Source organism: Excalfactoria chinensis, chromosome 7 (assembly GCF_039878825.1).
Source record: "Excalfactoria chinensis isolate bCotChi1 chromosome 7, bCotChi1.hap2, whole genome shotgun sequence".
NCBI classification, from domain to species: Eukaryota; Metazoa; Chordata; class Aves; order Galliformes; family Phasianidae; genus Excalfactoria; species Excalfactoria chinensis.
In genome coordinates, this window is record NC_092831.1 from 13,645,415 (window position 1) to 13,910,086 (window position 264,672).

Genomic DNA, 264,672 nt, shown 5'->3' on the forward strand with positions numbered 1-264,672 from the left:
CCGTGCTGCTGGGAGCTGCCTGGGGCAAGGACAGGGACAGGAGTGAGGCACTGCAGACTTGCAGCCATCCGTCCTGCTGGCACCCCACTGCAGTGGCAGGGAGGGCACCCATCCAACCTGCTGAATCACACCACTGGTATCTCCCGGCTGATAGCTTCCCTGCTCCTCCCACAGCTTCACGCCCCTTGAGGCTATGCAAAATAATAAATGAAGGGGAAAGAAATAGAAAAGAAATCAAGGGGGAAAATACCAGGCTGGGAGGAAGCATGTGCCCCGGGTGCAGCAGGGAGGAGCCCTGTGTCCTTGTTTCATAACGCTGCTGTGGGCACCCTGAGCCCTGCTGCTGGCTGGGCATGAAGCGTGTCATGGGACTAGATGTGTTTAAAGATGCAGAGAGGGATTGCAGTTGTGGACCACTCTCCCAAGGACATAACTCGTATCCCAGCTCAGGGTGCAGGTAGCTCCAAGGCATGGGCTGACTTATCACAGAAGCTCCTTTGCTTGTGAGGCTATCTGGCTCTCAGTGCAATACCAACACTTGTCTGCTTTGCACCTTCCCTTGCTGTGCATCTGGGACCCACAGGCAAGATGCCAGAGAGCCTGTGGTTGCAAAGAGTGTCCCTATGTTTCACTAATTGGTAAACCAGCTGCCAAGCACCCATCCTTCCAACCACACAAGAAGCCTGCAGGACACCTCCTCTCCCATGATAACTATTGAGCTCCCAAAGCCATTTTCCAGGCAGGGCTGGGCTTCTTGGGGACTGTGAATCTCAAACCCCACCTCTTTCAGTTTGAGTGCAGCCTTCCTCCTTCTCCAGGACAGAAATGCAATGCTCCCTTGACTTGGGGAACTCAATGTGGTTGACTTGTCACTGGGGGCTCTTTCCATGTCCCTCTGTCCCATTTGCTTCACTCTTGGCTGGCAGATAGGATTGGTCCCAGTCCCCCCAAAGGGTCTAATTTCCTCACACTTGCATGGAGGGACTGTTCCCAGACAACCATATGAACAGGTGGAACTTACACCAGTGCTGTCTGTATTATGGAGATTCCCACATCCGCAGGGGTCACTGCTGCAGAGGGACCATCAGCTGGGTGGCTTTGGTGGAGTCATGCCGGTGGCTTTCTCAAAGTCTGAACTCCCCGCTTCCAGGAGCAGGAAAGCCTTCCAGCTCCTTTAAACCAACTGAAGTAAATCTCACTTGTCCATGCAACTGCGGAGAGCAATGGGAAACCTGACCTTAGCGTGACCACCAAAAAGGCAATCAAGAGACCTGAGCTGATCACTCTGCACTTCTGCCAGGACTGGTGCTGGATGTGTGGCTGCCCAGTTGTGGGTACCCCATGCTGATGCTATCTCAGAGGTCGGCTTTGTGCCCATTGCCAAACACAGCACGGAAGAGTCATGGGGGCAGCACGGCAGGTTGAGCTGATGCTTTCCTCTATCCCCAAACCCCAGCATGTCTCCTGATTCTGGAAAGCTCCAACAAGGGTGGGGAAGGTCTCTGGGGGTGGCAGGAGGGAATGGGGGGGCTGGGACTTTCCCCAGGAGATCACAGGAGGAACTTTGGCTGGAGGGTGGGGGGAACCAGTGAGGAGTTGCTACATCATGCCCCAGTGAGTCGTGAGTAACTGCTCTGGTATTTATTCCCTGCACAGAACAGTCATCACAGCCAGATCCTGCCTAGGGGAATCACTACACGGGAACACCCAGCCCCATCCAAATTCCATTCCTGCTCCCAGCAGAGCCTACATGGAGCAGAGCCATGATGGAATGGCTCCCTGGAGCCCCTGCACCATCCCATCCCCTCACTGAGGTGGCACAAGCGTGGACACCAACACCTGCCGCTGGCAGGCGGAGTATGGTGAGCTGCCAGCCCTCACCAGATCTATGGAAGCAACCAAAGAATAAATCCTGGCTGCTGGACTGCTGTTCTGAGTGGAACAGCCTCTTTGTTGCCTTGCTCTGGACAGCTTGCCCCCAGCAAGCTCTCTGGGTGGGAGGCAGGTGGCCACGGTCTGAGAACACTCCTGAGAGCCTGGCTGGCACCCTGCTGCAACTTGAGCTGCAGAGAAGTGCTCCGAGGCTTTCCTGGAGTTCAGCCCCAACATGTTGTGCTTGGCACCAGCACCCGTGCAACCCCCCCTCAAAAAAATAAAAAAAAATAAAAAAAAAAAAAAAAAATTGGCCCTAGCTGACCTGTTTGGCAAGGCAAAGTACCTACAGCAAGGCAGCTGCTGGCTCAGGAGAGGAACTCAGGAGCCCTGTGTCTGGTCCAGGTCCAGTCACCTCCTTGCATGGTGTCCTGGTGACACTGCCTACAAGGTGAGGGCAGGTGGCATGCCCAGCACAAAGACTCTGGTTGAGTGACCAGAGAAGCAGGCAGCTGGACTCTACTGCCCCTACTGCCCGGGAAGATTTCAGCCACACTCAGACCTCATGGCATATGATTGTGAGAGTGGCCTGTGACGTAGGACTGTGACACAACACAGGCAGTCAGTGGACTCAGAGGCAATGTTCGATGCATTGCACCACCTTGTTATGTGCTCCCAGTGCCACGATTATGTGGAGATCTGGACCAAAATGCCTTCAGTCTTGCACATCCCGTCATCCAACACCAGAAGAACACAATGGTCTCTAGCAGAGACCTGTGAGCCTCAAGAACAGGACACCTTCTTCTTTTTCTTGTCTGTTGACCAGAGATTTGCCTTGGTTGGGCAACACTGACTTTTCTTGGTCCCCCATCCAGAGCTGAAGAAGAGGAAGGCAGGTGCCAGGGGCAATGAGGGATGTCAGGGTCCCTCAGAATCCCCAGTGCCCTTCTTCCATGTGGCAGATGGAGGGGGCAAAGGAATGTGACAATGTGGGGCACACATGGAAAGGGGGTAGCCCTGCAAGGACTGATGGGAGCAAGGAGAAAAGCTCTTCTGAAGTGGATGGGGAACACCAGGGGACTTCACTTGTGCCACTGCCATCCTTCCCACCATGGGGATAGAGAGGGAGACCACATGGGGCAGAACTGGCACAGGAGTAGGCAACCAGTGCTGGGGAGGTGGGAGCAGGTGGCTGCAGCCAGGGGATGAAAGTGCAGGGTCCTGGGGGGAGGATGCAGAAGAGGTGCAGAGGTAGCCAGCACAGCCAGGTGCACAGGGAAGGGGTGGGGGGAAAGCAGGGAAAAGAAGCCAAGTGCAAAGAGAGCAAAGGGGGTGGAGGAAAAGAGAGCATGGCCAGAGAGGCAGACATGAAAGGGGGAGTGAGGCAGGGGAGAGATGAAAGGGCGACGGCACGAGTGCTCCTGCCTCCTCCCTGGGGCTCCCTGGGCTCTGTAATCCCCGGGGAGCTGCCTCCTCTCATGTGGTGGCCTGCAGCTGTGTGCGGTCGGCTCAGCCCCACTGCTCCGCACAGAGGGACTTTCCAGGAGGGGGAGAAACCAACACAAAACACATGACTTAACCATCGCCTGCAAAGTTCAGCGCATGCGAGGTCTGGGGACACCCCAGTGTGCATCCCACTGGGTTTGGGGCCAGCCGCAGGCGTGTTGTCTTCTGCCCTAGGGAGCATCCTGACGGGCAGTGCTCCAAGGTGGTTACACACGTGGCAAGCAGGTGGGATGTGCCTGGATCAAGCATCACTCATGGTCTCATGGAGGCCCCACAGATGCATCCCAGGGCATAGGTGTGGGTGCGGGATCCACATGTGCTCTGTCCCTCTCTCTTCATCGTGTGCTGGATTGCACCTCCAGGCCACCAGGCTTGGCACTAGGTACCAAGTTGCAGCAGAACTTAGCAGACAAAGCTAGCTTTGGGGCTAGCTAGCTCCCATCCCACTGGGTCATTTATTTTGTGGAAGCAGCCCTCCCAGTAAATTCATGACCTGGGATATCTCCATTGTTTGTGCCCAGTTCAGGCCACTGGAATGGGGTGCTTATTTGTATGAAGGGATAGTGCCAATGGACAGCCTCCTGTTGAATGCTGCAGGCAGTGAGGATGTACGAGTCTCCTTAGAGACTGCGAGCTCTCCAGTTTGGGGCATGCAGGGCAACAGAGTTCATTCCCATGGCAGTCCGCTCCCTTTGTCCAAGGTTTGCTGTGCCAACCCTCTTTGTGTGCCTGTGTGACTTGAGTGGGTTCATCTAAAGGGGACCTTGAGCATGGGCAGCACCAGAACCCACCTCGGCCCTCCTACCTCTGCACTCTTTCCTTCTTCAAGACAAAAGCAGATGGTGCCTGGTAGCTCAACTCCCCTGAGTCCCTTGAGAGAATTACTCTCTTCCAAAGCCCCTCACAGAGCTGTGTCATCTCAGCTCCATGGGCATCACCTCTCCATGGAGATACCAACAACTCTCATCTATTTGGGTACCTCTGGAAGTGCACCAGCTTTCTCCAGAATCGCCATCCTCCAGCAAAAAAAGGAATATGTTGTGGGGCACCGAGGTCCTGCCTGGCCGACATACACCATCCCCACATGCTCTGCACCTGCTATGGATTCTCACACAACCATTGGCCCCATGCAAATAGCAGTGCTGGGTAACTTGCCTCTGCTTACTGCTTACACAGCGGACAGCATGCTAGTCACAAGCATGGGGACACATCCACGTGATGCACACCCATGCCACCTGCATTCCTGCTCACTGTTGCTGCACGATCCTGCTGGATGTGACAGTCTGCAGCCCTCTGCCACTGTCCATTCACACCATTTGCACCACACCATGAGCATATTGTCCCAAGAGGCCCCAGACTCTCTGCTCACTTGCAGCTTCAGTCCAGGAATATATCCCTTGGGGCATCCTAAAGTCATGCTACCAGCAATGAGAATGATGGAGTGCATTCAGCCAGCAACCAGGGAGCTTGCAGTACTGGTGGAGTTTGAGTCAATGGAGATGACAGCTTTTGAGGAGATCAGACCCAGCCCTTCCAGTTACTCTGTCCCAGCATTGCTTTCCTCCTAGTGCCTGACTCCAGCTGCATCCTCCTGACATACCCTTGCCCACGCTGGGTACCCATGATGGGGTGCCACTGGTCAGCAGCAGGAACTCCTCAGGATTTTGTGACTCAGCTCCTGCCCGTCCCTCTGTGGTGATGCCATTTCCTTGCGGCACCCCTCTTTGCAGCCACAGCCACTGTGAAGCCCCAGGCTGGCTTGTTGTCACTGACCATGGACCGCAACATCCCTCAGCCAAGCAGCACGCTGTGTGAGCGAGCCCAACTCCAGCTGCTGGCTCAGTGGGCTCCCTCACCAGCTGCCCGCGTCAGGCTGCAAACAAACAAACCACCACCCAAGCACCGAGCCGCAGCAACTCATCCCCTCCTCACGGCGATAATTACAGTGAGGCAGCTGGTTAGCCATGCCGTGTAAACACAGCGCTCTCCTCCACCACTGGGGCAGAAACAACCTCCTTCAGGGGAGCAGTAATTTCACGAGGGGGTCCGCATTGTTGTAGTGAGGGCTGTGGCCAGAGGCTTTCATCTCGGCCTTTTGATGCAGGGCAGGGTAGAGATGGCAGCCGGCAGCAACACACCTCTCAATTTTCCAACCCCTGAGTGGGGAGTGGAGCCTCTCTGCCCTTCCCAGCCCCGGGGCCAGCTGCTGGTTCCCTCTCCCTTGCTGAGATGGGTGAAGGTGCGGCAAAGGATGGTGAAGGATGGAGCTGCAGGGGTGACCTTGCACCATCCCTTCCAGTGCTGTAGCTGCTCTAGAGCTAATGGACCAGGAGCAAGAGCACACATACCTCCGTGATGGGCAACCTTTGGAACCAACTAGAAAGGCCTGGCTGACCATGTAAGGTGACCAGAATGTCCTCACTGATGTCACCTCTTGCATAATCAGCCCAGACCATCACATTCAGGATATTTCACCCCTCCCACAGGCATGATACCACGTCTCCCATCCTGTCCCTTGGGATCCAGTGGAGGGGTAAGCCGTTCCCTCTGGGGAAGGAGGTGACATGAGTCCTGCCTGGCTAGGAGTATGGTAGATTCTCCTGTGATGCCAGCAGACTGAAGGATGAGACAGCCACAGCCACCCCATGGCACTGCTCTCATGCATTCATGGGTGTTAAATCCACAGCTCTGAACCACATCCAGCTTGGGCACGTGCACCTGTCAGAATCCCTTCCTTGCTATTCATCATCTAGGGGGAGAAGGGAAACTGGTGCCCCCCAGCGATGCCCACCCATGCCCACCCTAGCACCCAGGGAAGGTGCTGGCTGTATCTGGGTGCCACTGCCAGGTGCTGCAGGTAGGATCTGCCCGGCACCCCACTGACGTCAGTGCTGGGAGCTGCCAGCAGGGAATTGGCCTGCAGCACTGGGAGCACTTGGGAGCTGCACAGAGAGCAGGTAATTGTTAAATGCAGGCTGAGATAGGCTGAGTGCAGAGGGCAGGAGGCCAGGAAGGTGGCAGACACCTCACCAGGGCTGGTGTGGTTTACACAATCTGGGCTTTGTTCATTATCTCCCCAGGCTTTCGTGGCAATGAGTTAACAACTCATGCTGCCTTGATTACAGGGTGCTGTGCAGAGCCTTGCAAAACCTTCCCCAGCACTCTCACCTCAGCCGGACACAGTGACAGGGGAGGGGGCACAGCTGGACTGCAGCTGCCTGTCACAGCCTGGTGTGTCCTGGGCTGCTTGGGGCAGCAGCACCAGGCTGGGATATGTCACCTTAGTTACAGCCCTGCCTGCAGCACGAACATCACCTAGGGCAGAAGTTTTGGTCCACACTGGCTCCCCGCACAGTGCTCCTGAAGGCTCAGAGCATCCCCACCACTGCTGGACAAACAAATAAGGTCCTTCACACCAGATCTCAGCCAGCAGATACCCAGGCTATATACAGATGCGCAGCTGACCCCAGGGGAAGCCCTCATCTTCCCAGCAGCACTGTCCATGTGCAGACCCACAGCACTGTGCTGATTCCTGGGCACCAAGAGCCCCACGCCATGAAGCAGAACCTCCTGTCCCGCAGGTAGAACCTGCCCTTGTCCTCACCCCCAGCACAGCTACACACACGCCATGCTTGTCTGCTCACTGTTTCTCACTGCCAGCAGCTGCCAGCCTGCATGTCACTTACTCGACAGGGCTGTCACCTTCCCACATGCAAGCTCACATGTGTTCCTGGGACACACCAGCAAGGGCCTCATGTCCTGCCTTGCTGAACTCCCGCTGCAAGCTTCAGGCAGATCCCCAGTGCACCCCCTGCCATGAACCAGACACAATGCTCTGTGCTAAAACCCTGCAAAAAAAGGAAAACAGGGCCAGGAAGGGGCCAGCTCACACAGTTACCCCTGCCAAGCCAGGCTGGGACGCAGTTCTCACCATGGGACATTCCCACCAGTACAGTCCCCATCTGGTTCTCAGCTGTGTCTGTGCAGGAGAGGTCCTGGTGCAGGGGAGCTGCCATGGCCTCTGTGCACAGTGTTGGTATGAGCCTGGATCCTTGTATGGCTGCAGAGCAGCACTGAAGCTCCTCTGAGTCCCCGTGATGCATGGCATTGCTGGCTCACATGGTATAGAGAAGCAGAAAGGGGTGACCCATGATATGCAATGTCCTCTCAAGTTGCAAGAGGCTGCATAGCTTCTCATAGCATCTGGATACCTTGCACCCTGGGCTCTGTGACCTACTCTGCTCCTGTGGTGCAGCCCCTTGTACTCATCCACTGCATTTTCTTTCTGATTTGAGACAACCTCCCCATCTCCAACACAGCGAAGATCCCACGGGGGAGGGGAGGAACCCAAAACACTTGTGAGAATGGAAACACCTTGCATTTTCTGAGGCCCAGCGGCATCTGCAGGAGCAGAGCCTGGCTGTGGCCAGCTCCCTGCAGCTGCCTCTCCGATCCCACCAGCCCTGGGGCACGCGGGCAGTGACAGGTGAGTTGGCAGCAGCCCCAGCTCCGGCTTCTTCTATCGTGAAGAGCTGGCAGACATCAAGGAGAAGCAATTTGCTGGGATTCTTCTGGCCAGGCATGCCCCACCACCCACACTCTGCTCTCACCTGTGCGGACAGGAGGCACGTGCTCTGATGTTTCCCGACACCCGGCACTGCTGCTGGTTGTGGTCTCTGGGCAGGGGCTGGCTTTGTTCCTCCCCGCACACCAGCTGGGAGCTGCGTCCACCTGCAGGACTGTTGGAAGGGTTTGCCCTTCGCAAGGTGAGACACCAAACGCATGGGGCTTTCACAAAGAGCACTGAGGCAGCTTTGATTCATACAGGACCAAACCGGCTCCAGGAGAGCAGTGATGCTCTGCCCTTCCCTGTCCCACAGCTCCCTAACATCCTTTGGCTGTAGGCAATCCCGTTGCATAGCCAAGCTTCCCTTCCACACTGGTGCTCTGAATCACTGAGTGTCACGCTGTCACATCTCACATCCCATGCAGGGCAAGCACCCCATCTCCTCACAGCTCCAATCTCCCAAGCCCAGCTGTGGGGTGGGGGGGGTGGGGGGCTGCCCCATCATCCCTTACCTAAAAAAATCAATCTTGGAGGCTCATGCCTATTGCCAAAGAGACACCACCACTGTGCAGCCACGGCAGGCGTGCACAGCCAGCATCTGGCATGGCTCTGTTGCACACTGCCTGCCATCGCCTGGGCTTAGTGACAGCCCAAAGTGCTGAGTCAGCTGAACTGGGAAAGGGTGGCTCCTGCCCTCACAGCCAGCAGGGAGGTTGTAAGGGATGGGATGGCACAGGCAGCATCCCTGGCCCAAGAAGGGGGGCTGGGAACACCCTCCCTGTGGCTTCCCTCTCAGTAAGGAGGGAATGACGCTATGCACACAAGCTGTTCCTAAGGGAGGAATGTCCTTTCTTCCTGTGCCATGTTGAGGCTGAATAAGTATAGCCCTTGGTCTCGGTGGCCTCTGCATTGCAAAGCGTGCCTGGCACATCTGGGTTGGATGCTCCACAGCTGCCAGGGCTGCTCCCTGTCTCTCTCCACTACATCTGGGCCAGGATCCTGGGGCTGGTGGGGGAGAGGTTGAGTGCAGGGCTGGGGGTCACAAGGCACTGAGCACCCTCATGCAGGCAGCATCCAAAGCACCAGGTGCCTGCAGGCCTGGCAGTGTGTGCAAGGTGATCACGGCCCTGAAGAACTGTCCCCAAGGAGGACAAGGTACCCAAAGACAGCCAGCTCTCTGACAGCAAGGGGACTCTCCGTTCCTTCTCTCCCATTTCCTTGTTCCTCCCTGGCCATGATAGAGATGGGGTCCCACCCCAATCTCCTTGCTGTGGCTGCAGAACAGCGTGTCACGGTTCTGGTGGCATGGCATAAAATGTGGCTGCACGTATGACATATATGAATGTCCCTTGTCCTTGCGTGCACATGTAGGTGCAGGTGTGCACAAGTGTTCGAGGATGTGCACACATGTATGTGCATGTGTATGTGCATTCACTGCCCTCTGCTGAGTTTGCCCGAGCAGTCCAGCCCCCACTGGTGCTCTGCCTCCCTCTGGGCCAGGCTCCACCAGGGCTGCCTTCCACTGTGCCATCAGTCCCATATGGGGGTACTGATTCACCTCAGCTGTCTTCTGTCCCCACATCCCTGCAGCCAGGCATGGCCCCACGTGCTGGGAGCAGGGTGCTGCAGGGACAGGCACAGGGTAGCAGTGCGCCCCTGCAGTTGGGTCCAGCCTCTCTGCAGCACCCCTGTCCATCCAGAGATGCAAGCAAGTCCTCTGCTCCCCGTGGGCTCTCCACAGGGTCTGAGATACATCCAGATGTGCTGGGGAGGAGCTCCCCATCCCCACGCTTTTTATTCTACTCTCTCATGGCCAGCCTGTAAATGGGCTGCTTAATTCAGAGCCTCTGGAAGAAAGGAGGAGGGAATCTCTGGTTACATTTGCACTTATAAAGCAAACAGTCCCAGGGCATTCCCAGGCACGGCAGCATGACTGTCCGCGTGGGGATTGTTAGCACTGCCGTTGTGTCATTTTGGCGTGGGCAAGATTTTGCTCGTGGTTTGGGAGCTAGCCCGAGTCAGGGACATTGCCAGCAGAGCTTAGCACACGGGCCGCCCATTTGCAGAATGTGTCTAACAGCCTGGAGGGGGTCTGCACTGCAGACACAGCCCCGCTGCTCTGGGGGCTGCATTTGCACAAAGGGCAGAGCGCAGAGGTGTGTGCATGCGTGCATGCATGCACGCAGCCATGCCGGCACCCTTGGCGCGCTGCACACCTGTGTTTGCGTTGTGCTTGCCATGTGCATGGAAGGGCACGTGTGCGAGCTGGCAGCCCGGTGCAGTGCGTGTGCTCCGCGTGGGCTGGGCGTTTTGCTCAACACATGCCTTCATCTGCAGCTGCGGTTTTGATTCAGAGAAAGGCTGTGCTTTTGATGCTGGCGTGCACGCGGGTGCATGCTGGGCTCTGCAGGTATTTCACGCATGCTGCATCTGTGTGTGTGTGTGTGTGTGTGTGTGTGTGTGTGTGTGCACATGCATGTGTGCACGTGTGAGCACGGTGAGATCAGTGTCTCAGCTGGAATCTCTGCCTCCCAGGCCGTGTTATAGATGAATACACTTGAAAGCATTTTTTTCCCCTTAGCCACCAGATTTCACTCAGAGAAGAAAAAGGAACTGGGCACTTTATCTTCATTAGCAGCTGGGAGCCTCTTGGGGCGGCTTTTGTCTGGGCGAAGCTTCCTCCGCCCCTGCTCTTATCCCCTGTCCTCACTCATTAGCTCTTTGGAGAGGGGAAGGGAAGGGACTGGCTGGTGGGGTCCTGTACCTCTGCCATGTCCCCAGGCCCACTGCCTCTGTGTCCCCAGCCCCGTGGATGGGAGAGGACAGGATGAGTACTTCATCCCTTCTGGGAGACCTCAGAGTCATTTTAAGGCCCTGAGAAGCCCGCTGAGCTGTAAGTTGACGGCACAACTGGGTTCAGAGCAGGCTTTGGCTGTGGGGAGGGGGATGAAGGCAGCCCCATGGCCGAGCCCCCTGGGGGGGGGGGGGGGGGGCAGCCCTTCCCTTCTGGGGCTGCTCATCACCGCAGAGCATTCATGCCTGTATCCCTTAATACCCAGTAACCATGACAACTGGAGCAGAGCTGTCATCCTGTCCCCAGGCCAGCCACCACAGGGGTTCTGGTGGAAGGGCCTCGGGGCAGCATCTCTCTTTGAATCACTGTTGTACACCCCATAATGCTGCTGCCGGGCCATAGGGTGGGGGCAGTGCCACTCCCCAAAGGGTAGAAGGGCATCCTGGGGCAGGGATGGGGCAGGATGCTGTAGGAGGTCTCCACGAGAAGATGGGGACAGATTGTCTCTTCCCACTAGCTCAGATGCTGGGGGTTCAGTGAGACGGTGAGGCGGGGGTGTCAGGGGGCGGACTGCCTTAGGTAACATTCCTTCCCACTTAAAAGGAGTCATAAATCACTCACTCTTTATTAAAAGCCCTGCTCGACCGGGAGAGAAATGTCAGGAGCATAAATCACCTCCACCTCTCTCACAAGGATCCCGGCTCACCAGGGGGTGCAAGGCAGGGACCGGTCTTCCCTGGGGAGGGCACGGCGTGGCCTCACATCTATCCATGACATGAATGCATTACCGTCCCAATGTGTGGTAACAGAAGCTCCCAAAAATCAAACCTCCCTCTGCAAACCCCTTCTCCCAGGGTGTAGCGTGGAATCAGAGAAGAAGGAGGGTATTTTAGCCCGATCTTTCCCTCCTGCCAGGCCAGGGCACCCCGAAGTGCTGGGCACCCCGAATGCTGGGATGCTGTGGGTACAGAGCACCCTCTCCTGGGGGAAGAGAGCCCCTTCTCCTTCCTGTGCCCATCCCTTACTCAGAGCCCAGCTGAAGCCAAATCCCCGCCCAAGGACTGTGACATCTTGTTGCCAGGCAGGAGTTCGCCCTGAAGGATGGGGACGGTCCCCATTTTGCATGAGGCAGAGCAGAGCAGAGCACGGAAAGGACTGCTCATGCAGCACTACAGCAGCATGCACGGAGGTAGCCATGCTCGCCTCGTTGTCTCCTGTTTTTCCAGTTGAATGTATGGCTTAATATAGCAGCACTTATGTTGTAAAACATCGCTCATAAAACACACAGGATGTGCTGTGTGGGAGTGCTCACAAGCCAATCCCCAGCTGCTTTTTGATGTCAGCTTGGAAATCGCAGCATCCTGGCAACGGCTGCGTCCTGGGGTGTGTGTGCAATGGGGCCAGACCTTCCCCAGGTGCTGCGGGAAACACAGGGGGAGCTTTTAGGATTTCCACCCATCTCAGGAACCCCGCCTGGAGTAGAGGGGCAGAAGGGCTGGGGACAGTCACCAGCTGCTATTGGTGCTGCCAGCACGGGATGCACAATCCGATGCTCAGCTCTGTTGAGTACCACAGGGCTGGAAGAGAGGCAGCCAAGGATGGCTGATGTTCCCATCTCAGCCTCAGCTGGAGGAGAGTGGGCTGGTGCGGGGAAGAAAGGAGGTGAGGGGGAAGGAGCTGGGATCTTCTTGCTTGGGAAAGTGCCGGGACCTTTCCATCAAAGGGAAGGAAGCCCTAGGAAAAGGGCTGCAGGCTTTCATGAGCCGCTTGCTGCAAACCCCGGCCCCTGTGGGTCTGTTTATCCTGGCGCAGGAGAGCCCATAAACTGCAGCCCTGAGCCGGCCTGCAGAGTGAGGCTTTTCTGCACCGCAGCCCCAGCAGCGTGGCTGGAACAGCCTGCAGGGAGGGGAGTGGGGCTCCCAGGCCTGGCCACAGCCAGCAGGGAAGATGTCCCCATCCTCACATCTGCAGGTGCTTCTCACAGCCCCACTTGGAACTTATACAGCGTGCCTAGAGTGGAGGAGGACAGTTTGGCACTGGGGTCTCAGCCACTTCAGGCCTCATGGTAGGTCCCAGCCCAAGGACAAGGAGCGGTGCTGGGAGCTGTCACCACAGCTGGCATCCCTGATGTGTCTCTGACCCAAGGCGCCCCGCAGTTTCCCACGTTCCCTCCCTCCCGCCACCCGTCATATTTTGCATTTCTCCCTCTATCTTATCTCCCTGCTGGCTCACCCCCTTGCAGCTGGTCTCTTGTTTTCTCCCTGCCCACTGCCTCGCTTCCCAGCCCCACCTGCTGCAGCCCCAGTATGACTCCCATGCTGAAGGACCCCAAAGATCCCTGATAAGGGTCAGACCAAACAAGAACCTTTTGTGCCATACTGTGCTCATTTGGAGGAGCCGGGCAAAAGCCTGACCAGGGCAGAGCAGGATCTCAGTGTCTCCAAGGCACATACTGCGCTTGTGCCATGTGCTGCCTCAGTTTCCCCACTGCTCCCACAACCCTCCCCTGCCGCATCCCCACTCCTCCCTCATCCCAGTGCTGAGGCTGAGCCACGCATCCTGCTGAGAGCTGCTGTCAGCGCACACTGTGGGGTTGGCAGGCAGCAAGCACAGGGAATAAAATTCTTCCCCCTCCCAGCTTGCTGCCGGGTTAATATTCCCTCTAACGACAGACGGTTCCTTTTATCCCCTCGCACGCTCCCGCCAGTGATTTAATCTTGAACAAGCCGTGATTATTTCCTGTACAGCTGCCTCTCTCGCACTAAAGGCCCGGCCTGACAGCATCACACCAGGCAGGGAGCAGATCTGCAGGCTGGCTGGGACCAAGGGAACTTCAGCGGATCCTGTCTGTCTGATGCCCCTGCCCGTCACGATGGAACCCCTGACTGAGGATGGCAGATATCAGGGAAAAACTGGGGAAGGCATTGGGTAGCAAGCAGGGGGTTTTCCAAGACCCAGCTTCATGGGATTCTGCCAAACCCTGGAGGCTACATTGCCAGTATAGGACCCACCAACCGCTACTTCTTCTTCCTCCAGGCTCTGACCCGACACAGATGTGATGCAGGCTTGGGGAAGCAGCATGGTAGCAGAGGGATATGGGGTAGCAGGGAGCCCCAGGCACTGGGAAAATGAAAGGCCAGAAGAGCACCGAGGCCATTTTCTTGTTGCTCACTCCCCGTGTCCATGTTGTTGGGGAGAAGGTTCCCAAAATACTGAGCCACTGGGAGCTGACAACTTCACTGTGCTCCTCAGTCTTGCGGAGATAGTGAGGTCTGCACTGGGGGCTTGTTTCCAGAACACCCATACAGGACATCCATGTCCTTCATCCACGCACTACCCAGAGGGCCGGGGAAGGCCAGGACCCCCCTCTCCCAGCGGAGGGAAAAACAACAGGAGAGCAGAGCTGGCCCGGAGCCACCCCAGCAGCAGCAAAACGCGGGGTGCAGCTCCACCTGGTGGGCAGCGATCCTCCCCGCGAGTGTCGTCGGATCCCCATGGCCAACAGCACCGGGACCCAAGAACTGACACCTACGGCTCTGCCTTCCTCGTCACTGGGGAACTGGGGCCAGTGGCCGGCGGCCTCACTCCAGGGCTCCAATTGTTCTAGCGTTTGGGAATGCCTGGAGCACCGTCAGCCTGCGGGTGAGCAGCCCTTCTCCGGGGTTCTCCTCGAGCACAGCGCCCGGCAGCAGCTCTTCCCCCGCCGGCACCCCGCGATCTGCCCCTCCGCACGGTGACCGCCAGAGGGCAGCACCGGCACAGGGTGCAAGCTCGGGGGCCGAGCCCATGGAGCCCCACCCTTCCTAATTGCCCGCAGGAGGAGATAATTAGCCCAATCATTAAGCTCTCCCGAGTTTTAAGCTGCTGAAGGAGTACCCGGATATCCTAACAAAAGAACGACCCATGGCTGTGCTTGGGCTGTCCCACACACAGCCCTTCCCGGTGATGGCTTTAGCAGCAGCCCTGAAGAGGACAGGTGCTATAGTCATCCCCATTCTCTCTCTGAATCTGCAAAGTGGGAGCCTGGGGGCTGCTTTGTGTTACTATGTGCTGCTCCAGGACCCCTCACTCTGCTCAGTAATCTGGGTGCTCTGATGTGTTTCCCTGTCAGTTCTCTCTACTGTGATTTCCACCTGGAAGAGCTGTCTTTCTCAGGGTCCCTGAACTGTTTTCTACCGCTGCTACTTGGCAAACAGCAGGACGGAAATAGCTGTTCCCTGGGGGCTGTGCTCGGCTTTGTGATTCCAGGACTGACCTCGGATCAGGGGCTGCACAAGGCCCTCCAGGTACCTGCTGCTGTCCCCGCCCTGAGCCGTGCTATGCTGTCTTTGCCAGCGCAGACAGACCATGGCACAGCAAGTGAGCCATTAGAGACCAGCTCCAGCCAGCAAGTCGCTCATTCATCATTGTGCAGCAGGCAGGGGGACGTGCCAGCTGCCTTCTGCTGGGATGCATTGGGAAGCTCTTGCCTGGTAGCTCTGCAGCCTGGAGCAGAGGACTAGCATCACAGTAGGGCTGCCTGTATGCTTCGGTTCCCCTTCCAGACCACCCTGAGTTTGGAATAGGGATACATCTACCACAGTCAAAATTAGGGGCCTGGACAAGCAAGCATCCTTTTGTTGGCACAGGCACATAGCTGATGTATGTGTTGTCCTAACTAGGGTGACCCTTAGGAGCAGGGGGTCTGTGAATGCCCTCTGCTTCTGCTCTCTGCCATCCCCACTGCCTGAAGCTGCTGAGAGGTGACCAGCCATGGTGCTGTGTGTGTGGTTTGTGCTGTATCATTGCCTGCCAGTCTCAGGCCTAGAGCTCGAAGAATAAAACTGGAGAGGGGGGAAAGGATCCTCCTCTTTCACGTGGAAGAACAGCTGCCTCCCAAGTAAGCTGCAAAGCCGCTTCTTTACCTGCATAAGAAACGTCCCTCTGTTCGTGCAGGGTAATTCCCTGGTGTTTGCGTGACACCCGGGATGGGGAAGGACAAGATCTCACCAGCTGCTTCCATCCCAGAGCTGGTCCTATGGGAGCCAGTTCCCCAGCATGATGCTGTAGGCAGGGGGAACAGCTGGCCCTAGGCCGGGGTTTGTACAGGTTTCAGCCCCATTTCCCTCCTGGGAAGCACTGCTGCTTGGGGCCGATGACTTAAGACGTAGCTGAGGGAGGTAAGGAAGCCTCTGCCTGCTGCTCTGTGGGAAGGCTGCAGAGCCTGGCTCATGGCTGCGAATACAAATAGTCCTGCTTAATGAGTTCGGGGATGCCAATTTGGGAGAGCGCATGGAGGGCGGGGGCGGCTTCATGTATTTCAGACTAAGCAATCTGGGAGCAATTTTGCTCCGGGAGGAGAGAGCAGCATGCAGCAAGGGCTCTGCTTCTTCACCTGCAAAATTCAGCTGTGGTTTCTGATGAGTTTGTGCAATTGGAAAATCAGTCCATTCTCAAGCATGGAAAGAGGACAAGGACTGACTGCTTCCCTAGGGGTGGAGCCCTTCCATCTTTGCTAGGCTGAAGCTGGAGAATCTCACTTAATCTTCTTCAGGAACCTCGTCCTGGCTTTGTTCCTTTCCATTTGTATCCCATATTCCTCTTTTGACACCAAATTCTCCCTTTTTGTTTATTTGTTTGTTTGTTTTCAGCAGGCTTTGGGTAGGCAATGCTGGCCCAGATCCGTTTGGGTTCTGGCTGCTCACGAAGCAGATCTGTGTGTCTGTGTACACGTGCGTGTTTCTGCATAGACCACCAAGGCACGTGGCTTGCCACAGCAGGAGACATGTAGGAATAGGACTTTACCCCTCTTTCTGCTCTGGCAGAGGGTCCCAGATGAGGCACAATAGCCCCAGGCATGGGGAGGCCCCGCAGGGAGGATGAAGCCAGCTCTGAGCCTGCGCTTCCATTTCAAACACCTCCAGCATCAGCACTGCAGGAGGAAGGGGGAGCTGCTTTAGCTCCTCCTGGTTGATAATTCATTACCGCCTGTTAGCCTGGATCTATCCGGCAACGGCTACATCCTGGCACTGACGTGTTAATTTCACGGGTAAGATGCTATATTGAAATGCATCATCAATACATCCTCTCTGAACCGTTTCCCAGCCGTCTCTCTCAGCTCTCGGGCACTTTACATGCAGGAGCGGTCCAGGCAATCGGGGCGTTTTGTTCCTAATGGATGCCTGGCACCAGCTGGAGCCATCAGAGCCGCAGGATCTGTCCTCCAGCTCCTGAGGAACACAGCAGGATCCTCCTGCGAGGGGCAGGGAGGCAGAGAGGGTGCAGGATCCATCCGTGCTGCACTCAGATCTGGAAGGGGGGGAGCAGGCTGTGTGCACACGGCTGGTTGATCGCACACCATTTTGCAGTGATGCAGAAGTGCAGCATCCTCCCCCTCCTTCCTCTGTCTCTGAGCACCCTGACTTTTGTCTGATGCTGGTGGTGGTCAGAGCGGTTGGAAATCTCCCCTCTGTGGCTGAAAAGGCAGGATAGGGATAGGATAGGCAGACAGAGGATGTGCCATGCTGTTACACAGCAGGTGCTGGGTGGCTCTCGCCAGCCCGGAACAGGCAATGGGGAGCAGCACCCTGCAGAGACATACCCAGAGGCAGGCTGGCTCTCACGGGGCCTGGGGCTCTCCCACCGAGGCCCCCAACCCCTGCATGGTGGCTCCACGTGGGCAGCCTTTCCACAGCCCCAAATCTTCTCTAGCTGCCCTCAAGCACACACACTGCGTGCATCCCCCATCTCCTCCCCTTGGCATCACGTAGGGCTCTTCCCCACTCCTGTGGCCACCTGCATCTTCCCCCAGCACCACTTCTGGGTGCTCAGCTGAGATGGGCTGCTCCATCCAAGGAGCAGGACCTGGGTGGGGGCGGCCACGTCCTGAGGGGCTCCCAGCACCTTCTCGTTCCCCCATCCCTGCATCCCCGCCACCTCCCCACCTCCTCTGAACACAGACTGGAAGCCGCGGGACCAGTCGAGGCGTCGGTGAAGGTCACGGCGGGACGGCCGCCGCCCAGAGGAACCGCGCCGGTCCAACCCCCCCCCCCCGCCACCGCCCGCCGGCGAGGAGGCGGGCCTCACCGGAGCCCCGTGCGGAGCCGATTGGCTGTCGGAGGGGAGGCGGGGAGCGGCGGGGCGGCGGCTGGGCTGCAGCGAAGGGCGCGGAGCCCAGAGCGGGCGCGGCGGAGCATCCTTCGGGCACCGCGGCCCCGGTGCGGGCCGCTTCCCCCGCAGCACCTCGGCCTCCTATGGGCGGTGCCGGCGTCCCGGCCCCCACACGCCCGTCCCGCTCGGCGTTAGCATGGGCACGGTGCTCTCCCTGTCCCCCGCCGCCTCCTCGGGCAAGGGCGGCGGCGGCGGCGGGGGGCTGCTGGCCGACAAGGCTCCGGGCAGGCTGCCGGGAAAGGGCGAGAGCCGGCTGAAGAGGCCCGGGGTGCTCATCTCGGCGCTCACCTGGAAGCGGCTGGTAGCCGCCTCGGCCAAGAAGAAGAAAAGCACCAAGAAGGTGACTCCGAAGCCCGGTGGAGTGCCCCCCCCCGGGGCCCAGCCCGACCCGCTGGTGGTGCAGCGTAACCGCGAGAACTTGCGCAAATCGCTGGGAGGGCCGTCCGACGGAGCCAAGCAGGGCCCGCTGGCCGTGCCGGTGCCCACCGTGCCCTCGGCGCCCCAGGAGCTGCACCCCGGCTCCGGTGGGGGAAAACCGCCGCCGCCCCCCGGTAGCCGCGCCCCGGGCTCGCCGCGCCGCGTGGTCGTGCAGGCGTCCACCGGAGAGCTGCTGCGCTGCCTGGGGGACTTCGTGTGCCGCCGCTGCTACCGTCTGAAGGAGCTGAGCCCCGGCGAGCTCATCTCCTGGTTCCGCAGTGTGGACCGCTCGCTGCTGCTGCAGGGCTGGCAGGACCAGGGCTTCATCACCCCGGCCAACCTGGTGTTCGTGTACCTGCTGTGCCGGGAGGCTCTGCGGGGAGAAGACATCGGGAGCCAGGCCGAGCTGCAGGCCGCCTTCCTCACCTGCCTCTATCTCGCCTACTCCTACATGGGCAACGAGATCTCCTACCCGCTGAAGCCCTTCCTGGTGGAGGGCGACAAAGGCCGCTTCTGGGAGCGCTGCCTGGGCATCATCCAGCGCCTGAGCGCCAAGATGCTGCGAATCAACGCGGACCCGCACTACTTCACGCAACTCTTCCAGGACCTCAAGAGCGAGGGCGAGGGCGGAGACGGGTCCAAGCACTGGACGATCAGCCTGGACCGCTAGGGAGGTACCGGGCCCCAGGGGACGGAAGGGGCCGCGCACCGAGGGGCGGGGGAGGCGAAGGACTGCTGGATCCATCCCCACCCCGATCTTCCTCGCCTTCCCCCCTTCGCGGAGACGCTGCCTGGACCCTCCCCGCTCCGGATCCGGCCGCTTCCCCACCCTCTCCCCTTCTGCCCTCCGGGACACCGAGACGGAGGCGAAGATCGGGGGGAGGGGGTTGGCCTTCCGCCTGCACGACGGGGAGGGGGAGGGCTGCCGAGGAGCGGAGGCTCTTGGATATGTTTTCTTTAGGGGAAAACGGAGAGAGGAAAACAAAACAAAACAAAAACAACAACAACGCGGTCCGGGGGGGGAGGAGGGCGTGGGGGCTGCGGAGCCGGTGCGTGTCCCCGCGTTGCCCCTCAGCCGCGGGCAGCGCACGGCCCCACGCTGCTGGAGCTGTCCGTGGTGCTGAATCCGCCGCCGCCGCGGCAGAGACGAGCAGACAAAGGGCGGCGGGGAAGGGGGGGGAGCGGGCTGGGGGTGGGGGGGAGGGGGGCGCGGACCTTTGTGTCACCGGCGATGTTCGCTGCCCGGTTATGGGGGTGGGGGGGTCCTCCAAGGGAGTGGGAGTCCCCCGGGTGTGGTGGGCCCTTCAGCTGGGTGGCCACCTGCTCATCCCTTTGTTTGAGTGGCTGAGGGGGGGCTTCCTGCTCCCTTCCACCCAACTCCCCAAGGTGTAGCCCCCTCAGAAGGGCACCTGTGGGGTGAGCAGCGTTCCCCTTTACCCTTCTTATCCCCCTCTCCACCTCGGCTTGCTGTGGGGAATGGTGTATGTGCCAGAGGAGGCCTAGGGGACTGGGGTGGGGGCTCTGGGTTTGGGGAGGGGGGGGGGGGGGGGGCGTCCTCTCCTCTTGCTTTGCTTCACTGGAGAATAAAGAGGTGGCCTGGATGGGCCTGGTGCTGGCTCCCTGGACTTGCTGGGCTGTGGGGTGCAAAGGGGAGCCGGGGGGTCTCCGCTCTCCTCCCCATGGGGATGTGGGAGGTTGTTTCTCAGAGGGAGCCTTCTTTCCCATAGTGATCTGGTGGATCAGAATTTCACCACTGTTTGCTGCATCCACCCTCTGCTCCCTGTGAGCAATCCTGGCCTCCTCCATTGCAGATGGAACGCCTGCTGTCTGCTGCAATGAATGTAACCAGGAGCCCACAGCTCACGTCACCTCCTTTTTTCTTTCTTTTTTTTTTCCCTAAAGATACCCCACCCTCCCTCCTTCCTGCCTGTACTCTGCAGGGCCTGGCTTCTTTCTCCGGCAGCATCAGGCTGTAGGAGCTGTGTTGCTAGTCCGATTGCCAGCCTTGTGCTTCTGCAGACCCCAGGGAGCAGGGTGGAGTATCTCAGAGCTGGTTGCTATGCCTCCAGCTGCTCAGTTTTCTGGGGCTCCTCAGGCAGGATCCCTTGCATGTGGTCTCCTATCAGGGTCTGCATCTAGCACTTCCCAGCCCCTCTGAGGCAGACCCTTGGGTTCTCCTCAGCTAGGAAGGGCTGTGCTGGCTCTGCAGGTCATGGAGGGTAAGCTGGATTCCCTACCTTTGTGTGCATCAGCAGAGCTGCTAATTAGGCCCAATCTGGCTCATTCAGGCAAAGCTGTGCAGCCAGGAAGACAGCACAGATGTCCCTGTGACGGGGTCTGAGCTGGCAGGGTGCTGTGCAAAGCTTTTCTGTGCTGCGTGCACCCATTGAGACCTCTGCTGCTCCCATCCTCCCTGTCCCTACTATGTGCTCTGATCCCTTCTTTATACTGACATTTGTGTGACCTTGTGCAGGGCTGTCTGGGCCAAAATGTACTCACAACCTCATCTAACCCCAGATTTGGCTATAGCCCTTCTTTATTTTGGGGAAGGGGACTGCTCTGACCTGCTCTGTCTCAAACTGAGCTGGAATCAGACCCATTAGAGCTCCCATGGGGCTGCTGAGGGAATTCCAATGCTTCTCTACCAGTATTTTACAGAGAGGGAAACTGAGGTACAGTGCAATGAAGCAGCATGTGATGAAGCCTAGCAAGAGCTTCAGAGCTGCACAAGGTGCCAGTGCTCACCAAGGTTTCCCACCCCACAGATTCTCCTTAGGGCTATTAACAGTCTTCTTTCAGCCTCAAGTCCTGGCATGAAAAATGCTTCCAGCTGCAGAGGCTGTGTCCTTCCCCTCCTCCCTTGTGTTTCATTGATTAAGAGTGCTGGGCCTCATTGGGGGATTTAGGAAGAGCTAATTGCAGACTGGTAATTGAAGACAGCTTGGAGTCTCTGGAAATGTCAAGGAATGGAAGACAAGCTCAGATGCTCCCATGCATTTAAATACGCATCACCAGCTCAGCCTCAGCCTTGCTGATGGGAGATGTCTGGTATTCCCTCCCTCCCCCCCCCCGAGCAACCTGTGCGGCTGCTGGGAGAACAGGGAACAAAAATCCCACCTTGCTTCCCCTGAGGCAGAGGTGATGCCAGCACAGGGTGTTACTGGGGGAGTGGGCAGTCTACTGGGTGCAGCCCCTCCTGAGGCTGCAGCATATTTCTGTTGCTCCCCACTAGTGTGCAACATGTCCCCTCCAAGCTGTGTAGTCACCAACAAAAGGGTTTTTTTTCTGCCTAGTGCTCACAAAGCAACAACCCTCTGTGCTCCCCCAGCCCTGCTGCTCTGCCTGTGCTGCATGCTCTGTGTGTTCGATGTGCTCATGGCAGTGGCACAGAGTACAGAGGAGGGGTGATGTGGCAGCAGCCATCCTGGTGAGCTATGCCTCCTGATGGACAGACAGCAGGGAAAATGTGCTCTGGCTATTAAGAGCTGGCAGCACTCCTCAGAGCTGCTCAGAAACTGCCTTCAGCCTGTGTGGCTGGGTAGGGACCAGTGCTCTGCAACACTCACTGCCTTGCATCCTTGAGCTGCAGTGATGAATGGTGGATAATGTGTTCCTCAAGGTAGATGGAAGTGGGATGTCTCTCTCCTGCCTCTGTGGGGAGCCATCTGGACGCTGGATCCACTGTGGCTCTGAATTGGTGCTGCTCCACTGAGCTGGGGAGGATTTGCGGGTTAGGGTGAGGTTTGGTCACAGCTGTAGGGAGGTACCTAGGGGATCTGCTGGTTGCTGCCTGCCTCCCTGTCCATGTCACCCCAGCTGCTCGCTGCACAGCCAGGGGTACTCAGCAGTGTCCCAGGGCAGGACCCTGGGTTGTGGGGGAGCGCAGGGCTGGACTCTCTCGTCAGAAGTCCTGTATTACAGCTTAATCTGGCATTAGCGCATTAATCCAGCCCTCCCCACAGCCCAGCCTGTGCCCTCTGCAGCATCCGGCCAAGGTCTCAGTACTCAGCTGGGCAAGAGATGCTCTCCTTGCCTGGACACCTGGGGGCTGGCTGGCTCCTTCCCTTCCTCTGGGTGCATGCAGAACAGGTGCATGTGCTCGGCCAGACTCTGCAAAAGGTGTCCTTGGCATGAAGGATGGCTCTGGGAGCAGGGCACAGCCCTAGATCTGCTGCCAGGGCTTGAGCCCCCTGGCTGGGAGCAGTGCAACCGGTGCAGTAAGCAAGGCTGAGGGAAGGATGTGTCTGGAGAGAGGATGTGAGTCAGCAGCTCAGCAGAGGGGTGCTGGAAGAGCAGCTGGAGTGTGGAGAAGGGAAAAGAGGTGGGAAGAGGGGGAGCTAGAGGGGGCAAAGAGGTGGGCAGGTAGGTAGTTGTCACCTGGCTATGCTGCAAAGGCTCTTCCCAGCATGAGAAATGAGACACGTGGTGATGGGGATAAAATGGGAGAGGGGTTCTTCTTCCCTTACTGAGGGGCTGAGAGGATGTGGGGGAACTGGGGGGGGAAGGGGGAGTGGATCCACATCCTATCCTGCCAAGGGCAGGGCTCAGTTCTCCCCTCTTGTTGCTTAAGCAGCAGTAAGAAAAAACAGACTATATATATATATATATGATAAAACCCTCCTCCTGCCTTTAATGATGAGGCAGCACCAACAGCTCTGAGACCATGGGCTCTGCAGGGGCCTTTGGAACCCTGTTCCCCACCTCATTCCTCACAGGGCACCCAGGGTTGGGGCTGTTTGGTGAGCAGCAAAGCAGGGGTTGCAAGCTGTATGTCCCCTCAGCTCCTCTCCATCCTCATGGACGCTTGCAGGCAGCACCTATTCTTCTGCTGTGCATGAATGAAAGGAGCAGCGTGACAGCCGAGGCAGCAGGTAAGTCTGGAGCCTGCAGCATACAGAGCCCATACACCCCACTGCTGGGGATGGTGCTTTCACGTCACTCCCCTGGGCTGAGCACCCTGGTCAGGGCTGGGGACGGTCCGTGCCACGTGTTGGGCTCAGCCCTGCTCAGCCATTGGTAGGATTTTGCTGCAGTCTGCTCTGAACCAGTGGTTTTGGAGACAGAATAGAGTAATGCTGTTGCTGGGCTGGGGCAGGGGGATGCAGGGTGAGGGACAGCTGTGTTGCATGGGGGGCAATACTCTGGACCCCTCCGCTGAGTATCACATGGAGGGAACTTCTCCCAGCAGGGTCTGGGGATGGGAGCATTCCAGGTTGCCATGGTGACAGCACTGTATCCTCCGTCTATGGAGAGTCCTACATGGGTACCCCACCTTCCTCCTGTCTGCCCACCTCAGTGCATGATTCCTGCTTCTAGGGGGAATTCGAGCAAGGGAATCCTGCTGGGTGAGCTCAGAGTGGAGCCAAGCACGCCCTCAGCCTGTCACATAGGGTGGGTGGTGGTTTCTTCCCTTCTCAGCACACCTAGGGCTCTGGTCCAGCAGGAAGCTGCCCTTGTAGGGCTGGGAATGAGCGAGGAGCTGGGTTCACCTGGGCTTCCCTGCTACAGGCGCTGGCAGAGGGACAGGAGTAGGACTTTGGCGAGGAGCTACTAGTGACCCACATCCCTTAATCTCTGTCCTGCTCCTGCGTCATACCTCTTCCTAAGCCTTGACGCCCGCTCTGCTGATGAGGACACATACCCCTGCCCTGGCTATGATGAAACCAGCTACGCTCAGCTGCCCCTCCCTACCATTTACCTTTGTGAAGCCAAAATTGGTGTGGAGGGGGGTGTCTCCAGCATGACTGCTTGTTGCTTCTGGCATGGTGGGAGCTTCTATTCTTCCCCCTATTCACCTCCTTGGACCAGCCTGTGCAGGGCAGCAGAGGAAGGTCCCCCCTTGACCGCTCTGTTCTAGGCATGGGCTTTCTGCATCATGACCCCAAGCCCCCCCACTCTCTGCAGCCTGAGGTCTCCCTGGGAGACACGCTGCTGTCAGATCCCCTCTCTTAAGCTGATTAGAGCAGAGAGGACGTAGCTGAACAGATGCCATCAGGACCAGGAGGGTGACTGGACACGGGAAGAATGCAGAGAGGGCAACACAGAGCCATCCCTCATGTGTCTACTGTGACCCAGGGGGACATGGGGAAGGGCTGGGGGCTGGCCACTCCCCCATGCGCTCTCGCGGTACCAATCTGGCCTCAGCCCTGGCTCTGTGAACATTGCAGCCTGTCCAGAGACCCCTTATGGCACCGAGGACCCCCAGGCTTGGCTCCCCTCACCTGCATCTGCCCCAGAGGTTTATCCCAAGAAACCAGTTATTCCCTCTATCTCTTGGGGGTAAGAGCCAGACGTGGTGCTTGAGGAAAGGAAGGAGCGCAGGATGAAGCAGGGCGGCTGTGTTCCAGCCCCACGGTACTCTGGCTTCACATGGGTAGAAGTCTGCTGGCTAGTGCCCCCTGCTGCAGCCCCCTGCACACACAAGCAGACACAGCTCACAGCACCTCTCCATTTTATTGAAGACAAATCCCTCCCCGACTGGCAGAACCCAGCACCTCTCCATCCACTGAGCCAAAGTCCTGCTCTGGAGGGTGGGGGCACTTCCTTGGACACTAAGCCTCCCCCTTGGTGCCCTGGGTTCCCAGCAATGTTGTTGCTCCTGCTTTACCGAGCCTTGTTCCCTGGAGGTAAGGATGAAGGCAGGAAGCAAGGAGCTGGATGAAGGATCCCTCACCCTTAGGCAAGGCTTTCTGGGGTCTACAACTCCTGACCCCTCTCCGTGGGGAGGTGGGAGGGCTGGAGGCTGAGCTGATCATGAGGGGGGTTTGTGGGCTGGGGCATGGTTTCTTCTCCCATTCACCTCCGCTTTAGTCGTACCTGTGCGTTCACTCCTGGAAGATCCCTCCTCAACCTAAAGGTAGATAAGACGCCTTCTGCCCCCCAACCACCCATGCCAGGGAATCATTGCTCTCCAAACCTCACCAGGGGCAGCTGGAGCAGGGCAGCATCCCACCCCCCACCCCTCCCCACCAAGCTCCCCAACCCCACACCACCGGGATGCATCTGCCAAGCCTTAATGGTAGTGGTTGTTCATGTTGTTGAGGTGGGAGGCTGCCATGGCACTGAACGGGGCCGAAGGCTGGAGGCTGTGCCCAGGGTAGAGAGACGGGCTGGAGCCGGGCCAGTAGGAGAAACCAGCCGGCGTCACCCCAGAGGTCATGAGGTTGAGTTTGGAGATGCCCGAGAAGGGCAGCGGGGCCAAATTGCCCTGGAATTTGTAGAGGGTGTGATCGGGGGCAGCAGGTTGGCAGACCTGCGCCAGACCGTGGAAGTCGAACTTGTAGGCGTAGCGCTTGCCGTGCACCTTGGTCATGATGTTCTTATCGTAGTAGTAGCGCAGCGCCCGGCTCAGCTTGTCGTAATTCATGTTGGGTTTGCTCTTCCGCTCGCCCCAGCGCCGCGCCACCTCATCAGGGTCGATCAGCTTGAATTCGCCATTGGTGCCCTCCCAGGCGATGCAGTTGAGGTTGGCCCGGTCTGAGAGCAGCTCCAGCAGGAACTGCCACAGCTGGATCTGCCCACTGCCTGCCCCAGAGAGGTCAGAGCTCCCGTCAGAGCAGGGGGAGCAGGAAATGTCCCAACCACCTTCACCATTGCCTTGCTGTACCTTCCCACTTCCCAATGGGCACCCGCTTGCTTGGATACTCAGCTCCAGTGCTTTTGTCCAGTACCCAGACCCATCCCAGCACCATATTTCTCACTTGCACTCTGTCCCAAAATGGGGCCGGTGCCATAGCACAGCTCTGCCCATCTCCAGGGACAGAGATCCCTACAGGGAGAGTATGCAACAGTTATGGTGCAACAGTGCTCTGAGCTGAACCCTGGCAGATGAAAGAAGAGACCAGAGCACCGAGCACGGTGGGTTTGTGAGTTTGTCAGGTACAAACATTCCTTGTTTCCAGCTGAAAACTCTCTTCTCTGAGGACACTGCACCTCCAGGCTGAGCTAAGGATGCCCAAGATGCCCCTGTGCCCGGCTGGATGCTGATGCCCCAAAGATCCTTATACACCTTGGGTGTGCCCATGGTGAGGTATGCGAGCAGCTGCACAGAGGGCAGGACAGGAAGGGTCCCAGAGCCTTAGGGTGATGAGTACGGACAGCTACCCTGCAGTCTCACACTCCATTTCCCCCACACTCACATCTGTGCAGTTCCCCCTTCATATTCCTGCTCCCATCCCCAGATGCAGGGAGCAGCCATTCCTCTTCCATCAGACCCCACTCAGACATCCTGACCCAAGCAAGTGAGTCCAGCTTTTTCCAAGGCTGTGCCTTTGGCACAAGCTATCCCACACCTCTGCTCTCTGCACTCCTTTGTGTTCCTCCTTCCCCTGCAGCCTGGCACTCACACCTCACACAATGTACACATTGACCCTGGCTCAGCCCTGCAGACAGCCAAAGCTCAGTGTGGGGGCTGTGATGTCCCAGTCACCTTTGCTATCACCAGCAGAATTAACAGGGGATTTCTCATCCCTGTGCCGCATTCACAGTCCACACCCCATCCCCACAGCCCTCTCTGCAGACTTTTGTGCAAGGCTGATGTGTGAACCCTTTGGCGTGCCCCACCCCACACAAGCAGCCAGGTGGGGTGGCAGGATTTCATCCTTCCTCTGCGCCTTCCCAAGGAAACTTCCAGTGACCCCCAAAGGTCTCTTCTCTCACAGTGCGTTGTGCAGAGCACAGCTGCTCTAAGTCCACAATGCAGAGGCAAAAGAGCACCCTCAGCCCCTGCTTTACTGATCTCCCACCCCTCCAAACCGTGACATCCATCCCCTTGTCAGGCAGGTGAAAAACATCCCAAACACTTGTCACCCACCCCACATCAGCCCTATGTCCAGTGTGCTCTGGGGCTGCTCCCTTGCATCCCTGGATGGCTTTTCCCAAAGGATGGGTGGACCCCATCGGATCCACCCTCTCCTAGGCATCCCATGCCCTGGCTGCAGCAGCTCCCTCCCTGGCGGTTCCCTCATTTCCCCACTCCCAGAATGGGCTCAGCACACCCAGAGCACTGTGTAGACCCGAGCTGCCACCCCACGCCTGTGCACTGGGATGGCTGTTGGGAGCTCAGCTCCCAGTGAAGTAGCCCCAGCCCAAGGCAGCAGCCACCAGGGCATCGTGTCCGATATGGGAAGTCCCAGTGGATGGGACATGCAGAGGGGAAAGTGCCCCAGGGGTTCCTGCTGCATGAGGGTCCCAGGGAGAGGGGTAGGTTGTTGGGACATGGAGCGGGGAAAGGGTTGGGTGTTCTTACCTTTCTGCACACCCGGGTTGAGGGATCCCCACGTCTGGCTCTTGCCGTCTTTGAACAAAGTTTCCCCCACTGGATCTGTGGGAAAAAAAGGGTGCGGGTGTGGGGAGGGATGGGGCCAGGCAGGACTGTGACCCCCCGGCCGCTCCCCCTCGCCCACCTCACCGCTGTGGTGAAGCCAGGAAACGCGTCCAGGAAAAAGGAAATCCGATTTCTGACAGAGCCAGAGAAGCTTTTATATAGGAATAGAAAATCCCACAGGCTGAGAGGGAGATGGGAGGGAGAGAGGGGAGAGTGAAAGAGGTGGACGGGGTGGAAGGATGGGTGGGTGGATGGAATAGCGGAGAGACGGATGGATGAGAGTGAAGGGAAGGTGTCAGGGAGTGGGAAAGGGAAAGAAAGAGATGGATAAAAAGGGTGGTGGGTGGGTGAATGAGTGGATGGGTGGTTGGATGAATAGGTGGATGGATGGATGGGTGGATGGATGGATGGATGGATGGATGGGTGGGTGGATGGAAGGAGGAAGGGAAGGGAAGATGAGAGGCAGATGTGGAGGGGCAGCTCTAGTGGGTAAGAGTGGGAAAATGGGCTGATGGAAGAAGGGATGGTGGGTAGACAGAGCGGACAGAAAGAAGGACGGGTGGGTGGGGTGGGTGGATGAATGGAAGGATGGGTTGGAAGGATGAGCTGGAAGGATAGAAGGGTGGCTGACTGGATGGAAGGGCAGCAGAATGGCAGGTGGTGAAGGATGGAAGAAAGGGAGGAAGGAAGGAAGGAAGAAAGGGAGGAAGGAAGGAAGGAGAGTGTGCGGGTGTGAAAGGCTGCAAGAGCAGAAGGGACGGTGCGTGGGGAAGGCAGGGTGGGTGCCGCTGGTGCCGGGGCAGGGCGGGGGCCGGGGTGCGCTGTGTTGCGGGGGGGTCCGCCCGTACCTGGCAGGTACATGTTGAGCAGCAGTGGCACCGCTCCGGCGCCGTGTCTCATGGCAGCTGTGGGGGCGGCCCGCGGGCTGCATGTTTTAATATTCCTGCCCCTATTATTATTATTATTATTCCACTTTATCAGGGAGCAGCTGATGGCGAATAAATGGCAGCGGGACGGGCAGGGGACGGGCAGGGGCCGAGGGAGGCGGGGAGGAGGGGGAGTTTCCAGGCAACTCGCAGGGGCTCGGGGCCCCGGCTCCAGCAATTTCCTCCGCTGTAATTAAAGCGGGCGCTGTCCCCCCACCCCCACCGCTCCCCCCCAACCCAGCCCGCTATCGGGCCCGCATCAGACTTTAATCACGGCCGCGGGTTTCTATGGAGAGAGGCTCGGGCCGTTTCCTGCCTCTTCCGCCTCCTTAACTCTTCGCAAACACGGCGCTGCCATCCCGGCTGCGAGCAGAGCTCGGACACTGCCTGGAGACCGCCGGGCCACGGCCCCTCCCCACCCCCCCGGGCTCCCCTCGCTGCACACTGCCGTGCCCCTACATCACCCTGCTCGGCATGGCTCACTGCCCCGTGCCCCGGCACTGCCCTCCCCAGCACCCCGTGCCCTCGCGGTGTGGGTAAGCGGGGTCCCACCGTGTCCCCTGTGCAACTGGGGGGATCCCAGAGCTCTGGGGAGGATGAGCTCAGTGCCAGGCACTCACGGCACCGGGATGTGGCTCGGCTCTGGCACTCCCCTGGTGTCCCGTTATGCAGTCCCTGCTGCACAGATCAGTTCTCATCATCATTAGCGTCTGTGCAACTGGGGGGCTCTGTGCAGCCACCCACACCTGCACGGCTGTATCTCCATCAGCCTGTGGGAGGCTCTGCCGGCTACTGAATCCCAGAGCTGGTGCTGCCCAGTTTGGCACTGGGAGAGAAGCGTTCCAGGTACCTTCATTCTCTGCAAGCATTGTGAAGACAGGAGGGCGGTTCAGAGCAAGGAAAGAAAGGGCAGAAAGATGGGAAGGAGCTGGGGCAACCTCAGTCCCAAAGGACTCCTCTGGGCAGACCGGCCCCACCACCCACAGCCACAGGTGCTGCATCCAGGTGCCACCTCTGTCCCCACGGCTGAGAATGGACCTTCCTTCCCAAGATCCAGAGGTGCTGCCATCCATCCTGCCCCAACACTGCACAGACACTGAGCGAGCTGCTCATCTGCCACAACCTCTCCTCTGCTGTTCCACTGATATCCATTAAAGCTCTCACTCCGGACTCAGCGGCATTTCTTCATCATGAGGTGTGAATCCAATGGAAACTAGGATATGTTGGTGCCAAACCTGTGGTTCTTATTCATACTGCAGCCCAAATGTGCCATTTAGGAGGAGACACCACAGCCCAGCCATGCAGCCCATGGGGGAGGGTGGGCATAGGCTGGGACATCAGCTGGTAGTCAGCTCCTCCTGGCTGGGGGTGCCCAAAGCACAGGCCGAAATAGGGGTTCTGTGGGTTCTCAGCCAGCCCCCACCCTCTGCCCTCATTGCTCACCTCCATCAGTGACAAGAGCATAGCTCACCACACAACCCACCAAACTCCTCCAGCCCAAGGAAGCCACTAGGATGCAACAGCTCTTAAAAAGCACCTCCATCCCCAAACACCTTTGTTTGTTCCCCCAGCCCACCACAGCCCCTCTGCCTGCCCTGCAGCCTCTCCACAGCCTCCCAGACTTGCTTTCGCTGCCTGAGTCACTACAACACACCGCAGGCAACGGAAAACAAGCCCGGGACACAGCAGGGTTGGGGAAGAACCATGAGCCCCTCTCTCCTGGCAGCCGCACAGGTGGTGAAGATCCTGCAGCCATGAGCCTGCATCACACAGGGCATGTGGCAGGCAGAGTTAGGGCTGTGGGAGCTGGAGGTGTGGGGGAAGGCAGGAGGGATGGGGGAAAATAGCAAGTGTGTGATGGAACTGGAGAAATCTGAGAGGTGAAGAGGGACAGGGGGAGTGGGGTGCCCGGGTTTGGGGAGCTCTGTGCCCACAGGGAAGCCAAGGGATGGCAGGCTTTGGGGACCCAAGGGGCATTGTCCCAAGGAGCAGGAACAAAGGAGAGCTGGGACAGACCCGTGGGATGAGGAGGAATTCAGGAAATGGGGCCCAAGTTCATGGGGCAATCAGGGGACGGGGGATCGAGTCTGGAGGAGATAAGGGCTCAGGTCCATAGGGTATTTGGTGAGGCATCCAGAACCCCTGGAGCACCCCACTGGCAATAGCAGATGGCTCACCCCCCACCCCCAATCCAGCAATCTCACCCCTTCAGGTTAGGGCAGAGCAGCCCCCACATCTTCTGTGACCCCGCAGTTCCCCCTTATACAGCCCTGTGGGTTGGTGCCCAGGAGGTCTTCACCTGCAGGCGGGTGGCGTGGAGCAGAGTGGTGAGCTGACGTGGCCTTGGGCTCCCTGCAGCCCGGCCGCTGTGCAGGAATGTGTTTGTGCAGGGGGTGAGGCTGGGCGGCCGTGGGGCCGTGGTGGGGTGGGGACAAAAGGGGGCTGGGAGAGGCTCAGTGGGGACGCCCTGCAGCATGACACTGGGAGGCTGCATGGGTGCAAGGGGGTATTTGCGTGGGTCACACTGCTGTGAAACGAGAGGAGCGTGGGATTCTAAGGTTTGTATGTGCACGCTTAGGTGCAAGCTTTTGTTCAGTGCACATGTGCACACACACACAGAGCTCAGGGCTGGGGTTTTTAGGCGCAGGGTTTGCACACAGACAGGTGTGGCCCCATTCCAGAACCCCTCACCAGCCCCCCAACCCCAAGGCCAGCTGCACTGGAGAGCCAGCACCCAGTGCTCCACCATCTGAGGCTTTGCAGTGGACATTCCACAGGTAGGGAGCACCTCAGCCTTCCCCCCAAGCAGGGAGCACCTCGGCATGCCCCCAGGAGAGCTGGGGGTGCCGGCGCAGGATGCAGGAGGATGGGGAGGCTGGGAAAGGGTGCAGGAAGGCAGGGTGGGGCTCGCGGTGTGCCCAGGCGGAGCCGGAGCCGGATGCTTGCACGGATGTGCTGGCGTGGCCAAACTTCGGGGGGAGGGAGGAGGAATGGGAAACCCCAGCCAGGACTTAGGGCTGGGTGATGCTGGGAAACAGTGGGGCTGTGGCAGGTGCCTTGCCCCGTGGCAGAGCGGAGAGGGGAGCACTCATTTTTTGACAAATGCCTTTATTTGCTACCAGGTACAGGTCTATGGCACGGCAGCCCGCAGGCTACGAGGGCACGCGCTTTGCCCCCGTTCAGTGCTGGATGCGGCGGATGGATTGGATCTGGTTGGTGTGGGCCTGGCTGCTGTATTCGCTGTACTTCTTGAACTCGCCGTTCTGTCTGTCCCGCTCCAGCACGTACTGGTAGCCCCGGTATCCTGGGTACTGGTATGCCACCCACCTGCAGGGACACCTCTGGCTCAGAGCCCAAACCCCTGCTTCCCATCCTCTCCTCCTGTTGGCCCCATGGTGAACACGGCGCAGATCTCCAAGGGAAGGACTCCTCTACATTTTGGGGTTCCCTATCCTCTGGGCAGGAAGAGTCCCACAACACCCATTTTGTGCCACTGCCACCCCCAGGTAGTGGGACTCACGCTCCAGCGTTCACTTTGATGGATGCCACCTCCTTGTTGCCCCAGCCCATGGCCTGCAGCGAGGGGTAGTCGTCGCTCAGCTCGAACTTGTGCCCCTGGAAGTTCTCCGCCTCGTACAGGATGACCTTGCTGTCATTGTGGTTCTGCGGGATGAGTGGACTGGGGTCAGCAGCCAGCATGGGAAGGGAATGTGGCATTGGGGGGGCATGCCCTACTTTTGTGCAGGGCTGTGAGCCATGAAGTATCCTTCAGCCTCACCGGAGCTGATCAGAGGATGCTGCTCTCATGTCCCTGTGGTTCCCATCAACATCCTCACCCTCCCTAAGGCTGCAGGGCAAGGTGGGCTGCTGGAAGTGCCCCTCCATCTCTGTGGGGCTCAGTTGGGTGCTGGGCACCAAGGGGTTAATATCTGGGACACAGCGATGCGGCACTGTCCCCCCCCCCTCCATGCCCAGCCCCCCATGCACATCCATCTGCACCGTGGAGCGGTCCTGCCAGCGAGGAGCGATCTTATCGCGTCCTCTTTATTAAAGCCCAAGCATATCTGCCTGGTGATTATTAAAAGTTGGGGGGGGGCACATGGAGGCACAGACGTGCCGGCACTGCGAGCACCCGCAGCCCTGTGATGGAGTGATAGTGGCTGCGGCTGCTCTGGGGCTGGGTACTGGCAGGGAGGGGATGAACCTTATTCCTGAGCATCTCCCTGAGTCTGCTCCCCTACCCCAGGCTAATGGGACAAGTTCTGGGGTCCCCCAGCTGGGGGTGGCTCTGCAATGTACAGAGCAGGAGCTGGGGCAGTGTTTGGGGCTAAATGTGAGCCCAGATGCACATCCCAGGATGCCTGCAGGGAGGTGAGAGCCACCCCTCCATCCTACATCCCCCCAGAACCCATCCACCCATCCATCCTACGTCCACCTTCCATCCCTGCTGTCCCTTGCTGGCCCAAACATCCATCCCCACAACTCACCGCACACTTGACGGGTCGGAAGGAGAGAAGATGCTCGGTGCGGTACCCACTGTTCCCACTCCAGGCCTCCCACCGTGGATAGTCGCCCTTCTCCAGGATGAACTGCTGCCCCTGGTACTCGGGGTACTCAAAACCCACCCAGCTGTGGGAGAGGAGGGGGTACTCAGGGTCCAAGTCCTTGCCAGGATCAAACATCCCTTCTGCAGGCAGAGCCTCTCCCCACCAACACCTCGGCTTTGCAGGGCTTCTCTCCCCACTTTGCGGACGGGGAAACTGAGACACCATGCAAGGGAGGAGGGGATGGACCTGCGTGTCGCATCTCTCAGGCAGCCCCTGGGAAGGGGGTGTTGGGGAGGGCTCTGGGGGGCACTTACGGGCCGGACTCCACCTTGATGGAGCGGATCTTGCGGAAGCCGCGCTCCATGATGCTGGGGCACTCCATGAGGAACTCACAGCGCTTGCCCTGGAAGCTCTCCTCCTCCCACACTGTGATCTTGTACTGCCCCAGAGTGTCCATGGCTTCGCTGGTCATGCAGGAGCTCAGCTGTGGGCAGAGCCCCGGTGTCACCTGGGTGTCACCCCATCCCGTGTCACCAGCCCCTTCCAGGCTGGTCAGGGGACACCTCCCATCCCTTTCCCTTACAGCTGTGGGGTCTCTGGGGACCTCAAGACCCCTCCAGTTGTAATGCCCTCTCTCTCCATGTGATATGCCCATCTTGTGGGGCTGCTCCCAAGCCCCTTGCCCAGCTTGCTGAGGGATCTGGGTGCCTGTTGGACCCGTGTAGGGTGGCACGTCTCTAGCAAGGATGATCCCCACAACCTCCTGTGGTCTATACATGGGGGCTTCATGCGAGGGGCAAAGGCAGCAGTGGTGCATCAGGGTTTGGGGGCTCACAGCCTGGTACTTACTTGGTCGCAGGGCACAGAGGCGAAGGTGGTGGTGCCGGTGCTGGCTTTCCCCAGTCCTATATAGGCGGGCAGCGAAGCAGGGCTGTACCGGGGTCCCTATGCGCTGTGTCAGCGGGGGGGCCGGGGAGCCCACCGGGCAGGCTGCCGCTGTCCATTCCACTCAGGCAGTGTGGCGAGAGCAGCCCCCCCCGCACCCCCTGCTGCCGACAAAGAAAATGCTGGGCTGTGTTTGCACAGGGGCTCAGGGCACAATGGGCAAAGGGCCTGACGCGTCGCTTTGCTTTCTGCCCCTGGACAATGTCCCTGCTTGGCCTGGGGATTAGGGGCACTGCCTTTCCCAGGGCACTCGCATCCTGTGCCAGGGATGGTGGCGGCGGGCAGAAGCAGCGTTGGCAGGGCCGTGGCTCAGCCGTCTGGGGAGAAGGGCAGCACCCCCAGCTGATGTCCGCACAGTGCTCCATGCTGTTTGATTGCAATGGCCCCAACCTGGCAAAGGGCCTTCCGTACTGGGAGCGGCTGGATGAGGACAACAAGGGGGCTCGCAGTGGCCCTGTTCTTGCAGCATCCCTGCCTCTCTGGGCAAGGACTGGGATCTGAGGGGTGGCAGCACCCAGCATGCCTTTCCTGTCCCCCCTCCGAGTCTCTCTCCGTCCATCGGCCGGCAGCTCCGTTCTGCAGTGCGGAGCATCCGCGGATCCCCTGCGGCCGCCTCGTGGAGCGTGGACAGCGTTGTCCCCACCGTGCCGTGCCGATGCCTCCAGGTCCCAGCAGAGGGTGCAGCCTGGCAGCGCTTGAATCCGGCTCCTGCTCAGCGTCAGCGCTATACAGTCCTTTGGGCGCACAAAGCACCGCTGACTATGCAAGGCACAGTGGGGTGACACCGCCCCGCTTGCTCAGGGTGGCCTGGGGACATTCCTCGAAGAGCATGTGTTTGGGCAGCCCCATCACTGTGCATCAGGATGCAGAGCAGAGGTGTGGAGCACTGATTGTTTGGGATGGGGTGGGATGAGATGGGATTGTAGAACAGCCTGGGGCTACGGAGTGATGTGGGGTTTATGATGGAGTCCCTGCCCCTGTGTTGGAGTGTATGGAATGCAGGCTGAACATCCCATATGGAATGGGGTGTGTGGGGTAATGGCTATTGTGCTATAGGATCTGTTGAGCCCTGATGTTACGTTCCAGGCATGCAGCCCTAAGAGGAAGCCTGGTGCAACCTCTCTGACAAAAGCACCCAGGGGGAGGAGAAGGGAACCAGGGAGAAACTGACCCCCAGGTAGGGGCTGTACCACATCCCTGCTTCTCTGCCCCATCCCACACCCTGGCACACTGGAGAAGCCATATGGGAGCTCCAAATGGGAAAAGCAGATTGAGAGGGTCCCCATGGTCAGAGCCCTTCCCCATTGCACCCCAGGGTGCTGACGCCGCCTATCCCCCTCTAGGCAACTCCAGTGGCCCTAGGAGGTCCCTGCCACCACCATCCCCACATGTCATTTGGTCACCTGCAGCATCTACTGGGATGGGAACACGGGCAGGGGGAAGCAGGCGGGGGCAGGCAGTGAGCCTGCTCAAGGGCAGCTGCTAATATTGGTTCTGCGAGCTGCTGAACATTCGCCCAGGGCCTGCTGCATAGGCTAATTTAATAAGGGCCCCGTGTCCCTCCCGGCTCATCCTGTTCCCTACAGGAGCAAAACAGATCGGGTTTCTCTAGACCAGCCCCAGCACGGGGTCGCTCCCCCGCTGTGCTCCCCATCCGTGTGGGCACAGCCTGTGCCCTGTGCTGGCTTCCTACCGAGGGAGGGAGGGGACATGGCTCTGCCTGCGTATCTGCCACATCTGGCACGCATCTGGGGCTCATGGCAGCACGCTGCCTTTCCCACCTTTATTTTAAGCACTCAGGCTGGTGGACCAGCATAACCCCCCAGGCTCCCCTTGCCCCAGCACTGCTGGAGGCTGTGCTGTTACCCCTGGGGCCGGAGGTCCAGGACTGGGGCTGGGAGGGAGCAGATGGAGCTGGTGCCAGCCCCTGTTTGCCTTTCTCCCAGTTGCCTGGCGCTCTGTTTGTTCTGGAGATGGCTTCCTGCTGCCAGGGCTGAAACAGGTGGCTTTTATTTGCAGGGGATGGCTGATGAGATCAGGGGCAACATATCATCTGCCTACCCAGCCTCCCAACTCCTTTTTTCCTCATGTTTTCCCACAGACTCTGGGAAGGATGCATATAATGCCCTGCTGTCCTCAAGCATCTCCCTGAACAAGGAGGATGGGTAAACCCCAACCAAGGTCCATTATGCCTCAGTGCCACTTGTCACCTCTCTGCTCCTTGCTGGCTGTGGATGGCACCTGTGCCAGCACACACCTGGCTGGCCAATGGGTGCTGCAGGCTCCCTTGCCAGCAGGAGCCCTCACACACGTGTTCCCTGTGCAGCCATCCTGCTCCCTGCCCACAGCCGGAAACATGGCAAGCAGCTTGGCAGATGTTGCTGGGATTAGCTCCCACACGCAGCTCACACGCACACTGCCCCAAGGTACTGGGGTCCCCGGAGTGCTGTCAGGTTGTGCTGGTCCCTGTGTGTGCCCCAGCTCCTCTGCAGTGCTCTGAGTGTGGAATGGGCCTTGGGGTGAACACAAAAAGGGAGAGGGACCCCAATAGCTAGGGTGTACCCGGTGCTGGGGATGGACCCCAATAGCAGGAATGTAGCTGGCTGCGCCCATTCAGGGGGATGTCCAGTCACCCTTCATCCTTCCTGGGTCCCCACGCTGCTGCGGGAGCTGTGGCCTCACCTGCCTGCTCCCTGCTGTTCCCATGGGGACTAATCCCACCTGAAGGTCAGGGAGGCTCCGCCAGCTGCTCGCCTCCTGCCTGTGGATTACAGCCTGGGTGTGAGCAGGTGGCAAGTGCTGCATCTCTGCACCAGCTCTGCCCTATGGTAGCATGACTACAACCAACAGGTGAGCTCCAAAAGGGTGATGGGTCCCTCCCCGCCTCAGGAGTACCCCAGACCTATCCCACCCTGCCTGCATGGGGATGCCATGCATTGGGTGGGAGAGCTGGTGGTCCTAAGGTCCAGAGCCTGACCTGAAGCAGAGCCTGCTGGTATCAGCCTCCTGCCCGCTGCCCCATATACCCCCAGCCTGGAACCCCCAGGGCTTCCCATAGTTTTGTGTCCTGGAGGAAGGTGCTGGTTCCCTTAGTGCCCACCTCCCACATTAACCCAACCTCAGGGACACAAAAGCCTCAGCCTTAGCCCTGCCCTCGTGCCAGCTGGTTGGATACCTGCAGCAGTGCCAGCTCAGGGGCATGGTGACCTTTGTGGGTCAGGGAGCCCCTGCTCAGCCCCAGTGTCTCCTCCAGGTATGGCAGAACCACACAGCCCCGATGGCTCTGTACAAAGCAGCAGGTCCTTGGGCTGTCCCCCTTTGTTACGCTGGCATGCAGAGGGCAGCAGCCAGCTGCCACATCCTGCAGCAAAGTGGTGCCCGCCCTGGGATGGCACAAAGCATCCGGGCTGGGCAGGACACATAGTGTGCTGGCAGAACCCCACGGGGAGACAGCAGCAGTGCACACCCACACCTGCACAGTGTGCACTTGGAGCAGTGAGCGTGGCAGGGAAGTCACCAGGTCCACAGCTTTAGGTCAGCAAGAATGCATACACACACAGTGAGCTGTGCATGTGCTCATACATATGCAAATGCACACGAGTGCATATATGCACACACACCTGAATGCAAACACACCTGTATGCAAATGCACTCTGGGGCACACATTGCTTCCCAGCACTCCCCCTGCATCCTGCCCTCCCCATGCAAATTGGCCCTGTGCAGAGCTGCACAATGCAAATCCCCAGCACAGGGCCTCAAGAGCCCAACGTGATGCAAATGGAGCTATGGGACAGTGGTGGTGTCACTGGACCCTTGTGCTTTGTCCCCTGTCAGCCTGATTCACCACTGCTGGCTTGGGCATGGAGCTGGGCACAGGGCATGAGCAGCTTGAGCTGCTTTGTTCACACAGAGTCAAGGTGACAGCACAGAGGCCAGATCCCTGCTCTGTGGGGCTCAGGGAGCAGCTCACCCCAGGGCTCCTCTGGGTATTGCTCCTGCTGATGCTGCAGGTGTCCCCTTTTCCCAGTGGGACATGTGCACAAGGTCTGCCTCCAGCTCTTGTTGGGACAGAACCAATAGGCTTTTTGTAGCACCTGAGCTACCTGCAAAGTGCAAGGAGGGTGTCATTGGCTCAAATAGCCCCAGGCTGTGCTAAGGGAGCACATGTTCCCATGGTACATGGATACTCCAGGGTGAGCATCCCCAGTGCCTGCAGTGCCCCACTGTGCCAGATAGCATCTGCACCAGGGGACGTGTGGTGGCTGGAGCATGCAGGCAGCAGGGTCTGGCTTTGCTCAGTGCCATTAATCACACTCTGTTTGATCCCGAGTTAGGTGGCTGCAAGGGGCTGTGCACATCGGGGGGTGTGTTGTGCTTTCTTGGCTTTTCAACTGGGCCGTGTTTAGAAGCAACAGACAGAGTTCAGGGTTGCAGGGTTGTACTGGCCAGGCTCTGTGTAGTGTCACACAGTGTGTGCTGCTGTCCCCAGGCCAGGGTGGGCACTTGGCTCCAGGGGGGCTCTTTGCTCTGTGCTTTTGGTTCTTCCCCACACCATGTACTGGAAACTTTTCCAAGCTCACTCAGGAAGCCCAGTATGCGCCTTTGCTCCATCCAGTGCAGGGATGTAGCTGACTTGCGCTGGAGCATGGAGTGCTGAGCCCATATGCATGGGGATGGGGGAAGCAGCAGGAATCATGGCACCTCTGAGCACTCAATTGCTCCCGTTCCCTCTGGAGCTGCACAGGCACAGCTCTGAGGTCTGGTTTTGCCCCTTTCCTGGGCTCCCTCACCTTCCCACCTCCCATCCCTCCAGGACTCTGTACAGTCTGAATGAAGTAGGGAGCAGTTCTGGGCTCTGTGCTGGCTTGGAGAAGAAATCCCAGTTCCCCCCCAAGACCCTTCCACAACACGTGGCCAGAGGGACTGCAGCAGCAGCACCGTATGCAGATGCACAGGCAGGGAAAAGATGCAGCCCCCCAGTCCTCTGCCCTGCTCCTGCTGTCTTACCCCATTTCTGCTCGGTGCCAACAGGCCACTGAGACCTACCTGGGGCTGCATCTGACTGCTGTAGGGCAGCCAGCCCTGTGCCCGTGTGCCACAGTGCCATGGGCACACGTACTGTGTGTCCTGCATATCACAGCCTGCAATGCTGAGTGCCATCAGTGCCATGTGTCCTGCACGTGTGTATGGTCCCATGAACGCGTGCAGCTTGCACGTTCCGTGTGCTGATGGCTTTGTGCAAGCTCCATTCACGGCTTGAACACTGTGCATGTGTGCAAGCAAGCGAGGACTGTGTGTTGTGAGCACATCATCCCGTGTGCGCTCATCATGCTACGCGCGCTGCAAACCAGCCCGTGTATCCTGTACAGGTGTTGGCTGCCAGGAGTGCACTTCTGGTGGGCTGCAGGTGCCTGCGTGTGGCTGGCACGGTGCGTGTGCTTGCAGACAGGCTGGACCTGCCTAACGCGAGCCGAACGAACAAAACGTTCAGGTCAGGTCTTGCACGTGGGGCTCGACGCCAGGCAAGTGCAGAGTCGCTCCAGGCTGGGAGGTTTTGTGCTGCAGGCTACAAAGTGCCCCTTCCCCATCCTTCCTCCCCGGCCAAGTCCTTCTAGGCTGGGAGCTGGTGTCCTCACTGCAGCCGCTGCTCGGGGGTAAAGTCCAAGAGGTGGATGGATGCTTGACATCTGCTGCCTGGGAAAGCCAAACAGAGCGGGGTGGGTTAAGCTGGCACCGTAGGGTGGGGAGGGACAGTGAGAAAACAGAAAGAAAGAAAAAAAGAAAGGAAGAAAGTAAAGGGGGGAGAGAGGGGGTCAGAAAGGAATGGAAAATATAGGTAGGAGAGAAGAGATGAGTTAAGGAACAGCCAGAAGAGCTGAAGGGGCAGAAGGAACAGCCCCTGAGCCCATCTCCTCTCCTTGGAGGGTTCCTCTGGGCTTGTCCCCTGCTGTCTCCGACAGAACCCCATGCCCAGCACCTGCTCTCGCCAGGCAGGCAGCACCCGGCCCAGTGCTGGGCTGCAGCTCCTCACCTGGCTCCGGTGACACGCTGGCAGCTCTCAGGTGAGCGGCTTCTCCTTCCCCTGCTGGCTCGCAAGCAGAAAATGAGGGTGACGCCGGCAGGATGGGGCTTTTATAGCCCTGATAAAAATAGCGCTGCTGGCCGTCGGTCGGGGGGCCGGAGAGATGGGGCTGAGCAGAGACAGGCGAGAGGGCTGGGCTGGCCGTGGCGAGCCTTCTCCCAGCACACCTGTCACAGCTCTGTGTTTGCTCAGAGCAAATATTGACCCAGGGAAGGCAGGCTGGGCAAGGGAGGCGATTAGCCCACCTCGATTAGAGGCAGAGCAGGTCTCTATGCAAACTCTCCAGGGCTGCCTTTGTTAATGGGAGCCTGATGGGCTGATAGGAGCCAGAAGCCTGGGTGCTGGGGCGGGTGGTGGGGAGGAGGAGGTGTGGAGGGGGGAGAGGAGGAGACATTCATTAACCTGCACTGGAACAACACCAGCTGTCACTTTTCCACCCACCTGCCCTGCTCACTTTGCAGCTGGAGGTGAGGGGAGTGCAGGCTGGCAGAGCAGGGGGGGGCAGGGGAAGTTGGGGTAGCCTGCCCTGGGATGGGGCTATACACAATGTGTGTACAGGAGGCAGAGCTCAGCAGTAACACCTCTGCTCGCCCTCTGGCAGTCAGCCCTTGAGGTGCAGCGCTGGGAACAGGATGTGTTTCATTCCCTCCCTGTGCACATGCCTTACCCTGGGGTCACTCCATCCCAGAGCTGCACCAGCTTCTGCATCCACCCAACCTGCATGGCATCCCCAGTGGGGAACCTGCACTGACATCCCTATACAGAACCCACGGGGGCCAGGAGCAGCATAGGTGTGCTCTCTGGCACCAGCAGCCTCTGCTGATCTCACCCTGAGCCAGCAGGAGCCAGGATACTTCTGGGTTTCTCTGGCACTCACAGCTCCCTGGATAACAGAGCATGAAGTACAACTGTGGTGAAAGGAGAAGCTCCATTGTGTGGGTGCACTGGGCTGTTTGTTTGTACAGATGGGGGCATTTGTGGGTGCTGCTTTAACCCCCACAACAGACACCCACAGATATCCTGTCTCTTGGCAGCATGTTAGAAACCACCGCCGTTGCCCTTTGCGTAGCGAGAGTTTACTTGCAGGTAGCAGTAAATGGATTCCCACATGTAAGTGGATAGCAGCAGATCCCTATCAGCCACCACCAACCAGCTCTTCATCCTTGGAACCTTGTCCCTGGCAGCCAGATTTGAAAGGAGGGTTTCATCCATCCCTCCTGCCTGGGGCTGTGATCCCACAGACTGCCAGACCAGCCCTCTGCCCAGCCCTCTACCCAGCCCAGCCTGGCACAGCCAGGAGTTGGAGGAATTCCAGATCACTGGCGTTGGTGGCCCTTACCCCTTTCCCAGCAGTTTTGCCAGAAAAGGAATTGCAGAACTATCTCTGCCCTGGGTATGATGCTAAGAGCCAAGGCAATGCTCCCTCTCCTCCTGACACCATATGGAATTTACTTGCTTCTCCTGTCTTGGTGTGGGAAAGGCAGCAGGCAGGGCTCCCACCAGAGTCAGAGTGAGAGGCTTACATGGCAGCTTCTCTCTTGTCCCGCAGGAGCCACCTTTGGTGTCCTGACCTGACCTCACTGTGGACCAAAAAGTCCCCATTGCCAAACACCAAAGCTGAGCCAGCAAAACCTGGTATCTCAAACATGTGAGAGCAGAGGTGAAGGGTCCCTACCCTGCTCTGCCAAGTGCTGTGGGAGTCATAGGATCACTAGAGTTGGAAAAGACTTCTGTGATTCTCAAGTCCAGATACCAGCCCGTCACCATCGTGCCCACTTTTCTCTTTGGCTGTGCAGGCTGCTCATGGGCAGGGCCTGCCCAGGTTGCTAATACTCAGTGTTAGGGGCAAGGGCACAGGGGACTGTCCTCCAGCACTGTCCCTGCATGAACGTGGGGTCACACGAGGTGGGATGCAGGCAAATGGGATAACCGTGCCTGGCAGGCACCATAGCAAGGAAGACCAAGAGCAGCTTTGTTCCCCTCCCTTTATCTCCCAGACAAAGGCACGATTCAGCAGGTGTTAAATGTTTTAATGGGACTCAGGATAGCTTCTGTCGCCCACTTGCCCCAAGGCCATCCCACTCTTCCCAGGCTAAGCAGCCAAGAAGAAAAGGACTGTTGTGTGCTGCACAAACTGCCTAAAAACAGGGCGCTCCTGATAACCACGGAGCCACACAATGCAGCACCGGGGCTCTGCGGGCAGCTGGATCCCATCTGCTTCAGGAGGACGATGAGACTGCTGCCCATGCTGCCCCTTTGAGAAGCCAGCGTGAGACCTGTATTAAGAAGATCCCAGTGAGGTGCCTGTACCTGGCGCATTCACCACAAACGGACCAAACAGCTACTGCTGCCTTGTTGGGGAGCAGGGATGTGGCACCCAGCCCCTGCTCGGCACCGGCCCGGAAAACAGAGAAGCTGCCGTGGGAGATCTGGCACCCATCGTGCTGGGGAGGGAGGAGGAGGAGGTGTGCTCTCTGAGCTGGCAGTGCAGTATCTCCGACAGCAGGAACAGCTTGGCCCTGGGGCTCAGTACGCGTTACGCACGCAGGGCTCCTGCAGCGAACAGAGCTCTGCGAGAGCTGCAGCAGCCCCGGGCACAGCCGGCACCTGCCTTCTGCCAAGCAGGGCTGAAGCACCCCTCAGTGCGTGGCTTTCCTGGGGGCTGCGACAGGAGAAGGAGCGGCTCCAGTCCGGCACCGGGGCTTTCTGAGAACTAACAGTGCCACCTCCCGGCTGTGACAGAGTGACATGTGGGAAAGGACGGTCACAGACATTACAGGACGCCGAAACTCAGCGGCACCCTGTTCCCCCAGTGAGAACCTCGTAGATTTACAAGTAGAGTGCTCGTCCAGGGCACTACTAAACCCGGATGCGCTGATTACAACCAATTGCACACCAGTGTCACTGCCTGCAGAGGCTGAGCTCCTTTTATTGGGCTGCTGGGTGGGCTGGAAGCGCTGCAGCCCTTCACTGTCTGCAGGAGCTGCAGTGCAGCCATCGGGGCAAGGAATTGCTGGAAGATTCATACTAGAGCTGGGGCCACGGTCAGGATGCACAGCCTTGGAGGCAGGCAGCATGCTGGCATCGAGTCCTGGGGTGGAAGGGTTGGAGCAGCTCTGGACACCACAGGGATGGGATGAAGAGCGGTGATACGACGTGCTTGCAGAGCTCAAGCAGCACGCTGTACCACAGCTATACTCTTGGGGGTTAGGGTGCTGGACTGGCAATTCTGAAAGAGAAGAGATTGCCTTTGGGGTGTGGAAAGTGCAGTCTGCTGCCACCTCCCCACCCTCAGCAACCATCCATCCCTGGGAGATCACAGGGAGTATCCCACCTCCATCTGGACAAGACTTCTGCAGCTCTGGAGATGACATCTCCATTCAATAACCTTCCCTTGGTCCCATCTCCCTGTACTCATCCCTAGGACTGGGTAAATCCTTATTCATTGCCCTCAGCCCCACATTTGCCTATTCAAGCTGAAGCCATTTGCTCCACCTAACTGGGTCCCACACCATCTCAGACCAGGAGAGACTGGCCTGCTTTCTGCTACTTGAGCTGTTTGAGCATGCTACCAATGAAGGAGATCTGGGCTCCCCAAAGCCTCGCTCATGGGGCCCTTGGGATAGGAAGCTTTGGGGTTAGATTCCACCTTCTGCACAGGCAGCCTTTGCACTGAGACCTCAGCCTAAACTAGAGCATGGGTTGTACCTCAGCTTGATGCATTAAGGACAGGTCCTTTACCTTCGGAAGGGGCTGAGGGGCAGAGCAATGACCCTGGGCTGGGCTGTTAGCACCACCTCCCCACGGCTGGCTTCCACTAGGATGTTCTGCAGTGTGTTTTCCAGCACCATCTCCACCAGACTCCCAAAGGCCGGCTGCCTGGGGGGGTTATCAGACAGTCAGTAAGGAAGGATGCTTGTTGCAGCTCCCCCCAGCGCACAATGGGAACAGCAGCAGAGCACAACTGCTTTCTACATGCTGAGGCCAGTGAACAGCTGCTCTGTGTGTACAGCTCTTCCTCACCTCTTCATCATCATCTTCTGCTCCCTCAGCTGCTCATGGTGAAAAACCTCACTCAGCCCCTCCCAGGAGCGCAGGAAATCATTGCTGGGAGAGGATTCCTGTCTCATTTCTTTCCTCTCTCCATCCTCCTTGGTGAAAAGATCTGGGGAGGAGAAGAGCCTGGAGGGAGCAGAGGAGCACTGTCCTCTATGTTGGGTCTTTGTTTCTTCACTCTGAAACTGGAAGAAATATGGGATGGGCTCCCGCAGGCTTCTCCTCACTGCATCATGGAACTGGGTGTTCTCCAAGAGGCCCCTGGGAGGAGGAAAAAAAGAATGAGTCCCAGAAAATCAGGTATCCAAGTGACTCCAGAGGATTGCTGTAAGCCAGAGAAAGCCAGGGGGACAACCTGGAAGACAAGGGCTGCAAAGTGGGTGAGGATGAATGGCCACACACCTGATGACACCTATCAGCACGTCCGTCACTATCTGCAGCTCCTCTTTGGAAGCAGTAGCCAGAGACAGCCATTTGGGGTCCATCTCCATTCTGTCTCTGTCCACACTCCCATCCACAAACAGCAGCCGGTGGATGCCAGGGCTGAGAACCAGGGAGATGTTTGTCAGTGCTATGCTACCTAAGTCAGCTCCTGCAGATCTGCACTCTCCTGGCTGAACAGCAGCACTGCAGGAAGCAGGGAGCTGCAGAGGTACCAGGAGAGGCACTCTCCCAGAGGAGCACTATGCTCTGACAGTATCTCCCAATGGGTCACTTCTCTTCCCAGTCCCTTACCGGGGCAAGAAGTACTTGGGGAACTCCGAGGTGAAGTTGCTGAAGAAGTCCTCAGTAGAGTGGGACCTTGCTGTTATGGCAAGGCGTAGAAGGATGGGCCTGGGAGGCTCTGGCTTGACCCACACACGGCTGGCTTCTTTGTCAGACAGCTGCCTCCTCTGCCGGTGCCCCGCAGGCAGGTTGGCTGCTGGGTGGTTCTTAATGGGGGGCAGTGTCTATTGGAGAGCAAGAAATGCAGATCCTTATTGCTCTGCCAGCCATGGGACAGGGTTAAGTGGAACTGCTTTCACGTCACCCCAGCCATCCTTAAACTTGTCCCAGAAGATGCCCCGACCTTATAGCCTTGCTGCCCCAGTGTGACAGCAGTTCAGGTGCTGCCTGCCCTGCCCACATGCAGCTTTTCAGCCTATTCAGAACCTTCCAATTCTATTCAACAAGAGTTGCTGCAGTCGTGGGTGCATACAGGGTTCCAAGTTCACTTCTAATTCCCCTCAGCTGGAAAGTTACAGCTCATGGGGCACAGCCAGCCAGTCTAATTCTCCTGACTCCTCCAAACAGTCTGTGTCCCAGAGCCTTGAAGCTACAAATCCCGGTGTGCTCTCTGCCCGGGCTCCCACGCTGTGAGATCCAGCATCCGTCTCTGTTCTAACACAGGCAGTTTAATTCTGAGCTGAGCTGGGCCTGACTTACCTTGAATTTCCTGACCACTGCTGAGGGCTCACGGAGATTTTCTGTCTCAGCAGAACCTGATGATCTCTATAAAGAAAAAAAAAAGAAGTTAAAAGGAAGAAGAGAGAGAGAGAGAAATCACAGTGTGGGGGAACACAAGGTGCAGAATGAGACTTCAGGATTCTCTTTTACCCTTCCTCAGCTGAAAGCCAATGACCCAGTCCTCCCATTCTGCACTGGCCACATTCTTTGTGGTAATTACACACTTGATGCCACTGCTTACCCATGTTTACAAATTCAACTACCAATTTCCAGAGCTGCAGATTTGTTTTTTTTTCCTAAGGCTGCTCATGCACTTCCAAATTTCAGATGATTGTTAGCAAATGCTGAATTTGCAGTGTGTTTAGAAAAGTCATTTTCAAGCTCCTCCCTTTGCAACTTACCCCAGCGGGTGACCTGGGCTTCTTCTCAGCCCTGAGGTCCTGCTCTGTGATGGTGAACTCCACTGCCTGCCGTTCCTTCTCCCTTTCCCACTCCTGCAGGTCCCTCTTGTACTGAACCAGGGATTCCTGGATGTACACCTACAGAGCGCACCGTGACTGAGGGAGCAGGGAAAGGAGCTGCAGATGACAGAGCCTGAAGGTGGGGACTGCTGGCCCAGCTCAGGTGATGGGAGCACGTGGGCTCCTGGTTCTCACCTCACACACCAGCTCTGTGCTGTAGAAGGACACATTCTTTGAAGGCTGCAGTGTGATGAAGCAGGGGGTGCTCCCTCCGGGCTGCACAACTCCCTGCTCTGGGGCAATCTTCAGTATCTGTGGGGATAAGAAAAACCACAGAGGGTTTGTTTCTTTGTCTGGTGCCTTTGCTTTGTGCCCTTGCTTTGTGCCCTCTCCCTGCAGGGAATACAGATTTATGGGGTTCCTCCTGCTGTTCTAGGGTAGGGTAGGACACAGAAGGGCAGAGAAAGGTAGGGTTGAATAGAGGAAAAAGAAGAAAGGACTCACCTCACTGTCTTTCACATTGCTCGTCCTCCAAGTGAATGCAACTGCCTTATTCTCTGAGATATTATTGAGAAAGACCAGTCTGCTGGCTCTGGCATAGTCTGGGATATTCCCAATGCAAATCCCGTGGTGTGATAAGGAGGCAGCCTGCAGGAAGCAGGGTGAAACAGCCCTGTTGCAGTGGGACTGAGGAAGCAAGGAGCAGGATATCCTGCTGGTGTTGGGAAAGAAGGGGATCTTTCACACATTTCTGGTCTGATCATATTGCCTATATCAGCACCTTGGACTTACCTGCCCAGGCACAGTTAGTTTGGTGGATCCCAGAAGGACTGAAGGGGACAAAAGTTCTCTGAAAGTGGCACTCTCTCCTGTGTCTTTTGGATCGTAGCCTTCTCCCTGGAAGGTGATCAGAGCTGAATCACCCCCCAGGATGTGGATGGGAACATCAACCTGCCTTGGACAAAATAAGAGCATGAAGTCCAAGGCTGTAAACAGGAGAGATATGGAAAAAGGCAGTGTTCTGGCTAACAGACTACAACTGCTTTATGTAAATCACATTCATGGCTGAAGAGAAATTCAGGTTCTTTTGCTTTCTTTTCAGTAGTGCACACTGCGGGGATGAAATATCTCAGCTTCAGTCTCTTTTGTGGGAGTTACTGGAAGCCAGTAGTGAACCACAAATCTGAATAGGTATTGTTTATACCCCTTGGATACTGTTAGATCCTTGGGAAAATATATATTGTAATGCCTCTGGCTGTGGTAGAAATGTGCTCTTTGGAATGGAGAGGCTTATGAGACTACCTATCTGCTCTCAGACTCTGCTTCATGGAAGGATGGAGCTCCATTCAGCTGTAGCATCACACAGACCAAAAATCAATACAAGATCTAAAGAAAGTGAGGCATAGGACAGCAGAAAGGGTTCTTGGCAGTTATGAGAAAGGCCTTACCAAGTATGTTCTGGCTTCCAGTGGTGAGAAGATCCACTCAATATGACCTGTAGTACCAGGGGCGATTTCCCCTCTGGGAGTCAAGCAGATAAATACAGGATGCTGATTATTGTCCTTCTGCACCCTGATGATGCTGTCCAGCTGAACCTCAAACATCACTGCCGTGGAGCCACCGTTGTAGAGTTCATAAATCTAATGTGAATCAGAAAGGGGAATAACCCTGCACAAGTTAAACTTGTTAACCCTTCCCCAGAGAACCCTGATAAGCATTCATAATTAATTAGTCAGCCCATCTCTAAGAATGAGGGACTTCATAGCATCAGGAGTTATCACAGGGGCTCTAACAGGCTCCATGCTGAAGGTTTATCACTACACACTTCTACTGGTGACTATAATGCCTCCCCAAGTGGTGCCACGTGAATTTTGTCTAGGAGAAAATTAATACAAATTAACTCAAGGAATCACTGCAAAGCGGATTACTTGAAATGCCAAAAATACTCTTACTAAAGTGATTTTAATTCAATTCAGTCTTGCTCATTTCCCGAGTAAATTAGGCAGAACAGAATCAAAGCTCTTTTATTCCCCCTCCCCCCCGAATAAGTATTTAAAGAAGTTTAATTAATTTACTAAGAAACTAATTAGGATTTATTTCCAGAGTGCCTGGAGCAGCTAGGCAAGTCATCACTTGGATCCAGTGTAAGAGAAGAAGGGAAAAGTCCAACACCCTATAAGCATTCCGATTGGAGCCAATGCCAAATCACATAGAACTGGATGTAAGGAGAGCTGCCTTCCCTACAACCACCTCAGCACTCAGTTCCAGGCTCTGCCTGGTACTAGGCTCAACTGCTGCTGGGTTTGGCCCCATAATGCTCACCTGTATGGGGGGGTGGGTTGTTCCAATGGCAATAGGCATGAAGAGATGCTTGGAGGAAGCAAAATGAATGTACCGCTGCTCCCTCTCCACCGTCACACCTCTGAAGTTCAGCTACGGCAGTAAGAAATGCAGTCACTGTCTCACTAAGCTTTGGCCCCATCAACAATGACAACATGAATACTTTGTGAGCAGAGGACAATACATACACAACCTTACACGGGTAAAACCAAGGCATTAAGCCTAAAGGCAAAGGCAAGGAGCTGATAGCCTGCCCAACTGCTGGCTTATCTCTGACAGGTTTGCAGGTTGTTTCACACATGGTACGTTTCTTCTTCCTATGTCAGGCATCAGCATCAGTGTTCTTTGCAAGTATACAGCAGAAATTCTCTATGCATGGAAGTATGTGCACATGGCAGGCTGTGCTGCTGTGACATCCAAGCCCTTTGGGAAGCCAGGAGTTGAGGTAAAATAGTGGCCTCCTTCTGGAAGGGACCACTTGGAAGCCCACACTCTGCAGAACTGCTGCTCCAAGATTGTGTCCAATCGAGAGTCCAAAGGCTGCCAAAGTTCACAGCTGAATTTCAGGTGACTGTTAGTAAAGCAGCCACCACATCATGCAAAGCAGATGGGAGTTACAGAGTTGGTTCATGGATAGGAAGAGACACAGGGCTCTGCACACTGAGAAAGCTGTAGCCAGGCTCAGATGAGTCATGGTGCAAGGTTTCCAGCAGGATCACCTCAAAGCACCCACAAGTTGTCTGCTGCCTGGAGACAGGCTGAGATGGAATCACGGAGCTCATAATGTCTCTGCATGGATAAAAGGATCCAAGTCCCTGCAATTTGCCATTAGCTACTTTCCAAGTGCACACAAGAAGATAAGGAAGACATTAGAGATGGTAGGTGGAAGTCTTGGATGGACACCTGAGGATGATGCTGTGTGTTTCAGCAGCTTAAACAAGAGCAGAGAATGCTGATTCTTCCAGAAGAGCCCCTTCCAGTTCAGTTCCATAAGCAAAGTAAGGAAGGAGAGAGGAGTAGAAACACAAAGCCAACTAAGGCCTGAATGGGATTTCATTGTTTCCATCTTTTCAAAGCATTACGTGAGTGTTCAGTCTCCCAGGGCCCTCAACAAGCCAGTTACCATGCAAGTAAGAAGAGAAAACAAGAGATGATGTTTCCAAACTGCAAGAGGGAAATGGATCAGAAACCTTCCTTTGCTTTGGGAGCAAAGCACCCGTTTATATTACCTGAGGGGTGGATAACATCCCTATTTGAGGCCAAGCAGTCTGAAATCTGACAGAGGACCAGGCAATATGGTAGCCTGAGGGTCTCCACCTCTGTGTCATTGCTATATCAGATTTCCAAAATCTAACTTCTGGGGTGACATGACAGTGTTTGCTTCCCTTAAGGTTAGCACATACTCTGCAAGATTCTCTGAGTTCCAGGTGAGGATCAGCACAACGATGGCAAGAGTGATTTCAGTGGGTTATGCTGATTTCTGCCCTGGGGGTGGCAGCTCTACGCTCCTTATCCATGGATGGAAAGAGAGCACTCTGCATTCAGCCCCTCAGCTGCCCTCTCTGCAGAAGGAAGATCCTCTCCCACTCCTGTGTTCTGATGTTAGCACTTGGGTACTGGCACCGTGCATCTTTTTGTGGTTGCAACCTCCTGCCCTGCTCCAGGTCTCTGCTGCTGTCACAGAATTAGAGCACTGTTTGAGGGAACCTCAAAGGCCATTCGGTCCACCCCCATGCAATGAACAGGGACCCCACAGCTCCACCAGTGCTCAGAGCCCCTCCAGCCTGACCTTGAGTGCCTCCAGGGGGGGTTCCCACAGCCGCTGTGGGCAGCCTGTGCCAGTGCCTCACCACCCTTACTGTAAACAACTTCCTTCTGTCCAGCCCAAAGGCACCTGGTCCCCTAAAGCCTAATGGCTCAGTGGCCAGCTGGTGAAATGCTCATTGCCACTCTCTGTGCCAGGCAGGCAGAGCACAGGGAGCCCGTCCAAGGGCTTTAAGGGAAGGCACAGTTAAGCCACTGTTTGAACAGCTTGGTCAAAGGGTTGGATTTTCAGCTGACAATAGTCCTGAAAGAAAAGAAAAATAAAAGAGTTGCATGAACACAATGGTCTCACAGGAAACTTCAGAGGCAGACACGAAGGCTCAGACGGGCATGAGCTGAGCCCAACAGAGCACAAGGTGACTCTGACTCTAACTGACAGTCTGAGATTGGAGAAGAGAGAAAAATTCATTCCAAGCCTGAGGAAATGCCATGGGATAACACGGAGCAGATCAGCTCTGGGATGCTTTAGCGAGTGGCAAAAGCAGGAGAAATGAGTAGTTGTCAAACTGTTGTCAAAGAGGAAGAAGTGGGTGGACCAAGGCTGGGACTGCAGCAGGAACAGCTAACCAGGAGTGCAGGGAATACCTGCCGGAATGGGGAAGCAGCACAGTGCCACATCACAGTGTGTTGGAATCACAGGTTTGACATGATGCCGGCTTTATGTCTCTTTACTGGCTGGTGCAGACTGTAGGGGAAGGCCCCAGGCTCCTGGCCCATGCAGCTCCTAGAGAAATGCCCTGTAACCCAGCTCCTACCTAATGCTGTTCTGCAAACACACACAACAGACACCTGCTGCCTTACCAGAATCTCATGGCCGTAGGAAACCTTCAGCAACACAGGCAGGTGATCGGTGCCAATGAAATCGTGTCTTGCAGAACAAGAGGAGGAAGAAAAAAATAATTAGAAACCAACCTTGATCCCAGGGTGGTAGAATCAGGGTCACACGGTACATTAGAGACAACTCATTTCCCTGCTAAAGAACCACTGTTGCGTAAGGGCCTCTGGGAGAGGGAGGGGGACAGTTGTGCTCGGGTGGGAACAAGTGGTACAGTGTTGGTTTTAGTTATACACCAGTGCAGGGTCCTGAGATTCTAGGCTATATGAAGCACCAGCCCTTCTCAGATCAGGGCTGTTATAGAAGGAGGGCTGGCCAGCTGCCTGCACACCTCCCACAGGCACACAAGTCTCTATCTGTCGGCAAGGACAAGAATATCACTGTACAGTCATCACTGCAGGAAGCACAGGCTCAGGAACCTTGCACATGCCCAATGTCTGCTGGGCAAGAGGCATGTGAAGGGAAAGGATCTGGCATGGAAGAAGGAGGGCATCCTGCCAGCAGGTGCTGTCCTGGCATGCAGGATGATGCCATTACCTGTGTGAGAGCTGGACAGCTTCCTCTTGTCCTGGAAGAAGCTTCCCTGACTTAGGGGAAATGCTGAAGAGCTGGTTATCCTGAATTCTCATCTGGTGCAGCTCCTGTGGGCTGAGATCTGCATCCTCTGCCCAGCGCTCCATGTCCATCTTCTGGTCAGAAGGAAAGAGGAAGGCCCTAGGGACCAGCAAGCTGGTCAGCGGGAGGAATGGACAGCTTGCCCAGGTCAATGTGCTCAGTTCAGCTAGGCTTCCCCACCCAGACCCACCAACAGGCCTCATTCACAGCCACACAACACAAACTACACCACCCTATTCATTCTCTAACATCTCACAGCCCCTATGAGTATTCCCATCTCCCCATGCAAATCCCTAGAGAAGGATGATCTCCATCCAGCACTGCTTACCATTCCACAGGCACCACACCATTGTTCACCAGGAGGAGCATCACAAGGGCAGGCTCCGAGCCTATGGGGGCAGCCCCAAAGTTGAAATCCAGCAGGAGAGGTGTGTATATGGGGGGGATCAAGCACGTGCTGATCAGCAGGGAGAAAAAAAAGGTTAAATTGAGGCAGAGGGGTTGGAACTAGATGGTTTAAGGTTCCTTCCAACACAAGTCATTCTATGATGCTATGCTATCTATCTTCCTTATGGTTTTTCTTTGATCCTCCAGCTCTCTTTAGAGAAAGAATACTGAGTGTAAGAAATGCCTTTGGATTTTCTCTGATCTTTTATGTATGGGATACATGGATCTCTGAGTCCTGGTAGGCCGAGCCCCTCACCTCACCTGTGCCTGGTAGGAACACTGCAGGTGAGCTCACTGGGGGTCGGCTCTCGCTGCAGGTATTCATTCAGTGTGTCCAGGGAGAGCAGCCTCCAGAGGAGCAGCCTGCTGATGCCACTGGCACTCCCTGCTGAGCAGGCATCAGCGACGCGGAACGTTGGGTGGACGCCGGTCACTTCTATGCAGCAGAGGGAGTGCTGCTCTGCTTTTGTACTTGCAAGATCTGGAACTTGGGAGAGAAAAGTAAAGAAAAAGGAAGAGAGTATGAGGAGCGAATGAACTGCTCAGCACAGGGATTTCTGCTGTCAAGACGGTTACAGTCCTGCATAGTTTGGTCTGTTATAGTACAGTCTGCTTGGTTGGGAGGGAACAGCTTCTCCCCTTTCCCACAAACACCCATTTCTCACCTGCGGGGGTGCAGATTGCATAGCTGATGGACCAGGTGTAGTGCAGCTGCCGGGCTGGCCGGACTGTTACCCTCACAAAAGCTTTTGACCTTGCTGGGATTGTCCCTCTGGAGTGTTCCAGTTCCAGAGCTGTGGGAGAAAGGAGGTGCCATGAGTTCTGGGCGTTGGTGATGTATCCTAAAGCACACAAGTGTCCAGTACACAGCTTATGAGAATGGCTGCAAGTTAGCCAGCAAGCAATTCAACCTCTGAGCTAGCTATCAGCATTTTGTAGAACAGTGGGGGAGAACGAGGCCCCATCCCAGGCTAATTTCTCTCAGTACCCATTGGATCACTGCAGACTTCTTCAGGGTCACAAGGCCCAGTGATCAGCTGTTCCACACCGAGGATGTACTGAAGAGAACAGATCCCATCGTTCAGCAGTACCATGCTGCAGTCTTTCTGGTTGCCCACAAGAACATTTCCAAGATCCAGGTGTTCCTGTTGTGCCTGAAACACAAACCCATCATGCAAAGGTCACCGTTACATGTAGAGCATAGCAGTCAATGTAGCCACCATTTTGGATCTTGGACACCATGTTGGACCATGTGCAGAACAAATGGAGGAGAACAGGGGACGAGAGGAGAGAGCTGGGAGTGTCAGAGGAGCCAAAGACTCACATCTCACCACAGCCCCCAATACATGCCCCATTTCCTTACCTTGATGGTGCCCAGTGCCCCCTCCCCAACAATCCTTAAATTATAATGGATGCTTTGGGGTGACACGGGTGCTGGGCTTTCCCAACCCACAAACACTGCAGCTCGCAGGAGATACTTGGTCACATTGTCAGGGGTAAAAGTCCATGCTTGAGCCTGAAACCACAAAGGGAAGTATAACATTCATGGGAGCTCCAGACCAGAACTGTATTGTAGAGAGTACAAAGCTATTTTGGTAGAACCTGAGCTTACCATGGCTTCATAGGGCTGGAGGAGCCCTGCTGCTGGTCTGACAGACAGGATCTTGCTGTCAGAGTGGTGGATCTTCCATGTGAAGGCCATGGGTAGCCTTGTGCAGTTCTTTATGGTGTACCTTTGCGTTGAGGAGGTCCCTATGCAAACAGGCTTGAAGTATAGATTCCCATCATCTTCTAAGAGCAAGAGAAGGGACTCCGCACAACTCCGGAGCACAATCTCCTGCAGCATTCAAGGAAAAACAATAGATGTGAGCTAGAAGTCTCAGCTGACCTTTGCATGAACCTTGAAAAGGTGTTGCTCCTTCCAAGATGGAATCAAGAACAAACAGAGGCTGAAGGAGGATGGGAAGGAGCCTGGACTGAGCATTGTATAATGCATTCCAGGGGACAGAGACACAAAGAAACAAGGGATACAGAGTATCCGGCATCACAGAAATCTTCCATCTGCAGTGTGGATGGAGAACTGAGAAGAAGATGAGTAGAATGGAGGAAATATTGCTCACAAGCTTATCCTTCCCTCTGCTTACCTTGGTGTACCCTGGATAGGAGTTCAGCTGCAAGGGCAGGATGTGCTGCTGTGATACAGTGTTAACTGGGTGAGTGGAGAGAAAGAAAATCTGGTGGCCTCCTGGCATGATGTGTCCCGAGTGGGGCTTCACCAGAACAGAGGGACAAGCAGCTTGGTTCACGCTAAAGGTTATCATTGAGGTGCCTGTGTTTGAGAGCAGAGCGCTGCAGTAGGTGTCCTTGTCAGAAGCCACAGGAGGAAAAGTCTGGAGGAAACAAACAAGGAGGGTTGTTTGACCTTTCAGGATCACTGCTTTATTGTGCTACAAATGCAGCAGGGAGAGGCAGGAAAATTTCCACTTCACCTTGCAAGCCTCTTACAAAAGTGTGGATTCTGTGCTCCGCTCTCCATTTGTCTATGTGGAGAGGCATGTATTATGTATTAGGCATGTGGAGTGCCTAATGCACCTGAGAAGGGCCCTTAGCACCCTTGTCAGTGCCTACACCCACTTAAAAAGGCAAGAAGGAGATTCCAAGAGCTTTCCACTCAGGGCTGACGAGATGCTGCATGCAGCCTGTCACATTGGAGGCTGAGAAAGCAATACAAGACAAAAGGCTTCCTATTTTTGCCCCAAATCAGGGATCTCCCTTTCATTGTAAATCACCTCAGATGTCTCTCAGGATGTTGCAATGGGGGCAAAGCTCACGAGTAAACACTGAGCATCTCTGCAAAATCCCAATTTCTTTAAGTCCACACACCTTGGGGACATCCAGGAGGTACTGTGGGATGAAGTGCTCCCGTTTTGCTTCGTACGTGTGCGCCCTCAGCTTGATGGTCAGGCACCAGGGTGGGCAGATGGTGGCATCCTCCTCAATGTTGCTGTATTGTCTCAGAACCTACAGGCATGCAGAAGACAGAGCTGAGTGCATGAGGGAGGGGAGCGTGGCAAAGTGCCTCCTAGCCATTGCTACTAACCTTGTAGAAGGCAAAACCTTCCAGCTCTGCAGCATAAAGGTTGTTGAGCTGGGTGGGCTGGAAAAGGACACGGAAGGGTGAAGACTTCAAAGGCGGGATGTCACAGCTTTTGGGGGTCACTTGGAAGGCACTGCCACAGCTTGGAGTCCAGGCAACGGTGATCTTTCCTTTGGTGTGGTTGGTGATGCACAGAGGAAGCGGTTCCACCTTGCAGAGTGGCACACAGCACCCAAAATCATGCTCCCTGGGGCTGACACTAACGTGAGGTGGAAACAAGGCCAGGTCGCTGCTTATGCCATCATAGAAATATTCGCTCATGGGGCTGGCTTCAGTGTATTCCTTGGGGGGGCTGTCCAGAGGGATCTACAAGATGGGAGCATCTCAGTGTGTGCAAGGTAAATGTGGCACCTTGGACTTAAGGTTGGGCAGCTCATACCTCAGGAAGCAGCATGAGGGCCCTCTTCTCATCCATCTGCAGCTTCCCATCTTTCAGCATCGCACACAGGATATCAGGGGGATAGAAGGTCAGCCCCCTCACCATGTTGGTTCGGTACCAGGAGAGGTGTCTCGCCTGCAGGATGGCTGGCTTAGCAGTGTCCGAATGGCAGGTACCAAAAAAGTCCACATACAGGGGTTCCTGGGAAAACAACAGAAATTCTTGTAGAAAATAAGCTGCCCTTCTTGAAAATCACCTTACAGATCATAGATACAGTGAAATACAGACTTCCAGGGTCTACTAGCTTTGAGAGGCCAGCACTGCAAAAACCCTCTGAGCTCTCACAGTGGAGATGTCACCCACAGCTCCCTTACCTGGTGGTGGACGAGGCACACCACTCTGCGGTGATAGCTGATGGGGTGAGCAGGGCGAAAGGTCACCTTCAGCACTAGGGTTGTTGTGCCCTCCAAGACCCCACAGGGGCGATCCAAAGAGAAGACGCTCCCCCTGACATCAATATCAAACTGGTAGTACGCAGGGACATCTGAGACATTGCTGATTTTCAGCATCTGCACTGAGCTTTCCCCAAGGTTGATCCAGTCGAAGTCTATGGAGGCTTGGTGCAGGGACACCAAAGGGCCTAGAACAACAGCACGACACAAACAGTCTTCCCCAGCCAGCATGGCTTCACCAGCCAACCCACCAGCCACAGCAAACAGCTTCACAGTCACCTTCCAGACATCACAGTGACCTCACATCTGTCTCAAGACAGTGTAAATCTAAATCAGTGCCCCAGGAATGGGATGGATGACAACAGAAGGTACATCTATGAGGGCTGGGACAGTCCCTAGTTCTTCCCCAGGCACCAGCACTTCCCCTGCAGAAGAAGGCTGAGAAGAAGGCAGAAACACAGAAGGCCTTCACCTTTACATGAGCCAACCATCTTCAGAACGGTCTGTTGGAGGCACCCAGTGGGTGTGACAGTGAAATAATCCGTGCTGTGCTCTCCTACTGCCTGTGGCTGGAACCGTACGCACAAGGCCAGCTTCCCTTTGGCAGGGACAACACCATGGGACAAGTCGCAGGAGAAGACATGGTCTTGGAGCAGGGGGTCTTTTGCTCTTTCTATCATACATGGTGCATCGACCTGTAAGCAGAGAAGAAACAGACTCATCATGTTTTATTCACACTCCCACCTGGGCTATTTTCACAGCGTTACAGGAGATTCCCAAACCACATCCCCCAGGGACACGTGCCAGCTTGTCACCTCCTTACAAGAAGCAGTCTCCCTCTCCACATACCACAGACATGTTGAGGATTTCTACACGCTTCTCCACGGTTGTGCCCACTGGCACCGACCCAAAGCACAGCACATCCTGTAACTTGCCAGGCTGTCCACCTATGTGCTGCTCCCCTGGCACGTTCACTTGCAGATAGGGGTATTTAGCTGTTAAAGAAGATAATACACAGCATCACCTCTGAGAGCAGCACCTCCGTGTGTCTATGTGGGATGCTGCCCTATGGTTAGGGACAACCCATGTTAATGAGCATTAAAAACAAGAATGACTAACCCTGGGCTCTTAGCTGCATGGTTCTCTTTTGCTTCACTTCAACACCAAACCAACACGTTGCTGTCACGTTGTACACTGCAGCTGCCTTGGGTTGGAAGAGCACCTTAATGATGCACTCGGCACCTGCTCTCAGCACACCGTGCTCAGGAATCATGCAGAAGGGGCTGGCTGTCTCCCAGGCAAACACCGTGATGAGGTCACTGGGAAGCAAGAACGTTTGGAGAAGATGAATGGAGCCGTTCTGACTGCACAGTTGTGCATAGGATGGGCCTTTCCCAATGGGTTGCTCAGTTAGGATGCAAAACAAGCAATACTGAATTCAGAACACCTAATGCATCTGGCCAAACAACACCAGTGAGTTGTATTCAATGGGAAGCCCAAGAAGGTGGTCATTTATCTGACCAAACCAAGAGGGGCAGCTCAGCCACGTGACACTCACCCCACATTGCGCACAGTGAATGTTGTCTCCGCGGTGCTGTGCACAGCACAGAGAGGCAGCTGGACAGCAGCTGGGAAGGACAGGCAGGGCCGTGGGAGCACAGCACGCAGGGAGACAGAGAACTCACCCTCAGCCTTCTGAAAGCAGATGCTGTCCTCATAGTCCCTCTGTGCAAAGAAGTGAGAGGAGACAGCAGTCAGATGGGCTCCCTCGAGCTGAGTTCTGCGCTGGGCTCATCCCATTGATTTCTGGGATCAAGCCAGGGACGAGTAGTTCAAACGCCTTATTTTACTGGCATTGGTGAGAGGCAGTATGGGAAAACTGGGGATACTTTGATGCAAGGAGCCCTCTCCTAATTGCCAGCCATAACCACAGGCAAACTGCTCCCCCAGCTGTTGGAGACACGGAGATTGCAGGAGGGTTATGTTGTCCCACATTAGAACCTCCCATAAGGATGGGTTCCTTCCCTGAAAGCCAAGCAGGACACTGAGAGCAGATTTGCAGCTGCCACTTTACCTTTTCGGTGGGCCGGAAAATGATGGGCAGGGTTAAGGACATGCCAGGGCTCAGGGCAATTGGCTGGGGAAAAACCGTGATGAAGAACTGTGTGGAAGGACATCTGGAGAACGAAATTAAAACAGGATGTTTTGTCTGATGTTGTACAGCTCTGGTTCTATCAGGCAGCAAGAAAGAGAATGAGGTATTAAAAGGCTCCAAAGCTCCACAGTTAGAAGTGACTTACAAATGTGACCCCAAAGACACTCAGCAAACAGGAACAGAACGCAGGTGTGCTGAATATCCTTCCCCAGCTCTGAATCCCTGCCCCTTTCTTAAACAACATCTTACATTCCTGGGCCACACAGTGTGAGCCAAACTCTTAGTAAGGGCAGAAACATTTGAGTCTCAGAGCAGGCAGGGTCACAGGGAGTGCTGGCATGGCCTGATGTCCAGCAGGACTCCCCGGAGCGATGGCTTCGGGACACACCAGCGGCTGGCTGGCATACATCCACGATTCAAATCTCACTAGACTGGAAATGCCTCACAGACAGAAGTATCAGCAAAACCGACTTTTAAAAAGGCATTTCCTTTTAAATACTCCTGCTGGGAACAAGGGCTGTGCGTCTGAATTAGTGGGTTTCTGCCCTGCTGCGCCAGCATGCAGACAGCACAGAGCCCAAGGGAAGAGGGGCAGATGGATCAGAGAGTGGGTGCTGAAGGGATGGGTGGAGCAGAGAGACAAAGGTGCAGCGAGAGGAAAAGGAGAAGGGAATTTCCCACACACCTGTAGCTCAGCTTCTGGGTTTTCTCATGAACATTTTTCAGGACCAGATGTTTGATCGCCTCCTTTCCGAGCTCCCAGCCACGCCAATGGAGTGTTTCTGCCACTTCGATGCCCCAGAACGTGCTTTTCTTCTTTGCTTTTCTTGAGGATGGCTTAGAAATTTACAATGGGAACATCAGCAGCTTGTGAAAGGGGGAGAAGTCACCCCCACAGCTGTTGCCTTGCGCTAAAAGCCTGTGATCCTGGTAAAGGCTGTAGAGCCACCCTGTGGTGGGGCTCCAGGAATCCCCAAAGCTCTGTGGGATCCTCCTGGATGTCCGAAACTACAGAAGCAGGGCTAAAGAGTCGGTATCTCTCCCTTTCCCCACCCTTCCAGTAAATCTACCCATGACAACGGCACCTTCGGCTCCTGCACTCACCTTCCTGATGCAGCCACAGCTCGGCCTCTGAAGAGGGTTCGGGTTGGGGGGCTCCCCCCGCAGCTGAGCCAGCATCTGAGGAGTGAGAGGAGATCGTCCTCATGCACACTGCTTCTCTGCCAGGCTCCTTGCTGCCAGCACCCCGGAGCCCCCAGGACTCAATCACTCCTCCTTGGAGTTCCCAGGCACCCCCCATTTCCTAGCTGGGACCCCTCTCACCTTGGAAAGCAGGCTTTTATATTGCTCCTATAGCCCCGACTAGGGCGCTGCAGCAGGGCCCCGCTCCCCACAGCACGGGAGCACAACCCGGCCCCCTCTACCTGAGCCCACCGAGCCCACCTCACCTCGCCTCCCGGTTCCGGCTCAGCGCCACGTAGCATCACTCCCGTTGCCATGGCAACCGGACGCGGCTGCGGCGTCTCCCGTAGCAACGACGGCGGCCGTCCCGGGTCAAACTGCACGCGGCTGCGGCCGCCAGGGGGCAGCAGTGGGACGCGGATTGGATACGGAGCGTGGGAAGGAGGGGCGGATGGTGCGGGGGGGGGTCCGGGTAGGGGTGTATGGGGGCAGATCTAGGGGCTCAGGGTGCAGATAGGGGTTGCATGGGGACACATAGGGGCTGCAGGAGGCAGATAGGAGATGCATGGGGGCAAGTAAAGGAGTGCAGATAGGAGGATGCATGGAGCATATTGGGGAGCCCAGGTGATTCAGGGAGCATAGAGGGGCAGATAAGGAAGTGCAGATGTGGGGGCTGAGGTGGTGCAGAGGGCAGATGGAGGCCAGGAGGAGATAGGACAGGAAGACAAAGATAGAGAGGGGCACAATGCATATGGTGGCAGACAGGTGCCACTCTGCAGGTGGTACAGGGTGCAGATGGGAGCAAAGATAGATGGAGGGGTGCAGGGGTGATGTGAGGGCAGAGAGAGGTCTGGGAGAGAACTTAGGGGGAGGAGAAGATGAGGGTAGGCACTGGAGAGGGGGCAGAGATGGAACAAAGCTGAAGGCAGAGGTGCAGAGAAAAGGCAAGGGTGCATGGAAGGGGTGAGAGAGAGGGCTGTGGGTTCGGGGGTGGGAGTATCTCGTGTGTGGGACGCAATAGGCTGGAGAGCACTGGCATGGGGACGGGATTACATCTCAATGGGGCGGAGCCACCCTTTGGAACCAAAGCCCAAGTGACAAGTTGTGACTGCGGCCAAAAGTAGTTCTGGGACTGGATGGAAGCAGGCAAAGGGGACCCTCGTGTGCCCATCAGGAACACCCGGACAACCCCTCGGGGTGTAGCATGGCAGAGAGGAGCACTGCCAGAGCTGGAGCAGAGGCAGGGAGGAGATGCAGCTTTAATGGCATTTGTCGGTGTTTACACCATGAGTCATCCGAATGAGCAGCTGTAAATCAGTACCCCAACCCCTCCTGCAGCCACATCCCCTCCTCTGTCCCCCAGCACTGGATGAGTGCCTGGCTCCTGCAAAAACAATCTCATAAATAACAGCAGCAAAACAACCCCTCCTGCAGCCACCGAGTCCCTGCATACAGCAGGCGTGGGGCGGACGCCTCCCATCCATCACTTTAATGGTTGTACTCTGGAAATTAAAGCTGTCACAGCCCATCAAGGTGAACGTTTTAAGCTTGTGACATCCCTCCAGCTCCCCTCCTCCTTCCTGCTGCTCCCTGTTCTCCCTCCTCTCCTTTCCCTCTCCACTCTCACCTTTGGATAGGGCACCCAGGGAGATCTGCCAGCAGCCGCTGAGGGTCACTGCCCCCCCACAAAGCACAGCTGTCCACTCATGCACTCCACTCATCCATTCCTCTGTCCCCAGCCCCGGTTCTCCACCTGCATTACCATCACAGCATCTCCAAGGGAAGCACAGACAGGTACGTAGAGGAAAGATTATATATACACACACGCGCCTATATATATATATAGGGTCTGCCAGGACCCTCCAGCATCCCAAGGATAAGGGTAGCCTGCTTGCTTATGTGTCATGGCTTAACCCATGGCTACTAGGGAGGCAGCAGAGAGTGGCTGCTGTCACCCCATTACCAAGCCCAGATAGAACAAGTACAGTCCTCAGGAGATCATACAATGGACCTAGAAAGGTGCTGAGAGTGGGTCAGAAGTCATCATGGGACAAGCACAGGGAAGCTGGTTGACCTGAGGGCTGCTGGTGCCAGTGCTGCCCTGCCCACAAGCTGCTCAGCAGAGCACACTGGGGAAGCAACAGGCATGCATGCTGCCCACCCTTCTTCACTACCACCCAGGGGAAGGGCAGAATGGGGTTGCTCATGGCCCTACCATCAAGAAGGGGCAGTTTGCAGCTGAAGGAGGGCCCTGGGACTGTTCCCAAGCGAGACACTGGCAAGGCAGCACAGGGGCAGGAGATGCAGAGCCCCATCCCCCTAAGGAAAAGCAGAGGCATCCAGATAACAGCTTTATAGGGGAAGAATATGGGGACAGCCCCAGATACACACAGGAATAATTACACATTAAATAGACTCCAAACACACATAAGTTAAGGAGGGGGGGGGCAGGCTCCCCTCAGCCCCCATGCTGCACATGGGTACAGTCTGTGTCTGCCAGCCAAGAGGCTTCTGACCCCTCAGTCTGGACCCTCTTCACAACACAGAGCCCATCTTCCTTTCTGCAGTGCCCATTTCATCATCATCCTCTTCCTCGTCCTCCTCTCCCCCTGAACAGGAAGAGTCAGGGCCGTAGCCCAGCTCAGTGCTGTGGCGCAGGAAGCCCGATTCAGGGCTGCACCCCACAAACTCGGGGCTGTCACCAGCCTGTCCCTGGGGCTGGCTGGGCAGCAGGCTCTCATCAGCTTTGCCAAGCCCCCGTGGCTTCTCAGGCTCCATTGCCATCCCCTGCTCCTTGGCTTTGCGGCTCCGCTTCCACTTCATGCGGCGGTTCTGGAACCAGATCTTCACCTGCTCAGGAGGGAGCAACCATCACACCACAGCCACGGGTACCCACACATCCCCACTCACCCCATGGCCTTCCCTGCATTGAAGCACCTCCAGACTGTCCTTGTTGCAACATCCTGCAGTGCTTTGGCTCTGCAGGAGGCCATGGGCTGTCCCTGTCCCACACTGGCATGGGTGGGTTGGGGACAAAGGGAACCAAGTCCTCACAATGCAACCAGACATGCATGGGGACATTAAAAGAGGACTTTTAACCCCATGAGAAGCCCTCACCCACAGCGCAGGGAGAGATGGGGAGACCCTGCAATGCAGGCTGTGGATGGTGGGTGGAACGAGGGGCAGGTTTCTGGGGTGACTTTAGCAAGGAAAAGGCCTGGATCCCATCAGATGGCTCCCTACCCAGGAAAGGGGTGCCGGTGGGGCTGCTGGCTGCCAAGGGAGGGGCATCAGCACTGCCCTGACTTCCCACCCCACGTGCCCTGCAGCAGTCTGCTGCCCCCATCCCAAGGTACCTGCGTCTCAGTGAGCATCAGTGACGTGGCCACCTCGAAGCGCTTGGGCCTGGACAGATACTTGTTGAGCTTGAACTGGTTCTCCAGCTCCAGCAGCTGCTGGCTGGTGAAGGCGGTGCGGGGCCGGCGGCACTTCCCCATCAAGGCAGACTGTGGGGTGGCTGTGGGGCACACACACAAGGTCAGAGGACAGCGGGGAACAGCCCTCTGCCAACCCTCCTCCATCACCTCCCATCCCAACCATGGCTTTATTGCCACTGAGATACGTTATCAGCCCTCGGTGTGCAAGCAGGATCAGTCCCGCAGCTGAAATTAACACTGCTTTTTATTGCTGGGACACACAGGTGTCTGCCCAACCGCTGAGGGTTCCCTCACTGGGCTGCTATCATCGCCGGCCCGGAGCAGGAGGAACAAAGGGGCCTTTGAGCAGCCCGCGTGGGGTGGCTCTGCGCCGTGTTTGATCCCTGCTTATCTTCTGTCCGCTCGCTTTGTTGTCCCCAGCACGTTCAGCTTTACTGCTTCTCCCAGCACTGCAGCAGCAACCAAACACACAGGTTTGCAGCTGGGAGGAAAGGGCTGGAGAAGCACAGAGAGACATTAATGGGAAAGATCTTTGGCACGTCCCTGCTGCAAAGCCCCACCACATCCCACACCCCAGCTGCAGAGTCCCACTGCTCCCCAGCCAGAACATATGGAAGGCAGAGCTGTGTGGGGTGAGAGATGGAACCTCACAGCCGTGCCCCACTTGGGGACAGCAAAGGGCAGGGCTGTCAGAGGGGCTCACCCCCATTGCAGGGCACAGTGCACCCACCAACGTTATCTCCCTCAGATTCCAGCTTTGATCCAGACCTGCCCATCTCTCTGAGTGCCCCCCGAGCCCTGCACAAATACAGCGGTGACGCACGGCGCAGGAATTTATGAAGGGGCATTAACCGAGCACCATCTGGGTTTGATCCTGGGTACCTGGGTGGGACGGGTCAAACAGGCAGAGCCAGGGCTCATAAACACCAATGGAATGTAGCCCGAATGACCACCAGTGCAGAGGACTGACTGCTGGAATATGGTCCCTGCATAAGGTGGGTTCTCCACCTTAGTGTCTCCAATCCACACTCAGCACAATGGTGACCATCACAGACCATAACATCCATAGAAACCCGTGCTGCCTCCTGCCCCACTTGCTGCTGGCAAAACCAAACCCAACCCAACCCTAAAATCGCTGTGTTATTGACATGCACTCCAAGCCACCAACCAGCCCACAGCTCAACCCACTCTGGGATGTCCTCCACAGGGAACAGACAGCATCTTCCAGGGCTCTATCAGCCAGGCTATGGACATCTCCATCCCCACCACCATTCCATAGGAAAAGGAAACCTTCAGGAAGGCTCTCCCCCTTAGCCAGCTCCCCACCAAAAGACCAACAACTGCCTCAGCATCACACATTTGCTTGAGAAGGGATCCTCTCTGCCTAGACATCTCCTCAAGAGATTACTTCAATCCTCCTTCAGCCTGGCTGGACCAGAACCCTCTGATGAATGTCCAGCAACTGGCTGCAACATCAGTGAAGAAACCAATTGCCCTGGAGCAATGTTCCCAAGCCCAGGAGGTCTGTGAGACAGCTACCTCCTGGCTAGTTAGATAAAGCTTATAAAGGATTATTGGTTTATTTGTTACGGTTCTATCTACCTGATAACAAGGCTAATCCAAGGTGGCTATTAACCCACTTGGTTTTAATTTGTTTTGTTTAGCTATACCTCACTTAGCTTTGTGGGCTGGCAGATAAAGGAGAGGAAATGAGCACCAGCCAGCTTTGGAGGTGTTCCCCCAGATGTCAGGGCTGGAAGGACAGGCGGTCCCACCAGTATCACAGCCACTGCCAGCAGCTCTGCCTGCTTTCTGTTGGGACAGCATAAGGGCACATCCCAAACCTGCTGCTCCCTGTTCCCCCATTGCTGACACGGCAGCCTCAGGTGGAGCCATCCCACAGCCCCAGTGTGCAGTCTGGCCCCATGCAAACATGCAAGCACCAGTCCCAGCAGACAGCCCTGTGCTCTTCCTGCATCTCCCACCCTGCAGCTATGCATCACTGCTCTCTGCTCCTACAAATCTCTGCAGGAGCAGCTGTCTGCTCTCTGCTCCTACCACTCTGCCAGCTAAGGCAAGTAAATCACAGCTCTCATTGATCCTGATGCATGCAGCACACCAGCAACTATTTCTCCCCCTGTGTGGTTTGTTGGTGTTGGGCAGGCAGCCATAGTGGGTCTGAACCCTGGGGACAGGAACCCAGGCTGGGAGCAGAGGACTCAAGACCTTCCTGCTCCTGCATGCAGAGCTTCCCCACCAGCATCTCACACCGCATTGCAGTAGTAGAAGCCCCCACAGTGGCAGCTGGTAGGGAAGGCAGCACGGACACAACAGCAGGAGTGCTTCTCTGAGCAGCCCAGGTCCATGCAGGGAGCCACTGCCTCAAGCCACCTACCCACTGCCTTGCCCCCCAACCCCACAACGTGTGCAGATGAAAGCAGAGTAAGCATATGCAATGTACCCCAAAGCTGCTCCAGCTTAAAGGCTGTCCTGCTCCTTCCCAAGGGACCATTCCTGCAGAACACTTCCATGTGCAGACAAAGGAGGAAGTCATTCATGGTTCAGTCCTGGAACCTCCTAAGGACACAGGACAAAGTGACCTCTCTTGGAGTGCCCCAGAACAAGCCCAAGGAGACTTCCAGATGAGTCTCTCCCAGGTGTCTGCCCACTGCTACCCAGAGATACACACAGGCACCAGCAGCTGCATGGAAACCTGTGCTCATTCTCTGAAAGCCTCAGCCAGGCAGGGCTGTCTGCTTATCCATGGGCTGAGTGCTTGGGCAGGGACCCAGGAACAGGAGAAGGCATGGTGAAAAGAGACCTCCTTTTGAAACTTGCAGCACGCCCACAAGAGATGGAGAAAAACCTTGAGAACTAAAATGATCCCAATGGAATGGGACAAGGAGAAGATAAATAAGCTGGTAAAGAATGAGGGCCAGGCTCCGGCCACAGCACCCACATGGCAGAAAGAACAACAGGACACAGAGACCAGTGGGGCAGGATGCCCAGAACCCCAAGATGAGTTCAGGTCCCAAGTCAGAAGCGAGGTCTATAGGGCACAGGCTGCGGAGTGGCTGCAGACTCAGTGCCTCACCCCTCTCCTGCAGGAAGGCTTCAGCTCCTAATCTGCACCCAGCCTTGCTCTCCATGCTCTGACAGAGGAGCCGCTTGGAAGGAATTCAGGAGAAACTCCTAAAGCACGCAGGATGGAAACTGCTCACATTATCCCAGGGAGAAGCTGAGCTCAGAGAACAGGACAAGGTGGGAACCTACTCTGGTGAAAAACAGCTGTGCATGAAACCATGTGGATGCTGAGATACACCAAGCTGGACTCCGTAGAGGAGCAGGAAGGTGCAGGTGCTTCACTCAACAACGACAGATTATTTTTCCTTCTCTCACTGACACTCACAGGGGCATGCAGCCCACGGAAACAGAGGCACACCATCACACTCCTCATTGTCATCACCAGTTCAGATCCAGCCCCATCCCACAGCCTGGGGCAGAGCCTGGGGTAAGGGAGAACCACTGCAAGAAGGGAACAGCCTGTTTCCCTTCAACCCGATGTAACTTGAGGAAGCAGCAAAGAATGGGTCGATTCATGATATTTCTCCACTTCTGTGCTATTATTCACCCAGCCAGTTTATTAATTAACAGACTTATCTGGCCATACTCTTTTTTTTTTCCCCCTCCTTTTTTTCATTCCTTTTCTCCTACCTGTAAACGGCTCCCAGGTTCTTAAGAACCCGACTAAGCCGTGGCCTTCCTGCCGGCAGTACGCTGCCAAGTGCCCCCTTGTCCCACCTGCGTGCCCGGACCCCCACACACCAGAGCAGGGCAGTAGCGGCTGATCCCGTCTTGGTGCTAATGACAGAGCCCCACTCTGCCGAGGGAGAGCACGCAGCCGCTCCCAGTGCTGCTCGTGTCCACCCCGGCTTCTTCCAGCCGCTCACCCTTCCCTACCGCTATCGCACCAGGAAGCGGGGGTTCGTTCCCAACCGCACCGGGTGGCATTTATTCGTTTCGCGGTACCGGCTGCTCTCCTCGCTTCCGTCTTTTCGTTTCCATCTCGCAGTGACGGAGCCCAACGAGCCCGCAGCCGCCGTGCGGCGGTCTGAAAGCCCTCGCTCCCCTCCCCGGAACCACCCAAGAGCAGCCGTGCTCTGCGGGCACTGGAACGGGCACTGCCCCGGGGTAAGGCTGGTGCTCCCGATCCACGCTGGTGTGTCCCTGGAGAGCCTCAGCTCCCAGCCCCCGTTCTACCCGACGGGAGGGTAGCTCCCAGCTCCCGGCTCACTTACCGTGGAAGTCGGAGAGCCTCGGCACCAGCATCCCGGCCCGGATCCACTGCTCCAGCGGGAAGGAACCGGCCACTGCCGCCTTCAGGTGCTCGGTGCCGGGCGGAGGAAGCTGGGGGAAGGCGGTGTAGGCGAAAGCGGGGTGCTGGCCCCCCAGTGCAGGCAGCGGATACACGGCAGGCGGGTAGAGGGCCGGCAGGGTGCCCAGCCCGGGGCCGGGGAGATGTAGCAAGCCGGGTTTGGGGACGAAGCCGGCCGGGCCGAGGGGGGTGGCAGCCTGGGGAGCGAGAGGTGATGGGGTGTCGGTGCGGCCGGCCGGGCCAGGGCTGTCTGCGGGGCTGAGCGCTGGAGAAGAGACGTTCCGCGGCGGCTCCTCAGCCAGGAGCGCCTCAATGCGGAAGTTTTGGGACTTCTCCATGGGTTTGTGCATGGCCCGGCCGGGCCCCCCTGGTAAAACACAGCGTGCCTCCTCCAGCCGCTCGGCTGCCAGGGCAGCGCCCGGCCGGGCAGCCCCGGGCCACCCCGGTACCGGCGGGCATTCACTCGCGGGGCCCCGCAACGCCGCGCTCCGCGGGGCTGCCCTCAGGGGCAGCCCTCTTCTCCGCTCCTCCTCCCAGGCACTCGCTTGTCCGCCGCCACCGGGGGGGTTTTAACCCCCCCTCCACCTGCCCCGGCTCCCTATTGGCTCCCCGCCGGCCCCCCGCCCCGTCGGTCCGGCCTCCCTCCCCCGTCCTCCGCAGCCCCTCGGCACACCCCGGGGCCCGATCCTGCTCTTCATACCCCGTGCCATTCCTCTTTGCCACAAGGACGTCAACGGATCTGAGCTGGCTGCACGCAGGGGCCAGCGCCCTGAGTCATCTATCTGCCTGAGAAGCCCATGGAGCAGGTGCCTACAGGCAGATTTTTATTCATTTGCCTGGTTTGGTCTTCTCCAGATGAAGGCACCAGAGACAGATGGAGAGGAAAGCCTTGGCTGTTCTAGGATAGGTGGGTAAGCAAGAGCAGAGCTGGCCCAAACCCACTGGCTCTGACCTTTGGGGAGAGGCAGAATATCTGTGAGCAGATCTGTGCTTGTCTATCCCTGGGTCCAACCCTTTGCATCAAACCCAAGGTTCTGTTCATCCAACGGTCCTTTGGAAGGTAGATGAGGTAGCTGCTATATCCCTGCTTAAATACTCTAACCACTAAAGGGAGGTTCCATCTGTGTGTTTCTTTCCCCCTCACCTTTTTTTCTACCACTGCTGAATACCCTGAGATTTTAGAGCAAGAAATGGGCCTGGACTCCCCCCACCCTCCTCTGCCCAACAACCCCAAAGCTTTCTCTTTCTGAGCCCATCCTGCCTGGACTGGAGCCCACTGAGCTCCCTGCACCCACACCACCGAGGTCCAAAGGTCCCACGATGGATGGGACAACTTCCGCCTTCCGTTACACAAGATCACTCCATACCCAAATCCCTGTATGGGAACAGCTACGCAGCAGCCATTCCCAGGAGGGCATCCAGCACACGGGGAGGAGAGCAAAGCCAGGAGAGCCCAGCAGAAGGGGCGGGATGCAGGCAGTGATAGATGCTGGGGTGCTGATGAGTTCACAGTCTTTAGGGGCATTAATCAGATCAGAGCTGGATTAAGGTGTCCGAGCTCTGATTAGCTTCATTTCCCGCCTCAGGAAGGAGGGAACTTGCTTCCCCATCCATCAGCTCCTCTGGTGACAGCTCACCTGGTTGCTAACTAGATCTGCTGATTGCAATAAGAGAACAGGGCTGTGGCCTGGCCCTTTACCTCTACCCTCCCTAGGCAGAAGGTGTCTTCATGCAGGGACCAGGGCAGCCTGAGCACCAAGCTCAGGTCACAGATGCCAGGATCTCAGCCACAGACATCTTGACCTCACACTGTGTGTAGGGAGCTGCAGAGGAGCACTGTCCCAGGAAATGGCCCCAGTTCAGGAGATCATCTCAATGCAACTTCCTCCCGAGAGAGGTCAAGCATCAAGCCAAGAACTAGAAGAGCAAACATCCATGTGGACACCCAGCTCTCGTGCTCATGGAGCATTAAAATCTGTAGGAACCCACAACACTGCATAGAGCGGCTCACATCCAACCATCTGCCAGCAGTGCTGTAGCTCTCAGAAGCAAGCCACAGGGCCCAGGGTAGCATCTATAAGTGCAGTTCTGTTTTACAGCCCTGCCATTTCCTCGCCATCACCTCGGGCAGCAACGTAACACCCCTCCACAAACCCAGCCACCCCAAGATCAAAGCCAAGGTGCCGAGGAAAACCCACAGCCTGATAGAGAACTACCAGTGAGGACCAGACTCCCACCTTCCCAGGATCAAGTCTATCCCAGACACCAGGCATAGACAAGGCTGTGTCTCGATTCGTATCTAACCTGCTGTTCTGGTTGACCATAGACCACCAAGCCCTATTGCTGGGGTTGTGTGGTTGACTGGGTTACCCTTGGTTTCATGGGAGCCCCGACCATCACCTGCTGCCCCTATCTCTAGGCTCTGGGAAGCTGCAGGAGGCCAGTGGGGAAGGTAAACAAACCACCATCCTCACAGTGATTTGTGATAAAATGAACAGACCAGAAGTCACCTGTGGGTGACCCAGGCACGTTAACCAAGGGGATAATAGCTCTTAATCAACCCTGCAGCAGTGGGAGTCCTAGCATGGCCAGCTCAGTGTCCCCAGTGGATCCATGGCTGTGCCCCAGGCTTTGGCTTCTAGGAGAAAGGCATTGTATCTAACAGCCCGGCACTGTTCAGGAAGGTGAGAGGTATCCTGTCAGCTCTAGGATTCTCTATTTCATTCCTGTGGGGTTGGAACTACTCAGTCAGAGGGATGGGAGCCAGGGCTGAGCTGTGGGTGCAGCATAGAGTGATCCCCCAGAACAGCCTCACCTCCTCCCCTCTAATGGTCTTTCCATGGAGTCAGCTCCTAACCTGCTCCCAGGGTGACTGGATAAATCAGCTGCTTCTCCCAGGACCTTGGGCTCTAATTAATGTCAGCTCATTAACGAGATAACGGCCATTTATTACCCTGTCTCCCTGGCTGCTGATTAACCCTTTCCCAAAGCAGGAGGTGGTGATGGCACCGGGCAGGAATGGCAGGGACTGGTGATGTCTCTGCAGTGACACCCAGGGCACCTCAGTAAGGGGCAACAGATGGAAGGACAGGCAAGAAGGACCTTTCTAGGTCTGCAGAAGTGACTGAGTGAGGAATGGTTGGGACCAAGTAGTGTGGCAGGGGGTCTGCAGATTAAAGCTGCCAAGCACCTGGGTTGTCACCATCCCTGTGCCTCAGTGTCCCCAAGTGGCCCCAGAGAAGAGCACGGCCAAGACCCAGCGCACAGACACACAGTCACAAAGCCTGACCTGGCAGAGCAGTGGGGCAGAGGGATCTGCCCCAGGGAGGTGGGAGCCGTCTCTGTCCTTGACCTGTGCCTGGGCAGGAGCAAGGGGCTGAGGCACAGCACCTCCACGCAGCAGCGCGCTGCTGGGCTAATGCTCCCTTACATCAATCACGCGGCTCAGCGGCTCCCTATTAGCGGGAGCAGCGGCTGGTTAATCAGGCTGAGGGCCTCGGCTCGTTAAGCTGACACCTCCGTTGCGAGAGTGAGCCATGGGGGCACGCAAGGTGCCACTTATTTATTTTCTTCTTTCCCAGGGAATATATTAAACAAATTAAATTCCTGGAGTGTTGGCTCAGCACGGATCGTTCTGCGCCTGTGCCCAGCAGTGAGGGACTGCCCTCATCACTGCTGCAGAGCCTCCTTTGCAATAAGGCACAGCTCCTCCGTTCCCACCTTTCCCCCCATTCTTGGGCACGGTCTCTGTGCCCAAACATCCCCTTCACCTTCTTCGGGATCAATCGCCTCTTCAAAACCCAATGCCCTGGAGGCTTCGGATGCCATTTCCTTACTGCTGGATGTATTTCAGTGCTGCTCCAGCTCTCTTTGCGATAATGAGCATGGATGGGGGGCTTGGACTGAGATCATCATTTGATTACATATTGACCATTTGCAGCTCTTCCCTCTGCCACCACCTTTGCCTTCCCCGTCCTCCCTGCAAAACCTGTGGCAGCCCACTCCATCCCACTTCATCTCATCCCATCCTGCTGCATCCCGTACCACCTCACGGGATCCACAACATCCATCCCATCCTATTGCATCCCACCTCATTGAGACCCAACTCATCCCACTATCCCCATCCCACCCCATCCCACTCCACCAACCCCATCCCTTCCCAGATCCCGAACCCTTCCCTTCAGCTGCAGTCTGTCAGCACCTCCTCAGCTCAGGAGCAGTCCCACCTTTTGCTGGGGAGGGGGAAGGAGGGGGGGGGGGGGGGGGGTGGCGGCTCCCTAGAGGTTAGCAAAGAATTAGAAATAATTTAATTTACCTCCCTGTTTGGGCACATTTGATGAGCTGAAAGGCCCCTTGTCAAGCAGCAAATCCATCTTCCTCCAGCTTTACATCAAATTTCATTCACTAATTAGAAACTCCTGCCCCAGAGCGTGCTGCCCCCGCCCCGGCCACCCCTTCTCCCCACCATCACCATTATGAAAATAAATCGTTCCATTAGGTGCATTGTTGTGGTGGTGGGGCCCAGTTATTAGAGCGGGAGGGAGGGCGTGGGGTGATTTATTAAGAGTCCTGATTAAAGCTTTCCTCATCCCGCATGCTCACACAGTGAGTCCTGCTGTCCTGGGTACCCCACAGCCATGGGGAAAAGGACAGCATAGCATGAACAGTGCTGCAGAGACTGGGGTCCTGCCCCTGGAGCTGCAGTGCTCCAAAAAGTCATTAAGAGAAATTAAACTAATGGAAGTGACATTGCAGGCTGGAGCAGACCGAGCTGCAGCACCCGGCAGTGCTGGGAGGGGGTGAACATGGTGATGAACCCCTTCTGGCCCTGAGATCCCCCTGCTCAGCCCTGCTCTTGTCCCACAAGCAGAAGATGCTTCTGGGGTGCTCCCTTCTTCCCTATGGCAATGGCACTCTAATGCCACTGGGAGCCCAGCGCAGGGCTGGAACGGGAGCAAGGCTGCAGCAGAAGGCTCTGGGGAGAGGGACAGACGGGAAGGCCGGGGACGGGGCTGCCCCCAACCCTTGTTAACATCGCCGGGCCTTGTATCCTTTTCAAGGCTGTGAATAGGGGGTGGGACCTCTCCTCCCCTCAAGTGGGGCCGGCAGGGGGTTAAGGCGCTCAGACAGCGCTGGATGGGTGTGGAACTGCCGCGATGCCCCAGATGGCAACATGTGGGGGGGTTCTCCCGCCGCCACATGCTCTTCCTCTCTCCCCCGCCCACAATTCACATGGTAATGAGGACAAATTGATGGGGAGACAGCCATTGTGGTACCCTCCCCGACCCGGCCCTTCTGCCGGCCACCCACCGGCATCCCCATCCATCACCAACCCATCCATCACAATGCAGCAGCACGGGATGGGATGGGGCACTGGTGGGACCCCCTCACCGGGACTGGCATCATTTTGTCCTCACTGTCCTTGCCATGGGGCTGTATGGGGCTACGGGGGAGCTAATGGGGCTTCAGGAGGGGAAACAATCCCAAATCTTATTTCTGGGTCCCCTCTCTCCTCCTTGCTGCCATAATCTGGGACTCACCCACTTCCCTGCTCCCACCCCAAAGCAGCCCCCTGTACTCACAGCATCCTCTAATGGGGGCAAAGACCATTTCCTCTGTGCCCACTGATACCCACCTGGCAATGGCACAGATGCCCATCTGGTCTGGCAATGCCCACAGCACCATAGGGCACAACTGGCACATGAGGGGTCAGGCTCAGCACCGGGCTGGTGATGAGCTGGCACGGGAGCACGGCCAGAGTGTCCCCTCTGCCCCACAGCTCCTGCCTCGGGCTCCCGTCATGCAGCCCCTGATTGAAATCTCACTCCATAAAGCGCCTCTCCAAGGCCTGACCCCAGGTCCTCCAGGGACCAATTTGTCCTTCCCTGTAATAAGAACCTAATTAAATTAGCCATGCTACCTCGTAGAGCCCTTAAATTAGACGCTGTCATCGAATTGCTGTACACTCACTGCGCTATGGGGTCTCGGGAAAAGCCCTGCTCCAGCTCCACTACGGGATCAGGGCAGGGATATGGGGCAGATATGGGGCAGGGGTGCGCAGACAGACAGGTGTGGGCAGGGCAGGAATGAGGGGCTGCTGGGGTGGTCCCCACACTGAGCACAGAGCATGGGATGGGATGGAGAGGGGACCCCGACAGCATAGATATACCCCACATAGAACGTCTCTGTCCCAAAGCGGCTGGCCCAGCTCTCAGTGTGCTCTGCTCACCCTGGGGGCTGCAGGCTGACCACACTGCACCCCCCCATGGGGCTGGCTCCCCCCACACCACAGCTCGCAGCACCCGCCTGGGAGATGACAGATTTATTGGGCCGTGTCCCCGACCAGGAAAGGTACATCCAGTGAAGAGACAAAAGTACACCTGCTGTCAGCTTGCTTCGCCTCGGACAACAATCATCATCAAAACTGTGCTTTAAAATAATCTTTAAATAATTTCTGCTTTTCATTAAAAATAAAATAAAAAAAAAATCCCCCCTCCCAAATAAACCAGCTTGCCCACCCATCCCATTCCCCTCTTACCCTGCACGCGCCCATGGTGCCTCCTGGCTATGGTACATACAAAGAGCAGATAAATAAATAAAGACGTGTGACTGTGGCTGTGGCTCTGACGGGACCCCCCCAGGCCCCCAGAGCAGGCAAGCAGCAATGAGATACCCTGAGGGTGTGGGGTGCTGGAGCAGAAGGGCAGCACCTGGGGGGTTTATAGCTTTGGGGTGCAAATGCAGGGATTGGGGCTGAGCCTGGAAAAGGCAAAGAGGGAGCTGCTTCCTCCATGCTCCTCCTGCAGGGCTGCATACCTAGGGTGCGATCCCAGAGCAGCTCCCCCTTGCTGTCACACTGTCCCTGCAGGCAGGGTAGCTACGGTGCTGCCTTTGGGTCCCGTTTCCAAGCCTGCTGTCCTGGCAGCACCACACAACCAAGTCACGGGTCTCACACCGCATCTACGCCATCTCCACCATACAAGGCGCTGGTTTGGGTGTGCCTTTCTTTCGGTCCCAGTACCCGCATCCCCCTCTTTCCAGCTGCCACAATCCAGGGCTGGGAATGGCATCACCTCACAAAGCACCTGGCCCTCCCTCCCCAAGCCTCCCCATAGGGCTGCAGCTACTGATAGCCCTGGGTGCAGCCTCTGGTCCTCGCTCCCCAGCCCTGCACACACACACACACATCGCACGCACACACACAAATAGCAGCATGTGGATCCCACCAGCAAAGGGATGAGGAAGGGGCGTGTGGGGCAAAGCCCCCACAGCTTGGGGGTGGATGCAGCCCCCCAGCCCAATGTGGGCTCAGCCGGGGGTGGGTCGCCACACTGCCACCTCCTCTGCTGGTACACCCTCAGCTCTCGGCCTGGGGCACCCCCAGCGGGTGGAAGCTGTCAGGGGGCAGCAGCATCCTGCCCAGGCGGTAGAGCAGCCCCGAGTACCAGTGCACACCGTCGCCCTGCACCCCCGGCGCCCCCAGCAGGCTGTGATAGAGCCGCAGAGGCCAGAACGCCATCTGTGCCAGCTGCTGCTCCCGCACCACGGCGAAGCACGAGGCCACCATGTCGTCCACAACCAGCGTCCCGTGTCGCGTCAGCGGGGCGTAAGCCCCCACGTCCATCCGGCCCCACACCCCCACCACTTCGGCAGGCTGCAGCTCCCCTGAGCCCACCGCCACCAGCACGAAGTGTCCGGGTTGCACGTGGCTGGCAAAGGTGGGTCGGAATTGGGCAGCGGGCGCCGAGGCGTTGTCGGCCACGAAGAGCAGGTGGGTGGGCGTCAGGGCCAGGCGCCGGGGCGGCTGCCGAGTCTCGATGACGTGGAAGGCGGTGAGGGCGCGCGGCTCCTTGTCCAGGAAGGCCAGGAAGTCGCTGTAGGTGGGCCGGCCTGCCCCGTCCATCGCCAGCACCCGCTGGCCCGGCCGCAGTGCCCACAGTGGGGTCCGGGCACCATTCTCCAGCGTCGCCAGCGCCCGCCCAGGGAAGCAGCCGCCTGTCTTCGCAGCAGCTGAATGCTCTGCACAGGGAGAGAGCAAAGGAGAGGGTTACCCATCTGCAAGACCCCGAGCATCTCCCCACAGTGCATGGAGGCCCCATGCTGCCCGGCAAGGATAACACTGCCCCGGCATTGCCGATGCGCACAGCTCCCTGCACACAGCCCCACATCTGCCGCTGTGCTGCCAGGGGTGCCGAGCTGTGCCTGCCAGCAGCTGTGACCCACTGCAGTGCTGCTCTGCAAAGCAGGGCCCCCAAATCAGCTGGTACAGGGAGTGCCCTGTGCAAAGGGCAGCCCCAGGGCAAAGGGCAGCACAAACACACAAGGCAGTGGGGGAAGAACCCAAAGCTGCAAGCCCTGCACTGCGTGCCCAGGGTGTGTGGGAACTGCCTGCCTGTCCCCTAACTGCCTGGGTACCACTCAGGGATGCAGCGAGGAGCAGTGGCGGGATGCTGCACATAGCCCTACAGATTGTCTTCATCCCATGCTGCAGCCCCCTCCTCCCACCTGCTGCTCATTCCACCCTCCCTGCACCCCCTCTCTGAGCTGGAGGGAGGTGTCACAGCCCACAGCCAGGACAAGCCACCAGGTTCTCAGTTAGAGAACACTGTCTGACCCAGTTAGGGAACGCTGGCTTTCCAAGGAGCGGTGTTCAGCCCCCCTAGCAGCCCTGTCTCTTCCAGTCCTCTCTTAGGTTCTACGTGATGCCCTCCCACCACTGAGGCACACTGCCCAGGATCCAGCCCCAGCCTACCCCGTTCCCGACCTAACCCAGCAGCCTTCCCCCAAAATTGCTCAGCCCCCAGCCCCCAGCCCCATGAAGAGAGTCACCCATCTGTGGGACAGAATCCTTTTATTGCTCAGACGAGGTGCAATGTCTGCCCCGTGCCTGCTCCCAGCAAGGGACAGGTCCCCAGTCCTGCACCCCACATCCCCAGACAGGGGCTGGCAGAAGAAGGGGGGCACCTGTTAGGAGCGGGGGCACAGGCACCAGACACGGAGGGGTGCGTGGGTGCAGGGGGACCCAAAGAGACACAATACATACACCAGGCCACGTGGCCATCCATACAAAAATAAAAGCCATTTACTACGAGGCAGCCCGGCTGCCCTCTGTACACAGCGCTGGGGGGCTGGGATCTGCACCCCACAACCTCCACCACACTGCCCCGGGGTTCCCCTGGCTTTAGGGATAAATACGGGGGATCCACATTCACGGGAGATTGCTGATGTGAGCGATGAGGCTCCGACCTGTCCCCCAAAGCCCTCCAGGAGCTCGGGGCCCCGCTGGCAGCATCTGTCTTCCATCAGTCCGGGGGACACTCAGAGTCTCGGTCCTTTTCCAGGGGCACAGCCCCACTCCTCAGGCCAGCCCCCACGCACCGGGGTCACGGTCCTCGCTCCAGAGCCCGGCCCCGCTCCTGCGGCCGGCCCCGCCGGGCTCCCCGGGATGGGGGAACCCCGGCGCTTCGCCCACGCTTCGTCCCTCTGCTGCGGGGCCGCGTCGCTTCCTCTCTGCGCCGCGGTCGCCCCACGTCCATCGCGGGCCGTCCTGGCATCGGGGATGGGGTCAGCGCGGGGGGACCGGCTGCCGTCGGGGGGCGTCGGGCCGCTGGGCGCGGGCTAGGGCGGTACGACAGGCACAGTGCGCTGGGAGCCCGGCTCCGCGGGTGCGCGCGGCCGTGGGCGGGCCCGGCGCTTCGTCTGTCCCCACGCACGCGCAAGCCCACGAGCAGCGGGGAGCTCTCCCGACCCGTCCCGGCAGCCCGCATGGGTGCCCCGCGCCGTGCGTGGGCCGCTGCTGCCCTCTGCCGCACGCAGCCAGCGCGGCCGGGAGGGGACGGGAGTTGTGCGGGACCCCGAGCACAGCTCTTGTCCCCCGGCGGTGCACCCTACACCGCCACATCCTGCAGCATTGCCCCGCACGGCACCACCCGAGAAGAGAGCAACGCCCGTGCGCAGCACCCAGATCCATTCCAGTTTCCCGCAGCCCCCAACACCCCTCCACAGCAGGGGCCTGACTGCGGGACGCCTTTCTGGGGTGTCCTTGTCTCACAATGGCCATGGGACACCCCAGAGCTGGCTGGGCATTGCTGTGGAGAGCAGGGCTGAATGGGGACTAAGGGATTGCAAGGGTAGGGGAGGCAGCAGTGATGGGCACATGGGGGGAAAAGGGTGTGTAGGGTGGGGAAAGGGTGGAGAGAATGAGCATAGGGAATCTGCCCCGTGGCACTTTTGGACACAGAGCTGTGCCTCACGCCCGGCCCCACTGTCTGGCACAGCACTCCCCTAGCAGCACCCCATCAGCCAGCCAGGCTCACAGCACCCTGAAGCATGGGGCTGCCCCCCAGCCCCGTGTCCCCTCCATCCTTACCTGACTTGACGGAGCAGTGGATGTGCGCCTTGGACTCATAGTAGACCCAGTCAAAGCCAGCCTCCACGGCCAGGCGGGCCAGCATGCCGTACTTGTTGCGGTCCCTGTCTGACGTTGTGATGTCCACAGCTCGGCCCTCGTAATGCAGCGACTCCTCCGAGTGGTGGCCATCCTCATCCCAGCCCTCTGTCACCCGCAGCTTCACCCCCGGCCACTGATTCATGACGGAGATGGCCAGGGAGTTCAGGCGGTCCTTGCAGCGCTGCAGGATGGGGGGCACAGTCAGTAAAGGGCTTTGGGGTGGGGGTTCTGCCCAAGTTGCACTGTGCTTCCATCGCTGCCCCAGGGGCACAGTGGCCTCACAACCTCATCCATCCTGTCCACATGGCATGAGCCCACTTCCACATGTCCCTGACACAAGGGCTGAGGAACAACAGCAGGTCCTCAAAGCCCCACAGCTGGTGGCCATAAGGGCCAGACAAGTGAGCTGTCTGGCTTAGTCCTGTCCTTTTCTTGTCCCAAAGCAGCCCTCAGAGATGCAGCCCTGTCCACTTCCCCCAGCATAGCAGCTCCACCTGCAGCTGCGTCATGGATGGGACTAAACCTGGTCCAGCTCTGCAAGTACAGCCTGCACTTTGGGTCCCTCCTCTGCCTGTAAGAGGGATGGAGGTCAGATGGAAAAGGTGCAGAGAAAACGATATAGATGGTACTGAGGTGCTTCTGGATAAAATGGGGTGGGTGGGCTGACTGCCCACTGGGGAGTACAGGTAAAAAAAGAAGGACCAGTTGTGGTCCCATATGGGGTAAGTCCTGGGAAGCATGAAATGACACAACAGGGCAGCAGGCTAAAAGCAGACACTGTGGGGGATGCTTCATACGGTCACAGCCTGGTTCTGGATCTCCTGCTGCAGACTGTCATGCTGGCAGCAGCACACGCAGGTCATGAGACAGTGCCACAGAGAGCGTGAAGCGGGGCTGCAGACTTGCTGCTGGGTTCCGAGCGGATCAGAAAGGCCCTCGCACTGCTCCTGCAGGGAGATGCCCCAGTAGGTTTGCCCTCTCCCTGTCCCCCATCACCCGTCCCTACTCTGGAGTGCTGCTCCAGGGGAACTGCACTCGCTCTTGGCACGGCACGGGCCCTGGGGAGGGCAGTGCCCGGCAGGCCTTTGCTCCACATGGGGCAGGGGAGCGCCTCTACCCTCGTCTCGTGGCTCCCTGGGCGTGGGGAGATAAGGCAGGAAGGTGTTGGACAAACAGTGCCCAGGGGAGCGGAGGAGAAGGGAGGGGAGCGACTTTTGTCCTCAGCAAGCACCAGCGCGGTGCCACTCTGTGCAGGCACGAGGACTCCAAGGACCCCAGTGAGAGGGTTCGGGGCCGAGCCCTGCAGAAGTGAGGAGCCCCCGGTGCCACACTGTGCTGCTCCAGGTGTCCCCTCACCGCCCTGCTCTGGGACCCGCTTGTCCCCTCCACTCTCCCGGTGCTCCCTACAGGGGACGCACGCGTACACCGAGACCCTCCAACTTCTGTCCCCCGCCGGGACGCCGCCTGACTCCAGCCCAGAGACAGGCCACCTCATCCCCAGAGGTGTCCCCGCAGCGCAGCACCAGGCTGGCGGTGTCCCGGAGTCCCGAGCCGGGCGGCCCTGCCTGTGCCCACGGTGGCCAGCAGGTGTCAGAGCGGGCAGGGAGCAGGAGGGGACCAGCGGGCAGAAGGTACCGGCAGCGAAGAGCGACGAGAGGTGACAAATAGGGAGAAAGAGGGAGAGCAGGTGAGATGCGCAGGGAGCGGGCAGGGACGGGCAAGACAAGAGAAGACCCTGGGGATGTCAGGCTGGGCTGAGCGGAGAGCTGCTCTATGCCACCAAGCACTGGCATGACTCCTTTCTCATGCCCAGACTGTGGGCAGGACTGAGTCCCGTAGCAGAAGTTCTGGGAAGGACTGGATGAAGGACACAGCTCCGGGGCAGGGCAGAGCCATCGGGAAACCCGGGACTCATCACCTCAGCGCTGGGGTGCAATGGGCCACAGCTGCCCCCACACCCAGAGCATGGCTAGGAGAAGAATGGTCACCCTACACCTGCCCCCAGGTGAGGATTATCCCAGAGGAAGCCAAAAGTCCCACTGCAAGCTGCCCATGAGAAATTAATCACCTCTGCAAAGATGGTCTCTACACCATGAGCGTCTGTGAGGGGTGATGGGGAGTGGGGTGGGGACACCGTGGGGGCAGGGGGCTGGGGACATTCCTGGGCCAGGCAGTGGAGAGAGGTGAGGCGAGCTCTGCCTCCAGCCTTATCTCAGCACCTCCGAGTGGGACCAGCAAGAGCAAACACACTGGAATTCTTGAGGAAGATGAAACGATAAAGTAAAGGCGGGCAGAGAGCAGCATTACCCACCCCCCTAAGCAGGCGGCATCTTCCGGCTGCCTGGGACACCCAGACCCTTGGACTTGGGGAAAGAAAACAGGTTTGAAGTGAGTCAACAGCAGTAAAAGCCAGGGCACTGGGGGAAGGGATGAGGAGTTGGGTCAATGGCTTTTTCCAGCCCATGGCAGGGCACAGTGCCCGAGCTCCTATGTCTGGGAGCATCTCCCACAGCCAGGGGCACAGGATGAACCTGGAGTGCTGTGGGATGGAAGCGAGATACCAGAAGTCACGCCATCTCCTTGGCAATGGGGACAACCCTTAGGACACTGTGGTACCCACGGCACCCTCAGGTTACAAAGAATGGCAGAGTTCACTGCTTCCTCAGCGTCCCTGGGTATGAAGCTGTTCTGCATCGGGGCTGCAAGCACAGGTGATCAGCAACTTACAGGGGGAACTCAACCCCTCTGCTGCGTCCCCTGGTCTGAAAACCTCCCTGTGCCATAGCTCCTGCCCTTGGGGCACACAGGGTTACAGAACTGTCAAGCCAGCACCCACGCCATTCTCCTTTTCTTGTCACCAGCACCTCGGGCAGAGTCCATGGCCAGAGCCCGGCTCAGCTGCTGCCACCGGGGCCATCCTGCTCACACGCCCATCCCCAGCCCTGGGGTGCAGCAGCACCCATCTGCTCCCCGCCTCCTCCAGCAGCTCACTCGGGCTGGAACCCCGCACTGAGGCCGATGGCCAGGTTTCTTATAACAAGGCCGTGTGGCTCCTTATCTGCATTCCTGAAACCCTCAGGCATTCTCCTGGCAATATTAAAACACAGAATAACCTTCGTCCGGCATCACCCCCTCCGCCCGCTGCCGTCCTCTGTCCCGTCCCCCCCCTCCTTCCCTCTGGCTCAGGGCACTTTGAAGCTGAATGCAACAGCAAAGCACTTGCAACAACCGGTCGTTCCCTTCTCCATACCCAGGAGGGGCAGCCCCATGCCAGGCACCCTTCGCCATCCTACTCTGAACACGAGGGAAGTGGGGGCACTGAGGCATAGCACTGGGGACAAGGACAGCGAGTGGGATAAACCTGCCGGTCTGCCCACTCCTCGCCAGCATGCCGGGCTCCGTGCGCTCCCGCTGCGCCCCCCAGTAGGCAGAGTAGAGGTGCACAGGCAGGATGAGCACAGCGGGGCAGGGGGCTGCCAGCCCGGGCGACAGTGGGACTCGGTTCGGGGGACAGCAGAGCAGTGTGCGAGCGGCTCGGGGTCACCAGACACACCTTGCGGTGTAGCAGCCGTGAGTCCTGCCACCTCGGGGGCCGGGGTGATGCCGGCTCCGGCTCCGGCTCCTACGCGCCCAGCCCCGCCGAAGGGACAGAGCAGCGCGGCGGAGCAGGGAGATAGATGCCCGTGCGGCACCGGGATGCCCGGGGCAGGATGGGGCGGCCGCAGCGCCGGTCTCCGCCTCCCGCCCGAATGAACGGGCCGTGCCGGCAGCCCGGTGCCCGCAGGTGCCCGGCGCGGGGGGAGAAGCGGGCGGCGGCGGGGCCGTACCTGGGTCATGAGCCGGTCGGCGCCGGTGTTCTCCTCGTCCTTGAAGATGATGTCGGGGTTGTAGTTGGGCGTGAGCTCCTTGAAGCGCTCCGAGTTCCGCGCGATCTTGCCCTCGTAGCGCCCGCTGGCCCCCAGCGTCTTCTCGGGCACGTTGGGGCTGAACTGCTTGTAGGCGAGCGGGATGAGCTTGCGGGGCGGCCGGCGGCGGCTGCCCACAACCCTGCCCGGCCCGCAGCCGCGCACGGCAGGCGCAAGCAGGAGCGCGCACCCGCTCAGGAGCAGGAGCAGCCGCGCCGGCTTCATGGCGCGCCCGGCGGCCCCGGGGCGGCCCGAGGGGGGACCGGCGGCTCCGGGGGCCCCGCTAGGCTCGGCCGCCGCTCCCGCCGCCCACCCCGGGGCTCCCCATGCGGCGCGCAGGTGCCGGTGCGGGTGCGGGCGCGGCGGCTGCCCGGCGCGCTCCGGCTGCCCGGTGCGGCGGCCGCCCGCTGTCGTGCCGCTCTGAGCTGCCGTGCCCCGGCGGCGGCAATAAATAGCGAAGGGCCGTTTGTTTTGGCAGGAGAGCGGCCGCTTGCGGGGCGCGGGGCTCGGCGCTGCCGGAGCCCCCCGCGGTTTGCGCCCTGGCGGTCAGCGCTGCGGGGCCGGAGCCGGAGCCGGAGCAGGAGCCGCCGCTGCCTCCGCTCCCCGGGCAGGAGTGAGAGGGGAAATTGAAGAGATCCGGGACCGGGAACCGCCAGGACCGCACCCTGCCCGTGTCCCAGCCTCCCAGTGCCCTCCCTCCCTCGCCTCCTCCCCGCGGAACCTGCCCCGGGCCGCCCGCAGCCTCCTCCCACCGGCCGAGCCCCGCAGCCCACCCCGCCACCTGCCCCTCGGGGCCGCCCCCGCCGCCCGTCCGGCCCGCCGCCCCCCACCCCGGGACACCCCCGGGCACAAGGTGGCACCCCCGGGGCTCCGGCCCCCGCCGCGCCGCCTGCTCGCCAGGGGCCCGGGCCTGCGGGCGGGGATCAAACAGAGCAGGGAGGCAGCTGGTTGAAATTTAACCACAATATTCTCGCTCCCCATTGTTTCCAGGGAGGCCCGATATTTCCACAACAGGATTATGGCATCTGATTAACTCGCTGAGACAACAATGAGGGGCTGGGATGGGCTTCCCCTTCTAGCTGCCAAAAGGGGAAAGTAAATACAACACCCTGATTTCAGGAGCGAGGGTTCACGGGGCCCCCCTGGTTCTCCCCCAGCTGCATGCCTGGGAGGGGTCCGGCTGCACTCTGCTTGCACCCCTGCAAGTTCCCTATGTCCTTCCCAGGTGAGGCAGTGCCTCGGGATGGCCCTATGAACACCACCTTGGCAGGGACAGCCCCTCACATCCCTTGAGTGGGCACATGGCAAGGCCAGGCTGGAATAGCTGCAGGTCTGTACTGGGCGATGGAGACAGAGCCATCCAGGCAGCGGGATGCTACCAGCAGCACCCATGAACTTGGGATGTTGCTATCCAGCAGCCACGGAGGACTGTTTCCTTTGCAGGAGATGCAGAGCAAAGCTGCAGAGAGGTGTCTGCATCAGGGTCAGAGCTTGCACGAAGGTGCAAGCCACCTTCGAAGCCACAGCCCAGGATGTGTGATGTCTTGATGCTCCCACATGTGATGGAGCAAGCTCTGCCTGCGGTCCCCTGCCCTAACACTTGCACATCTCAGCTGACTCTTCCAGCATAGCATCCAATGGGAGACAGAAGGAAGGGCAGAGAGCTATCACAGAACCTCTCCTTGTCCCTCTCTCTGGGGCTGCAGGAAGGGCACAGCTCACAGTGCATCACGGGCACAGGAGGAGCAGAGCCTGAGCTAAGGTTGCACGCTGCTCTGCACTCCTGCTGGTGGGGCAATCCCAGCTCCCTGCCTCTCTGATTCAAAACCAGACTCAAACAGTCTCTGCAGCACACATGTCACAGATGCCTGTCCCCTATCCAGCTCCAGACTGGCAGCAGCCTGGCTCTGCCCTCATTGGAACAAAATCCATGTCCCCTGGAGACACAGAGATGCAAACAGGGAACTGACTTTGGTTGTGACTGTGACTCCAGGGGCCCCAGCACCCTGCATTGGCTCTGGGCATGGCAAGAACTGACAGGCTTCTGCCCCTCAATGCAGAGTCTGCTGTGTCTCCATGCAGCAGGGACCTGTGGGGATGGCCCGACTCCTGCATGGGAAATGGGACATGGGAGAGTTACCTGCTCATAAACACTGCCCAGATATGAAGAGCAGCCCACCAGGAAGCACCTCAGGAGTGGCTGGGGACACCACCAAGTTCTCTGCAACCCCTTCCAGGGGCACTGTCATAGACGGGGCTCAGCACTGATCACAGCATCCATATCCTGTCACCAGCTTGTATCCCTGCCGGCACACAGACCAGACCCCAGGTGTGGCTGGGCAGCCAGTGGAGGGGGCTGTCTGCCCAGGGACTGGTGGAAAGGGATGTTTGCAGCCACAGCACTGGGGTATGAGGAGGAATTACCTTCCAGAATCTCCCGCAGCACCCAGCCACTCTTAGGCACTGTAAGGACCAACCCCATTCACTGCTCCCGGCTGTGTCCTCACCTCACCCAAGTCCCTCTTTCCTCCACTCTTCATCTTCACCCCCTCAACCAACAGCACTGCAGCCTCCAACCAGCAGCATCCTGCAGACACCAGAATGGTACCAGGCTGGCACTGGGCTGGCACCAGGCCCCGCAGGGCTGCCCGGAGCAGAGCACAGTGCAGGGTAAGCGGACGGCGGAGCCTGGAGATGCAGTCTAGGTGGTGCTATTTCTCTATTTTTGCACTGGTTGGGTTTGGGATTTTCCTCTCCCTATTCGCTGCCTTGGTCGTCTTCTTCTCCTCTCTCTCTTTTTTTTTTTTTTTTCTTTTCCTTTTCTAAAAATACTTGACAGCGATTGAAAGGTCCCTTTAATCGAGGCCACAGAGCCCTTATTAAGGGCACGGGTCGGGGTGCTGGGCCGTGCCCGGCATAACGGCTTCATTAAACCTTGCGAAAACTAATATTTATGGAATCAAATTTATGGAGGCTGAGGCCGAACTTGTGGCCTTTAATGTGTGTCGGGAGCTCAAATCCAGCCGGCTCCAGGGAGGAGGGGGTGGGGACAGGGAAGGAGACCCCAGCAGGCAGGGCTGGGACAATGCAAGGTGACACTCCATGCAGTTGGCGTCAACCTGGGCCAGGAAGGCACCTCATCCCCGTGCTGGAGCCATTGGGCTGGGGGTATTGGCAGAGCTCTTCTTCTCACTGACAGCTCTGATCTGTTTTCATCTCTGCTCCCGCAGCCCATCCTTCCCATGCCCTGGGACAGGATGTGTCTCAGCAACAGGTCCTTGCCCTCAGCCCATGCCCTCCAGGCAGCGCTGACCCATGTTGGAGATGGGGCACAGCCCCAACTCTTTCACGCAGAAGGAAGCAATGTGGTTGGGAAAGCCCTGAGAGCCCCAGAGCTCTGCCCCAGAGCCCCTGTTGCCCTACAGCCCGCAGGCGCCTGTTCCAAAGGTTCCTGGGTTGTACTGAGACAGGAGAAGGCAGGACACAAGGGTACGGGCACATGATCCCCACCCCATGGCTTCCCCTTCCCATCACCCACTCTGCCCTGCATGCTGCTCCCTTGGAGAGGAAATATAAAAACCTCTCGCCCTGGGACTGGCCGGCCATGGCCCTGCAAAGGCCCTTTCATTCCCCTTCTACAGACACAGGGGCTGCTCCGGATGTTTTTGTTTCCCCCTTGCCACCATTGAGAGAAAGCAGTGAGCCTGTGGCCAGCCCAACCCTGGGGAGCCAGGGGCAGGCAGGGGCACGGGACCCTGCTGCTATTTTAGGAGCTGGATTGGGTATGGGAGTGGCTTCCCAGTTTCAAAAGGAAGAGCACAGAGACAAGAGCTAGGAGAGGAGATGCATACATGGAAGGATGAAGGCATGGAGGGATGGAAGGATGGATTGGATGGATGGTGCGTGAAGGGGCAGAAATGCTACTTTGAGTATAGAGAGCATCTGTAATATGCTGCAGGGCTGCTGAGAGACTCAACTGCACCAGGGCTTGCACCCTTGTCTCAGTACCATGGGTAGAAGAGGGGCAGAGCAGTGGGAGAAGGAATGTCACCCAGACACAGCTCTTTATTGCAAACTGACATAAGGGCAGGATGCACTGTCATCCACCCAAAGCCAAACCCCACCAAAGTCCTGCAGCATCTGCCTTGGCACCCACATGACAGCATCCCTCCTACTACCCCCAGGTCCACACAGGCAGCCTGGGATCTGCATCTGGGCAGAAGCACCAAAGGGTCCCCTGAGATATCAGCAGGCGGACAAGAGACCCCATCTCCCTGGCAATGGGGAATGACCCCAGAAGGATCCACGGGGAGATACAGATGAGAGGACATGTGGTGATCCACACAGCCTCTCACAGGTGCTGCAGGAGCAGAGACCTTCAGGACAGAAGCAGCAGTCTTTCAGCTGAAGAGCCCTTTTGCCTTCTTTGTCTTGGCCTTGGCCATGGGTAGCCGGGGCTTCTGCACCGGGGAGGAGGTCGGCTGTGAGCAAAGGGGAGGCAATGTCAGTCCCCTAGGGGGGGTTGATGCAGGATGGGTGCAAGTGAGAGCAGTGACACCCCATGGCGCACTGCTACAACACGTGTGCAACAAGCCCACGTGCCTCCCAACCAGCGTGCAGGGAATGGGATGTGCCAAGAACCAAGACAAGCCCCCCAGCCCACACTGGTGGGACACAGGGCTGGGCTGCACAGTGCAGAGAACAAAGGCTGGGCACTGTGGGCAGCAGACCATGCAGCAGCTGGCTTGAACCCCCATCCAGTCCATGAAGCCCCATCCCACTGCTGGCAAGAACAGGCTGTTCCCAGCACCATGCTCACCGTGGCTTCCTCACTCAAAGATGCTGTTTTGTCCGCTGGGGATTGGGGTGCCGGGTCGGGGAGCCCTGAGGTTTCTGCAGTAGGCGCCAGGTCCTTGATGTCCTCTGGTGCCGGAAGGGAGAGATGCAATTTGGGGTTGAGCTAAGGGAGCACAGAGCATCACCCAAACCCACACTGGGAACAAGGGGAGCTCAGCTCAAAGCAAAGGGGAGTGGGCTGCATCCAGGTCCTCATTCCCATTCCCCTGGGAAGGAGGCTTGACCCAGGAGTATTCCTCATTCCCCCACCTCCCAGACAGGAGCTCCTTACCTGGGTGATGCCTTTTCCGAGCCTGCTTGGCCTCCTGCAGCGTCACCACCATGTAGAGCTGCCGCAGAGCAGAGGTGAATGCGTGCCCGTCTCCTGCGCTGCAAATTTGGGGCAGGTTCTGTGGAGAGGCCGGAGACACTGTCACCCCACTGCCAGCACCAGGGCTGGGAATGGCTCCAGGAGGGGCCAGCTCCTGCCAGGACACCCTGCCTTGTGCTGGGCAGCAGCAAAGGGGCTGTGTGTGCCCACCTGCAGGACTCTGTGCTTCACCACAGGGACCACAGCATGGCTCTGCCCTAGTGCTGCACCACCACTTGCGGGGATGCAGTTGCTCCCCAGTTGTGCATGCACATGCTCACGCAGGCACCCACACACACACTGCTGCACAACCTGCTCCACTTTCTCCTTAGGAGAAAGATGGCAGAGGTCAGGGCAGTCACTCACATGTCATTCATGAACCGCTGAAGATAAGATCACATGGGAAGGGCTGTGGCTTCCCCAGCAGAAGCAGCACGAAGGCATGCTGATAAGGTACACAAGCTTTGGGCATGGCAGGACCCCGGGCACACTGTGGGGGTAAAGACCCCCTGCCTTGCCACAGCCTCTTGCAGCGATGCCCACACATGCAGCATAAAACACATCCAGTGCCAATGCAGAGAAGTCCCCCTGGTGCTTGTGCTCTCTGAGGGATGGTGCTCACAGCCTGAGGGCTGTGCCAACATGTGCAGGGACCTTGCAGGGTACCTAGGGCACAATGGCTATGAAGGGGTGCAGAAAAGAAGGCATGGGTGCAGGGCTGGGGAAATGCATCTGTGTGCTGGGGTTGGAGGGGGGGGGTGCTGAGTGATGTGCAGATGTACACATGTGCAGGTGTATGCATGTGTGATGAGTGTAACTATGGGTGCATGCCGGGCTGTTTGTTTCTCCTTGTATGTGTGTGTGTCAAAGGTCCAGCAGTAACCTCTGCTCAGCTCCACACCCAGACAGCAGGAGAACAAAGTGTAACAGATAAGGCTGATTCCTCCCCAGGATGGGGAAGCGGGGTGGGGATGGAGACACTCAGACCCACTCAAGGCCAGAGCCCAGAGCCTGGGACAGCGTCCCAAGGGCAGAGAGGGCAGGCAGAGACCCCCAGCACTCTGTGCTGGGGAGGGCAGGGCTGGTGTCCTGAAGGGCACCTTCCCTGCAGCTCTCAGCCCTCCTGCTGGAGAAGAAATCATGAAAGACCTCGTAGCTGCAGGACAGACATGCCATTGGGGTCTGCTTTCTGGCCAGCATCTGTGTCCCTGCCCACTGCCAAAGCAGACAGCAGTGCTCTGTCCAAGCCCTGCAGCATCCTCGGGGCTGCTCACCACCCTGCAGTGCCACCTCTGGGCTGTGAGCAACGCTGGCCCAGCATAAGATCCAGGGGAGGATGAGGGATGCTGAGCGCTTTGGACATCCCTGAGTGCTTTCACACTGGATGTGTCAGCCCCCCAGGGCCAGGGTTGCTCCCCAGGCTGCGAAAGTGGTGTCCAATGCTGGGAAGGGGACTGCCTGCACTTCAAAGGCAGCAGAGGGGCTGGCATCGGGTGGCCGACACAGCCTAGATCAAAGGCACGAGCTGGAGTCATAATTCAGAGAAAAGCAAACAGCAGCTCCCAGGAAAGCCAGGAACGGCGGCAGAGTGAGCAAAGTGTACCAGATAGCACTGTGCGGGTCAGTGCCCCTGTGGGGCAGGGGAGTCCCTGCACAGCCACTTGGTGCCGGTGCCAGCACCCTGCTGCTGTCCCCTGACACCGAGCGACCCATGGGAGCAGACGGGGCTGCAGGTACAGGGCACCCACTGCCCGTGGCTCTGGGAAGGAGCTGCTGCAAGCCTGGGCTGGAATCTGGGAGTCAGCAGGCAGCTCTGAGCCATCGGGTGGCCGCAGCTCACCCACACGGGAACGGGATGGGAGGCTGCTGGGCACCGACCCGAAGGGAAATCAATGGGTTTATGAGTGGAGCTGGGAGAGTTTCCCCACAGAGCTGTGACTCAGCAGGGAGCAGAGCATGCTGTGCCAGCCAGCAGCCACCTGATGGCCCCGGAGGATGTGAGGGACAAGGAGGTGTCCCCAAAGGGTCTGGTAGAGGGACTAGATGTGGCTGTGGGTGACATCTCCTATTTGCCCCATGGCTTCAGTACATCGCAGAGCCAAACCCCACTGCAGCCGGCTTGTTGTCCCCAGTATGGCTTGAGCCCTGACTGCTGGAGCCTTGTTTTTCTCTGATTACTTCACTGTGAGAGCTGGGACACAAGGGGTGCCAGCCAGGTTCCCCCACCACGGTGCCTGAAGAGCTGGGAGGGGGGGTCACCCCGTGTTATGACTACCTGCCTGCAAGGCCAAGCGCCATGCTCCAGTATCAGGAGCTGCTCAAGGTTGCAGCACCAGCACAGGATGCTCACTAACACAGCCTGAACACTGAGATTAGCCAAGCTGGGGGGGCTGCCAAGCAAGGGGGGGCTGGGACACAGCACCTGTGCTCAGCGAGGACAGCCCACAAGGAGATGCAGCCCAGACACAGCATTCATCCTCACTGCCCTGCCTTCACCCATCCCTGCCCACGCTCCTTTTGCAAGGGGCTGTAAGAGATATGGGACTTCAGATGTCCCCTTGGCTGTGTCACCCGTGGATGAAGCAGCATCACCATCCCCTGGCGCAGGGCTGCAGGCTGGAGGGATGGTGCTGGGCCCCCGTGCTCATGCCAAGCACCAGAGTCTAAATCGGTCGCGCTCAAAGCTGGGGACTGACCCTTTCATTATCACACCAGACGTTCAAAGCGGTTACCAACATTCCTTGCTACAAACCCCACATTCCTATTTTTTAATATATTTTTAACTGGAAAACAGAGCGAACGGGGCCTGTTTGGAAATTACAGCCTGGCTGCTGTGGCTTGTATGTCAGATCTGCCCACATTCCCGCGGCCAGCCTCAGCACATGCTCCACAGGGGCACACTTAATAATTCCTACAGGGGCCAGGAGCCAAGGGGTGTGGGCCGGGGGGTGGGGAGCACGGCTTCCCCAGGTTGGCCCCAACAGAAGATCTGCAGAAGTAGCGTGATGGAGCAGTGGCCTGGGAGCAGGACGAGCATGGCAGCTGGCATTGTGCTGACATAGCAAAGCGTGGTGATGCTCTAGCAAGCAGCCTGTGGTGGGCAGGAGAACGGCTTCATGGCTCGGGCATTGCTGTGCCTCGTGGCTGGGCTGCTGCCACCTTCGCAGCAGGGTTTGTGCTGCCAACAGCTCAGGGATTCACCCTGGGATGTGCAGAGAGGAGAACAGGTCTATGCCACCAGCAAGGGATCCTACCTGTGAGAGGACACATCTAAGCTGCTGCCTTCTGGTTGGGATCAAGCATAGGGACTGCAGAGGGATGTGCCCAAGCTCTGACCCTGCAGCATCCCCAACACCTCATCCCATGCAGGCACGCAGCAGCAGCAGCCAGGAGCGGCGCTGGCACGGTGCAGGAAGGGTAGGATGGCCAGGGCTTCCCCGGCACAGAGCCAGCACCGCACACACCTGGCAGGAAGCAGCTGTGCCGGCTGGAGAAGGCAGCTCGGAGCTGAGAGAGGTGATAGAGGTGATGGGGTCACCCCAGGGAACAGCGGGCGGCGAAGCCAGGGCGGCCAAGCAGCACAGCCTGGCACAGCTTGGCACGGCACGGCACGGCACAGCCTGGCACAGCCCCGCACTCCTCCTGGCAATGCTCATGGCCCTGCTGTGGGTGATGTTTTCCTTTCCCCCTACTTTCAAGGCCTTTCCAGCAAGCAAATGTCAGGCACATAAAGAGCGGCACTGTGAGCGGAAGATGGAGCGAAAATGCCTGCCCGCGTCCCTCCGTAAGTGCCGTCTCACACTTCATCAAGGCGGCCTTTGCGAGCGAGGCACCCGCTTAACAACCAGCAGTCTATGCAGCCCGGTGACCGCAGCGGCCCGCTGCTCAATACTCTTTTCTTTTCCCCTTGTGCTGTTCCCGCGGGTTGGATTACAGCATGCAGCGCATTGTGCTGCCGCACGGCAGCGGGGATGCCGGGGTCCTGCCCTGCCCTGCCCTCCTGCTGCTCTTCCAGCTCCCAGGGACCGATTCGAGGGAATGGAGAGTCGGTGAGGCAATGGGTACAGCTGCACCAGGGACAAGGGGCTGCTGTGGCACACCCAGCTCAATGCTGGCTGCGGGCATGTGCCAGTCTTGAGCTCAGCATCCAGCTTTTCCTGGGGACCCCTCTTGGCAAGGGAGCTGGGTGGCTTGTGCCAGCTTGCCACTGTCGGGTGGATGCATCATTCAGCTCTATTATTGCAGGGTTACGCTGCAAGGCATGCCAGCTCATGCTGGTTTATTATTGTCCATCCAGGAAAGCTGGACGCATAGCGCTGGTTTGTTATTGTAGGGTTTCTCAGGAAGGTCGGCCAGCTTATCCTGGCTTGTTATTGCACCTAGGGGGCCAGCCAGGAAACTTCCTGCAAAGTGGGGTGACGGAAACAAAGCCACACCTGATGAATCACATGGGTGCCACACGGCGATAAGGGACAGTGGCAAGTGGGATGCTGTGCCCCAGCTCCACCCGGCACTGACAAGCTCATGGGAACAAACACTCATGGCTTCCCTACGGCAGTGATGCTGGCTGAGGAGTGAGAGCATGGGGCAGGGAGGGGACAATCAGGGCTTGTGCCATGCCAGCAGCAGCCCCTAGAAAAGCAAAGCCTAAGAGTGGTGTGGGGGGGTGCTGCACCCAGCGTGACCCTGAGCCCGCTGGGGATTAGCTGTGCCACCAAGGCTCCAAGCAGAAGAAGCCTGGGGCTGAGCCAAGTGAGATTAAGAGATCTGGGGGAAATCTGGGTGCGCTCAGGACCAGACTGAGCTGTTCCTCCCTGGTGGCTTTGCAGTTCCTTCTCGGCATGGGCGCACCCGGCCAGAGGGGCAGCCCCTGGGACGCGGTCCCATCCTCACCCGAAACTGCAGCAGGAAATGCAGAAGGGACAGCAGGGCTAATCCCTGGGCTGATGCTGGCATCTTGCTGGGCACAGTGGGTTGGCAGGACAGGGTCTGACATGCCCTAGAAGCACTGGCACCCCTGCTGGCACACTACTGAGTCACCGTCACCTCCCCTTGCTGGTGACAGCCCATGTTTCCCATTTCTGCAGCCAGCACCATCCCTGGCATGGTACCACCCAGCCCAGAGAAAGCAGGGGCATACATCCCCTTCAGCAGTGCCCTGGTGATGGAGATGTCCCTTCTGGGTGATGACCAGTTGAGTCTGGTGGCCAGTGTCCCTGCAGGCATTGCCCAACTGTGCCCATGCTCAGATACCCCCATGGTGCCTAGTTTTTCCCATAGTGCCCAGATGTCCAACTGAGCAGAGCCCACCTGTGGCAGGACCCAGGTATCCCCATGATGCCCAGCTGTCCCTATGGTGCCCAGGTGTCCCGTGGTGCCCAGGTGTCCCACGGGCACTGCCCAGCTGCTCAGCACAGATGTTGGGTCTTGGCCAGGCAGCAGATTGAGTGTCAGGCTTGCTCTCAGCACAGCAGCAGTGGAAGGAGGCTAGGCTGCCTGGCGAGCACACAGCCCCTTCATTCATGGCAAAAATAGCCCCCCGGGGTGTGGTCCAGCCTGGAAAAGCCCCCTCCAGCCTGGCCAGCCCATGTTTATTCAGCAGGGGACGCGCTGCTCTCCCCCTGCCCGTGGCCCCGTGCCGTCTCTGTGCCAGAGCAGCCGTTCTTGGATGCGGTTCCCAGGGTCCCCCCCTGGCCAAAACACACAGGCTGGGGCATGGGGTGGCAAAGCCCTAAAAAGCACTGGGTTTGTCTCCAGGAGGAGCAGCCCCCGGTGATGTCATGAGAGTTTGCAAACGGCCACATGAAAGGGGCTCACTGCCCAGGAAATCCATAGGCCTGCACTCTGCCAGACAAGTCAGTGATTCTTCAGCAGGCAAGGAAGGAAATCTGGAAGAGCCCAAGCCAAACCCTGGGGAAAACCCCCCTTCTTCATAGTCCCCCAGGCTCTCACCCCTTATCCTTCCTTCCTCCCTTGTCCAAATCTTAGCCCCAAAGACCCCAGCATCCCAATGGTGGGAGCATGCATCAGAGGGGGAGCTGGGGATGATTTAGGGCCAGGCTGCACTGCTGGCAGATAACAGGAATGAAGCAGAATAGAGGATTCTCTTTCAGGAGGGATTACAACAGGGACAGCTGGGAACACACAGACTCAGTCTCCCAAAGAGCTGGCCAGGATCTCAACGTGCTCCAGCACACACAGAAAACATGAGCTCTGAAACCAAACCGGTTGCCATGGGACCCCCTCCCCGTTTACAGTTGGGGTGCAGGCTGTCACACCTGGACAGCAGGGGATGCTCTGCCTTCTTCATCCTCCTCATACAGAACCTTCCTGGATCTGCACCCCAGCACTGCAGACCACTTGCTGCACGGGCACTGAGGATGGAGATCCCAACCCCATCCCCGTCCCAGGGAAGGAGGGGGCTCAAGCCTTGGGGCTGCCAATCACCAGCATTACAAACGCACCCTCAGAAGGAAAACAAAATAAAAACATCAAACAAAACAGAGGTGAAAAATTCCTTGACATTTCTCTCCTGTGAGTCCCCAGGGCCAGCAGAGAGGCGAGAGCCTCCGGCGTTTGTCAAGCAAACACTTTCACACCCTGAGCTGCGCTCGGCACGCTGCCGCTGGAATGCCAAATATATATTTAAGCCCTGCTCATCAAAGGAGCCTGTTCGGAGTCGGTCTCGGGCAATGTGCATGTGGGTTTGGCCCAGAGCAAAACCAGAGGCGCTGAGAATATTGCTTGAGGACGAGAGACAGCGTGCACGCATGGAGGAGATAAGTGACAGCCTCCAAGGCCGTGCGCCTGTAGGTCGCAGGCTGGGCACGAGATACCTGCCACATTATCAGCTCGTGTCGCAGCATGGGGTGGGGATGTTTAGGCTGGAGGACAGCCAGCGGCAGCTCTGCATTCCATGCTGTAAGCCTGGTCAGAGCTGAATGAGCTCAGCCAGCAGCGCAGGGTGCAGGGGGATGAGCAGGAAGTGGCACTGGGAGAGAACAGTTGCAGAGAGGGCTGGATGAGGCCATCATGGTACCCATCTCAGGAGGTGACAAGTGTCCTTGGGCTGCAGGTCGGGGTCGACCAGAAAAGAAGATCATTGTCACAAGCAAGCTCGGCACGCTGGCGCTGTGAAATCAGGCATTACGCGCTTGTTGCCCACAGCAGGAGCAGCTCATTGGTGTCACATGGGGACAACCCTGGCCAGGGGGAGCCCATATGGGTCTGACCCTGCACAGCCGTGCCCCCAGCCGGGTTCATCCCCCGGTGAGGGGAGGGAGAGCAGGGCAGTGGGTTGGGTTTCAGGCACCTGCTGCAAATAAAACACCCTGTCAGGAGCTGTCCCCTCTTGAGAGAGAGATGGGATCCCAGCGGGGCTGCAGGGACACAGAGGGACCACATCCTCATCTTTCTCTGCCCCATGAGGTTTAGCTTTGGAACCTGAACGGCTCCTGCAGGGCTGGGGCAGGGTACAGGATGCTCCCAGCCATTTCCCACAGCTCTCAGGGCTGCCATGCTGTCAAAGACTAGGTGACCCAAATTCTCAACTCCGTGACAGCAGTATTGCTCTGCCCCATGCTCACCCAGAGTACGGATGCTGGCCAGCTCTTCATGCGTGGCAAAGAGGAAATCACACCCAGCCCGGCAGCATGCCTGGAGTGCTGCCAGGCTCTCTTCCTCCTGTTGCACGGACGTTTCCTCCTGCTCCTCCGTTCGTCCACCCTGGTGCCTGCTGTTCTAAGGCTCTGTGCACTCTGCTCACAGCCCCATCTCCAGCCCTTGACTGCTCCATGCAGCAATGCCTTGCACTGATGGGTTTGCCCACCCCTTTTTAAAAGCCTTGCCATTTCCATTCTGTTTTTCTACTTCCTTTTGGTTCAGTGTAGGATTATTTGTCAGCAGCCCCAAAACAGAGTGACCAAGTTCCCCTCAAGCCCCCTGCCTCCAGAAGCTGAGGATGCGAGCCTCTCTGACCACCTCAAAATTCAAAAAACATGTCTCTTCAGAGAATGCCAGCACATCTATGGCCCAAGCAAGAGAACAGGAATCAATTACAGGCCTGGCAAAGGCAGGGCTGCTCTGGGGCTCCGTCACCAGCTCTGTGCCCACGTGGCACCGCAGCGGGTGAGCTGGGGCTGAGTGCTGCCCACCTTCTGCCGGCACACCCCACGGCCCCCAGGGTGCAGATGTGCCAGCAGCTGGCACGGACACACAGGGGAACCACTTGAAAGCCATGGTAGGAACATGCTGGTAAACCAAGGCCACTCCTCTGCTCCTCCAGAGCACTGCTCCGCTTGTTATTTATAGACAGTGCTCCGGGTGCCCACCCAAAGGGAGTTCAACCCGCAAGGTGCACACTCTTTGCCTGCTCTGCCTTGTAGCTCATAGCGGCCCCAACCAGAACTGCTCCAGACCCAGCTGGGAGCTGGGATGCTCATGGCATGGCCTTACAGCCTGCACAGTGGGGATGCTGCCTTGCTCTGGCCACCTGCACTTCTAGCATCTCCCAAGGGCTGTGGGGTGAGGATGCTCCTGCAGCAATGTGTGCCCCCAGCACCAATCAGGAGCAGTTGCTGAATGCATTCCATGACAGTGTTGGCAGTGGGGGGGTACGGGGCTACTGCAGCTCACCTTTCATGCCGCCCATGTCCCACTGACACCAGTGATGGGAAAAGAGCCCTCTGGACCATCTGCTCAGTACCCGCACATCCCAATTACCGGCCCCGAGTGGACCTGAGTCCTTCCACCCCAACCACAGAGGGGAAAGTTTCCAAATTAAAAACCTAAAACTGGCAACAAGGTGCCCATGGCACGAACCACTTAAACTGGCCATTAAACTTTATAAGTTAGACGGGCACTGGGATCAAGCGACAGAGCTGTAGGAAAACAGCCGCCCCTCCTCAGGCAGCCTAACCACGGCTGTCCCCAAAGCCACAGGGCTGACGTCACGGCATGACCTCACCCCGTCACCCACTGCCTGGCCAGCCTCAGCCCCGTGTTTACCCCTGCCCAGCCCCAATGCTGTCCCTCGCAGCCCGCTTTCCCTTTGAGGTCAGCAGCCCCGAGGCCTGGAGAGAAAGAGGAAAAGAGCAGAAAGGAGTAAACCAAACCTCAATGCCCACAAAGGCAGGCTGCAAAACACGGAGGCCTGGCGGCTCCCTCCCAGCCATGCTTCTCCTGGCCATGTGCTCCCCTCCTGCCCTAAGTGAGGTAGCCTTGAGGGACCATGGCTGCACAGCTCTTGTCCCAGCTGTGGCTCTCGTCCCTGCCCTGGCCATGCCTACTGCTGCTCTCCTGTTTTCCAGCAGATAGTGCTCTCCACGCCCTAGGTGAGATGGGCTGAGAGTGGGTATCAGAGTCAAGCAGGGATGCTCCACAGGTACCCATGATGACCTGTATCCCAAGGGGTTACATGCCAGCCCCCAGCCCTGCTTTATCCTGCTGGGATACAGCTGGGGATGTGTGGCCAGCCCCGTGGCATTGGATTTTGGCTGGGGGTGCAGAAAGACAGAGCACCAAGGTACCAGGACATCTGCCTCTGGATCTCTCCAAAATCACCACCACCTACAGCCAGGCACAGGTGTGTCCGTGGTTCCAGCTTACCCTGCTTGGCAAGGTGGAAGCCAGAGAGGGATGAAACTGGTCTGGTGGTGATGCTGGACCGTGACATTTTTCAGAGTGTGGGAGCAGCCAGAGGACAGCACTGGGAGCCCAAGCCCTGCGCAAAGCCTGACTGATGCGCTCAGCTCGGAGCTGCATGTTGCCAGAAAATGAGTGAGAGCCACAAAACCCACAGGGGCTCACAAGGGGATAGCGAGGGAAAGAGCAGGGGCAGCTGCAGCAAGCACACGGCACTGGTCAGAACAGGCTGGGAAGCCGCTGTCCCTATGTGCTGCTGTGCAGAGCCACACGGGGCACATTTTGCCCGCTGTCACCTCCACCAGAGGTCTGTGGGTTGCATTTATAGCCTCAGCCGCAGACCCTGTCCCCATAGCATCCGTGTCCTCCGGACCGCATGGCGCTGGCCTGTGTCCCTCAGCCCGCAGCATTCCGGGGAGCGGGTACCCACTGCCAGCCCTCAGTGCCTGGCACATGGGTGCATGCACGCACACACACTGCTTGCACCCTGTGAGCATCGATCAGTGGAGAAGCACATACATGCACTCACAAACAGGGCAGCCTCTGCAAACAACTGCTTGTTAAGTTAAAATTAAACTCTGCACAAATATTGACCTTTGGAGGGGACACAAACCCTGCCGATATATTTACCAGCTTTATAAATGGGCCTGACCACAGTGCCCTATATGCTGGACTGCAGGAGACGAAGGTTGTGGAGGTGCCCAGATGACGTCCCCCCCATCACGGGGCTCTGCCTGGACAACACCAATGTGCCCCGCAGTTGCCTCCCTGCTCCAAAGCGGGGCGCACCCTGGGAAAGGTCTGACCCCAAGGATGCATAGAATAACTTGGTTGTCACGGGACAAGAGATGAGTTCTTCTCCTAGGGGGAGGGTTCCCCTAGGTCTCCCGTTGGGCATCCAGTTGGTCATCTAGCAAACACAAAGGCTTTGCACATCCGAGGAGCCCGGCATGATGCTGCCCGGTCCCAGGAGGCAGAGGGAGGGGAGAGCACGGCACATACAGCAGGGGATGCCCGAGTTCCAGCTCTCGGAAACACTGAATAGAGTCTTATTCAGGCTGATGTAAAACACTGTTAAAACACACAAAAATCCTTTGAGTAATGGGCGAGCGGGAAAGAGGCATCTATAATTAACAGTAACTGTTCGAGACGGTCGCTGCCCAGAGATGTGTACTGTGCAAAACCACTTGAAAAGGCCCCGTCTGAAAGGCGAAGCCTGGGGTTTTTCAAGAAGCCCGTCATGTAACCATCCTGGCCCTTCCAAAATAATTCTGCCATATTAAAAAAACCCAAAACCTCAGCTTAATCGCCCTGCAGCACTGGGACCGGAGAGCTCTGAGGAGAGGGGAAGGGAAGTACAACCGGCTTCCAATTAGAGCCTCGTTAGAAAGGAAAGCTGAAGAGCTATTAGAGAGCAGGCCAGGAGTGAGTCCAGCCTTGGGAGCTGGAAGGGACATCCTCACCGCCCTGCCCCATTGGTGGGCACAGTGGGACTCGGGGATGGCAGGGTCCCAGCTGTGGGCACAGAGCAGAAGGATGGGAGGTATCCTTTGGGGACTGCTGCAGGCAGAGGTGTCAAAGTGCCCCGGGATGCACTGACACTGGATGGGGCAGGGTTTGGGGATGCTCAAGGGAGAGCCGAGGACAGAGAGGAGGAAGAAGATGGGGAACTGGGGGCTGCAGGCTTTGCTGCATCCTCCCACCTGCAGAAACACAAGGACCAGAGATTACACATCCACACGGTGCACGGCCTGCAAAGCCACAGCTTTGCCCAACCCTAGCTGGCAGCTGCATGGGAAGAGAAACCTCACAGTAAGCGCACCCCTCCCCACCTTGCCCCTCAAGCCCCCATCTTTCCCACACAGTGCCTCTCCATTCCCTGAGCTTGGTACAGCAGCCACAACCAAAGATCAGAGCGCCAGAGCACGGCCAGCTTGCCGCAGGTGCCAGGGCATTGCCTGCAGTGCAGATTTGGCCGCAGCATCCGCTTGCTTCATCGGCTCACAGTTTAATTGCACCCAGTGGCCCTGCCGGCCGGGGCAGGCACTGGGCACCCGCTCTCCGGCTGCAGCCTGGCCCCGGGGCTGGGTGGGAGGCACGCTGCCCAGAGCAGCCTTCCCATCCCATCCCACAGCCTGGGACTCATCCAACACAAAGTTAATTTCTAACCATGGGTAACCACCAATGCCCAAGCAGGGATGATTTATCCCCTATCTGCCTGGGTCGGATTTATGAGCCACACATCCCCTAGGCTGTGATAAAGGCCATGTCTGTGCTCCTCCTGTTCCCCCCCCCGCCCATAGCCCCTCCGTGCAGACCCGCCGCCCCCCCACTCCATTTACAAGCCTTTCCCCAGTGCGGAAACCTGACAGCCCACAGAAGAACAGTAAACAGCACAGAAAATAACACCCACTGGAGGCCAAGCAGAGACGCGCCAGCCGGGGAAGCCACAAATGGTTCCTGCTTTTGGGACCTGCTCAAGAAAACAGAGTGGGATGGACCCCAGGCTCCAAGCAGCCTTTGAAAGGGGCGAGGGGAGATGCTATGAATAGCTGAGGCCATGGATGGGGATGATGGGACAATGAGGACCGGTCCCCATGGCATCACACAGAGGCAGCCTTAAGTGGGAGCAGGCGTTTCCCCTGAAAATGGGACCGCTGATACACGGTCAAAAATTCCTTGGTCCATCATCAGCATGCTGTGAAGATGGGGGAATCAGGAGCCCAAATCAGGGCCAGGTACTGTTTACACTTACCCCCGCATGTGGGACTGAGCAGAGGGTAACAAGGGAGGGCAGCCCCCAACTGCACGGCACAGAGCAGAGCCCTGGAAGGAGCAGGGTGGAAGGAGGGACCATGTCACAGCTCTCGGGGCAGAACTTTGGCAGCCCCTCACCGTCCCCAAGCACTCTGCAGAGCTGATAGCGGCAGTTCTGGCAAGAGAGAGAAGAGAGCCTTGTTCTGAGGCCAAGACTAAGGCGATTCAGTGCTTTGCTCCCCTGAGGTTTCTCAGGTGAAACCTGTCTCTGTAATGGCTGTGTCTGTAAAATGTATGGAAATGCCCATAAAACCTGTATCAAATGCTGCATGGATATATATGGACATATAAAATTAGGAGCACATGGGGAATTGGGGCAGCACGGCTCCCTCCAAGCCATAAACATGCACCAGAAAGAAGCAGGAGGGCAGCAGCTCCAGGAGCTGTGCAGACAGGACTGCACTCCATATAGCTGGGGCACGGGCACCACGGCTCCGGCCATCGGCACCACGGGATACCAGCAGGACACAGAGATCTCGCCATTGGGGCAGCATGGGGACAGAGTTCTGCAGCAGGCTTGGCATCCCTTGCCCTGACACCACAGCCACTCGCCGCATGGAGCAGGGGTCCTGGCATCTGCTGAAGGAAGATGCATAGCAATGCCTACAGCCATCCCATGGCTTATGTCCAGCATACACCTGGCAAAATCAGGCCGATAGCAGCACAAATAACTCCAGATCCAGTCACCTCACCGTCTCTGTGTGGCTCTGCTCTTCCCTATGCTGTTCACCCCAGGGTGCGTGGCACTGCAGCTCCAAAGCACAGAAGCTGTGGCCGGTGTATGGGGAATGCAGGATTTATTTGACTCCAGAGCAATGGGATCACCTAAATACCTCAGACAGCAGCAGCCCCTCAGAGTTATCAATGTCTGAGAGCCATCATAAGCCTTAAGTGAGGGATCCAAGGACAGAGGAGAGGTGCAGGGGCAGTGCATCACCAGTCCCCACTGGGAAAAAGAAATGCCCTAACAGCCATGGGGTGCATAAATCCACAGACCGCAAACCCTGCTGGGTTTGACAGCAGCCCTGAAGATGCAGGAACCCCTATGTTCCATCCCCAAGGGGAAGCGTGGGCATAAGAAGACAGCATGGTACCATTTCAGAGCAAGCAACTTCTATTTTTACTCCAAGGGCGTTTGCACCAAATGCAAAGCACATGTGCAACCCCAAACATGCAGATATGGAGAAGTGCACCCACAACACAGGGAACTCTTGGGGTATCTCTGCTTGCCTGTTGGTCTTCACATCCACCTCAGTGAGCAGACCCTTACTACCATCAACATCCCACTATATGAACCTGCCATGAGCCAGGTGAGACCCTATGACTGCAACAGATTTGCCTTTTCCTACAATCCCATGACTTCAAGAGCTGAGGATTATATGAAAACTCTGAATATCAACGTGCTTTGCAGCAAAATCATACATAAATAGGCAAATCTCTGCCAAGGATTAAGCAATACATCACAAGGGCAGCTGAGCCACGGCAGGCTGCTGTTTGCTCCCTGCACCACACTGAGCAGAACCCAGTTGGCTCCCTTCGTCCTTCCTGTGCCCTCGTAGAGATTGGCAGCTGGACCCCAAACCCAGCCCTCCACAGCTCCTATGGAAACCCATCCAATCCTCATAGCCTTCCTAAAGCAAAAAAAATGGGCTGAGAACCCCCAAATTCAGGGCTTAACCCTGCTTATCCACTCTGACTCACACAAGAGAGCTGAGCATAGAGGGACCTGTGTGCCCTCAGAGCCCCTGTGCAGCAGGGAAACCCAGGGCAGGAAGCAGACCCAGGCACGTCCCAGTTCCAAACCCACACCTGGTAGGGCAGAGGCTGTGTCCTGGCTGCCAACAGCATGGCTCTGTGCTCAGAGATCGGGGGAAAGCCCGCTGGTCACTCCACCCCACACCCCTGCTGCGTGGCAGCTGCCACGTGGCTCTCACTAAGGGGACAAAGTGCCTCTGCAAGGCACAGCCCTGCTACTTGAGAGCATCCCTTTGTGAGGGCCGCACCAGGGCAATGCAGAAATGCAAAGCTAAGGACGCAGAGAGGCAGTGTGGGCAGTGCCAAGGCTGCAGGGCTGCAGTGCAGAGGTGCAAAGCCAGGACGCAGAACCGCAGCGCCGACGCTGCTGCAACGCAGTGTTTGGGATGCAGCGAGGTGGTGTTGGGATGCGGAGCTGCAGTGCCATGCTGCAGAGCTGCACAGCCGCAGCTGCACACAGCCGGGAGCTGAGGGCCACCAGCCTTCCGCAGCTGGTGACAGGGCGCCATCTGCCGCGTCCTTGTCACACACTGCTGTCCCCAAAGCACCGGCACTGAGCCAACATTACACTCGGCCACGCAGATGCAGAGATAGCCTCACATCAATTCCATCAGGCCATCTCCTGGGCCAACAGCAGGGTGGCACGGCTGTCCACATCCCTATCCCTTGTCGCCTACCTCTCCAGCAGCCTTGGATGTGCACATCTGCAATGCACCTGCACACTGCACTTGCAGATGTGGCACTCCACCAGCCAGCCCAGGGATGCTGTCCAGGGAGCAGAGGGTGCACAGGGCCACCTGCAGTCCCCTGGCACAGCTTGGGGACAATGCAGAGGTCCCTGGGCATGGCAGCAGGCTCCTGAACTCAGCCAGTGCAGTGTGAGGTCACACCCAGGCCTGTGAACCCAGGCAGGCACAGGAGGAACCTTCAAGTCACACAATTCCTATATTATGTAGCACTAATAAAAAAAAAAAATAAGGGGGGGGGGGGGGGGGTAGGGCTTGAAGTTTTCTTAGTGCCACATAGTAAAGTATTTATAGCAATCCAGGCGTGAATGGGCTGCTCACAGGCCACACTCCTCCTCGGCGTCAGGATCTCCAGGAATTATTCAGTGCAGTCACATTGTTGTATTCACCCCGAGATTGAGTTTAATTACAGACAGGCAGGCAAACAGGCTGTCAGTGTTCCAGCCTCGCCGGCAGAAGGGTGACTGAATTGCCTTTAATGAACGGATTTTAAAAAGACCCAGGGCTGAAAGAGTGAGGGGGGGAAGTAAAAGGGGGGTGGGGGGGAAGGGGCTCTGGAAAAGGCAAGGGGTGAGCAGGGAGACAGGGCTGGGATGCAGACAACGGGATGGTGGCGGGCACATGGAGGGAGAAGCGCATGGCTGAGCTCTGCCCAGATGTGTCACAGCTGCTCCAGCTGCAGGAGCCAGGCCGGAGTGTGCACTGAGTGCGGGATGGCAGATCCCTTCGGAGACCCAACGAAAAAGGGGTTGGGGAGGACTCCCGACTTATTACAGAGCAGGGTATAAACAGAACAAATAAATATAGAGCTGCTTTATTACAAGGCCGGCCAGCTCTGGTGGCTGGCTGATTACAGGGCAAGCTGCTCCAGCGCTACCCAAGCCCAGACCTCAATAAAGGCCAGATTGGAGCTGCCTTCTGCTCATTTACAACTCCGCCATGCCACTCAGCCCCGCGCGTGCCCACTGCTCCCGTGCCCCATCACCGGGATGCAGCAGTGGGGGAGCATGGAAGTTTAAACAAATAGTGAGTAAGCGATGAGCAGGGCAGGCGGGATCAGCAGCCTGGCAGACACGCTCTAAAAATACTGTTTATTTTCCTAAGGACTTTCCAAAACCGGTGATTTACAAAATAAAAATAAAGGGATAAAAACTATAAGAATTATAGATGCATCGCAGGGGTGGGAGGGGGGGGGGGAAGACCCAAGAACAAGGAAAGAAAAACACCCTGATGAGTAAGGCACACGTATGACGTACATAAATCCACCGGGATGGAAAGGCATGAGCCTCCTGCACACGCGGCAGCGGCACACGTGCGGGGCTGCTCCATGGGCTGCACACAGCCAGCTCTCTGCTCTCTGCTCCCCAGGGCTGAGGGCATTCACCTCCATGCACACACACACACACACACACACACACACACGCATCTTTCCAGGGCTGAAAGGGCACTTTGTCTCCCAGTCCCCAGCCGGGCTCCCAAGCCATCCCGCAGCCCCAAGGGCTCCCACGACCACCTTGGTGCTGAATCCCTGCGCCAAGCCCCCGGTGTGCCCACAGCTGATGGGGGAAAGGGAGAGCGGCACGTCTGTGGGGCTGTGGGCCGGGAGGCTTCAAAGGAGTTGATTTAGTATTGTTCCACCTGCCCTGAAACGGGCACTTGAGTGAGGGATGGAGGTTGCCTAGGGTCATCCTGGCTCTGAACAGAGCCCTTATAGCGTGGGGAATGAGAAGGTGGCTGCTCTGGGAGGAGGTGGTCCCCTGAGCACAGCTCGTGGAACAGGTCCCATATGTCCCCCATGCACTGTTGTGCCAGGGACACTCTTCCCCAGACAGCTCTCCACTGTGATGGACATGTCACCCCAACCATCAGCTCCACTGGGGTCCCCACGGTGCCTCAGCACTGCTGCACTGCTAGGGTGAAAAGGCAGAGATGAAAAGGAGAGTGGGCAGTGTCAGTGCTGCTCCCAGCTCCAAACACATCACCGCGTTCCCAGGGACCCTACCCCACATGCTGCCCACCATGCCCAGCAGCCCCATCTGGTCACAGGGCTCTGACTGCCCTTTCCTCACAGCACCAACCTGCCCTGACAACAGTGAAGATGCAAAGGACAAAGCAAGACACAGCAGAATCCCAAATCTCCCATGGGATGGCAACACCCATGCACAACAGGGCACCTGTATCCTTTCTGCCCTTTCACTGCTGCTGCCCTCCACCCTTATTACCTGCACTGCTCAGGACTGGAGCTGTCACACAGTCAGCCCTGCTCACCCCCCCGCCCAGGGAGCGGAAAGCAGATCCCTGCAAAGGGCAGCTAATGCGGAAGCTGTTCGCATCCCGTAGTGCGATCCCGGCGGGTGAGGAGCAGGGCAGCTCCTGGGTCGTCGGGTTATCGGATGATAACAAGGCAGCACAGCCCGAGCACGCGACTTCCAGCAATGCAAGGCTGTTTCCTTTGTTTTGGGAAAACAAGAGAGGAACCAGACCTTTTCTGGCACGTTCTTGCCCGGTCTGAAACTGTCCCCCATGTGCACCGGCTCTGTCCCCCTGCCCCATCCCAGCACTGTGTCCGTAGGATGACGGGGACAGAGCCAGCCTTGGCCCTTTCCACCTCTCCCAGTCCTGGTGCTGAGGCTCAGAGAGGCCAGGACACCATGCTCTGTGCCATGGAGACCCTGCCTGGGCTGGCTTAGCTCACCACTGTCCCCAACCCCAAAGGTGGGGTGAGCCCCCTGCCCATGCAGGGAGCAGCACTGGGCTCAGCAGCCATCCCTTCATCCCTTGCAGCCGTACCCCCCACTCCCCAGAGAGCTGTGGGTTGGATGGGGGTGTGGGAGCCCCCCTTCCCCTTCCCCAGCGGAGGAGGAGGAGGAAACATAATAAGAAAAATAAAATTTATAAGCCAGGCAGTAATTACAGCGTGGCTACAAAAGGCTGCCTCGTCAGGGCCATCATTATGTGGCTAAATTTAACGCCCCGTGGCTGCTCGCGGGGGGAGCCGCGTCCCGGGGCTCTGAGCATCCACACAGACGCCGGCCCCGCTACCTTCTCTCCGTGCCGGCAGGGCAGCGCAGCTGAACGGCAGCCAAGAAAGCCATAAAGCAGGTCAGAATTTTTTTAATAGTCTATTTACCAAGATGCTGTTTTTACTGCCGAGGTTTCTCTCGTTTTATCTCTGGCTTCTTTTTTTTTCTCTCTCTCTTCTCTCTCTTTTTCCCCTGACTCCTGAACAGACTGGGCTGTATTTTCTGGTTGAGGTTCCTCTCTCTCTCACTTGCTCTAAATACTATTTTCAGAACTCTAATTTTATACGGTATGTCCCTTTTTTTTCCCCCTTTCTTTCCTTTTTTTTCTTTTTTTTTCTCTTTTTTTTTTGGTAAATATTTGCCATGACTAAGGCAGGACACATCCCGTTTAAAAGGCTCCCATCCCACAAAACATCAGCCCTGTAATGACATGAATCTCATTAGCTCTCCCCATGAAAAGAGGTATAGAAAGGGAGCATCACTCGGTCCCTCTGAGTTCCTGTATCTGCACAGACATATATTTAGCCGTGTGTACCGTACAGTCACAGAAGAGGACAGTCTGGGCACACGCACACCACCCCATTCACATAGAGGGACCAAGAGCAGGGGCCCCTGGGACTGGCTCTGTGGCCAGTGGGTTTTGGGATATCCGTCTGTCTGGGATGGGCTCGGGAAGGGCTCTGAGCCCCGCAAAAGCCAGGCCAGGCCCTGGGAGCCTGTGGCCAAGCACAGAGGAGCCTCAGAGCCCCTGCAGGCTGGGCTTTGGGGTCCTCTGGGGCCACTCTCCAAGCATGGGGCAGGCAGAGCCCATCCATATTTGTGCTTGGGCTCCTCCAGCCTTCCTCCCAGCAAGGCCCACAAACTCCGTCTCAACTCTGAGTCTCCATCCATAGCAGCATCCTCAGCTGGCAGTCCTTACAGAACCCTACAGTTCCTTACTGGGCATGGTCATCCCTACTTTAGCACAGTCATTACTTCCTCAGCATGGCCAACTTCCTTGGTGTGGTCTTTCCTTCCTCACCATGGCCAGCCCTTCCTTGATATCGTAATTACTCCCATTCACTCTTCCTCTTGACTCACGCTCTCAATTGCTAACTGGTATCAGAGATGGAATCCTCAGGAGATGCCATGGGCTTCTCCATGGCTGAGATGTCATCCACAGAACCTGAAGTCAGAAGCAGCAGGAAACATCCATTGAGAAGAAAGGAAATGTCCACAGTGAAGAGCGGAGATGTCCATGGAGAAAAGCGAAGATCTCCAAGGAAAAGAATTTGCTCTTTCTTTCACAGGTCCTGTCTGTTTTTTCCCCATTTCTAGTCCAACCAGGTTACAATGCTACTTCTTAAGCTCCACTGCATCCCTTGCATTTTGGTTTTGGCTCCTCCAGAGCCATCTCCACCAAGCTGGGAGCACATGCTGCAAACATCTCTGAGCCCACCACGTTCAGCTGAAGCTGTGCTCCTACATCTATATGAGCTCCTACATCTATACGAGCACCGCTCCACACTTCGGGGGAGACAGCAAGAGAATTAATCCCACATCTGGCTGCAGACAGGCAGGTCCACAATCCAGAGCACTGGAGGAGCTAAGGTGCACAAGGAGAGCCCCACCTGGCCGAGCAAGCGGCTTCAGAGCTGGGGCTTTCTGGAAAGGTGCAGCCATCCTATATGTGAGCCATAGCCGGCCTGCAGCACGTGTACCAGGAAGGGCTGTGCGCTCCCCCCTAGCACACGGCAGCCAACATTAATTCATTAACAGTCCCATTAACACCCAGCTGTGGTTTCCCCCCAAACTCAGGCAGGGACCCGCTCCCCTGTGACAGCTGCTGACAGGCCAAGTTTCCACATTCAGTCCTTCTGGAGTTCTGTATAAAAATAAGTGGTGCTTTTTTAAAAAGGAAAACTGTATTTCCCCTCTACGCACACCCGCACGCGCGCGCACACGTGCTGTGCTCACGGCAGGAATTTGCTCCAATTTCCCCCACCCACAAACACATCTTCTTTGGCCAGAGACCAAACGTGGGCATTTTGAGCCCAAAATATCAGGCTTTTCAGCACCCGGGTCACAAAAAAGCTGGCGTTGCCCTGAGCTGGGCTGAAATGTCTGCCTACTTCCACATCACCAGGCTTTGCCGTGCCCCTTCCCTCGCTGTGCCATGGGAGCCAGGCAGGGTCTGATCCGCCCCTGCCAGCCCAGCTCAGCCTCAGCATCCTCCCCAGTGTCACCCTGTGATGTGCGGAAACATCCCAGGGTGGGAAGCCCTCCAAGTTGCCACTCCTGGCCAAAACTTCACCCAGCATCCCCAGCGAGGCAGCCACATCCCCAGGAGATGCCCTCAGCATCCCACTTAAGGAATGGTACCCAATTTCTGACACCTAGTTTTGTCCTTCTTCACCTTTTTATTGCCTTTTCTAGGCAGCTGCCAGCACCAGACTTTGCAGAGCTTCCCGAGAAGATGCCCAGACAAGCACCCACCAGGACCTGGTACCCAATGCCTGTTTTGCCCCTTGCGCATCCTCATCTTTCCCAGGCAGCCATGAGCACCACCATGGAGAGATAACGCCTCGCCCTCCAAAAGTCCTAGACACCCAAGTGCCCCCAAACCCTTACTCTAACACACTGAAGGCACCACAGCCTGCACTAGGGGAACTGGAGCCAGCCACTGCTTCAGCTCCCCAGAGAGGGCAGGGCAAGGGCCATATATCTCCCAAATACCAGGCCGCTAGCAAAACGACCCGCATCCCTTTGATACGGAGGTGTTGGGCTCACTGAGAGCCCTATAACTACTCGTGTCTTTAAATAGCAAAACTCACAAATGCCCCCATAGGGCTCAGTGTCTATAAGTTGTCTATATATTTGTGTACACACATGCACACAACACACAGAGATTTATTCGTGTTTTCAGAGTGGTTCAGGAGACATTCCAGGACGAAATTCCAGCCAGCGCTGGAGCCAAGAACATCAGTCGCCCCGGCGCACGCTGCCCCCTCTGCCTGCACACACACTAAATACGGAAAGGGAGAGGTATAAATAGGCAGAGAAATACATGAATGGCTCTGTTTCCTCACACAGATAAATAGTACACAAAGGTCTGAGCCGAGAGGGAGCAGGCGGCCTCAGGAATGCTATGGCTTCACTGGGGCGTGTGCATGGGGGGCAGGATGTGCCCCTGGGTGCACAGCAGCCAGTCCAGATGTGCACAGCTGGATGGAGCCTATCCTCTGCATGGCAGAGCACAGGGGCACTGGGCCAATTGACAAGAAAGGAATACTCCCATCCAGACCCCAGCACCGCAGATGGAGAAGCCACCACATCCCATACTGACACTGAGCAGTTCCTCAGGGCCCAGTCACAGTTCATCTTGTTCTCCTCCCTAGAACCCCCTTTGCTCACAGGAGCTGCTGCCACATCCTGAGCTGCAGAGCTGGAAAAAGCACTGCCCTGCACAGAGGAGAGGAGAGGGGCAGATGACACCAATGCACTGTTCTCTCACCCATTCTTTTCCCTCCTCTGCCCCAAATATAGTTCAGGCCAGGCTGGGTTGCAGGGCTGGAAGCAGCCTGTAAACCATGGGGCTCAGAGCCCCAGCTGGGGATCACCCCTCACAGCGTCCTGCAGTAGCTCTGCTTTCCAGAGGGAGAAGGGGCTCTCCCCCTTCATGTCACCGTTTGAGCTGAGGCCTGGCACTGGCTCAAACCACCACTTGTTGACGCGAGATCAATCATCCCCTGCATGGTCTGTGCCCATGCATGGGCTGGGGCCAGTGCCTCACCAGAGGGGCTCTGGGCCCTGCTGCCAGAATGCCTGTGATACCCCTCTGCTTGGATGCAGTAGCAACCAAAACATGGCACAGTATCATGGCACAGCATGGCATCATGTGGCATTGCCTGACATAGAACTGCATGACACAACATGGCAGGGCACAGCAGAGTGTGTCATGGCACAGCACAGCATCACATGGTATGACATAGCATGGCATGGCACACCATGATGGTACAGCACCATACAGCACAGCATGACACAGCATCGTATGGCAAAGCACAGCATAGCATGGCACAGCACAGAGTGGACGAGGAAGCCCTCAAATGCAAACAAGGGCTCCCTGTTTGTGTCTGTACATCCCTGTACATGCATACTGATGCATCTCCATGGGTTCTGCCATGATCCAGGCAGAATCGTCACAATGAACAAGCCCAACTCTCCATCCCCAAAACAAACTCCAGACGACACAGGCTGCCTGTGCCCAACTTGTGTCACATGCTCTCCAGGTCAGTCAGTGCAAGGACTGTGGCTAAGGGCAGCCACAGCCATTGGGGTCAGGCTACAAGCCTCACTCTACAGCAGGCACCCTACAGGGAGCATCCTCAGCCCTAATGCGGCAGGATGGGCTGCCGTGATGGAGCAATCACAGTCAGCAGGCAGGCAGCCAGCACGGCCCAACTGTGCCAGAGGGGGTTTGTTCCTTGCCCACGGTAAGGGCGCTATTTCAGGCAGCCCGCTGCCCCGCAGCGCCCATGCCAAGTCTGGTTTTAGCAGTGTGCAGCTCCACTGACTCACTGCTTGTGTAAGTGGCCTGTGGTTGCCGGCGGCGACCCAGAAAGTGCTGCCCAGTCGTGGCCCCCCTCACCTGATGCTGCCTGAGCAAATAAATAAATAAAGCCACACCGCACCCGCCACGCGCCCTGGTGGCAAACACACGGGGCGGGCCCGGTGCCCACGCAGCGGTCAGCCCCCACGCGGCAGTGGGTACCCGCACTCACCCCAAACTGCCTCTCTCCCCACCACCTGTGGACGCGTGCACAGAAATGAGCGTAGCATACAGAAACGGGATGCTACGTTCTGCCCAATGCACACGTCAGTACTGGCACAGATGGGTGTGCTTTGGATCAATGATGAGTACAGCGCTGAGGCTTGGATGCGTATGTGGGCTTGCTCCTTTCAGCCAAGCATCCCCAAGAGATAGCCCCATGCTCTCCATCTGCCCTGACCCCAGCCTGCCATGGCTTTTGCAGTGCTTGTCCCTGGTAGCACAGAGCCATGGCCACCAGCCACTACCTGGTGCCACGCAGAGGGACCCCAGTGCAGATGAGCACCCACAGCATCACCCTGTGCCACAGATCATGTGTGCCCCACATCATGCCTGTGCCACTGGCCCAGAGGCAGCTGCAAAGCCACAGCTACCTTGCGCTAATTAAAACCATTTGTCAGCAGGAGCCAAAAGGCTGCTTCCTCCTCTGCCACCCTGCCACAGCAGGCTGGGTTTGCAGGATGGACGTGGTCCCTGCCCTGCCCCACACACAGCCACAGTCACCCATGGGCAGCCAGCAGCAGCTCCCATCCCCAGCCCTATTTTTAGCACCCATTAAAAGGGAGAGGCAGAGTGGTGTGGGCAAACAGAGCTTGTGCAGGTGGCTGGCTGCACATGCTGGCACCGGGCAGATGAGAGCAATGGGCAACCCCAGTGGGAGCCCTCCACCTGCCTGCATGCCCCTGCGCCTTGCAGGATGGGGACACCTAGTCCTGTCCCAGCCCTGCTACAGAACAATGGGATGGGGCTCTGACCCCCGCACTCCCTGACGTCAGCCCTACCGCCCCACCAGCCCCAGGCCAGAGCTCCTACTTGCCCTCAGCCGGGGCCGTGCTGGAAGCCAGTGTTTGTTTATCTTCCTCTCCAGCATTGCTTGTTTTGATGGCACATCCTCCTCCTCGCTGGGCCAGGTCAACCCGTGAACCCTCCACGTCCTGTTTGCCGGGGCCCTGCACCACAAGCCAAGTGCACAGGGCGGCCGGAGGTGGGGAGCATCCACCCCAGCGCGCACCGGCCACAGGAGATAAAAATATGCAGGGTGAAGCATCCTGGGGCGCAGGGGCTATATTTGAACTGATCGTATCTGTGAGTTTATCCCGGTGGTTTTGAGTGCTGTATGGCTGGACCAAAGCAGGAGAAATGACCCTCATCACCACAGGTTTCTCCAGCAGTGCCCGCTGTAGATGTGCCCCTGGACCTATAGCCCCAAGGTGCCCAGCCCTGGAGCTGCTCGCTTTTCCCTCTCCCCATGTGAGCCCCCAGGCTTGCCAATAAAAGCTGCCACCTTCACCTCACCATGCGCGTGGCTGCTGCTCTCCCTTAGCAATGCTTGAGAGCAGGCAGCTGCTAAGCAGTGAACACTTGCCAAAAACTGTGTGTGTGAAAGCGTCGTTTCCTAAACGTATAAATATTCCCAGGGCTTTGCTGGAAAACTCCCCACAATTAGTTACAACACCCTGGCCGGCAGAGCCCTGTGAAAAGGCATGCTTAGCGGTGTCCTCCCGTGCAGCACTGCTCTTGGAGCTGGCAGGTCCTTTCCTCTCCACAGGGCATACACCATCAGTTTGGGAAGTGGAGGCTTCAAAGCTGCCACAAGCAAAGCTATGGAGTTCATTTGTGCAACCTGCAGCCCTGCACCCCGCAGCCCTGCACCCCATCACTCTGCCTTCATCATTAAACATTTGCAGTCCCATTGCACGAGGGACCATCAGAGCTCTCCATCTGACCTCTCAGCCACTGATGTTTAACCACGCACGGCCCAATACTGAGCCCAGCATCTTGGTTTGCTTCCCATCAGGCTCCCAGCCTGCTTTTGGAGACATCAAGAGATGGAGTCTCAACCGCTGCCCTTGGGAACGTGTCCCAGTTGCTAATCACCCTCAGGAGCAAAACCATGTGCCTTTGTCCTAGCTGGGAATTGCCTGGCTCTGGCTCCCCATGCCTGGCTCATATCCTGCTGCTCTTCACTAGATTAAAGGGAGCCCTTCGCTAACCAGCATTTTCTCCTTGTAAAGACCCTCACGCACTGCAATCAAGGCGCCTCTCAATTTTCCTTCTGATAAACTAGTCAGAGCTCTTGCCTTCCAAGTCGCTCAATGCTGGGCTCTCTGTAGCCCTCAGTTAATTCCTGTGACTCCTCACTGATTCCCCGGCATCTTTTTCACAACCCAGGCACGGGAGCTGGTGGCAGCATCCTCAAGTGTGCCCAGAGGGACCCTCCGCCCCTCCTGCTCCTCTCGCTTCTCCTATCACAACGTTACACAGAGCTGAAATACCTGCCTATTTTACAGAGATAACCAGATGGCCTAAACTACTCTTCCAATTAGCCTCACGTTCTCTGAGCAGAGCACTGTAGCAGCTCATGCCAAGGAGGGAATGACAAGGAGATGCCCTGCTGATGCCAGGAGGTGTCTGGAAACTCCAGCCTCGCAGCCAGAAAAGCAAAAGGAAATCAGGAGTGATGAGGGGACAAGAGAAAAAACAGCAGCAAATATCATGTTACCCCTTGGGGTGTATCCATCCCAAGCACACACAGCCCTGGTACTGCCTCTCCAAAAGGATGCAGTAGAAATGAAAAGACACAGAGGTAAGAGGAAGCCTTTAACAGCTTCTCTGCAGCAGGAGAAAGCAGGACCGCCCTGCCTGGGAAAAGGGCAGCTGAGAAATCCTGGTAGAGATCCTACAAAACTCACAGTGGGAGTTCTGAATGGAACTGCACACAGAAACTGAGCAGCTCCCTCCTCCCTCCTGCACAAGCAGCCGCCCAGCGCCACCGAGCAGCTTCTCCCATGTCCTACACCACAGACCCCAAGCTTCAACCCCACGTTCATCTTTACCAGATGCCGTTCATCCATCCCTTGGACAAAGACATACTCCATCATCTCCCAGTACCGGCACATCCACCTGCATTCCTCCAGCAACAGCACCGAAACATCTGCCCAGCACTTCTGCCATGTCTGCTTCATTATCAACCTTCTTACCACCTCCACCTACTAACGGGCTGAGCCCATTGCCGGGACTTTGGGCTTCTCTCCTAATACACTAAGTAAAACCTTTTCCTTCTGTCCTTCGCCATGATTTTTTCCCTGATGTCTTTAGCTTCTGTTACCCATTTTCTACACTTCATAATTTCTAATTTCTATGGATTGCTATCTGCTCCTGCTCTCCCATTTGTTATAAACTGCTCTTTTATATCTAATTGCTGCCTTCACTTTGCCGCTGAACCAGAACGGGCTTTCGGCCAGCGCTGCCCTCTTTCTTGATTGTGGAATTGTGGCTTTTTGTGGCTTCTGAGATTCTTCTGAAAGAGCTCACAATTTTCATTCACATTTTTCTATCTAAACGTTTCCTCCTAGCTGATTTCACTCATAATTTCCCCCTGCTTTGGGAAATTAGCCCTTTCAGAGCATGAAGGATATAAATTACTGTTTAGGAATGTCCTTTCTTTGCCCAGGGTGAATGTAATCTGGTCATGATCATCGGTCCCTAGGCAACCTCGAAGTTTCAGTCCAGCCATGAATTCATCTCTATCCATCATAACCAGGGGGAAACGAAAGCTGCCTGTGCTGGATGCAATGCCTCCCATGTAAAGGAGGATCTGCAGATGGTTTACAGCCAGCTGTACGAGAACATCAGCACATGTCCCACAGAGCAACATCCTCTCTATGCAGCATGTGTGACACCACGCTCCGTGTTTCTGGCTGATCCAGGGTCCTCTGCTACTGCTCCCCACTCCTGCGCAGCCAGCACACAGAAACTCCAGAGTATTTCTGTGCTCATTGGTATCAATTTCTGACATTTCCCCATGGCTTTGAATCATCTTAGAGCTCCTGTGATACAAAGGGAGCAGAGGAAAGCTCCTGCTTCCAACCTCACTTTCTCCAACACACGTATATGATTCCAGAGCCAAGTGTGCCATGGGGTGAGAAGTAGGGATGACACCGAGATCAGGCTGAAAGCCGCTTGTCCCCACAATCAGACACTGCAAAGTCACTCCAAAAAGCCAAAGATGAACCAAACAGAGCAGATGATATCTCCTCATTCATCTGCTCTCTGCCTGCTCTCAACATCAGGCTTTCAGGTCCACAGGAAGGTGCTCTCACAGAGCAGCCAGCTCAGCTCAAAGCCCTGGCAATTTCAGTGCTCTTGCCAGGCAGTGGCAAGAGGGTAACAAAACACTGTGTCATATCCCCAGTGGAAGACACGTCCGCAGCTCAGCTTGTCCTTCAAACAAGACACAAGGGCTCAAGGAGGGACACACGAGAGCACATTGAGCATTACTCCCCTCCAGCCAAGTCCAGCCATCCCTACCAGAGCTCCCCATCCAGCCCAGCAGACGACAAACTGGGGCCTCTGGTATTGGCTCCCCACAACACCTTGGTTGGAGAAAGGAGGACTGACACCATTCTTTACCTCAGCCATGAAGTTCTGCAGAAACTTCTCCTCCTGGAAGGGCTCTGTTCGCAGGCGATCTGCAAGGGGAAGCAGGAATCAGCCTGAGCAGCAACCAAGACAGACCTCCCAGCTCCATCACACTCATCCCCTGAGCCAGCCACACCACCTAGCAGGTCTTTGGCCTGAGGACACATCTACCAGCTACCCAAAGGTGCAAGTACTCCTCTGCAGCAGCCCTTGGGCTGGTTTTCTCCTGGTAGGTGATGTCCATTCCATTTTGATGCCTTACTCCAGCTTCAAGAACAGCCCAGAGTGGAGTCTACGGAGATGCCATGACTTGTTCAAATGTAAAGAATCTTGGAAGCACCGTCCCAGTCTGCACATTGCTCAGCCATGTACCCAGGAAATCGGGAGCCGCTAATCTCCAGCTGCTTTTCTGTGTCCTCATGTTGCAAGACAGGGACAAACCCCCATTTTACCTCATTCCACACTAATCTTTTCCCATCATCGCACAGATGTTTTCTGGAGAAGTACCAGGTCAGCTTTGCTCAGGTATGCTGAGCAATACAAGGGAAACACACCAGTATCACTCCCTGGACCCCAACTGGGCTTTCCAGCTGCTCCAAGCTCTTTAGCACAAGGCAGGTGAGCACAGCTGGCTGGGCAGATTGGGTGCATTCAGCTACTCTCGGGGACAGAAAGCACCCTCAGCAGGACCTAACCCATGTTCTCCCCAGGGGGCTTCCACCCTTCTATCCTCCACACCAGGCTGTGTCCTGGACAGGGGCCCACGCACACAGCTGCACTTCCAGCAGCATCAAGCTGGGAGCCACTGGTTGCTCTCCAAGAGCTCCGCGGGTAGGAGCCTGACTCGGCTCCAGGACCAGCCCCTGCTGGCATCAGTGAGGGCTCCTGGGGAGCAGCCAGGTGCTCTCAGCAAAGCAGAGAGCCCCTTGGCGACTCCCCAAGTCTTCCGGCTACCAGTCAAAGGCTGTTCCTCCCCTCACTGTCCCCAAGGGGCTGCTCCCCAGCCTCCTAGCTACCGTCTTGCTGCTGGAGCGGCTGAACATGAAACACAAGCCTGGCTGGGTGATAGCCAGGGGGAACAGAGCATGCCAGCTCGCTGCTTGAGCCTCCTCACCTCTGCTCAAAGTGGCCCCGCTCTCCCTGTAGTCTTCGATCTCAGCATCCTTCTGGTGTAGCATGGAGGTCAGCTCTTGCACCTGGTGCTGTAAAGCCAGGCTCATCTGTATCAGGGGACGCACAAGGTGACGGCACACCTAGGACAGTCCTAAGATGTGAGCAAGGAGAAGGGAGCCAGAACACTGCAGGACACATCCCTCCACCCCATCCTTGCCATTTCACAGCTGAGGGCTGCAGCATGAGTGGAAGCCCGGCAGTCACACTCCTTGTGCCACTTGGGGTGCCGCAGGAGGCGGAGAGCCCACTCTGTGCCCCCAGCCCTCGGTGGGCCCACCCAGACCCTCCCCACAGATCTGCGCATCTCTATACGGGAAAATGGCCACGCTGCATGAAAAACCTAAAGGATCTCAGATGTACAAGCACAACTGAAGGAAAAGGAGACCAGAAGCAGGAGGGATTCCCCCCGCCCATGGCTCACACGGGCCGCAGCTCCCCACGGCAGAGCCCTGGGCACCAAAGCCCTCAGCCTGGCCACGCCGCCGAGCGCACGGAGAAGGCACGGCACCTCCTCCGGACTCGGGGCTCGCAGCGGGGTCGGGTCCACGAGCCTTAGAGCGAGCGCCGGGCGCCCTCTGCTGCGCGCAGGGTGGCAGGGCGGCTCAGGCTTCACAGCCCGCCCGCAACCGCGGCCCCGCACCGCCCCGACGGGGTCCGCCTCACCGTCGCCACGGGAGCGGGGCTGCAGCGGAAATCCCAGTAGAAGGGCAGCCCCGAAAGCTCGCTCCTCAAGCGCAGGCTGAGCTCGCCGGCCGAGCGCCGGCAGGAGAAGGACGTGGCGGCGTGCGGCTGCCCGGCTAGCGCGGGGCTCAGCGTGCCGTGCAGGCGCTGCAGGACGGAGGACACGGGGGCCGTCAGCCGCTTGTTCAGCTCCTGGGGAAAGGCGAGGGTGGGCCGTCAGGGGGTCAGCTCCGGGTAGCTCCGCTCAGCCCGGAGGTCCCTTCCACCTCAGGCAGCGTTTCTGGGAGCAAAACCAGCGGGAAGCCCGGCACGCAGATCGCTTCGGTGCGCCCCAGTGCTGGGAAAAGCCACCCCTGGGCCGTGAATCCCAGCCCCGCTACGTTCCCAGCCCTGCCTACCCAGCAAGCAGGGGGCGCAACAGCGGCGGTGCTGCTGATGCGGGTGTTTGTAGCCCAGCCTTGCCGTGGTACCCCGTCAGCTGTTGTGTCAGCCAGTAGTTTGTGCCGGGACATCAGCTGGCACGAGGAGGACCAGAGGTCTCCGCACACTCCAGACACTCACCTTGGACCTTTGCCCCACAGCCTCCGCGTCGGCACTCTCGTACCAGACACCGCTGAGGTCGGAGATCAGCAGCGTGTAGCCCGTATCCCCAAAGCAAGCTTTGGCAATAAAAGCGGACTCGCCAAAGCAAACAGAAGCCCAAGGCTGGGTCAGAAGCCTGCTCTCCAGCTCCTCGCAGCACTCCATCTGCAAGAGAGCAAACAGGTCTCTGCTTCATCCCCAGCCCGTCAAGGCTCTGTGGCACAACCTCACAGAGACCCTCGGTTCCCCGCAGCCCCTCCGTGCTGCCCAGGGTGAGGGTGCTCGGGCAGCTCCAGGCACCCCTGCGTGGGCACACAGCTCTGCTGGGACCGGCACGGGGCAGATCCCAGCCCGGCTCAGCACAGGCACCTCTGCCCACCAGCAGGTGCCCAGGCGCCTTCCCTAGCAGGACGGGGCTCCGCAGGTAGAGTTACCCGAGGAGCAGAGCAGCGTGCAGCCGGCTTTGCAGCAGCCAGGCCGGAGGTGAGGGCCAGACTACGGCTCCCAGCGTGCTGCGCTCTTCCGTGCCGCGCAAGGGACGGGTGCACGCTGGGATGTGCTGCGCGTCACCGGCACGGGAAGCAACTTGATGCGAGCGTTAGGGAGGCGAGGGTGCCTTGGCTGCGTCATAGCGCTGGCAGAGGGGATACGGCAGCCTTGGGCTCACTGCTCACCCCCGCTACTGTGGGGTTTCCCCTCGGGCATGGCCCAAGGCACGCACTCGTGACGCTGCTCTTCTGGGGTGCTCAGGGGCACAGCAAGGTTGCAGGTCCCCAGCTAGGTTCAGGGTGCGGTGCACAGGGGGAGCAGTTCCAGAAGGCTTGCATGGCTAAAATATGGCCTTGAGCTGCAGAAGAGTTTGGGGTGCATGGCCAAATTAGCTGCAGGATGAGCTGCAGTGCAAGAGTTTGGAGGCAGGACCCAGCTGGGATGCAGGGTGCTACCTGAGTGAGTTCCTGCTCTCTGTGCCCTCTGCACACACACGAGACAGCAAATACACCTTGGGAAGGCTGCACCCACACTCTTCCCTCCCTGCAGCCACCTTTGGGTGCTCCTGAATATCACTGTGCCCCTTACAACCAAACTGGGGGGAACTGCAACCTGGCATCGTAACCCAACCTAGTGATAAGCCTCTGGTAGTTCAGATCCCTTGTCCTCCCAGCCCAAGACCTCCTGTCCTTGCACCCTGGTTTGCTGTACACTGGAACTGCAGGGATCCTTTCCCAGCTGGGCTGTCACGAGCCAGTTCAAACTGGTGGAGGCAGCACTGGGAGTGAGGGCTGTGCTCCTGGACTCTGATCTGTGAATGCTGCAACTGGAGCACAGCTGATGCAAACCTCACTGCAGCTCGTGTAACCGGACAGCCCCTCAGAGGATCCCTGTGCCGTTCTGCTGTCATGAGAGATGAACTGCAAAACACCTACCCGCCATATAGAACCACCCAGCACTCTGGCACTGCCAAACAAGGGACAACACCTCAGTCCTGGGCATCATTTCCTGCCATTGTACATTGCCAGTAGGGAAAGGTTGGTACCTACAGCTCCTAAAGCATCGAGCCCTGCCCCAGCAGGTGGGAGGTGATAGCACCCAAAGGCTGAAGATGGGGTTTAGGGGTACACTCTGCAAAGCAATATGGTTGTGCCCTCTGCAGGAACAGTCATAGACTGGCATCTCCCAGACAAAGCCTGTCCAGAAAGGAAACCCCAAGAACAAAAGTGGTTGAAAGATTTTATAGTTCCTCTCTGAAGCAGGGAAACAAAGTCTGCAGTGTGAAAGAGCAGATCCCTCCTGCCCGTGAAGGTTCGAGAAACAAGGAGGAGAGGCTTATGAGCTGCCTTGGAGGGATGGTTCACGTCCCCCATGAGGTGTCCCCACCTGTTCAGGCCCCCGTGTGCGACGTGAGCATCTCTGCTTGGCTTGGCTGCCTGTCTGCCTGCGTCTCCCCGGTGCCAGGCTTCAGGAGCAGGTGCGTCCCTTCCCCCGCAGCAGCCATCCCTTCCTCAGCTACAAGGCCACCATCCTCCTCTTCCTCCTTTTCATCTTCACTCACCGGACAGAGGAAGCAGCAGGGGAAGGCTTTGCAGGAAGAGGGCAGCAGCCTCCTCAGCCTGGTGGGGAGCCCATACACAGGGCTGGCTTTGCTGCCCTCCCTCCAGGGCTGACCAGAACCGGTCCCAGGTTTCCGCTGCACCCTGTCAGTGAGCATCCCTCTCTCCTCCAGAGTGCCTGCAACCAGAGCAATGGGAGCACTAGCCCCCTGCACTCCACAGCCAGGGAGAACCAGCCAGAGAACAGGGGCTCACAGGGTCACACAGCGTCACCCACAGCATCCCCTTACCTGAGACTGTGTTCTCCAGAAAGAAGGACAAGAAACCAGTTAAAAAGACAGGCATCACGAGCAGGGAGAGGAAGAGGAGGTCCAAGGGAACCCAGCCTGAAGTGACAGGACCAGACCTGAGATGTCTGAAGCCAGCAGCAGGGAAGGGGCGGAAGCTGTCATAAGACCAGCATCCCATGCCAGGGGGACAGGTAGCTGCCATGCCATGGGGCTGAGGTTTTGCCATCCCCAGGGAGCATCCCCGCTACCTGTGACCAGGTGAGCTGGAGCCACGCTGAGCCACCGTGGCACCAGCAGTGCCATAAACATGGTGAAGCCGACAATGAAGATGTTCCTCCCAGAGTCAATGTCCGCATACTGGAAGTACGAGATCCCCATGCCCACGGCCACGGCATAGGTGACACAGAGCACACCACCTGCATGGGGCAGGAGTCTTGCAGGAGGTGGACACACATCACTGCTTTGCAGCACAGGGGGAGGAGAAAACACCTACCATGAACTGCCAGAGGGATGTGAGCAAGGAGCCCTACCAGCCTTGGGGACATGCCCAGCATCACACACGCCAATGCATTGAGTTGCACTGAGAGACGAGAGCCATCCTAGCATCAAGGAGGAAGGGGGAGGATGAGGAGCACCACCCTTCCATGCAGATCTGCCATTCAGCCCCTTGTTTCCAGCAGCCAGACCCCAGTACTACAGCAGTAGGTTCCCCACAGCCTCCATGCTCCCACCCTCACCAGCCTCCCCCCAGCTGTACCTGCGTGAGGCCACCGGCACAGGCATTGGCGATGCTGGCAGCTGTGCCCCCTGCAGAACCCAACAGCCCTGCCAGCAGGCTGCCCAGCCCCTCGATGCACAGCCCTCGGTTGCAGGTGTGAGGGGGCAGCTGGGGAGCTCGCAGCAGCCTCCCGCAGAGCACATAGCAGCCCACAGAGTTAATGCTGCAGCCAAAGGCCATGGCGATGCCCACTGCCAATGCTCGGGGTGTGAGCAATGGCCACTCACCTGAAGTAGAGGAGAGGGGACAAGTGACATTGCCAAGGGATGACCCCAAGGCCGTACCCAGCTCTGCAACCCCACCTGCATAAGGCAGCTGAAGCCATGGTGTGTGAAGGGTGCCGTTGACCCAAGAAAGCTGTGCTGTTGCCAAGTCTGGCAAGCCCCAGGAGACATGGAAGTGGTGGATGATAGAACAGATGGTGCAGACAATGGCAAATGGAAGGAGAACCTGTAAGGTAGCACAAACCTGAGGAGAGGATCTCCTGCCTTGCTCTCCTTGGCCATAATCCTACTTATTGTGCCACCACCCCATCACTTCTCCAAAGGAGCTGTGCCACATCTTCCCTTAGCCCACAGGGAGCACCCCGGGCTCTGCTACCCCAAACACCCTCTTGCACGGGTCCCCCATGCTCCCATGGCCCCCGATGCTGCCCATTCACCCACTATTTCTGCCCCCAGCAGCCAGCTCCACCCCAGAACCACCACGTTCCCCTTAACCCCACCAGGACCCACAAAGGAGCCCACAGGCAGCATGCAGAGCAGTGTGCGAGCAGTGGTACCGAGAGAGTGCGCAAGGTGGGAACAGATGGCTCCATGGAGACCCCTGGGACATAGGGCCAGGCACAGAAGGGCAGGCGGCAGGATCCCAGGTGCTGGGAGAAGGTGATGGTGAGGAGCATGAGCCTGGGAAAAGGCACAGGTCACCATGCAGCATCACGGGTACAGGGCCCCAAACATGTGCCTTGCACCATGGGGATGCTTCTTTCCTGTCCCTATGGCAGGGAAGCACACAGGACTGCACTCCAGCTTGGCTCCCAGGCTGACGTACAGCAATGCTACCCCCCAGTTGGCAGAGCAGAAGAAAGCAGCCTCCTTGTATGCAGACAGACCGATGATAGAGAGGCTGGGGGCCAGGACCATGGGCCCACAACGCTGCACTGCCCAGCCACATACACCCACTGCTCCCAGCGCCAGCTGGACCAGCCCAGAGATCAGCACAGCCCCAGATACCTGCAGGGGAAAGAACAGAATACACAGAGAGCATCCCAAGCCCTCCCAGAAACCCCCCAAATGAACACCTGTTCTCTGTGCTCACCCCAGGACCAGGGGAACACATGTGCACCATCATCCCCCCCTACCTCTGCACACCTCATCATGTGCCCCCTACTCATAGCAATCCCCTGGAGAGCTATGGCAGAGATAGGACAGGAGCTGAGGGGCGCGGGTAGCAATAGGAGCACAGGAGGAACACCCACCTCTTGCGGTGAGGCAGCTCTGCTCTCTGTGATGGTGCAGTGTGGTTCAGGGCACATGGTGGCTACAGCCATGCCTGGAAGGGAATTTCAGAAGGACGCAAGACTCAAGGGCACTGAGAGCCCACCTGGGGTCAAGCTTGCAGAACATCAGGTCTGAGGGCATGCAGCGTGGGACTGCTGGTTGAAGAAAGGCACAGCAAGCACAGCCCAGAAACCACTGCCCCATCTCTGGGCACGATACAAGCCACAAACTGTGCATTTGTGGGCCCAGACACATTGTCTCTGTAACCAGAGGTGAGCAGGATGCTGTGTCCCATCAGAAGAGGATCCAGTCAGCAGGACTTTTTACTATCCCTCACCCCTACCCAGATGCACTGGCATGACCAAGGACCCCACAGGATACAGGGAAGAGGTTCCATGGCTGCGCTCACCATTCTCATCTTCACTGACACCAAGTGACAGGTGGGAGCTCAGCACCAAGGCAGGGACCAGGTACTCAAATGATGGGATTTGGACCAGTGGCAGCCTAGGGAGAGGGACAGCAAGGGCAGGTTAGGGAGAAAAAGAGGGGCTTTGGGATCTCCCAAAACTCTGGGACCTGCAGGAGTGAGGGGTAGGAAGGGGAAGATGTGAGAACCCCATATACCAAATGGGCTTTAGCGCATCTTGAGTGACAGCACTTGGCAAAGCCTCTGGATACACCCCCAAAAGCACATGCCCAGCCCCCACAACAGTGTTGACAATCATAGCACACAGGTGGAGAGCAGCTGTGCACGATGCTGGAGCGAGGCAGCCAGGAGCTGCAAAGCACAGCAGTGTGCTGGAAGGAAAGGTGAGAGGAGGATTCAGTGGTGGTAGGGAGGGGACAGTCTGTGCCATGATGTTGGGCAAAGGGTCATTTTGGAAAACCCAGCCCTTGAGCCCCTTCCCACCTCCAATCCAAACCTATCCAAACCCAGGTTCAGAGGGTGCAAACCCATGCTCTGGCCCAGCATCACACCCTTTTCTCACCGACTTCCCAGGGTGGTCTGCAACAATGTGGAGATGCCACAGGCAAAGAGGCTGCGTGCCAGCAGCACGCTGGCAGCTGGGGTGTGAAGCTGCTTCTCAGACAAGGCAGGCAGCAATAATAGGTGGAAAACGCAGAGCAGGGAAGCCTGCACGGCAAGATGCTGCACAGGGGAAAGGACACATGGTTATGACATCCCATAGCACCCAGTGCCACTGCACCCATGCCCAACACCTTGCATAGGTGCAGCACTACTCCTGCTGTGCCCTCTTTCCAGCACACCCTGGCCAGAGCTACAGGGATGTCTGCCATGGCAGGATGCAGCCTCTTCCTGCCTCTGACAAGGATCCCAGCCCTCTCCCATCACCCTACCTCACTTTAGTTCCTTCTTACCTGCAGGGCTAAGCAGCAGCTCAGCATCCAGGAACACATCTTTGGCCAGGAGCAGGATGTGAGTGCAGGGCTCCCACCAGCACGAGTCACTGGATGGCGGCCCCCATTCATGCTGCTGCCTCCCCTCATTGCCACCCAGTTTGCAGGGCAGGGTCTCACCTCCCTGAGGAATCCACACAGTCCCTACAGGGCTGAACTTCCACCTTCTGCAGAAGCTGCCCTAGGGTTAGCCATTAACCTGAGTTGGTGAGTAACCTGCCCTTACAGCTAGGAATGCAAGTGTCACTATGGGATGTCACCATAAGGGCCAGGTGACAATCACCCCTAGCTAGAAAGTGGACATTGTCACAGTACCAACTGCCTGTATCTGGGTCTCACTCAGGCCCCTGCATCCACCCCTGCTTCTTTTAGTACAGAGCAGGGACTGTGTCAGAGCTCCTTTCTACAAATGCTTGAAGCATCCCCACCCACTGCATCCTCAAGGTGCAGCCTGGATCTCCTGGTCCAGACCCTCCTTGCCATCAGGCTCTAGAGAGCCCATTAACACTTGCACAGGTGCCCCCAGGTCCTGACGTTCCGATCCGTGGACAATGTGCCCATGCCACAGATGCCTCTGATGTAGGACTACCACATCATACCCAATGCTGGTAGGAGCCTTGGTGCTGAATCCTGCAACCTGGACAAGGATGGCAGGAATAAGAGCTGCCTCTGTGGGTGGGAAGCTTCCAAAGGCACCACAGGCAGGGAATGCCCATGTTTTGTCACAGGGCATTGACCACAACTGTGACTGTGCAAAGCCCTTGCTGCTCAAAGCTCACTCATTAACTGGACAGACTATGAGGAGCAAAGAGTAGCGGAGGCCATGCATTCCCTGCATTCCCCATCTATGGGGAACCTCCACTCCCACTGCCCCTGCCTTCCCCTGGCACCAGCCCCAAGGTCATTCCTGTCCCCCACCACCAGAGAGTCTGGTCTCTCTTAAGCCCTACAGGACAGGGTTTAGTGCTCCTGGACTCATTGCTGGCACCTAGAATCTGCTTTGCACCTTAATTCAGAGAGCAAGCTCTGCCCGGTATAACTGCAAACACACATTAACACAGCTGCATGTGGGTATGCTTGCTGTCAGCACGGAGTGGCTCAGCAGGTGAAAACAGGTGCACAGCAAGAACTACTTTTATTGGAAGAGAGTCGCATCTACAAAAAGAGTGAAAAAACAGATGTAAAATCCACAGTAAAAAGAAGGGGCACAAAGAGCAGAGCTGGTCAGCAAGACAAGGTGCCATCTCCCCGCCCCACGGAGCAGTCAGGCACCGCTGCTCACAACTGCAGGCAGATGGGATTCAAGCTGGGGTCCAATACCCCACTTCCCAAGTGCCTAACTCAGGCAGGATAAGGAAACTAAACACTCACCACTTCACCTACAAGTCCAGCAGGGTACATCCGTTCCCTGGGGCACAGCCACATAGGGGGCCCCTCTTGGTGCAACCACAGCACCTCCCAAGGAATGGTGTGGTATTCCACTGGGAACAGCTGCTAAGGCCAGGCAGGTCAGGCTGCTCACTCCCCAATTCTACCTCCTCTCCCAGGCACCCCATCTCCTACAAAAGCACTCTGCACCCTCACTGGGGTCTCTTTTCCAACCCCTGCAAACACTGCCCCAACATCCTACATGCCACAAACCACCTCTGCCCAGCATCACGAAAGGCCACTCATCTGCTGCTCGAAGTGGTACAACACTTCCCTTTAGCCTAGTATCCCAAACAAACAACACCCCACTTCTACTCTCCAGCTAGCCAACCCTGCCCTATCCTGTCCCAGCAGCCCCAATGCTCTACAGCACCCAAAGTGAAGAACACCCCCCTGCCCTGGGTGGGTGGGGAACACAAATGCTGGTTTGAAAATAATGCAAGGTCACAAGCCCTGCGCTGCCCCAGGGATCAGAGGTCCCAGAAGTGCAAGGAAGTGAGTTGTGCCACACTAGGAGGGAAGGGGAAAGGTGCTGTCCTCTGTTCCTAGCTGGGAAAAATAAAGCTCTTGATTCTGCCGAGATCCAGGGCTGCGTGCAAGAAGCACTGCCTTAGACCCAGGGGGTCTAGCCAGTCCTTGCGGTCAGTGGTGGCATCCCACGTGGGGCTAGCAGCAGCTGAGCAGGCATGGCAGTGGAGCGCTGGGGGGGCCAGGAGCACGGCAAGTCCGAAGGGGCCAGGCTGGTTGGGGGCTGTGACAGGGGCAGTTCGGTTCGATCTCTCGCAGGCAGTGGGTACTTTCCGAAGGTGCGCTTGCAGAGGGCTCTTGTGCAGGGCTATGTCAGGTGCCTTTACATAGGACAGAGCTGTCATCACACTGCCCCACAGGTAGAGCGCAGTCGCTGTGACACCCCCACGACGCGGCTCCTCAGCCGTCTCGTTCTCCCCTACACAATGAGTGCTGCTGGGTGGGGAGACATCAGGCAGTTTGGGCTGGTGCTGCTCAGGAGACAGGGCTGGCTGGGCACCCAGCTGGCAGCCACTCTCCACATGGATGAGTGCAGGATGGAGAGCTGTAATGCTGGTGCTCCTCATGCACACAGCCCGGTGCACAACGGCGATGGAGGTGAAGACTGCTGCAAAGCCAGTCAGGTACACCACACCCAGGAGGCAGGCCAGCTGCAGAGAAACAGATAATTAGCTCAGACCATTGGCACACTCCCTGTGGCTGACCACCTCCCACACTCCCCAACACATCAACCCAACAGCCACGATGACAAAGGGCTCCAGCAGCAGAACTGGAAGCTAGAAAGCAGGCAGCCACGCTCCTAACAGCAAGTAGCAAACAGCCCATGCAAAGCAGGGACTGAATGCCCTGGCTACAACCTAACAGTTCCTGTTTAAATGCCCAGCTAGCACCCACCTCCCTCCATATGCCATCAGCATTCCCTTGTGCCCGTGCACCTGTGGGACAGTGGTTCAACACACAGATTAGCTCAACACTAGGCTGCAGTGTCTCAGGCGGGACAGCTGCAAATCCGCATGGTTTAGTTTCTGAGAGCTTCCCTTTGAAGCAGAGAATAAGGCTAGCAGAAGTTCACAGTGGAAAAGAAGGTCCTACTCTAAACTCACGGCCTGCTGTGCCCTATGTTCTTGCAAGCAGCTGCTCTCTCACGCCCATACCTTCACCACTTGCTGGTAGAACTGGCCCAGTGCTTGCTGCCACATGGACTGCTCCATGAGGACACACAGATCCGTGTAGGTGAACCAGCCGCGCCACATGCCCTGCTTCTCGGCCACACTGCAAGAGAAACAAGAAGGGTGTCTGTGGCATGGACCTTCCTCACTCCTACAGAAGATCCCACTCGAGGCACCACGGCTGTGGAACGGAGCTGCACAGTCTAACAGCCCATGGGCACCCAAGCTCTTATTTCAAAGCAGCAGAGATAGCTCCAAGCAGTGGGAAAGATGGGGATGCAGGAGGGATGAAAAGCCCCCCCATACACACTTACCGTCCTTCCAGCCAGCTCAGCACTTCAAACAGCTCTCGGGGGTCTGTGTAGAGACTCCAGTCCTGCAGGGACAGCAGTGACAGGTCAACACAGTCCAGTCCAATCAGGCTAACCAGCAGGTGTACACATCCTTCCCTATTCCCTCATGGGGGTACATGAAGGAAAAAGCAGAAATCCAGGCTTCACTTACAATGGCACTCAGGAAGTTCATCTCCAGTGTGTTCATGGTCTGGACATCCACTTTCCCTGCTGCTCCCCACTCGTCATTGAATACCTCTTCCTCTTCACCCTCATCATACAGGTACTTGCTTGCAACCATCTAAAAACATCATAAAGGACAGGATTTCAGCCCCCTCCAGACCTCCTTCCAACTCAGTAACCCTCTAGCTCACACTGCTCACCATGGAGATCAAGAAGAGGTCTGAAGATGAGATCTGCTGGAGGTACTCAGGGTTCCGGTGCCGCAGTCTCTCAATATAAACTAGCGCCAGCATCATGGAGCATGGTGAGATACAAGCTTCCCTGTGGGAATGACACAGGAGCCATCCCAGAGGTTATGTGCATGTCATCATAGCACAACTTGCCTGCTCTCTCTCCCCTTGTAGTTAAGTGCAGGGGGCCCAGCAAACAGTTATGCACTTGGCTGCGACACAATCCAGCCTTGCCTGCTCCGTGATACTATGCTGAGCTGCAGCAAGAGAAAGCATAGGAGATATGTGGTGGAGAGCAGAAAGCCCTCGTTCCTATTTCTGGGCACAGACAGTTCTCCAAAGAGCACTTCTGCCTGTAGCCATCCAGGCATGCTGCAAGGGCTCGTTCCAAGGTTCCAACCTGGCTGCACAATGAGCATTGCTCAGCTTCTGATCCAAGCCAATAGAGTCCCATTAATAAAAGCATCTCTGCATCCCACAGAGCAGGACCAACCAGACACCATGCCTGCTTGGCCTTCCCACTTGGCCCCAGCTCCTTTTTGACACTAAATAGTATCTAATCACAATGTTGGTGCTGGCCTGGGGTGACAGAAGTGAGTCACAGGTGAGACCAGAGCTCTCAGTTCTGACGTGGGACACGAAGGACAGGTTTTATTTCTTACCGAGACACATGAGACACGTATTTCTTCTGCAGTCTGCGGATAGGGCTGGGAGCCACTTTCTGCAGCAGCTCCACAGCAATATCTAGGACAGAGAAATAACAAGAAGGGTGAGTCCTATGTAGCTTAGTCCATCCCCATCTTTTCCCCCACAAGACCACTGAGTCTCATCATTTGCTCACAGCCCCTCATTTCATTCAGACTAGGACAGGCTTTTCAGATGTCAGGGACGAGGCGTGCAAACAAGCATGCAAAAGAGCAACAAAGCAGAAAGAGCATGTGTGCATCCAACACACAGCAGCAGTGCCAGATCCCGATTAGCACGTCTGCGTCATGGGGAGTTACCTGCAGCCAGCTGCACAGAGAGGCTAACACCCTGCCTCACCCCACAGGACCTCAGACAGTCCCTTCTGACTGCTCTTTATGAGGTTTTGAGGGCCTGATGTTGACACCAGGTGTTGCTCTACTCATCCAGAGCTGATCAGTGCTGACCCAGCTTCCTCCCCAAGTCAGCTCCAGTGTACCCAGGATGATGATAGGGTGTTCATTTGAGTATACAGGGATGAGCAGAGCATGGAAATAGCACTACGGTGTAACCACACATCCAGTTGCCTCTGGTCACCAAGTCCTATCTGCGTCAGAGCTCACTTCAGTCAGGAGAGAATGGTTTAGACACATCTCATTTCCTGTCTGGCTTCATAGGTACCAATTATCAAAACTGAAGCTCACGACAGCCAACAGGCTCCAATGAGAGCTCACTGTCAGCTCCCCATCAACAGCCAGCTCCTGTCAAAGATCACAGAGGGTAGGTGGGCAGCTGCATCACTGCATGTGCTTCTCATCTCAGCCCATCACACTCACTGGTGTGGAACTCTACATGATTTTCTCTCACTGTGACTTCCTCCACCCAGCACTTTTCAGCCTGCTTGCTGACATGCCTCAGCACTCCAGCACTGCCGGGCCAAAGACTGATAGCTGCTGACATACAGCATCAGAAGCTCCCATCTTGCTTCTCAATATGATAGGACCCTAACAGCAGAACAGTCTGATCCTTGCCAAAAAGTGTTCACTGCAGGCAACTCCATTTTGCTGCTGAGTTCCCATTCTCATTCCAAGAGTAGCGCCCCACGTAGCAACAGCACAGATGCAATAGCTGTAAAATCTGTTTTCTTGATAGCAACTGGCAAAGAACAGCTGCAAGAGCAGAAAAGCCTGAAGTGATACTCCCTGCATGTCTTCCCCACCCCCAGCAGCTGGAACTGAGACATTCCCTCGCTGAATGGCAGCCTTAAGAGTTAATAATCCTCAACACAGTCTTCTTCCATGAACGTGCCCTTTGAACGTTCAACACTGGCAGTGTACTGTGGAGCAGCCCCACCCTGCACAGGGCACAAAAACAGCCCCAGAGCAGAGCCTCACACTCTTGGGCATTGCCCGTGCCAGGCAGTGACTGCCCTATTGGTCTCAGCTGCCACACTGTGCACCCAACAACTCCCTCCTTGGGAGAATTTCATACACGGGCTCTGTGGGACTGCAGGATGCTTCCCTCAAAATCATCACAAGAGCTTGGAACACAAGCACATCTCATCACCCACCCCGTGCCTCCTGCGAACTGCATGAGCATATAGCTAATAGAAACAACAACGCAGCTGTGCTATGAAGGCATGCTAGCTAACCGCTACTAGCCCTTGACAGTGCCTCTTCTTCATCACCTGCACCTCAATCCAGCAGCACCTTCTGCTCCCCCAAGCACTGCTGAACCGACAGGAAAACACACACACATACACTGAGTACTTATCCCCTCGGTGTTCATAACTAAGCTCAGCGAGCACGAGAACTAGTTCAAAGCATCTCCTATAAGGGGGAAGGACGCTGCTCTTGATGCAATTTACAAGCAACCCAAAGGACTCCATGTACCAGCAAGGTGCCAAAAGCATAAACAGCAAGTCAGACAGAGCAGCAAACACAGAGCAGAGCCGTGAGGCCGTGGCAGGCTGCCTGAGCACGGCAGAGAGGAGGCCGGGCGGGGAGGGGTTTGGCGCTGGGGGAAACAGCTGCCGTGCTGGTAGCGGCCCTTGGGATGCTTCCAACCGCCCTGACTCAGCGCTCCCGTCCGGGCACAGCAGTCACTTACCTGCCACGGGGCTGGACAGGTTATCCAGGGCGCACTCCTTGTCCCAGCCATAGTAGAGCCGCTTCCGCACCCGTTCGCTCAGCTGCTGGTGCCGGGGTAGGAACTGCGAGCAGACGGGAAGAAGTTGAAAAAGCCGCGACCGTGCCCATGCCGGGCCCGCGGGCGGCGGGGAGAGCAGCCGAGGGAGCTCCGGAGGGCCAGGAGGGAACGGGAAACGGCCCGGGAGCGCCGGGGGTGGCGGAGATGGGACCGGGGGCGCCGCAGCAGGGCCTCACCGTGAACTCCTGGAAGCCGCCGAGGGAGAAGGCGCCCTCCTCGTCCAGCAGGAAGCCGTTCAGGTCCATGCCGAGCGGCTGCCCCGAGCGCGGGGACGAGAGGCCGGCGAAGAGAGGACCGGGTCGGCCTCGGCGGTACCTCGAGGCCGCGGCTCGGCAGGGACCGAGAGAGGAAGAGCCGCGCCCCGCTCCGCCCGCCGCCTTCTTCCGCTTCCGGGACGGCGGCCGCGCGTGCGCAGCGAGCTTACGGGTGGCGTCCCGCTCTGCGCACGCGCGACTTCCCCCCCTCCCCGACCGTCTCCGCCGAGGGGCGGGCCGCGCACGCGCACGGCGCCAGCGGCCGCCGGTCCCCGTCAGGCGGTGCCGCCCGGCCGGGCCGCTGCAGCGCCGCTAACGATACCGGCGGCGGCGACAGCGCCCCCTCCCGCCCCGCCCGCGCGCAGCCATGGCCACGACCGCCCGCGCCGAGGAGGCGGCGGCGGCGGCGGCCGAGGAGGAGGAGGAGGAAGCGGCGGCCGCGGCGGCGGAGCGGTTGGCGGCGGCGCTGCGGCAGCGGCTGCGGGGCTGGGAGGCGGCCCTGGCGACGGCGCAGCGGCTGCTGGTGTGGGAGAGGCCGCTGCACAGCCTGGTGACCGCCGCCGCGCTCGGCGGGGCGCTCTGGTGAGCGACGGGGCATCGCCGCGGGGGGGGCGGGTGGCGTGCGGGGCTGCGGGGCCGCCGGACGGGATGCGGGCCGTGCCGGACGGGGCGCCGCGGGGAAAGCGCCGGCGGTATCTCGGTTCTCCGCATGCGGGATCCCGGGGACCCGCAGTGGCGCACGGAGCGCCGGCCCCCCGTTTTACAACCGGAGGAGGAGCTCGGGGCGATGGCGGGCGGCTGTTTGCCCGGCGCCATTTGACGGCGTGCCGAGGGCGGGGGTGGGTGCCCGGGGCGGGTGTCCGCAGCGCCCCGCGTCGGCCCGTAGCAGCCGGACGTGCCTCCGCTCTGCCCTGAGCCCCCCCTGCCCGTCCGGAGCCGTAGCTCAGCGCCTCACCCCCCAGCTCATGATTTCTCGTTTGATTTCTAGGTTGTTTTCCTCCACTTCCCTGAGACCCCTCTTTCTCCTCAGCATGTCTCTCCTGGGCATCCTCTTGCTGGAGAGATGGAAGCCCAGGTTCCTGTTTGACTTCCCAGGTATGTGATGGGTGGTGCTGGAGCTAATGGCACATTTCCAACGGCCACAGCTCCGGCTTTGCCAGAGGTTGTGTCAGCCCTGTTCCAACTGTAACTGCAGCCTTTGGCTCTGCTGCCTCCTGCCTGCTTGTGTCTAGGTACCACAAAGTACCCCGAGCACGCCTTTGCAGCAAGCAACATCCTTGAGAGCTGACACAGTTGCTCCCAGTGCTGAGGAATGCTGTGAGGAGTTCGTGGGGAGAGTGACTAAGGGTGTCCAAGCCAGCTCAGCAGGGAAGCAGAGGAGAGGGATGATGCGGTGTTCATGCCGCATTGTTTCTTCCCTTCAGGTCTTATTAAGAAGGGCCATGTCAGATCTGAGCTGGCAGAAAGAAATGGGGAGCTTGAATTGCATTGGTTTCAGTTAAACATAGCATAGAGTTATGCCCCAGAAGAGGCAGAGCAGAAAAGAGCCACCTCTGTGCAGCAGGTAGAAGGCAGGGAGCTGTGGCAGCAGGGACAGTTCAAGTATTGTGTTCAGAGCAGCAGCTGAGCTGCAGCTAATCAGCAAGCCCCATCACTTGGCTGAGCTGTCCCATTTATTGAAGGGTCTTTGCCAACATCAGACACAAAAGCAACAAGGAGAACAGGCTCATAACGATGACAGGATGGAAGGCTGCTGTCTGCTTTGAGTGGCTCCTTCACCAGAAGGTATTTTTAAACAACTGCACCTAGACCTGCCTTCTGCATTCACTGCTGTGGTTCAAAGGCAGCTTGGGGCCCTCCTGCTCTAAGGAGGGTTTCTGAATGAAAGCCCCTCTATATACGTGTTTGTAAGGTGCCCTTTATTTGACCTGCAAGGGTACTGACTTAAAGGGTGCTTTCACATAAGTCCTGATAAGATTAGATATGTTTTAGCCGTAGTCTCAAAACTGTTTGCTTTGTGTGGTTCAGGTAGCGAGGCAGCCAAACTAGACCGGCCAATTTAATTTCCTGCCTATTTGCATTGGTTTTTTAGGGAATAGTTTAAAGCCAACCCAAAACATCTCACTTGAAACACATCCAGAAACACCAAGGCTTGGTGTCCAATGCAGAATGGCGTTATTGAGGCAGATGGGAGGCAGGGAGGGGGGGTGGAATCTCTCCGGAAAGTACCAGGCTTGTAAAAGTTGCGTTGTCACAGAGGAAATGGGAAATCCATACTGAAATCAATGTGTGTAATACAGAACGGTGAGGCATAGGAAAGAAAAAACACCCACAGCCCAGGAGTTTGGCTAATCCCGTGTCATCCATTCTGTACAGAGTCAGCTCTCATCCCACTGAGCTCCTCCTCAGTGCTGTTCCTCCCTGCATTCCACTCCTCTCTGGCTCTCTGATGCTTCCCAGCTGCTGAAAACCAGGAACAGTGCCACCTTTCTGGTATTCCTGATTAGGTCATGGCCCTGATTTTGACACGGACCACATTTCCTCAGCCTCTACAAGGAAGGAGCAGTGTTCTGCATTCCTCGGGGGCCTCCTGTTGACTTGGCACTGCTGAATGCTTAGGGATTCTTGCGTGGCCCTCGCTTCCTGCTGGAGCAGAGCTGTAGCTTTGTGGCTTTCCTCCTCAGTGCTTCCTGTAAGCCTTTCCAGGAGCTTTTGGAAGTAGGTCAGTACCACACCTAGACAAATCAGCACGTATATACACAAACCTCCGCTTGTGGCAGTTCTCTCTGTCTCAGGTGACCGCTTATAGCATTTCTGAAGGAATGCTGAAGCCTCAACATATACTTTGCTGTTACTCACACACTGTGATCAGGGACACACTAATAGCACTAAGATGCCCAACCTTTTTAAGCCCTATAATGTGATGGAAAGTACAGCAATAATAGCATAATCCTAGGCTGCAGCAAATGAGAACAAACCCCAACACAGCAGCCTTAGACACAGAAACAGAGAAAGAAAAGCTGCTTACCTGTAGAAGACCTCCACAAGGCAGGGATCTCCAGTGAGATACCTCCACTGCCAACTCTTAAATGAGGTCTGGGAAGGCATGGATACCAACTCCACCCCTTCCTGTCCCTCAGTGCATTGCACGCACCTGAGCTCCCCTGGGTTGGCCCTGCCTTCCCACCAGGTGCTCAATCATTGCTTCAAGCAGTGTGGCATTTCCACTACAGGCCCTGTCAGATGGGACTGCGTATTTTTATCATGAGCGCAGGGATTTTCTTCATATGTAACTGCCGCCATACGGGGTTCCATGTCAGTGTTGTGGAAGGACTTGGGAAGCACCTCGATTTTCTCCTGAAACAGCTGCTGAGTAACATCTTGTTATAGCACTGTTGATTAGCAGTGTGTTTTGGCCTCACTTTGGTCTAGATGAACTCCAGCAATAGCCGCGTTGGAGTCACAGAATCACAGAATTGCTCAGGTTGGAAAAGACCTTCAAGATCATCAAGTCTAACCTCACCTAACCATCCTACCCTAGCACTAACAACCCACCGCTTACATCATGTCCCTGAGCACCGCATCCAAATGGGTTTAAAACACATTCAGGGATGGTTGCGATTGAATGCTGGTATTCCTTAAAAAGGGCCCCTGCTTTGTAGCTCAAGTTTATACACAGATGAGGAATGCCTCTCGGGGAAGTGCTGAAAACCTGTAAGAGCCAAAGAATCCATCAGCACTCATTTGTCAGTACCAGCATGTAACCTAAACTCTTGTGTGGCTGCCTGCTCTCTCAGAAGAGTCTGCTGTATGTCAAGCAGTCTGTATTAATCCACCGTTGGGTGTGAAATGCTGACAGCAAGATTTCAGCTGGTTATTGATGATGTGAGGCCAGATGGGTGTTCTTGCTGGCTTAATTGTACTGGGGCTAGGCAGTATTGCAGCACAGGTTAGAGTTAAACCTTACCTAAGCCAGCATGTCCTGTCGGCACTGCTCTCTGGATTTAGTGTGGATGCAGTGTTCCTCTAGCTGGTGTGAGGCTCCGGTGCATTGGGATGGATGGCAGGCAGACTGCACTACCACATGAAGCAAGATACTGTTGATTTAAAGACAGCCCTTGTTTTGCCAGAGAGTTTAAGTCACGTGGACACGCTGCAGCCTGCTGAAGCGTTCTGCAGCTCCCAAAAGTCTCTGGAGCCTTCAGAAGCAGCTGAGGAGAACTGTTTCACTCCCTCTGCTGGCATGTCTTGATGGCTTGGACAAAGACAGCCAGTCTGAGAGGCCTGGAGCTCCCTTGCCATCCTACTCACTGTGTCGCTGGTGCATCTGTCCAGTGGAGTATGGCAGGCGTCCCAGTGCCTCGTTTGGTAGCTGGTACAGCCAGCAATCACAGAGGGGCTGATGCCAAATACTATTTTTTTGGTGCTTCATTGCAGATAAAAGATGATGCTTTGAGAGACAGCTGGATTTCTGCGAGCTGTGATTAAGCAGCTTATGATGCCTGCGCACAATAACAAAATACAACAGCAGCGGTTGTGAAACAGAAGCAGCTGCCCCCCAAGGGGTACAACCGCATCCATACAGCTCCTTTCTCACGCTATGGGGGTCGGCCTGAGTTCCTGCTGCCCTAACAGCCACACCAATGGGTTGTGGGCAGTCCAGGCTGAGAGCAGTTGACTCCTCTTGTCAGGCCCGATTACTGGAAATCTGGGTCATGCTCTCAAAGAACTGCCTCCTCCCCTCTGCGGATGGCCTCCCGCTCCACTGCACTGGTGTGGTGCCTGCGGTGGTAGGAGGAGTCTGACATACTTGGCCCAGCTTCCCCTGCCTTGAGAGAACGGTGACGAGGCTGCTTTCCATGGGGAAGTCACTGCCACTCTTGGGCCTTGCATCTGGCTGATGGCTTCAAACCCTTTTTGCTCATTTAAGTGCATTTCTAGCAAGTGACCTGACCTTTGAACATAAACTCTGTTCCATTATTTCAGTCCTGCTTATGGGGCGACATGTGGTGTGCGAGATGATGCCTCAGCAATTTTCAGAACCTCTTGGATGGCCTGACCAAAGTTTGTTGTTGGCTAGAGCATAGACCTGTGTGACCTCTGCCACTGAAGCACTGCTCCTGCCTTCAGCACTGTGTGGAGTCCCTGTTTGACTGTCACTGGTGCAGAGAGGAATGGCAGAAGCTTTGCCTTGTTTTTATCCAGGCTTAGCAGTATAGTTATATCCGTGCCTTGCTGGCACAAAGGGCTGTCAGGAGGCATGAAGGAGCCCTAAAATTAGATAATTATGCATGAGACTGCTATTTAGGACTTAATTTCATGGGAAAGGGCAGAGACAGCAGTGAGATCTCTGGCATTTGTACACAGCATCCTGCCAGGAGCTGCGGTCTGGTCTCAGAGAGATGCAGCTCAAACCTGTTAGTGCCGTGATGAGTTCCAAGGGAGCAGCTGAAGCTTTGCCCAGCTCAGTGACTGTGCTGGCAGTCCTGTGTGAGTGACAAGGGCTGGGCAGCTGTTATTGTCTTCGGGCTGCTTCCACGTCTCGTGGGGATGGTATTGCCTTCACTGGAGCTTGCACAATACAAACTCCAAGCCAGCGATTCCTGCTTGCTTGAGTGCACAGATAAGTCCCCAGGGTGCATCCCTAGCTGAAGATGATACGTTTCCAGCTGTGCTCCATTTGAGTGACAAAACTGTCAAGTTTTATTTTTCACTTGGCTGATTGTTCTCTGTTCTCTTTACAGCTCAGCCATCAGAGGAGCCAGGAGGGGACAGGTAAGCTCAGTAACGTGCTCCTTGGTGCAGGACGAGAGTGGGGATGCCTTCATTTGGTGTGCTGATCTCACCTGGCCTCTTTGTTGTTTTCAGTAGACTGCATGGCTCCTGCTGTGAAACCTTGGTAGCAGTTTCTTGTGCACTGGCAGCTGTTTATCAGCTCAGGAGCCACCGTTTGAGGCTGGGGAAAGTTAATGTTCTTAGAGCAGCAATAAAGCTCAGGTGCTTCTGATGTTAGGAACTCTCAGGTTTCTTCCCTGGATACATCCTGGACTATTATAAGAATAAGAGAGCAAGAAATCCCTGAGACTGATTTTTGCAGGTCATATGTGCTGCCTGTGGCAGTGTAGCTGGCATTCCATGCTCAGCTGTGTTTATAGGTGTGAGCACTGCGCTCTGCTGACCTGGGACTTGGTGCCAGAGAGGGCCACCTAACTGGTTCCACTTCCAGCGCTTCTGTCTGCGTGGCTTTGGGCAATCTGCTTTGCATCTTGGGCCTGTGGCATGGGAATGCTGTGACGTGTGTTTGCTGCTGCTGCTTGGCTCAGCTGTCTCTTGGCTCTCTTCCTGCTTAAAAGAAAAAACTGTCTACAAATCAAGTGTCTGTTCTAGAGTTCAGTTGCAGATGCAGTCAGAATTGTCAAGCCTTTGGTAGGGACTTACATGTCCCTGTGTACCCCCAAACCAAACAGACCGTGTTCAAAGGTTGTCTTCTCACTCTTGTCTGTCTCTAGTGAGGGGGTGACTTCAGGGGCACAGCCTCACCTGCTCAGTGTCCCTGAGCTGTGCCACTGTCTGGCAGAGAGCTGGGTCACCTTCAGGCTGTACCTGCAGGAACTGCTACAGTACAAGAGGCAAAATCCTGCCAAGGTAAGCTGGAGATACCTACTCTTCCCTGCAGGGGCTTTTCTTTCCATTGCTAATGGCCTCCAGAGATGGAGGAATGTCAAATCAATGTTTTTACATTTGCTATCCCTGCTTAACACTTGCTGTTCCTTCCTTTCAGACTCTGCCCCGGGAGGCTTAAGTCATGAGTGATTGGCTTCTAGAGTTTGTAATCAGGACCTGAACTTACTGTCCTCTGTGAATGGCTAGCTTTACTTAGTTTTATTGCTTAGTGTGCAAAGGAAGCTCTTAGATTGGTAGTAGGAGTAGAAAAGGGAGCCTACAGGCTCTGCCCCATTCATAGGCTCTGTTCAACCCTTTAAGCTGATCCTACCTATCTTGCAGTTTGCTAAGCCTAAGCGCAGCAGTGTTCCTGAGTGTATGCCAGAAGCCGTGTTCTAATGGCTGTGACTTTGTTTAGGGAAAGTTTGTAGGCAGGAATTAGCTCAGCACCACAAAGATAGGACAGACTGGCTGCTAGGGGTCCAGTGTGCCAAAAGGAGTGGGTTTTTGTCACTGCTGATTACTCTTCTGTTAAAACACTGCCCCAGCAGTGGGCAGTAGGGAACTACAACCACTGGAAACAAAACCCTTAGAGGACTCTAGCTTTTCCAGGGCCCCTGTGTTACAAACAAAGCTCCTCATTGCTGGATGTGGTCAGCTTCTTAATGCATACCCTGACTTGCAGGGTGCTTGTTTTCACCTCCCCTCATCCCCAGGAGAATTCGGGACAAACCATCAGGGCTATACCGTTGTCCTTTCACTTCCTCCAGAGGAGGATGCACCTGGCCTGGTGGGAGTGTGGGTTCTGCCAGTTGGTTTATTGCAGAGCAGTGGCACATCATCTAGTGGCTCTAACAGCTTCCAGTCTCTGTCGGGACAGCACAAGCTTATCTTAAAATGCTGAATATTTCAGAGGAGATGTACTCCACCATGGCTGTGTGCAGTATCCCATCCTAGCCTTGGGGAACATCATTTTGTTCAGAAAGAACTATCCACTGAAGTTATGATTCCTTTTTGTGAATGGGGTCTTCAGTTACCTTGGTCTTCCTGTGCTTGAACCTCTAATGCTTACAGCTTAACCCAACCAAGCCATCTGAGTTGTGACCATCAGCATCTGAGTGTCCTCAGTGCGAAGCTGAGCAAGAAAATAAACACTTATACTGATTGCGGCAAGGGCAGGAAGGGAGGGCTTGTGTACTGAGCTTTGTAGGACCATCCCTCTCTTTGTTCTAACTGGGTTGCCCGCACTGGTTGCATAAATGTATCTCTGCCTCTTGTCACTTCTGTTTGTTCCTCTCTTCCTTCAGTTCTGCATGAGTGTCTGTTCAGGCTGCCTGATTCTGGCTGTAGTTGGACACTATGTTCCAGGCATAATGATCTCCTACATCATTTGTGAGTATAAGCAGCTCTCTCTTGTGACATACGCTGAAACACGACCTAACTGTGCTGTTGATAGGCTGGTAGAAGCATGCGTGGGTTCAGTGGTGTTTTTGGTTGTTTGTTTGCAGGGTTATCTGCTAGATAATAAATCAATACAAGCAGTGCACTCTGGGAATTCCTGCTTCAAGTGTGTGCATGCAGTGCAACTGCAAAGTCAGGAGAGGGAGCCATCACTAAAACATTGCTTTCCTCTTTTATCCTTGGGGCTGTGCTGGTGTGGTCCCAGAGAAGCAGAGAGCAGCAGTTTCTCATTTCCTACAGTGAACAAATCCATTTGAGAGAGTTATTAAAGAAAGCACATGTTTAGCAAATAAGGCTTTTTAACTGAGTCCCGAGTCCCTGCTGGTTCTGGAGGTGGTTCAGGCGCTTTGCTGCTGGCATGTGTCTGCGCTGCTACCTTTCTAAAAAGCTTCAGTTATTTTTGGCTTATATTCTGTTATTTGAATGCCCTATTTCAGGGCCTCTGTTGCATGCTGAGGCTGAGACATAGTAGCTGAAGTGCAGGGCTTCTGTTTCATTTTAACATAAACCTGTATTGAAACATGAACGTGGACAGCCACTGGTTAGGAAGACCCGACTAATTTAGCAGCTTTGGAATGAATAAGGAGGATTTAAAGCTGTCGAATGAAAAGCACATTCAGTTCAGCTGCACTTCCCTTGACACAGAGTGACGGTGCCTGTTCTTCCTCTTACACTCCTTTCACCCTCTGTTCACTGCAGTGCTCAGCATTCTTCTCTGGCCACTGGTGGTCTACCATGAACTGATCCAGAGGATGTACACACGATTGGAGCCTGTTCTGATGAAACTGGACTACAGTATGAAGGCAGAGACACTGCACCACAAGCATGAGAAGAAGAGTAAGCATTCACCTTCTTCCTGACCCCATGGTGAAGCCTTAGCAAAGGCACAAGGGAAGAGTGTGTTTGAAAACAGCATGTAGCTGTGACAGAGCAGGGAGAAACAGCTGATACTTGAGGGTTTGGCAGAGAGTAACTGGGCTTGTCCTGGGTATAGCAAACAAAAACAACAGGTTGTAGTTCTCTCTGGAAACTCACACATTCTGGTAAACCTGTGTGGTTTTACAGGGTAGAAGTGTTGAATGAGCGATGCATAAAAGAGTAAAGTTCCTTCAGTCTCAAGTAAACTCATCTTTTTTTACTCATAGAGCGACAAGTGAAGAGTGAGCCTGCAGCAGGTGATGAGCCAACAGCAGAGACGGAGAGTGAGAGTGAGGCAGAGCTGTCAGGATTCTCCCCAGTGGTAAGAGCACAGCAAACCTATACAGGAGCCAGTCCTTCCTCTCTGTGGCATCTTGAGAACCAAAGGTGGTATGAGTACAGCCACACTGGTAAACAGTACACCAACAAGTCACTGCAGAATCCCGGGGAGGAAGCATATCTGTTTGATGACTGCTTAATAACCAATCTGGTTATTAAGAATTCAGCATTGCAGAACTGGTAAGGCAGGATGGTGAAAGTCAAGCCCCAGCCACCAGCTGACCTGCAGAATTGCTTTGGTGCTTATGCTGTGTGCTCACAGGACACAAAAGTCTCCTGAAGCTTTGCTGGTACAATGTGCAGGAGGCTCCCATTCTGCTCACAGCTAGGAAAGGAAGATGAGCAGTGCTAGTGTCTCTTACATTGACCTCCTGCCCTCAGTCAGACAGGGTGAGACTCTTCTGTGCATGCACCATGGAGATGGGCCAAGTGTTTACCTTTAAAAGAGCTCTGAGCATGGAGCTAGGCTCATGGGGTAAAGCAGGAAGCTTTAACTTCCAAAGCAATGCAGATACTTGAGCTCCTGTTACACATAAAAGGCTTCTTTGTGCCTAGCGCAAGAGCAAGAGGCAAAAGCAAGAGGCGTTTTGCTCCTTGATGTTCCTAAAAGAAAGATTAAAGTCTTGTGAGACTCCTTCAGGCTGATCTCACCTTGTCCTGGCTCTTTAGAGTTCTTCACTGACAGCAGGCAAAGCTTCCAGCAGTCAGGAAAGCCAGTGAGCTGTGACTGTCCTTCACTGGCAGTGCAGTAAGCACTTTGTCACATCCCTTCTGCTTTTATACTGTTCCTGCACACTCTCTCCAAAGAAGGAATTGTGCCTGGACGCTCTGGCTTGTGTGGAGATGCTTCAGTGGCAGTCAGACACATAGGAACTTGTCACTCTGCTTTCATCCTATGCAGGTGGATGTGAAGAAAACTGCCCTGGCACTGTCAATCACAGATTCTGAGCTCTCTGATGAAGAGGCTTCCATCCTGGAGAGTGGGGGCTTTTCTGTCTCAAGGGCTACCACCCCACAGCTGACAGATGTTTCTGAAGGTACATAATGGGACATTTTGCTGCCTCCCTTGCCCAGGGTGTTTTGACCCAGTGCAACTGCTCTAATAAATGGGATGACACGGAGAGAACTCAGCTATTTGCAAGGGGAAGAACATTAAAAGAAGGAAGCAGAAGTGATAACACAGCACGCCCTGGCTTTATGGGTGGTACCGAGTTGGTCAGGACTAGAGATGGGTTTCTGATAACTGACCCACAAGCCAATGCTTCCTTGTCACTCCAGAAAGGAAGGAAGGCCATCCACAAAGTCCCTGCAAAATGGCAGAGGACACAGGGGTAGAGAAGACCCACAGTAATAATGCCATAGGATAGTCATACAGCACTCTGATACTGGTTGGAACAGGTCAGACAGCTCACCCTGCCAGGCTCACATAATGCTACAACATGATGGAAAGTACAGCAGTTAACACCAGGATGACACAACTCTAGGCTATAACAGGTGAGAACAAGTCCTAGTACAGCAGCCATGGACACAGAAATAAAGAAAGCTTGCTTACCTTTGGAAGGCTCAGGTAGGCAGGGACCTCCAGCAACAGATGCCTTCATCTCCACTGCCCACCCTTAAATGAGGTCTGGGAAGTTGGAGGTCCTGGCTCCACCCCTTCTGGTCACTCAATGCATTCCATGCACCTGAGCTCCCCTGGGTTGGCCCTGCCTTCCCACCGGGAGAATCACTTGTTGCAAGCTGTGACAGCATTTCCACTACAGCTCAAAAGCTCAGTCAGTGGTGAGGAATGTAAAGATAATTGCTCTGATGTGGCCGCTTGAATGTCTGGGGAGGAACAGGCAGAGAGGGAGTGCTATGAGCAGTGAGAGCAAAGGAAGGTAGGTTTTCTCGGAGCACAGAGTGCAGAGAGCAGGATAGGAAAGGGAACACTGTAGTGAGTAGTGCCACTGGGAGAGGGGAATAACTGCAGAAACCTGTGCTCCCAGAGCTGGGAGAAGACCCAGAAGGGAGCCCTGGTGTGTCAGCTGGGAGAAAGTGGATGGGACGTGTCAGCACTTCGGGTCGAGGCAAAGTAACCCGTGCCTTAATGTTGACATTAATGCTGGTGCCTTCCAGACCTGGATCAGCAGAGCCTGCACAGTGAGCCGGAGGAGTCGTTTTCCAAGGACCTGGCAGAGTTTCCCTCCGTGGAAGAATATCATTCCAGAGACCTGGGACCACAGAGCGATGAAGACGCGTTTGGTGTGCCTCTGGGTCCTGAGCTTGCCCACGCTGCCCGTGAGCTGGACTCAGCAGAGAAGGAGGCTGCGGACTCTGACCTCTCCATCCTTCGCTTAGCGTCTCCTCTCCATTTTGTAAATACACACTTCAACGGGAGCGGGCAGGTGGCAGGAGGCGGCGCGGAGCCAGAGACTGTCCCTGCACCGGGCCTGGGCATCTGCATCGACACGCTGAGCGAGGAGATCGTCACCACTGCCATCACCACAGCGGTGCAGAACACCCTCTCCGCCCTGCTGCGGTCCTCAGAGGCCAGCGAAGGGCCCTCCCTCTCTGAGTTCCTCCCCACCGAGCCCGAAGAGAAACTGAGCTTCCAAGCACAGCTGTCGGGGACCGAAGTGGTGGAGGCAGAGGCAGCGGCTTCACCAGAGGACGAGGAGGAAGCCGATGACTTTGAGCTACTGGATCAGAGGGAGCTGGAGCAAATGGATGTAGAGCTGGGCCTTGGGGAGGAGCGGGAAGGGCAAGAGTCTCCTGCCACTCTGGCTCCGGCTTCCCCCTCTGCTGCGCTTGCTGAGCTGCCAAAGCAAGGAGATGAGGAGGAGGAGGAGGCAGCGATGACGGCAGCATCATTGTCTTAGGTCTTCTTCGTGCACCCCTTCGACCTCCATCGTCACTGGAAAGAAGGAAGAACTCACGTGGCGAACGTGCAGCGGGTTTTCCATGTCTGCGTCGACTGGGATGGAAACGCGTCCGTGTTGATGTGCTGTGTTTGGAACAACGAATCCTTTCCATCCTTCTAGAGCGGGAGACGCCCCTGCCCCGCCGCTGGGGAGGAGCCGGCTCCTGGAAACCTTATGCCACAACGGAACACCGACCCCTGCAAACGCTTCCTAGTAACGGTGCCGTATTTTGGTCTGTCTTCTGTTTGTCTTTGGTTTTGCACGCCGAGTACTGAGCTAGCTGTAGCTGCTGCTAATACCCAAATCCCCAGTAGGACATATGCAATCTTATTTGATTGGGTTTTTAAATGGCTCAAAGTGTAAATAATTTTAACTTGCATCGGTTTCGTTTCGGGGAAGGGCCGGGGAGGGGAGGGAGCGCAGTCAGACACAGCTTTGGGGGCTGGGGGTCTGCGGGGGGGGGGGAGGGTGGGGGTGTACGAGCAACAAAGAGCCCCTTTCTGCAACCTGTCGGCATCTTTCACGTGGCTGCTGGAACGCGGTGTCGGGCGGTACCTGTTTGTCCCTGTCTGGTTGGAGTTGTGCTGAGTGGCTGTGGAGTTTTTTGCAATCAATGAAGTTCGCTCCTGGCCCCGTTCTGCGTCTCTTCCTGCCTCGCCGTGCGTCTCTCGAGCCGCGGGCTGCCAGGGAGCCGAGCAGCTCTCGGCTCTGCCCGCATCCCGCATCCCGTGGCAACCGCAGCGGGGCGTCGGAAGAGCTCGAAGTTCCGTTACCCAGCGGAGGGTCGGCGCTTCGTGTCCGTTCGACGGCTGGGGAGGGAGGCGGCGCTCCGTCCCTCACCGCTGGGATGGAGAGAACGGGAAGGTGACGGGGGGGTTGTGTGCGGGGAGGGAGGGGAGGAGAAGGGGAGGCACATCTCTCACGGCGTGACTGCGGGACCAGGACGCGGCCGGGTTCGCCGCCGTGGATACCGGGGGGCTCCAGCAGCTCGCCCTCCGCAGGGATCGGGATGGGGGGACCCGGAGCGGGAGGAAGGCGCGGAGCCCAACGCGCCGCCGAAGGGGGGGGCGGAGAAGAGGAGGCGTCGCTGCGGGGCCGCCCCGTGACCGCCGCGGGGGTGGTGCCGGCCGCGTCCCCGCCCCGCGTGACGCCGGGACGGAAACGGGCGCGGCGCGGGCGGCCGGGAAAGGGGCCGCCATGGAGTTCCCGGACCTGGGGGCTCACTGCTCGTGGGCCGCCTGCCAGCGCCTGGGTGAGGGCCGGGGGGCCGCGGGGCAAGGCGGGAGCGGGGGGCGGAGCCGCGGGCGCGAGCGGCCGGCGGGGCGCGGCGGGGTGCGGGCCGTGCGGGGCGGTGCGGGGCTGAGCGCCGACCCCGCGTCCCGCAGATTTCCTGCCCCTCAAGTGCGACGCCTGCGAGCGGATCTTCTGCACCGACCACGTCGCGTACGCCCAGCACGAGTGCACCTCCGCCTACAAGAAGGTGAGCGGCCCCCCGAAACCCCGCAACCCCAAGCCCCGCGTCCCCAAGCCCCGCGTCCCCAAGCCCCGCGCTCCCGCCGGTCTCCCGTCCCCGCAGGACGTGCAGGTGCCCGTGTGCCCGCTGTGCAACACGCCGGTGCCGGTGCGGCGGGGCGAGATGCCCGACGTGGTGGTGGGAGAGCACATCGACCGCGACTGCAGGTCCGACCCCGCGCAGCGCCAGCGCAAGGTGGGAACCCCGGGATCCGCGTCCGGGAGATCCGAGCTCCGGGGAGGTGCCCGGGGAAGGCTCTGCCGGGGGATGGAGCCGGCTGGTGCCCCGCGGGTCGCCGCTCAGTGCCACCACGGCTCGTAGATCTTCACCAACAAGTGCTTGAAGCCCGGCTGCAAGCAGAAGGAGATGATGAAGGTGATCTGCGAGCAGTGCCACAAGAACTACTGCCTGAAGCACCGGCACCCTCTGGACCACGACTGTGCTGGGGCTGGGAGGCCGCTCTCTAAAGCGGGGTGAGTGTCGGAACGCAGCTCCCGCTGCCCCCGGCCCTGTGCATAGAGTGCCACCCGCTCACTACCAGCACACACGCTTCCCCAGGCACGCTGCTCTTGCCAGGGCCCAGGCGTCACCCCCCCAAGCCGGCAGCACATCGAGCAGCACCGCCGGATCCGCAGGCAGCCCCCCCTGCCCTGCCAGGTAAGTGCCAGCCCCACTCTTTGTGCCTGGTGGGCAGCAGCTCTGTGGCATCGCCCAGCTTCTCTCCTGTTGTCTGCAGAGGTGTGGGAGCGGCTGTGTCCCAGGTCCGCAGCACCTCCCCGCCAGCTGCCGTGCTGCAGAATGGGCTGGTGAGTCTGGGGGTTGGGGGGGCACTGTGTGCTGGAGGCTGTCAGCACCAGAGGGGCTGAGCTGAGGATGGAGGAGGAGGATGGGGGCTGCCTCCCTCTGCCTTAGCTTCCAGCCTGGGTAGGGGCAGCCATGGCTGCTGACAAGGGGCTTTGTTGCAGAGCGAGGAGGAAGCGCTGCAGCGGGCGCTGGAGATGTCCCTGGCAGAGTCGGCACGTGGCTCGGCACAGCCGCCCAGGTACAGCCTGGTTTGCCTGTCCGGGGTTGGTGCTGCCCACAGCACGGGGCTGCACATGATGGCCCTGCTCTGCAAGGTGCTGGGGAAAAGGGAAGAGCCCGGAGCTGCGGCTAAGCCCACTGCTGGGTGGGGACAGTGCCAGGCAGTGCAGGGGGGACACGCTGCTTCCTGACTGCTTGGCACTGATGGGCACAGCCAGAGCTGCAGGGGGTAGCTGGTAGCCCATGGGCACGTTGCTTGGTGCTGCAGAATGGGGCACAAGCACGCAAGCAGCCCTTTGCTGCCCCGGGAACATAGTGGGGTGGGCACATGGGGTGCCAGGCACACGGTGTGTCGCTGTCCCCACAGCACGCAGGAGGAGGAGGACCTGGCACTGGCGCGGGCGCTGTCAGCGAGTGAAGCTGAGTACCAGCAGCTGCAGCGGCAGGTGAGCAGGCTGAGCCTGACTGTGGGCTTCCCCATTTCTGCTTCCTTGGGACCATGCAGGGCTGAGGAAGATTGCCACCTTACCTTGCTCACCGCATGCTCTCTGCCCTGCCAGGGACATGGCTCAAAGCCGTCCAACTGCAGCATGTCATAGGCACGCAGGGGCTGTGATGGTGGACGTGGCATCCCGCTCGTGGCACAAGGAGCAGCCGTGGCACCGCATGTGGACACTGTGGGGTCCTGGCCTGGGTGCCACCAAGAGCCTCCTGATCTCCCCAGGGCTCTAAGCAAAGCCACCGAGCGCACGCCGACATCTCACCCTGCATGCAGGTGGTGCAGCATTGCTCCTGGAGAACTGGGGGCTGCAGGGTGACCCGAGCACACGCTGAGCACAGCAGCTGCTGGTTGGATCATCTCCTCAGGAGGAACCTAAAGGGGCATCTGCAGGCAACTCCACCAGGGGCTGGTGGTGTGCTCGGGGTTGGGTGAGGGAGTGCTGATGTGTCATAGTGCTGCTTGGGAGAAAATAAAGGCATGGCCAAGGTACAGGCTGGCTTTGAGAAGCAGTGGTTCAGAGCCCTGCCCCTCTGCTGGGGTCCCTGAGGCTCACAGCCTCCTCCCCGGGGCCATCCCACAGGCGCACCCCTGTCCAGAGCACACAGCACAGAGCTGGGAAGGACCTTGTTTAAGAAACTACACCACAGCAAAACAAACAGGTACAAATGGAGTGTCCAGGCCAGGCCCTGCAGCTCCCAGCACACACAGGTAGCCACAGCCAGCAGCGGAGTCCCAGCACCACGGGTGCCCACCCCTTGGTCAGTCCAATAGCAGAGCCCCCAGCCGCACTCACGGCCCCTTCTTGCTGCTGGGGGGCTTCTCGGTGTGATGCTCCTTGCTCTCACCCTCATCCCCCGCCTGCTGCTGCAGCCACATGCTGGCGTACACACCGCCCTTCTGCAGCAGCTCCTCGTGCCTGTGGGGAGAGAAGGGGTTGTGGGCTGCCCTGGAGAACCCCAGGGAGGGATGGCAGCAAGCCCCTGTACTCACCTCCCACGTTCGGCGATGCGCCCATCCTTGAGCACCAGGATCTGGTCTGCGCCCACAATGGTGGAGAGCCTGCACACAAAAAGAGGTTTGCACAGCATGAGTGTGCTGGGTGCAAGGAGAGTCCCTGCAGTTAGCAGCCGGCCCTTGCCACTGCCCCAAGGATGCTGCATCGGAGAATGCTGCAGCATGGCTGCAGGGCTTGCCCCTCTCTTGCCAACCCTTGCAGGAGGGTTGTGGTAGCTGGACCAGCCCTGTCCATCCCTACCTGTGTGCCACAACGATGCTGGTGCGCTGGGCGCAGACCTTGGCCAGGGAGGCCTGGATGTTCCTCTCAGTCTCCGTGTCCAGCGCGGAGGTGGCCTGCAAGAGAAGAACATGGGCAAGGGGCAGCTGTGGGAGGGGGCTGCTGCTGGGGGGCGGGGTTAGTGCCATTACCTCGTCCAGCAGGATGATGCGGGGACCCTTCAGGATGGTGCGGGCGATGGCCACACGCTGCTTCTCCCCCCCGCTCAGCTTCAGCCCCCGCTCCCCCACCTGGGTGCTGTACCCTGCAGGCATAAAGACAGGCACAGGCTGTGTCGGTCCCCTCCAGGAAAGGGATGGGGACCAGGGCTGTGCTGCATGGGGCTGCCCTTGCCCAGAGGCTCATTCTGCCATGAAGAAGGCAAGGGCACACAGGGTTGCAAGGGTGACCCCAGGCGGGACGTCACCTTGTGGGCCCCAGTGGGTTGCTATGGAGGCAGGAAGGGGCTGCAGGGTCTCACCATCAGGGAAGGAGAGGATGCGGTCGTGGATGTCGGCAGCCCGTGCCGCCTCCTGCACCTCCTCATCAGTGGCCTGTACCCGCCCGTAGCGGATGTTGTTGGCGATGGTGTCGTTGAAGAGCACGGTGTCCTGGGGCACCACCCCGATGTGGGCGCGCAGTGACGCCTGCTTCACCTGGGGGGAGGCTCACAGGGGTGAGGCTCGGCCATCCCCCAGCCCTGCTGCGCCCTCCCAGCCCTGCAGTGCCCATACCTGGGAGATGTCCTGCCTGTCAATGCGGATGCAGCCACCCCGCACGTCGTAGAAGCGGAAGAGCAGGCGGATAATGGTGCTCTTCCCTGAGCCCGAAGGCCCAACCTGCACCAGAGGTAGAAGGATTTATTTGGAGATGCCAGAATGCCCCTGGCTGCTGGGCAAGGAGGGGCTGCCCTGGATGAAGGTTGTCACAGCCCATCCTTGCCAGCTCCTCTGCCCCCATCCCATCCCACGGCTCTCACCAGGGCCAGGGTCTGCCCAGGCATCACAGAGAAGGAGATGTCCTGCAGGATTTCCTTCCTAGAGAGCGAGATGGGGATGATGGAGATGGAGAAGGGTTTGGGGCCACCTCCCCTGCCCCACATCCTGGTACCAGGTGCCATAGCTGGGCCCATCCCTTCCCACCGTCCCATACCCATCGACGTAGCTGAAGTGGACATTCTCAAACTCGATGTGCCCAGCCTCCAGGTGCAGCTCCCTGGCATTCACTGCATCCTTCACCTGATGGATAGAGATGTGGCCTCAGCCCCAGGGCAGGGGAATGGGGCCATAACATGCAGTGGGCTCAGGAGGGGGGCACCTACCTCCTGCTCCTCATGGAAGAGCTCAAACATGTTCTCCATGTCCACAAAGGAGTTCTGGATCATCCTGGAGGGGGACAAAGACCAGAGGGAAGGGTTTGGGGTGCACACCCTGCTCCACGTGCACAGGGCACCCCACAGTCCCACGCTACCTGTAGTAGGTGCCAAACCAGTTGAGCGGCGTGTAGAGCTGGATGATGTAGGTGCCAAAAAGGACAAAATCCCCCACCTGGAAGGGCCAGAGGACAGGCGCCCATCACATGCAGCACCGGGGCTGACCCCAGGCAGGGGCTGCCCAAGTGGCACGGCCTTACCTGCAGCTTCCCCTCAGTGACAAAGAAGGCACAGAGCAGGGACCCCGCCAGCAGCCCCAGCCCAATGACCAGGTTCTGGGTCTGGTTGAGGAGGCCCAGCGAGGCACTGACCTTCCACTCAGAAACCTGGGAGAGAAAAGGTCCTCCGTGACACCTTCAGCCCCATCTACCCCACAGGTGCCTACCAAGATCCTTCCCCCAGGATGGGCGCTGAGACCCCATACCTGGTACTTGAGAATGGCATCATTGAAGCGGTTCACCTCGTAGCTCTCCGCGTTGTAATACTTCACCTGTGAGATACAGAGGCAGGCTAAGCATCCACCCTGCTCCCCCAGTGCCCAGCCCTACCCCTCCACCATTACTGTCTCAAAGTTGAGCAGCGAGTCAACAGCACGAGACTTGGCCTCGTTGTCCCGTGTGTTCATGTCGCGCCGGTACTTGGTCCTCCACTCGGTGATGAAGATGGTGAGAGCTGAAAAAAAGCAGTGTGTCAGTGGGTGCCTGCAGCCCTGCAGGGCCCGGCACCCCAAGGACCCCACTCACTCAGGTAGAGGCTCATGCACACAAAGATGATGAGTCCAAACCATGCACTGAACACGGAGGTGAAGTACACGATGCCAATGATGATGTCCGTGATGGTGGGGACGATGCTGAAGACGATGTAGCTGGAAGGAAGGATGGGGACATGGCATTAGGTCAACCCACTGGGGTGAGCACGGGGACCCTCTGCAGACATGTCCTGACCTGAGCAGGCTGTTGATGCTGCTGGTGCCCCGGTCCACGCTGCGCAGCACCTCACCAGTGCGTCGGCCCAGGTGCCAGCGCAGGGACAGGCCGTGCAGGTGGGCAAAAAGCTGCACCTGCACCTGCCGGTTGGTGAACTGCTGCACCCACACCCATAGAAAGGTGCGCAGGTTGCTGATGAAGCCGGTGGAGCCTGCAGGGTGCCACAGGATGGTCAGCAGGGACTGGGTCCTGCCTCGATATCCCCAGCCAAGGGATGTTGCAGACATGCTTTGTGGTCCTTACCAGCGCCTCCGCCCTGCAGGAACTTCAGCCCCACATAGATGCAGACGGTCCAGGCTAGGGTGTGCCAGGGAGCACCCTCGGTCAGCTCGTTCACTGGGGAGAGAATGGCATGGCTCAGGGCAGAGCGCACCACCGGGTGCCCCCATAAGGACCAGCCCCTGCACCCAGCACTGCCCCAGTACCCTGCTGCTGCCCTGTGCCCTCCCACATCACCGGGGTCACTCCCTGACACACGGTGAAGCGGTGGGCTGCGGTCCTGCAGCACAGCATCCCCTGGGCAGCCCCAGGCTCCTCACCAATGTTCTTGTAGTAGATGGGGACAAAGACGTTGATGGCTCGCTCCAGCCCCATGAGCGCCATGCAGAACAGCACCAGCCCCTGCAGCAGGTGGTTGCCTTTTGGCCACATGTACGGCACCAGCAGGCGCAACTTCCTCCGGAAATCCTTCCAGGTAGAGCCAGTCCTGCCTGCATCCTGCAGCAGCGGCTGGGGGAGCACAGGACAAGCAGTCAGGCCCGGGAACACATCTCCTGGAGAAGCTCATCCCAGCCCCAGGCACAGCCTTCCCCAGACAGCCCCGGGACTTACCTGGCTGTTCTCCACATCCCGCTCCTCCTCATTGATCAGCAACATGTACGGCTTGTGGGGCAAACCCGGTGCCTTCATGCCCAGGATGAAGAGTGTGAAGGTGCAGACGTAGCGCAGCAGCCAGAGGCTAAACTGCACCTGGACAGGGAGAGGGGCTCAGCACCACCACCCATCCTAGCACAGCTCAGCTCTGACGGGCACGTGGTGCAACCTGCACACGCTGGGCACCAGCACACACGTGCCAGGAGGAGGTGAGCACCAAAATTCACCACCCCAGCAGCCCACTAACCTTCTGGTCGGTGTCCTGCAGTGCCCACCACCACAGCGGGCTCCTCCAGCACACCAGTGTCAGGTTCTCAGCAGCGAAGGCCAGAGCCCAGAAGAGGAGGAGGACGGTGCCGTGGCCTCGTGTGCGGTCATTTGCCAGCACCCGCGTGTGCTCCAGCTGCAGGAGGGCGACGGCGCAGCCCCAGGCAGCAGCCCAGAGGCAGGCATACAGCACCATGTACCCATAGAGCCTCCCTGGGCCCCCCAGCTGCCAGAGCAGCCCACCGAGGGGCAGCAGAGCCAGCAACAGGGACAGCAGGACCTGGGTGCGGTAAAGATGTGAGCGAGGGATGTACTTGGGCTCCATGGCACGGCCAAAGCGGACGTAGCAGGCGTACTGCACGGCACCCAGCAGCAGGCAGACGCTCAACAGCACGGCCGGCACCAGCGTGAAGAAGAAACAGGGCTGGAAACCCTGCTGCACCCAGGCCCGTGCCATGGAGCTGTTGGGCTCGCAGTATCCCCCCAGCAACGCCATCCTGGCCGGTCTGTGGCTAGAGAGAAGAAGATGGGGTCTCAGGGGACTGCAAGGCTGCAACCGTGGGGCAGGATGGCACGGCCAGGCACGGGGCGGTGGTGGGGGTGAACACGACAGGATACGGCCATGTAGGACACACACAGACCCCGGTGTGCAGTAGAGCATGAGCAGCAGTTAAGGTCAGCTCTGCGCTCTGACACTGCGCTTGGGGGTCTTGCAGGGGGGGGAGAGGGGGCGGGACCGCGTGGAGGCTGCAGCGAGCCACCCCGTGCACTTGGGCGTCGGGTCAGTGAGTGCTCAGCGCTGCCACCGCAGCAGGGATACGGAGGCAGTGATCTGGGCAGGGGGATGCTCCCGGGTGCTGTGCGGGTGGGGAACGCGGCGGGGAACGTAGGGGTGGCACGTGGAAAACGGCAGAGCACTGCGAGGGGAACAACAAGGGGCAACGCGCGGAGTAATACAGAGGGCAGCGCACGGAGACAACGCAGGATAAAGTATGGGACAACGCACGAGGAAATACACCGAGTAATGCCGGCAGCGCGCAGGGAAACGCAAGGCTCAGCGCAGGGACGCGCCGGGCCGGCACCGACGCCGCGGGGAGACGCGCGGGGGCCGCTTCCCGAGCGCATCTCGGCACCGACCGCGCCGGAGCTCGCGTCCCCGTCCCCGTGCCCGCCGTCCCGCCGACCCCCTCTCCCCTCTCCCGCTCACCTGCTCCGCGCCGCTCCGCTCTCCGCTCCGCTCTCCGCGCCTCCCGCAGGCCCTGGCACCGCCCCGTGCCGCTCTCCGCCCCGCTCCCCGCCCCGCGGCGCGGCCTTCCTCCCGTCCGCCGGCGGCGGAGCTCCCCCGGCTCCGCGGATCCCGCCCCGCCCCGCGCGCTCCCGGCCCCGAAGCGCTCCCAGGTGGGGCGACGCCGTGGGGGACCGGACCCGACGCGGCTTATCGCGACGAGCAGCCCGGCGGCTGCGGCACGGCGATAGCCCGGCCGCGCTGTTAGAGGTCGGCAGGACGGAGCGCCGCCGGTATTTATAGCTCCCTCTGGCCACCGGCCCGACGGGCGCTCAGCTGCTGCCGCTTCAGCCGCACGGATCCGAGTAACTTGGAGGCCGCCTCGCTGGTGCGGCACGGCGGCTCTGCACCACCGGTGCTGCGCGGTGCCGGGAGCGCCCAGCTAAAGTGAGCCCTAAATCCGGCCGGCTTGGCTGCTCACCGCCTTCCGCTCACACTTCGTGGGCACCGGTGCCCCCCCCCACCCCCCACGCTGCGGTGACACTCAGACGGCAGGCAGATGACACAGCCCATCTTTATTGGATGGCAAGACAGCTGTACAGTGAGGGCGCGGGGCTGCAGCACGACCCTCCCTGGGCGCCCCGGGCCCACAGACCCAGGAAGGAGATGTAGAATTGCGGCTCGCCATGCACAGGGGACACTGACGACACAAGCACAACATGCAGCGAGGACTCCTGCCCGGCCTATCTCTGCCACTAGCCCAGCAAAAGGGCTCTCCTTTCCTGCAGAGCACAGCCTCTAAAATCCCCTCACTGCGTGTTGCAGGCTCCAAGCACTGCCCACGGCCAGGGAACGTACACTGTGCCTGGAGGGATCCCAGGCAGCACAAAGTTGGGTCCGTGGGGCTGCTCCTCTTTCCTCCCCAGCCTGGGGAAGGACATCCCCATCGCTTACAGTTCCCATGGAGGCAGGGAAATAAAGGGTGTTAGAACGGCTGCAGTTATGACCAGCTGGGCATCCCATGGATGTGAGGTGCAAAGCCAGCCCTGCTTGCCGCCTCCTCACTCCTGTCCCTGCTGCTGCAGTGCAGTACAGCAGCAGCTGGCTCAGAGAGCCTGGACCAAGTGCAAAGGGTATGGAGCAATAGCCTGGCAGGGAGAGAAAGGTCACCTGTGCTCCAGGAAAGGGAAGGGCAGGGAATAGAAAAAGCAAGGAGTCCCTCCCGCAGGCAACAGGAGTGAGCGGGATGGAACAAAGCTGGGCAAGGGTAGCTGAGATGCAGGTCCTCACAAGCAGCCACTGCAAGAGATGAGGGAAAACAGCATGATCCTAGCGAAGGGCTGCCCAAGGCCGTGCTGTAAAGCCAGGATCCTGATTCACACCCTTCCATCGTGCCAGGGCTGGGCTGTGGTTTGCCTCTCACTTCTGGGTTCAAGGTATCCCTTCTTCCCTGCCCCCTCCATGACATGAGGCAGCTGCTCAGCTTATGGTCTCCACAGCAATCCTCGCAAAAAGATTTCAGGAAGGAAGGAAAGGAGCCAGGAGCCCCCGGGGAGATGCAGGACACACTGAAGCCATTGTTAGGGCAGGAGGAAAGGGCTGATATCACAGAACAGGCCTGATGCATCACAGACCGGGCATAGGAAAAAGGCCTTTATGATGCCTGGGGGAAGGGAATCAGCGCACAGAGCACAAGACCTTCACTGTGGGCTCCAAGCAGGCTATGTGCACTCCCAGGGGACATCAGGCTGCACCAGCTCTTTGGCACTGCAAGAGGGCCTGGGAGCAGCCCATAAACCGAGCACCATGCAGGTCAGGAAGTGCTATTCTAGCCCAAGACAGAGGGCTAGCACGGGGGCTGCCAGCAGGGAGGGACAGAGACCCAGGACTGCCACTCCACGGACCCCTCGCCTGCGTGCCTGGGACAGGGCAGGTGTCATGAGAGCTGGGGATGGAGCAGAGCTATTCCCAGCTCTACGCACACAGCAGCAGCTGAGGGCCATCCCGCTGCAGGTGTCAGGGCAGCACACGCGCGTGCACAGAGAGGGGTGGCTGACTGCCCCACTGCTGTCCTGTTCCAGACCGAGGTGTGCAACACTGGTCCTCTCCACGAGGTGGAACATGGCGTGGGGCACTTCCCTGGGGCTGCAGGTGTGGTTCCAGCACTGCTACAGACTGAGCAAGGCAGCTCTGACAGCTCCCACTGCTGCCAGTCATTTGTGGAGGACACCAGCTCCCTGCTTTCACCTTGGAGGCAGGTCCCAGCTCCGGGCGGACATCTGGAGCTGGTGCCTTGTCACATCCCTTCAAACAGCAGCTGCTGTTGCCACCTCCAAGCCCATCCACAGCTCCCCGCTGCCAGCTCTGTCAGCGGCTCTGCAGTGATCCTCCGACACGGACGACACAGATGTGAACACAGACACATGTATGTACTCACACACGCATTCACCCCACAAGAGTCAGAGTGACGTTGGCTTGACACACGGCTGGACACAAGGCGCCACCGCAAAGCTGCTGGCCTGGCAGTTTTGTCTCATCAGCAATTGATGGCAACAAAATGGAGCCCATGACCACCCTATCCCCTTGGGATAGGAGAGGAATCGGGCTGACACCGCATCCTGCTGCCCAGGCGGCTTCCAGTCTGCAACCCCCACGAGATCCCCAGTCTGCAAGGCTATACCTGCAAGACAGAGACGGGACGTTGGCATTTAAGGGGTGCTGGCAGCTGGTCTGCAGCCTGACATCCAGAGCACCCGTTGCCCCTGTCTGCCACAGCCTCCTCCCTTACCTTGTGGATCTGCGGTGGAAGCTCATCCTCTGAGCTCTCCTCTGGCACAGGCTCTGGGTGTCTCGCTGACTGCCCATCCTCAGCCCAGCCTCCCAGTGGGAGGCGGGAGAAGTGTGATGGTGCTCTGTGCACTGTGCCTGGGTCTGTAGGAAAGGCGAGGAGGATCAGCTATATCTGATGGGCTGTCAGTCTTCAGAGACAAGCACGTTGCTTGTGCCAGTATTACGGGACATGGGTTACAGGACTGTGACCAGAAGGTTCAGACCTCTGCCCCGGCTCCCATACCTGTGATGCCGCCATACCGTCGCTGGAAGCCTGTCTGCAACGTGGCTGTCTCCTCAGCAGGCTGCCGAGATGAGAAGGGGTAGCTGGCAGAGCGAGGGAGGGGGACGGGGGCACCTCGCTGAGCATCCAGCTCCTCATGGGTGCTCTCACCACTCTCATCACTCTCTCGCCGGTGCCAGGTGTGCCGCTCAGGCTCCAGCTGGGCATGCTGCTTGTGCAACTGTACAGTCAAAACACAGGTGGGTCAGCTACAGATGCCCCAATGCACCCTCTCCCCAGCAAGGCACCTCCAGCCAATCCAAGCCACCCAAAGCAGGGCACTCCAGTCCTGCCTGCCCTGGGCCCACGTCCCCTCTGGTTAGCTCAACTCACCTCATGCATGTAGAGCGCGTGGAGACTCATCTCAGTGGAAGCATACTCTGACAGGATCATGCTCTGCAGCTGACCCTCCCAGGCACTGCTCCCTGAGCTCACAGTCCTTGCATCAGCACTGAAACAAGAGTGATATTTATGTGGCTGCAGATACCACCAAGCCTCTCTCTGCTCAAGGGTCAGGCAGTGAAGGCCACCACATGCCCTTACCCAGAGGCTGTCATGGCACTGGAACCACGAGGCTGGGTTCCCTCTCCATCCCTTCCTGTTGTCTGAAAGCCACCAGAGGGCTGCTGGGCAGACTGGAGTGGGGAGAAGGAACGCAGGGCTGAAGCCACTTCAGAGAGATGACGAGAGGCCTGTCCATCACGGCCCATGTGGAATCCCAGCACCGAGGAGCCCGCTATCACATTGGCAATCAGGCTGTGAGGCTGCAGAGACAAAAGAGAAAGAGAATCACTGCCCCGCGCAGACTTGGAGACCTGATCCCCATCACTGAGACAAAACTGAAGGATCCCAGCTCTCTTTAGTCCCTTTCCCACCTCACAGGGCACAGGAAACCCAGCTGCCCTTCCCTAAAAAGCCAGAATCAGTCCCAGTGAATGCTCATCCATCACATTTGCACCCCTGGATACAGCCCAGGTTAAGGACAAAGTCTGTCCTGAAGGCCTGATTATCACACTTTGCCAGCACTCCAGGACCGTCCCACATTCCCCACCATCCTGGGCACCTCTGACTCAGACTGTAGGGACTGGATGGAGCTGAAGAGGGCGTTTTCAGGGAGCACAGCCTGCTGGGCCAGTGCCACACTGCTGTCCCGGTGCACCCGTTCCTTCAGGAAGCCGATGAAAGCCGTGCTCTCACGGGGTGGCTGCCACTTGGGGTTGGTGATGGCAAAGTGCATGAGGGACAGCTCTGTCTTGCCATCCTCAGCCTGCTGGTAAATGGAGGCCTCCGTCTTCCCTGCTGACATCCACTGTGAAGCACAGAGAGAGAGAGACTGAAGACTAGGATCTGCTTTACACCCGTGCTAAGCCCAGGAATCCCGAACACCAGCTAGACTGGACAAAGCACACAACAACCTGCATGATGGACCATAGCTCCAAGCAGTTGACACACACTACACCAAACGCCCCATAACCAGTTCAGCCTTTGCAGCCTACCTTCCTTCTCCATCCCTAAACATGCACTGCTGGAAGGGAACTAGAGAGGTAAAGGCCAGTCACAGAGGTGAAAGCTTTGTTTTGTGCTGTCTGACCCACAGTGGGAGCAACTATAGCCAACAAATGGCTGTAAACTGCCTGCCACAATGCATCCATCCCCTACTAGTTTCATGGCCCTTGTCACTAGAAACTCTTTCCTGATTAGTAACATAAATTTCCAGGCACAGGAAACAGATTCATTTTCTTTCTCTCCAGAGCAGACTTTGTAAAAGGGAAGATATACCCCATCCCCAGTAGGCTGCCTCTCTCCTGGGCTAAAGCAGCCCAGCTTTTACCATCAGTTATCACCAGTCAGACTTCCTAGATTTCCAAACATCCCCACTCATCTCTCCTGAGAGAGTCCTGGTATGAAAACAGCCCCCACGGGACCTACCGCTGGGTGTCCATGCTGGCGCACGTCCATCTGGGCAAAGGAGCAGGTGTCACCCACCCCCACCACCTCCACGGTGAAGTTGCGGAAAAAGTCAACGATGTCCAAGGATTTGGGCCGCAGGCAGATGATGAGGATCAGGGGGGTAATGATGGGACTCAGAAGCTCCTCCAGGATGAAGACCTGAGGACAAAGATGATGAGCTCAGCACATGGGTGAGGATGTCAAGAAACTTGCCAGCCCCAAAGCCAACCCGTAGCTCTAGGCCGCCTTCTGCAGCACGGTGCTTCTGGGAAAACCACCTTGTTCCTCTGCCAGTACAGAGATGGGAGAGGGTTTCCATCCCACCCCCCTGCAAGCCAGGCTCACCGCTTTATACTGGAAGAGCTGGGCAAACTCGTCCCTCGTCTCATAGCGGTGGGCATTGCCCTGCCAGTGGTCAGGCATGTAGTGGATGTGTGCCAGGATGACTCGCAGCAGCTGCTCAGGGCAAAACACCAGGTGCTGGTCGGGGATGAAAGACCTGAGGGGCAAGACAGGGAAACGTCATAGTATTCCTGGAAGATTTCAACCAGGGATGGCGGGGAGACTGACACATATTACAGCTTCACCTGTGGCCTTCACTCCAACCCAAACCCTCCTGCCAGCCCAGCACTGGGATGTTGTTATATGGCTCCAGCAACTTCCATCATATCAACACTAAAGCCGTCATCATAGCCACCGTGTCCACCACTGGCCCCCTCTCCTGCCTGCCCTGCCCTGACTCGCCCCAGCCGTGCCCTTCATTCACACAGATTCATGTCCACTTGTAACCTTAGAACGCACTCAAATGAAGAACATCAGCCTCACTGCTCCCCCGCCATACTGCAAGCAGCATCCAGCCCTGTCCACCCTCCTCACCTGCACACTGTGATGCCCACCCCAAGAAGGGTGACCGTGGTCAGGACGTGTTCAACCGCCAGCACGTCCTCATCATAGATGGTGAGAGCGATGAGCACTGCCAGGATGGAGCCAGCAAAGAAGGCCACGTTCTTGGCCACAATAGTGAGGAGTGGGGAGATGAAGCAGTTCATATACTTGGAAGCTGGCTTGTAACCTTTGCTGAGACGTGACTGCAGTTCATGGTCTAGCTCATTGAAGTGACGGAGGTAACAGCGGCCATACAGTGACCAGCAGCGGGCACCCAGGCTGCCCGGTTCCCGCTTCAGGATCTCTGTGTAGCTGAAGAAGGCGTAGAGGATTTGCCAGATGAGGATGAGAGGACAGAGGAGGAAGTTGGCGATGCCAATCCAAAGGATGCGAGTGCTGAGCTTCTCAGCCAGCTCCAGACGGTTCCCAGCCCGCTTGTATTCAGCCTTCAGGCTCCACTCATTCTCAAAGAGTGAGCCAGGCCCCCAGAAGAAGATGAGCTCAAAGTTATACTTAAGCCCACGCGTGTAGAAGACAGTGTCTCCCAGCAGGGGCAGGCGGAAGCGGATGGGCAGCAGTGACTTGTTCACCATGGCCACCATGTAGTTCTTGAAGCGGAGGATGCGGTGGTAGATATCCAGCTCTGTCAGTTCCTTCTTGTGGATACAGATCTGGTGCTCTTTCTGGATCTGCACGATGCGGGCCTGTACCTCCTGCCAGGTGTAGTAGGGCAGGTTGGACTGGAAGGGAAAGCAGTGAGGTTAGGGGCAGGCTCCAGGGATGGAGGCTGGCTTGAGCCCGTTCCAATAGCAGGACCCAGTACACACCTTGGGGTGTGTACGAGCCACAAGCAACACCACAGCAACAGACATCGCCTCCTGCACTGCTTCAGCCTGAGTCATCCCAGCCAGCCCCAAACCATGCCCTAGTGCCCTTTACCCCTCGAACAGCATAGGTTGCTGTTTCCCAGCCATCCACATGCCAGTGCGTTAGAGGCACAAACACAGGTGAAGTCTGGCATGGGCCCTCCCTCCCAGAGCTCACAGTCTTGCTCTTTGGAGTCAGCAGGGAGGCAGGAATAGGGGATGGGAACATAACCAAAGTCCCGGAGGCAGCCTGTGGAAAATCTGGGGATAAACCAAATCTCTTGGCTCATCCCATCTTTCTCAAGACACAGGCTCTACTCCAAATACACACAAACACCCTTTGGTGCTGTCCATCAGAGCAAGGACCGAGGACTAGGACTCAGGCACAAGCCTCAGAGCTCAGCTTTGCCACACTATGACTCATCACCAGTGTGATCTTCAACAACTAAGCAGCTCTACGCCTCATTTTTCTAATCTGTAAACAAGGAAGTTGATACTGTCTGCTTCCCAGGGAAGTCCAAGAACACCCTCACTTATGCCTTCTCTGTTGAAAATCGTCACAAAAAAGGCCACCACAGAAGACTAAACATATGGAACGGCAGATGGCAGATGCGTGTGCCAGCACAGAGAGAGGCAGGCTGGGCAGAGTGGGTAACAAGCAGCAAGTTGGCTGCTGGAGAAGGAGATGGAAGGAAAACCATGCAGTCACATAGGCTGGGAAAAGCTGAAGCAGAGGACTGAGCATTCAGTGCAAGTCTCTTGGAGAAGCTGACTCCAGAGAGGAATGAAGGTGAGCTGCTTCTCACTGCACAGCAAATCCCTCCCACTTCCTGTACCATATGTAGCCCTTGTCCCACCTACTTACCATGGGGATCCTGAGGGCGTTGATGTAGAAAGAGTGAATCTCCCAATAGCAGCAAATGTTGTAGATAAATTTGACAAGTCTGTGGATCCAGAAAACTCCAGCTATCACCAGGATGCAGATGAGGAAGCTGTTTGCCTGGATTCTGCAAGAAAGAAGGTGGCAGAGCGTAGTGGGAGATGATCCCTGGGCAAGAGCTACCAGCACCTGAGAAAGCACAAGCAGTGCCTTGGCTGCCCCTACCTCGCACTGCAGACATTTGGAGGCAGGAAAGCATCTGGTAGAGTCACTTTAATAGGCTCGCTGGGATGCTGGCTGTGGTTTACCGCTTTATTGGCAAAAAGAATATCATAATCAACACAGCTAATAAGAAAGGTGGTAAACGCCACCACGAAGATGAACTGCCTGTGAAGAAAGAGAGAAACAATGAGGGAAGGCTTCTGCCTCCTCCAAATGTGAAGCAGGCAGGAGCACAGGGTCACACAGGGGTCACACATCCCCACAGGCAGGCAGCAGGAAAGCTCAAGGGCACCAGTTACACAGAATGAACCAAAGTCCTGGGCTGACGGGAGGCTTGTAACAGGAACCCTCCTGCCCACTCGGCTGCAGGAGCTTGGCAGCCTCCCATAGCCGTTCCCCAGCCGCTGCTGCAGCCCCAACACAAGGGCACTCCTCACTCACATGAGCTCGAAGATCTCTCCGATGAGCATGCAGGTGAAGCCATTCTTCTGATGCAAGTTATACACGTGAAGGCTACAGTCAAGGAGAACAGCTGGGAGACTCCTCCAGCTCTGACACAAGACAGCACGGCTGCTGTCCCACCGACACCCTCAGTGCCAAACCTCTCCACCACCTCCACAGCTCCACCACCTCCACAGCTCCCCCCCAACCCCCCGCAGGCCGCGGAAGGATATCCGAGAGAAGAAGAGGTCCAGGTTCTCTATGTGGTGCCAGGGAGCTGCAGGGAGGAGAGGCGGCGTGAGCACCAGGCGTAACCCGAGCCCCGCGCAGCCCGCAGCCCGCTCCGCCGCCGCCTGCGGGCCGCACCCCGGCCCGCCGCCCCCTCCCGGCCCGCCGCCGCCCGTGCCCCGTGCTCACACTTAGCGCCCTCCGGGACGTGCACGAGCAGATCGCCGCCGCCGGGCGGGGACTCGGTGGAGGAGCTCTCCAGCCGCTGGTACTGCGTCTCCAGGTGGGCCATGGCCGGGCCCCGCCGCCGCAGCCGGCCCGAGCCCCGGGCCCGGCCCCGCCCCCACCGCGCGACTGGCGGCCGCGCCGCCCAATGGAGATCGAGGGGTGGGTCCGCGCCGGGCCAATCGAAGAGCCGGAGGGCGGGCGGCGGAATGAGCCTCGCGGCGACCCGTAGGGGGAGCGCCGGAAGCGGCGTTGGCTGCGAGCGCCCTGCATGCGCCCCGCACTTCCGGTGCTCCCCGGCGGCCCCGCTTAGTGCCCGCGGCCCGGGCTGCGGGGGGAGCTGAGCGGGGCGATGGCGGCCCCCGAGAGCAGGTCGGTTTTCCAGGCCGCCCTGGAGCCCGCTCTCCTGCACGGGCTGTCCCTCGTCAGCGGGTTCGCCGCCAATCCCTCGCCTGCCGAGCCTGCAGGGCACGGTGCGTTGCGCTCCGCGCTGCGAGCGGGCGGCGTGCCGGGCTGGGAGCGGGGAGTGCCGAGCGGCACGGCGGCTGTGCGGGCAGCACGGCATGCAGGCTCCGCTCCTGCCTCTGGCGGCTGCGAGGAGAGGCCCCGCTCTGCGGGTGCTGCACAGCCACGGCTGCTTCTTACAGGGGAGCCCGCAGCCGCACGCGGAGCGGAGAAGGCCGCCGCAGTGCACGAGGTGCCGGAGCGGATGTGCTGCGGAACCTGCGGCCAGGAGTTCGGCAGCCGGGACGAGCAGGTGGGCGGCTGTCACGGCTTGATGGGCGCTGCTGGGGGTTCAGCCTCGTTTGCAGCAAGAGGTGCCGCTTCCTCATGATGGTGGTGAAGTCCTTCAGACTCTGTACAGAATCACACGGTTTATCTTTTATGCTACAAGAAAAGGAGGGTAGTGCAGATGTTCCCACATCCCCTTTAGATGCCAGTAGTCCTGAGTCGCATGGTGTGATGGGCCTCCAGTCCTTGCAAAGGTTTTCCCACTGTAGTCCTCCAGGCTCTTTCTTACAGTGCTTTCTTAAAAGAGAGCAGCTCTATTCATCTTTCCTACTGTAAAATTGAAAGGATGTTCATCTGAGAACTTCTTGGTGCAGATCTGGACAAAGGCAAGGCCACGCGAGAGGTGTAATTGCTGCTACTGAGTGAGAGCTGTCTGCGGGCTGCTCTCTTCCAGTGGCTTGGCTGAGTTTATCCTGCAGCCAGGGGGTCTGTGCAGCACAACAAATGCCTGAAGTCCAAGCTGCACATGCAGCATGGCACAGTGCAGGCCTGCGTCTGTTTAGGTTAATGGTTTACTGTCTCTCTGACTCCATGATGTACAGTGATTTCCTGCTCAGGATCACTGCAGCCGCAGAATTGGTATGGCTGCTGGAGTCTGTCACCGTGGGGCCTCTGGTAGGTGAGGTTCTGTCCAGCACCAGAACCCTGCTGGCTCACTCTTCCCTTCACAGACTGAGCACTACCGACTTGACTGGCACCGCTTCAACCTGAAGCAACGACTCCAAGGCCGCCGGGCGCTGCTGGTGGAAGAATTTGAGGAGAAGAGCAGAGCAGGTGAGGAATGGGGCTGCCTCAGCAGGGCCCAGACTTCTAGTGACTTTGCTGTTCTGTCCGGGAGTGAAGCCTCCAGGTGCCTGTACACGTGCATGGTCTTTGTCATCTGTCTGATACATCAGGGCTGTGGGCTGGTCCCTGGAGCCACCTGCAAAGTTTTGGGTAGCTTCATTGCCCCATTTTCTCTTCCCTTCAGGTGATATTTCCAGCATCTCGGGGTCTGATTCAGAGAGCTCCGATGCAAGCAGTGAGTCAGAATCACCTCCCCTTGCCAGCAACAGCCCTGCCGCCCCCCAGCATCCCCGCTCCCACAAGGTGTTGCTCCGCAATGCAAGGGGACAGCTCATCTCTGCCTATCGCTGCATACTGAGCACTGGGAAGGCAAGTCAAGGTCCAGCTTGTTGAGAAATGGGCCCCAGAGAAGAGAGGTAGCACTGTGGAGCAGACATCTGCCTGGAAGTTCCTGGGGCCCCTTTAGGGGAAGGGAGAAGTCTGGTGACTCAGGTTTGCTGCAGCTGAGATGCCCGCAGCAGTGTGGCTAGGACTGTGCATGTGCCAGCAGTGGGAATGGCCTTTGTCTTGGGGATAGCGAGGAGTAATGGGATGATCCCATAGATGCTAGCAGGAGTCTTTGTGTCTCAGGGCGGCAGCGAGGAGCCAGCGGAGCTGATAGCGTCACTGCAGAGCCTCAGTGCAAGCACATGCTGGGTTGTACTGATGATGGGCGGCGGGCACTTTGCAGGAGCTGTGTTCCGTGGGTGAGTACAAGGGCACAAGGCTGAGGTTGTCTCTGTGGGCAGGGACAAGCATGGCCAGCTGTTGGATGGACCCTTCCCTTCTCTGTAGCCCCCAGGTTCAGGAACACAAGACCTTCCACCGCTACACTGTGCGAGCCCGGAGGGGCACAGCCCAGAGCCTACGGGATGCCCAGACCCCAGGGTCAGCACCCAGATCAGCAGGAGCCTCCCTGCGGCGTTACAATGAAGCTGCACTGCTCAAGGTGAGAATGGACCACAGGCTTGAGCTTTCAGTAGGGAGATGTGGTTGCAACCAGCTCTTTGCGATGGTGCCGTGCTGCTGTTGGAGTTCGTATGTGGACCGTGAGCTCCAGAACAGGGTCAGGATCCAATTGAGGCTTCCATTTCTTGAATCTGCCTGTTCCAGAGCTGCTGGTGCCCACTCGGGACTCCATGGAGCCTTCCTTTCTTCTCCAGGATATTCAGAACCTGTTGGCAACTTGGGCACAGCACCTGAAGGAAGCTCAGCGCATCTTTCTCCGAGCCCCTCGTCACAACCGGGCGCTGCTCTTTGATAGCAAGAACTCCCACCTCAGCAGGGGAGACCCCCGTGTCTGCCACATCCCTCTCAGCACGCGCAGGGCCACCATGAGGGAGGTGCTGCGAGTCCATGCTGTGCTGTCCAGCCTGCAGGTGTTTGGTGAGTTGGCCTGGCCCTGGTGCCCCAACACCTGTGGTCAGTGCAGGTGAGGTGGTACAGTCTCTCACGTAACCCTGGAGTGCTGGGCACATCTAGTGGTTCTCCTGCTCTCCATCCCTTTGGGGCACGAGGTGCGCCCCATCTCTGGGCAATGACACCCTTGCTGTCTAGGGAAGGACACACCACTGGAGGACATCACTGGGTCCCCACGGAAAGTCTGGCAGAAGAAGCAGCGGGCAGCTGAGATGGATTCCCTGCAGATGGACACAGGTGGTGAATTCAAACATGGAGGGAGACACGGCTCAGAGCAAGATGGGGAGGCGGTCTGGTGTTACCTGGGGATGAGATTTTCAGCGCTGTAACAGGGCAGGGCACCGCAGAGGGGAATCTGTTGAAAATGGCTTCCTGCTGGGTGGAAGGGGAAGGTGTGCTTATCTGAAAGACCCAGATAATTCATGCTGCATGTGGGGTTTCAGCCCCTGTCCTTTCACTCTCATCAGCCCCAGCGGAGGAAGAGGAAGAAGAGGAGGAAGAAAGTCTGTCAGGGGAACTGGAAACTGTGGAAGTAACACTAGGGACCTTGGACCTCCGGGAGTTTGAAGTGATGCCCAAGCGAAACCGCAAAAGGCGGAAGAAAAGGAATAAAAAGATGGAGAATGGTGAGGGGGAAGGCATGGGGGAAGGGACTGCCATACCTGAGCTGCTGGCTGGGCTTCCTCACCATTCGCTCTCACAGCAGGGCTCCATGCTGAAGAGACAGGATGCTGTGGAACCCAGGGTGGGCAGCCCAGCCTGGAGCTGGTTACAGAGCTGCAGGGGAAGCCTGGGGCTGAGCCACTTCCCTGGGAGACTGCAGGTGAGTGGAGCTGGGAGCCTGGCTAGGTGAGCACCTGCCCTGTATGCTGCGTACTTTGCAGTGGGGTGAAGAGCAAGTTGTTGTGCAGGTACTTGGAGCAGTTGAGTGTCAGGGTGGCTATAAAGTAGCTACGTGCCTTCAGGCACGCAGTGCTTGCAGAACAGTAACCAAACCATAGTGTTTCCACTTAGATGAGATTAGAGAGCAGCAGAGATCACTGCTATGACAGTACCACAATAATATTGGGGTGGCAAAATCTTTAGGTGCAGCAAAGGAGAATGAGCCCAAATGCAGCAACCATGGGTGCAGAAATGAAAGAAAAGAGCTGCTTACCTTTGGAAAGCCTCAGTTATGCAGAGATCTCCAGCAAGAGATGCCCTCACCTCCACTGCCAGCCCTTAAATGAGGTCTGGGAAGGGGTGGATCCTTGCTCCCTTCTGATCACTCAATGCATTGCATGCACCTGAACTCCTCTGGGCTGGCCCTGCCTTCCTACCAGGTGTTCAATCACTGCTTCAGGCCATGACTTAGCATTTCTGCTACATACTCATATCCAGCAGGACAATGCTTTAACAGCATTGTGTTGGTTTCCTGGACCAAATGGCCCTGTAGCATCAGACTTCTCCTCCTGTTCTTCTCTCACAGACCCCCAGACCCAGCTCCGTGATGCCCTGTTCACTGCCTGCAAGACGGGGGATGTGGGGACACTGCGACACCTCCTGGGTGTACCAGAGAGCAGGGGCCCACTGGGGGACAGCAAGGATGGGGATGATGAACAACCCCTGGGTCTGCCCCACTCCCTGCTCAACCAGCCTGTAGATGAGTGTGGCTTTACCCTGCTTCATGTAGCTGCACGTGCAGGGAGGGCTGAAGCTGTGCGCCTGCTGCTGGAAGCAGGGGCTGACCCTGCACTCAGGTATGGCCACAGGGCATCCAACAGTTGATGGCCGCTGCTATGGGAGTCCAGCAACTCTCTTCTGTTGCAGTTATGTGAGGCTGATGCCAGCCTTGTCCTGGGGCAGCTGGGGCTGGTCAGGACTGCTGGTTTTATTTCTATGTTTGGGGTGAGATTACCTTTTGAAATGCAAGGAGAGGATTTGGGGGACTGTGTGGGGTTATGCAACCTTCCCCTCCTTGACTCCAATACCCTAGACTGCTATATATCACAACCCAGTGAGAAACCAGCAGTGATACCATAGGACTGAGCTGCTCTTTCTCATCCTGCAGAGACAGGCAGGAGAAGACCCCTTACTGCATCTCTGCTGACAAACCAACACGCAATGCCTTCCGCAAATTCATGGTGGACCACCCAGACAAGTACGACTACAGTCGTGCCAAGGTGGGCACCTGCCCTCTGCCCTCGCCTTCTGGGGACCCCGAGCAAAATGGCCCTCAGCCACACCCCAGCATCTTGCTCTCACCTCCTCATGCCTTTGCCTCTTACTCTGAGGGAGATGCCAACTGACTGCCCACACTGCCCCAGGTACCTGGCCCCCTGACTGTGGAGATGGAAGCCAAAAAGCTGGAGAAAAAGCAGGCACAGAAAGCCCAGCGGAAGCAGCGGGAACAGGCACAGCGGGAGGAACGGCAGCGCTTGGAGCAGGAGAAGGAAGAGAAGCAACAGTTTGCAGCCCTGTCTGATAGGGAGAAGGTAAGGCCTCGCACAGGGGAGAGGAACCAACCTGATGCAGTGGGCTCTGGCTCAGCGAGCCTTGGGGGCTGACCTATCTCTCTGCTCCCCAGAGGGCCCTAGCTGCTGAGCGGAGGCTGGCAGAACAGATGAAGAATGGCAGTACAGCTCTTTCCAACATCAGGTAGGCAGCCAGCTCTGCACATGATGGTCCAGGATAAGCTTAACAACCACAGATGGGGCCAAGTCCCATGTTTAGCCTGTCTTGAAGTATCTCATGGTACTGCCATACAGCATCAGCTCCAGGGGGCATGTGCTGATGAGGCTGCTAGGTTAGCCCTGTGCTAGTGTGAGCACATTGGTCCTGCAGGACCTTTTCCCTCACGTCACAGCCACTACTCAGCCACTATATGTACCTGTTCTCTTTTCTCCGATGCTCTTGATCATTACGGTCCTTTTCAACCCAGGCCATTCTATGATTCTATGATATGAAAGTGTCCACTTGAGGCCACTTCTGCTCTTTCCCTGCAGCCGCTGCTGGTACTGTGGAGAGTCCTTGCTGGGCCGGATCCCATTCCATTACCTCGATTTCTCTTTCTGTTCCACGGCCTGCCTGCAAACCCACCGCCGGGCCCGGGCCAGCCACACATAAGGGTGGAGGCTGCCATCATCATCAGACAGGGATCCACATGGTGGAGACATGGCTGAGCACTGGCTGTGTAGCAACAGAGAGCCTGTAGAGCAGTGCTGGGAAGAGGGACTGAGCTGGTCACATCACTCTCTGCAGCAGACTGAGAAGCTGCAGCATGAGCGTGACTCAAGGTAGTAACAAGCAAGGCCTGCACATGTTAGTGCAAAAGACCAAAACTGCTCTGTAGTCTGGTTCCAGCTAGGAAGTCCTACTGCCTGCTTTCCTGATGGGTACCTTGCAGGCTGCTGCTTGGGGCGGTAGTACAGATCCTGCTTTGTACAAACTCTGCAGCCTTGAGCCCCCGCCTGCAGGTACCTTCTCACCTGTATCTTACCCTTTCCTCTCCTGGAAGCCACTGAGTCTCAGCCATATCATGTTAACAACTACCTCCTCTGCCTGCATTGTTAATAAAGAGTTGCCTTCAAGCCCTTAGGTGTATAAGGGTGAAACTATTTGGGATGACTTCTAGTATTAATGCAGAATTAATGCTGCACATTATCACAAGCTGAGTCTGGGCTCCTTTCCTACTACAGACCCTGCCTGGCTCCCAAAACAACCAACTTGGGCTGTCTCTACTGGGCTGTGCCTTTTTCCTAAGTACCAACCAGACCCACGGTGCTTCACCACCACCACCCCACAATCCCTGCAGGCACAGTGAGAGGCGGTGACAGTGCCTGGCAGCCCTGTGTTTATTCTTTGTCCAGGAGGTTATGGTTGACGGTTCTGTTGAAAAGGGGTTGGTCAAGGAAGAGCAGGGAGGGGTTGGGGGGTGCCCCCTCCAGCTCCAGCACTGTGATGTTGTTGGGGCAGCCAACACGCAGTATTGAGCCAGGCACAAAGAGGGTTTGCTGGGGTCCTTGCTGGGGCCAGTACCGGCCCAGGTTGAAGCCGTTTATCCACAGCTGGCCCTGGGAGATGGAGATGAGACTGAGCCGTGCTCTCCACCGTCATCCCCTCTTCTAACTCTGCACAGGCTTACCTTGCTCCAACCTGGGAATTTCACAAAGGTGTCCCAAGCAATGCCAGGGGTCTCAAAGGTCCCTGCATAGAAGGCTGGCCCTGCTCTGCCCCTGCCGCTTGATTTAGGTCGGGCAGTGTGGGGCCAGCCCTGGTGGATGGCAGCATCTATAGTTAAGGGGTAGATGAGCCAGTTGCTGAGCGGTTGGGAGTCCAAAGAGAGGTTACCCAGCAAGCCCTGAAGTGGAGCAGAAGAAAAAATGAGGAAGCAGGGTCTGCCCTATGCAGAAAGATGCTACATGCATCCCTGCTTGGCTGCTGTAGCACACATCTCCCTAGCAGTGGATCCCATCAGACAGGCTGCACACAGCAGCAGGAAAGGGGGATGCCAATCACACTGCTTTATCCTAAAGGGTTTGCCACCTGCCCAGGGCTATGCCAGTGGGTGTGTGGGGAAAAAGGACAGGATGGTGTGGGATCAACCATGTAGCAGGATTTGAGGTGTTCTCACCATGGCCACATGTACCCACCTCATTCACATGGAGCAGCCCTGAGGCCCTCTCTCCTCACCTTGTAGTCACTGAAGTTTGCCCCGAAGCTGATCCTGCCCATGTTCTCCAGGAGCACATCCAGCGTGTCCCCCGCCTTGCCTTTCACACGCAGCTCTGTCTGACCATCCCGCTCCAGCGTTCCCTGGTATTCCTGCAGCCATAGGGTCAGTGCTGCCCCACTACATCCCAGTCCCGTGCTCTGGTCTCATTACCATAAGCACTACTAGCAGCCTGCTAGTGTAGCATCCCACTGCCTTCTCTACACCAGAGGGTACACAAATAGGCCAGCAGAGTGCCCTTGGAGCTTCAATGAGGCTTTCAGCCAGCATGCTGCCCCAAGCCCCTGTCACAGCACATCTTTCCCAAGAGGCAGGCACCCTTTCTCTCACCTTCTGCAGCATCACATAGCCACGATCACAGATGCTATGAGGAGGAGCGCTCAGTGTGGCTGGGGCCAGGATGTCACGGGGCAGCTGTGTGCGGTACAGCACAAAGCCATGGACCTGCCAGGCAGCAGAAAGGGAAGTAGGGCTGGTGATGAACCCTATTCTTCTACCCTAGTGTGTCTCCTCCAGTAACCCTCAGGGCACCCACCTGCTTTATGGCCTCAAAGGTGAGTGGGAACTGGCTCTGGATGGGCCCAGAGGGGGACAGTACATCCAAGACATCCAGAAGATCAGCATACTGCAAAGACAGGGATGGGAGCAGGGCAGCCAGGCAAAGCCAGGCAGGACAGCACAGATATTGAGGTGGACATTCACCTTGTGCAGAGCCACCCAGCCGTAGGCATACTTGGGGGTGGGAGGTGGCATCGGGCCCACTGGCAGGGGCTGAAACTGAACAGCAGACCGTGAGGTGCCCCACAGGGCTAAGGCTTCCCCTAGAATGAGTGCAGAGATTACCCTGCCCAGCCCCTCTCTGCTCCCTGTTCCCAGGACAAGCAGCAGAACACAGCACTGCCCTTCCTCTTGTCAGGCTCAGCACCTTGCTGATGACAGTGCGGATGGCAAACAGCTTCTCTGTGGGGTCTCCAGCCTCTGAGAGTGGCGCATCATAGTCGTAACTGGTGGTCACTGGTTCGTACTTGCCCTTGAAGTCAGCTCCTGGCCAAGGAAATGATGGGAGCTGCAGGAAGAGCCGAGCACCTGGACCACTGGCTCTATGCCGGAGGCAATGCAATGGTCAGGAGCATGACCCAGGACTACTCTGGGATCAAAGGAGCCCTCTGGAGTACAAGCTGGAATGCAGCACCCAACCTCCCCTCAAAGGACAGAGCAGCAGCCTGGAAAAGGTTCCCTGATGCCAAAGAGGCACAGTCCTGCTGTATGCCCCCACCAGTCTCCCACTCACCGCTCCAGTAGGCAAAGTTGGTGCCCCCGTGGAACATGTACCTGTGTAACAGCCCAGAGAGCAGTCAGCACCCACACAGACCTGGACCACCCTGCTGCCCCCACCCATCTCTAAAACCAATAGAGGAAGGGTCTGGTGGTCAGGCCATGCCTGAGATTGGCTACTAACATGTTGACATTGGCTCCAAGCTGCAGCATATTGGCGAGTCCCCGGGCCACCAGTGCGGCACTGATGCTGGCATGTGGTCCCCCCCAGTAGTCCAGCCAGCCCGTGTAGTATTCAGAGTTCACCTGGGGAAGCCAGGGGCTGTCACCTGCCAAGAGCTGAGGTGACACCCACCAGGCCGCCCTCTCACATGGTGCCTCACCAGTGGTCCCCTCGGCTCAATATAGCGCTGGGTACCAAATGCCTCCGTCACATTGGAGTCTACAAAGGGAAAAGAAGCGAGGATGGAGCAGGAGGGGACCAGGACCCCTGCCACCATCTCATCTGCTCCTCCCCATCGGTGGCACCTGGCCCGAAGTCAATGGTGGCATAGAGCCCCTGCAGGGTGCCACAGCGCAGTTCCTCCACCTGTGCACCATCAGTGGTGAAGAGCAGCACCTCAGGGCCCAGCAGCGCCCGGAAGGTGCCCAGCAGATGCTGCAGGTAGCTGGGGTCACAGGCATAGTAGCTCCCGTATTCATTCTCCACCTGCAAATCAGGCACCGGGTGGGATACAGCCAGGTCCCAACAGGCACCTGGTGGCAGGTCTCACAGCACCCACCTGCACACTGATGATGCTCCCCCCGTGCTGATAGAGCCGTGGCTTGATCTTGGGCAGCAGGACATGGAGCCAGGCGTCCACAGCTGCCAGGTAGGCTGGGGACAGGGGCAGCTCAGCCCCAACCCACAGCCACTGGCCCTGTGACGAGGGGGGTGGGGGGGTACAGAGGAGGAGCTACAGGCTCCCAGAAGAGGGAGAAGCAAATGGAAAAAGCCATGCTTGGGGCTGGGCTGAGCAGCGCGAGGGGACGGGCACCAGCCTAAAGAGCACCACAGCTGTGGCCACGGGCTGAGCTCACCAGGGTCAGAGGAACGCAGGACCGTGTCTCCTTTCCACAGCAGCCAGGCAGGCAGCCCGCCCTGCAGGAGCGGGGAGAGCATCGCCAGTGAGCACGGGGCCAGCTGGGCCACTCGGCAGCCCCGGCGCAGGGCAGGGGCTCACCATCTCCCACTCAGCACAGATGTAGGGCCCCGGGCGCAGGATCACCAGCAGCCCCAGCTCTGCCGCCAGGTCCAGGAAGGCTTCCACGTCCCGATCCCCGCTGAACTCATACGCTCCCGGCCGCGGCTCGTGGTAGTTCCAGGGGACGTAGCTGGGGAAGAAGGGGATGGCAACCCGAGGCAGTCCAGGCTGCGGGGTGCCAGAGCTCCGCGCAGCACCGGGCAGGCGAGGCGTGGGATCCCCCGGGCGGGACTCCCCCCAGGCTCACTTACACCTGCACGGCGTTCAGCCCGGCCATGTAGAGCCGCAGCAGGCGGTCTCGCCATGCGGGTCGCGGGACGCGGGCGTAGTGCACGCTGCCCGACACGTAGCGGAACGGGGCCCCGTCCTTGAGGAAGCAGTCCCGCTCGAAATCGATCTGGAAGGAGCGCACCGGGGGGGCGGCCTGCGGGACGGCGACAGAGCTGGGGGCGGCAGCCCCTCTCCGAACCCAGCGCAGGTCCGCGGGGAGGGGGGGGAGGAGGAGTAGAGGCGAGGAGGATGGGACCCCAACCCGCCGCCACCCTCCCGTACGCACCTCCGTACGCAGCAGCGCTGCCGCCAGCAGCAGCCCGAGGGCCGGCAGCCCCATGACCGCGGCTCAAGGGCCGGGGGGACGGTGCGGAACGAGCGAAGAAAGCCGCATACCGCCCGCAGCTCACAATGAGGGCGAGCATCCGAACGGGACCGCCCCGTGGCACCGCGTTCCGCCCCTCGCGACAGGCCACGCCCACTTCGCTCAGACCACGCCCACGACGCTCAGGCCCCGCCCCCTCGGGCCCACGGGTGACGCGGCGGTGACGCGCGGCGGCGGGCGATGACGCGCGCGGACGATGGGGCAGGCGCTGTGCGTCTGCTCCCGCGGCACCGTCAGCATGGGGGGGGTGCGGTACAGCCTGCTGCAGCGCCTGGCAGAGGGGTGCGGAGCGAAGGGGGGGTGGGGGTACTGGGGTACTGGGGGTAATGCGGGTAATGGGGGTAATGGGTTACTGGGGGTACTGGGTTACTGGGGGTACTGGGGATACTGGGGGTAATGGGGGTAATGGGTTACTGGGGTGCTGGGGGTACTGGGTGTTTGGGGTACTGGGGATACTGGGAGTACTGGGGATACTGGGAGTACTGGGGATACTGGGAGTACTGGAGTATTGGGGATACTGGGAGTACTGGGGATACTGGGAGTACTGGGGCATGGGGGACGTTGGGCATAAGGGGTGTTCAGGGCACGGAGGAGCTGGATACTCAGGATTTTGGGAGAGAAGCTCATGGATGGAGGGGACATTTGGGCACGGCTGCATCCCCACACGGCTCTGCTCCCCACAGGGGCTTCAGCTACGTGGACCTGGTGGAGGGGCTGCGGGACGGGCGCTTCTACGCGCTGAAGCGCATCCTGTGCCACGACAAGGAGGACCGGCAGGCGGCCCTGCGCGAGGTGGAGATGCACAACCTCTTCCAGCACCCCAACATTCTGCGCCTGGAGGCCCACTGCCTGGTGGAGAAGGGTGCCAAGCACGAGGCCTGGCTGCTCCTGCCCTATGTGAAGGTGAGGGGGTGGCCCCCAGCCCCATTGTCGCACAGGGTTGCGGTGAGCACCCGCTGCGTGTCTTTGCCAGGGGGGGACCCTGTGGAGCGAGGTGGAAGCACTGCGGGAGAAAGGAACCTTCATGCCGGAGCAGCGCATCCTTCTCATCCTGCATGGCATCTGCAGTGGGCTGCAGGCCATCCACAGCAAGGGCTATGCACACAGGTGGGGGCCCTGGCCAGGGGAGGGGGCAGCAGGGTTCTAGTGGGCGCTTGGTGACGTCCCCTTCCCGCTGCAGGGACCTCAAACCCACCAACGTGCTGCTGGATGAGGACGACCAGCCTATTCTGATGGACCTGGGCTCCATGAACCGGGCCCGCATGGAAGTCACCAACTCTCGGGAGGCCTTGGCTGTGCAGGTGGGTGCCTGTCCCAGGGTGGGGGGGGACATTGTCCCACTGCCCTCAGCCCTGCATCCCCTCTGCCTCTCCTCAGGACTGGGCTGCCCAGCGCTGCACCATCTCCTACCGTGCCCCTGAGCTCTTCACGGTGCCCAGCCAGTGTGTCATTGATGAGCGCACGGATATTTGGGTGAGGATGTAGCCACTGCCCCCCCCTCTCCCTCCCATACTGTGGGTTGAAGGGCCACTCTGATGGCGGCACTGCAGTCCCTAGGCTGCGTGCTGTACTGCATGATGTTCGGGGAGGGCCCCTATGATGCCATCTTCCAGAAAGGTGACAGTGTGGCCCTAGCGGTGCAGAACCCCATTACCATCCCCACAACTTCCAGGTGAGGCTCTGGAGCTGGGTGGGCCCTGCTCCCCATGGCGGGGCCATGCCGACCCCTCACTCCCCACAGGTACTCGGCCGCCTTGCACCGCCTGCTCTCCTCAATGATGACAGTGAACCCCCAGGAACGGCCCAGCATTGAGGACATCCTACAGCAGCTGGAGGGGCTGCAGGCTACGCCAGACGGACAGGTCACCACGAGTATCTGAACGTGGCCCATCGCTGGCCTAGGCTGTGCCGGGCTGCCCTGGGCCTGCTTCCCCCTGGGGCTGCTCCTGAGGGGATTTCTGTGCCCTGGGGAGAGCTGCTCCATGCTGGAGGTGTTTTGGAGTCAGACTGTCATTTGCGGGTGTGCAGTGCAGTGGTTTGTACCCTGAGTGCTGCCGATTAGGGGCCTGTGCGACCTCTGGGGTCTGCATGGCTACTGGAGCCAAACGGCCCAGCACTAGGCTGCAGGACTGGCACATGTGCCCTGCTGCTGAGGGCAAGGCCTCGCTGCCCGCTCCGAGCCCACAGGGCGGCAGGTCTCTCCTGCCCCAAAGTATGTGCTGCTGGAACGAGGTAAGGGCAGGTGGGGCTCAGCACCCACTGCCTTGGTGCCCACGTTGCCTTGTGTTTTGAATAAAGGTGTTCTTGTGGAGGTGTGCACGGTGTCTTCTGTACTGCTGGAAATGGGGTGAGCGAGGCATGTGGCCAGGGCCAAGCAGCCAGGCACAGCCAGGCATTGCTGAAGGGGAATGGCAGGGCAGGAGAGCTCCACAGCTCCATGCAGCTGCAGCATTAGCATTAAGCAGAGAAAGTTAATCTCTGGCTCCAGTGTGACAAATCCGTCTGTGGTTACAGCTGAGCCCTGCTGTGCAGTGCTGCTGTGCAGGCCCTCGGGGGCAGTGCAGGAAAGGGGCTCACACAGCATGCACCGCATAAGAAACAGGCGGAGCCCAGCACCTGAGAGCAAAGGGGCAGCAACCCTGCTGCAGGGGGCAAAGACAGCCTTGGGATGGCACCAGAAGCCGGAGGGGTGTAGCAGACACACAGCAGTTGGGCTGCCCGCAGCAGGGAAAGAAAGAGAAGCAGTCGAGTGGTTTCATAGGGAGCATTCCCCTCCTTTAATCCTCTCACCAAAACAGTAGTAAAAAAGCCACAGGGATTCATACCACGCCAGATGCCTTTGCAACATGCACCCTCTGCACTGCAGAGCTCAGACATGACCTGGGCTATTCACAATGCTCTGAGCACTCATCTTCCTGACTAGCCCACCTACCCTTATGGCTGCACACATGGAAATGTTTCAGCAGTCACAGTTTTTTCCTGCTCAGGCTGAATCTGCTCCTCAGGACTCCAAGCAGGATGCAGGGTTATCCCAGGAGGAGGCGGTATCCACCCTGCTCGGACTGGTGAGCACTGAGGGATGAGCACTGCAGTCCCAGGGGCTCTTACCTGCAAGGGGAGCAAGCTGGAGCAGCAGCAGGAGCAGAGCACGCAGGGAGGAAGCACAGCAGCAGCAGCAGCACTGAAGCACGCACCATACACCTGACCTGGCAAGAAACCAGCACAGCTGGGGGGTCACTGGAGACACGGAGGCTCTCAAACGGTTTATTGCAAAGGGTTTCCGCAGGTGACACGGGAAAAGCAGCACGGTCCTCCGCCAGGCGGCCGCTCTACTCCTCACCCTCCTCTTCATCCTCGTAGGAGTCCAGGCCCACCTCCTCGTAATCCTTCTCCAGGGCGGCCATGTCCTCCCGCGCCTCGGAGAACTCCCCCTCCTCCATGCCCTCGCCCACGTACCAGTGCACGAAGGCGCGCTTGGCGTACATCAGGTCGAACTTGTGGTCCAGGCGCGCCCAGGCCTCGGCGATGGCCGTGGTGTTGCTCAGCATGCAGACGGCGCGCTGCACCTTGGCCAGGTCTCCCCCCGGCACCACCGTGGGCGGCTGGTAGTTGATGCCCACCTTGAAACCAGTTGGGCACCAGTCCACAAACTGGATGCTGCGCTTGGTCTTGATGGTGGCGATGGCGGCGTTGACGTCCTTGGGCACCACGTCCCCACGGTACAGCAGGCAGCACGCCATGTACTTGCCGTGCCGAGGGTCACACTTCACCATCTGGTTGGCTGGCTCAAAGCACGAGTTGGTGATCTCAGCCACAGACAGCTGCTCATGGTAGGCTTTTTCTGCAGAGATAACAGGGGCGTAGGTAGCCAGGGGGAAGTGGATGCGAGGGTAGGGCACCAGGTTGGTCTGGAACTCAGTGAGGTCGACATTGAGTGCCCCATCAAACCTCAGAGAGGCAGTGATGGAGGAGACGATCTGGCTGATGAGGCGGTTGAGGTTGGTGTAGGTTGGGCGCTCGATGTCCAGGTTCCTGCGGCAGATGTCATAGATGGCCTCGTTGTCCACCATGAAGGCACAGTCCGAGTGCTCCAGTGTGGTGTGGGTGGTGAGGATGGAGTTGTAGGGCTCCACCACAGCGGTGGAGACCTGTGGGGCTGGGTAGATGGAGAACTCAAGCTTGGATTTCTTTCCATAGTCAACAGAGAGTCGTTCCATCAGCAGGGAGGTGAATCCTGAGCCAGTGCCACCTCCAAAACTGTGGAAAACAAGGAAGCCTTGGAGACCTGTGCACTGGTCAGCCTGTGGAGAGAGAAAAACACATGAGATCACTCTGCCACAGATATTCTTGTCAACATCTGACTCTGGAAGTCCTTCAGGACTTGTAACATCCCTGCCACAGACAGCTGCAAATCCCCCTCTTGGCACAGTCAATCCCCAAGCCCCAGCACCGTGACCTAGCCCAGCCAGAGATATGTGATCCCACTTTGTGGTTACCCACCAGCTTCCGAATCCTGTCCAGCACTTGGTCGATGATCTCCTTGCCAATGGTGTAGTGCCCGCGGGCATAGTTGTTGGCAGCATCCTCCTTGCCAGTGATGAGTTGCTCGGGGTGGAAGAGCTGCCTGTAGATCCCAGCCCGTACTTCATCTAGGAGAGAGCAAAAGAGGCTGAGGGTGGTGAAGGCTTTCAGTTGTCTGCCAAGCGCCCATCCCTCATCTTCCTCCCATTCCACCTGCCAGGACTGCACGTCAGTGGGGCCATGCAGGTGCCAGGTTTCTCTGCCAGCAGAGTCTGCTGCCACTTCCCTGCACAGGAGCTCAGCTTTTCCCACTCACGGGGAGCTGCTCAGCCACTGTGACACAGCCAGAGCTGCAGTGCCGGTCAGGCTGGTTTCTCTCCATGTACACAGCGACTACCAGCATCGCTGCCTCTAAGACATTCCAGTAACGACAGCTGGTGTGGAGGCTTGTGGCTTCTCCCGAGGTTACACCTGGTGCAGGATGCAGGAATGCACGCACCGGCTGCTCGCTGCCCATCCAGGGCTGCACCCCCTGCCGCACACCCCGAGCTCAGCACTCACCAATCACAGTGGGCTCCAGGTCCACAAAGATGGCCCGCGGGACGTGCTTCCCGGCGCCGGTCTCACAGAAGAAAGTGGTGAAGGAGTCGTCCCCTCCACCGATGGTCTTGTCGCTGGGCATCTGCCCGTCGGGCTGGATGCCGTGCTCCAGGCAGTACAGCTCCCAGCAGGTGTTGCCCATCTGGACGCCGGCCTGGCCGACGTGGACGGAGATGCACTCGCGCTGGGGAGGAGGAAGAAGGCTCAGATCGGGCATCGCTGTGGGCGAGGGGCCAGCCCCGCGAGGCAAAACCTGCCGGAGACGGTGCCCCAGCGCAGCATCGCTGCGGGCATGTCTGGGGGTGTGCCAGGATTGCAGCTGCCGGGAGGGACAGCGACAGGCTCATCCCGGCGAGACGAAGGGCACCATGCCGCTAAATATAGCCCCGGGCCCGACTGCTGATCCCATCACCCGCTTTGGCCATCGTCCCCGGCCCGCACGGCCGCTGCCCGCACCCTACGGGAGCAGCCGAAATCCGTCGGACCGGAGGGAATCCCCCGCCCCACTCCGGCAACCCCGGCTGGACGGCCCGTTACAGCGAGGAGGGAGCTCCGCCGCGCCCCCCGCCCGCGCCCCCGGCGCCCGGCCCGTGCTTCTCCCCTTCCCGGCAACTGTCCCCGTCCGTCCGCGCCGTCGGTCACCGGACGCCATTGGAAGGGTCACCCCCGCTCCGCAACCCGCTGCGGCGGCTGAGGGACACCGGGGCGCCCCGGGCTGCCGGGTGGGAGGGGCCGGCAAGGGCACGTAGCCCCCGGGCTGGGGCCGGTGGGGCTGCCCAAGGTCACAGTGGGGAAGGAGAGGGTGCGTCGCAGCTGCTCCGCTGTGCCTCCCCCCTCCGTTACCGGGGCGGCTGTATGGGCTCCCTCCCCGTCTCCGTGCCCAGTGCGCGGTGCCCGGCCCGCACTCACCATGCTGCAGCTGCGTGCCCGGGCTGTCCCGGTTGCTCGGTGCGGCGGAGCTCGGTGCGGAGCTGCGGCTGCGGCAATCTCCGCCGCAGCGAACCTCATATAGGGGGGAGGGGCCCGCTGGCGCCACGCCCCTTTATTTGGGGAGGGTATTTGCATGCGGAGAGGGAGGGCTTCCTAGGAAGGTAGTTGGAGTCTGTTTGAGTATCTGCGCAGTTGGCAGAGGGGATGAGGAAAGCCTAAAGCAGAGGGATTGATGTAGCTCTCTGCTTCCAGTAGGGAAACTGTGGTATCAGAAGGGGACTGCAGGTCTGTAGGGATCAGCCACAGGATGGAGCACACAGCTCTTCAACTGTCCCCCCGCCAGCCTCCCCTCACTGCAGGCTCTGTTGGGATCTAGAACTCCCTGTGAGCTCTGGGTTCTGCTGTGCATGGTAAGGGGAAAGGGGCACTGCTGGGTGCTCCCTACAGGGATGTGTAGTTCAGAGGTGCAGGGAAAAAAAAAGGAACAGGACACAGATGCAACCACTGTGTTCTTCTGGCAGCAGCCAGCTCACTCTGAGGGCACGGGGAGATGGTACCAAAGCAGTAGAATTACTCTTGGATGATAATGGTCCTTCCTTGCCCAGTGCTCAGATCTCAGGAGCTGTTGGAAGTAGTGCCCAGCATGAGGGTCAGCTATTCCACCCCGAGCGGCTGGTATGGCTCAGTCTGAGCCCAGGACTCCGGTCGCAGCCACGAGCAGCAGTGCCAGGAGCTGCTCTGCACAGTGAGGCCGTGCCTGGCCCCGCTCCAGCACTCGGTGCAGCCCACTGCTGGCTCACACTTTCCCCTCCAGCGGACTCACGGGTGCATGCTGGGAGGAGGAGGGCAGCAGAGGACAGTCCCTGGGGGTCAGTGTAGCTGGAGCATTAGTGTTAAGCAGGGAAAATTAATCTCTGGTCCCGGCATGCTGGATAATGGGTAACACAAATCTCCTGTTTACAGCTGGAGGAAGGAGCTGGTGCACGGACCTGTGAGTGCTGGAAAGCACGGGGCCAGTGCAGGGCAAGCAGTGCTTGCTATGTGCCCCAAGAGTGGCAGAGCCAGGCCAGGAGTAAGCAGGGATGCTCTGCGGTAGAGCCCCATTGCTAGCATCAGCACTTCCCCACCTAACAAACAGCATCAGGCCCTGGGGCCAGGAGTAACCACCCCTTCCTCAGCAGTGAAGAAGGGAGCTGTTCTATCAGGATGTACCCATGGCAACCCTAGCAGCTACCATGGGAAAGGTACAAAACTGTACCAAAGCCACCAAGGATCCTTTGAAGTCCTCAGGTATCAGCTCCAGCATGAGAAAAAGCATTGGAAAAGCTGTTCCTACTTTAACCATTTTTTTCCCTTGGAGTTCAGCCTCCTCGGGTGTCCCAAATCCCTGCTCGCACAAAACAAAATCTCACTGAGAAGACTGAAAACTACTGCACGCTTCCTCAAGGGAAACCATTCACCTCTTCTGCCAGACCCCTTCATTTCAGGTCCTGAGCCTGGTGCGTCTCCCACCACATCATAAAAATTCCTCCTGATCCCTTTGGCTGGGGATGTACCAGAGCGTGGTGTGCATCCTGTCCTCAGCCACAAGCACAGGGCTCTTAGCTGCACAGACAGCAGCAGCAGGAGCAGAGCACGCAGGGAGGAAGCACAGCAGCAGCAGCAGCACTGAAGCACGCACCACACACCTGACCTGGCAAGAAACCAGCACAGCTGGGGGGTCCGTGGAGACACGGAGGCTCTCAAACGGTTTATTGCAAAGGGTTTCCGCAGGTGACACGGGAAAAGCAGCACGGTCCTCCGCCAGGCGGCCGCTCTACTCCTCACCCTCCTCTTCATCCTCGTAGGAGTCCAGGCCCACCTCCTCGTAATCCTTCTCCAGGGCGGCCATGTCCTCCCGCGCCTCGGAGAACTCCCCCTCCTCCATGCCCTCGCCCACGTACCAGTGCACGAAGGCGCGCTTGGCGTACATCAGGTCGAACTTGTGGTCCAGGCGCGCCCAGGCCTCGGCGATGGCCGTGGTGTTGCTCAGCATGCAGACGGCGCGCTGCACCTTGGCCAGGTCTCCTCCCGGCACCACTGTGGGCGGCTGGTAGTTGATGCCCACCTTGAAACCAGTTGGGCACCAGTCCACAAACTGGATGCTGCGCTTGGTCTTGATGGTGGCGATGGCGGCGTTGACGTCCTTGGGCACCACGTCCCCGCGGTACAGCAGGCAGCACGCCATGTACTTGCCATGCCGAGGGTCACACTTCACCATCTGGTTGGCTGGCTCAAAGCACGAGTTGGTGATCTCAGCCACCGACAGCTGCTCATGATAAGCCCTCTCAGCTGAAACGACTGGAGCGTAGGTAGCCAGGGGGAAGTGGATGCGAGGGTAGGGCACCAGATTGGTCTGGAACTCAGTGAGGTCGACATTGAGCGCCCCATCAAACCTCAGAGAGGCAGTGATGGAGGAGACAACCTGACTGATGAGGCGGTTGAGGTTGGTGTAGGTTGGGCGCTCGATGTCCAGGTTCCTGCGACAGATGTCGTAGATGGCCTCGTTATCCACCATGAAGGCACAGTCCGAGTGCTCCAAGGTGCTGTGTGTGGTGAGGATGGAGTTGTAGGGCTCCACCACAGCGGTGGAGACCTGTGGGGCTGGGTAGATGGAGAACTCAAGCTTGGATTTCTTGCCATAGTCAACAGAGAGTCGTTCCATCAGCAGGGAGGTGAATCCTGAGCCAGTGCCACCTCCAAAACTGCGGAACACAAGGAAACCTTGGAGACCTGTGCACTGGTCAGCCTGTGGAGAGAGAGAGTTAAGTGAGAGCCCTCTTCACTTTCACATTTGCTGGAGGGAAGTTATAGAGCTCTGCTGGAGCAGCTGCAGACCCCTCCCTGTGCACAGCAGGCTCACTTCTTGTTCCCACCCCAGCACCGTGACGCAGCTTAGTGCAGGGGCACACATCCCCCACTGAGGTTACCCACCAGCTTCCGGATCCTGTCCAGCACTTGGTCAATGATCTCCTTGCCGATGGTGTAGTGCCCACGGGCATAGTTGTTGGCAGCATCCTCCTTGCCAGTGATCATCTGCTCAGGATGGAAGAGCTGTCGGTAGACCCCTCCTCGTATCTCATCTAGGAGAGGTGAGCACAACGTCAGCCATGACTGGCCATGGGGCGAGGTCACAGGAGGCCCTGGGTTACTCTTCATTTAGAATGAGTGTGCAGAATGTGCCTGCCAGCAGCGAAGCCACATTGCACTCCCTGCTGCACACCCCGAGCTTAGCACTCACCAATCACAGTGGGCTCCAGGTCCACAAAGATGGCCCGCGGGACGTGCTTCCCTGCACCGGTCTCACAGAAGAAAGTGGTGAAGGAGTCGTCCCCTCCACCGATGGTCTTATCGCTGGGCATCTGCCCGTCGGGCTGGATGCCGTGCTCCAGGCAGTACAGCTCCCAGCAGGTGTTGCCCATCTGGACGCCGGCCTGGCCGACGTGGACGGAGATGCACTCGCGCTGGGGAGGGCAAAGAAGGATCAGAACTCGGTGGGGACCGCAGATGCAGCACATTCCCTGCTCTGCCACTGCCAACAGCCCTGGGAGCACCCAGGGAGCATCTCCTTCGTTTTACAAACACACACAGTTGGAAGGCTGAGCCCTGCAGCAGCTGGCGTGGCCCCTGTCCATCTGCTACTTCCAGAGCAGGGCTGTGATGCCAGAGCACTGCCCATGCCCTGGGAGCTGTGGATGTGACGGCATTGAGAACAAGAGCCTGGCAAGGGGCAAGTTTGCAGCAGTGAATGGTTGCCATGCTCGGAGGCTCCACTTCCCTAAATTAGCTCTGGAGTGGGAGGCATTCGCTGCACGCTGCAGCTGAACCAAAGGCTGATGATGCAAGAGAGTCCCCCAGAAATGGGCTGAGATCCGTCCTGCAGCCTTCTGCTCTCCAGGTGAGACACCGCACAGGCTGCAGCCCTTCTGACAAGCACCAAAATAACCCTGTCTTTGTCCTGCTGTTGCCAAGACTAGGATGTGTCATCGGGCAGAGCATCCAAACCCAACCGGATTTCCAGCACTCCGTGCCCCGCTGTGAGTCAGCGGGCAGGAAGGCGGTGGGGCCATTTTGTGCACTGGGTGCAGCGCTGACAGCCACACGAGGGGAGCACCCAGGCTGCTCTCAGCACCACTCAGAGGCAGTGGGGACAGGGATAGAGAAACAAGCCCTTGGCAGCCTTAGAGAGATGGACTTCTGGCTCTCACCATCCTTCTCAAAGCTGAGGAACAAGGACCAAAGTGACTCTCATCCTCCTCCCTCCTCCCTCTCACCCCCCGAAGCAGCTCCATCAGCTTTTGTAACGCGAAAGCCAGCGGTGAGCCCTAGGAAACTCCACAGCAGAAGCAGGCAGCCAGCACCGCTGCTGCTGTCAGTGCCTCGGGACGGCCACGAGAAGCACGATGCTTCAGAGGGCGATGTGGCTGTTAAAGGGTGCAGAAGGAGGAGGAGGGATGGGTTCAGCCTTAACGCAGCTCTCCCCGCGCCGAATCCCCCCTGCTTAGGGCACAACAAGCACAGCAGCCTGGAAAAAGCTGCAGCCCAGTACGGACAGGGGAGCGCACCGCGTGCGAGACCCTGCCTTGCACGGACACCGCGGTGGTCGCACCCGCCCCGAGGGACCCTTCCCGGGCCGTCCGGCAGGGCACTCACCATGCTGCCGCTGTCGTACACCTCCTCAGCCCGAACCGCCGCAGTTCTGCTCGGGCGGCCCGGCCCCGCTGCTGCCTTATACCGGGGGTGGCACCTCCGTTCCGGGGCGGTCGGCCCCGCCTGTGTAATTTGCATAAATTTGCATAGATTCGCATATATTTTGCATGCGTTTGTTCAGATGAAGTTTTGCCTCGAAGGGGGCACATTGGCTCTTTGCTGTGACTTCACCGATGCTTGGTCCGTCCTAAAACACCCTGCGGCACCCGCTGTGATGCAGAGCCAGCCCTGCCTCTGCCCCAACCTCTGACATAATGAGTTTTCATTGAAAGGTGCTGTCATCCCTCAGCTCGTGCAGAAAGCTGAACATAAACGACCTTCTCACAGTGGCATTTCTTTGTCCTTGAGTCACCTGGCCGGTGTCACCCTCACTGAAGGCAGTGGTGCTGCTGTGCAGGCTGCGCCAGAGCCTATCAGCGCACCCAGAGCCCTGCTGAGTTGCCTGGGCTAAATGAGCAAGGTTGGGCTCACCAAGCCGGTGGGAAAAGCTGCCGCTAATACAGTGTAACACACTCCCAGGTTGGATGTGCTGCTGGACCACAGGGTGCCGCGGTGGCTGTGTGACTCCAGAAATGCCCACATGGCCCGTGCTATAAACGTCCTTTGGGTGACCTCAGAGATCTGTAGATAGCACAGCCCGTGCTGATGCACGCAGTCTGCGAGCAGGAGACAGGCTGGGAGCACTGAGGCATCAAAAATTGAGCCCTGTAAGCTAATTTGTGTGAAATGAAGTGGTGGGGTCCACTTTCCCCATGCAAATCTTTGCTGGAGGTGCTGGCTGAAATGCCTCCCGGATGCCAAGGGGTTGGTGCTGGGTGTCTCCTGGCTCCATGCTGCCTTGTGCCAATCAGTTCTGGGGCGTCAGATGAACAGTCTGCAGTGCAGGTTGGAGCATGAGCAGCAGAGCCGGGCAGCGAGCAGTGCCCCCGACTTTGCAGGATTTGTACGACAAGCTGCTGGCACCTGGAGCTGTGAGAGGATGTGCAGCTCCTCCAGGAGGCGCCTGGGTCTGTTTGTACAGCATTCTGCTAGAGAGCTGGGCTGAAAAACCACACTGTTGATGGAAGAAGGAGTACAACAGGTTGGGGACAGCACAGGTGGCAGAGCCCTGTGCACCGCGGGGATGCAGGGAACAAAACGTTGCTCTGCCTGTTCCCCATCCTCCTCCTGTAGCAGTGTTCTGGCGCTGGCTGTGCCCCGGCTCCGTGGGCTCTCTGCACTGGAGCCGAGCTGAGGCCGTGTAATTGCTGGTTCAGATGAAGCGAAGAGAATTGTGAAATGCTGCTGCGTGCGGAACAACGAGGGTAATTCCAGACCTCTCTGCAGCCCTAAGCCCTGACTCACCGGGCAGGGAGGCGCTCCCTGGGACAAAGCTGTGCTCATCCCCGACGTGCCGGGCTATCAGGGGCGAGTCGGGACCGGCCCTCGGCGAGCAGCCGCCCTGGCTCGAGGGCCGGCCGGGCGTCACCTCCCTTCTTCATTCACACACTGGGAAAAGCGGCCGCACACCCACGGCAGTGAGCAGACCGCGTCTGGCTGATGGCGGTGACTGCATGTCGGGGCTCTGGGGTGAGGCAGGTGCCTCCAGGCAGCCGGCAGATGAGCTGCGCAGATGAGCTTCCTGGTACTGGTGGCACTGAATTCTGCACGGGCAGGTGATGCTAGAGCTCCTGGGGGGCTCTGGAGGAGCTTCGGACTGCGGCTGAGTGCCCGTCCCCGGGCCGGCAGGTTGTGCCACAAGTGATCGTGGGTTGCAACAGGGCTGCGGTCAGTTCTGATGCAATGCTGAGGAGCGTGCCGGCGTGGGGAAGCGGCGATGGGGCAAGAGTCGGAGCTGACTTCCCCATCCCCAGCAGCACAGCCCTGCGCGTTCATCTGCTCCCCCGGTTTCGGGGAGAATCAGAGCCCCCGACGGCTCGGCAGATGCACGCGAGGCCTGTGCGCAGCGGGGGGTGTTTGGGGAGACGTAAGGGGGCTGCGCGTAGCGCCAGCAGCTTGTGGGACAGAGGAAGCAGCCGGCGGTCATGGGGGATCGCTGCAACATTGTTGAGAACGGAAAGGCGCTGCTGGCGGCCGGCCAAGCGCCGGCGGATTTCGGAAGGAAACAAATAACGGGAGGGAGATGCGGGGACGGCCGGTCACCCGCCGGGGTGCCGCGGACCCCTAAGGCACTTGGGCTCGGCGCTTTGCGGAGCCGCCCGTTCCTCCCGGTTCCCAACTGAACTCGTATCAGTTTGTCGCTACAAAGAGTCGGGCAGCAATAAAACATCCCCGCTGGTTAACAGCCTCCTGCTGCCGGTTCTGCACGGAGCCGGGACCGGCCTCACGTCGGACATCGCCCCGCAGCGGCCGCGCCGCGTCGCGGCACCGATTGACGCGGAGCTCCCGCAGCGCGGGACGGCCGTGCCGAAGTCAGCCGTCACGGCGGCGAGGGCTGCCCGGCCCCGGCGCGGGGCTCCCCCCGGTGGCCGCAGCCGCGCGGCGCACGGCCCGTCCCCCGACGCAGGCGGAGCGGCACCCGGCGCCGCGTCCCGTCCCCGCCCCGCGGGAGCGGCAAAGCGCTGAGTCACCCCAGCTGTCCCCGCCGCTGTCGCCGCTCCGCACGGCGGCCTTTCCCAGCAGGGCCGCGCGGCGCAGCTGACCGGGCGCGCAGCCACGGCTCGTCCCGCCGCGCACCGCGCAGCGCAGCCCGGCCCCCGGACGGCCCGCTTCGTGACGTCACAGCCTAGCGGCTCCGCGATTGGCCGCGGCCGGCGCCCGTCACCCCGCGGAACCCGCCTCCAGGCCCCGCGGCGGCCCGTGCCAGGGGGACGCGGCGCGCCGTCCCGGTGCGGGCGGGCTGGGCTGGGCTGCGGCTGCCAGGTGGGCGCGGGGCGCGGCGGGCGTTGCGGAGCGCGCGGGGCGATCGCTCGGCCGGGCCCTTCCCGCGGAGCGGCGTCCCCTCCCGGCGGCCCGGGCCCGGCGGCGGAAACTTCCAGCAGCCGCGCGGGCGCCGGAGCGCCGCGTCGACGTCCCGGTGCGGGGCAGGGCGAACCGCGGCCTCCGGCGCCGTCGCCCGATGCTGCCCGGGCCGCGGGTGGGGGCCCGCGGTGCGTGACGGCAGCGCCGGCCCCGAGCCGCTAATCCGCTAAGGCCGGGCGGGCGCTAAGCGCCTTATCGCGGGGCGGCCGCGGCTCGGGAGGGCTGCGCTGCGGGACGGGCGGCACCCGGCGGGACGCGGCCGAGCGCGGAGGTAACGTTTTGCGCCCCGTGCCCCTCGTCACCCCCGTTCCTCCCCCAGCGACCCCGCGGGACGGCCGCGCGTCATGGTGGACTACTACGAAGCGCTCGGTGTGAGCCGCAACGCCACCGCCGATGACATCAAGAAGGCGTAAGTCGGTGCCCGGCGTCCGTGCCTCGGAGGGCGCGGGGGTGGCCGAGGATGGCGATGGGGACCGGCTTCGGGAGATGCGTCACGACCCGGAGCCCCGACCCGGCTGGAGCGGGGAGCGGGAGGGAAGCGGCCGTGCGGCTGCGCGCTGGGCGGTGACACGGCTCGCTGAGCCCAGGCGTGACCCCGACACGGCCGTGGCCGGGAGCCAGGTGTGATGCGGCCAGCACGGCCCCGGGATCTGTTCGTCCCTGGTGGCCGCAGCGCTGCCCGGGCCCGTGCTGCCGTGGATCTACTTGTCCTGCCTCGTGGGGGGAGCAGGGCTGGGGTGCATCTAAGGGAGGGTCTGTGAGCTGGAGGGCAGGAGCAGAAACGAACTGCAGAGGCAGAGAAAGGAGCTCTTTTGCCCGTTTGGTGGCCAGAGCTGCAAGGCTGCATACGAGCCGCTGCTGTGCGTGTGGGCATCGCTGCTGTGGCAGGGATGGCTGGCTTGGATTTCAGGGGAGGGAGAAATGAGCTCGGAGACGCCGCTGCCGCCGTGGCCGGAGCTGTGGGTGCTCAGTGAGGCTTGGCTGGCCTCGGTGCTCCCATCACTGCATGTCCCTGTGCACAGGTACAGGAAGGCAGCGCTGAAATGGCACCCAGACAAAAACCCGGACAACAAGGAGTACGCCGAGCAGAAGTTCAAGGAAATCGCCGAGGCCTATGAAGTGCTGTCGGACAGTAAGAGGCCGCAGTGCTGCTGTGTCACGGGCTCCCCGTGCCCTCGGGGCTGCTGACCCTGACACCCTCTCTTCTTGTTGCAGAGCAGAAGCGTGATGTCTACGACCGCTATGGCAAAGAGGGCCTCATGGGGGCAGGTGGGCGGGCGGATGGGGGCTATGGGGTGGGAGGGGTTGGTGCGGCTCTGGGTACGGCCTTGGGTAGAGACCTGGCTGTGGGGCTGCACACAGCAGAGCTCCTGCCCCTCGTTCAACCCCGTGTCTCTTCCCTCCAGCAGGGCCAGGGGGCTCCAGAGCCGATGCTGGGGCTCCCGAATTCACCTTCACCTTCCGCAGCGCTCACGACGTTTTCCGGGAGTTCTTCGGCGGGCGAGATCCCTTCGCTGACTTCTTTGGTGCGTGTGGGGCGGGAGGAGGCCGGGGACTGGTTATGGGGCGCCATCAGCCTGCCTCAGGGTCAGTGCTGACGGGGGCTGCCTGCCTTCCAGACGAGATGCTGCCCTTCTCTGAGCTGCGGGGAGCTGGCCCCCGGCACCACGGGGGGGGACACTTCTTCTCCAGCTTTCCCGGATCCTCAGGTAGGGAATATGAAGTGCCCGGGTTAGCACCCATGTGGCTCAGAACCCTGGGCTCATCCCTGCCCCCCTCCCACCTCACGTGCCCGTGCCCCCCAGGTGTTACTTTATTGTTCTCTCCTCCAGATTTCTTCGCGTCGTCCTTCAGCTCGGGGGCTGACGCGGGGCTGGGATTCCGCTCTGTCTCCACCTCCACCACCTTCGTTAATGGTCGACGTATCACCACAAAGCGGTGAGAACCTCCTCATCGGCATGGGCTGCTGTTGTCACGGTGCCTGGCTGTTGGCTGACCATCTTTCTGCTCACCCATCTGTCTGCCTGCAGGATTATTGAGAACGGACGGGAGCGGGTGGAAGTGGAGGAGGACGGGGAGCTGAAGTCAATCCATATTGATGGTGAGAAGCGGTGCCACCGAGCCATGTCACATCCAGCACCCTCCCCCTTTGGGGACCTCCTTGGTGGGGGCTACCTCAGGGCTTGGTTTTGGTTGGACACACAGGGTCCTGTGCAATCTTTGTGGAACAGAAACATAGACCCAGCGCTCTCCCAGCCCAGCCCCAAGCCCTGGTGGGCACCTGAGCAGAAGGGGCACTGAGGCTGTAGGTGTTGGGATCCCTTGCCATTAACCCCACTCTCTCTGCAGGTGTCCCCGACGACATGGCCCTGGGGCTGGAGCTGAGCCGGCGGGAGCAGCAAGCCTTCCCCAGCCCACGCCCCCCATCGCCCCCACCGCCTGCCCCACAGCGGCCCCCGAGCTCCTCACCCATCTGCCTCTACACGGACAGTGAGGATGAGGACGAGGACTTGCAGCTGGCCATGGCCTACAGCCTCTCTGAGATGGAGGCCGCGGGGCACCACCAAGCAGGTGGGCACGGCCCCAGCACCCCCCCGGCCCCAGGGGGCAGCCCCGGCCCCCGTACCACCAGTGCAGCCCATGGGCCTCGGGGGGGGGCAGAGCGGGAGCCCCCCAGGGCTGGCAGCCCCACAACACCAGGGCGTAAACCTGCCTCTAAGGCGAAGCAGTGGCACTGCCACCTGCTGTGAGCATGGGGTTAAGGGGCTGTGCCCCCCAGGGGAAGGGCCTTCTGTAGGGCACTGTGAAGAGAATGAGGTGCCGGGGCTACAGCAAGGACCCGTAATGCAGTGGCCACCCATGGCTTAGCTGTCTCCCACAGCAGTGGAAGGGGGGGATCAATCCTGCCTTGCCTCCCTGCTCCTCCAAGGGTGGAGGGTGGCTGGGAGGAGCGCTGGTGCCGGGGGGCAGCCAAGATGAGCCTGGTTGCTGAAAGAAAGGCCTTTGGTTGGGCTCTGTAGGATGGGCAGCTCTGTGCCCAGGATTTGTGGGATGTGGGCAGGGGAGTTCCCCTCTCTCTGCCTTTCCCATATCCATGCAGATGTTGTGGCCGGTGCTCTCACTGCTGCCTCAGATCTGGGGGGGCTGTGGGGGAGCTTCTCCTTGCAAGGAGAGGTGTGCGGACATTGCTTGGTGCCTTGTGTCTGGTGGCTGCCTTTGCTCCTGCCTTTACCTCTTCCATCCCTCCTGCTGCAGAACCCTGCTTGCTCTCTCCCCCTCCTTGCATACCAGGGACGCCTGCCTTGGCTGGGGGCACCATCCCCCTTGTTTCTCGTGGCTGTCACCCCCTTCCTATGCAGAAGATGGGTGCAGCTCAGCTGCGCAGTGCCTTGGCTTTCCTCCCAGGACCTTCCTCTTCCCTCCATCCCAGCTGGCTGACACACGCTCCCAGCACCAGGTTTCACCAGTCATGTTGTGTCCCCCCCCTCCGCTTGTCTCCCCAGGTGTGTTCTGAGGCTGCTGCGCCCGGGGACCGTGCACACCCGCTCGCCCACGGAGGCACAGAGGACTCCGCTTTGTCCCTGCACGGCCACCCCCGCCACCTCCTTCCCCCAGCACCCTCCAGCACCATGGGATGTAGTGGGGGGGGGAGGGAGGGATGGATATAGTGCGTGTGGCCGTAGGATTAGAAGGGTGGACCCTGAGCATGCCCTGTGCACCACAGGGTGCTGGGGAGGGGGTGGTAAGAGGGGACCGGAGCAGGGATTGCTGTAGCTTAGCCAGAGCTGGCTGCTGGGGGGGTGTAGGGCTTGCTCCCCTGAGGTGAGGTTCGGGGGCACAGGGGGCTGTGGCAGGCAGTGACAGGCAGCCAGCCAGGGCAAAGGTAACAGCGCCAGCCTCTGCCTCCATCCCCCAACCCGCAGCTCCCCCAAACCTCATCTGTCTACAGCAGTCAATAAACCTGTTTGCAGGAGCTGCAGCGTGTGGGGTGTCTCTGGGATGGGGGCAGCCCCCAAAAGAGGTGCGGGGTCAGGCCTGGGGTCAGTTTTGCTGTGCTCCTTCTGCTCCCCCCCAAGGCTCTGGGCTCCATGGGATGCTGCTACCACCACGTCCCTCTTCCCCTGGACACAGAGAGAGGCCAGGCCCGGCTGCAGCTGCACAAACGTGACACGAGAACTTTATTCACATCAAGATACAAAATTATATTTCTCTAGAAATTTCTCTTCTGCTCAAGTGACGAGGTGGGGGCAACACAGAGGGGACAGGGCAGGGTCAGGACCCTCCTGCCCACACCTGCCCCCTGCATCAGCACAGGGACAGGGGTGGGAGAGCAGCCGGGGGGTCCCCACGGCCACACTCCCAGCATCGCTGCCCTTCCCCTCTGCCACAGGGGACAGGAACCTGCGCCCCACTGCAGCAGCGGAAGCAAAGGGGCCGCACGCTGTGGGGCACGCAGAGGGCCGAGCCCTGCAGCCCAAGGAGAGGTGTGGGTAAAAACAGAGCTAGCAGCACAGACAGCATTTACAGGGCCAGGAGCGCGCTCGAAGCCAGAGGGCAGGGGGACGGCAGGGAGACGAGAGGGAAGGGGGCCGGGGTCCTCGCCATCACTGCGGCAGAGCCTTCAGGATGGCGTTCACCTCCTCAGCCACGGCGGTCAGAGCGAACTCAAACTGGTCCTGGGGGAGCGGAGCGGGGTGAGGCCGGGGCAGCCCCTACTCGGGGCGGGGGCAGCAGGGCCAGCCGACACGGCGGGGTCGGGGGTACCTTGGTCTGCACCATGCCGGGCCGCTGGTCGCGGATGTGCTCCAGCGTCGCAGCGATGTCGATCTCCTTCACACCTAGAGCGGGAGCACGAGGAAGGTGAGGGCTGAGCCCACCGCCGCGTTCCCAGCGCGCGTGGTGCACGCCGTACCTTTGGCCATGCGGTTCAGGACCATGTCGACGAGGATGTACGTCCCGGTCCTGCCTGCGCCGTCACTGAAAGACGCAGAGAAGCGAGGCGGGGTGTGCCGGCCTGGCCCTCGTTTCACAGCCCCCCGCCCACCGCCCCCCAACCTCCGCTGGGGTACCTGCAGTGCACAATGATAGGGCAGGAGCGGCCCCGGTAGCACTTGTTCACCTTCCTGCAAGGACAAGAGGCACCGGGTCAGCGCCTTGCTCGGGTCGGACAGCGCTGGGAGGGGGCACCGGGGTCCGGCGAGGGGCTCCTGCCGCCTCCCCCAGCGTGGGCCGGGAGCGGGAGCCCCCGGGGGGAACGGCGCTGGCGGGGATGGCTGCGGTCCGGCCCCGGCTGGGCTCCCGGCACGCTCCGTGCGGCAGGCACGGCTGCCAACGATCACTTTTGTGACTATGCAACTGGAGCCAGATTACTAGCTGCAAATCACAAAAATGACGCCGGCAGCTGCGAGGCAGGGACAGAGACAGACAGCGCAGGAGCGGGGCGGAGAGGAAGCCCGCCACCAGGGCCACCGCCGGCTCCCACCCCCCCCGAAGTCGAGCCGCGCCTACCCCGCTCGGACCCCGCCGTGCCCCCCTCCCGGGGCCGGCACCCACCTGCGGAAGTCGAGGAGGGGCCGGGTGGTGGCGGGGATGCCCTCGGCCGGCCAGCTGAGGAAGTGGAACTGCGTCAGGGTGCGGGTCTCCTGCGACTGCACGTTCTTCAGGTAGAAGCTGCGCACTAGGAAGTCCTCGCACCAGATGTGCTCCGACACCAGGTTCACCTGCACGGAGAACGGACGGCCCGCGGGTGTCAGCACCGGGCAGCGGACCCTGCGCAGCCCTGCCCCGCACACTGCAGCGGGGCGATGCTTGCGGCCCCCCTGGCGCTGGGGCTGCGGAGCGCTCCCTGCTGCCAGCCCGCGCTCGCCTCGTAGATGTGGTACAGCGAGGAGCCTTCGTCAGGCCAGTAGCGGTCGCACTGCTTGACGCTGTCCTCAGCCAGCGGGCTCAGCATGACGATGACGGTGCAGCCGTGCTCCCACACCATCTGCTCAACAAAAACCACCGCAGTCACTGCTGGGTGGACAGCCCAGGTACAGTGGCCGAGCTGCTGTGACCCATCTGGACCGCAGTGAGCGTCAACGGGACGTAGGAGCTCCAGAGCTGCACGGGGCATGCTCCCGTCCCCAGATGCTGGCACAGCTGGCTGGCACTTACCTGCCAGAAGTCAGCAATGGTGTGGGACAGCGGCCCCTGCGTGGCGATGTAAGCCGGCATCCGCGGGTCGTGCTCGATCTGGAGGAAGAGAAGAGGGTGTCACACTGCGTGTCATTGAGCCAGGGCGTGTGTGACAGCAGGAGGAGCAGGGGATGCTCCGGGGGCAGTGGAGCTGAAAGGGAGCTCCTGCTGCCCCTGGAGCCAGGGGGGACCCCAGCAATCACTCACGATCGGGCTGGCATTGATGAAGTCGCTGCGAGATGGGTTGCTCTCGGCTTTCAGCTTGATCCTCACGTGGTCATCTGGGGAAAAGGAGTGCAGGGGAGGCAGTGAGCACTGGGGGCAGCACTCCATACCGCACCTCCAACACCCCCTTGCCCCGAACCGCAGCCCCAGGATGCTCACAGGGCACGTAATCTGGGTTGCGGTTCTTCTTCAGATTGGCTTCACTTTGGGCAACAGAGCAGACGCTGGGCTCAGCCTGGTAGGCACAGAGAGCCTGCCACTCCTTGGCCAGCCGGTCCCTGTTGCGGAGGTGGTCCTCCATGTATGCCTGGGATGCAGAGAGAGGGGTCAGCCCGGCACCGGGGGGGAGCCTTGTGGGGTCCATCCCAGCAGGGGGACTCACCAGGATCATGTGGCCAGTGGAGATGTCCATGTTGGACTGCACAGGCTCCTCGCACCAGGATGGTGTGCTGCTGTGTGAGCTGGGGCTGGGCTGCGGGGCATCGCTGAACTGCGACGAGACGCTGCTCACTCGCGACGTCTCTGCTGGTGCTGCAGGGGCCTCAGCACGGCCAAAGAGCGACTTGGTGGCCATGTGCTGGCGGCACAGCTCCTGGGGACGGCGAGCAGAGCCCCAGTCCTCAGCCACAGGGCCCTCCTGTACTCACAGCAGTGTGGTTGCAGCAACCCACAACCCTACCTGGTACTCGAAGGTGGTGTCGGCAGCCCCCTCGGGCCCCAGGGCAGCCAGGCGCTCCTTCTCCCGCTGCTTGGCGTGCTGTCGGAGGCAGAAGGCTGCGGCAGCTGCGATGGAGACACCAGCCACGCAGGCCAGAGCGATGAAGGTGAGCAGCACGGAGTGGAAGCCGTCCCCAAAGTGAGAGGGGCGTGGGTACACAGCCGCCTCGTTCCGCTGCAGGCAGAGCCAAGCGAGGGTTAGAGTGAGGCATCTGCACAGGGAGGGGTGCAGGGACAGAACCCATCCCACACTGTGTATGGGGATGTGGGGGCTAAAGCAGTGGGAGGATGCTTGGAGCTGTGCCACTCCTCAGCTCAGTGGGGGCAGAGCTGGTGTCCCTGCACGGGGCACTTGTACCTATACTTAGCACAGCTCACAGCTCTGTCCCCTGGGGTGCAGGAGGTGCATAGCTTGGACAAGTTCAAGCAGCAGCCACCTGTTGTTCCCAGTACCAGGGACTGCCTTCCAGCCCTGCTAGACCGCAGGGCAGGTGGGGGCCCTCAGAGCCTGGGCTCAGTGAGCTGCTGTCTGACCCAACCCAAGAGCTTGAACCCCAGGCCCTCCTCGGCCTTTCAGGCCCCATGATAGGACAGGAGGGTGCTGAGCCCTTGCTGGATGAGACCAAGACCTCGAAGGCCGAGCCCCCCAAGGTCCTTCCTGAGAGCTAGGGTGTGGGGAGGATGCTCGGGCAGCCCCACCACCAAATCCTCTGCACCCAATGAGATGCCAAAGCCCTGCATTACCTCACTGCCTCGGCTTCCCATTGGCCACGGGCCTGATGAGGTTACCGAGGGGACGCTGCGTCACTGTTATCATCATCATTATCATCATCATCGCCTACGCAGCCTGGGGATGCCCCTGCTGTCTGCACCCATTGCCGGGGCAGTGCCAGGCCCAGCGCTTGCTGTTCCCTGCCCTGGGGGTGTTCAGCACAAGCACCTCATCCCTCAGTGCAAACAACTCCCTTTGGGGGGCCCTGCTCATTAGGGAAGCACTGCCAGAGCTGCAGACCCCATCCCTTCTGAATCCTACCACTTGTCACATCAAAAGGCACTGCCGTCGTGGCACTGTGCACGGGGCTGATGGAGATCAGTTGCCTCGGTGGCCTTCCTCCCATGGGGTCTCCGGGGCAGGAGGGTGAGAATAGGGACCCTGGTCCAGGGGTTCGCTGTGCCCTTCCCCAGCTGCAAACATAGGCTCTCTCCCTATCCCTGTCCCCCATGGGATGGTTCCTGTGGCCCCAGGGGAGGGAGGCTCTCTCCCAGCAGATGGCTGCTGCTCCATCCCTGCCTCCAGCTGCCGTGCTGTTCCCTGCAGGGATGATGGCATTTTCCCTGCCTGGTCCCCAGGGTGCTCAGCACAGGGCTGGCGTGCCCAGGCAATAAATAGACACTGGAGGGAAGCGAGGCTGGGGATGAGCCAAGTCCTGGATGGAGGGGGATGTCCTCCCGAAATGCCTTCAGACCCCACGGGTTTGTGTTTTACTAAGAGCTAAGTGCCCCAAATGCACAGGCAGCATCATGCTGCGGGGTGTGAACAGAACGCTCCCAACATAAAGCCCCCAGCAGAGCCTCATGTGGGGCCATCAGTGGCCCCAGCACCATCTGCAGCCCCCGCAGCTCCCAGTTCCCTGCAGCCCCATCCCAGCCTTAAGTCCCCATGCTATGGTCCTACCTCTCCCACTCCCGTCTGTACAATCTTCAGGCCCAGCTCAGCCTCCAGCTCTGCCTTCATTTGGCCTGTGGATGGGGACAGACAGTCAGTGGGATGCTTCCCCTTGGCCAAGGAAACTCCAGGAGCCTGAGAACACCCCAACAGCTGCCCACCATGCCCCAGGTCCCCAGCTCAGCCAACAGCACTAGGGCGTATGATAGGAGCCCTCTCTTCCTGAGACCCACACCCCCTCTCAGCCCCTGGAGAAGAGGGGAATCAGGCGTGTAGGATAAGGGATCCCCAACCCGAGCACTCACCAGCACGGCTGGCCACATCTGCCAGCGAGAGGTTCTGGGCATTGTGCCGCACACGGAAGGTGAGCGCGGGCCCCACGACACTGTGGGGGACACAGGGTGAGAGCAGGGCACAGAGCCCACCCCACCCCCGGGCAGCACTGTGTTGCTCTCACCTGATGTTGATGAAGCTGGTGGTGGAAAGGTGCACGCGCTTGGCCAGGAGCTCTAGCAGCCTCACGCCAGCAGCCAGCCCCAGCGGCCTGCAGGGAACAAGGTGGGGTAAGGGGGGCACATGGCTCCAGTGGTGGGAATGGGGTCTGCACGGTGCCCTGGCCCCACTCTCACTTCTGATCTGTGATGATGTAGCCATACTCATCGGGTGGCCGCGTGCCCCGCTGAGCCCCACCACCGTCCTTCACCTCTGTGTAGCTCTTCTTCTCCACTACCATCATCTCGTCCCCTCCGTGCCCCCTCTGTGGCTGGGCCTGGGGGGCTGGCAAGGTGGCTGCCTGGCTCCCCAGTCCCTGTGCTGGGGCACTGCTGGCTGTGACCCTGGGAGGCGGCACCGCAGAGGAGGGAGGCACTGGCTCCTCTCCATGCTGCATGTCCCCCTCTGACACCTATAGAGGGGAGACAGGGAGGTGCTGGGACCCTCAGGAAGTCACCTTAGGAGGCTACACCCTCTTCCCACACACACACACAGCCCACCTGTGGCCCAGCAGCTCCCTGCTGAGCACTGAGCCGCTTTGCTGTGGGTGCTTCAGGGCTGGCAGCACCTGGAAAAGAGAAGGATGGGGATCCCAAAGTAGGACAAGCACCCCGCACTCTCCACCCAAGCACTGTGGGACCCTGCATCCTGCTCACCAGAGCTCTGCAGAAGCTGCAGAAGGGCAGAGACACTGCTGAGCTGCTGGGGACTGAGCTCGGGCAGCCCCAGCCCATAGCTAGCCAGCAGGGAGGCCAGTCTCTTCAGGGAGGCATCTGCAAGGAGATGTGGCATTTGGTGAGAGCTCTGCACCCACATGGGGCCATGGGTTGGGGGTTTGGGCTATGGAGGGCAAATGGGACAGAGAGATCCAAGCCCAAGGGATGTGTACCTGTCTGTGCAGGGGATGGCCAGGCAGCCATGGGTGCTGTCTGATCCCGCTGCCCCACATCCCTGTAGTCACCTGGGAGCCGTGCACTGTGCAGAGTCCTGGTGCTGGCTGGATCCACGCGAACAGCTTTCTCCCTGGGCAGTGCAAGCAGGCCCAGATCCTGGAAGAGGTGCCCACCTTCTGCTCCTGGCTGCCCGCTGTAGGAGGGCATGGGGCCAGCCCCATACAGGCCACGGACCAGCAGCGAAGCAGCATCAGGGCCCTGCCTGGCTGAGCCAGCTGGGAGCTGGTGCGTGGTGTCCTGGTAGCCAAACTGCAACCAAACCACAGCCTTGGGTCAGCACCCACTGTACACCCCAGCACAGGGAGAAGGGGTTGTGAGAGTATCCTCGCCCTGCCACGTACCTTGTGGTAGGAGTAGGGGTGCAGCAGGGCCTCCTCATAGCCCAGCTGGGGTGGCGGGGGCAGCAGCAGATGCTCCAGGTAGCGCTGAGCCAGGCCTGAGGGCAGCAGTGGTGGGGGCTGCCCCAGGTGCTGGGCTGCAGGCAGGCCGGGGGCCACGGGCTGCGGGGTGCGCCGGGGGGAGCTGCGCACAGACAGGGACCTTGGGAAAAGCGGTGAGGGATGGCACCTGGGCACAGCTCCCCAGCCCTGCTGTGCCTCCCACCCCACCCTGCCCTACCTGTCCCTTGGTGAGGGTTCCAACAAGGGCGGTGGGCGGAGGCGGGGGATGCGCTCCATCTCCTGTGAGATTATGTACTGTGTGATGCCGTCCTGCCATGAGAGCCCTGCGGTGGAAGGGTGCTGTGAGATGGGGAGCTACCTTGAGCTCGAGGTCATCCCTGTTCTTCCCAGAGCCAGCTGAGTCCCTCCTCGCCTCAGCCCAGTTCCCAACCAGTGGTAGCCCAAATATCCCTGGTCTCCATGGTGTCTCTGTGCATTGCTGCCCAGCCCATGGCCATGCCTCCCCAGCCCTCACCTTGTGCCATGAGGTGCCGCAGGACATCCTGTAGGCGCTGCAGCACAGGGGAGGTGACCTGAAAGTGCGGCCTGTCCTGCACTGAGCCCACCTGGCACTGCCCAAACAGCCCATCTGCAAGAGAGTGGGGTGGTGGGGAGACGGGACTGGGTGGAAAAACCCCACCTGCCTCCTGCCCTGCTGCCCCCCACAAGGCACCACCTTGGAGAGAGCAAGACCAGGGGCTCTTCTGTAGGCACTCACCCTGCACACACACCTCCTGCGGGGAGCACAGCCTCCGGTCAAACAGACAGCCTGGGGCAGACAGACAGACAGACCCAGCACAGTCAGCAAGGGGAGCTCAGTGGGGTTTGCTCATCACTAGCAGGACAGACACCTGCTTGGGGACCCAGCTCCGCGGGGAAGTGGCAGGGGGGTGCAGCGTAGTGGCAGTGGGGGAGCCCAGGGTAGGGCCTCAGCGCAGCCTTCCTCATCCCCAAAGCTGAGCAAGGGGCCCTGAGCACAGCCTGCTCCTGGCTCTGGGAAGGGGGGAGCCTGGAGCTTTATGGGGTGCTGGCAGTGGGGAAGGGAGAGCTGGGGGGGCAGCGAGCTGTGGGATCATTTCTCACCCTCCTACATGTGGTACTACGAGATGAGGGCACGGCCCTGCACCTTGCAGCATGGGGGACCTGCTCTCCCAGCACGGGGCGCCCCAAGGCACTCACGCAGAGGTGTGGTGAGGCCCCCACCCCTTTTGGGGGGCAGCATCCCCCTTCCTCCCCCCGCATCTCGGTCCAAGACCGTCAGCAGCGAGACGGCAGCAAGCGATGACTCAGCCCCGGATGGCGAGGAAGGAACGAGAAAACAACCGGGGGGAGGGGAGGGAGGGGCCCGCCGAGCCCGCGCCGGGGCAAGTGGGGAGGGGGTCCCCAAAAGGCGGGTACCCGCTGGCTGCCCAGCGCCGGCTCCCCAGGGTGGGAGCGGAAGGAGACGCGGGGCGCGGGGAAGCGCGGCTGGCGCTGGGGGGGCTCCAGGCCGGGGGCGCCGGGACCGGGCGGCGGGGCGGGCGCTGTCCGTGGTGCTGAAGCGACGGAGCCGCGTTCCGCCGTGTAGCCCCGCTCCGCGCCGGGGAGGAAACCTGGGCCGGGCAGGGTTCGGCCGCAGCCGCTCCCTGGGATGGCAGAACATCGCGGGGCGGCCCCGGGGAGCGGGGAGCGATCTTCCCCTCCCCAGCTGGGTGGCCTCAAGGGTCCGTTGCCCGGGAGCGGATGGACGGAGCGGCAACTGCCCGCCGGCAGTGAGTCAGCGGCCGCCGAGCCCGTGCGGGGGGGGCTACAGCCCTGCTGCCGGTAAGGGCTCCCGGTATCCCCAGAGCTCCGGGAAAGGAGACGCGGGCCGAGCTGAAGCGCTCAGAGAGCGTACCGGCTCGCTCGGGGGTCCCGGGCAGCGCCTACCGGAGGAGGGCAGCTAAAGGGCACCGGGGTCCTGCAAGAAGCCACCGCGCGGTGACGCTGCCCCGGTCCCCGTTTTCGCCGCTATACCCCGGAGCCGGGCCCCGCAGCGCCCGCCAGGCTGGGTGTCCGGAGGAGCGCTGCCCCGCTCCCGTTCCGTCCTGCCAGAAGCCGCAAGTCCGCAGCCAGCAGAGCGCCCGAGGGCATCCCCTTCACCAGCCCAGCAGCCCGGGCAGAGGCGCCCCCGGTGCGGGTGACGCGCAGCGCCGCTCTCCCGTTACCGGGGCCGGGCCCGCCGCGTCGTGACGGCACCGCGGCACCCGTCCCCCGCCCGACGGGATCTCGCCGCCCCACCCGACAGCCTCGGGAACGCCGGCCGGGCGGCGCCGCCGCCCCTCCCGGAGCCCCCCGCTCTCACCGTGCGCGGCGGTGGCGCCTCCGACCCGCAGCAGCCCGCGGCCGGCCACGAGGAGGAGGCAGAGGAGCGCCCGGAGCAGCCGCCGCCCCATGCTCCGCTCACGGCCGCACCATGGCGCACCCACCCGTCGCGCCCCCGCCGCCGCCGCCGCCAACCCGCGCCCCGCCGCGCCGCGCCGCGCGCCCCGCCCACCGCCGCCGCCCCTCCAATGGCGCCCGCCCCGCCACGCCCCCTTCTAGTAGCAGCCAATCGGAGGCCGCGGCCGGTTTCCCCCCGTGTTAGGCCGGCGCTCCCCTCCGGTAGAGCGAGCCCAATGACGGCGCGGCCCGGGGACAGACGGCAGAGCAGCGCGCCAATCACCGCCTCCCCCGAGACAGGCCCCGCCCCCAAGCCGCCAATCAGCGCTCGCCCCTTGCCAGCCCCTGCGACCGCGTCAATGGGCAGCGAGCACCGGGACACACCGGGACACACCTTCACACCGGGACACACCTTCACACCGGGACACACCTTCACACCGGGACACACCTTCACACCCTACCCTGCCAGAGCCGGCCTGCAGGAAGCCGTGCGGAGCATCCCCAGCGCTGGGTGCAGCGCTGCCAAGTGACTGCTCAGGGCGCTCCCTAGGGCAGAAGCACGGCGGGGCTGGGCCGAAGCTCCCGGCTGTGTGATGGCTGGAGCACCGAGCCTATAGCAGAGGCACAAGGCAGGAAGTCAGAGTCGGCTCCAGCCCACCTACGGCCCTGCCGGGGCCTTGGGGACAGCAATAGCTCCAAGGGCCATCCTTCGTCCCAGCTCCTCTGCTGGACAACAGTCTCAGCAGCTCCAGGATCCACAGCTGTTCTTTCCCATCCCCAGCTGGACACACAGACGGCTCCCAGGTGAGACAGAGACGCTTTAATCAGGGATGAACCCCGTAACCTTTCTCTCATTGCGCTCAGTCGACCACCAGGCTGCTGCTGACCACCGGCAGGAGCTCAAAGAAGCCCTGAAAGGAGAAGGGCCGTCAGGGCACGGGGCAGCGGCTCCCTGCTGGGTTATGTGCAGCCTCAGCGCAGCCAGCTGCTGCACAGAGCAGGACTGCGTCACCATAGTAACCCATCACTGACTCAAGGCAAGCGCTGGTTACCATAGGAACCATTTGGGGCTGGCAGTCACCAGGGAAGGCTGGAACGGATGGCGGAGAGGCAAGGAGCACCTCTGGAAGCTCCTGGTACTGCTGCGCTGCCCCCGTGCAGTGGGGAGCCCTCCCAAAAGGTAGGGCTGAAGGGAACACAGAGGTTTGGGGCAGCAGGCAGAGACCTGGCTTACCTTGAAGAGAGTGATGCTCTGCAGCACACCCGAGGTGCAGCACATCTCCCGGATGGAGTGCATGGCCAGCTGCGGGCAGCCGATGTCCAGCACGCGCAGCCCCAGGCGGGAGGCCAGAATGGGGCCGATGGTGGTGCCGCATGGCGTGTCATTGCGTACCATGAACTCCTGCATGGAGACAAGGGGTGGGCAGCTGCTCCCAGAGCCACACGGCCTCCCGCATGACTTCCAGCAGGCTTAGGGAGACATGCTGGGACAGGAGAGCTGCACAGTCTGTAAGCCAAGATGCCAAAGCCCCCAGAGAGCTTCAGATAGGTCAGGCAAGACCTGCACTCCCTTCTATCCCCTGAGCTTGCTTGTCAGGTCACCCAGTACAGCAGGGCACTACAGACACCAGCAAGCATAGGTACGGTAGTGGAGAGGTAAGTTCCTGATATTGGTCCTGCCTCAGCAGGAACTGGTGATACCCAGCAGGGAGCTGTGCTCACCCAGCTGTGCTCACCTGCAGAGGAACACCCACACGGGCCGCGATGTCCCGGATGACTGCCTCAGTGACAGCTGTGGAGGCGTAGCGCTGATTGCTGTTCACTTTGATGACAGGGCCCTGGGAAAGAGAAGACACAGGCTCTGGCACAGGGACACACTCTATTACTTACAGAATCCTAAGTGCCCAGTGCCCAGGAGAGACCCACAGTTAGAAATGCTGTCCCACCCCCTGGATCCTACAAGTGACACACTTGCCATGGGAACAGCCCCAGCTCTAAGCCAAGGAAGATCACAGATAGGGCTGTGGTTCCATGTAATTAACTCCAGCAATGTGGCACAACTGCATTGTGCAGCAGGACAAAGGTCTCCTGTAAAAGTGCTGCTGAGTTGCACTCTGGGCAGTGGCTGTGTTTCATACTGCTGCTGAACGGACAGAGGCACCAGATCTGGCACCATGCAGAAGGCTGCACTCACCTTGTGGAAGGCTGGCCGATGATTTTCCTCATGCTTGTCCCTGCAAAAGAGAAGCGGGAGTTTCCTGCTGCAATCCTGCCTCCCCGTTACAAGAACTGTCCTGCCACTACGGCAGCAGGAGTGCAAAAGATGCATCCCCGCATGCGACGTGGCAGGGTTCAAAGTACTCACACATAGTTAGGGTGCACTGCATGGGCCATGTCAGCACTGATCATGTAGGACTTGGCCACCGCCTCCTCAAAGGCTGTCAGGTTTTGTGGTGATGCTGAGATTCGACGCAGCACCAGCTCTGTCAGAAGAGACTCAGCACCCTGCGCGCTCTCTGACCCTACCTGCCACGAGGACCATCAGCACAACCCACCCAGCAACACCCCAGCCACCTCCAGCGCTCCATGCCAGCTGAGTGACAGCAAGATCCCCACACCCAGCAGAGAGGCTTCCAGCTGCATCAGAAGTTCTCACTCCCTGCCAGACCCAGGGTGGGGTGAGCAAACCCTATGGGGGGGCTGGGATGTAACTCCTAGTCATTGGTGGAAGGAGCACAGAGCCCCTGTGTGTGCCAGCCACCCCACGGCTATGCCTCTCACCTCCTCGTTGTCATAGAGTGCAATGAGGCGCACGTTGGGCTCCTGGGAGAGGGAGGGAACTGTGCACGAGTCAATCAGCGCCTGGAGAGACAGAGGAGGAGAAACCAGCCTAAGTGCCACCCCATCCTAGGAAGCTCAGCACTGAACTGACTGGACCATCCCCAGGAAAGTCCAAGACACCAAGGAAAGGAGCTGTGGGTACAATGCCCAGCGAGAGCAGAATTCATCACCCCTAGGAGATGCTAGGAATGCCACACACTCAGCACAAGGGGGCAGCCACTGTCCAACCCCAGGCCCTTTGACAAGCATCCCTGCAATAGGACCCAGCTAACAGACCAGCAAAGCTAAGTCAAGACACAAGAGGGCCATGACAAAGCCCCAAGGCTCTCTTCCTCCTTCTCTCACCTGCAGAGCACAGTAGCAGCTGTGCAAGTTGTCCAGGCGTGGAGAGAAGATGAACTCGTCAAAGGCACCACCAAGAGTCTGCAGTCAAAGAACAAGGAGTAGGGCACAGGTTTTGGGACACCAAAGAGCAGGTGTGATGTGCCTCCTGCCCAGTCCCTACCTCTGCCCTCTAGGAGGCATTTCCTCTCAGTCTGTTCAGCTCCCAGCCCTGCACGCCCCAGGCAGAGGAAGCGTGCTGTGCATGGGACCTGGGCAGTGCCAGCCTGCAGGCATGTTGCATACAGGCAAAAGGAGGCTCTGTCGTACTCACCGCTGGCTGCGTATCTGCCAGGCATAGTTCCAGCTCCACAATCTGCTCTGGTTTCACTCCCAGCTGGGAGCAGAGCAGGGAAAGCAGGACGGGGCTGTGCCGCTCTGTCTGGGAAAACAGCAGAGCTGTGGGCAGTGCAAGTGATGGATGGCAGAGAAACTTTCCTATTCCCTCCTCATGCTGCAGTCCTAGGCTTCCTGTCTACTCACATACTCTGCATCTGAGCACTCAACCCACAAAGGGCAGCAGTGGTGCTCACAGGATATAATGAGGGGCTCTCTCCCATTGTGCCACCTCCCCTCCCTCCTCTGAGAGAAAAGGGGGGCCATACACTACAGCTTTATGGGGGATTTCCCCTTTTCTTTAGGATGAATGCAGGCTAGGGTGGGAACACAGAACAGTGAAGCACGTGTACTGTGTAAGTGCTTCTGAGTGGAGCTGAGAACAAGCAGCTGTGAATGGGAAGGAGAACTTACTGACAGGGAGCCCTAAGGACTAGAGATCAAAAGATGGCATGTGAGAGACCTTAGTGAGCCGCCCCCTTGTCCTTAGCAACCTACTCACCTGCGCTGCAGCAGTGCCAGCTGTGCGCTCTGTGGCTGGTTCTTTTTCCAACTCCTCCTGCACAGCAGTAGCCAGTATGGGAACCCTGTGGGGAGACAGTGTCAGCAGCTGCCAGGGCACTGCTCACCCCTTGGGGACTGACTGCCACACTGAACGGAGCAAGGAGACTCTAAACTTAAAGCACAGACCCACTGTGCCACCTTAGGACACCCCAGTGCTCCTCCCCAAGCTCTTCACTATAAGTGAAGCCATTGTTGTCCACCCCACTGCAATGAGCAGCTGCCACAGGGAGAGAACAGGGGCTGGGCACCGCTGCAGCTGCGAGGGCTGAGCCAGGCCTTACAGGTGGTGCTCGGTGTTGGGTCCGAAGTTCTCATTGATGCTGCGCTGCAGATGGATGGCCAGATGGGGGATGCGGAGAATGGGCCGTTCCACACACACCAGCCGCTGCTCCAGGCGCCCTGTGTTTGGCTCCTGAAATACCAGCAGGACCACTAAGCTGCCTTGCTGGGCCAGGTCTGCAGAACTGAGAGGTCGCAGGAGTAGCAGCATGTTCTACTCCACAGCAGAGCCACTGTCCCTGCCGCAAGCCGGGCTCACCTTGACGATCACCCTTCCTGCCACAGTGAGGTCACGGTCAAACCAGGTGTTCCAGATGCCCCCTCCATAGGTCTCCACACCAACCTGCACCGTGCCCACCTGCCCCCGTTTTGAGCGTCGCTTCACCTGGATGAATGCAGAGATGGCACCGGGGACTGGGACACCGGTGGGGACCGGGCAGTGCGTGCCCAGAGCCCACCAGCGTGCCTTGAAGTGCTTTGTAGGGAGAGGAACGCAAAAGTGGAGTGGTGCGGGGAGTCAGCACCCTGCAGGGGTGACAGGGAGATGTCGGAGGGCACGGGGGCTCAGAGCAGTAAGGCATCGGGAAGGTCTCACCCTGAGGCAGGGGCTGTCGGTGTGTGCCCCGAGCAGGCTGAACCCATTCCCCGGCTGGAAGCGGCCTCCGACGGCGAAGGCAATGAGCGTGGAGTAGTTCCTGGTGACAAAGTACTGCGGGGAGGAGGGGGGGTGTGTGTGGAGCAGGCCGTGAGAGCCGCGCTCCACACCTGACCCCCAGCCCTCGCCCCGGGCCCACCTTGCAGGAGGGGCGGATGTCCCAGTGCTCCGTCTCCTTCAGCTCCTGGAAGCCGGCCTGCAGCAGGCGGCTGCGGCACTCGGCCACCACTGCGGGGAAGGCTCGGTCAGCCCGCAGCCAGGGCCGGCAGCGGGGCGGCGGGGCGGCTCTTACCATGGTAGGGCGAGGGGCCGCGGTTGACGAACCTCACCAGCTCTTGCGCCGCCGCCTGCACGGCCTGCTTCGGACCCACCGCCTGCGGGCACCGCCACCGGGGTCACGCCGGGAGCCGCCCCGCTCCCCGAACCCCCGGAGCGGGGCCGCGGGTCCCCCCATCCCTCCCGGTCCCGCAGGCGGAGCGCGGCGGCGCCGAACCCCCCCCGACACCCCCCGGCTCCGTCCGTCCGCCCAGCGCTGCCGCTGCCTCCCGCCCGGTACCTGCATGGCCGCCGCCGCCCCGCCCCGAGCCGCGCCGCGCGCCCCCTGCCGGCCGGGAGGACCGGCGCCTCCGCGCGGAGGAAGGTCGCGGCGCGGCGCTGCTTGTCCCCTGTCCCCCCCGCTGTGTCCCCCCGACAAAGCGAGGCGTTCCGACGGAGAGACGGAGCTGGAATCTGGGCCTGGAAACTGCTGGTCCGGCTGCCGTGACCCCGGCGGCCCTGAATGCCAGCCCGGCACCTGCCTTTACCCCCACAGAATAAAAGGGAACGGGGCCCCCCTGCCTGGCACCCAGCCACAGGACAGCTGGGGGGTCTCCATGCCAACCGCGGCCATCACGGCCAAACATAGGGCGTGCCGTATCCACGGCGTGCGGCCTCCTGCCGGGGACTCGTGGGGCTCAGGGTATGGGGATTAGCCGTGGGCCCCCAGGGCAGGGGGTGCTCTCTGACCCGATGGATGGGTATGGGATCGGGGTGCCAGGGCTGCGGGGTGAGTGGCGGGGCCGGATGTGGCCCCGCTGCAGTGGGCAAAGGGCAGCGCCTTGGCACGCGGCTGCTCATTCCCAGAGCCGCAGGGTCTTCCCGGAAAAGCTGCGGGCGGCTATTCCTGGGTGCTCCCTGACTCACCCTGCACCTGCCGCCCCATCACTGCCCCACCCCGCAGCCCTCGGTGCGGCAGGAACCCTCTCCGCAGGGCTCGCGTCCCACCACGGGGCTCCTGCGTGCGCCCACGGGAGTGAGGTGCAGAGCGGACCGAGGACTGCGGTGCCGAACCCTTTCCCGTGGCTATAGGGCCACGCGGCTGGAGCTGAGCCCCGCTGGAAGGGGTTAAGGGCCAGGCAGTCAGGATGGATGTGCAAAGCTCCGGGAAGGGCCGCCCCTTTCTCCTGCAGCCCGTCAGCCCCCCGGCACCCGCCCTGCCAGGATGAGCGCAGGGATGGCACCCGCGCTGCTGCCGAGCCCCCACCCCGGGCCACGTGTCCCTGCATGGGAAAGTGAAGTCAGCGCGGGCGCATTGCTGGAGGCTGAGCGCACGGCCGCCCTGACGCCAGCCGCCAGCCATGCGGTGGGATGGGGCGAGCGCTGCCTCATCTCACTGGTATGGGTGATGCCATCGAGGCCATGGAGGTGGACGATCCAGCATCCTTCTGGGCCGCAAGGGTGGCAAGTTATCCCACATCTATGTGGGCTGCCAGGGCAGCTGTGGGCATCCCCACGGCCTGTGAGACAGGTGAACATCTCCAGCATCCCCACGGGTCACAGCTAGATGTGGCTGATCAGTGCAGGCAGCCTCACAAGGCGCAGAGGTGGCTGTCCCGTAGCATCCTCACTGGGCCATAACAAGTGCCCCCACAATGTCCCCGTGGACGAAGGTGACAACACATCAATAGGTGACAACTCACAGGGATTGAGGGGGCCATGCCCTGCATTCATATGGATTTTGGGGTCAGCCAGCCACCCCCAGGATCCCCATGGCACTCAGGGACAAGCAGCCACCCCCAGCATCCCTAATCCTGGGGCGGGAGGGATGTAAACTGGGGCTGCTGTGTGCCCATGCCGGCAGCCTGAAGGGAGCAGCAAACAGTGGCCTGTGGGTTTTTGGGGCACCCAGGGCTCCATGGGACCCCAGTATGCTGTCTGGGCTGCACTCCAGGCACGGAGGAAGAGTGATCTCCTATTTAGACAATAGCACGCGCCTAAGAGAACAGGCGCCTGCTCCTTCCCTCTTAGGGTAAAGGCGCCTCGGAGGCTCGTGTCTGTAAAAGGAGCGGGATGGAGGGAGACGGCCGGGGGCCAGCAAAGTGGGGGGGACACCCTGGCTACTCCTTTCTCATCCGCATCAGGAGGAGGCCAGGCAGGGCCCGGACCTGCATGGCAGCACTGTGATACGAGACCGAGTGGCAGCTGGTGCCCCATCCCTGCATCCCTCCCAGCTGCAGCCCCCAGTGCCCGCAGCCCCAGAGAGGCTGTGCACGGATCCCCGCGTGCCTTAAATCCTGGGGGAGCTGTGGGGAGGGAGGGCCATGGAGGAGGGCCGGCTGCGGGTTGCAGCTGGTTTGGCTCACAGCATTGTTTGACATTCTGGCTCCCGATGCCTTCATCCCGGGGCCCTGCGGGAGCTGGGGCCAAGCCAGCACTGGGGATTGGGGCCCCGTTCCCAGGCTCCGTCTGGGTCAGCGTGGCCTGGGCTGGAGCCGAATGATGCTGAGCGTGGTGGGGGATATCGCTTGGGGCGTTGCCTCTGCTCTGGTCCACAACCAGAGGGACCACGCTAGGTTTGTCCCCAGTGCTGTGGAGTGGGACAAACCCAGCACGTGGCTGAGGACCCATTTGCCCACACCTCCACTTCCTGCTCCTCCCGCCTCCTTCCCGCACCATGGGATTTCCTAAGAGGCGTCTGTCCCTCTGTCGGCCCTATGCCAAATGCAGGGACTCTGCCCTGCAGCACTGTCCCGGAAGGCTGTAGGGCGGCCGAGGAAAGGCCACTTCAGAAAGTGCATTCCAGAGTGGGGTCAGCGCCATGCTGGGAGCCACTCCCCATGCACAGTGTGTTGACCCCAACCCTGACCTGGAGCAGCAGGATAGAGTCACAGGAAGGGACAGCTGAGCAGTGGGGCTGTGCTGGTGTGGGGACCCTTGTGCCCCTTTGCATCTCAGCCACGGGCTGATGCATGGGGTCAGAGATGAACTGGGCACGGTCAGAGCAGGGAAGGGGGGCAGAGGGAGGAAGGATGCTGTATGTTTTTCCATCTTCTCCTTCTCATCCCTCAAGCCCTCCCTTACACAATGTCCCCCCCGCTAGGATGAAACAGCCCCATCTGGAAATACCTTCCCTTTTAAAGTCAGGCTCCGCCGGGCAGTGAGCACCGTCCGGGAAGCCACGGTGTTATTCTGCGTCTGGGCAGCCTGGAGGGACTCCAGAAAGAGGGAGGGTCTGGGGAGCACAACCCATATGTGAGACCTTGATCATCTGCCCACATTCACTGCACCCAGCCCCTCATTGCCCCCAGGCTGTAGTGCTGAGCCCAGGCACCACTCGCTGCATACATGGGGCTGGGAGACACAGGGCCGAGTGCTGCTCCTGCTGCTGAGTCACCCTGTGCTCAGTGGCACAACAGTCCCTTGTGCCACAGCATCCTGGGGACAGCGGTGCTGGGACTGTGCCAGCTCCTGGACCAGCCTGGTTTGGGTATGGCAGGGAGCACTGTGTGGGCAGTGGGGCCTGGGGAGCAGGGGGCCTCCCAGTATGGCCACCCCAGAAGTGTGAGCAGTAGCAGATGGCTTTTTCTTGGGGAGAGATGTCCCCAGGGCTCAGGCATACTAACCCCTGCATGGGGGTGACAGTGACCAGTGGGAGGGCAGGGTCACCATCTATGCACCTGGCACAGGAAGGGTTAAGAGGGTGCCTCCCCCAGCTATAAATACCACTGATGTCCCACGCGGATGAGTACGAGGCTATTTTGGTTGGGTGCCTGCTGCTTTGGGAATGTGACAGAGCCAGGACCCGGGGGTGACGTCACCATCACTGGGCTGCTCTGCCCCCCAGCACCTGCTCTGGGTCACTCAGCACCCCCTCGAGGGTGCCCAGCCCCACCTTGGACCCTTGTGTGCCAGAAAGTGGGGGCAGGATGGTGGTAATTCCAAGCGCACTCAAGTCAGGGCCCCCCACATTGCTCCCTTTCCCGTGTCCCCCCCCTCTGAGGGCATGTCCCATGTGGGGATGGTGTGTGGCCCCACAGAGAGCTGAGCCTGGGACTCTCACCATGGGGGAAGTTGGGATGCTACTGGGGTGCATAAGACCAGTTTAGGGCCCCACCAGGCCATCAGGTCTGGGATCCAGGAGTGGAAAGGGATGAAGTCCACTTCTGGGGGGGTCCCCATCCTCCTGCCCCCATCCCTCCCCTTGGTCCCACAGCAGTCTCACCCAGGAAAGGGGCATATGCTGAGGGGACTATGGCACCAAGGGGGACCCCTGGGCGTCTGCGAGCCGTTGGGGGACTGTTGGGGGGCCACGGCCCAGCGGTGCCCACAGGTGAGTGCCGAGGGCGGGGGTTGGCAGCCGTCCCCTCCAGCAGCATCCCCCAGCTGTCCCGCAGCAGGAGGGGCCTGTGATGTCAGCAGGATACAAATAGCAGCAGCGCGGGTCGGCTCCCGAAGCCTCGCCGAGCTCCGGCCGCTCGCCAGCCTTTCTGCCTGCTCCCTGCCGCCGCCTCACCGCCACCATGAGCCAGTCGTACTCCTCCAGCCAGCGGGTCTCTTCCTACCGCCGCACTTTCGGCGGCGGCACCTCGCCGGTCTTCCCCCGCGCCTCGTTCGGGAGCAGGGGCAGCGGCAGCTCCGTCACCTCCCGCGTCTATCAGGTGTCACGCACCTCCGCCGTGCCCACCCTGTCCACCTTCCGCACCACTCGCGTGACACCGCTGCGCACCTACCAGAGCGCCTACCAGGGGGCCGGCGAGCTGCTGGACTTCAGCCTGGCCGATGCCATGAACCAGGAATTCCTCCAGACCCGCACCAATGAGAAAGTGGAGCTGCAGGAGCTCAACGACCGCTTCGCCAACTACATTGAGAAGGTGCGCTTCCTGGAGCAGCAGAACGCGCTGATGGTGGCCGAGGTGAACCGCCTGCGGGGCAAGGAGCCCACGAGAGTGGCCGAGATGTACGAGGAGGAGCTGCGGGAGCTGCGGCGCCAGATAGACGCGCTCACCGGGCAGAGGGCACGCGTGGAGGTGGAGCGGGACAACCTGCTAGATGACCTGCAGAAGCTCAAGCAGAGGTGAGGGGGCCCTCGCCTCTCCGCTCCCTCCTTGGGGATGGTTCCAGCCCTTGGGTAGACCCTTCTGGCATCCCCCTGGGTGCCCACCACCGTGGCCCCACTGCTTCATCCCTTCACCCCTGCACTTCTCCCCGTGTGCGTCTCCTCGGCATCCATCCGCACAGCACATGGTGGGGCCACAGCCCTGGCACCGTGTCTGCAGGTCTTGGGAGGGCATGGGGTTACCTAAGCCATGGCACAGGGAAGGCGCACACCAGCCCTTTGGGGGTGCTCAGGGAGCACCTAGTGGGAAGATGTCCCCAGCAGCAAGAGGTGTCCCTTGCACTCTTGTGCAGTGATGGCACAGGATCCCTGGAGCTGGGGATCAGGGGGCCCTGCTCCTCACTGCTAGAAGAGCTCATGGCTGATCTTAGCCCTGATGGACAAACAGATGTACAGAAGTAGGGAGGGCTGCAGGGGGAGAGAGGTGGCGGGGGGGGGGAAGGTGATCTGCTGGGTCCGGATGCGAGGGAGGGAGGGGAGGAAGCGGCAACACTTCCGCAGGCCAGCAATGCTCCCAGCCTGCTGTGGGTACTATGGTGCACCAGGAGCTGAAGGGACTTCCCAGCTCTGTAGGGATGCTGCAGGGTGAGGGTGAAGCTGGAGCCAGGGGGAATGGCCACTGGGATGAGGGACACCATGATGCAACCAGCACAGGGCCACCAGGCAGTACCTCTGGTCCTGAGGTCCAGGTGTTGTCTGCTGTGCCATCATGGGGATGTGGACAGGGAACTCTGGAGTCTCCATCTGGAGCCGCTGATGCTGTGAGGCTGATGGCAGTCGGCTGTCCTGCCACCCAGCTGCGCTGCTCCTGTAGAACAACCCCAAATGTCAGGGGAGGAGCAGGGCACAGGACAAATGGGTGTCGGGTTCCTGCACCACTGTGCCAACACAGACAGGCGCTTCTGTCCCCTTGAGGCTCTGTGAGCTGCAGCCTAGGGCACCCAGCCTCTTCCTTTGTCACAGCTCCTGGAGTGCCCTCCATACCCGCAGCATTGTGGAGACCCCAAAACCCACTGTCTCACTCTGGTTCCCTGCACTCTGAGCCAGGTGCCCAGCCCATCCTGCTGTCCCCGTGAGTGACTCAGCCGGTGGCTGCCTCTCAGGACCCCGTCCCCCAGCTGCTGGCCACTCGTCCCTATAAGGGCCGGGGCAGTGAGCATGACACCAAGCTGACCTCATGCCTTTGTGCTCCCGTTGCCGTTGACTATAATAGGGAATGGGAGGAAGAGCCCCTGGCCCCCGGCCAGCCCTCTCTCCGCCTGCTGGGAATGCAGGACAATCTGCTGTGTTCCCACCAGCCACTCTGTGCTTAGGGACAGCAAGAGGGAACACCAGTGCTGGGGGACAGGGGTCTCTCCAGGTGTCCCCTAATGCCTCCTTCTCTGTCTCCAGGCTGCAAGAGGAGATCCAGCTGAAGGAGGAGGCTGAGAACAACCTGGCTGCTTTCAGAGCTGTGAGTAGACAAGTCCCCATGCTGCCTGGCCACCACCATCCTCCTTGCCCCCTCCTCAAGCAACCAGTGCCCATCACTGGAGCATGGCTGTGGGCACAGCTTTGCCATTTCCAGCCTCAGCTGGTGGTCCCTGTGCAACCCGAGGGTGCCTATCACCACCCCTAACCCCACTCTCTGTGTTCCCCAAGGATGTGGATGCAGCTACGCTGGCACGCATCGACCTAGAGAGACGCATCGAGTCCCTGCAGGAGGAAATCGCCTTCCTCAAGAAGGTGCACGAAGAGGTAAGTGAGGGGCAGCCCTGTGTCCCACAGGCATGGCTGGGGCTGAGGAATGGAGCAGGGAATGGAGCCCTGACACACCCCTTTGTGTCCTCAGGAAATCCGCGAGCTGCAGGCTCAGCTACAGGAGCAGCACATCCAGGTGGAGATGGACATCTCCAAGCCCGACCTGACAGCCGCACTGCGGGACATCCGTGCGCAGTACGAGAGCATCGCTGCCAAGAACATTGCCGAGGCTGAAGAGTGGTACAAATCCAAGGTGTGGGGCTGGGGACAGGCTGGGGGTCAGCGGGTCCATCCCTGTGACAGCACTGGCTGACCACATCCCCTCCACAGGTTTCTGACCTGACGCAGGCGGCCAACAAGAACAACGATGCCCTGCGGCAGGCCAAGCAGGAGATGCTGGAGTATCGCCACCAGATCCAGTCCTACACCTGTGAGATCGATGCCCTCAAGGGCACGGTGAGCCATAGGAAGCACAGAGCGAACCCCAGGAAGGACTTTGGGGTGCCCCAGAAGTGCTCTGTGTGTCACCCCCCTGCTGACACACACCACTGTCCCCCCAGAACGACTCGCTGATGCGCCAGATGAGGGAAATGGAGGAGCGCTTTGCAGGGGAGGCCGGCGGGTACCAGGACACCATTGCACGGCTGGAGGAGGAGATCCGGCACCTGAAGGATGAGATGGCCCGGCACCTGCGCGAGTACCAGGACCTGCTCAATGTCAAGATGGCCCTGGACGTGGAGATCGCCACCTACCGCAAGCTGCTGGAGGGCGAGGAGAACCGGTGAGCTGTAGGGGAAAGCGGGGCGATGTGGGGGCGTGGTTTTGGAATGGTTGGTGCTGAGCTCTCCCCTCTGTGTCCGTGCAGGATCAGCATCCCCATGCACCAGACCTTTGCCTCCGCTCTCAATTTCCGAGGTGAGCTGGGCTGAGCCCTCGGGGGTTCTCGTGAATGGCAAGCCGAGCTGCGATGGGGATGGGGGGGAGGTGGGGGGAACCAGGGCTCCTGGAAACCCTCGGCCCCAGCCCCAGTGCCACCTTCCCATGCCACCTGGCTGCGTGGTCGCTGCCATCCCTGTGTCCCCCTCCCCACAGAGACCAGCCCAGACCAGCGTGGCTCCGAGGTGCACACCAAGAAGACAGTGATGATCAAAACCATCGAAACTCGTGATGGAGAGGTGAGCGCTGCCGGGGGGGTGGGGGGCAGATGGGCGATGAGGATCGGAGGCATGGCATCATCTCACGTTCCTTTCTCTCAGGTGGTGAGCGAGGCGACCCAGCAGCAGCACGAGGTGCTGTAGAAGACTCTGTCCCGGTGCCCAGCCGCCCTTCTGCCCCCCCCCAAGCCCGTACTCCCCCCGACACGGCCGCCTCCGGGCACGGCCCGGGCTCCCCCCACACCCCCGGGCTCTCTCCTTCGGCTTCGCAAGGCTTCGCAGCTAGCGCCAGGATCAGGGCCGGGCCGGGGGGCGGCAGAGAGGGACGGAGGGGACAAGCAGGAAGGGGTGGGGGGAGCAGGTGGTGGCCTCGGGTCCCAGCAGCGGGTTCTGCATCCCCCCGCGCCCCGCAGCCCCCTCCCCGCTCGGGGGCGGTCCCGCAGGAGCAGGAGCCGTCTCCCCGCACGGCACAGCAGTCCGCCCCGGAGCTGGCATTTCTCCTGGGTGGGGCTGCAGCGATGCCGGGGACGGGGAGAGGTTGGGGTGCTCCGGGGGCCGGGGCTCTGCGCTCCCCCCCACGCTGCCCTAGAGGCAGCCCCGTCCGGGGGAGGAGGGGGAGAGGCTGCGCGGGGATGGGGCTGGCTGAGCAGAGAGGAAACCGGTAGGTGGACACAGGAAAGAGCAGGAGTGAGTGAGTGGGAGAGAGGGGGCAAAGAGAGAGAGGAGCCGGAGAGAGGCCCGGGGGCCAGGGCCGGCGCCCCCACCCCTCGCACCACCGCACCCCCACCCCACCGCGTGTACGTGACTGCCGGCGGCTGAAATAAACAGAGGAGCATCGCCCTGCCTCCACTGCATCTATGGGGCGGGAGCGTGGGAGGGGCAGGGGGCGGTACACGGGGGGGCATCGAGGGGTACTCACTTCCACCACTGGGGAGCAACCTTGCTGATACAAGGACTGCAGCAGAGCCCGTCCCCGAAGGGAGCTGAGCCTTGAGCAGGCTCAGAGTGACTGTGGGGTCCCCATACTCTGCTGGGACCCTTTGCCCACAGTCGGAGCTGGGCTGGCCCCCAGCACACGGAGGGACGCTCCGTGTTCCCCCCTCAGGGTCACAAAGCGTTGAGGTGGTTCTCAGCCGGTGCTGCCTCTCTCTGTCCTCCTCTGCATCCAGTGGGATGTTTTGGCGACAAAAACCAGGTATCCTCAAGCTGTTGCCACCGGCGGGGACAGGGCTGCCGCCAGAGAGACAGAACAACTCACTGTCTTTGTGGAGACCCCCTCTTTTTTGGCTGCAGGACCAGAGGTCTGTAGGGCGTTCAGGCCCCAAGGGCTGTGTCCAGCAGGTGGCCCTGTGACATCGAGGACTGCCCGGGGGACAGACACCAGCCGCGACTTCCCTCCCTGCCTACGTGATGGGGGCCAAGGCTCTGCCCTCTGCTTTGCTCCCACCTTGCCCATCGCTGCCATCCTCTTGAAGATCCAGCTGCTCCAGGGGCTGCCCTGTGCCAGCTGTCCCCTCTGCCAACCCTGGTGCTGGGACAGAGTGGGGAAGGAGCAGCTCTTGGCACTGAAGTGCAGCAGGAGAGACCCCGGAGCTCTCACAGGCTTTTTCTCTGGAGTTGCTGCAGTCTGCCCAGCTGCTTTGCAGCCCCGGGTGTGGGTAGCAGGGTCCCCAACCCTGGCACGTTCCAGGGCATCGCAGCTGCACCCCTACATGCAGAACATCAGTGCTGGTGCTGTGCCACTAATGAACTGCCCTTGTGCTGGTCACTGGCTCTGCCAAACCCAGCCAGGCTCATTCACAGCAGGCGAGCAGCGTGCCATATCGTTAATGTCCTGCTCACCCAGATTTACAGCCCCTGGATAGGGAGGCTGGGGCCAGGTGATGTTTGCCATAAATCCAGAGCTGGGGAAGCCCTGCCTTGCCTGGGGGTGGTGAAGCACTGTGTGGCACCGGTAGCCCTGGCTGCTGGCTGCAGGGAGGCACCCCCAAACTCACAGCCCTCCGTGGGGATGCACTGCAGGGCCCAGATCCTGTCCCAGCTCACCACAGGGTCTCGCGTTGCAGGAAGCATGACGGTGTCCTTTCCCTCCGCATGCCACCAGAGTCTCTGTGTCCCGATCCGGTGACATGCCTGGGAATGGGGAAGGTGGGGGGAAGGCCGGTTCCCCTCCGGCCTCACTGCTAATATGGAAAGGTGCTGGCCCCTTTCTATCTTTGCAAGAGGAGCTGGGCTGCAGGGCTGCGTGGCGGGCGCGGAGAGGGGGAGCCTGGCCAAGGAATGTGACATATCAGAGGCAGCTGCCACTTCAGGAGAGGGGGCAGAGGGAGCGCAGCTCTGTGGGGGCTGCGCTGGACAGGCGAGGGGGGGACGTCAGGGCCCAGCGGCAGGGCAGCGCCGGCACCACGGGACCCGCACGGGGCAGCGGCAGAGCAGGTGCTGAGGTGTAGGGTGGGCAGGGGTTGTGGTGGAGCACGGTGCACGGGCGCTGTGCTGGGTGAGAAGAGATGTGGTGAGCAGCAATCTGAGCCCCCAGCCTAAAAATAGCCCCCAGTTTGCCCACGGCACCGCGATCTCTGGGGCTGTGGCCGGCCTGGGGGACGCTGTGAACCGGACAGCACCTGGAGCGGGGGGCCGCCTCGCTGCCGGCACCCCGTGGTGTGCACCAGGAAGGAAACTGGGGCGTGGGACTGTGGCACTGGGGAGGTGAGGAAAGGAAAGCAAGCGACATGCACCGGGCACAGGCACGTGGCAGCACCAGCGGGGCCAGTGGGGAACCCGGGCGGGCGATGGGGAGAGCCCCTCCGAGCCCCGGCATCCCCCCAAAGCGTGCCAAGGTCACGGCGGAGCAGAGGGCGGCTGAGGAGAGCCCCAGTCGCCTGGCGGCACCGGCCTTCGTGCGGAAGCTGAAGAACGCGGCCATCGGCACCGGCTGTGACATCCGGCTGCGGGTGGTGGTGGTGGGGAACCCCCGGCCCAACCTGCGCTGGTACCACAATGAGGAGCAGCTGGCCCCACGTGGGGAGGAGTACGGCACGCTGTGGATCCGGGACAGCACGAGGGAGGATGCCGGTGTATACACGTGTGTAGCTGAGAATGAGCGAGGAGAGGCTATGACCAGCGCAGTGCTGGCCATCATCGACATGGAAGGTAAGGGCCACATGGCCAGCAGTGCCTCTGCTCCACCACCACAGCTCCAGCATCCCCACTGACACTGCTTCCCCATGCTGAAGGCAGTGGTGATGCTTTGCAGGCTTTCCCCAATGCAGCGTGCCCGGGGACTGCCTGAGCTTGAGCTGTGCCGTGTCTGACTGCCACAGGCTGAGGTCCCCAGTACTGGCAGCACCAGGGCAGCTCTGCAGCTGGGGAGAGAGCATGTGGCTGCAGCAGCCTCTGCCGGGCAGGGCAGGATGCCAGAGCGTGGAGGTGGTGGAGCATGTGATGGTGAGCCTGTATGGGGCAGCAGGAGAGAGAGGCTGGTTGTGTTGTTTGGGTATACGGTACCCCTGGTTTCCCTGCATCAGCTACCCCCGTGCACCAGTCCCCATGAGCTTTGATACACTACTGCAGCTGTGGTGGGCACTGGGGCCGCACTAAGGGGCACCGGTGCTGCACTGAGGGAACTGGGACCCCCAAGAGTGGGGAAGCAGGGGGAGGAGCCTGAGGGATGAAGGGGGAGCTTATGCATGTTAGTAGGCAGGGCCTAGTGGTTAATTAGCAAGAGGGAGGGGCCATTGTCTGCTGAATTAGGATTGAATTAGGATTGAATCTGCTCAATTAGGATTAGAGGGAATGGTTTCCAGCTGCAGCACGGGAGATTCAGGCTGGACATTAGGAAATATTACTTCTCATAAAGGTTGGTCAGGCACTGGAATGGACTGACCAGGGAGGTGGTGGAGTCATTGACCCTGGGGGTGTTCAAGGAATGACTGGATGTTGTGCTGAGGGACATGGTTTAGTGAGAGCTATTGGTAATAGGTGAACGGTTGGACTGGATGATCTAGTAGGTCTTTCCCAACCTTGGTGATTCTATGATTCTATGAATCTCCAAAGCCCCATGGCTGCCCTATGCTCAGCATTTATGTGGGGTGTGCATGGGGCACCTGGCTGCAGCAGTGGCCTTATACTGCACAGAAGTGGGTTCATCACCTCAGGGCAGTGCCACCTGCCTGGAGCATTGAGGTGCTACCAAGACCGCCTGGCTGGAGGTGCTGGGCAGCAGTGCCAACGTGTGAGGGTGGCTGTGCGGAGCACTGGGGCTACGGGTGAGGAAAGCACCAGGGTTGTGCTGCATGAGGCAGCTGTGAGGAAGAAGCGTTGCTCTGCACTGGGGCTGGATTGCAGAGGGAACACCACTGGAGAGCGTGCATTATTACTGGTGGTGAGCCTGGAGGGGGAGCACAGAAGGGTGCAGGAGCTGTCCTGCCCAGCAATGGGGATGTGTGGTCACTGTGCATCCCACCTTTGGGGTCAGTGGCGCTGTGGATTGTGATGGGGGCATAGAGTGGTGCTTAACCCCTCTGTCATTCTGACCTGCGGTGTGTCTCTGCTCGGAGCTGCCTGATTTCCCCAGGTGCCCGTTCTCATTGTGCTGACGCACGCTTCCCTGCTCCCGATTCCCAGCCCTCACCAGCACGTTTCTGGAGCAGCCAGAGGAGGCACAAAGCAGCCAGGGCTGTGGGGTGAATGTCAGCCTGCCCCAGGCGCTCCCATGTGCTGTGTTCAGCAAACAGCCACCCAAAGCCAGCCCTGGGGCAGGGTTGTGGCTTTGCTCTGCTTTGGAGCACAGTGATCTCTGCTCTGTGCCATGTTCCAGTCCTCCGTCTTTTCTCCCTGACGTGTGAGCTGAGCTGCAGCTCTCCATGGGGCTGACAGCTCTCCCAAGGTGGCTCAGGTCACTGCTGGGGGGGCTCCATGCTGCCCAGCTCTGTACTCAGGTCCTCCTGCACCGGCTCTGCATTCCCCCCTGCTCGCACGAGCCCGATTTAGCTCCTCTAATCCCTTGCCCTGAATCTGTCGCTCCACCCCACTAATGATTTTCTCCTGCTCTTCTCCCAGGTCCCCTGAGTGCGTCAGTGCCTGGCATGGGGAGCAGGGAGTGTGTGTGAGGCCAGGAGGGGCTCCAGGGGTACCCACCATAGGTTCCTTGCCCGCTAATGCCATATCACTTCTCAGTTGTACCTCCTGCCTTTTTCACCATAAACCAGCTTAAATCACCTCTTCCAAACCCCACTAATCTCCTGCTAGAGAGCCCGGCCCCCCTCGCTGTGCCAGCAACGAGCGATGCCGAGGCTGCATCTTATTTCAAGGTTGGATTTGTGTGTCTTCAGAGCCCAGCACAGGGTCCTGCTCCTCGCCTCCACCTGCACTCAGCAATCAAAGCGCCATGTAACCTTGCCTCTGCAGGACAGGCTGGGTGCAGGGACAGGGAGGTGGATGAAGCAGTCCCTGTGTAATGCTCTCTGCACGGTGCTCCCTGTGTGCTGACCCTGCATGGTGATACATTCCCTGCGCAGCCCCTTTCCCTTGTTGCAGTGGGATGAAGCCTGCCTGCAGCAGAGTGCAGGGCACAGGATGTATCCCGGGGATTCAGCATATTTTGGCACAGCTGTGCAGCTCCGTGGCAGTGGTCCCAGCACCTCCGTGCCCTCCCTGATCCCCAATTTCCCCACAGCCATGGGGTATGAGGCTGTGGCTGGAGGTGCTGATGGCTCCCCACTTGGGACAGCCATGCTGACAGTGTCCCTGGTGGCTCATCACCTCACACCGTTTATCTCAGTGCCTAATTTTAGGCCCTTACTCTGCAGAGCTGCGCCTGTGCCCAGTGCCAGCTGCCCCTTTCTCCAGAGCCCCTGCCAGCCCTCCTGAGCTCTCTGCTCGCTCAGCGCCAGATACAGCTTGCAGCCTCCCCTTGCTGTCACCTTCTCTGGGCACTCCCTGGGGCTGCCTCAGTTTCCCTGTGCTGCTGTGCCCACCCCAGCCCCTGGTGTGCCATGGGGTGGGCGGTGCGCCTGGCTATGTCTCGAAGCCTGGCACAGCTGGAGCACGTCCCCAGGTAGGGCTGTGCATGGGGGCAAAGCCCTTTGGGATCTCCTGGCTCCATCTCATGCCACCTGGGTGCAGGGCTCACTCTGAGGCTGTGCTGCTGGTCCCCTTTGGGGTGCTGGGAGCAGGCAGGGGAGCAACATGCAGCTGTCCAGTCAGTCACCTCCACCCCTGCCCTCTCTCCTGCTGTCGGGGGGTTATTTTTGCTGAGGAATGTGCCGTCCCCTCGGATTCTCACAGGCTGTAGGGCTTGTGTTACACACGAGAAGCTGAGACCCGGGCCCGAGTGTGGGTAAATATAGCACAGCTTCTGGGGGCTGTGCAGGGCCGCAGCCCCTTCCTCCTCTTGGTGCTGCCCCCCAGCTCCCACTACTGCCTGCTCCTCTCCTGGTGTGTGCCATGCCCTGGTGGCACTGGGAGAACTCTGCCTTCCCTAGACACCCTCTGTGCCCAGTGCTTTAGCAGCAGGACTGGCACAGAGGGTAGAAAATGTTCCCTCCTGTCCCACTCTGTGCCCAAGCACCCCAGCCAAGGTCACGCTGTGTCCTCAGCCTGCAGTGGGCACCGTGTGCTCGAGCATCCTTCTATCAGCAGCAGGGGGATGCTGGGGAGCGGGGCTGGCTGTGCCTGCACAGAGACTGTGCCGTGAGCAAGTGTCAGTGTGGCATGCGGCACGTGGCAGGGACAGGATCTGTGTGCCAGGGTGCACGGGGGACACCCAGCAAGGAACTTTTCTTTAGGGGTGGCACCAGGCTGAGTGGAACATTGGTGTCCCCGGGCTCCAGCAGGAGATCCCCTTTGTGCCAGCTCTGCCACTTGTGTGCTTCGCCTGACGCACAGGGTCTCCACGGAAACCCCACAGCATCCCTTGGATGGTGGGGCTGTCAGCAACGTCGTACGAGCAGCTCCCTTTGTACCCGGTAATTTGCGAGTTATTATGAAGCCGTGACAAGCTCCATGCTGGGAGCCGTGGGCTGGGAGGGGGAGTGCAAAAAAGCAGCCGGAGCTGCCAGGCATCGTGGTGTGCATGTGGCAGTGCCATGCAGAACCGGTGCTGAGCGTTGTGCTGCTGTCATCTGCGCTGGGGTGCGCTGAGGACCCCCGGCACTGAGTGGTGCTGAGCGCAAGAGCAGGGAGCAGATCTGTGACTCTGGGCAGGGGGCTCGGGGCCCCGCATCCCGCACAGCCAAAGCCATCAGGAGGGCAGAGGGGCGCGGGATGTGTGCGCGCATCCCCCATCCCGCGGTGCCCCCGCCACCTGTGCCCTGACCGTCCCCCGCCGCTGTCACTGCGTGCCAGGGCTGGCAGGAGGCGGAGGCGGAGGCAGGCGGAGGAAGGATGGAGGGAGGAGCACTCCAGTGATGCTTCATGCTCACAGCCCCAGCCCTCCCGAGAGCCCAACCTGGCGAGCCCTTGCCTCTCCCTCCGCCCTCCCCGGGAGGATGCTGGGGGCCCCACCGGGGCGCTGACAGCGGGGACCCCCCCAGTTGCGGGCTGCGGCGCTGCCGGGCCTGAGAGGCGGTGGCCGGGCCGCCGGGACTCTGCAGAAGCATGAAGAAGATCTGGGTGAAGAAGCGCTTCCAGGTAAGGGCTGCGAGATGGTGAGCGCACGGGGGAATGGAGGTGGGGCGGGGGGGAGAGTAGCGAGAAGCGGGCGCGCGTCCATCCCGGGTGGGGAGAGGGCGAGCCCGGCCCTGCGCTGCTCCCCCACCCCGGGTTTCTCCCACCGCTAGCCCCGCCCGCAGAGCCGCCGGTTCCTCGCAGCAGTGCCGCGCAGGTGTTCAGCATCGCCTTTGCCAGAACGGCCGCGAGCCCATGGCGGGGGTCCTGTCCCCTCCCTGCCCTCCGGAGCCACCGGAGGCGGCTGCATGGCTCCCCCCGGCCCCGCCGCCGGTGGTCACGGAGCTGGAGATGAGGCTTTGCATGCGTCATCCCCTCCGCGTCAGGAGCATGCCTGGCACAGCAGAGATCCTCCGCGGGCCTCTCCGCACGCTCTGCCGAGTGAGGAGCAAGGACGTCACCGGGCCTCGGCGGTGGGGGGAGGATGGGGGCATCCTGCCAGGAACCCCCTCGTGGGGATCACAGCAGCACCCCACTGCTGCACCCTACGTGGGTGCACAGCCACCCCACTGTCACTTGCTGGGTGTCCCCACAGTCCCCACCCAGGCGTGCAGGAAGGGGACATGGATACCCTGGGATGCTGTGGGGAGATGACAGCCCTGCCCAGATGTGGGGGCATCCATCTCCCCTGGGGGCAGTACCTGGATGCCCCATCTGCCCTTGGGGATGGCCTGCGTGACAGGGCACGGTCCTGCTATGCTGGCTGAGCTCCGCACACCACCTGGGCCACCCGCTGCCTCCCTGCTTCCCCTTGGCCCTGCTTCCTGTTGGCCTCACAGTCAGCAATACCAGTGCCATGTTGCTTGGCTCCATGTGCCAGGAGAGGGCTGTGCTCCACAGCCCCACTCGTCCCATGGCCACAGCTATAGGGATGGATAGCCCCCTGGTAGGACCCTGCATGAGGATGGTGTGTCTATGCAGGTACTGGGGCAACAAGGCAGGTCTCACCCTACCTCGCCATGGGGCAAGGCTGAGGCTGGATGCTCATCCCCACTGGCTTTTCTTCCCTTCTCTGTGAGTTCAGGGTGGGCTCCAGGGGCTCCCCTGTGCTGTTTCCTAGGCTGAAAATGAAACCCCAGGCAGGGTGCATCACTGCTGGCCAGGTTGCCCAGATCTCAGCCCACTGGGGTTGGTCCAAGCTGTTCCTGCCAACCTCCAGCCCCCTTTCTGTCCTTCTCTTTGAAAGCAGAGGGTTAGTTGCTTGGAGGTGACCCTACATCACCCAATGCCTGGGGGATGCTGCTTTCTGAGCTGTGGGTGGGTGCCATGTCCCAGGGGTCCGGGCCGGGGGTGCTCTGTAGGGCAGAGGTCAGGGGCTCACCTCCCCCTGTAGCAGTGGGCCCTGCCCTGCTGGGTGCAGTCACCAGATCTGGTGGGAGCCGATGGCGCCAGTCCCCGGGGAAGCCGTGAGCACACCCGATAATGGCACTCAATTGCATTTTCATTTTTTAATGGGGGAATTATCCGCCGATGGTGCAGTTAATCACTCATCTATCTTTCCCTGGCCTGGAAGGCGGGCTGCCAGCCAGAACCAGCACAGGCAGTCAGGGAGGGGAGGTGAAGCCTGGCTCAACCTGGCTCAGCCTGAATACAAATGTGCTTCGTGCATCCACTGCCCTCTGGCCAGCACCTCATGCTGGGAGGGAGCAGTGGGAGTCCCTTTGCACTGCCCACTGGCACCCTGGGGGCTGCAAAATGAGCCTGCTGCTGTTGTAAAGACATCTGACTGCTGGTTGTGCTTGGCTGTCTGTCTGCCCCTGGGGCTGTCTGTCCCTGGGGACTGTCTGTTGTCCATACCTGAGGGCTGTCTGTTGTCCATACCTGAGGGCTGTCTGTCTGTGAGCTTGTCTAGAAGCTGCAGGATGGGCGGGAGGCTCTGGGAGAGCCCCACTCAGGCTCCTCAGTGGGCAGCAAGGGCATAGGCTGCTGTTGTCCCAGGGAGTCACTGCTGCCCGGCTGGGCTGGGAGCAATGCTGGGTGCTGGCAGCTCATCCCTGCTGCCTGTACACAACATCCCCTGTCCTACCTGCCTACATCAGCATGGCAGCCAGGTGGCCCTTGGCAATCAGATACCCAGCCCTGAGCTACGGTGAAGAGGAGGGAAGGGAGCTGGCAGGGAGCTGCTGGCACCTCTGCCCCACACTGTGATCCTGCTTGCCCAGACGGTGAGGCTCCCACACCTCTCACCCTACAGGCTGGTCATCTCATGGCACTTGTGCCAGGTGGCCTCTCTCACAGCTGGCATGGCCACCATCAGGCTGGGGGATGCTGTCCCCATGCTGGGCCCATGGCCATGGCTGAGTCTGGGCCAGTGCCTGGAAGACGCTTGGCTGGCTCAGTCCCTGTGCTGGCGCGGGCGGCAGCTTCGAAGGGGCTGTGGAGCATTTGGGCACCTGCCCAGACGAAGCTGCTGTCTGCAGGCAGCAGGACTGGGGTGCACCGTGTCACCCCTGGGCGCAGGAGGGGAGCAGCACCAAGAGATGTGAATGCATGTGCACTGGTGGGCATGCGCTGCACGTGCCCACCTACACCCGTGCACGGCTGTGTGCGTGGGGTGTGTGCCGGTAGGTACCCTGGGGGCGTGCAGCCGGGGGTGTGCATGAGGCTGTGCTGTGGATAACGCTTTCTTCTCTCTTCCTTTGCAGAAAACCGGCCACTCGCGGCGCTTCGGTCGCTTCACGCATGGTGCGTTGAGTTACCAGGATTTGCCCCCAACTTCTGGGATGGGGTCTGGCCCCCCTGCAGTACCAGGGAGGGGGCAGTGAGCAGAGGCTGTGCAGGGCTGGGCACAGCCCTAAAAAGTGTTGAGGGGCTCCTGGTTTGTCCCGTGAGCGTGCCTTTGTCCTCACAGCTCCAGGAGCAGGGGTGCTGCTGGGAGAGCTGGGGACACGGTGGCAGGCAGCCTGCTGCAATGGCAATGATGGGACAGTTAGCAGTGTGCTGGGCTGCACCAGCCCAGCCCAGGGAGCTGATAGCAGTGTGGACCCCCATTGGGATGTGGTGTGCGATGACAGGGCTGGAGAGCGGGGTATGTTTCCTTTGCCAAAGGGCTCTGCAGTCACAGCTTGTGATGGCTTGCATAGTGGTGAGGAAGAAATGGTGACCCTTGGTATCTACGTGGGTTTGATTTCCTGGGAAGGAACAGTACAGTGGCTCTGCACTGACTTGGCCACAACATGCTGGGCACACAGTGCCCCACAGCCTCACACTGAGAGCAGCATTGGTGCTCTCTCAGCCAGAACCACATTATGGGACACAGCAGCACCTCTGAACACTTGCCGGGGTTCAGGATGCAGAGTGCATACCAGGCCTGATGCAGCATGTGTGCCCCTGGGCGCACACATCCATGTGTGCCAGCACCTGGGGCACAGGAGGTGAGGGCACAGGGCCCACAGGACAGCTGGAGCAATAGCAGGTACAGGAGCTGGCTGCTGTGCAGGCAGGATGTGACCATGGTGTGGGGAGGGGGAGATGCCATGTGCTTTACAGGAGAGATGCAGGGAAAGGGAGGCTGAATGTGGTGCTAAAGATGACGTAGTGGCTGTGTCTGTGTAGTCAATTTTTGCAGAGAAGGCTGGAGGTTCCAAACCCATGGCCTCTGCCATACGGAAGGGCAAGGCACCAGGTGCCCACTGTGGGCCCTGAGCCATCTTTGGCCTCCAAGGCCAGCACATGGTGCCAGGCTCTCTGAACTGGCACAGCCCGCACAGCTGCTGCCCTGGCAGGTCACTGCCTCATAGTAGTGCAGGGACATGCTGGGGACAAAGTCCTCCCCAGTGCCCCACGCGTCTCCGCAGGCCGGGCCGATAACCGGGTGTTGATGTCTCTCTCTCTCTTGCTGCCCCTATGGAAGCGAAGTTTTCCGCTCCTGCAGGAAGCAAAGCTACGGTAGGAAGATGCCCACCTCATGCCAGTCCTGCTCCCAGATGGGGCCCTCTGCCCCCAGCGCGTCTCCCTGTCGCAATGCCACACTGTCCCCCTGTCTCCATCACCAATTTACATCCTCCTTCCCCTGCATTTCCACCGCCACCACCATCTTTTCTCCTGCCTCCATCCCACATAACGTCATCTAATGTCACTCCTGTCCCATGGTCTTTCCAGCCTCAGTCCTGCCTTTCCTGCTGGCAGCCTGTCCCTTCTGTGTCCCCCATATTACAGTCATCCCTCTCCTACCCTTGCTCTCCTGCTGTTCAGAATTGCCTGTGTGCTGCTCATCAGCTGCTGGAGCCGGTAGGTCTTTGAGGAGCAGTGCCAGTGTCCCCTCATCCTCTACTCTTCCCCCACAGACTCGGAGACCGGCGAGGATGAGCCCAGTGACCCCCAGGTGACGCAGCGCAGCAAGCTGCAGGATGAGACGGCCTTCAGCACCCCCACGGGTGAGCTGCGGGGACACAGAGCTTAAGGGGTCCCCTTGGAGCGGCCCGCCTGTGGGATGAACTGGGTGGGATACCACTTGGGGATGCCCACCGCTCTTCTTCCAGGTGGCTCTGACACCCTGGTGGACGCCTCCATGAACACGACGCCAACCTCGGTGCTGGCCCTGTCTCAGGCGGAGGAGCGCTCCAGCTGGTCGGGCAGCCAGCAGACCGTGGTGGAGAAGGAGCCGGATGCCAACCTCCCCGTGCGGGGACCCTACCTCCGCCCTAGTGCCTGGCAGCCGCTGGGAACTCCAAGGCAAGCAAACGCGCCATCCCCACGTGGCACCGAGGTCCGGCACCTGGGCGTGGAGCCGCTGGTGCGGGCATCACGGGCTAATCTGGTGGGCACAAGCTGGGGGTCGGAGGATAGCCTTTCTGTGGCCAGTGACCCATACGGCAGCGCCTTCAGCCTGTACCGAGGACGGGCGCTCTCGCTCCACGTGTAAGTAGCAGGGAGAAGTGCGCGGAGGGGACATTGCTGGGGCCATCTCCTCCCCGCAGCCATCTTCTCTCCTCCGCCTGGGCTTTCTTTGCCTTCTCCATGTCCGGATGAGGAACGGAGGCTCTGAGCAGTAGGCACCTGGCACTGGTGAGGAGGGAACAGCCCTGGGGTGGGGGGCCTGGAGCGGGGTCCTTATTTGCTATGGCCAGTTAAGGTTTGGGGGTAACCCCATCTGAACTGAACCTCTTCCTGGCCAGCTGTGAGGGCTCTGCTTGGCCAGGGACATGGGGGCACAGAGGTGCGACACCCACAGACAAGCTGTCCCCGCCACCCAGGGGTGGCAGTGGTGATGAGGGACATACTTCTTCCCCAGCGCCTGCTGACATGCTCAGAGCCCCTGTCCCTCCCCAACCCCACAGGCCTTCTCCTTCAACCTCCATCATCCCCTTTTTGTTTGAGGCTGCTTGTTCCACCAGAACCTCATCTCACTTTTTGATTTCTGCACTGCACGTGCCAAGCCCTGGGATGGGGCCAGGGGGGTGGGTGGGGATTTTGGGGGTGGCAGGGCAGGGGGACATGTTGGCAGCAGCATGTACACTGGGTGATGACTTGTGGCCTTGCAGAAGAGCTCTCTGCACTGCCCTGGCATGCTGGAACACCCCAGGAAGACCCCTCTGTCCCTGTGCCCTCATCTTGCCTGCATGGCAGCTCTGGGAAGGGCACTTGCTGAGTGTCCCAGCTTCACCACACTGCTGTCCTACATGGGTGTCCCTGGGTGATGAGACACCAGCAGTAAGACACCACTGGGTCATACCAACAAGCTGGTTCCTGGTGGCGTGTGGCTGGATCCCCTCGCTGTGGCGCTTTGAGGGTCCTGGGGCTGTCCCCTGCCGTGCCCTATTGGGTGGTTGGGTTGGGACCCATGATGCGGCCATAGGTGAGGGCGGGCTCTGACTTGCTCTCCCCCGTTCTCCCCTTGCAGCAGCATCCCCCAGGGGGGGTACCGACGAGACGACCCCCACAGCGGTCCCGTCTCCCCAAAGCCAGGCGCTGAGCCTCCGCACTCACCCGCTGCCCTGCCGCTGACCGCCAAGCCGCCCATCATCCGCTCGCCGTCCCCAAGAGCTGGCCTGTGCCCCCCCACGCCCTCCGGAGCCACCTCGCAGCCCTCTGCCCGCCTCCCCTCCTCCACCTCCTGCACTCCTGTGACCCCCCGCAGGACGTCCTCGGTGCCGGCCGACTATCAGGACATCGTTCCCGAGGAGTACGAGGAGAAGATCAAGAAGCCCAAGTCTCATTCGCAGGGCAGCACGCAGGACTCCCGGCCCGCCACGCCCATGAGCGACGCATCGGGCCGCATCTCGGTGCGGGCATCGCCCAAGCTGGTGCGCGCCGGCTCCAGGATCTTCGAGCGGCTGCAGTACTTTGAGGAGCGCCGCGGGAGCCTGGAGCAGGCAGACAGCCCGTTCCCCGCACGGCCGTGGCTGCCCCTGCGCAAGACCCGCTCCTTCGACCAGCCAGGCTGGGAGCGGCGGGTGGGCACGCCGGGGGGCTGGCGGGACGGAGAGGGCAGCGCGGCCAGCCGCCGACAGGCCTTCCGCCAGAAAGCCGCCTCCTTCGACGAGCGGGGCAAGTTCGCCGGGCGAGTGCAGGACATCGAGCACAAGTTCTCGGAGGAGCTGAGCCGCATCAAGAGGACCGTGTCCAAGCAGCAGCTGCGGCGCTCGCAGGAGCTGGGCAAGGCTGAGCCACAGCCACCCGCTGAGCCCCCCGCCGCCCGCACCCCGCGCGGCTCAGCCTTGCCACGTAAGGCGCAGCCAGCCAAGGCCTCGGCTCCGGCCGACGGCACGCACGTCATCCAGCACCTGGCTCTCTCCAGCGTGGCGCTGGTGGGACCCAACGGGGAGCCAGAGCCGGGGGGACAGCGGGCACGGAGAGGCCCGGCACGGGGCGGCGTAGTGGAGGAGGCAAGGAAGGCTGTGCAGCAAGATGGTGGTGGGGAAGTGAAGAAGAAGGAGCAGTGGTTGTTGGCACAGACCACCCCACGGGGTCGTGCCGCTGAAGGGACTTCGTGCCCGGATGGAAGTCCTGTGGCTGCAACCAGGGCCCCTGGGGTGGCGAGTGAAGGGCTGGCTGCCAGGCTGGCTGTGCCCCACGGGCTGTACCGCAGGCCGGAGGTGTCTGCGGAGGTGCGGTTCCTGCCTTGGGCGAAGCCGGGCATGGAGCAGGAGGCCCGGCTGGAGAGGAGCTGGGCAGGGCAGCACAGCACAGGGAAGGAGGTGGAAAGAAGGCAGGCGAAAGTGGTGGAGAAGAAAGAGAGCATCCGGACGGCTCAGGAAGGCAGAGGCACGCGAAGCAAGGGGAAGGGGCGCCGGGCCCGGCCCACCTCTCCAGAGCTAGGTAGGACACAGCTCTTGTCCCAATCAGAGGAGGTACCGTGGTGTTGCCACACCTCACTGCCACCTTGGGATGCCCAGAGCGGCACAGGACCCTGTGCTCACCCTGCTCATGGCCGTGGGGCCATCTCTCCCTGTGCAGAGTCCTCGGATGATTCCTACGTCTCGGCGGGTGAAGATCCCCTGGAAGCGCCCATCTTTGAGATCCCCATCCAGGACACAGCGGTGGCTGTGGGGACAGAGGTGCTGCTCAAGTGCATTGTCACGGCCAACCCGCAGCCAGAAGGTGAGTGGTCGCAGGGCGTGAGAATGCAATGGGCTCTGGCACTGTCGCCCTGTCTGTCCCAGGCTCTTGGGGCCACCTGAGCTGTGTGGCGGAACTGTGGCTCTGTGCTCCTCAGGGAACAAAATGCCTAAAATGCAGGGTGCAGGCAGAACCTCTGTGATCCTCCTGTGCTGGGATAGCATGGGGAGGCACCAGGCAGGAGCAGCCGGCAGAGGCTGGCAACGTGCAAAGCAGCTCTGTTTCCCTCCTCCATCTTCCACTGGAGGGCAGGAGGATGCCAGGAACCATAGCGGGGCCTCTCTCCATCAGGGTCCATGGGGACCTGGGGCTGCTCCTGATGGCAAAGCGGTCCCCAAGCTGGGCAGAGAACTGCGCTGACGCCCAGGGGAGAGAGGACTCTCTCTTATCCCGGGATGGTCTGAAGTGACCCTGCCTCTGTCCGCAGTGTCCTGGAGGAAGGACGGGGTGCCGCTGAGGAGCAGCACGGCGCGGCCCATCAAGGCGGAGGGCGAGCGGCACACCTTGCTGGTCAGGAGCGCCCGGGTGGCCGACGCCGGCCTCTACACGGTGACGGCGGCCAACGAGGTGGGAGCCACCTGCTGCAGCGCCATCCTCAGCGTGCGGCCCGGTGAGTGCCGGCGGCCGGGATGCAGGCAGCGGGGGGCGGCGGGAGGGCCGGCGAGGCGACGGGCTGCCTGCCAGCTCTGCTGTCACTGCTAGGAAAGCTGCTTCCTTACCCTACAAGGCTCTGTCTGAACCGAAGCAGCTGACTCGCTGCCGGGTTGTGCCGTGGGGGGAGCGGGGTCAGGCACCGAGCATCCCCAACGAGTTGGCAAGTCCAGTGCCTTGCGGGGCACCCCGGCTGCCCACCGACGCGCAGCCTGCGTTGGTGCCCAGCGTGCCCTCCGCCATCCGGGAATTCCCGTCCCACCGCAGCCCCGAGGTGTTCCCATCTCAAGACTTGCCCTGGGGAGTGCAGAGTCCCGGGGGAGCTGCAGGAACCCCGATCCCCCCCCCGCCTCGCGGCGCCCCGGGGCGCTGAGCGCGCAGCCGGGCAGCTGCCGCCCCTCGGAGGCGGAAGGGAAGGGGGTCGGCAGCCCCCAACCCGTCGCTGGGCCCTCCCCCGCTTCAGGCCCAGCCCCGGGGGCCGGGCGGCGGCGCGGGGCCAGGGCGGCGCTCGGCCGGGGAGGGCTCAGCGCTCCGGGCTGGATGTGCGCCCGGCGCCGCCGCATCGGCCCCGGACCCGGCAACGGCAGCGGCGCTCCCGCGGTTCGGTCCCGCTCAGGGAGGGGGCCGCGTCCCCCCCGGTGAGTGCGAGGGGCACCGGAGGGCTGCGGGCGGAGGGGCTGAGGGGAGCCCTGCGGGACCGACGGGAGTCGGGGGTCGGGACCCCCGCAGCTATCCGCCCTGCTGCCGCTTCACGCGGGCAACGAGGGGGCAGGGGGGGCCGAGCCGTCACCGGGCAGCCCGCCCGCTTTCCCGCTTCGGCAGCTCCGTAAGGGGATCCGCTGGCCGGGGGGGGGGAGTGGGGGGGTGGGAAACGGTGGCTGACACGGCGGGGCTGGAGCAGGGCCAGCACCCCCACCTCGGGCAGCGCTCAGCCGGCAGCACGCTCGCCCCCGGCCCCGCTCACATCTCACCCCCATCCCGGCCCCACGTTCCCCCCACGCCGGCCCCGCTGCCCACGCGTGCTCGCCGCGATACCGAGCTCGGACCCTGGGAACGGCTGTCCGGGCTGCGAGGGAAGCGCAGCTGCCAATGTCACCTTCAGCCTTCTGCCGGCTCGAGGCAGGGGCAGCCATTCCCGGAATCCGGGCGGCTTAAGGATGGGAGCGCGGCCTGCTGCGTAAGAGCCACTTGAGCCCCGCTGTCGCCTTGCGGGATATCGCGTCCTCTTATCGGCCCCGGGGCGTGTTTCGCACCCACCCCCCGCGCAGCCCAGCACCCCTTCGCTGCCGGCTACCGTGCTGCTCCTGGCGGGATGCAGCATAGGGTGGGCATCCCCGGGCATTTCCAGGCATAGAATGGTGGGGAGGGGTCCCCTAGCCTCCTGCCCGGCTCTGTCCGCTGCCGGCTCCTGACCTACCCTCTCCTGCCAGCCCCCGCCGTGGAGCGGCATGGGAACCTGCCCCCCCCCCTGGGCCAGGTCAGCCCCATCACCTCAGACGAGGAGTACCTGAGCCCACTGGAAGAGTTCCCAGAGTCTGGAACCCCGCAGCACAGACCAGCCATGAAGCTGCAGCCCCGAGCGGAGCATGGAGCTGCCCACAGCTCTTCGGAGAGCAGCTTCAAGGCTGCACCCACCTTTGAGGTGAGCTGAGAGCCCCCCCTGTGACCTGGCAGAGGAGGAGCTGTGCCCTGTGGGGCTCTAGGGCTGCCCCTGTGATGGGGTACAGGTGGTCCCCGGGGTGGTGTCAGGGACACGTGGTCCCAGGGTGATGGTTGCCAGCTGCTTCCTGACCTCCTCTTCCTCAGGTGGCCCTATTGGACCAGTCGGTGCTGGAGGGACAGGATGTCAGCATGAGTGTCCGCGTCCGCGGAGAGCCCAAGCCCATCATTTACTGGTGAGTCCTGGAGCTCACTGGGTCACAGGAGGGCAGGGAAGGGGGCAGGCATGAGGATGTTCCCGTTTGGGGCCTGCCAGCTCAGAGTAGCACCAAGGAGATGTGCTCTGGTCTTGGTCTTGGTTGAAACTGAGGAGAATGAGGCTTTCTATGGGGCCAGCTGTGACAATGCCTCTCTGCCCATGTCCCTGAGCAGGCTGCGGAACCGGCAGCCCGTGAAGTACGGCCGCCGTCACCATGCAGAGGAGACAGAGGGGGCCCGGGGTCTGTACACACTGCACATCCTGGCAGCTGAGCGCACTGACACCGGCTTCTATACCTGCAAGGCTGTCAACGAGTATGGCACCAAGCAGTGCGAGGCCAAACTGGAGGTCAGAGGTAAAGCTCCTTGAGGGTGTCCCCATGTCCCCATGGGGCTGGCCAGTTCCAGCACCTTGCATGAGCTGTGTGGGGAAGGGGCTGCTGCAGACCCCTTCTTGGTGGTGCTGCTTCTTGCCCTCCCTGCTGCAGAGCAGGTGGGTGTGAGCCCAGCGCAGGAAGCGCATTGCCTGGTGGGGTCGTAGGGAGGGGACATGGAGTGGTCATAGTGCTGCAGAGGCTGGCCCTGCAGAAGGAGGCATGCTGCCACACTGCCCAGTCCAAATGTGCGGCCCCACAATAGTGGGTCCCGCTGCCCAGCTGTGCCAACGCCCCCAGCTCCACCAGAGTAGCTTTACACTGTGTCCCCTTGTCCCCATATGGGGCTGGGTACTGGCCCTGGCTGTGCAGAAAGGGCTCATGGCCTTGGTGGCCCTGCAGAGGACGTGGCCCTCCACCATGCACACAGCTCCTTCCTTCTCTGCCTGCAATCTGTGCCCAGGGGGCAGCTCAGAGAGAGTTGTCCCACCTGCTTGCTCCCAGCTCAGAGCAGGTCCCACAGTACTTGGGTACCTGGGGCTGCGCTGCCCCTCCCCAACCCTGCAGTGAGCTCCAGCATCCTCCTAGAGGCCCTAATATGTGTGTGCAACAGGGGAGTGACGTGGGACCAAGAGACTTGCAGGAAGGGGATGAGTGATGCTGTCTTTCTCTTGCCCTTTGCTTTGTGTGCCCTGCTCCCCCCGGCCCTCCCTGCTGATGGCTGCCTGAGTCCCTGGGCTGTCCCAATCCCACCCCAGCCTTTGCTGCACTGCTTGTGTCCTGCCAGGCCCCCACTCCCAGCAAAGAGTGGCAGCACAGGAGTGGCCATGTGAGCCAGGCACGCACCCAGCGAATGGATGGGTGATGGCTGAGGCACCAGTCCCCCTGCCGTGCTCCATGTCTGTGGCACGCAGCATGGCGTGTTGGCATGTGCGTGTGTGCCGGCCCCGTCTCCGCTGCACTAACCCTTCTGCTTGCTGACTGCGGTTTTTGTCTGTACGCAGGGGGAGTACGATAAGGGGGTTCATCTCTCAGAGCCACGGGGGCTCTTAGTTGGACACCTCTTAGGCAGTGGACCTCACCTTGCATTATTACCTTCTGCTCCACCCGCCGCCTCGTCCTGGATGCACTGCGGGGATGCGTGGGCCCTCGACGGCGGGTGTGGGGCACATGGGGTGGCCGGGCACCGTGTCACCGGGGCCGAGCAGCAGGCGGGGGGCAGTCAGTAGTGCCAGGCACCCCCTCAGCCGGGCTAGGGCGGCTGCCCAATGCTGTCTCGTGTCTTGCTCCATCCGTGTGTCTGTGTCTGTGTGTCCTGCTGCTCCTCTCCTCACTGCTCAGGGGAAGGGAGCAGGGAGCTTGGCCCCGTGGCTGCTCAGTGCCAGCTAGGGCCATACGAAAGGGAACGTGGTGCAATGGCTCCCATCACAGAGCCTGGGGGATAAGGGACTCGGGGACCCCCGTGCTGAGGCTGTGACCCTAGGGTCTGCCCAGTTCCAGCCACAGAAGCAGCCCCAGCTTTGGGTCTCTTCTCCCCAGGGTGGGGGGGGCTTGGTGGGATGTGGGCTGCGAGGCCGTGACCCTTTTTGTAGCTCTAATAAAATCTGTTTGGTAAAGCGCTGTGTGGTGTGTTCCTGGCACGGACACTTCCCCTCACCTCCCGTTGCCTTCCCTCTGCCACCCACCCTGGCTCAGCTCCGCTTTCCACATCTCGCCCTCACCTCCTCCCCGCTGCACCCCTTTGCCTGCACCCCGCTCACTGCCCATCGCACTGGGCCCCTTCCCCGCATGCCCCCACCCTGCACGGCTCCTTCCTTGCCACCCCCCATGGTTGCTTTTCAGTTGCTGAGATGCATCTCTCTTTCTCTCTCTCTCTCTCCCCCCTTCCCGGGCAGCTCGGCCCGAGTGCCAGTCCCTGGCTGTGGTGGTTCCCCTGCAGGACGTGGTGGTCGGGGCGGGGGAGCTGGCACTCTTTGAGTGCCTGGTGGCTGGCCCGCCAGACATGGATGTGGACTGGCTGTCACGGGGCCGGCTGCTCCAGCCCGCCCTGCTCAAATGCAAGATGCATTTTGACGGGCGCAAGTGCAAGCTGCTGCTCACCTCCGTGCATGAGGACGACAGTGGCATCTACACCTGCAAGCTCAGCACGGCCAAGGGTAAGTGGTGGGCACGCAGACCCTGGGGGTATTGCTTGGGATCCAGCCTTGGTGTGGTGCTGGGGAGACTAGCACACCTCCATCCCAAATCATGGCTGAGTGCCGGAGGGGGTGTGGGGATAGAGAGCGATTTGTGCCCCCAGCAGCTGGTGCTGCACAACTTCATGGGCTCTAGTGCTGCATAGAAGGGCACCAGTCAGTGAGCCTGAGCCTGCAGCCCCCCCGACTCAGCCCCGTCCAGTAGGCGTGCAGCTCCCAGGCACTGGGAGATGTTTGTGTCATGACTGTACCATGCATCAGGAACTGCATGCCTTCTCCAGAGCTGCTTGCAGCACAGCTTCAAGCATGCTCCCATCCCCAGGTTCCAGAGCTTATGGGCTCCTGTTACTGACATGTCCCTGCTAGCCCAGCACAGGGATGTGGGCATTTGGCAGGGGCCAGGGTGGCCTGCCCTCCTTTCCAAAGATGCCACTGGTGGCAGGAACCACTGCACACTCCTGGCTGCCCTGTCCTGTGCCCTCTGCACTTCCCCCTGCACACAACCTATGTCTCTCCTTCACCAGCCAGGGACAAGTGTCTCTGTTTCCCTCCTGGCTTGAGTAGAGACCCCATCAGTGAGTTCCTGCTTCAACCATCCCTGTCTTGAGCATTGCACTTGCACTCCCAATGGTAACCCCTTGCCCCAGAAGGACAGGGCACCCTCCCACTACACCCAGCAGATAACATCTCTATAGTTAGAGGAGAGGGAAGAGGCACTCAGCCAACAGAGCCCAAGCCCTGTGCCTGGATGCTATGCACATGCACTCTGATCCCCACAGCCCCCATGGAGTGACATGCTGTGCCCTGCCCCATGTGTTCAGCTCTGCTTCTGGCCATGAGGGTCTCACCCCCCCACGCTCTCTTTGCAGATGAGTTGACCTGCAGTGCCCGGCTGACGGTGAAACCCTCCGTGCAGCCACTCTTCACCCGCAAACTGGAGGATGTGGACGTGGTGGAAGGACGGACGGCACGCTTTGACTGCATGGTCAGCGGGACCCCTGCACCGATGGTCACCTGGAGCCACTTTGGTAACCCCTGTGCCATGGCCTCTATCTTACAGCCCTCATCCCATTGGGTCTGCACCCCTAAAGGAAACCCAGCCTTGCTCTTGGAGCATCAGAGGCACAGGGACAGGGACACAGAGGGCTGTGCTGGGGCTGCTGATGCCATATTCATGTCTCCACACAGGCCAGATGGTGCAGGAAGGGGAGAACGTGCGCATCCAGCAGGATGGGGGGCTGCACTCACTGGTCATCGTGCATGTGAGCAGTGAGGACGAGGGGCACTACGTGGTGTCTGCTAGGAACACCCATGGCCACGTGGAGTGCTCTGCTGAGCTCTATGTGGAGGAGCCACGACCATCCGCTGCCTCCCAGATGTAAGATGGTGTCCCCTACTTGGTTCCCATGAAATCTGCCAGGCAACTCTATGCTGCTGGGGCCAGGCTGGGCACGCTGTGCTCATCACGGGTGCCCACAGCTCCAAGCTGGAGAAGATGCCATCCATCCCAGAGGAACCAGAACAGGCGGAGACCGAGGCAGAGTGCTTCACCATGCCTGACTTCCTGAAGCCACTGCACAACCTGGAGGTGGTGGAGTCCAAGGAGGCGGTGCTGGAATGCCAGGTGGCTGGGATGCCCTACCCATCCATCACCTGGTTTCACAATGGCTCACGCATCGACAGCACTGACGATCGCAAGATGATGCAATGTAGGGTTTCCTGCTGCTCTCCCCTTGGCCAGAGCCACTTCCTTCTGGGCACAACACTGCCCAGGAGGGGAGCTCTGCACCGCACTGATGTGCTCTTGCATCCATCCCTGCAGATAAGGACGTGCATCGCTTGGTGTTCAGAGCCGTCAGCCACACGCATGCTGGTGTCTATAAAAGTGTTATTGCCAACAAAGTAGGGAAGGCCACATGCTATGCACACCTCTATGTCACAGGTAAGTAATCTCACCACTGGGGGCCGCTACTCCTGTGCCCTATATCTGGGACTCAACGTCCCTATAGCAAGGTGACAGCAGATGGGACCACAGGGCAGTGCAGGTTGCAGGGGAGTTGGTGCTGTCTGGGGACTCCTGGAAGCTCACCCCACTCCACAACTCTCTCATGTAGATGTGGTGCCAACCCCCCCGGATGGGCCCCCCACAGTGGCCTCGGTGACTGGCAGAGCCATCACACTGACGTGGAACAAGCCCAAGTGGCTGGACACGGCCATAGGTGAGGGGCAGGGGGTGGGCATTGCTGTGTACAGTAAAGTGGGCTCTGCACTGACCCTGTCCCCATGCAGACCCCAGCTCGGTGACCTACGTGATACAAATGCAAGTTCTGGGCATGACACAGTGGATGGTGTTGGTGGCTGGCCTGCGGGACACTACCTACACAGTGCACGGGCTCACCAAGGGGGCCCAGTACCTCTTCCGTGTCATCACTGCAACCCCCAAGACCAACAGCAAGCCCTCCCCACTGGTGGGGCCCGTGAAGCTCCTGGATCGGGGTGAGTGCACAGCAGGGTGCTGGGCTGAAGGGGCAGGATGGGTGGCTGCAAGCCCAGGGCTGGGTGTGTGATCTGGGAGGGGTGGTGACAAAATGTGTGGCAGGTCCCTATCTGGATGAGGCTCCGGTCATCCTGGACAAGCCTGATGTAGTGTACGTGGTGGAGGGCCAACCAGCCTCCATCACCATCACCATCAACCACGTGGAGGCCACCGTCACCTGGAAGAGGTAGGACGCACTCTAGGTGTTCCTCAGGGCATACACCCAAGGGTGATACGCAGAGCTGATGGTGTGTGCCCGCAGGGGCGGGCAGGTGCTGGGGGAGCAGGAGGGCACGTGCGAGGTGACGATGCCGGATGATGACCAGCACTGCCTGCGGCTGCTGCGCGTGGGTCGGGGGGCTGCAGGGCCGCTGGCCTGCGAGGTGAGCAACCGCCACGGCACTGCCCGCTGCACCCTCCGCCTCCACCTCGCAGGTAGGTGCCCCCGTGCCGGGGGGCTGTGCCCCTCTGCTGTGGGGGTGGCATCCTCCCATAGGGTAGCACTGCCTTCAGGGTGCGCCGTGGCTGTGTGCCATAGCGGGCACTGCCCCATTGCATGGCATTGCTCATCCATGATCTGTACTCATATGCTGTGGGGATACTGTCCTACCGGGTGGTGGTGCCTCATGGGGCTAAAAGCTATGCATGCATGTCTGGTGTCTTATCTGATTTGAATAGAGGCGTCCCGCATGCCCCATGATCATGTGCATGGGGTGGCACTGTGCCATGGGTGACGCTACCCCAATGGGTGGCACTGTGCCATGGCCCATGGTGCCCCTTGGCCACGTGCTATTAATAGCACTGCTGCATGGTGCCCCTTATCTGTGTATGACACACACTGCTCCATAGCTAAGAGTCATGAGGGAAGCTCCACAATAACCCACACCAGTGTCATGGCTAGCACTGCCCCACAGCACCTCACATCCATCTATAAAAGGTAGATGCAGCCCCACTCTGTCCCACTCACGTCCATGTCCATTGAGTGGCACTGCCTCATGGTGCCCCGTTCTCAGTGTGTTGGTGTGGTATGTCCCATGGCCCCATGGCCCTGTTCTGACTGTGTTGGTGTGGCATTGCCCTGTGGTGTCCCATGCCCCATCTCTTGGCAGAGGCACCGCGCTTTGAGTCCATCATGGAGGACATTGATGCCCAGGAAGGGGAGACACCCCGCTTTGCCGTGGTGGTGGAGGGCAAGCCGCTGCCGGACATCATGTGGTACAAGGTGGGATGGGACCTCAGTACCTTGCCCTGACCCACAGCCCACCAGACCCACAGCTGCTGCTCCCCTCCCTGTTTTGGGCTCCTTGTTCTGGGGCTTTGGGTTTGTGCTCTCCCCAGATGACTCAGCGTGCTGCAGGCGCTGGGGGTGGGAGCTGGTGGGGGGATGGCATGGGTCCCCTGACACCTTCTGCACCCCCAGGATGGGGAACTGCTGGAGGAGAGCAGCCACCTGAGCTTCGTTTATGAGGACAACGAGTGCTCCCTGGTGGTGCTGGGTGCTGCTGAGCCCGACAGCGGGGTGTACACCTGCACGGCCAGGAACCTGGCAGGAGAGGTCTCCTGCAAGGCTGAGCTGGTGGTGCACGCAGGTAGAGCCAGCCAGGTCCCCTTGGCCCTGCATTGCAGGCCTGCCCCCTGCCCCTTGATCAACCCTGACAACACCTCTCCTTCCTCCAGCCCAGCCTGCAGCTGATGCCACCATGGAGGAAGATGCGCTGCACAAGGCACGACGCCTGACTGACTACTATGATGTACACGAGGAGATCGGGAGGTACGGGGCCAGGAGATCCTCTGAGGACAGTCGTCATCCTCCAGTGATGGTCCTGGGGCATCTCCCTGCGGGTACAAGTGCCTACCCCAGCTTCTCAGCAATGGGGAGGTCTTCCCTCCCCACCTCCTCATCCCACTGGCACATTGCAGGGGGGCTTTCTCCTACCTGCGGAGAGTGACAGAGAAGAGCAGCCGTCTGGACTTTGCCGCCAAGTTCGTCCCTGGCAGGACCAAGGCCAAGCAGTCAGCACGCCGGGAGCTGCACATCCTCTCACAGCTCGACCATGAGCGCATCGTCTTCTTTCATGATGCCTTTGAGAAGAAGAACGCGGTCATCATGGTGATGGAGCTGTATCCTCCAGGGGTGCGGTGTGGGGGCCAGGGGAGGGCTGGAAGGCAGAGTGAGTGCATGGGAGCAAGGTGGGAGGAGGGCATGGGCACAGTGTTCCCTGTGATCCTTGACCATTCCCAGCTGTGCTGAGGATGAGCTGCTGGACAGGATGGCAAGGAAGTCCTCAGTGTGTGAGTCTGAGGTGGGTGAAGTGGGCAGGGAGACAATTGATGGCTGGGATACCAGTGTCCACCCCATCCCATGGACAGATGATGCTTGTTGTTTTGTGCCAAAAGGAGGTGGCATCCGACAACCTCATCAGGCCCGCTGCTGCCTGGTGCCACCCCACCTCTGCTCCCTTGCAGGTCCGCTCCTACATGCGGCAGATCCTGGAGGGAATCTGCTACCTTCACCAGCACCAAGTCCTGCACCTGGACATCAAAGTGAGTGTTCCCTGGGTCCCTGCAGAGGGAGCAGTCCCTGTGCCTTGCTGTGCCTCTCCCCAGTGGGAGCCTCCTGCCAAGCTCCCACCTGCCCTGCACTCTCCTGTAGCCAGAAAACCTCCTGATGGCAGATTCAAGCAGTGAGCAGGTCCGGATCTGCGACTTCGGCAACGCTCAGGAGCTGACGCCCGATGAGCCGCAGTACTGCAAGTACGGCACGCCCGAGTTTGTGGGGCCAGAGATTGTCAACCAGAGCCCTGTCTCCAGTGTAACCGATGTCTGGTAAGGGCAGCCGGGTAGACCTGGCATCCCCACTGTGCTGAGGGACTGGTGCTGTGTGGTGACCCTGCTCTCCTCTCCACAGGCCCGTGGGGGTCATCGCCTACCTGTGGTAAGTGCCCCAGTGCGTCCCCACAGAAGAGACCCCCATTCTGTTCCCTTTCTGTGCTCCTCACCTCCTCTCTGGCTGCTCCTGCCATGGCACTGAGGCAGCCCTCAGTCCCCAGGACATGCCAAGCTGTTTCCCGCATCCCAGTGACAGTGTTCCCTCCTCACAGCCTCACTGGGATCTCCCCCTTTGTGGGTGAGAATGACAAGACGACACTGATGAACATCCGCAACTACAACGTGGCTTTTGAGGAAAGGATGTTCCAGGGGCTCACTCGGGAGGCCAAGGGCTTTGTCATCAAAGTGCTGGTCAATGACAGGCTGTGAGTGCTGCGGAGCCCGTTGGGGTGGAGGAGCTGGGTGAGGGGCTGGCAGGATGCACGCCTCACCTGGCTCTGCTGCTTCACAGGAGACCCAATGCGGAGCAGACTCTGGAGCACCCCTGGTTCAAGGTGAGTTCCAGCACAGAGCAGCACCTGGGGGCAGCAGTGTTGCTCAGGGCTTGCTGTAGGATCTAAATGACTTTGCTGTCCCCTCTCCCTGCAGACACTGGCCAAGGGGAAGGTCATCAGCACTGACCACCTGAAGCTCTTCCTCTCCCGTCGGAAATGGCAGGTGGGGTTAGGAGCTGGGGTGGGAAGAGAGCAATTGGTACCAGTCTGGCTGATGCCATGCGTGGTGCTGTGCTGCCTGCCTGAGCCTGACCCAGTCCTGTCCGTGGGCTGCAGCGCTCACAGATCAGCTACAAGTGCAACATGGTGCTGCGGCCGATCCCGGAGCTGCTGGAGGACACCTCCAACCACCTCTCCATCGCTGTGCCTCGCCACCTCAAGGAGTCTCCAGCCCTCTCATCCTCCTCAGACTCAGATGACCTGGACGAACTGCCCTTCATCCCCATGCCGCACCAGGTGGAGTTCTCTGGCTCCCGCATGTCCCTCAATGAGATCCCCACGGATGACGAGATGCCAGGGCCAGCTGAGGGCCTGCGGCAGGAGGTGGCTGTGCCAGGGGACGGCTCCGCCATGGAGTGGCAGAGCGAGGCCACGGGAAAGGCTGTAGTAGCCCTGGGGAAGAGGCCGAGGGCCCCAGGGCCACGGCGGCAGTGTGCAGAGGTGGAGGCACACAGCTCCTCCGATGAGGAGGCCCCCGAGGCCCAGAAGCGGCTCGAGTATCCCCACAAAGCCATGAGGAAGGGCTCCAGCCTGGAGTCCCCGGAGAGCACCCGGCGGGGTGAGCTGAAGCGGGGCAGCTCGGCCGACAGTGCCCTGCTGAGCCGGCCCCCAAGCCTTGAGGAGGGGGCTGAGGTGGGCCGGGAGCCTCGACGTGCCCTGGCCAAGGCGGCCTCCATGGAGCTGCCGCGGCGGCGGGGAGCTGAGGACGAACATGCCCAGCGCCTGGAGCTGATGCGGCAGCGCCTGCTGAGGGGCAGCACCACCGATGGCAAGGTCAGTGGCCTGCGGGGTCCGCTCCTGGAGACGCTAGGGGTCGGCCCCGGCAAGAAGGGGCAGTGGCCGCCCCGCATGGAGCAGCTGGCACCCTCAGTACCGAGGTTGGTGCGGGCAGCGTCCAGCGAGGCCGCCTCGCCCCACCTGCTGCCCCCCGAGCGCGTTCTGCAGAAGAGCAGCTCCTTCAGCCACGGTGATGCTGAGCCTGTTGTCCGGCACCGCCGCTCTGGTGCACCCCTGGAGATCCCGATGGCCCACACTGAGGCTCAGAGGCTCAAGGAGTTCCCGTCACTCTCAGCGCTCTCCGAGGCACGGCCCCAGGTGCCGGAGGTACCGCAGCCCCCTGTGGCCAAGGCTGCCCAGGAGAGGAAGCCCAGCCCTGAGGAGCGGGTCCAGCCTCAGGCCAGAGCCGCTGTCACCACTGTGGGGAAGAAGTCAATGGAGGAAAAGGTGCCCACCAAGGCTGAAGCTGCTAGAGCCACAGGGACGCCTGGGGTAGGGGCTGCCAGGCCCAGAACAGCCACCCCACAACAGCCTTTGGCCTCTGGGGCTCGCACCCCTAAGTCCTCCTACGCAGAGGTGATGCAGGCGATGGGAGCCACATGGGAGAAGGAGCTGGCCACCAAGGAAGCACCCCAGCCCTCTGCCCCTGCTGAGCCCCCCGCACCAGCACCAGCACCAGAGGAGAAGAAGGAAGCACAGCCCACCGGCTCGTCCAGCTCCCTGCTCATCCAGGACATTGACTCTGAGGAGGTCTTCGAGGCCAAATTCAAGCGGAGCCGTGAGTCATCCCTCAGCCGTGGGCTGAAGCTCCTGACTCGCTCCCGCTCTGAGGACCGGCACTTGGCCAGCCCCTCGGCCCGCGACGATGGCATTTACCGGCCCACACCGGCTGGCGTGCCCCTGGAGCTGCGCCGGAGCCAGCCCGCCGGCTTGGAGAAGTCCAAGTCAGTGCAGGACTTGCACGAGGTGGAGAAGGACAGCAGCTTCCTCCGCAGGATGTCCGTGCTCCTCAAGCGCACTCCACCCCCCGAGCGGAGGAAGAGCAAAGGGGAGGAAGGTGGCGGTGACACTCCGACCCGCGGGCGCCGCTTCTCCTGGAGCCTGAGCTTGGGCAGCTCCAAGGAGCGCAGGGACTCGGAGAGCCTCAAGTCGGAGCCGGGGGGCGGCGGGGAGTCGCCGGTAGTAGCAGTGCGGCGGAAGATCAGTGCCACTATGGAGCGGATGTCCTCGCGACTGCGCAGCCTGTCAGACGAGCGGCCCGAGGACGAGGGTCCGGGGGAGCTGGGTCAGCAGCGGCCGTCCCTGCTGCGCCGCTCCATCTCGGAGGGGGACAGCCTGCGACGGGTGGGCGTCGTGGCGCAGGACCAGGTGGGACCACCCCCGGCACCGGCACCATCCTCCGAGTCCCTGCGCTCGGAGGGCAGCACCCGCTCCACCGCCTCTGCCAAAGGTGAGCTGGGAGCTGGGAGCACCCTGGAGCCGAGCTGCCTCGGCACGGCCACACGGGCGCCCCGGTAAGTCCCCAGGAATCAGTCCTAGCCACCCTCTCTCCCCACGTCCCCGCAGGTGAGGGACAGAAGCGGTCGCGCTGGGAGCGCTGGGGGCTCTCCCGGACGAAGAAGGAGAAGATGTCCTCGCAGCCCAGCATCCCCTCCAGCCTGCTGCGGGAGGATGGCTCTGCAGCTGGGCGGCAGCATGCACCCAGCGAGTCAGGTAGGCATGATCGGGATATAGGGCACATGGGTCGTGCCCTGGCACCCTGTCCTCACCGTGCCCTCTGCTCTCCAGATTTCCCCCCCATTTTTCACATCAAGCTGAAGGACCAGGTGCTCCTGGAGGGTGATGCCCTGACCCTTTGCTGCCTGCCTGCCGGCTGCCCAACCCCCAGAATTGTCTGGATGAAAGGTGGGGCTGCTGATACCAGGACTGCCCGAGTGGGTGGGTGCCCAGGGAGCAGCTGTAGCATTGCTCTCCTCTGCTCCCCTTTGCAGATAAGCGCTCACTGCAGCCGGACAATGTGCTGAACATCATCTCTTGTAAGGACGGCCGCCAGATGCTCACCATCTCCAAGGTCTCCAGGAAGGATGCGGGGCTATATGAGTGTGCAGCCGCCAACACCCTGGGCACAGCCATCAGCTCCTGCACACTAGCTGTGGCACGTAAGGACACGGGGGTGGGGGGATCTCAGGGGACAGAGGTGCTGCCCCACAGGGATAGAACACATGCCGGCTGCTGGGGGATTGTTTGTATGGGCTGCTCGGGGCTGGCTCTGGCAGGAGGGATGCATGCTCAGGCACTGCTGCTAACACGGTGAGACAGCCACGGAGCTGGGGACTCTCTGGGGCAGAGCACCGGATCCTTGCTCTGCCCATCCCTACTTGGGGCTTTCAAGGGGGACAGGCTGCTGCTGCACAGGCATCTCCCTGTGTGTCCAAGCCCACACACTCTGCTGCTGGCCAGGCACCCAGCCCGCCTACTTCTGTGTCCCTCGGCAGGGCTCCCTGGGCGGCCTGGCACCCCAGAGATTGCCCAGAAGTACAAGAACACGGTGCTGGTGCTGTGGAAGCCTGCAGAGAGCAAAGCCCCCTGCACCTACACGCTGGAGCACAGGCTAGAGGGTATGTGGCCAGTGAAACATGGCCACCCCTACTCTGCTTGCGAGCACCCTCAGCTGGGCTACAACCCTCACCCTTGCATGGATGGGTGCTGGGGGCCTGGGAAAGTGGGACAGGGTGCAGCCTGAACCTCACCATGCCTCCATGCCGGCAGGGGAACATGAGTGGAAGTTGGTCAGCACCGGCATCACTGACTGCTACTTCAACGTGACAGAGCTGCCCCCTGGCAGCGCTGCCAAGTTCCGGGTGGCCTGTGTCAATAAGGCTGGGCAGGGGCCTTACAGCACCGTATCAGGCAAAGTGCACCTGGAGGCAACAGGTAAGCCAGCCGTTCCCATGGGGCAGTGCCCACAGTGAGCCCCGCTGAATGAGGCTGCAGCAGCAGGGTGCTTTGCAGGCTCTTCCTCCAGGACATTAGACAGTGGGATGCTGCTTGCACCCTGCTCCTGGATACATACACCCCAACTCGGCTCATGGCTCTCCTTCCTCCCTGCAGACTCCCGTGCTGCTCCAGCCAAGAACACTGCCATCCCCATCCCCGACAAGGCGGCTTCCAGCCGGTCGACCCAGACACCCCAGGCACAGTTGGAGCCCCCGGCCCCAGGGCTGCCCCCAACCACACCGCCCCGCAAGCACAAGGCAGTGCTGCAGAAGCCTGAGCAGTCACTGCAGCCAGGTGTCCCTGAGGGGGCACAGCCAGACCCCAAGCTCCCACCCAACATCACTGTCTGTGAGCCCCCAGAGCTGGTGTTCACTGCCCCTCAGACTGCTGCCATGCCCCACACAGGCACCACTGCTGCTCCCACGGACACATCTGCTCCCACCTCGCCCACAAGGGTGTCCCCCCAACCTCGGGCACCCTCTCCATCCAAACCTTCCCCTGCCCCCTCGGCGTCCACCACCCCCAACACTGCACCCACCAGGAAGATGCCCCCCTACATGGTCACATCCTTCGTCTCTATGCCGCCCACCTCACCCCCTGCCCCGGAGGTGCCTGCCTCCACTCTGTCTTCCAAGGAGCCCTCGCGTGACAGCAGGGCCCCAGACGGCACGGCACTGCGGCAGGGTGTCCCACAGAAGCCATACACCTTCCTGGATGAGAAAGCGAGGTGAGGAAGTGAGGGATGGGGTGCTGCACCTGGATGCCCCTGGAGCATCCTGCTCAGGGGGCTGAGCATCACCCTGTGCTCAGGGGCCGCTTTGGGGTAATTCGGCTGTGCAAGGAGAATGCCACAGGGAAGCTCTTCATGGCCAAGATTGTGCCCTACGAGGCAGAGAGGAAGCAGAGCGTGCTGCAGGAGTATGAGATCCTGAAGGCATTGCACCACGAGCGGATCATGGCCCTACACGAGGCGTACATCACCCCTCGCTACTTGGTGCTCATCTGTGAGAACTGTGCTGGCAAGGAAATCCTCTACAGCATCGTGGACAGGTCCAGGGGGTGGGGGTGGTTGGGTCTGGGGGGACAATGTGGGGACCCTGCTCATGTCTCCTATCCCCAGGTTTCGCTACTCAGAGGACGACGTGGTGAGCTATGTCCTACAGCTGCTGCAGGGCCTCGAGTACCTGCACGGCCGCCGTATTGTGCACCTTGACATCAAGCCTGACAATGTTGTGGTCTCGGGCACAAACGCTCTCAAGATCATTGATTTTGGCAGTGCCCAGACCTACAACCCCCTGGTGCTGCGGCAGCTGGGGCGACGTGTGGGCACACTGGAGTACATGTGTGAGTGGGGCATGCTGTGCCCATGCACAGGGCCTGGGGAGCTGAGAGGTGCCTGGGGAAGCTGAGTAGTGGTTGGGATGCTGGGGGTATCTGGAGGGGACTGTTAGAGCTGCTGGGCTCAATGGGTGCATTTGGGTGTCTGTGGGACATACGGGGTACCTGATGCTGGGTTGTGTTAGGGTGTTAGCAAGGGATGCTGGAGGAAGAAGAGGTGGGGTGTTGGTGGTGCTGTCTTGGCTGTGGGTGTTGGTGGTGCTGTGGGTACTTGGGGGTACTGGGGTTGGCCACTGTGCATATGACTGAGCTTCTCACTCTGTCTGCAGCACCAGAAGTGGTGAAAGGCGACCCGGTGGGCTCCGCTGCGGATGTCTGGGGTGTTGGCGTCCTCACCTACATCATGTAAGAGAAAGGGGCTTGGGGGTGAGCATCTGAGATGTAGCAATCCCCACGCAGGGCCACCAGGCTGGATTGGAAAGGGTGGGGGAGCGATGCTGTAGCCCTACAGACTGTTCCCAACTGGATGTTTGTCCCACACGGGGATTTGGGTGGGTGCTCAGCGCCCTCTCCCCACTGTGCCCAGCCTGTGCCACTTCCTCCCTCTCAGGCTGAGCGGGCGGTCGCCATTCTTTGAACTGGACCCCATTGAGACAGAGAACCGCATCCTGGCAGGGCGCTTTGATGCCTTCAAGCTGTACCCCAACGTCTCGCAGAGCGCCGCCCTCTTCATCCGCAAGGTCCTCACAGTCCACCCCTGGTGAGTGACTCCTGAGCCCCATCCCTGCTTGGGAAGACCCAGGGGGACACCTAGGGGGGCTTGGAGGGAAGTGCCGGTTGGGGATGGTGTGGAAGCGGTGGGCGCCCCGTGGTCTCTGACACCGAGCTGCCGCAGGAGCCGCCCCACGGTGAAGGACTGCTTCGCCAACACCTGGCTCCAGGATGCCTACCTGATGAAGCTGCGCCGCCAGACTCTCACCTTCACCACCAATCGCCTCAAGGAGTTCCTGGTGGAGCACCAGCGGCGCCGTGGTGAGGCTGTCACCAAGCACAAGGTCTTACTCCGCTCCTACCAGGGTGGCCAGCCGCCGGGGCCACAGTAGCCGTGAGGGGTGAGGAGCCAGAGGAACATTCCAGGGGCCGCGGGACAGGGCGGCCGAGGAGCCGGGATGAGCCCACGGACCCCACCTGCCAGGGATGCCGGCAGGGCAGGACAGGGAGAGAGACGAGCGGCGTCTTTCGGTGGAGTCAAAGAAGAGCTTCTGGAAAATGGTGCCCCAGCCGGGGTCGGGTGGAGATGCTGGGATGGACGGAGAATGTGGCAGAGGGTTGGGGGAAGAACGCGACGGGGACGGGATGGGGATGGAGATGTGGGTCTGGATCTGCCAGCATGCCGGCCAGCCTAGGCCACACGGTCAGTGGGGGACTGGCCCCAAAACACGGCTGCCCCTGCAGCACCCGGCCCAGCCACGTGCCTTACCCGCAGCCCGTGGCTCCCACTGTCACGACACGGGGGGGTTAAGGGACGGCCCCGTCCCCCAGCACAGACCGGGGATGCCCGCGGTCAGCGTGCTTTGCACGGGAGTGCTGAAGACAGAGGCTGCTCCGCTGGGCTGCGCAGAGGGGCCGGCCGGCAGCACGGGCCTGTTCCTGCTCTGCTCCAGAGGGCCGCAGCCCGGGCCCCACACCGGTGCCTTCCCTGGGCTACGCACGCTCTGCACCTGCTCAGGCCCACGCTGCTCACGCTCCCGGGGGCACCCCGAGCAGGAAGAGATGCTTGTAGCCACCTGGACCCGGATCGCTCCCCGCGGCCCCTCCCATCCCACGTGCAGCCCCACACGTGCCTTGCTGAACCACGCGCTCCACGCACACGCACGCCCTGCACACACACGCCGCCCCGCGGGGTGCACGACGCTGCGCGGACCCCCTTCGCCTCCCCTGGGCAGCACGGGGCAACTGCACTGCGGCGACCGGACCTTATTTACGGACCGCGGGGAGGAGTCCCGCCCTGCTCAGCGCCCCCGCCTCTCCGCCGGGCCCCAGAGCCGCCGCTGTCCCTGCGGGCTGAAGCGAGCACCGTGCCAGAGCAGCAATAAAGGCCCTGAGCAGCCCGACTCTGTCTGCGTGCCTCTGTGGGACGGGAAGCGTGGCTGCGGGGGGGGACAGCCTCAGCTCAGTGTTCAACTCGTTGCACACGCGCACAGCCGCGGCCGATCTCGCACCGACACGGCGCCCCCTGGCGGCCGGCGGGCGCGGCGCAGCGGGGCGGCGCTGTCGGTGACGCGGCGGTGGCGGAGCTTGCTGATGTGTCCCGGAAGCGCCGCGCCGGGCCGGCAGTGCCGTCATGCCGCTGAAGGCCGTGATCCTCATCGGGGGCCCGCAGAAGGGTAAGTGGCCGGGCTCCGGGGGACGGTCTGCCCGCGCCCGGCCCCGCCGACCCGCTGTGCCCCGCAGGCACCCGCTTCCGGCCGCTGTCGTTCGAGGTGCCCAAGCCGCTGTTCCCCGTGGCCGGCGTGCCCATGGTGCAGCACCACATCGAGGCATGCGCCAAGGTACGCGGGGGCCGGACCGAACCGGGTCGGGTCGGGCGCCGTGCGGGAGCTGCAATCCCTCTGCGTCCCCGCAGGTGCCCGGCCTGAAGGAGATCCTGCTGATGGGCTTCTACCAGCCCCACGAGGCTCTCAGCCGCTTCCTGGCGGCGGCCCAGCAGGAATTCAGGATTCCCATCAGGTGGGCGCGCCGCCGGGTGCCCCCTGTGGCCCCGCTCCCCCTTCTCACCTGCCGCCGAGCGCCCATCGCTAAGCACGACTATCCCTGAGCCCTCCCCTCCGCCGTAGGTACCTCCAGGAGTACGCGGCCCTGGGCACGGGTGGGGGCATCTACCACTTCCGTGACCAGATCCTGGCGGGCGGCGCTGACACCTTCTTTGTGCTCAACGCGGACGTGTGCTCCGAGTTCCCCTTGCAGGAGATGCTGGACTTCGGGCAGCAGCACGGGAACAGCTTCGTCATGCTGGGCACCACGGTGCGTGGCGGGGACGGGGAGCGGGGCAGCTGCGGCACGGGCTGGGCAGAAGCTGTAGGATGAGGCCCAGGCTGCCAGCTCTGCTCTCACCCACCTGCTGCTCCCCTGCCACTGACACACCCCGCTCTGCAGGCCAACAGGACGCAGGCTCTGAATTACGGCTGCATCGTGGCCAACGCGGACACGCAGGAGGTAGAGGAAGGCACAGAGCGAACAGTAAATGTGGTGCCGAGGTTCTGCCCTGGCCCTCACATCTCTCCTTCGCTCAGGTCCAGCACTACGTTGAGAAACCCAGCACGTTTGTCAGTGAGATCATCAACTGCGGCATCTATCTGTTCACATCGGCCATCTTCCAGCACATCGGCGAGGTCTTCCAAAGGAACCAGCAGGAGTTAGCGCTGTGAGAGCCCCTTTCCGCCCTGTGTCCCTCCCACCCACCCCACTGCTTCCCAGGCCTGCAGCAGCACACTCATCCTCCATTCTTTCTCTATCTTCTTTCCTCCTTTGCCATCACTCACTTGTTTCCTGGTCCTGCACCAGCTGCCCTTACCTTGGGTAAGTCAGTCCTTCTGTGTCCGTGATGGCTGCTCTCTGCTGGATTGTGCCTAGTGGTAATGCATGCTTTGCTCCCTGCTACAGCCCTGCAAGGCTGTCCTATACATCTCTTCCCGCGCCCTTTCCCTTCCTCTCCTCCCATCCCATTCTCATACAGCTCTGGACAAGGGGCTGAGCAAGCTTTTCAACTGGGAGCACTCTGCTTCCCCTTCCAGCTCTCTGCACCAGTAGCCTGTCATCTGTGCTACCACCCAGCATCAATCCAGCTCTGCAGCTACACCACCACTACACACCTACACCTACACCAACCTGAGTTGGGTGGAGCTCTTGCACCATCCACTTCTGGCACAGAACTTATGACAGCTGGCAGAGTAACCGTAGGCTTGGCAGGGCTGGCTCTGCCTCTGGAGAGGAGTGCACATTTAGGAAGGAGCCCCCAGATTTGAAGAGGGTTTACCAGGGTCCCTTGCTGGGGCAGGGATCTAAGAGAACTCTTGCTTGCAGAGAGGAGAGCTCCAATGGCTGGCAGCGTGCTGAAGTGATCCGGCTGGAGCAGGATGTGTTCACAGCCCTGGCTGGGAGCGGTAAACTCTACGTCTACAAAACTGATGGCTTCTGGAGCCAGATCAAATCAGCTGGGTAAGGGCTGTGGCTGGTGCAGCAGGAGCTCTGAGTAAGTTGTGCCAGATGTGGGAGAGGCAGATGCCCAGATGGAGCCTGGTGGGTGGGTGGGTGGGACGGCAGGTACTGAATTCAGACTCTCCTCCGTCCTGGAGGCACCAGAGAGGCAATAACAATCTTCTGCTTTTCCTCCTCCAGCTCTGCTATCTATGCCAGCCGTCTCTACCTGAACCAGTACAGCCAAAGCCACCCAGAGAGGCTGGCCCAAAACAAACCTGGAGGCCCCATCATCCGAGGTACCCCACTGACATCCCCCAGGGCCCTGGGAGCTGCTCCGTGCAGCCAGGACCCACAGGCAGATCTTCCCATGCTCTCAGAGCCAGGCGCTCATCTGAGCTGTTTTCCTTGACATAGCTGCCTTGTGTTGCAGGCAATGTGTACATCCACCCTACAGCCTCTGTTGACAGCACAGCAGTGGTGAGTGCAGGGAGACTGCGGGGTTGAGGACGCCACTATCCCTGACCTTATCACGATCCTGTCTTCACAGCTAGGCCCCAATGTCTCCATTGGGGAAGGAGTGACAGTGGGAGCTGGTGTGCGCATACGCGAGTCCATCATCCTGCATGGGGCCTCGCTGCACGTAAGTAGGGTTTGCCCTTGGACAGGGGTAGTCTCCAGCCCCTTGCTGCACCTCTCATCCACCACTGTACTCCAGGACCACACCTGCGTCCTCAATACCATTGTGGGCTGGGACAGCACCATTGGGCGCTGGGCCCGTGTTGAAGGGACACCCAGTGACCCCAACCCCAATGATCCCTATGCCAAAATCGACAGTGAAACACTCTTCCGTGATGGCCGTCTCACACCTTCCATCACAATCCTCGGTAAGTACATCCCAGCCCTACACTGGGTCCTACAATATGAGCCAGGGTCCTCTCCCTCTTTTTAAAGCCCTCATGCACCCCCTACAGGCTGCAGCGTCACCATCCCTGCTGAGGTGGTTATTCTCAATTCCATCGTCCTTCCTCACAAGGAGCTGAGCCGCAGCTACAAGAACCAGATCATCCTGTGAGTCAGCTGCTTGCTGGGGTGGGATGGCCTCTGCCAGCCCCCAGATAGGGCTTCACCTCCTGGGGGTTCCCAGCACCCCAGAGGGCCAGGTGCAGGAGCCTTGCAAGTGCCTGAAGCCAGCTCCAGATAGACATTAAAGCTGGTGAGCCATCAGCCCCATGTGCTGCTTCTCTTGCAGCCCAGGGGTTTGGGTGAAGCTTTGAGCCTACACAGGGCCCTCACTCCAGGCCAGCTGCTGGCTGAGCAGAGCACTTGCTCCCTGCAGCATTTTGGGTCCTGAGCTCTGGGTACTGCCATACCAAAGGGCACTACCATCATGGCCTTGCCCTGGAAAACTTGGTACCCCTGCCCCAGCTCCAACAGCTGCTCTCTCCAACTCCTCATAAGGTGTTGGCTCATCCTAGGGGAACTTTGACTGTGCCTGTTCTGCCCAGACACCCCACCCAGTGTGAACCTGGTGGGAGGATGCAATAGTGTGATTGCAGCAACCTGGGCTAGGCTTCTGCCTACCATGGGGCAATGCCAGCAGAATCAGGCTGGCCTAACAGCACTGAATGGGACAGCTGGCCCTGGAGAAAGTACCTGTGAAAGTACCCACTCCCACAGGAGCACCTTCACACAAGGGCTCAGTGTGAGGCAAAGCTGTGTTCTCATCAGGCTGTAACCTGCACAAGTTGCATCAGGGCACTGGCTCCCTGCCTTCCTGAAGGCCAACATGGGGGCCTCACTGCACGCCTGCCCTTGCACCAGCGATGGCTACAGGGCACAAGAGAGATCATCTCACTTGTGTGCAGGGGCAGAGAGATCTACCGCCTTGCTGTGGCTTGTAAAACCTGTTTTTATTGAAGGCGGCTCATTGCTGATCCTGGCACGCAGCAGAAAGCAGTGCTGCCCTTTATCCACTTATCTCCCTGCCTTCCCTCCATGTCATGCAGCTCTGTGCTAAAGCCCCACGTGCTGCTGAGGGCACATCACGCCTCACTTCCCACCAGGCACTGCATTAGGGATTCTCCATCCATCCCGTACCACCCCAGCTGGATGGATTTGCAGCAAATCCTTGCTCCCAGCCTTGTGCATTCCTTTGCCAGTTCTGCTGCGGTCCTGGGTGGGGATTAGCTGTTCCCTGACTTTAAGCACATTAAACTCTTTCAGTTTTGCCTCTGCCTTGGATGTGCTAATTTCCTTGCCCTCTGGTGAACACCCCTGCACTGAGGGGAGCTGAGCCAAAGTACTTGCTCACTTCTGAAGTTCTTCCTGTGTCCCATGTCTGCCCTGGGTTTTAGTATGGACAAAGGTTTCTCAGCTGCTGGACACGGCTCTGGCAACTTTTTCCCCCTGTTGTGCAAGGCCCCTTTTCCCCTAAGTTTTCCTTTACTGCTTGTTCCTTGTGCTACATTACAGGGGGCAGGTAGGGGGGAAAAATAAACAAGCCCTGCCTGGGCCATTGCCCATCCACCTGCTCTGCTGCAGGTAGAGCCTCGCACACCTCTGCTGCACGTTGCAGCTCTGCTGGAAGGAAGGAAGGAGTTAAAAGGGGCCAGGAAGGTGGGAAGTCCTGGGGCTGTCCTGCCCCTAGCAGCTGCTCTGATTACTGAAGGCAATCAGCATCTGGGCTGACAAGGGGCCCCTCAGTAGAGGGGCTGCAGGGGGCCCTGCTTTTCCCTCTCAGCCCAGGAGTGATGGTGGCTGCCTTTGCCCCCTGCAGAAACAGGATGCTGGGGACTACAGCTCTTGCCCACTGAGCCCTCAGCCCTGCACAATCCTGTCCACAAACCCTGGAGCAATCCTGCTGCAGATGCCACTCATACCCAGGCCAGTTTTGCTACAAACATTTAATATAAACCAACCACCAGTGTGGAGCATAATCCTTGTACTGCCCAAAGCTACAGGGAAGCTGAGCACCACAGGCCCACGCTGTCCTCCTCTTTCTCTTCCTCCTCATTACTCTGGTGCCAGCTCCATCCCCAGGGAGCCACGGCTACACTAGAGGGGGGAAGAGCCGTTCCACCTTCCCAGGGGCTGCCCTCTGCCTGTGGGGAAACGCAGGAGATGAGTCAGGGTGTGAGGTGGGCCCCCCAGCCCCCCCTCCAGCAGCACTCACGGTGCCTGGGTGGCTGTGCCCACGCAGCTCCGCAGGGCACCAGGCAGGCAGCACGTCCTGGTGGGGCTCAGCTGCCCCGCATGTGGCTCTGGGATGGCAATGGGGCAAAACAGCGGCTCTGCAGGACACAGGGTGGGTCAGGGGCGAGGGGTCACACCTGGCTCTGCTATGGCTATGAGAGTCCCACATGAGAGTCACACACACTCACCACGTTCGCTGCTTGGATCTGGTGTTGGCTCTGGTTTCTCTTGTTCTGACCCCACAAAGCCCCTCCAGAAGTCAGATGGCAGTGCTAGGAGCTGGGCCACCACCTGCACAGAGGGAAGAATGGAGGCTGGAGAAGGGGCCGGTAGCACCCGTGGCAGCACCTGCAGCCTGAGTTCTGCTCACCTTGCACTGCCGTGGTGTGTCCTCCATGATGGCGAGTGGCGTGGGGTTGGCAGAGCCGTGCCCCACCAGAGTGGGGCCGAAGACACGGGACAGGTTGAGGACATCCATCTTGCAGTGGGGGCTGCGTGACACCCTGCAAGGGGACAGGGTGGGCACAGTGCTTGGCTGTGGGGTGCCTACCTCTATGTGGGTGATGGACTGGAGTCCCACAGCCCTCACCTGAGCAGGTGCAGCATGAGAAAGGCCAGCGTGTCCCTGTTGGCGGCAGGCAGCTTGCCCACCACGTGCCGCAGGGCTGTGCTGCGGGCAGCTTCATCGGGGATGTCTGTGGAGGCAGCGGGTGTTATGGCAGCAGAGCAGCCCCTTCCCCATCCAAACCCCCGCTCACCAGCAGCCCGCAGGAAGGCTGGGTGCAGACTGAAGGTGACCAGCGGCTCCTTGAGGCCCCGCAGGAAGTCCTTGAGCACGCCGCACACCACGTGGATGTCAGCCACGCCGCTCGGGGTCTCCCCGCCGTGCAGCAGCCGCCGCTTCCACTCCCGCACCAGCGGCTCCGCTCCTGGCACCCGGTAGAGCCCAGCCTGTGGAGGCCAAGCGGCTCAGCCTGCGGGGAGCACGGCTTCACCCCATGTCACCACATCCCCTACCTCGGACAGGCCTCGCGTCTCCACCTCGGTCACGCACTGCACCACCAGCGCAGGGACCAGCGGGGCAGTCGGGGGGGCAAAGTCAGCCAGCACACCCTGGAGAAGGGAGCAACGAGAAGGGAGCTCAGCACCGAGCCCACTCAGCACCCAAGCCCTGGTGCCCGGGGATGTGGCCACCCACTCACCTCTCGGGGCCAGGCCTGCGGACGAGGCTGAGCAGTGCAGGGCCTGGGGCAGCGCTCCCGGCACTTGGGGTGCAGCAGCAGCTGGCACTGGCGGCACCTGAGCGCAGCCCTTCCGAAGTGCAGGCGGGAGCCGCAGGCACCACAGGGCTCCGTGCGGATCACCTGGGGTGGGGAGATGGGGGGAGGGCCCAGCACTGCTTTGGCTGTGCTGGTTCCCCTTACCGTAGGGACCAATGAAAGGAGCGGGTGCTCGGCACGCACCATTTTGGAGGAGAAGTGGTGCTGGGGGGATGGGAGGCCAGGTGGAGGGGAGAGGGGGGGACCCGGCGCTGGCTGCGCCACAGAGCCACCCTCAGCCTGGCTCTCCTGTGCCAAGGCACGGCTGCCCTGGTCCTCGCTGGTGCCCCATGCTGTAGTCAGCTCTGCAGAGAGATGGAGCAGTACAGGGATCCCCAAAGTCAAGGGATGTGGGAGGCTCCCCGCTTCCTGGGAACCCATCAACCCCCCAGTGGCGATGGAGGCACATGACACACCCAGAGGACCTCAGTGCCACACAAGCATCTCCTAACTGATCTCCTCCCCTGCAGTGGAAGCACTCCAGTTCCAGTCTCACTTCCCCCATCCAAGCAGCCTGCCTGCACCCAAGGCCTGCCACCCCCCTTCCCCCCACCGTGACCTGCATGCGTGGAGATGCGGCGTGAGCAGCGACGTGGCACCAGCACAGGAGGCGGGGGGCTGCGGGCACGCTCCAGGACCTCAGCAGGACGGGGTTCAAGGGGGATGCTCTCCTGTAAAGCGGGGGCAGTGAGGAGGTGCCTGGCTGCAGCCTCACAAGCCACGCTCAGACTGCTGCCCAGCCCTGGGGGGTCTCCACTCACAATGCTGGAGGGTGCCACAGAAGAACGGTGCCGCTTTGCCACAACCACGGGGCCAACCTGAGGGGCCAGGGACAGGCGCTGGGGACAGAACAGAAGGACTGATGAAGAGGAGGGGGAACCTCTCCCTGACTGCCCATCAAACACCCAAATGCAGTGGTTTCAGCCCTGAAAGAGGTGGCTGTCTCCAAACCCCACAGCAGCCACATAAGTACCCAGACCCCAGCAGCAGGAGCCTAGGCCAGGGCTGCAATGCAGAGCAGCACACGGGATGCCCACACGTGGGGATGAATTATTGAGGAGCCCGGCTGGGCCACAGCACAGCGTAATGGAGTTTCTATTGATTGCGGAGATTTGCTGAGAGACGGCGCTCCCAGCCCAGCAGCAATACATTAACCCCCTGCTGGGTTTCTCACAGTCCTCTGCACAGGGATGGGAGACACCATGCCCCAGCATCCCTCCTACATACCTGTCTCTCCTGGGCCTTGCGCTTCAGAGCCCGCACCACCATCATGTCAACATCCTGAAAGGCAGCAGAGGATCTTGGCTTGGCCAGGCCAACAGCACCCGAGCTCTGCCCATTGACGTGGGCAGTCCCTGAGGTTCCCCCAGGTCACTCCTCACCACATCATCCTCAGTGCGGTCATAGCTGATGTCTGAATGAGACAGAAGGGACTGGCACGACTCATCCACCACAGACGACCTGCAGGAAGAGCATGGTGTCAGCACGGCTGGGGGACCCCAATCCTGCCCAGCGCCCCCAGCCCCGCTCACCTCCTGCCTGCTGCCAGGGCCGTCCCCTGACTCCATCCAGCCAGGGCACGGAGAACGGAGCACTGCTCCCCACTGCTCCATGGCTCCTGCATCAGCAGCTCAAGGACCAGCTGCAGCCTGCGTTCCTGTGACCCAAACAGGGTGGCATGAGGCAAGCACTCCCAGCACCCCCGGTGAGTGCCAGCTGCCAGCCCAGCAGACCTGCTTCTCCAGCTCGGCCTCGGCACGGTGCCGCTTCTTCATCTCCACCTCCACCTGGTTGCGGGCATGTTTCAGCTTCACCTCCAGAGCCGCCCGCTCGGCCTCAGCACGGGCCAGCTGCTCACGGGCACGCTGCACGTCTTTCTCCAGCCAGCAGCACCGCTGCCGCGTGGCCTCAAAGCTGCGCACAACGCGGATGAAGTCTGCAGGTAACAGCAGTGGGTGCCAAACCGAGCTGGAGGCCGCTCCCAGCGTCCCCCACTTGCTCCACGCAGAGATGCCCCACACACCCACCTTCCTCCAGCCGGCCGTCCAGCTCCACCAGCTGCCGTGCCCGCTCCAGCTGGGCCAGCAGCCGACCGCAGCGCCGCCGCAGCATCCTGCCCCGATGGGCGGACAGACGGGACGGACAGAGGGAACGAACCGCACACCTCCTACCCTCCTCCTCCACCGCCGCAACCGTGCTCCGCCCTACGGCCCCGGGACAGCGCAGGCTCCAGGGGGCGAGGGGTCCTCCCTGCCGGCCTATGTGGGCCGGGGGCTGGGGTGGAGCCCTGCCCGGCCCCGCCTCCCGCAGCCCCGACGGCTCCCGGTGTGGGGCCCGGGACTGCCACGGCTTCGGGGCTCCCGGCGGGGCTGTGTCCTGCAGATGGAGCCACCTCCCTACCGCAAAGCCCGGCTGCTGCCCGGGCACGCTAGGATGCTCTACCCCCCACGACCCCCGCACTGCACACTCTTCTTGACAAAGCCCTAGTCCCTCTGGCCCTGAGTTCTCGCGGGGGCTTTGAGTGGGTTGGTGGGTCCCCGGTGAATGGCAGCCACCCCTCCTTGATGCCTGTCCCGACCTGCTGCGGATGCCTGGAATAGCAGTGGGGCTGGCAGCAGGGCTGGGCGTGCAGGGGGGCCCCGTGCACACGCACACACATGTACACACTGGCTGGGTCTTACCTGCTCTCACACCTCCCCGGCTTCCTCTTTGCACCTCTAGCGCCCTAGTGCCTCCAGGCACTGAAAAGGGAGGGAGGTGGGGGACGGGGCAGGTAGCACCCCACGCGTCAGGATGACTTAGAGACCCAAAGAGGCACCTGCATGGGCTCATTATGTAGGGTCCAGATGTGCAGGGCTTAGAGCAGAGCCCAGGGAGCAGGTGGTGTGGGGCGGGGTCTCCCCATGGGCACAGAGCTGTCCTACAGCACAGCCACAGTGGGTGCTGAGCTGGCAGGTAGGGAGCAGAGAGTGCTTCTCCAAGGATCTCCTTTCTCCCAAGGTTGAATGTGAGTCAGGGTTTGGAGCGACTTTAATTACTGCCAGATCGATAGGCTCGGCATGGCCGAGCAAAATCCAATTGCGGGCCCAAGAGCCTCTCTGCTCAGCCCTAGCAGGGGACGCAGGGCTGTTTGTCCCCCTGGGGTGGCTTTGCCGCAGCCACCACATCCCCTGGGGTTGGGTGGCAGGCTGGGAAGCCTCCAGTTTGACACACTGGGGAGCTGGAACCTCCACTGCTAAGCCCCTTCCTCACCCATGTGCCACAGCCCAGTGCACTGAGCAGCAGGACCAGCCCTGAGGACACCGAAGCCCGATTACAAGGGACACACCAGGGAGACCTTCTGATGCTCATGGCTGGGCAGGGTGCACCCGCCACCCACCCCTGCCGGCTCTGCGGCTTGGCCAGGCGCTGCATAAATAGCTGTTTGTGCCTCCGCTCGGCCCCTGCGTGGGAAATAATATCGGCTGATGGAACATAATGCCCTGCTTCACATGTTCAATTTTATCATTTTCCGAGGCAGGCAATCTTCGTTTAAAGCTGAATGGGCTGGGGAATGTTAATGAAGTGCCGGCGCTGCTCTGCACCGCGCTTTATCTCTTGGAGAATAATTTGGGTGAGCTCGGAAATAGAGTTCCCAGTCCCAATTCAAGCGGCGGCAGCACCGCGTGCCGATAAAAGTGTAATTCCTGGCCAGCGCGTGGCCCTGAATACATGACAGCTTAACCCTTGGTGCCCCACGGGGACGGCACAGCCTGCCTGCAGCCTCCAGCCCAGCCACCAACCCTGGTGCAAGGTGAGGTTGCAGGTGTTTTTTGGTGCGGGTGCACCCGATTAATGCAGCGCTGCTGTGGTCCCTCTGAAGATGCTGAGATCCTTTGTCTTAGCAGCCACCAGCACAAGGGGTGAAGGGGCCCCTCAGCTGAGGCAGCAGTGGGGTGCTGTGGATGGAGCTTTCCCCCATGGCTGAGCAGGGTGGGCAGGTTTCCAGCACCGTTAATCAGGGCTGTGAGAGCCAGGATTAATGTGCACTCCAAGCCTCTCCAGTCCCAGCTGTGATCCAGCCCTCTGCTCTCAGCCAGAGCCGCCTCCACGTGCTGAATTATCAGCCTGAGTAATTAAGTGGAGAGCTTTGTTTTAGCGCAGACATCTGATGCCTTCACACCGAGGAGCACAACAACTGGTGCGGGTGTTTATGCTCTGTGCAACACATCTGGCTCATGGGAGAAAACCCACCACTGTCTCCATGGCACAAAGTTAGAGGGACGGGGTGGTGCTGAGCAGTGAGCTTCACCCCATGGCATCACTGCTGCCCCTGACCCCTCCAATGTGACACTGTGGTCCAGGGCTGCCTGCAAAACAGGAGCTCTCCCTGCTGCACCCTGCACACAGCACAGCGTGTTGTGAGATGGGCGATAATTGCTGGCTTGGAGATAAAATGGAAATGGGACGCAATAAAACATGGGTTTATCGGAGGTAGGTGGTGCCTGGCTCACCCGATACCTGCTGCTGATAAGGGAGCTGGCGTTCAGAAGGGGAGAAATGCAGATCTCAGCTGTCTGGGCCTGTGAGAGGCAGACACCGTGCCATGCAGGAAATTGTTGCTTTGCACAGATTAGGGGATTAGCACCAGCGGGAGGAGGGGGAAGAGCCTGGCGCTGGGAGAAGCCAGGCTGCGAGGAAAGAGGAGATAGCAGGATGGGCAGATGCTGCTCCTGGCACTGGACGTGCCTCATTGAACAGCTTTCTCTGCTCCCCCCAAACTGAGAACTGCTCCAGCACAAAGAGAGACACCTGCCCCGAGCACCCCAGGTGACAGCAGGGGCATTGGCACATTCAGCAGTTGGTACCACCATGCTCTCTGTGCACCCACACCACAGGGCTGCCCCGTCCCCCTGCTCCTGTGGGCGAGGGATGGCCATCCCCGCCAACTGGAACTGATTCCATGAGATGCTACATCAAACACTTTAATAAAAACCAGATATATCACACCTCTTGTCTCCTCTCCATCGATTCATTTAGCAATTTTACCCAAAAAAGGCAATCAAGTCAGACCGGGCAGATTTATTCTGTGTGAGCTCTGAGAACATCTTTATTGCTCCCCATTCCCCTGCCCTCGAGGTCCTCAGAAGCATTTTTCTCTCAATATTTGTTCTACTCTTTTACTAGGGATGAAGCTCTGTTGATGGGCAGTAATTGCCTTGACTGCCCTGCCTTCCCATGATAAAGATTGGTACCTCCCTGGCTGCCACCTCCCCCTACTTTGCTCACCCATCCTTCCTCGGCAACATTATTGACTTGGAAAGTTCATTAACAACCCCCCTTAATGGCTGCAGCCCAGCCCACAAGGCAAACCTCTCCTGTGTTTTCCCTTGGCAGCTGGATGCAGGAGGTGATGCAAGATGCTTTATGCATCTCTGGAGCTACCCGGGTGCGCAGCCTCTTCTAGAACCATCACTGATAGACGCTGTCCACATGTGGGCTCTCATTTTTGGGGCTGTTCTGCCTGCAGCATCTACCTCTCTGGCCAGGCTGGCTGGTCCACACAGATGGGCAGACTTTGGGTTTTGGCACACGGGATGCTGGAGCATCCTGCAGGCTGCCTGCCCCGGCACAGCTCCCAGTGCTGCCGCGTGCCCATGTCGCTGCCATCCCTGCGCCCTTGTGAGCTGGGCTGGATCTGAGCCAGGCGTGATGCCGGGATTAGGCACTGCCTCCTCCAAATGAGCTGTTAATTATCATAATCTGGTAATTGAGAAAAATCTAATTATGCAAAGCTAATGGATTTAGAGCTGTGCAGGGGAGCACGGGCCATGGGAGCACAGCCGGGCAGGGCCGGCACCACAGGGCCATGGCTGAGCCAGCATGAACCCCACCACTCACAGGGCTGTTCTGCTGCTGGGTGCCAGGCCAGGGATGAGCTGCTGCAGGAGAGAGCCCAGCCCCATTCCTGGGCATCCTGGCCCCTATGGCTTCAGACAGACTGTGGCTGAGCCTGAAGGTATAGAGGACGTGACAAGGGTGGCACGGGGTGATGCAGCCTGATGTCTTGGAGCTCTGCTCCGATGAGGATGGGGCAGAGCTGGGGCTCCTGAGGGCTACCTCCATGGGGGACACTGCACTTCCATGCATTTCTCCCCACTCCAGAGCTGATGCAACCCCGCCCAGGCACCTCTGTGCCTCCCTGCAGAGCCTGTGCTAAGTGCCCGGAGATGGGGTAAGGAAGCAGGGCTAATTGCTGGGCTCTCAGGGGAATGCCGATGGTTTCCAGGGCTGCTTTAGTCTCTGGCTCCATCATTAAGTACGTCTGTGGTCTCGGTATTTAGAGAGCTTCCTGCTCTCTCCACTTTGTCAGGGAGCAGCATTATGCTGCCCCGCACTCCAACTCCTCCATTGCGCTCACAGCTCAGCATGTGGCTGGAGGAGTCTCGGGGGCCTCCTCTGCGCCCCTGGGCACCCCCCTGGTCCTCAGCACCCCTTCACCCAGAGGGCTGCCCTGCCAGGCTCCCGGTGCATAGTGCTCAGCTGAAGGATGATGCTGTGGTCCCACAGCGGCGCCCATGGAGCCTGGAGGAGTTCTCCCGGCGCTCCACACTGCACGGCATCCAGCACATCTTCCGGCACCGCCGCTACACTGCCCGCAATCTGCTGTGGCTGCTGGCCTTCCTCAGCTCGCTCGCCCTCCTCATCCATGTCTACACCAAGTGCGTGGGCTTGTACTTCCAGTACCCACACAGCACCCAGCTGGAGGAGGAGATGTCACGCAACAAGACCTTCCCTGCCGTCACGCTCTGCAACCTCAACCCTGCACGCTTCTCGCGGCTCTCCGGCCATGACCTGTACTGGGCAGGGGAGATGTTGGGGCTGCTGGACGGGGCAGGCCAGCCCCTGATGCATGAGAGCACGGAGCGGGATGTGCTGGCGTCCCTGTGGGGCAAGCTGGACCTGAATGAGGAGGAGAAGAGCCGCCCTTTTGACTTCGTGGAGTTCGTGGAGCGTGTGAGCCACCAGTTGGAGCTGGGCGAGATGCTGGTGCACTGCATGTTTGGAGGCAGGGAGTGCTCCAGCAATGATTTCCAAACTGTGAGTGCCATTGCGGGGGGCAGATGGGGACAGGCATGGGGCACCTCTGGGTGATGAGGGACCCCTGGTGATCCAGAGCCAGGATGGGGGAAGGGGATGGACTGGGGAGCATGGCTTGGGGTCACCCTGCGTGGATCCAAGCCCAGCAGGGATGGGATGAGACTTGCAGCCGTCCCTTGGCATGACCCATCACAGCCACTATTCCACACTCTCTGCCGCCAGCACAGCAGATGCAGCACTGCGTGGCGGGAGGGTCCCTAATTCGCTGTGACGGCTCCGCTAGTCGCACTAATGAGAACAAAGTGGTGCTGCTGCGTGGGGCTCACCACCAGGTGCCAGGCAGCTGGCGGGCACCAGGAAGACTCTGCATGGCCCCGTGCACTTGTGCTGCAGTGCCCACATCCATTCACCCTGTTCCATCTCCAGTGACCCAGTGGGTGCTGCAGAGCCCGGGCTGAGTTGGGGTGCAGGCAGGGCAGAGGTGATGCCATCTCCTCCCCTTCCTCCTCCTTGCTCCTGAGTCAACAGAGTGAAGATTACAGGGCTGTAAACAAGGGGATCAATTGTGCTGATGGGAACATTTCCCATTAATAGCTCCAGCCTGTAAAACACAGCGGTCAGGGAGCAGGGGGAGGCTCCGCTTTCAGAGCCATTAACCCTTCCCACTTGTGGTCATGACCTGGCGTTTTGGTGGTGAGGCCAGGCCGCTTGGCAGTGCGGCACTGAGTACAGCACTGAGCTTCCAGCATGGGTGGGGAATGCTCGTGCCATGTGGGATGCCAGCACTGAGCATCACCTCGCCATACACAGCCACGCTACTGCATGCCACAGGCTGTCCCTCTGCAGGCCATGTCCCATATCACCTGGTCACCTGACCTTCACTCCAACCTTCCTGCCTCAGACAACGGCAGATATTTTAGTGTTCTATTAATAGTTTTACCCCCTTAAATTATTGATTCAAATTTACAGCCAGAGCTGCCTGCTTAACAACAGGATCCCTCAGCAATCAATTGTAGGTACTGCTCAGGAGGCTGGGGGGAAGGAAGCAGGTGATGGTGAGTGCTGGCTGGGAGCATGACACCGGGCTGGATGTGGGCATCCCTGCACTAAGTCCCACCTCTGCCCGTGCCTCCCCTGCAGCTGGAGGTGCCATCAGGCAGGGGGCAGCCCGGGCATGGTGCAGGGTGCTGGCAGGGACGCACCGCTATCTCTGCCACCCAGGCGCTGCCTGTCTCCGTGCGCCCGGTGCTTGCGGCAGCAGCTGTGCTGAAGCTCATGCTGGTGAATTATTTAAAGCGTCCCCGGGTGCCATGATAAAGTCAGGCGCAGGGATGGATAGGGAGCTGGGGCTGATCCCCCCAGCCCTGGTGCCAAGCCCTGCAGAGGAGACAGTGTGGGGCACCTGGAGATGAGGGGATGAGACCAACACCAGAGAGAAGCGTGTTTTCCTCCCATGGGTACTCATGGGTGTCCATCCCTGAGGGTGCTGCCAGGCAAGGAGCAGGCTGGGGAAGGCTGGATGAGATGCCCGGAGCAGGGCTGATGTGGGTGGTGGGGAGGAGGGGAGGGGGTGCAGGTGGGGGAGCCCCGGGCACTCTGGCACTGATTACGGATCCGCCTGGCAGGGGATGCGGAACCTGCCGAAATAGCAGATTTAATTATCTCTGTGGAGCAGCAGGAAACGAGCGTGCGGGGAGGGGTTGAAGGGAAAGGGGGGACAAGGGCTTTATCTAGCAGGGCTGTGCCCCCCAAACCTCCACCCTGGGGGTCCTCAAAGCAGTCACCAATGCTAAGAGCCCCTCTCCCACCTCCCCTTCAGGAGGGGCACAGCCCCATGCTGCAGAGCAGTCCTCCCCCCTTCGGGGTCCCTATGCAGTGCAGAGGGGACCCTCTCACTGTGCACCCCGCTGTGCCTCCCCCCTCCCCAGCCCCAGCTCCTGCTCAGTATGCTGCTCGCTCCCTCTGGGCACTGGGCAGGAACTCTTCATTTCACACATCATTTCCTGCCGCTGCTGCAGAGGCACCCGCAGTCCCCATCCCCATCCCCTCCCCAGCCCACAGATCTGCCCCCGTCCCCAGCTCCATGGCACCAGCCTGTCCATTGGCCTGGGGGCTGCTCTCTGCTATCGCTATGCCCTTGGCTGCCCAAGGCCATCACACTCCATTGTCTGGTCTCATCCCTTTTTCACCACCTGCCATCCCTGTTTGCTCAGCACTGCTCCGGGTGCTGCACCATGGCACTGTGCCCCATCCCCTCCAGTCTGTCCCCTTATCACTGCCCGCCATCCCCATCCCCTTTGACACCACAGGCCACTCCGTGCCCAAATCCCTGCTGCTGCTCCTCGCTCCTCACAAAGGGATGTCCTCACACCCAGCCCTGCCAACCTGCCCCTGCCCAGAGCCTGGGGTGGCCCCAGCCCCCAGGGCAGGAAGAGTTAATGGCAGGGCTGAGGCAGGAGGGGCTGCGAGGTGAGGGAGCAGCGGGAGCAACCAGGAGTGATCAATACCGTGTGCTTGAGCCGCGCACAAATCGCAGCTTGGAGCCATAAATCTCCCTCCCTGTCACACACAATGAGGATGAGAGGGGAGCTTATCTCCCGGCTGCCGCTCTGCCAGCGCTCCTCCTACGCGCCCGCTGTACTGCCAGTGGGGCCATGCCAAGATGCACCCTGCAGTGGGAACCCACGGTGAGCACCCCACAACAAGCACTCTATGTTGGGCAGCCCGCAATGAGCACTCCATTAGGTTTACCCCATGATGAGCACCTTATGATGAACACCCCATGATGAGCATCCTGCAATGGGCACTCCTTTATGGGTACCCCATGATGGTGTCCATCTGCCGGGCCAGGTGGAAAGCTCCTGGAATATGGGTGCTGCCAGGGTGTAGGGAGCAGATTTTGGAGAGCAGTACTCAGCACATGTGGCTTGGCTGGGTAAATGGGTGTCTCCAAGCAAGATACCCAGCTCTCTGCTGCTCTGCTGGGATGAAGGCCGAAGGCAGATTCGGACAGCCTGCTGGTGGCTGCTGGCCTGGATGGGCGTCAGCTCTCCAGTGCTGGGGAGCACTGGTGCGTGGAGCAGCAGCATGCACGTATGCATGCTGGGTCAGCAACCCTGTGCCATGTCCCTCCCTGGCCAGCCTCCAGCTCCCCCTGTTAAAGCATACATCATTGCTCTGCTGAGTTGAGGTAAGGCCAGTGCTGGGCTGGGAGCACCCAAGCTCTGCTTGCAAGCCACTGCTAAGAGCACCCTGGGACAGCACTAAAGCAGTCCAGCACTGGACATATGCAGGTGCTGGGTGCTGTTCCTCCCTGGGATCTCCCAAACAAGCAGTCCAGGAGCATGGAGCCGTGCAGTCAGCAGCTGGGCAGATCGATGGATCGATCCAGCATCAATACAGGGTAGGAGCAGGGAGGAGTGCTGCTTTGATCAGGCTGGCACCGATGGGCAAACAGCAGAGATGGTGTGCAGGCAGTGCTGGCACTCGCTGGGATGCAGGGGAACCTGACTGCTGGGAGGCAGGGGGTGACCTACGCTGGGTGTCCAGGAGGGTCAGCGACACAGGGCACAGCCCAGGGCAGTGGGCTCTGCTCTAGGCAGGGGAGTGGAAGAGGTGCTGGGAGCGGGGCAGGTGTTAGCACAGCTGCTAAGCAGGGGTGACAGGTGGGATAAACGAGCCCGGGCTCTCCAGGGGCCAGTAAATTAGAATCAATAGGAAGCAGGAATAATTTATTTGTTTGATACCGCATGTTAATTAACTGGGCTGATGGGTGTGACAGGAATGGCACTGAGGGGTGCTGCCCACCCCTCACCCCTCCTCAAAGCTGGTACTCCTCATGGAGCTGGGATGGATGCTGGTTGCACCATCCCCACTATGGCCCTGGCTACAGGCCCAAACTCTGGAGCTCATTGCTCATGCACGTGCTGCCCACTCCTTCTACACGTGCCCTTGACACAGCTGGCTGCAGATGTGTGCCACTGCCATGGGGACGGACAGGACACAGCTACCCTGTAACGGTGATGGGCTGCAGCAGGACCCTGCACACTGGCTTTGCCACCCCAGCTTGGCCCCCTGGCCCCAGGCAACACCATCACCTCCCTCTGTTTTTTTTTTAAAGAATAACATTTCTGCTAAATACTTTAATCAGATTAGTAGCAGTGTGTCTGCAGTGCTGTTAAATCAATGCTCCCCAACACATCTCGGCGGCTAGAAATCAATTACTGTTTAAGCCGTGCCTTGGTCCCTGGCCTGCGATCAATATGGGAGATGTATTACTCTCCCAGAGTCTTTCCCACTAAAAACCTTTCATTTGTATAACAGGAGCTGAGGCAAAGTGCCGCTGCCCTCCCCTCTGGATGCTCTGCGGGGACTACGCAGCCTCAGCTTGGACTCTGTGCCTGCCCCATCCCCACCTCCCTGTGTCCCAGCCCTGCATGCCCTACCAGAGCTCCACATGCCCGGGTACCTCTGTCACCACCACTGCCCAGGCCCCTGTGATGATACCTCTGCTCCCCGTGTGCTCCTACAACACAGCTGTACCCCTCTGCAGCCCCACTGCATTCTTCCCCCCCAACCTCCTCCATCCGTGTCCCATAATTTGGAGTCAGAGCTCCATTATTCATGATAAGGATCTTTAATTAGCTGTGAATATTAATGACTTACTCTGTAATTAATCACGCTTTGCTTGCTGGGGAGGGGGTAGCTCCCACTGATACCGCAGCTGAGCACAATGGGTGGGGGGACTGCTGGGATGGGGGAGCTCTCCATAACCCGGGTGGGATGTGGGGCTGGGAGGGCTGAACACAGAACGGAGCTGAGCCAATGCCTGTGGGGCACCATATGCAGTGGGGTCAGCAGCCACTTGTCAGGGTAGGAGGAAGATGAGGGCAGCAGGAAGGAGCGCCTGGAGCCCCCCAGCCAACAGCACACGGTACCAAGCGCTCCCGTGAGGGCACAGTTTGCTTAAACAGAGACAGATTTAACTATTTCCATTACAGCTAAATGATGAGGCCCATAAACTTTATGGCTCCGTGCGCACGAGAGCGGCTCTAATGGCCTTCGCCATCTGGAAGAGACGGCTCCGTGGGGGCCGTGCTGCCCGCCCTCCGCCAGGCCCCACGCTCCCCGCCTGGCAGCCTGGCACTGGGCGTGCAGCCCATCACCCCATGCTGTGGCCTAGCATGGGGGCACGGCACAGCGCCCCGTGGCACCGGGTGTCATCTCCTGTCCTGAGCTGAGCTGTGTGGCCGCCAGCAGAACTCCCAGCTCAGCAAGGGCTGCTGGCAGGGCGCTGTACGGAGGATTAGGTTTGGTGCAGATGCTTTGAAGTCTCATGAATATGAAGCAGCAGCTCAGGGCGGCTCTAATCTCTCCCTTGTCATGGTGACAGGTGTGACAAACACCGGGACGCCGGGTGCAGGGGACAGACTGGGGACAACGGAGCACCTCAGGGCTGTGCACACGAGGCCGTCCCCACCCCAGCACCCTCAGTGTGTTGGAGCCCAGCACGGCTCCCATCGATCTGGCTGGGTGCCATCTGCTCAGTGGCACCATGTCCCTGCCTGCCGTACCCTGGGCTCCATGGAGATGTCATGTTTGGGGCCGCTCCTCCTGTGACAGCCTGAAGTCCCCAGAGCTCTCCTAGGAGACGGTAACTAGAGCGGACGCTTGCTCCTCACAGGACGTGACTGGGGCTAACAGGAGAGTCTCAGGGATCAATTCGGAGGTTGTTTTGATGCTCTCCTGGCTGCAGGTTGGCGGTGGCAGCTGCTTGCTCAGCCCAGGGGGCTGTGCATGGACAAGCAGTGGCTGGTGATGCGTGGAGAGGACCGGAGGAGCTGCCCTAGGTGTGAGCCCCAGGGCGGGCCGTGGGTTCTGCAGCACTGCAAGGTGGAGGCAAAGCTGCTGAGCTTGGGGAGCAAAGCCCAGGATGATGGCTTGCAGCACCCATAGCCCTGTGGGTGGTGAGCAAGGGGACAGTGAAGGGTGGAATGCCACGCACCCGCAGCCGGGATGGAGCGAGGCAGGCAGACAAATGCAGAACAGATGTTTAATTATCAGCGCAGTGTTCTCAGATCCCTGGAAATCTCCGCTTCCAAATGTAGATATTTTACTACAGCATACGCTACTGATGAAAGCTGGAGCAGTGGCACAGCACCCACCATCCGGTGCCCCTGCCTTCCCACGTGCCATTTGTCACAGGAGCTGGCACCGCTGCGGGTGGGGGCACATGGCACATCACAGCCCCAAAGGCACGCTGGGGTGCCAGTGCTTCTCCATCCACCCCTGGTGGACCAGCACCACGGTCACCACGTCCCTGAAGGCTGTGCACAGGGCGGATTCCCTGCTCTGCCACTTTGCAGATTCAGGGCATGTTGCTGTCTTAAAACCTATCAGGCTTGCTGTCACCTCACGGGGCCCATGAATCTCAGTGCTGGATGGCGGAGCTGTTAC

General features: G+C 59.4%; 24 protein-coding genes and 1 pseudogene across 41 annotated transcripts; 9 read left to right on the forward strand and 16 right to left on the reverse strand.

Annotated features, from left to right (window-relative positions):
* Nucleotides 1-17,839: 17,839 nt before the first annotated feature.
* Nucleotides 17,840-19,916, forward strand: CDK5R2 (cyclin dependent kinase 5 regulatory subunit 2). Its single transcript, XM_072341835.1, has one exon. The coding sequence runs from the start codon at nt 18,025-18,027 to the stop codon at nt 18,973-18,975; it is 951 nt and encodes a 316-aa protein (XP_072197936.1). The 5' UTR covers nt 17,840-18,024; the 3' UTR covers nt 18,976-19,916.
* A 4,824-nt stretch (nt 19,917-24,740) lies between these two features.
* FEV (FEV transcription factor, ETS family member) lies at nt 24,741-28,560 on the reverse strand. The gene is made up of 3 exons (XM_072342189.1): nt 28,479-28,560; nt 27,553-27,627; nt 24,741-25,829 (listed from the first exon to the last, which is right to left on the reverse strand). Exons 1-3 carry the CDS (start codon nt 28,528-28,530, stop codon nt 25,318-25,320), a joined length of 639 nt encoding a protein of 212 aa, XP_072198290.1. The 5' UTR covers nt 28,531-28,560; the 3' UTR covers nt 24,741-25,317.
* Nucleotides 28,561-31,735: 3,175 nt separating this feature from the next.
* Nucleotides 31,736-33,575, reverse strand: CRYBA2 (crystallin beta A2). Its single transcript, XM_072342175.1, has 4 exons — nt 33,418-33,575; nt 33,044-33,185; nt 32,077-32,219; nt 31,736-31,883 (listed from the first exon to the last, which is right to left on the reverse strand). The coding sequence occupies exons 1-4, from the start codon at nt 33,573-33,575 to the stop codon at nt 31,736-31,738; spliced, it is 591 nt and encodes a 196-aa protein (XP_072198276.1).
* Nucleotides 33,576-43,032: 9,457 nt separating this feature from the next.
* Nucleotides 43,033-59,801, reverse strand: CFAP65 (cilia and flagella associated protein 65). 2 transcript variants are annotated; one of them, XM_072341961.1, is made up of 33 exons: nt 59,746-59,801; nt 59,402-59,476; nt 58,983-59,134; nt 58,217-58,319; nt 57,701-57,867; nt 57,262-57,461; nt 56,992-57,137; nt 56,615-56,837; nt 56,065-56,330; nt 55,691-55,891; nt 55,255-55,617; nt 55,038-55,175; nt 54,299-54,544; nt 53,767-53,991; nt 53,518-53,670; nt 53,143-53,308; nt 52,820-52,948; nt 52,416-52,641; nt 52,036-52,164; nt 51,630-51,806; nt 51,059-51,125; nt 48,416-48,526; nt 47,542-47,733; nt 46,886-47,044; nt 46,598-46,741; nt 46,289-46,405; nt 46,034-46,171; nt 45,612-45,677; nt 44,922-45,136; nt 44,589-44,729; nt 44,154-44,447; nt 43,872-44,009; nt 43,033-43,359 (listed from the first exon to the last, which is right to left on the reverse strand). In XM_072341961.1, exons 1-33 carry the CDS (start codon nt 59,794-59,796, stop codon nt 43,338-43,340), a joined length of 5,340 nt encoding a protein of 1,779 aa, XP_072198062.1. In that variant the 5' UTR covers nt 59,797-59,801; the 3' UTR covers nt 43,033-43,337. The 2 variants fall into 2 exon arrangements, with proteins under 2 accessions (XP_072198062.1, XP_072198063.1); XM_072341962.1 differs by lacking the exons at nt 43,033-43,359; nt 43,872-44,009; nt 44,154-44,447; ... (1 more) ...; nt 44,922-45,136; nt 45,612-45,677 and having other exon boundaries at nt 46,093-46,189.
* A 1,651-nt stretch (nt 59,802-61,452) lies between these two features.
* Nucleotides 61,453-67,809, reverse strand: LOC140255137 (uncharacterized). The gene is made up of 3 exons (XM_072342461.1): nt 67,215-67,809; nt 62,836-62,996; nt 61,453-62,329 (listed from the first exon to the last, which is right to left on the reverse strand). Exons 1-3 carry the CDS (start codon nt 67,639-67,641, stop codon nt 62,015-62,017), a joined length of 903 nt encoding a protein of 300 aa, XP_072198562.1. The 5' UTR covers nt 67,642-67,809; the 3' UTR covers nt 61,453-62,014.
* Nucleotides 67,810-73,595: 5,786 nt separating this feature from the next.
* Nucleotides 73,596-82,320, reverse strand: IHH (Indian hedgehog signaling molecule). The gene is made up of 3 exons (XM_072342460.1): nt 81,569-82,320; nt 77,661-77,922; nt 73,596-75,310 (listed from the first exon to the last, which is right to left on the reverse strand). Exons 1-3 carry the CDS (start codon nt 81,869-81,871, stop codon nt 74,649-74,651), a joined length of 1,227 nt encoding a protein of 408 aa, XP_072198561.1. The 5' UTR covers nt 81,872-82,320; the 3' UTR covers nt 73,596-74,648.
* Nucleotides 82,321-85,703: 3,383 nt separating this feature from the next.
* Nucleotides 85,704-117,021, reverse strand: NHEJ1 (non-homologous end joining factor 1). Of its 2 annotated transcripts, none has more exons than XM_072342147.1 (8): nt 116,935-117,021; nt 116,480-116,665; nt 115,901-116,110; nt 115,179-115,317; nt 114,056-114,114; nt 86,775-86,892; nt 86,466-86,569; nt 85,704-86,127 (listed from the first exon to the last, which is right to left on the reverse strand). In XM_072342147.1, the coding sequence occupies exons 2-8, from the start codon at nt 116,663-116,665 to the stop codon at nt 86,047-86,049; spliced, it is 897 nt and encodes a 298-aa protein (XP_072198248.1). In that variant the 5' UTR covers nt 116,935-117,021; the 3' UTR covers nt 85,704-86,046. The 2 variants fall into 2 exon arrangements, with proteins under 2 accessions (XP_072198248.1, XP_072198249.1); XM_072342148.1 differs by having other exon boundaries at nt 86,466-86,606.
* Nucleotides 117,022-118,379: 1,358 nt separating this feature from the next.
* On the reverse strand, nt 118,380-122,624 carry SLC23A3 (solute carrier family 23 member 3). The gene is made up of 12 exons (XM_072342424.1): nt 122,496-122,624; nt 122,105-122,265; nt 121,525-121,619; nt 121,094-121,167; nt 120,667-120,848; nt 120,398-120,521; nt 119,919-120,066; nt 119,596-119,843; nt 119,332-119,437; nt 119,087-119,254; nt 118,839-118,934; nt 118,380-118,726 (listed from the first exon to the last, which is right to left on the reverse strand). Exons 1-12 carry the CDS (start codon nt 122,622-122,624, stop codon nt 118,380-118,382), a joined length of 1,878 nt encoding a protein of 625 aa, XP_072198525.1.
* A 973-nt stretch (nt 122,625-123,597) lies between these two features.
* Nucleotides 123,598-129,699, reverse strand: CNPPD1 (cyclin Pas1/PHO80 domain containing 1). Its single transcript, XM_072341451.1, has 8 exons — nt 129,473-129,699; nt 129,198-129,300; nt 127,067-127,148; nt 126,375-126,495; nt 126,164-126,292; nt 125,974-126,035; nt 125,645-125,762; nt 123,598-125,140 (listed from the first exon to the last, which is right to left on the reverse strand). The coding sequence occupies exons 1-8, from the start codon at nt 129,539-129,541 to the stop codon at nt 124,508-124,510; spliced, it is 1,317 nt and encodes a 438-aa protein (XP_072197552.1). The 5' UTR covers nt 129,542-129,699; the 3' UTR covers nt 123,598-124,507.
* A 97-nt stretch (nt 129,700-129,796) lies between these two features.
* RETREG2 (reticulophagy regulator family member 2) lies at nt 129,797-142,470 on the forward strand. The gene is made up of 9 exons (XM_072341445.1): nt 129,797-130,132; nt 130,539-130,645; nt 135,295-135,325; nt 136,060-136,195; nt 137,521-137,605; nt 138,374-138,511; nt 138,820-138,914; nt 139,833-139,968; nt 141,050-142,470. Exons 1-9 carry the CDS (start codon nt 129,918-129,920, stop codon nt 141,790-141,792), a joined length of 1,686 nt encoding a protein of 561 aa, XP_072197546.1. The 5' UTR covers nt 129,797-129,917; the 3' UTR covers nt 141,793-142,470.
* Nucleotides 142,471-142,973: 503 nt separating this feature from the next.
* On the forward strand, nt 142,974-145,368 carry ZFAND2B (zinc finger AN1-type containing 2B). Its single transcript, XM_072341453.1, has 9 exons — nt 142,974-143,086; nt 143,220-143,314; nt 143,411-143,542; nt 143,669-143,820; nt 143,906-144,004; nt 144,084-144,153; nt 144,313-144,389; nt 144,738-144,816; nt 144,931-145,368. Exons 1-9 carry the CDS (start codon nt 143,032-143,034, stop codon nt 144,967-144,969), a joined length of 798 nt encoding a protein of 265 aa, XP_072197554.1. The 5' UTR covers nt 142,974-143,031; the 3' UTR covers nt 144,970-145,368.
* Nucleotides 145,369-145,481: 113 nt separating this feature from the next.
* On the reverse strand, nt 145,482-151,064 carry ABCB6 (ATP binding cassette subfamily B member 6 (LAN blood group)). 2 transcript variants are annotated; one of them, XM_072341435.1, is made up of 20 exons: nt 150,911-151,064; nt 149,684-150,215; nt 149,395-149,532; nt 149,103-149,292; nt 148,807-148,899; nt 148,522-148,714; nt 148,321-148,442; nt 148,140-148,249; nt 148,002-148,067; nt 147,778-147,903; nt 147,616-147,692; nt 147,467-147,530; nt 147,298-147,383; nt 147,125-147,182; nt 146,880-146,984; nt 146,627-146,801; nt 146,298-146,410; nt 146,128-146,222; nt 145,863-145,931; nt 145,482-145,788 (listed from the first exon to the last, which is right to left on the reverse strand). In XM_072341435.1, exons 2-20 carry the CDS (start codon nt 150,197-150,199, stop codon nt 145,662-145,664), a joined length of 2,523 nt encoding a protein of 840 aa, XP_072197536.1. In that variant the 5' UTR covers nt 150,200-150,215; nt 150,911-151,064; the 3' UTR covers nt 145,482-145,661. The 2 variants fall into 2 exon arrangements, with proteins under 2 accessions (XP_072197536.1, XP_072197535.1); XM_072341434.1 differs by having other exon boundaries at nt 148,369-148,442; nt 150,911-151,039.
* A 422-nt stretch (nt 151,065-151,486) lies between these two features.
* ATG9A (autophagy related 9A) lies at nt 151,487-159,853 on the reverse strand. The gene is made up of 14 exons (XM_072341433.1): nt 159,702-159,853; nt 159,518-159,561; nt 159,285-159,349; nt 158,847-159,008; nt 158,607-158,748; nt 156,867-157,615; nt 156,336-156,489; nt 155,970-156,149; nt 155,104-155,349; nt 154,584-154,804; nt 154,374-154,491; nt 154,002-154,221; nt 153,717-153,859; nt 151,487-153,608 (listed from the first exon to the last, which is right to left on the reverse strand). The coding sequence occupies exons 1-14, from the start codon at nt 159,802-159,804 to the stop codon at nt 153,603-153,605; spliced, it is 2,553 nt and encodes an 850-aa protein (XP_072197534.1). The 5' UTR covers nt 159,805-159,853; the 3' UTR covers nt 151,487-153,602.
* Nucleotides 159,854-160,003: 150 nt separating this feature from the next.
* On the forward strand, nt 160,004-166,414 carry ANKZF1 (ankyrin repeat and zinc finger peptidyl tRNA hydrolase 1). 4 transcript variants are annotated; one of them, XM_072341436.1, is made up of 15 exons: nt 160,004-160,210; nt 160,385-160,494; nt 161,201-161,303; nt 161,500-161,684; nt 161,946-162,061; nt 162,150-162,303; nt 162,518-162,740; nt 162,912-163,010; nt 163,217-163,399; nt 163,477-163,596; nt 164,242-164,512; nt 164,824-164,935; nt 165,080-165,247; nt 165,340-165,410; nt 165,758-166,414. In XM_072341436.1, the coding sequence occupies exons 1-15, from the start codon at nt 160,090-160,092 to the stop codon at nt 165,876-165,878; spliced, it is 2,157 nt and encodes a 718-aa protein (XP_072197537.1). In that variant the 5' UTR covers nt 160,004-160,089; the 3' UTR covers nt 165,879-166,414. The 4 variants fall into 4 exon arrangements, with proteins under 4 accessions (XP_072197537.1, XP_072197538.1, XP_072197539.1 ...); XM_072341437.1 differs by having other exon boundaries at nt 163,480-163,596; XM_072341438.1 differs by having other exon boundaries at nt 163,241-163,399.
* Nucleotides 166,415-166,505: 91 nt separating this feature from the next.
* GLB1L (galactosidase beta 1 like) lies at nt 166,506-170,749 on the reverse strand. Of its 4 annotated transcripts, none has more exons than XM_072341440.1 (16): nt 170,560-170,749; nt 170,255-170,427; nt 169,983-170,133; nt 169,840-169,900; nt 169,542-169,636; nt 169,288-169,468; nt 169,143-169,201; nt 168,944-169,065; nt 168,776-168,816; nt 168,410-168,528; nt 168,187-168,261; nt 168,020-168,109; nt 167,815-167,928; nt 167,445-167,576; nt 166,897-167,112; nt 166,507-166,825 (listed from the first exon to the last, which is right to left on the reverse strand). In XM_072341440.1, exons 1-16 carry the CDS (start codon nt 170,611-170,613, stop codon nt 166,607-166,609), a joined length of 1,902 nt encoding a protein of 633 aa, XP_072197541.1. In that variant the 5' UTR covers nt 170,614-170,749; the 3' UTR covers nt 166,507-166,606. The 4 variants fall into 4 exon arrangements, with proteins under 4 accessions (XP_072197542.1, XP_072197543.1, XP_072197541.1 ...); XM_072341443.1 differs by having other exon boundaries at nt 166,692-166,825; nt 166,897-167,042; XM_072341441.1 differs by lacking the exon at nt 167,815-167,928 and having other exon boundaries at nt 166,506-166,825.
* Nucleotides 170,750-170,803: 54 nt separating this feature from the next.
* STK16 (serine/threonine kinase 16) lies at nt 170,804-172,967 on the forward strand. Its single transcript, XM_072341452.1, has 7 exons — nt 170,804-170,940; nt 171,342-171,561; nt 171,632-171,765; nt 171,839-171,959; nt 172,036-172,131; nt 172,209-172,330; nt 172,400-172,967. The coding sequence occupies exons 1-7, from the start codon at nt 170,855-170,857 to the stop codon at nt 172,536-172,538; spliced, it is 918 nt and encodes a 305-aa protein (XP_072197553.1). The 5' UTR covers nt 170,804-170,854; the 3' UTR covers nt 172,539-172,967.
* A 439-nt stretch (nt 172,968-173,406) lies between these two features.
* On the reverse strand, nt 173,407-176,829 carry LOC140254658 (tubulin alpha-5 chain). The gene is made up of 4 exons (XM_072341446.1): nt 176,689-176,829; nt 175,741-175,963; nt 175,159-175,307; nt 173,407-174,959 (listed from the first exon to the last, which is right to left on the reverse strand). Exons 1-4 carry the CDS (start codon nt 176,785-176,787, stop codon nt 173,988-173,990), a joined length of 1,443 nt encoding a protein of 480 aa, XP_072197547.1. The 5' UTR covers nt 176,788-176,829; the 3' UTR covers nt 173,407-173,987.
* Nucleotides 176,830-177,206: 377 nt separating this feature from the next.
* Nucleotides 177,207-181,551, reverse strand: LOC140254659 (tubulin alpha-4A chain-like). Its single transcript, XM_072341447.1, has 4 exons — nt 181,402-181,551; nt 179,990-180,212; nt 179,683-179,831; nt 177,207-179,497 (listed from the first exon to the last, which is right to left on the reverse strand). Exons 1-4 carry the CDS (start codon nt 181,534-181,536, stop codon nt 178,526-178,528), a joined length of 1,479 nt encoding a protein of 492 aa, XP_072197548.1. The 5' UTR covers nt 181,537-181,551; the 3' UTR covers nt 177,207-178,525.
* A 2,630-nt stretch (nt 181,552-184,181) lies between these two features.
* Nucleotides 184,182-188,392, forward strand: DNAJB2 (DnaJ heat shock protein family (Hsp40) member B2). 3 transcript variants are annotated; one of them, XM_072341449.1, is made up of 10 exons: nt 184,189-184,320; nt 184,739-184,828; nt 185,442-185,551; nt 185,635-185,688; nt 185,826-185,945; nt 186,039-186,128; nt 186,252-186,357; nt 186,450-186,520; nt 186,769-186,990; nt 187,923-188,392. In XM_072341449.1, the coding sequence occupies exons 2-10, from the start codon at nt 184,764-184,766 to the stop codon at nt 187,931-187,933; spliced, it is 849 nt and encodes a 282-aa protein (XP_072197550.1). In that variant the 5' UTR covers nt 184,189-184,320; nt 184,739-184,763; the 3' UTR covers nt 187,934-188,392. The 3 variants fall into 3 exon arrangements, with proteins under 3 accessions (XP_072197551.1, XP_072197550.1, XP_072197549.1); XM_072341450.1 differs by lacking the exon at nt 187,923-188,392 and having other exon boundaries at nt 184,182-184,320; nt 186,769-187,306; XM_072341448.1 differs by lacking the exon at nt 187,923-188,392 and having other exon boundaries at nt 185,829-185,945; nt 186,769-187,307.
* Nucleotides 188,393-188,568: 176 nt separating this feature from the next.
* Nucleotides 188,569-197,581, reverse strand: PTPRN (protein tyrosine phosphatase receptor type N). 4 transcript variants are annotated; one of them, XM_072341432.1, is made up of 23 exons: nt 197,413-197,581; nt 195,808-195,858; nt 195,565-195,678; nt 195,268-195,373; nt 194,991-195,171; nt 194,658-194,898; nt 194,353-194,469; nt 194,197-194,264; nt 193,834-194,108; nt 193,662-193,748; nt 193,510-193,589; nt 193,214-193,278; nt 191,501-191,713; nt 191,204-191,413; nt 190,981-191,128; nt 190,804-190,877; nt 190,576-190,653; nt 190,286-190,405; nt 189,973-190,139; nt 189,489-189,542; nt 189,332-189,396; nt 189,184-189,257; nt 188,569-189,095 (listed from the first exon to the last, which is right to left on the reverse strand). In XM_072341432.1, exons 1-23 carry the CDS (start codon nt 197,501-197,503, stop codon nt 189,024-189,026), a joined length of 2,751 nt encoding a protein of 916 aa, XP_072197533.1. In that variant the 5' UTR covers nt 197,504-197,581; the 3' UTR covers nt 188,569-189,023. The 4 variants fall into 4 exon arrangements, with proteins under 4 accessions (XP_072197533.1, XP_072197530.1, XP_072197532.1 ...); XM_072341429.1 differs by having other exon boundaries at nt 194,586-194,898; XM_072341431.1 differs by having other exon boundaries at nt 194,991-195,189.
* Nucleotides 197,582-198,288: 707 nt separating this feature from the next.
* Nucleotides 198,289-203,129, reverse strand: DNPEP (aspartyl aminopeptidase). Of its 2 annotated transcripts, XM_072341720.1 has the most exons (15): nt 203,102-203,129; nt 202,838-202,919; nt 202,685-202,773; nt 202,486-202,599; nt 202,150-202,275; nt 201,893-202,023; nt 201,550-201,634; nt 200,986-201,093; nt 200,676-200,753; nt 200,271-200,351; nt 199,855-200,015; nt 199,684-199,723; nt 199,226-199,327; nt 198,724-198,891; nt 198,289-198,400 (listed from the first exon to the last, which is right to left on the reverse strand). In XM_072341720.1, the coding sequence occupies exons 1-15, from the start codon at nt 203,105-203,107 to the stop codon at nt 198,350-198,352; spliced, it is 1,422 nt and encodes a 473-aa protein (XP_072197821.1). In that variant the 5' UTR covers nt 203,108-203,129; the 3' UTR covers nt 198,289-198,349. The 2 variants fall into 2 exon arrangements, with proteins under 2 accessions (XP_072197821.1, XP_072197820.1); XM_072341719.1 differs by lacking the exon at nt 198,289-198,400 and having other exon boundaries at nt 198,421-198,891.
* Nucleotides 203,130-207,258: 4,129 nt separating this feature from the next.
* Nucleotides 207,259-210,994, forward strand: DES (desmin). Its single transcript, XM_072341932.1, has 9 exons — nt 207,259-207,877; nt 209,312-209,372; nt 209,561-209,656; nt 209,751-209,912; nt 209,990-210,115; nt 210,220-210,440; nt 210,525-210,574; nt 210,752-210,834; nt 210,916-210,994. Exons 1-9 carry the CDS (start codon nt 207,324-207,326, stop codon nt 210,955-210,957), a joined length of 1,395 nt encoding a protein of 464 aa, XP_072198033.1. The 5' UTR covers nt 207,259-207,323; the 3' UTR covers nt 210,958-210,994.
* A 7,024-nt stretch (nt 210,995-218,018) lies between these two features.
* Nucleotides 218,019-243,530, forward strand: SPEG (striated muscle enriched protein kinase). 3 transcript variants are annotated; one of them, XM_072342494.1, is made up of 43 exons: nt 218,019-218,442; nt 221,124-221,163; nt 222,337-222,366; nt 222,765-222,854; nt 222,960-223,338; nt 224,321-225,738; nt 225,877-226,020; nt 226,466-226,648; nt 228,120-228,331; nt 228,496-228,584; nt 228,781-228,962; nt 230,876-231,136; nt 232,045-232,203; nt 232,364-232,553; nt 232,655-232,884; nt 232,998-233,117; nt 233,290-233,394; nt 233,465-233,671; nt 233,775-233,898; nt 233,974-234,146; nt 234,821-234,933; nt 235,132-235,300; nt 235,389-235,482; nt 235,632-235,832; nt 235,954-236,014; nt 236,178-236,255; nt 236,365-236,537; nt 236,620-236,646; nt 236,813-236,965; nt 237,052-237,094; nt 237,189-237,257; nt 237,371-239,540; nt 239,657-239,803; nt 239,879-239,995; nt 240,082-240,249; nt 240,586-240,708; nt 240,860-241,024; nt 241,202-241,814; nt 241,898-242,137; nt 242,208-242,431; nt 242,755-242,830; nt 243,036-243,185; nt 243,321-243,530. In XM_072342494.1, exons 1-43 carry the CDS (start codon nt 218,410-218,412, stop codon nt 243,526-243,528), a joined length of 9,951 nt encoding a protein of 3,316 aa, XP_072198595.1. In that variant the 5' UTR covers nt 218,019-218,409; the 3' UTR covers nt 243,529-243,530. The 3 variants fall into 3 exon arrangements, with proteins under 3 accessions (XP_072198595.1, XP_072198596.1, XP_072198597.1); XM_072342495.1 differs by lacking the exons at nt 236,620-236,646; nt 236,813-236,965; nt 237,052-237,094; ... (11 more) ...; nt 243,036-243,185; nt 243,321-243,530 and having other exon boundaries at nt 218,025-218,442; nt 236,369-236,512; XM_072342496.1 differs by lacking the exons at nt 230,876-231,136; nt 232,045-232,203; nt 232,364-232,553; ... (27 more) ...; nt 243,036-243,185; nt 243,321-243,530 and adding an exon at nt 229,985-230,781 and having other exon boundaries at nt 218,048-218,442.
* A 1,115-nt stretch (nt 243,531-244,645) lies between these two features.
* GMPPA (GDP-mannose pyrophosphorylase A) lies at nt 244,646-248,860 on the forward strand. Its single transcript, XM_072342497.1, has 12 exons — nt 244,646-244,812; nt 244,880-244,977; nt 245,052-245,155; nt 245,263-245,449; nt 245,582-245,641; nt 245,719-245,849; nt 246,509-246,643; nt 246,824-246,921; nt 247,056-247,102; nt 247,173-247,265; nt 247,341-247,509; nt 247,597-248,860. Exons 1-12 carry the CDS (start codon nt 244,770-244,772, stop codon nt 247,695-247,697), a joined length of 1,266 nt encoding a protein of 421 aa, XP_072198598.1. The 5' UTR covers nt 244,646-244,769; the 3' UTR covers nt 247,698-248,860.
* A 643-nt stretch (nt 248,861-249,503) lies between these two features.
* LOC140254935 (rac GTPase-activating protein 1-like) lies at nt 249,504-253,356 on the reverse strand (annotated as a pseudogene).
* Nucleotides 253,357-264,672: the final 11,316 nt, after the last annotated feature.

What these genes read in the sequence shown, in the direction of transcription:
- CDK5R2 (XM_072341835.1), top strand. Translation starts at nt 18,025, where the DNA reads ATGGGCACGGTGCTCTCCCTGTCCCCCGCCGCCTCCTCGGGCAAGGGC.
- FEV (XM_072342189.1), bottom strand. Translation starts at nt 28,530, where the DNA reads ATGAGACACGGCGCCGGAGCGGTGCCACTGCTGCTCAACATGTACCTG. An exon ending in GCTCAACATGTACCTGCCAG is followed by an intron (nt 27,628 to 28,478) that starts GTACGGGCGGAC and finishes TTTTTCCCACAG; the next exon opens with ATCCAGTGGGGGAAACTTTG. An exon ending in CAACCCGGGTGTGCAGAAAG is followed by an intron (nt 25,830 to 27,552) that starts GTAAGAACACCC and finishes TCTCTGGGGCAG; the next exon opens with GCAGTGGGCAGATCCAGCTG.
- CRYBA2 (XM_072342175.1), bottom strand. Translation starts at nt 33,575, where the DNA reads ATGACCAGCGAAGCCATGGACACTCTGGGGCAGTACAAGATCACAGTG. An exon ending in TCCGACCCGTCAAGTGTGCG is followed by an intron (nt 32,220 to 33,043) that starts GTGAGTTGTGGG and finishes CTCATCCCGCAG; the next exon opens with AACCACAATGACAGCAAGGT. An exon ending in ATCAAAGTGAACGCTGGAGC is followed by an intron (nt 31,884 to 32,076) that starts GTGAGTCCCACT and finishes GTGTCCCTGCAG; the next exon opens with GTGGGTGGCATACCAGTACC.
- CFAP65 (XM_072341961.1), bottom strand. Translation starts at nt 59,796, where the DNA reads ATGGCAACGGGAGTGATGCTACGTGGCGCTGAGCCGGAACCGGGAGGC. An exon ending in TCCAGCCCTATGAAGCCATG is followed by an intron (nt 53,671 to 53,766) that starts GTAAGCTCAGGT and finishes TTGTGGTTTCAG; the next exon opens with GCTCAAGCATGGACTTTTAC. An exon ending in GTGCTGATAGGTGTCATCAG is followed by an intron (nt 44,448 to 44,588) that starts GTGTGTGGCCAT and finishes TCCTCCTCCCAG; the next exon opens with GGGCCTCTTGGAGAACACCC.
- LOC140255137 (XM_072342461.1), bottom strand. Translation starts at nt 67,641, where the DNA reads ATGCACAAACCCATGGAGAAGTCCCAAAACTTCCGCATTGAGGCGCTC. An exon ending in GAGGCTCTCCGACTTCCACG is followed by an intron (nt 62,997 to 67,214) that starts GTAAGTGAGCCG and finishes TGTGCCCCACAG; the next exon opens with CCACCCCACAGTCTGCCTTG. An exon ending in TGATGCTCACTGAGACGCAG is followed by an intron (nt 62,330 to 62,835) that starts GTACCTTGGGAT and finishes CCTCCTGAGCAG; the next exon opens with GTGAAGATCTGGTTCCAGAA.
- IHH (XM_072342460.1), bottom strand. Translation starts at nt 81,871, where the DNA reads ATGAAGCCGGCGCGGCTGCTCCTGCTCCTGAGCGGGTGCGCGCTCCTG. An exon ending in CCGACCGGCTCATGACCCAG is followed by an intron (nt 77,923 to 81,568) that starts GTACGGCCCCGC and finishes CCCATCCTGCAG; the next exon opens with CGCTGCAAGGACCGCCTGAA. An exon ending in CCACTGCTCCGTCAAGTCAG is followed by an intron (nt 75,311 to 77,660) that starts GTAAGGATGGAG and finishes CTCCCTGTGCAG; the next exon opens with AGCATTCAGCTGCTGCGAAG.
- NHEJ1 (XM_072342147.1), bottom strand. Translation starts at nt 116,665, where the DNA reads ATGGAGTGCTGCGAGGAGCTGGAGAGCAGGCTTCTGACCCAGCCTTGG. An exon ending in CTGTGGGGCAAAGGTCCAAG is followed by an intron (nt 116,111 to 116,479) that starts GTGAGTGTCTGG and finishes GCCTTTCCCCAG; the next exon opens with GAGCTGAACAAGCGGCTGAC. An exon ending in CGGGGCCACTTTGAGCAGAG is followed by an intron (nt 114,115 to 115,178) that starts GTGAGGAGGCTC and finishes TTCCCCTTGCAG; the next exon opens with ATCGCCTGCGAACAGAGCCC.
- SLC23A3 (XM_072342424.1), bottom strand. Translation starts at nt 122,624, where the DNA reads ATGAGGGGAGGCAGCAGCATGAATGGGGGCCGCCATCCAGTGACTCGT. An exon ending in TGTCAGTGAAGATGAGAATG is followed by an intron (nt 121,168 to 121,524) that starts GTGAGCGCAGCC and finishes ATTCCCTTCCAG; the next exon opens with GCATGGCTGTAGCCACCATG. An exon ending in TCTGGAGAACACAGTCTCAG is followed by an intron (nt 118,727 to 118,838) that starts GTAAGGGGATGC and finishes CTCTGGTTGCAG; the next exon opens with GCACTCTGGAGGAGAGAGGG.
- CNPPD1 (XM_072341451.1), bottom strand. Translation starts at nt 129,541, where the DNA reads ATGGACCTGAACGGCTTCCTGCTGGACGAGGAGGGCGCCTTCTCCCTC. An exon ending in GCGGCTTCCAGGAGTTCACG is followed by an intron (nt 129,301 to 129,472) that starts GTGAGGCCCTGC and finishes GTCTGCTCGCAG; the next exon opens with TTCCTACCCCGGCACCAGCA. An exon ending in CCTGTCCAGCCCCGTGGCAG is followed by an intron (nt 127,149 to 129,197) that starts GTAAGTGACTGC and finishes TCTCTGTCCTAG; the next exon opens with ATATTGCTGTGGAGCTGCTG.
- RETREG2 (XM_072341445.1), top strand. Translation starts at nt 129,918, where the DNA reads ATGGCCACGACCGCCCGCGCCGAGGAGGCGGCGGCGGCGGCGGCCGAG. An exon ending in CCACAAGCATGAGAAGAAGA is followed by an intron (nt 138,512 to 138,819) that starts GTAAGCATTCAC and finishes TTTTACTCATAG; the next exon opens with AGCGACAAGTGAAGAGTGAG. An exon ending in GCTGACAGATGTTTCTGAAG is followed by an intron (nt 139,969 to 141,049) that starts GTACATAATGGG and finishes GGTGCCTTCCAG; the next exon opens with ACCTGGATCAGCAGAGCCTG.
- ZFAND2B (XM_072341453.1), top strand. Translation starts at nt 143,032, where the DNA reads ATGGAGTTCCCGGACCTGGGGGCTCACTGCTCGTGGGCCGCCTGCCAG. An exon ending in AGCCCCCCCTGCCCTGCCAG is followed by an intron (nt 144,005 to 144,083) that starts GTAAGTGCCAGC and finishes TGTTGTCTGCAG; the next exon opens with AGGTGTGGGAGCGGCTGTGT. An exon ending in ACCAGCAGCTGCAGCGGCAG is followed by an intron (nt 144,817 to 144,930) that starts GTGAGCAGGCTG and finishes CTGCCCTGCCAG; the next exon opens with GGACATGGCTCAAAGCCGTC.
- ABCB6 (XM_072341435.1), bottom strand. Translation starts at nt 150,199, where the DNA reads ATGGCGTTGCTGGGGGGATACTGCGAGCCCAACAGCTCCATGGCACGG. An exon ending in TCTTCCATGAGGAGCAGGAG is followed by an intron (nt 147,384 to 147,466) that starts GTAGGTGCCCCC and finishes TCTATCCATCAG; the next exon opens with GTGAAGGATGCAGTGAATGC. An exon ending in CATCCTCTCCTTCCCTGATG is followed by an intron (nt 146,411 to 146,626) that starts GTGAGACCCTGC and finishes TTATGCCTGCAG; the next exon opens with GGTACAGCACCCAGGTGGGG.
- ATG9A (XM_072341433.1), bottom strand. Translation starts at nt 159,804, where the DNA reads ATGGCCCACCTGGAGACGCAGTACCAGCGGCTGGAGAGCTCCTCCACC. An exon ending in ACGCCCTCAGGATCCCCATG is followed by an intron (nt 157,616 to 158,606) that starts GTAAGTAGGTGG and finishes TTTCCCTTCCAG; the next exon opens with TCCAACCTGCCCTACTACAC. An exon ending in GCCAGCATGGACACCCAGCG is followed by an intron (nt 155,350 to 155,969) that starts GTAGGTCCCGTG and finishes TGTGCTTCACAG; the next exon opens with TGGATGTCAGCAGGGAAGAC.
- ANKZF1 (XM_072341436.1), top strand. Translation starts at nt 160,090, where the DNA reads ATGGCGGCCCCCGAGAGCAGGTCGGTTTTCCAGGCCGCCCTGGAGCCC. An exon ending in ACTTCCCTGGGAGACTGCAG is followed by an intron (nt 163,597 to 164,241) that starts GTGAGTGGAGCT and finishes CTTCTCTCACAG; the next exon opens with ACCCCCAGACCCAGCTCCGT. An exon ending in CCCTGTCTGATAGGGAGAAG is followed by an intron (nt 165,248 to 165,339) that starts GTAAGGCCTCGC and finishes TCTGCTCCCCAG; the next exon opens with AGGGCCCTAGCTGCTGAGCG.
- GLB1L (XM_072341440.1), bottom strand. Translation starts at nt 170,613, where the DNA reads ATGGGGCTGCCGGCCCTCGGGCTGCTGCTGGCGGCAGCGCTGCTGCGT. An exon ending in GGGCTGAACGCCGTGCAGGT is followed by an intron (nt 170,134 to 170,254) that starts GTAAGTGAGCCT and finishes CTTCTTCCCCAG; the next exon opens with CTACGTCCCCTGGAACTACC. An exon ending in TCCGCACTGTCATCAGCAAG is followed by an intron (nt 168,262 to 168,409) that starts GTGCTGAGCCTG and finishes TCTGCTGTTCAG; the next exon opens with TTTCAGCCCCTGCCAGTGGG.
- STK16 (XM_072341452.1), top strand. Translation starts at nt 170,855, where the DNA reads ATGGGGCAGGCGCTGTGCGTCTGCTCCCGCGGCACCGTCAGCATGGGG. An exon ending in GGGAGGCCTTGGCTGTGCAG is followed by an intron (nt 171,960 to 172,035) that starts GTGGGTGCCTGT and finishes GCCTCTCCTCAG; the next exon opens with GACTGGGCTGCCCAGCGCTG. An exon ending in ACCATCCCCACAACTTCCAG is followed by an intron (nt 172,331 to 172,399) that starts GTGAGGCTCTGG and finishes CACTCCCCACAG; the next exon opens with GTACTCGGCCGCCTTGCACC.
- LOC140254658 (XM_072341446.1), bottom strand. Translation starts at nt 176,787, where the DNA reads ATGAGGTTCGCTGCGGCGGAGATTGCCGCAGCCGCAGCTCCGCACCGA. An exon ending in GGGCACGCAGCTGCAGCATG is followed by an intron (nt 175,964 to 176,688) that starts GTGAGTGCGGGC and finishes CCTCCTCCCCAG; the next exon opens with CGCGAGTGCATCTCCGTCCA. An exon ending in TGGACAGGATTCGGAAGCTG is followed by an intron (nt 174,960 to 175,158) that starts GTGGGTAACCAC and finishes CTCTCTCCACAG; the next exon opens with GCTGACCAGTGCACAGGTCT.
- LOC140254659 (XM_072341447.1), bottom strand. Translation starts at nt 181,536, where the DNA reads ATGCAAATTACACAGGCGGGGCCGACCGCCCCGGAACGGAGGTGCCAC. An exon ending in CCTGGAGCCCACTGTGATTG is followed by an intron (nt 179,832 to 179,989) that starts GTGAGTGCTAAG and finishes CACCTCTCCTAG; the next exon opens with ATGAGATACGAGGAGGGGTC. An exon ending in TGGACAGGATCCGGAAGCTG is followed by an intron (nt 179,498 to 179,682) that starts GTGGGTAACCTC and finishes CTCTCTCCACAG; the next exon opens with GCTGACCAGTGCACAGGTCT.
- DNAJB2 (XM_072341450.1), top strand. Translation starts at nt 184,764, where the DNA reads ATGGTGGACTACTACGAAGCGCTCGGTGTGAGCCGCAACGCCACCGCC. An exon ending in TCCCTTCGCTGACTTCTTTG is followed by an intron (nt 185,946 to 186,038) that starts GTGCGTGTGGGG and finishes CCTGCCTTCCAG; the next exon opens with ACGAGATGCTGCCCTTCTCT. An exon ending in GAAGTCAATCCATATTGATG is followed by an intron (nt 186,521 to 186,768) that starts GTGAGAAGCGGT and finishes CTCTCTCTGCAG; the next exon opens with GTGTCCCCGACGACATGGCC.
- PTPRN (XM_072341428.1), bottom strand. Translation starts at nt 197,503, where the DNA reads ATGGGGCGGCGGCTGCTCCGGGCGCTCCTCTGCCTCCTCCTCGTGGCC. An exon ending in GCAGGAGGTGTGTGTGCAGG is followed by an intron (nt 195,679 to 195,807) that starts GTGAGTGCCTAC and finishes ACTCTCTTGCAG; the next exon opens with ATGGGCTGTTTGGGCAGTGC. An exon ending in AGGGAGCTGCTGGGCCACAG is followed by an intron (nt 194,109 to 194,196) that starts GTGGGCTGTGTG and finishes TCCCCTCTATAG; the next exon opens with GTGTCAGAGGGGGACATGCA.
- DNPEP (XM_072341719.1), bottom strand. An exon ending in ACATCCGCCCCTCCTGCAAG is followed by an intron (nt 202,600 to 202,684) that starts GTGGGCCCGGGG and finishes TCCTCCCCGCAG; the next exon opens with TACTTTGTCACCAGGAACTA. An exon ending in CCGACAGCCCCTGCCTCAGG is followed by an intron (nt 202,276 to 202,485) that starts GTGAGACCTTCC and finishes GCATTCATCCAG; the next exon opens with GTGAAGCGACGCTCAAAACG.
- DES (XM_072341932.1), top strand. Translation starts at nt 207,324, where the DNA reads ATGAGCCAGTCGTACTCCTCCAGCCAGCGGGTCTCTTCCTACCGCCGC. An exon ending in ACCTGGCTGCTTTCAGAGCT is followed by an intron (nt 209,373 to 209,560) that starts GTGAGTAGACAA and finishes GTGTTCCCCAAG; the next exon opens with GATGTGGATGCAGCTACGCT. An exon ending in AAGAGTGGTACAAATCCAAG is followed by an intron (nt 209,913 to 209,989) that starts GTGTGGGGCTGG and finishes TCCCCTCCACAG; the next exon opens with GTTTCTGACCTGACGCAGGC.
- SPEG (XM_072342494.1), top strand. Translation starts at nt 218,410, where the DNA reads ATGAAGAAGATCTGGGTGAAGAAGCGCTTCCAG. An exon ending in GTGGCTGGACACGGCCATAG is followed by an intron (nt 233,395 to 233,464) that starts GTGAGGGGCAGG and finishes GTCCCCATGCAG; the next exon opens with ACCCCAGCTCGGTGACCTAC. An exon ending in GGCGTCCTCACCTACATCAT is followed by an intron (nt 242,831 to 243,035) that starts GTAAGAGAAAGG and finishes CCTCCCTCTCAG; the next exon opens with GCTGAGCGGGCGGTCGCCAT.
- GMPPA (XM_072342497.1), top strand. Translation starts at nt 244,770, where the DNA reads ATGCCGCTGAAGGCCGTGATCCTCATCGGGGGCCCGCAGAAGG. An exon ending in AGCCAGATCAAATCAGCTGG is followed by an intron (nt 246,644 to 246,823) that starts GTAAGGGCTGTG and finishes TTCCTCCTCCAG; the next exon opens with CTCTGCTATCTATGCCAGCC. An exon ending in TGCATGGGGCCTCGCTGCAC is followed by an intron (nt 247,266 to 247,340) that starts GTAAGTAGGGTT and finishes ACTGTACTCCAG; the next exon opens with GACCACACCTGCGTCCTCAA.